The sequence below is a fragment of the Rhinichthys klamathensis genome, unplaced genomic scaffold (genome assembly GCF_029890125.1).
Source record: "Rhinichthys klamathensis goyatoka isolate OS25496 unplaced genomic scaffold, OSU_Roscu_1.1 h1tg000356l_1, whole genome shotgun sequence".
In the NCBI taxonomy this organism is placed as follows: domain Eukaryota; kingdom Metazoa; phylum Chordata; class Actinopteri; order Cypriniformes; family Leuciscidae; genus Rhinichthys; species Rhinichthys klamathensis.
Genome location: NW_026606865.1, coordinates 705,001 through 955,283, shown reverse-complemented (window position 1 = coordinate 955,283; position 250,283 = coordinate 705,001). Strand labels below are relative to the sequence as shown.

At 38.4% G+C, this 250,283-nt stretch overlaps 8 protein-coding genes across 24 annotated transcripts in view; 4 read left to right on the top strand and 4 right to left on the bottom strand.

The window, feature by feature from the left end:
- The first annotated feature begins 16,600 nt into the window (after nucleotides 1–16,600).
- ank1a (ankyrin 1, erythrocytic a) lies at nucleotides 16,601–109,626 on the top strand. Of its 15 annotated transcripts, XM_056232796.1 has the most exons (44): nucleotides 16,603–16,752; nucleotides 22,269–22,367; nucleotides 26,093–26,191; nucleotides 28,322–28,420; nucleotides 28,678–28,776; nucleotides 30,194–30,379; nucleotides 31,544–31,642; nucleotides 31,723–31,821; nucleotides 31,906–32,004; nucleotides 33,002–33,199; nucleotides 33,814–33,912; nucleotides 35,120–35,218; nucleotides 35,589–35,687; nucleotides 37,671–37,868; nucleotides 37,972–38,070; nucleotides 40,266–40,364; nucleotides 40,484–40,681; nucleotides 40,900–40,998; nucleotides 45,034–45,132; nucleotides 45,364–45,462; nucleotides 45,563–45,655; nucleotides 45,739–45,811; nucleotides 45,954–45,974; nucleotides 52,660–52,756; nucleotides 53,001–53,079; nucleotides 54,559–54,674; nucleotides 56,100–56,324; nucleotides 57,201–57,355; nucleotides 58,127–58,338; nucleotides 60,001–60,205; nucleotides 61,972–62,068; nucleotides 62,296–62,524; nucleotides 63,640–63,768; nucleotides 64,561–64,680; nucleotides 66,003–66,087; nucleotides 66,232–66,306; nucleotides 68,189–68,320; nucleotides 78,839–79,000; nucleotides 90,900–91,527; nucleotides 92,591–92,930; nucleotides 98,671–98,754; nucleotides 100,701–100,844; nucleotides 105,859–105,956; nucleotides 109,448–109,626. In XM_056232796.1, exons 1-43 carry the CDS (start codon nucleotides 16,726–16,728, stop codon nucleotides 105,931–105,933), a joined length of 5,868 nt encoding a protein of 1,955 aa, XP_056088771.1. In that variant the 5' UTR covers nucleotides 16,603–16,725; the 3' UTR covers nucleotides 105,934–105,956; nucleotides 109,448–109,626. The 15 variants fall into 15 exon arrangements, with proteins under 15 accessions (XP_056088776.1, XP_056088772.1, XP_056088778.1 ...); XM_056232801.1 differs by lacking the exon at nucleotides 100,701–100,844 and having other exon boundaries at nucleotides 16,601–16,752; XM_056232797.1 differs by lacking the exons at nucleotides 105,859–105,956; nucleotides 109,448–109,626 and adding an exon at nucleotides 101,938–102,479 and having other exon boundaries at nucleotides 16,601–16,752; nucleotides 52,660–52,690.
- Nucleotides 69,198–151,144, bottom strand: usp39 (ubiquitin specific peptidase 39). Of its 2 annotated transcripts, XM_056232810.1 has the most exons (14): nucleotides 150,981–151,144; nucleotides 150,563–150,641; nucleotides 150,373–150,467; nucleotides 149,534–149,670; nucleotides 149,210–149,362; nucleotides 147,982–148,207; nucleotides 145,078–145,152; nucleotides 144,884–144,951; nucleotides 144,472–144,660; nucleotides 143,115–143,257; nucleotides 142,884–143,019; nucleotides 142,701–142,787; nucleotides 134,304–134,363; nucleotides 69,198–69,209 (listed from the first exon to the last, which is right to left on the bottom strand). In XM_056232810.1, the coding sequence occupies exons 1-13, from the start codon at nucleotides 151,030–151,032 to the stop codon at nucleotides 134,310–134,312; spliced, it is 1,494 nt and encodes a 497-aa protein (XP_056088785.1). In that variant the 5' UTR covers nucleotides 151,033–151,144; the 3' UTR covers nucleotides 69,198–69,209; nucleotides 134,304–134,309. The 2 variants fall into 2 exon arrangements, with proteins under 2 accessions (XP_056088785.1, XP_056088784.1); XM_056232809.1 differs by lacking the exon at nucleotides 69,198–69,209 and having other exon boundaries at nucleotides 133,828–134,363.
- spaw (southpaw) lies at nucleotides 115,951–120,254 on the bottom strand. The gene is made up of 3 exons (XM_056232815.1): nucleotides 119,722–120,254; nucleotides 116,910–117,730; nucleotides 115,951–116,133 (listed from the first exon to the last, which is right to left on the bottom strand). Exons 1-3 carry the CDS (start codon nucleotides 119,987–119,989, stop codon nucleotides 115,981–115,983), a joined length of 1,242 nt encoding a protein of 413 aa, XP_056088790.1. The 5' UTR covers nucleotides 119,990–120,254; the 3' UTR covers nucleotides 115,951–115,980.
- On the top strand, nucleotides 121,276–131,899 carry sftpbb (surfactant protein Bb). The gene is made up of 10 exons (XM_056232812.1): nucleotides 121,276–121,382; nucleotides 121,592–121,635; nucleotides 125,315–125,389; nucleotides 126,230–126,346; nucleotides 126,488–126,631; nucleotides 128,245–128,325; nucleotides 128,427–128,610; nucleotides 131,360–131,493; nucleotides 131,659–131,736; nucleotides 131,844–131,899. Exons 1-10 carry the CDS (start codon nucleotides 121,331–121,333, stop codon nucleotides 131,871–131,873), a joined length of 939 nt encoding a protein of 312 aa, XP_056088787.1. The 5' UTR covers nucleotides 121,276–121,330; the 3' UTR covers nucleotides 131,874–131,899.
- Nucleotides 151,145–151,228: 84 nt separating the features above from the next.
- On the top strand, nucleotides 151,229–156,414 carry cunh2orf68 (chromosome unknown C2orf68 homolog). Of its 2 annotated transcripts, none has more exons than XM_056232814.1 (4): nucleotides 151,229–151,578; nucleotides 152,545–152,660; nucleotides 153,615–153,742; nucleotides 156,279–156,414. In XM_056232814.1, the coding sequence occupies exons 1-4, from the start codon at nucleotides 151,469–151,471 to the stop codon at nucleotides 156,399–156,401; spliced, it is 477 nt and encodes a 158-aa protein (XP_056088789.1). In that variant the 5' UTR covers nucleotides 151,229–151,468; the 3' UTR covers nucleotides 156,402–156,414. The 2 variants fall into 2 exon arrangements, with proteins under 2 accessions (XP_056088789.1, XP_056088788.1); XM_056232813.1 differs by having other exon boundaries at nucleotides 153,603–153,742.
- An 18,481-nt stretch (nucleotides 156,415–174,895) lies between these two features.
- Nucleotides 174,896–185,180, bottom strand: mat2ab (methionine adenosyltransferase II, alpha b). Its single transcript, XM_056232811.1, has 9 exons — nucleotides 185,011–185,180; nucleotides 183,027–183,104; nucleotides 182,823–182,945; nucleotides 182,115–182,227; nucleotides 181,891–182,034; nucleotides 179,915–180,133; nucleotides 179,640–179,822; nucleotides 179,185–179,318; nucleotides 174,896–175,676 (listed from the first exon to the last, which is right to left on the bottom strand). The coding sequence occupies exons 1-9, from the start codon at nucleotides 185,108–185,110 to the stop codon at nucleotides 175,574–175,576; spliced, it is 1,197 nt and encodes a 398-aa protein (XP_056088786.1). The 5' UTR covers nucleotides 185,111–185,180; the 3' UTR covers nucleotides 174,896–175,573.
- Nucleotides 185,181–199,388: 14,208 nt separating this feature from the next.
- Nucleotides 199,389–240,224, bottom strand: inpp5jb (inositol polyphosphate-5-phosphatase Jb). Its single transcript, XM_056232816.1, has 13 exons — nucleotides 239,620–240,224; nucleotides 232,454–232,968; nucleotides 217,509–217,616; nucleotides 215,200–215,308; nucleotides 213,061–213,177; nucleotides 211,997–212,172; nucleotides 210,419–210,530; nucleotides 210,059–210,168; nucleotides 208,601–208,802; nucleotides 202,615–202,752; nucleotides 202,386–202,469; nucleotides 202,162–202,266; nucleotides 199,389–200,021 (listed from the first exon to the last, which is right to left on the bottom strand). Exons 2-13 carry the CDS (start codon nucleotides 232,960–232,962, stop codon nucleotides 199,719–199,721), a joined length of 2,073 nt encoding a protein of 690 aa, XP_056088791.1. The 5' UTR covers nucleotides 232,963–232,968; nucleotides 239,620–240,224; the 3' UTR covers nucleotides 199,389–199,718.
- Nucleotides 240,225–243,456: 3,232 nt separating this feature from the next.
- selenom (selenoprotein M) overlaps nucleotides 243,457–250,283 on the top strand; it is an 8,003-nt gene continuing 1,176 nt past the window's right edge. The window contains exons 1-4 of the mRNA XM_056232833.1: nucleotides 243,457–243,616; nucleotides 245,995–246,030; nucleotides 246,152–246,186; nucleotides 247,369–247,447. Of these exons, the coding sequence (XP_056088808.1) occupies nucleotides 243,518–243,616; nucleotides 245,995–246,030; nucleotides 246,152–246,186; nucleotides 247,369–247,447 (249 nt within the window). The 5' untranslated portion in view covers nucleotides 243,457–243,517. The remainder of the gene's footprint in view (nucleotides 243,617–245,994; nucleotides 246,031–246,151; nucleotides 246,187–247,368; nucleotides 247,448–250,283) is intronic.

The window sequence follows — 250,283 nt, the reverse complement described above, 5'->3', positions numbered from 1 at the left end:
ACTTAAAAGTTTCCTGTTTAAAACAATATATATATATATATATAGTGTGTATGTGTTTGTAAGAAGTCTCTTCTGCTCACCAAGGTTGCATTTATTTAATTAAAAATGCTTTAAAAACAGTAATATTGTGAAATATTATTACAGTTTTAAAATAACTGTCATTTAAAATGTAATTTATTCATGTAATGACGAAGCTACATTTTCAGCCGCTTCTGAATTTTCAGTTTCGCTGCTTTAAATTTTTGTGGAAACGGTAATACTTTTTTTCCCCCAGGATTTTTTGATTAATTGAAAGTTCAAAGAACAACATTTTTTTTTAAAGATATTTTTTGTAACATTATAAATGTCTCTACTGTCACTTCTGTTTAATTTAATGCATCCTTAATAAAAGTATTACATTTCTTCTTCTTTTTTAAAATCTTACTGACTTCTGAATGGTCGTTTATATATTAGTTTTCATTTTTGTTTTAGGACTTAAAAATAAAAATAAAAATAATAACACTTACATTGCTGACATTGACATTTCTGTCCAAAAAGAAGAGCTTAGAGCAGCATAACAGTTATTATATCTACAGTAGAAGTGACCAAACTCCAGCTCTGTGTTCAGAAATCCTACATTCAATGTTTGTCATTGCAAAAGAAAGTAATTCACATCCATTCATTTAATTTTCATTACATGCATGGTCTTGGCACTTATATCCAAAATGAGATGAAAGCAAATGACTAAAATAAGTGCATACCTGTAACTAAGAAAGTTTAAGAATTCAATGCTGTTATTAAATGACCTTACCTTAACGTACAGTACCTTAAAGAGATATTTCTACCTGATGTGACGCATAAACATTTGCTTTGTTGGTGTAAATGAGTGTTTAGGTGGATTCTTGGTGGATTTTTGACTTGAATAAAAGCAGTTAATTTAGATGTTACCATCAGTGTACAGTGATCTCTTAAATGTTTGAATATCTAAAGGCAGATGGGAACGGTTTTCCCTTCTTCTCTCTGCCTGTTTGTGAGCTTGCTGTGCCTCGGTACTGTTTGCTGATGCAGTAAGTCTGCAAGGAGCTGGCAGCTTCCACTACTGAATTATTCATTAGGGAGAAATCTGTTGAGCCCCTCCCCCATCATCTTATTACAGTATAAGCTCTTTCACTAGTATTCACTCTGCGACCAATGTACAGAAGGCACAAATCTCTACTGTACTTTCTCTTAAACATACAGTGGAAGTACAATAGAAGGAACTATATATAAGATTCATTTTCTGCTGCGGTAAAAAATGCTGGGTTGTTTCAACCCAACTTTGGGTCAAATATGGACAATCCCAGCCATTTCAATAACATTTTTAACCCAATGTTTGGGTTTGTCCATATTTGCCCCAAGTTGGGTTAAAAAAACCCAGCATTTTTAGTGTACCATTCACATGTAGAGACCACTCTAAATATTTCTTAAAGTCCCTGAAGTCAATCATTTTATCCCTTAAAAATCATCTTTGATCACCAAAATGACATATTTAAATGTTTTTCCTTAAAAAAAATCTTCATGCCTTAAAATAGCTTGAATGTAACTCGACACCCTCGCCTCATTTAGTATACGCGGTTCTATGAATATGCAAATGAGCCCCGCCTCCACTCACTCACTCGACTCAGAGATCCACTGGTTGACGATCACACGTTGATCTGATTGGTTACAAGGTCGTTTGTGACGTCAGAAACACCAGCGATTTCAAACCGTGTCTTTGAGACTGTCTTTGGTTCACTGCAGTTTTAAGGAGAAAATACTCAGCAATGCTGTCGACTTATGAACTTACACATGGTTTGTCTTAAAGCATATTAAAACACACACATAGACATATAAACATTAAAAACTTGATTTTCACCACAGAGGGTCTTGAGTGATGCTGATAAAAATGATAGGATTTAAACAACATAATTATGATAGAGCGTTCAGGTACAGACCCATGAATATGAGTAGAATGACACATTTCTATCGTACAAGCCTGCCACCCTTATGCATGGCGCAGCGCTATAACAGCGCATATATCAGGTGATTAGTGTACAGAACTGCATTGGGGAAATGATTTATGAAGTCTGTGTTTCAGTGTTACTGCCAGTCCATAAGAGAAAGAGGGCTACTGTTACTGTTCTCTGCAGAACAGGTGTTGCTGACTCCGTTTCTCTCTCCTGAAATAGCTCACATGATGGTTATAGTCCCTGTCTGGACTCTGGATAGAACTTTTTTTTCTTTTCTTTTTTTATACGAATTTTCATGATTTAATGGTGACCTTTTTTTCTCTCTCTCCTGTCACAGCAGAGGCAACTAAAAGTAAGCCATGTGTCAGGTGGATTTCCAAAGAGTGTAAATCCTGCAGCCGTTCGGTGCGTTGAAGATCTGTTTGAAAAGTCCGATTCTTCTGACTCAACCAGAACAGAATAAAAGATAAAAATGGTTTTATCTCACAATTCTCACTTTTTTCTCACATTCTAGAAAAAGTCAGAATTGCGAGATGTAAACTCTATAATTATTCGGACTTTAAAACATGCAATGCGAGTTTGTATCTCACAGTTCTAAATCTCACAAAAAAATTTTTCTCAAAATTGTTAGATATTAACTCACAATTGCAAGTTAAATCCAAATTGTGAGATGAAAAGTTGCAATTACCTCTTCTTTTTTTATTCCATGGGGCTACCTGGATTTTGAGATATTAAAACTACCTAGAGATATTAGCGACTTCATAGCTTTGATAAAGCAATGCTAAGGACAAAAATGATTACCGTACTGTTTTTTTAGAGTAATTGAAGTAATCGAATGTAGGAAATGCCCTTACTCTTGCTAAACTTTTTGTATCCTACACAATATTTGAATGAAAATCCGCCAGCCTCCTTTATCGCACCTCATCATCACCAGCTTGAACTCTCATGTGTTCTGTTCTCTCGTTGACCTTATCAGCTGACTGTGACTGTCCTTTGCTACAGTCTGCAGCGTAAGAGATTTTGTGTATTTTTTCGAGTGACTTCTGTTGGGAAACTTGTTGTGTGTGTGAGTGTGTTGCATATTGTGTGCTAGAAAACCCTGAAGGCGAGGGATGGTGGCATGCGTCAGCAGATGAACATATTGTTCCTAAAAGTTATGAATGTGTCATAGAATACAGCTTTAGGCTCAGCAGAAATTAAACATGCACTTTTTAAGTGGTTAAAAGGCATTAGAAACAGGAAATGTCACTCTATACCTAATTCTTTTCACATACCCCATAGTGTCACTCTGGTCTGTTATTAACTCTGTTATAACTAAACTGTTAGTTTACCGAAGTGTACTCACCTGATTTTATGGTGTTTTTGGTACTTATCCTTACTGGGATCATTTGTGACTGAAATTACTTCCATGTTTTGCATCATTCAAACATGAAGTTTGCTTGACAGAATGTTTCAAACTGAGGTTAAGACTCGAACATCTGCTGGTGCAAGGACAAAAGTCAGTACACCAACGTTTCTGTTATAAGACTGAGAATATTTACAGTGCTTAAGTGAACACACCCATGCTAAAGTTGACTAAAAAGAGGAATAAAAAATCATCTTTTGGAAATAGATTTTAATGCCGTAATTAAAAAAATGAGGAAAAATCAAACCTTTAAGCACACCAATTTCCTTTGTGAATGAATAATGTATCATAAATAAATAAATGTTCTTCCTTAAAATACAGGGTGCATAAGTCAGGACACCCCTGTGTTAAATTCCCATAGAGGCTGGCAGATTTTTATTTTTAAAGCCAGTTATTTCATGGATCTGGGATACTATGCATCCTGATAAAGTTCCCTTGGCCTTTGGAATTAAAATATCCCCATATCTTCAAACACACTTCACCATACCTAGATATTGGCATGGTTTTATTTCAGTTAGCCTAATAGCTGATTTGATTTGCATTGAGAGATGATCTTATGGAAAGTACCCCATGCCAATCTCTTATTTTAATTCCATAGGCCAAGGGAACTTTATCAGGATGCATAGTATCCTGACTGACTGACTGATTAATATTAACCCTTAAAAAACCACATTTTACCTAAAATACATACGAATACTCTTGAGATCGCGTTGGGTAAATCAATTACACAAGTGCTTGTCAACGTTTCAGTATCTCACTGGTAATATGTAATATCTATACTTTTAGATGGCATCTTGATAATTCTATTATAATTCCAGTTTGCATTATAGTAGGAAGTAGGGGTGTAACGGTACATGTATTCGTCCGGTACGGACGTCACGGTTCGGTGCATACAGTCAGACAACAAATACAGTTAGACACAGGCGATCCACACTTCAATCCAGGAGAGGGCGTGCGCGGTAATGCAACGCTGTTTGCTAACCACTATACTAGGAAAAAGAACAGAAGAAGAAGAGTTGATCCATGCACCAACCCAGAACAATGCTGCGTCTCAATTCGCCTACTTACACTGTAAAAAATAAACCGTAATTTTTACGGTAAAAAACTTTACCGTCAAAAATACGGTAGCAACATATTTTGGTTTTACAGACTTAACTTAAATTTTACAGTAATAAACCATATTTCATTATCTGATATAATGTTAATTTACCGTCCTATTGAAGTATTAATATCTGTTTTATACCATTGTAATACACTGACAACCACCAATCTCAGCAGTGATGAGAGTCACATGATCAATAAAAGCTCATCACAAGCAGCTCTTCCACAAGAGAATTAATACTATTATAGAAGCTGCACAGTGTCATTCACACTAACACTAAACACCATCATGGTAACATGTTGAAATTTAAAAAATGCAGTAAACATTAATTTAAATATAACATGAAACCCTAATGTACATAACTGATTAGAAAAAGAAAACTATGAAGAAAGTTATTTTAACAAAAATACATCAAATGTGAAGTGTCATGCAGGGAATTGTGGGAATGTCAATTTACGGTTTTTCACTGTAAATTATACAATGAGTTGCTCTTTTTCACTTTCAAAAACTGTAAATTTAACGGTATTTTACAGTAAAATTACATTAAATGTACCATATGATCTATCACAGTTATTTACCGTATAGTACGGAAACTTTCTGTTAACCAATTAACAGTTTTTCACTGTAGCATTTTTACAGTCTTTTACCGTTAAAATCACAATCATTTTTACAGTGTATACTACGCCCTACATACTATAGTAAACCAAATGTACTCGTGTTTGTAGTTCCTCCTCCAAAGCGCAATGGGTTGTGGGTAATATTAGCCGTTATAGTGAGCACGGATCTGCACTTCGAAAATCCACCAGAAATAGTTGACCATCCGGGGACTTTTGACATACTCTTTTCAACATACTATGCTTTGGGACTCACTTATTCTAATCTCACACACTGGTTAGAATGGACATTGAGAAGCAGGGCAAGAGTTCAGATGGCACGCTAGAGATGGCACGATAGTAGCCTATACGCTGAGTTTTAATTCATTTTTCTCGTGGAAGTCTCACTACACTACAGTCCAGTGATGAAATATGCGTGTCCTGGAAATGGGAAACCTCAGGGACCGCTTCACTCGCTGTCTCCTCATGGAAAGGTTAAGTAGGCTCTGATGTAGATGGCTCCTTTTCTCCTTCTCGCTTATTTTTACGTGATTTCTTAAAAAAGCGTAATATTGTGCATGTTAATGAACTCTTATGCACATTGCGCAACAACACTTTAATCAATCCAAAGGTGAAGTTGGCTCAGATGTAGATGGCTCTTTTTCTCATTGAAAAAGCGTATTATTGAACTTTGTGCAGCTCTTACGTGCAACAACACGTTAATCAAACCAATACATTTGAAAACGGCCATTGCATTTTACAGCTCAGCAGAATCTATCAATTAGAGTAACAAATCAACAACTCCTTCATTTTTGATTTCAATCAGTCAGGAATCTGGAGTATCGAACAGTGACCCGTAAACCGAGGTACGTACCGAACTGTGACTTCTGTGGTCCGTTACACCCCTAGTAGGAAGATGATTATAGTATATATACGTATACCCATAGGGGGAAAACACAAATGAGATCTCAAATGTCTTCCTTGAAAGGAATTGTTTGGAAAAAAAAGTTGATACTTCAATGAGACCAAACTGCAGAACTGCATCTGAATGATCCTCTGAACTACCAATTTCCCCCTGGATTTGTTTGTGCCTTTTTGTCCTCCTGCACTTTCCTCTCATTCTGCCTCTCTTTTCCATGTTTGTCTGCCTTTTCTCGTTATGTGAACCGACTAATTCAAGCGGAGGCTCTTTTTTTATTCATGTTAAGATATAGTTGGGACTCTTTTCTCTCTTTTCTCCAGCTCTGTGTCTCTCTGTCGCTGTATCTGTCTCTCGCTCTCTGTTTTTACCTCAAGAGTGTGAAGATTTAATGGCTTCTTGTGTTTATGTCGTGTGTCCTTTTAGGCCCACGTCGTTCATCGCTGGCTAATCGATCAGGACAATAGTGTGAGCTCTGAGCTGCCGGATGGCCAGGGAGTGTGGCACTATGAGGAAACAGTAAATATCTGCAACATATATCTAAATTTTTATTCTCATATTTATATATATATATACATATACATATTGTATATGGCGTTATCTGTCACTAGATATGCTTCTGTCATTGTTGTTAGTGTTTTTTTGGTGTAGTGGTTCTAATTTCATCCGCATTTTTTTCTTGTGAATTTGATTTTAGCACCATAAAGTTTTTATGTAAAATGCAGTTTAACAAAACTCTGGTTTAATTTGAGAGTTTCGTATTACTGTTTGGTGTTAGACTGGCTTTTTTTTTTTTTTTTTTTTTTTAAAGTAACGGTAGATGTGGTCGTGGTCTGGACAAGTTTTTTGTTGGTTTATTTGTTTTTCTATCAGTTTCACCTAGTTGTTTTCTAAGATTGTTGTGGTTGCGTTTAGATTTTGAGTTTCGTTTTTGTGATGTGTGGATTATTTTTGCGTTTATTAGTGTACTCACACAGCATATAAAAAGAGTCCACGGGCAAAAAAATGATAATAATAGATACCAATACATCAGGTTAGTTACATAAACTACATAAACACTATGGGTAAAATACAATAAGGCTTAAAGTAAAATGAACCTATTTTACCTGTGGGTTCTTAAGTGTAATTTTCACATGTTTTGATGTGTTACTCACAAAAACTTTATCATGTGAACACATTTGTATCCAGACACCTATGCATGCACTGACGTGTGTTGATATTCACATTATCCACATCTCTCCATGTTGTGCAGTGAGAGCTGAATCTGAGTGGTGAGTGAGGTTCAGTCGGTTTCATCTGTGTTTTGTTTCACATCTGTGCTTGTGGTGTGTGTTCATGTGTTGTGATAGTGCTCATTTCATAGTATGTGTGCTGTGTTGTGGATTTGATGTTTAGTGTAGTGTTTAGTGCTTCTGTTTACACAATGCTTTGACTATCTTTGACTCAGGTAAGTCTCCAGTTTTTATTTATTGATCTGAATTAAAGAGATTTCCAAGGCATCTTCTTATCATAATTCTGAATAATTTTAGACTATTTAGAATAGTGTAAAACAGTTTTGTTGTGGTCATGAGCTCAAGGATGTAGAGAGTGGGGTAAGATGTGTCACTGTGGGTAAGCTGTGTCACAGCACATTTTGTTGTCACATTCACAAAGTGTCCATTATATAATACAGCTGCCTGTGATTGAGATAAGCACGAGAAAAGTGATACGATTTTTTTTGTATGTCAAAGTAATTTATCTACAAATTTTTTTTATTATTATTTGAAATGTGAATGTTTATATATTCTCCATTCAAACATTCAGACATCATTTCTTTCTTTTTTTGAGAAGTGGCTGCATGTTATTGACTCTTTATTCTAATTTCAGTTGATAACAGACATCCTGAAACATATTTAGGTGTGGCACATCTTACCCCAAAAGTGGCACATCTTACCCCACTGTCCCCTATATTAAAAGCGCTAAATTGTCTATCCAAACAAGCACAATACACAATATGTAGAAGAATATGACACTTTTTTTAGAGGCTGAAAGATGTCTACACTGGAAGTCAGCCACACGTAGAGATGCAACAACACAAGGTCATGCCCATTATTATCAACAAATCTGTTATCACTGCAAGTGACGTGATGGGATGCACCAGGGTAGATGAGACATAACATTTATGTTAGATTGTTTTTTAATCAACATCAAAGATTACTGGATAAAATTTATATAAATGAATGATGGGAAGCGTATATCTTCCTGAAACTGGTCATCATTACTTTAAGGTTTAAAAAAAAATAATAATTGCAATTTTAAAAGTACAGATATTCCATGCAGTATGTCAAATAATAATAATAAGATGCATGCATAAAACATAATAATAAAATAGTTGGATAGCATAGCACATGGCATCTTCTCAAAAGTGCTTCAAGTCAACTGATTGCACTCCAACAAAAGTTATTTTGCTAGTTATTTTAGTTGCAGTTATCAATTGGGTGAGTTAATTGCTATGAATTATAGTTATTTTAAGCCTTTATTAAAATACCTTATGACTGATACATCAAAGGTAGTCTCTGGCCTTCTAAATTAAAGTTCATATTTCATTTTCTCACCATATTTCTAACCACTGTTTTAGCAACTTATTGTGTATTATGTGTAAAAATTCCACCAAAGGTGGAAAGGCTATTGCCATGCAATAAATAAATAAAAATAAAGTAGGATACAAAGTTTTTCATTTTACTGTTGCTGAGTTTAGTCTTATGCTCACAGCGTTGATTCGACGTTAGTCACTTCCAATGTAGACATGTTTAAGGTCTGTACAAATATTATTCTGTCCTTAATTAACCATTTGTGTCTACTGTCTACATGTGTATGTGTTTATTTGGTCAAATTTTTTTCCTAATAAGATTTAGAAGTCAGCATTAAATTTCAAGTTCTCTGATATGTACTATGACCACTGATTGACTCATGTCACATTTATCAAGCAATGTCATGTTTTCTTGCTCTCATGTCTCAAAAATGAATTTACTGTTTGCTTAGGTAAACGATCCTCAATGGATAATTATGTTTTATTTAATGTTCATGTTACATACTGTGTGCAATGTATAAGAGGTTGTTCTTTTAGCCAAATGAAATGCTTTGTTGGAATGGAACAGGCCATAGAAAATATGAAAAGGGCTGTGATAGATTGTGGTCTATCCAATCCCTAGAGCTGCCCAATAAGAGCTGAATTTTAAATTTTTACAAATTACAAAATGTGGGATTTTAAACATGCACTTTTTAAAAGAGTACTCATTCAATACAATTGAGTGCACATCTTCTTTTTCACAAGGGTCTAAACTAAAAGACAAAAACCTCACTTACCACTGAATTATATGATTTTACTATTTAAAGAATGTTGTGTTTAATGTTCCCCTCAAGAACAAAGAAAATCCTTATTATAGAAGATATGTTTTAATGATAAATGAAAGCAATAGAAATCCGTATTGCATATATAATGGCAAAATATACTTCTTCAGGTTTGGCAGGCAGTGTTCATATTGTCACACTAACTGCTAATAAAAAGGAGCATGCCTCTTCCCTTCAATTTGTTTGATTCTAGATTCTTGATTGATTCTTTGATTCAAGTTGTTCTGTTCTACTGATGAAAACTGAATGCATGAACTGACTATATTGTGTGGTCCAAGCCAAACGTATAAGTATTCCTACATTATCATCCTTCTTTGTCCTGAAACAAGATTGTTTTTTGGGGTAAGGTAAGGTTTAAGGTTAGTGGCTTGAACAACATTATTATCCACCATAATTCTCTCTGATTTTAGAGGTTGGATATGTTTTCAGTTAGGTTAAGGCAATGGGTTGGGGCTGTAATTGATTGATGGGAATGCTGTGCCAGGGATAAGAAAGGACGGTGATCAAGAGATACATGTCCTACTTAAAATACAACATCAAGGGATCCAGATCAAGGAAGTTAGCCATGTCTTGATCAGGAAGACAATGCTGCAGTCTTTAACACCTCAGTGTTTAATTCTGGTCTTGATTAGGCCCCATTTGTCTCACAGGGACTGGGTGTTGACTTGCTGGATACTTGGCAGGTGCAGGCTTGGCTCCCAGCCTGGCTTGCTTCTGAAGCACCTCTCATTATGTTTGTTTGTGTGTTGGTTGCTTCTACAGCTTTTATTCTGCAGAATCTCTCCCGGAGTATCCTAGTTAATAAAGTTGTGGCTGTAGTCCAGTGTTTAGGAGTATTTGTTGGTGGTATGGATTGTGTGTCTAAATGTCTATACAAAATTGAAGTAAAGGACCAAGCAGGACCAAGGAGGATGCCTGCCTGTAGTCATGCCTTCTTGATTTACCATTTTTAGCCTTGCTTACCTTCATGCTGAGGTAAATGTGCAACACATTCCTCATCTGAAGCCTTTATTCTCTTGCAGTTGAAGACCATGTTCAGAATTTTTTGTCTCATACCCTCTAATGAGATGGATCAAGATTTGACATTCAAGACTCGAATGGGGCAAGTGCACTCTATTTCCAACTTTCTTGTCTGCTTAATCTTTGTACCCTTTGTGGCAAACCTTTCATGATTCCAATTCTTGGCTAGATTCTGCTGTATACTTGTCTTTAAGAAACAGTATATGGATATTGGATGGGGTGGACAGGTATAGAAGAGGCCATTTATGTCAAGCTGGAGTAATCATTCCTGAACAGAGGTGTCCTACCCTGCTTCTGGAGGGCCACTGTCCTGCAGAGTTTAGCTCAAACCACAATTACACACATCTCAATCAAGGTAATAAAGGTCTTCAGGATTACTAGAAACTTCAAGGCAGATTTGTTTGGGGCAAGTTGGAGCTAAACTCCAGAACCAGGATTGTACACCCCTGGATGAGTTGATCAGCAGCTGAAAAGGACACTCAACTGATGATAACATGACGGTGGAATACAGGAAACAGTTGTGAAGCATAACTCTCTGACAGCCACCTAAAAGATGCAAGGAAAACATAAAGGTAAGGTTTTCAAGACATCAACTACGAAATATGCTTGCTTTTTGCAACTGCGAAGACATCGGACAATTCCAAAGAGGATTAAACCAGGATTAATCAGTTGTTGTATTCTGGATCAAAACTCTTACTTCATGTTCCACCTAAGCTCTTTTCTCTCATCTCTTCCTAGTGTAAGGCTCCACCCTCCTACGTACTTCCGCTCAATTTTCATTTTCCTTCAGTACTACGTCTGGGATTGTGCTGTATTCTTTGGTTTTCTCCGGTCAATTTTTTACCGGGCCAATCAGCGAACAGAGGGAGTGGCTGGGAACGAAGACGTTGATGTCGTGCGCTAGTGTGAGTCGTCATACGTCACGACCAAACTTTAGCGATTTGTTATGGCAGATCCAGAGTGATTTTAGGCAGGTCCAATAGTTTTAAACTTCAACAGGACCCGCCTACAAGGAAGTTAAAGTCCCTGTAAAGGCAATTCTAAAAAAAAATTCTAAACCCATTATAAATGTTAGAAATGTATTGCTAAAACATATTACAAAGACTGTGAACTGTGAATTACTGAATTGTGGAGTTAGACCGTTAAACAGTTTTTCACCATTGCTATTTTCCGGATTTTTTGGGCGGGGCTAAAACGGGGCTCGATGATGCACTGGAGCTCCTGGACACGCCCCTACTTGATGACGCACTGAGGCTGGCTCCTCCCCTAACAATAGAGCACATTCAGTTTGGCGCTCAATCGCGACTTACTGTCAGTACTATTAGTTACTACAGCCTACAGTTTGCTAGCTAGCTATGCCTTCGACACGGAAATGCGTAGGCTACTACCTGGATGCGATCATGTACAAAACAGATCGGTGTCTTTATTTAAATTTCCTAAAAACGATCACATCAAGAAAAGGTGGATTCATTTTGTGAAGAGCCAACCTTGATGAATAGCTGAGGATCACCGCCAACACCCGCCTCTGTAGCGATCATTTTACACGGGATAGTTTTATAAACTTTCGTTGGAGACAACTGGGATTCACTGATAATCCGCTGTTACTGGTGAATGGGGCCGAACCGACTATCCTCGGCCTTCATCCTCCCGTCCCGAAAGCAGTATCACAAATATCACTGTCGGCTGCTTTCCCGCGAGTGGGCGTGGTTTCAGCGCAGCGAGCGGACACGCCCCCAGCGTTTGAGAGAAGAGACTACTGCTCATTTTTTCAAGATTTTGATAGCTTATTTTATGTACTTGCCGGCTATTTTTATCATTCAAATTTGTCTGGGTGGCTAATAACACATTTTTCTGTGTTGTGACAAACTCAGAACACATACTTAATTTTTACTTTACAGGGACTATAACGCTTGTCAATGGAGCGATGCCAGACTCTATGTACAAATGAAATGTACATTGACCATAAATGCCTGACAATTAACCACTACCAACTCCTTACCAGGACCTACCAGCGAAAATTACCTCATAGGAAAAGAAGTGGTTCAATCATATACAAATACAATTAAAACCGGACGTTCAAAGTTGATTTGGGTTTGCGGACAGAAAGTCGCCTAGCACTGCTGGAGTGGCGACTGTATGAGATAAGGTGTGGAAGTTAATCAAATGTAACATGTTGGCATGGCCTGGATGTAGGAGGGTGCTTGTCTGCCTTGTAGCTAAGCCAGAACAAGTGTTATGAATTTCACCTTAGCTTGAATAGAGAATCAGGGAAGGGACGGTCTGATGACAAAGTACTGTACTTAGGTTCAATATCAGCTGAGGAACAGAGTTCTGCATTATCTGCCAAGGTTACACTGAGAGACTGGACAGGAATGATATACTGTATGTAGACTAGGTCCAGTACTATGATCTGAGCAGCTTGTCTAGAAAGAAAAGGTCTGACTCTGCAGAAAGAATTAATTGACTGCACAGTCAGAAAAACGTGCGTTTAGCTGTACAACAGCTTGTAACTGGGGCAGTACACGTAAAAGCACAACTTTGTACTTGGTACTAATATGCACAATTTAGTACTAAGTAGGGGGGCAACGATATCCTCATGTCACGATACAACTCACGATATAATATTATTGCAATACTCCAAGACATGATAAAAAGTTAACAAAAAATGAACTGTTGATTAAAATGCTAAATTTGTTATTACATTGGGTGTGTAAATGAATAGGCTTGGACTTGGTGCTGGAAACCCAATGATCACAATGGTGACACCAGAATAAAAATATTCATGATTCTGAAGCTGAAAATACAGAATTATTTTAGATGAAAATGCTTGCACACTGTCACTGACTAGATATATTTTTAAAAAATGCACTTTTTACTCGTAATATAAGACATTTGGCACGATCAGGACCCACAAATATTCCCCCATTGCATTATTATTATATTCAACATTATATATACAGTACAGTAGTAGTTTAATATAGCACTGACACCAAAACTCTGTAAACTTTTTTCACACACAGTAATTTTATTTTTGGGTGAACTATACACGATGCATGTTGTCACTATCCATGATACACATTGATATATTGTGACACCCCTAGTACCTATGTACCATTAAGCTACTACTATGAACCTTTTAGGGGTGAATAAGATAAGGTAACTGCCCCAGATGAGCTGTCGTACCCCCTAAAGGTACATTATTTTCTGAGAGTGTGGATAGTATGTGGGATGCATATGACAGACCGTTGTCCAGTGTGGTGCCAAGGTTCTTGGCTTTATGTGTGGGGAAATGACTGTGTTGTCTATGACGAGGACTTGGCAAGGATGTTTCTTGGCTGGGATATAGAGCAGTGTAGTTTTCAGCAAATTCCACTTCAGAGGATGGGCATTTATCCATGCACAAATACTTCCAGGCATTTCCAGGTGGTAACTTTACTAAGCAATTTGGTATGAAGTCAGAATACTAGTACCAATCTTTGTGGAACACGAATGGGTAGTTGGTGTGGAGATCAAACAGATCCTTTTGATGATATCTGGTTATTTCGGTTCTAAGCCTGTAATGTCTACTTCATTGAGAGTAAATAATAGGGTTTGGTGGTTCGCAGTATTGAATGCTGTTGATAGATATAGTAGAATGCATCCCTGGTGTACTTTGGTCATGCTTCTGGGTGCTTTTAGATTAAATGAAAACAAAACATTAGGACAATGCAACATCACAGCAGCTATGCCCAACAGTAGCACAGAATAAGAATAGGCTCATTGACTGCTGCTTACGCTAGTGGCTTGTACTAAGTCCTTTTTACCAATGATTTGCCTTGTGTCCTCTAAGCATTTACTTAGTAACACGCAATTTGAGCAACAAAGGATATTAATGTCTACAATTCTAAATATTATTAGACATGTTTTTGTGTCAATACAATTGAGCTTTAAGAAGTATTTCAATAGAATGTTTTCCTCACTGTAACTAAAAATGAAAATGATAATTTACTTCAACGGCCAAGATAAATAATACCTCAAATTTGAAGTTAGATTTTCACCAAACCTTATCGTATACCCCCAGAACACTTGACATATACGACACGTGTAGCATGGGATCATTCTGTAACACTTTTGTCTTTTTTATGACTTAATTTCCATTTTAGGGTGAACAATCCCTTCAATTGCAACAATAACATACTCTCAAACACAAGTAGTGCAGTTATAAGATTGACCCTTACATTTTGGCATTGATAGTTTAAAGTTAAAATTGCGATCACATTAGTTAAGATAGTTAAAAGCAATCACATTAGCTAAACTTAGGCAAAATTTAGTGTGCAATAAATGGTACATTGCCAGAAGTATTGCGATTTATAAAGCACAGGTCACACTGAAGTCACGTGGCTAAATCTTATCTAATTTGCAAAGCAACGGTAAATGTGCACCTAAATATCTATATGTAAAAATCTATATGTATATATCCAATCCATAGTGTATAATAAATATGTTTTTGTCATAAAAAACATACTGCACAACAGGAATAGCTCAGTTGTGATCACTTTAGAGAAATGTCATGCATGAAAAAAAAAAGTCCATTGTCTAATCAATAGTGTAAAGTTGGATGAAGCAAAACTTACACAGAAGTCACTTTCAAACCAAGCAGAAATGACTGGATTTTGCCCACGCAAGTTTGCAGAGCAGCTGTAAGGGCCCTATTTTAACGGTCTAAGCGCATGGTCTAAAGCGCAGGGCGCAAGTGCACTTAGGGCGTGTCCGAATCCACTTTTGCTAGTTTAACGACGGGAAAAATGGTCGGCGCGCCAGGCACATGGTCTAAAAGGGTTGTCCCTATTCTCTTAATGAGTAATGGGTGTGTTTTGGGAGTCTCCTCTCCCATTCCCTTTAAATGCCAGTTGCGCTGGCGCCATGGCGGATTTGCTATTTACATGACGGAATTTGATAGTGGAAAAAAAGACTGAAAGCGTCTCCCAAACGGAACTGCTCGTGCGCGAGGTAAAAGTGTGCAAGCAGATCATCTATATACGGGACAAGCCGGATTCCACCATATCTTTATGTGCACAGTAATAATCTTTTACATTGTAATCCTTTTATTTAAATATGTTGGCATGTTTGTGTGCTGTTGTGCGTCCCTGTGTGTTTAATAAGCAGAGTGTACGCGCGTTGTGGCCCCGCCTATAGGTAACGCGCTCTTTAAATAACGAAACAAAAAAAATTGCGCCTTTGACTTTAGACCAGGTTTCAGTTGGTCAATGGCTCAGTCTATTTCTGTTGCCTCAAAATAGCAACGCACCAACAATGTGCCTAAACACACCTCGTTTTCAGACCAGCAGCCCATGGGCGCACAAATGGGCGCAAATGCATTTGCTATTTAAACAACGTGGCGCAGGACGTGAAAATGATAACTGCGTCGGGCTGAAACTAGCAAAAAACACTTGCGCTGCGCTTGGCGCTGCATTGCGCCAGGTGTAAGATAGGGCCATAAATGTGACCTCACCTTTATTTCTTGAAAGAATCAAAGACGAGTACTCTTGATTCTTGAGTCACCTCAAAGGGCCTTGTGATTCATTGCCATTGCAATAAATCCCCTAGAAAGGGAATCACTATGGCAATCCCAATTCCTCAATGCCAGGCTGTTCCCCATTTTAATTGATAACCTTAGTTCTAGATGTACTTTCTCTCTGTCCACTTCTGCAACACATATTTATTTGGCTGCATACCGTTGGCATAGATGTGCTTTTCCCAGCATGGGCCTAGGAGAGAGAGGACGGAGGGGCCTTTTCAGGCTGGGAGTGACAGATCTTTTATTGAAAGAGACTGGGCCCCCCTCATACACACACACACACACCATGCCCTCCCCATCTGTGTCTGGGCCATTGTCACCAGGCTTGGTACTCCTGAAGTACCCCCCACCCCACCCCTCCAAGGGTCTTTGTCACTGTAAGTCCCTCTGCAGACTGAAACAGTGCCAAAGCTCAGATACACACACACATAATGTGTCCTTTTCCCTATAGCTCATTCAGAAAGGCCCTTTGCTTGTCAGAATGCATCGAGCAGGTCTGCGCAGATCGAGAACGCTCTACCGAATGGAAAAATGGGGAGAGAGACTTATGCCATTATCTAGTTTTGGCTAGTAGTGTGTGTGTCGATATTGACAGCATTCCTCTAGAGATAAACCCTCTGGCCTCAAAGCCCCCAGCCCCACCCATCCCCTCACAAGTATAAGTGTGTGTGTGTGTGTGTGTGCAGGGGGAAAGGGGCAGTGCCCGGACCCCTACACCCAGATAGTGTAACAGGAAAGCAGTGAGGCAAAGACGTAGAGAGGGTGCACTGGGATGCCAATGAACACCATAATTTGTGGAGTAAGTACAACTTTCCTAAAGATTCCTTCATCTACTTTGTTGTTGTTTTTAGATGTTGCGAAGATTCTCGAATTGGTGTAGGCTAGCTCATGTCTCCAACTTACCTTTGCACCAAAATACTTCACTGTTGTCCATGGAGGCATGTTGCTTTTGAACCCCAACCCAAACTATTATATGCAGTCATATTTGTTCTATTTTTTTTTGACATTGCAGAGAGAGAGAGAGAGAGAGAGAGAGAGAGAGGGGGAATTCTGCATTGTTGCAAAATGTTCTATAAAGTAAGTTAAAAAGGTGCTTCGTGTCGTAACATGAAATTGAACTGGTTGTAAGTGTAGTATGACAGAATCAACACTGATTACACCAATAAAAGTCATTTATAAGCTCCTAAATATGGCAATTGCACATTTTATATTCTTTACATAATGTGCAAAGGATAATTATTTACATATTGTGCAAAGAATATGCATGGGACTAAAAAGAAAGACTAAGGATAAAACTTTTCACATTTATACATGAGAGGAAAAAACAGTTAAAAGTTGTTAATGGATACTTTGAATTTTTTGTTATTTAAGATGCTTTTCATTTGCCGTGGCACGAACAGAAACACCTTTGCACTTGGTTTATACATTGATGCAGGGTTCAATCAAAGTCTCACCTTCATCTTCACATAAATGACAGGAAATCTCACATTACATTCGTCCTTTGATGCAAATTTAACTTGTTCCCAAAACTTTGGACACTTGAATAACAAATAAAATGTTTTTCTTTTCTTATTTTAAAATATCAAATTAAGTGGCATCTGCAAACTAATTATTTTAATCAAATGATGTCAAGGTGAAGTCAGTTCTCCTCAAGTTCACACAGGTGTCCCAGCAGAGGAACCAATGGTGTACATCATCTCGAAACTGTCTATTTTAATATATATACTGTATAAAAAACGGTATTATTGTTCTTTAAAACAAATGCAATGCAATTCACAGACTTTTAGATGTAGCTTAAATATACAAATTCTGGCTTAAATTCTACACTTTAAAATAAAGTTTAACCCATAACACTTTAAAGGCCATTTACACGACCTAATACCTAAAAACTTTGAATGCGTTTTGGCCGTTCATTTGCACGACAGCAGCGTTTTGGGGGCCTGAAAATGCGAACTTTTGAAAATGTGTTTCAAAGTGCAAGTTTTTGAAAATGATACCGTTATCGTCTCAGTGTAAACTACAAAAACGCAACTTTGTGAAAACTGTGACCTCACGGCGTTCAGACGATAGATGCATAGTCTTTCTTTACAAAGCTACATCGCCATCTACTGGCCTGGCAGCAGAAAACAGCGTTTTTAATCGTCTTCGTGGATGCGTGTAATAGGGGAATGTTTTGACAAAGTTGTCGTCTGAAATCGAAAGACCCAAAAGAAAAAACGTTTCCGATTTGTGTCCGTGTTACACTGCAATTACACAAAGATGTACTGAGCAATATTAATTAACATCATGTACTGTAGGGTTAGGGTTTGGTTTAGTGTTAGTTGCTTGAAATTATGCATACAGTAATTAACCGTTACAGTCTTAACATTGTAAATACATTAGTAACAAGGACACAAAGTGTAACTAAAATGTGACAACACTTATAAAGGTGTGACAGCCATCTATAGTTTCAAATGTATTTGTACTTTATTTGTTTCCGCTAATCATAATTCAGGGTTCCATTGTTAATTTATCATTCAATTGCAAACATCACTGCAAGCATACTTTCTCTGCTGATAAAACATTTACAGTAGTTATCTGTAGCAGGAATGGTCAGTGAAACAAGTCTTATGTTACCCATGCACACATAATAATAGTTCTCACTCATTCTGCAGATTTCTCAGTTGGTATGAGAGTTTTTATGAGGTTTTTACAGGAGCTGCACGTAAAGACTGGAATGCTCATGATAGTTTAGCTGTCCACAACACACACATTTATGTGATGGTGTGATAATGCATCCAGTTCATCGTCTGAACTTCCGATGTGGAGAAGGAAGAAGCAAGAGAAGGCAGCAATTTGGCTGAAAGAGTTCATGCTCTCAGTCATGCAAGATTTAAGTATATATTACTAATACACGAATACAGCAATGCAATACTATGTGCGAGTGGAATTTTATGGATCCTCATTCATGGGAAATGCGCGTCACCACCTGTTCTCGCTGCTGTTCGCTACGCAAGCGGAGTTATGTTGGCGGATTGCATTATTTTGACTTCATCTATGTGTGTGTTTCTCAGTAGAGAGGGACTCGTTCCTCCACTCGCTCCGTCTCTCTCTCGGATGCAGTCATAAACACACACACTGCAGTGTTGCGTCTCAGTGATGATGTCATCCTGTCTGCTGCAGTACTCTTGATCTTAGAGAGAGGGGGAAAGCTGGGGTGGGTGCTAACATGCTTATTTATCCTTTTTCCTAAAATTATTATAGGTTTTATTAGCTATATTAACGTTGGCATTTGCGTTTTTGCAAGATAATTACAGCATTGCATTGAAAGCTTGATCATTCACAATGAAGAATCAACAGGACTGCATTGCTCTAATAAATGTCCATTTATTTTGTTTCTAAAATCATGCTTTCATAACAGTACTTGTTAGGATGCATTTTCCAAGAAAACCTATCTATTGTGGCAGCTATTGAATCATGCAATATTAATAAGCTATCCATGTGGGGGTTTAGATTTTGGTGGACATTCATTCTTTATTTATGCTTTATTTCATTTTGAACTGGAAGGGTCAAAACAGCATCTTTTGCTGCGTTTGGTTTGTTGGAGAGTTTGGCAACCCAGAGTTAAAGTATTAGGTGTGGTCTACATGATCGCCGCCTCTGCCTTATCATCTGCAAACACACTCAAATACAGCGATTGCACTTTTTACATATGTTCTCCTTAAATGGTTCAGTTTTAAAAACGCATTAATACGTTATTGAAATGACTAAAAAATAAAAAGACTGGAGGACTAAAACATCAAGATTTGAATCATCTTAATTATTGAGATGTCACTCATCCTAATGTTTTTAGCAGTAACCCACAAAAACCAACCAACTTATATACCAACCTATGACTTTGATTAAATAAGCAAAAAAATTAAATTTATTGTGATTTTCAGACTAAAATGAATTAGGTTTTTTTATTTGAGATTTGAAATATCAGACTTTTTATGGATGGCATGATGCCATCTCTTTTGTTTTGTCTGTGCAAAATAGCATGTGGTGTTAGGATAGACAACTGTAAAAATCATATGTAAAAAATAAAATAAAACATAGAGCCAAAGTTACATTGGATTTTTGAAGTGTGCATGTGCATGCGTGCTTTTTGTGCCAGTATTTCCTATAAGCATTGCCTCTGCGCAACAGAGTGTGTGACTGTTCAGGTTTCATGTTCAGGTTAATGTTTTTAGTGGTAAGTTCAGAATTCTTACAAGGTCAGAACGTGCCGGCATTATCTCTGCTGCTTTAAATAGTTTTTCCATGTAAACGTTGCACCGTGACTCGCGGAGAGATGGGGGAGAGAAATTGTGCTCCTAGTTCTTGGGAGGTCACCAAGTCATCCCCATGCCAACTCACACTTTGTTGTTCTGCATGTGTGCCGTGTCTCCATGTACTTGTCAAGGATGTTTGATCAGTGAGAGTAGCCCTGCTGCTAGGGAAGGTACACACTCTCACACATTCCGATTGTCATCGCCACAGCAACAACGGAACCGATACAATGTACTTAAACTGATTCCAAAGAACATCTCAGTTTCAAGGACGTGTTGATTTGTGGAAATCTGTTCATATGCACTTAAGACACAGAAGCGGATCCACGTGTGGGATTCAAATCTAAGGGTGTTGGTTGGAATTTTTGTAAATGTGTATCTAAATAATTTTTCTAGAAATCTTTCAGTCTTTGGCTAAAGATGTGAACGCTTCTTCGTACACTGAGGCCCCGTCCACACTACTGCGTTTTCGTTTAAAAACGGAGATCTTTTGCTACGTTTGCACCTCCCGTCCACACTAAAACGGCAAAAACGGAGACCCAAAACGGAGAAGTTTAGAAACGCTGCCGATCCGTTTTTCGTTTTGAATCTCCGGAGGGCGTTTTAGTGTAGACGGGTCAAAACGGAGGACTTTAGAAACGATGACGTAGTAGAGGCTCACGCTCGGCTCTATGATTGGGTGTCATCAGTCGTGGCGTATATCTTTGCTAGCAGCTGTTGTACAAGTAAATTCTGCATTTTACAACGCTATAACTGCCTACATGCGCCGGAGTCAAGCTATTATTCGAGCGATCTGTGACAATTCCCGTGTGCAGCGGCGGCGTTGACCGTACATGGAGCGTCGGTTTGGGATTAACCCAGAGCATGGTGGGATAATTTTATCAATGAAGTTGTGTTTACACCGGCACGCGCATGCCCAGTGTTGGTGAATGGTCACGTGATCCGCGTTTTCAGTCGTTTTAATGTGGACGGAGATCAATTCTAATACGCAGCTAAAACGCTGGTGTGGACGGAGATCGTATTCGTTTTAATTATCCGTTTCTAAACTAAAACGCAGTAGTGTGGATGGGGCCTGAGTGAATGTATTGGACAGAAGAAACCATGGTATAGTGATCAATGTTTTGTATTTATTTTAATTAATTACGCAATTTGATGTAATTCTCACACAGTTCCAGTTCCTTCATGAAAAAGTTGGTATGTGTTTGTATGCCTGTGTTGCTGAATGTGATTAAGTATAAGTTTGTCTCTCCACACACATATAATGTGTTATTTATTATTTGAGACTCGATGGCAAAAATTCTTAAGATGCTTTTTAAGATGCACTACTGAGAAGAGAAAAACTCATTTAACTTTTTCCCATCTTTTTCCCAATCTTTTTCTCTTTCTATCCGCCGCTCTGATCGATTTCTCTCGAATTTTCTCTTTCTTTTGCAGCATTATTATAGCTCAGTAACACTGATCAGTGAATGAAACACAGTTTCTTGGTTATATGTTTAATATTAAAAGACCCCATGAAAACAAAAAAGAGTTTTGTCTATTAGAGACCATCTAAATGCTAGTGTACTTCTTAAAGTTGACTAAATAAACTTTTAGCAGAGATACAGTACACATTTTTGCACATTTGTCTTTCTCTTCCAGGAAGGAAATACCTAAAATATTGATCATCTTGGAAGGAAATTGTAAATTCATTTCATGGGAGCTTTACACTTTGGTGTGTGTACAGTAAATATGCATTTGTGTATTTAATGTTGAAAAGTGTGTCCTTTATTTATTTATTTCTTAGTTTTTCTGGTGTTGCCCCATTTAGTTGTTGTTCCTGTCTTTAAAAAATTATACTACTATTAATCAAATTTCATGTCACGATTGTTATCTTATTAAACACTCGTGAGATTCTACGATTTTACAAGTCTATGAAAATACAGAATGGCTTGCCTATAAAGCCTTTCGTTTTCATGTTATAATTATGCCAAAAACTCTTATTTTATAAATTCTATCTTCCTGTATTACTTCCTGTATTTTTTCTCAGGATGCTACCACCAGTTTCCTCCGTGCAGCTCGCTCAGGTAATCTGGACAAGGCTCTAGACCACATCAAGAATGGCATCGACATCAACACAGCCAATCAGGTAAGACTCCCTCAACTCAGCCAATCATGCCATCTATGGTTGTTCAAAAGAGGAACACAATTGTCTGATTGACAGCTATCACTGTAGTCCATTGGGCTTCTGAAGCTTAGAGTCACAGCCAGGCTTCAATAAGAGATCAAATGTCGTCTTACAGATAAACACGTGATCTTAAACATGTGCTCTCAGAGCGTGTTCCTGATGAAAAATCCAGCTTAACCAAGCATGAATTCCACGTTGGTCCAGGCTGGGTTATGCTGGATGGAGTGATGTTGGACCAGTCATGCTGTTCTCAAGCAAAACTAAGCATCCCTTTTCTGGTCTCAGCATGCAAAACATGCCTTGTGCTGGTGACCCGCACACAGTTGCATGTGCTTATATATTGCACAGGGCCACCTTGCTCACATGTAGAGCGACATCATTATTTCTGTGAAGTGGCAACAGTTCTTACTCTTTTAAAAATAAAGGTTCCAAAAGGAGAGTTTTCGCAGTGATGCAAAAGAGGAAACATTGTTTCACTTTATTTTGATGGTCCCTTTTGCACATTCTGGTGACTATAAGTAATGTTGCACCTACACGTCTACTAACTCTCATTAGAGTGAGTAGAGTATTAGTAGACTGGTAGGGTTTGGGTTAGATTAAGTTGACATGTACTTGCCAAGTTACTTACAGTCAGTATAATGTCTGTTGAGGAGGATCACAATAAAGAGTTAGCGGATATGAATTAGACATTCTACTAATACTTTAATGAGAGTTAGTTGACATGTAGTTGCAAAGTTACTTATAGTCAACAGAATATTCAAAGGGGGCCATCAAAATAAAGTGTTACGGGAATCATTTTTGGTTTCCCAGAACCTTTGAGTGATCAGTTCTTTAAAAAGAACCATTGTTTTCTTAGTGTGAAGAACAATTAAAAAAATCTACTATAAAGGACCTTTTGTGGGATGTAAAAGTTCTATGGATGTTAAAGGTTCTTCATGGAACCATCAGTGCCAAATAAACTTTATTTTAAAGAGTGAGAGTTGCTGAGCAGAAAAACCTTACCTATAATGGGAAGGGGATCCATATTTTTCTGGACTTCATTTCAGAGATGGCAAAGCGCAGGACAGAGAGCAACTTTGGGATAAGCCAGGGATTCGGTATGGGACGCCTTTCCCAGCCAGGTTAACTGGGAATTTCAACAGCAGCGAAACTGTATTCACAGTTGATGGCATCAATGCTATACATAGGTGATGGAGATCAGGAGAGTATAGGTTTAATGGTTCAGGTTTAATGAACATATTCGGTTCATCGGTTCGGGACACTCTTGCATACATTAACTTTTTACCAGTTTTTGTGCTGTAACAGTTGGTCCACGATATGATGTTGGCAATTGCAAACGTTTTTGCACTAAACATTGAGTCAGAAGAGGAGATGGAAGGTTTCATTGTTGGTGCCATAGCTTTGGATATGGATTCTTCAAGCTAAAGAAATCTACGCCTGTTCCGAGATGCAATAGTGATTTCTGATTCATGAACGAGCTGGTTCTGTTCAATCGGTTCACAAGTCGCACTGAATGATCCGTTAGAGAATTGGACTGATCCGATTGTAGCTGTTCTTGACTCAACAACACACAATGATCCAATTCAAATGATCCGGTCTGAGCAAGTCTTCATGTCTGACTCTAAATGTGCCAAGACTCGCGAGATTACACATGTGACTGATGGCCTGAAAAGTAAGATACTAATACTGAATTTTAATATTGATTGGTGTAATGTCTGTCCATTATTTCTGAACTAAATCTACTGTAACAGGGTGAGCTTCCCTGTCTTAACAGGTAGCCAACTGGGAGGGGGGGATGATTGTACATTTTCTGTTTCCATGTCTGGATCCATTTTTTAATTGCACTGCATGTCTATTGTGCACAAATGCTATTGTGTGTATGCCCAGTAGTTGCATTCACGTCCGCTTCTTTTCCCTTTAGCCTGTTTTTACCCTGACATTTCCGGCTGTGGGTGGGTCTATCAGGAACGCCAGCAGTAATTGAGATGATAATGCCCTTTGATTAATGACCGCATGTGTTGTGAGTGATGATTTCAGCGCTTTTCTCCATTTAGTCCTTATACTGTAGCAAACGTGTGAGCAGGTCCTCAGAGCTCTCTGGAGGGTTTCAGTGACCTCGCCTACATGCACCGCTGAGCTCTTTGAAAAACTCCTTAAGCTGCAAGACGCTTGAGCTACAGTACGATACATGAAGGCTATACTGGAAAATAACATATTCTTAGTTAGTATTATTGTCTTGCCCTCCATTAAAATATATACTTAAAGCAAGATACACTCACTTGACAAACAAACAAGTGTTTACACAAGTGTATTTATTTTCATTAAATATATCTTGAATTAAACCGGATAAGTAAAATGTAAAGTACAATTTGTCAATGGGGTAAGAAAATCAAAGTTATATTGATATACAGTGTATTATATGTTCTCTGGCTTAATATATTGTCCAATTAACTAAAAATACAAGAAATATTAATATTATATTATTTTTTTATACAGTGCCTTTTCAGAAATATGTTATTCAGTGTAAAATATACTCTACAGCAGTGTTATTTTACTATTATTTGCTTATTATTATTGATTTTAATCAATAATTTGTAGGGATGCACAAATACCACTTTATTCAGAACGAGTCCGGTACCGATAGCCAACGATACCAAGTACGATACCTGTATTTACATTGCATTTTTACATTTTTTTAAATATAGGTTGTTGTTTTTTTAAATATAGGGGAAACCAGAAGAATATGAATCATATTAGCTGACTTAGTTTTCAATGACGGCTTATAAGGTGCATGTGATCCACTTTTTCCAGTGATAGAGACCCAGAGTTTGAAATCTCCACCTCTATAAGAACAAGCCTTCGTCTTTCGGATGAGACGTTAAACCGAGGTCCTGACTCTCTGTGGTCATTAAAAATCCCAGGATGCCCTTCGAAAAGAGTAGGGGTGTAACCCCGGCATCCTGACCAAATTTGCCCATTGGCCCCTGCCCATCATGGCCTCCTAATCATGATTGGCTTAATCACTTTGTCTCCTCTCCACCAATAAGCTGGTGTGTGGCGCAATACGGCTGCCGTGTCATTATCCATGTGGTGTTGCACATTGGTAGTGGTTGAGGAGATTCCCCCCTTCTATGTAAAGTGCTGAGAAAAGCGCTATATAAATGTAATGAATGAATGAATTAAGCTTTGTGCATCCTAGAAATGTTTTAGAAACCATTTGTTGTATGATATTCTTCAGATGCAGCTTTGTAAATGTTCCGTATTTTTTCATCCATCCATCCTTTTTCTTTTGTTTCTTCGTTCCTGTGCTTGTTTCTTTGAGTCACATTGAGATGGGGTAAGTGGTCTCTACACTCAGAGGGGATAATATCAGCAATGTGAGAAAGGTCCAACCTCACATGTCCTGTGAGGCTGAAGGAAGGCTGTGTGAGGTTAGACCTATCCCACATGGCCCGTATTCTTCCCAGCAGAGAGACCACCGGCCTGCCATCCACCTATCATCATCATCATCATCATCATCATCATCGGTTGATGTCTTTTGAAAGTGCTCCATATGTTTTGTGAGAGTGGGTGTTAACTACAAACCTCCCACTTCCCCATTTCAGTCTCTTTGGGATGTTCCAGTATGATTTGAGATTGAATAACCTTCAGAGTGAGTTTGCTCTGCTGTCTCTTTCCCTTCACAGAATGGACTCAACGGGCTGCACTTGGCCTCGAAGGAAGGCCACGTTAAAATGGTGCTGGAACTACTGCACCATGGTATTGTACTTGAGACGGCCACAAAGGTAAGAGTTAGAGCTACAAAAAGCCACAAAAAGTATTTGGATGTTAACTCTTTCCCCACCATTGACGGAAATGTCCAGCTTTCCGTGTTTTCACTGTTATACGGTAGGGGGCGCTATTTTTCCGAAAGAGTCCAGATTCTCCTGATCAAAAGACATGTGAAGCAGAAGCAGAAACAAGCAATATTCAAGGGGGTAATCCATCGACCGGAAGTTGAAGCCGGCCGGGTGCCGCCATCTTGTAGCAGAACTTCACTTGCGTTAGCATTTCCATTGACTCCCATTCATTTTGGCGTCACTTTGACAGCGAATAACTTTACATCCGAGGCGTTTAAAGACTCCATTTGTCCATTATTTATTTCTAAAGAAACACGACAATGTATAAAGGGCTCCATTACCTTCTATGTTACACTATGGCCCCGTAGAAACAGATTTAGTAAAAATAGGCTAACGATTGCGTCATAACCACTCGACTCTCTGTCGCGCTGTACAGAAATTACCGTACAGACAGGAGGAGAAGCTCGCAGGCAATCGGGGGGACGTCCCGTCAAGGGAGAAGCCCATAGATAATGAGTCCATAAAAGCAACGGAATACTTACTCCTGCTCACTCACGCCAAAGAACTCTTTGCTCAAGTTCCCCATCTCTGCAAGATTAACGTTGGCAATTTTCACGCACAGCTACTAGAAGATTAACGTCTGTCAGACAGGTTGCTCACGTCATCAAGCTTAGTTTGAGTCGGTTTGAGTCTGCGCGTCAGGAACGGAAGTGCTCAAAAATCGCTAAAAATGGGCTTCAACTGTCTCAACTGAGTTCCAATGAGATGGCTCTGTCCACTTCTTATACTGTCTTTGGCAATATTATATGTAAGCAGATGCATATGTAAAATAACGCGATCACCAACATTAAACAGAATATAAATCAAAACTGCTTAACGTTACTGAATGATATGTCGACCCAGGACGAGGTACAGGACTGTGAAGCTTTGGGTGTTGATGGACTCGATCTACTCCATCTGTGTTTTGATCATCGTTCTGAATCTGATCCAGGCGTAGTCTTTGATAAAAACACGATTTTCTCAGCTTTTTGTTCAAAATCTTGCTTTTTTTGTGAAACTTACCCACATTCAAGTGTTGATAAAAAAGGAATGCATGCAGCTATAGTAAAACGAGGTTTTGTTTTGTTTATAAGCAGAGGGTGTGTTCTTTCTTTTTATCAAATATTCATATAACAAAATATTCTGTGATATTCATCAAAAATGCTGGCGGTGACTGGCAACCTTTTTCAAAAGCTCTGGTGGGGAAAGAGTTAAAAAAGTATAAAAATATATATCATTGCATTAGATGCTAGAGCTTTTGGCAGAATAACTTCACTTTTCTGAATTATTTCACATTTAATTTTACCTAACAGATCTAGTTATCTAATTAAATCTCTTATCTTATACAATGATATCCATACATTTTACCATTTGTGTGGCAAATGTGTTCGAATACTTTTTGTGGTGAACATTCATGATGCAATGAAAAACTTAACACAAAATCTTCACATGTACCTCAAAAACCATTGTGAAACACTTTAGCATATTTATAAAGTACTTATTATTATTATAATATACATTAAAATAATAATCTTAAGTGCAAATTGATTGTAATGCTTTGGACACTTAATTGCATGTTATAAATGAAATTGTATTATAGTTTAAATGTATATTAAATGCAATCAGCTGAACTTTATATTGTCTTTGAAATATGTTTTAAGTGCACTGCCAAATGTGAAGCATTAAACTAAAATATACTTTAATGTCATTTCTATTGAAAATTGTTTGTAATTTAGTACCTTTATTATTTTTTTAAAATGTAATATCAATGATTATTATCAAGCACTTTATGTGTTTTAGTATGTTAGACATCAGATCACAATAAGTGTACTTATTTAAAGCACCACAAAAGATTATTAAAACAGAATACTTAAGTGACATTATTACAAAGTGTGCTTAAGCATGTTAAGAAACAGTCATGAAAGTGTATTCTCTTTAAGTGATAATGCAAAAATATCATATTACCTACAAGTACAGTTTTGAATGTACTGTATAATGTTGTTCATCGTGTCATTAAATACGATATTTCTCTTGTAGAAAGGAAATACTGCTCTTCACATAGCAGCCTTAGCTGGTCAAGAACAGGTGGTCACTGAGCTGGTCAACTATGGAGCCAATGTCAATGCTCAGTCTCAGGTGAGCGAAAAATCAAAGAGATTTCTTTTAAAATGGGTTTGAGCCATTGATATGTTGTATTATCTGCGTGCATTTACCTAACTTCTCTCCAGTTGGATGTTTTATAGTTCATTTAAACAGTTGAATCATTTTGAATTGATGTAGTATTGCTGTCCGAACTAAAATCTCTCTGGCTCTATTGTCATCTGTGTATTTGTGTGCTTGTGTTAGTTTGGGTATTGTATCTGCATATGGGTGTTTATGTCTGTCTGCAACAGAAGGGCTTCACTCCTCTCTACATGGCTGCACAAGAGAATCACCTCGAGGTTGTGAAGTTTCTCCTGGATAATGGAGCCAATCAGACCATTCCAACTGAGGTAATGAAAAAGACTTTTAAATAGAGTATGTGTTGTGCAAATCATATTCTTTAAAGGGTTAGTTCACCCAAAAATTAAAATTATGTCATTAATGATGTCGTTCCAAGCCCGTAAGGCCTCCGTTCATCTTCAGAACACAGTTTAAGATATTTAAATCACATCATCCATTGTGAGATATAAACTCGCAATTGCGCGTTATCAGGCCAATTCTAAGGGGAAAAAAAGACTTACTTTTTTCCCCTCAGAATAGTTTATATCTCACAATTCTGACTTTACAACACGCAATTGCGACTTTATATCAATCAATTCTGACTTTATATCTCGCAATTCTGACTTTATAATGCGCAATTGCGACTTTATTTCACGCAATTCTGACTTTATATCAATCAATTCTGACTTTATATCTCGCAATTCTGACTTTATAACGCGTAATTGCGACTTTATTTCACGCAATTCTGACTTTATAACCTACAATTGCGACTTTATATCAATCAATTCTGACTTTATATCTCGCAATTCTGACTTTATAACGCGCAATTGCAACTTTATTTCACGCAATTCTGACTTTATAACCTACAATTGCGACTTTATTTCACGCAATTCTTACTTTATAACCTACAATTGCGACTTTATATCAATCAATTCTTCTGACTTTATATCTCGCAATTCTGACTTTATAACACGCAATTGCGACATTATTTCACGCAATTCTGACTTTATATCTCGCAATTCTGACTTTATAACACGCAATTGCGACTTTATTTCACGCAATTCTGACTTTATAACCTACAATTGCGACTTTATATCAATCAATTCTGACTTTATATCTCACAATTCTGACTTTATAACGCGCAATTACAACTTTATATCAATCAATTCTTCTGACTTTATATCTCGCAATTCTGACTTTATAACGCGCAATTGTGACTATTTCACGCAATTCTGACTTTATAACCTACAATTGTGACTTTATTTCACGCAATTCTGACTTTATATCTCGCAATTCTGACTTTATAACACGCAATTGCGACTTTATTTCACGCAATTCTGACTTTATATTTTGCAATTCTGACTTTATAACACGCAATTGCGACTTTATATCTCGCAATTCTGACTTTATAACCTACAATTGCGACTTTATATCAATCAATTCTGACTTTATATCTCACAATTCTGACTTTAGAACGCGCAATTGTGACTTTATTTCACGCAATTCTGACTTTACAACACGCAATTCTGAGAAATAAAGTCAGAATTGCGAGATAAAAGTCGCAATTACCTTTTTTATTTTTTATTCTGTGGCGGAAACAAGCTACTATAGATCTCACTGTTCACCTTTAACCTGCTATTTTTACTCCGGTTATTCAGAGAAATATGGATGTTCCCGTGATGTGTTGTATGTTTGTGTGTCTCTCAGGATGGCTTTACCCCTCTTGCTGTGGCTCTTCAGCAGGGCCATGAGAATGTGGTGGCCCTGCTCATCAACCACGGTACTAAGGGCAAGGTCCGCCTTCCCGCACTGCATATCGCTGCCCGAAACGACGACACCCGCACTGCCGCTGTGCTCTTACAGAATGACCCCAATCCTGATGTCTTAAGCAAGGTTTGTGTAAACTGATGAAAATCTTTCTTTTACTAAACTAAACTACTGGGCATCTAGTATAAATGTAACATTATATTATCTGATTAAATGAGCCAGGTTTGAAGCCATTAAAAATGTTTTGGGCGCTTAGTTGCATGGTAATAGCAATGAAATTAAAATATTTGTATATTTTATGTATTTAGCACCAGGGCTGTGCGTTTAATCGAAATTCTAATACAATCATGATGTGAGTACATAAAAAAAAATGCTGGGTTGTTTTCAACCCATGTTTGGGTCAAATATGGACAAACTTAATTTTTTTAATTAAATTTTAAACCCAACTGTTAGAGCTGCACGATTAATCGTTAAAAGATCGCAATCTCAATTCAAACACCCATGCGGGGGAAAAAAACGTGATTCTTAATTTTTCCAGAATCGTGCCACTCTACCTACGGTTGGGTTTGTCCATATTTGACCCAAAACATAGGTTGAAACAACCCAGCATTTTTTTTTTTTTCATTTTTTGAATGCAACGCGAACAGAAAAGAACGGATTTACCGTTGATTCTCATCATTGTTTAATGTGTTGTGTGCATTTTCATTACCTGAAGTATCTCCTGAGTATTTGATTTCTTGGATTAAAGACTATTGAAGTTAATATTTTTGAGTCATTCACGTTATATTACACAGCAAGTGTGACATAGCCATACATTATAGTGATTTTACAACAGTTACCAACATTAACCAGCTGAAGGTTGCACTGCAAGCCTGACTTACTGCGTTAATCTGTGTAAACACACAATTGTTCAAAGGTTTGGGGTCAGTAAGATTGAATTTTTTATAAAGCAAGAATGCATTAAGTTGATCAAAAGTGATAGTAGAGACTTTTGAACTTTAAAGAATCATGAAAAACATGTATTACGGTTTCCAAAAAACCATTGAGCAGCAAAACGTTCAACATTTATAATGAGAAATGTTTTACATTTTTAATTGTAATAATATCTGACAATAGTACTGTTTTTACTGTATTTGTAATCAGATAAATGCTTCTTGCAAAAACATTCTTACCGAGCCCAAACTTTTGAAGGGTAGAGTATACAGTTCATTGAAATCTGCACTGATATTGAAGCAATCAGAGGAACAACTGTTACTGGTTGCTAACTCAATTTCCCATGATCCTCTGCAGACAGGCTTCACACCACTCCATATCGCAGCCCACTATGAAAACCTGAATGTTGCCCAGCTGCTTCTGAACCGAGGAGCTGATGTGAACTTCACACCCAAGGTCTGTCTTTTATAAATATTTCTGGACTGATCCTCAAGTCTGTTTACAGCAACAAGCAAACTAGTGTGTTTTTCTTTCAGAATGGGATCACACCTCTACATATTGCATCCAGGAGAGGAAATGTTATCATGGTCAGACTTCTGCTGGACCGAGGAGCAAAGATTGATGCTAAGACAAAAGTATGTTATAAAGTTATAATTCTAAACATTAACGAGACTAGAGGATTTGTATACACGTTTGTTCTTCCTCCCTTGTCATCACAGGATGAGTTGACTCCTCTTCACTGTGCTGCCAGAAATGGCCATGGGAGAATAATCGAGATCCTTCTGGACCAAGGAGCCCCAATACAGGCCAAGACCAAAGTAGGCATACACCCAAACACTCTGCGTTTACATATAGCCACAAAACATTTGACATCGAGACACATGGTGTAGTCACGTGGTGTTCTGAAGTAACCAATAAAAAAAGAAATAATCCAACATCACCAATTCGATAGTTTATGAATCTCTTTGATTTGGTTCACCTTGGTCAATTTCATCAGCATACTGTAGGTCAAGCTATTGTTCTTATATGGTGGGGATGGGGATCTAAATAATGGGGATCTAAATAATAAACAATAAACAATAATAAACAATATGGTAATTATGCAAGAATTTCTCCCACCAAAAAACTGCCATTATTAGGTATTATTACATTTTATTTACTGAATTTGCAGCTGTGCATGTTAGGATAAAATTGAAAAATTGAAAGTAGCATATCTTGACTTTTTTTTTTTTTTTACATAGACTATTGGGAACTGCAGTTTCAATAGTATGTGTCAGCAGTGCAAACATAATAATATGCATTGATTAAAATCCAAAAACATTTAGGATTAATATATTTGAATTGCATATACAAATTCCATTTATTTGGCTCACGCAGTTTTAACATAAGCAAATGTTAAACTTAATGTGATGCATATTTGTCATAAATGAAACGGGTAAGATTTCTGCAAAGTTTATTATTACCTATTTGCATCCATTTGATTATATTTAAATAATAATAAAAAAATGCATTTGTTGATATTGCTTAGAATCTGCATAAATCTGTATTTTGTGGGGGAAAAAAAACATTTATTCAGTTATAAAGTATAAACATGGTTAAAATATTTCTAGTTGTGGACCAAGAAATATTCAATTAGTTAATTGAAATGAATTGGATTTGTTGATGATAAATATATAAACCTGGTTATTGTGTATTTTAAACACATTCAGTTCAGAAATCTAACCAAAAAAAAAAAAAAAAGCCTGCTTGATTGCCAGAAATTTGAAAGAAAGTGCATTTGGCAGCTCTAAATGTTCCCATATGTTCACTGCACAGAATGGCCTGTCGCCAATACATATGGCAGCCCAGGGCGATCATTTGGACTGTATCAAACAGCTATTACAGTACAATGCAGAGATTGATGACATCACTCTAGACCACCTGACACCACTGCATGTGGCGGCACACTGTGGACATCATCGCGTGGCCAAGGTGCTCCTGGACAAAGGAGCCAAACCAAACACCCGTGCTCTGGTTAGTACACGTTTAAAAGGCAAACGTGGAACAGTTAATGCACATGTTAAAGGGTTAGTTCACCCAAAAATGAAAATTATGTCATTAATGACTCGCCCTCATGTCGTCCCAAGCCTGTAAGACCTCCGTTCATCTTCAGAACACAGTTTAAGATATTTTAGATTTACTAAAATCTAAGCAGCGTCTTACGTCAGCGTCACTTACGTCACTGAACGCGGATCCACAACAGAACCGGAAGACAATACAATGCTGAATAAAGTCGTAGTTTTTGTTATTTTTGGACCAAAATGTATTTTCGATGCTTCAAAACATTCTAACTAACCCACTGATGTCACATGGACTACTTTGATGATGTCTTTATTTCCTTTCTGGACAAGGACAGTATACCGTACATACATTTTCAATGGAGGGACAGAAAGCTCTCGGACTAAATCTAAAATATCTTAAACTGTGTTCTGAAGATGAACGGAGGTCTTACGGGCTTGGAGCAACATGAGTCAATAATGACATAATTTTCATTTTTGGGTGAACTGACCCTTTAACATTTACCCTATTATTATGAAACATCCAGAAACTGTTCACAAAATCGCATTTATTTGTCCACTTATGCTTAGAATGGCTTCACGCCACTCCATATTGCCTGTAAGAAGAACCACATGCGTGTAATGGACCTGCTATTAAAGCATTCTGCGTCCCTGGAGGCGGTAACAGAGGTGAGCAACAGGATCATTTCACAGTGTAAAATACTGTTAATAACATTTCATTATTTTAAATTAAAATTATTGTGATGTATTCACTGGTTTTAACTGAGTTCTAGAAGTCATTGTATTTGTTTGGTGTGTTGGGGGACTTTTATTATGAATTTTAGTACCTTTTATCCTGATTGTCAAACCAAGAGCAACTCATAGCACAGTTCAGTTAGCTTGCTGCCAAAAAGCATGTTTTCCCATTGGCATCCATGCAAAAATAGCTGTATATTCTAACCAAATATATTTTTATTTTTGCAAGAAGCAGGATCTAGTTGCAGTAAATGTATTTATTTACATAAGCAAACAAAACGAAAACATTAGAATATCAACTCAAGAGCAAAAGGAATACACAAACCAACATAGTATGAGACGTAAGAACGAACAAGGAACTAAACGAGACAGAGACTAGGGTCGAAATCGCACCCTATATCGTTAAATAGGGCAAACAGCCATTTGTAGTGGTGTCCGAAACCATAGTGGACGTTATTGAGTGCACTCATTCAATCCCATAACGCAGCGCAATAACGAGTGTACAAACGATGTACGCTAAACAGGTAGAGAATACCCATAATCCACTGTGAGAGTCGCGGACCGAATGAATTCCCTCGTCTGACCAGAAGATGGCGCCGCTGCTGAATCATCCATTTTCCAAACCGTTGCTGGTCCAATGTGGCCACAGCGTATATCATACAGTATACATTCCTGAATGTAATAATACAATGACTTATACACCGATGTCGCTCATCTGTGTGTTTTTTTCCTCTCAACAATGCAATTTTGACTCTGAAAGTACGGTAACGATATCACAGCTCAGTATACGGTAGATGCTACTAAGAGCTCTTGTCCTATCACCCACCAATACATCAGTTTTATCAGGACTTTATTTTTGTGGCTCATTGGTTATTATCATTAGATGAGTGGTAGATTTCTCCAGATATTATAGACCTATTGGGAGAAAAGGTCATGGCAGACAAATAAGACCACAAAAGCATAAAAACAGACACAGTGATTCATTAAGACTGGGAATGAATTTCACTTCAAAAACAATAAAAAGCAACATGCATTTTAGGTAGTTTACGTTTTGAATAGAGCAAGGTCTACTAAAGAGGTGTGAGCATTATCACAATTTCAGGCCATGACATGTTTAGTTCTTTGTGTTTCTGTCCAACAGTCAGGGTTGTCCCCGCTGCATGTGTCTTCCTTTATGGGTCATCTGAATATAGTGAAGATCCTAATGCAGAAAGGAGCATCGCCGCATGCCTCAAACGTGGTAAGCAACAAAGTGAAATATCAGCAGTTAAAGCAATGCACTGAAGTATGTTCACGAAAACATGGAATTTAACCTTTTGAAAGCAACATTTTCCTCACACAGTTTTATCTCTAGGTCAGGGATGGGCAGCTTCGGTCCTGGAGAGTTTAACTCCAACCCGGATAAAAACCAAAACTTTTTGTTACGAAAACGTGTAGTTTGCTAGTAATCCTGAAGACATTGATTAGCGTGTGTTTGAGTTCGACTCTGCAGGACTGAAGTTACCCACCCCTGCACTAGGTGGTTTAAGATGTGTGGACTGCGAGCTGTGCTTTTGCTGTGATCTTGTACTTGTCTTGTAATGTACTTGTACATTAATGTGTACTTGTAGAAAGTGGAAACGCCTCTGCACATGGCATCTCGAGCTGGTCACTGTGAAGTTGCTGAGTTCCTGTTGCAAAATGCAGCTCCAGTGGACGCCAAAGCCAAGGTACATTTCATTTGATGTTATTTTGATGTGTTTAGTTTGTATATGTTGGTCTTTTATTCTCTTTAAGCAAAAAAAATATTTCATGGAAGCTTGTTTCCGCCACAGAATTAAATATTAAAAAGGTAATTGCAACTTTTTATCTCACAATTCTGACTTTATTTCTCGCAATTGCGAGTTTATATCGCAATTATATTATAGATATAAATTATATTTATATTGCGAGAAATAAAGGTAATAATTTACCTTGCAATTTTGTCATGCCTTAAAATAGCTTGAATGTAACTCTACACGTTGATCTGATTGGTTACAAGGTCGTTTGTGACGTCAGAAACACCAGCGATTCCAAACCGTGTTTTTGAGACTGTCTTTGGTTCACTGCAGTTTTAAGGAGAAAATACTCTGTTGACTTATGAATTTACACTTGGTTTGTCTTAAAGCATATTAAAAACACCACATAGACATATATAAACAACATTAAAAGCTTGATTTTAACCACAAGGGGACTTGAACTAACTATTAACTACTATTTTTGCCTGAATTAACTCCTAATTACTGCTTATTAATAGTTAGTAAGGTGGTTATTAAGTTTAGGTATGGGTATAAGGGATGTAGAATAAGAGCATGCAGAATAAAGTATTAATATGTGCTTTATAAGTAAAGCCAATATCTTAGTAATATGCATGCTAATAAGCAACTAGTTAATAGTGAGAATTGGACCCTAAACTAAAGTGTTGTCAAATATAGTCAATGTATGTATAATAATATATAATATTATCAGGGGTGCACATAACTTTTTCAGTGAGTTACTCAGGTGAGTACCAGGAGATGGTGTTTGGTACTCACCCCATATGTAGCGTGGTCTTAATAAGTGCAGTCCTCCTCAGTGTAGAAGCTGTCAATCACAGCTGTCAATCATGACATCACATTCCCGTTTTTATAGCATCAAATAACTAACTAAAGACCGAACTTATTTTAAAAAACGAACACTTAAATTTACATTAGCGTGAAAAAAACGACCTAAAATGACAGAAAACATCTTTGGAAAAATTTAATTTGAAGTGCAATTTGATTGTGTAGTTCATTAGACTTCATGGTGAGGATTTTGAACAACTCACTATAGCTGTGTCAGCCGGTATTTTGTCAGTCAAAAATAGTCGATCTCCGAATGCAACTTAACAGGGAGGAGAGTAAAGATGGAAAGCTCCTAAAGCTTAGTTCCATATAAATTCACGGATAATTTGTTGTTTTGTCGTAAGTGAAAAACAATATTGACCTTGTATTTGAAAAAGGATCCTCATATAAGAAACAATACTAAAATTCAGAGTCAGTTCAGTTCGCATTCGGAGATCGACTATTTTTGACTGACAAAATGCGGGTGTTACTGTTCCGGCGGACACAGCTACAGTGAGTTGTTCACTATCTTTCTTTTTAGAAAACTGTGTACACAAACAATGTTCTCAATGCTCGAATTCATGTGTAGAGCCCCTGGTGATACTTCCAGCAAAGTTTCATGTTGTGTCGAGCCTTCTTAGTGTTTTAAAAATAGCGATTTTGATGCTATCATATACGTGCCCCTAGCTCTCCCATTCAAAAGGCAATTTGACCGAAAACGAAAATACGGTCAAACTTAAAAGTGGCGTTTCCATTCTAATTATGCTTTTAAATGAAAGTTTGCCTCGGGTAGATTAACAAAAAGACCCTAGGTTGCATTTTGGCGACAGTTACCCTTTAAGTACGCAAAGGCGCGTAATAACACAAGTGGCATTACGCATTTCTGATTTATGTCGCGCATGCGTACCTGCGTACCAGTTATGTGCACCCCTGAATATTATACTATATAAACCTGTATATATAATAAAATATATATTTCTTTAATTTATAATATAAATACAATTTGAGAAGAACTTATAAATATAGCCATTGATTTTTTTTGTGTATCATGTTATTAAAAAATGATCACTTAATGATCTTCACCTCCATCAGGATGACCAGACGCCGCTACACTGTGCAGCCCGTATGGGTCACAACGAGATGGTGAAGCTTCTGCTGGAGCACAAAGCAAACCCCGACTCCAACACAACAGCGGGACACACTCCACTGCACATCGCCTCCCGTGAGGGACACACACAAACTGCCAGCATCCTCCTGGACGTCAACGCCCAGCTAACCAAAATGACCAAGGTACAGTGCTCTACCCAAGACCTATAAGTCACCAGCATATTGAATTAAAATAGAGTTGGTTTTGTATTGAAACTCTCTCTGCTGTTTGGTTGGTGTCATGCAGAAAGGCTTCACTCCTCTTCATGTGGCGGCCAAATACGGGAAGCTGGACGTGGCAGTGCTGCTTTTAGAGAGAGGAGCCAATCCAAATGCTGCAGGCAAAGTATGAACCACCTGCATGCATGTATGCATTTATACGCATTTATAGTTCATTCTATAGCTATTTATATAGATAGAATGGTTACACTTTATTTTAAGGTGTCATTGTTACAATGTTATTATACATAGTACTGAGTAATATTAATTAACAACATGTACTTACTATAGGGTTAGGGTAGGATTAGGATTTGGTTGAGGGTTAGTTGCATGTAATTATGCATAATTTACTGTTATTATTATGGTAAGTACATGTAACATATGTAACAAGGACACTTGTTACCGATAGAATTAGTGGTTGACTGAAATGGGTCTTTCAATGGCTTGTGTGTCGACGTGTAAACAGACACAACCAATTTGAAATTCAGTTACATAGTCAGTAACTTTAATCTGATTACAATTTAACATATAACATGGGAATGCTCAGGGCCGGATTAACCATTAGGGCAACTGGTCACTTGCCCAGGGGCACATGACATCTAAGGGCCCTGCGCACCGTCAAATATTATGTTAGATCACGTTATAAACGCAGTCCTCACTTTCCTAATTATATGCATATTTTTGCAACCCATTCGATCAAAATATAATGTTAAATCGCGTCAAAAACAGCGTCTGTATTCCTGCGCAGTGAGCGAGAGCGAGCTATCATGTCGACTCGCGTCGCGTGACTTGACGCTCTGAAATTTGAAGTGATGGAGAAGCAGTTGCCTACGGTTGCCCAACATAAAGGTCTCGACTGTTTAGCGTTATATTTTGCCAACGAAGTCAAATTGAAACTATGATATTGCTTCGTGCCGTTATAAAACAGCAAAAGACTTTAAGTAGCCTATAGGCATTCTGTTTGTGCTGCGTGATTTAAATAGAAGTGCGCGCTTTGCTCACGCGATCAGCATGGTGATCTGGTGTTTTCCCAAAAAATGAAAGCTCAAGGGTTTATTTCTGGCAATTAAAGAAATTAGGACAAAAGTATTGTACTTTTCCTATACTGTGTAATGTAATGCAAAATACTTTTAGGCTACATTTATAGGAGGTATATGATTTTACGTCATAGGAATAATTATATAAATCATTATTATAATAATTGTTTGGCATCCTAAAACACCAGTGATAATGTAATGCAGACTGAGACTCTATATCATAACTAAAAAGATGTTAGAGCCCTCTTTAATGTCCAGGTAAGTCAATGCTTTTTCTTTGTTCAATGTGCACAGTTCATGGGTTAAAGCCGGTTGAAGCTCTTAATTGTGAGCTCTCAAAGTGCACCAGATTGATGCATTTAACCTTAAAATGTACAAAATTTTCTTGCGGGGGAGCATGCCCCCGAACCCCCCTAGAGGGATAGAGTTCCACCCAACATAGTTTTATAAAATCCTATGGGAAACACAGATCATTTATGAAGTAATATGTACAAAAAAGTTCCTTTTAAGTCAGTAATACAGTTAATGCCAAATTAAAATGTCCTTGGACAAACTACATTTGGCCTGCCTAAGGGGGGGCCTACAAGACATTGTGCCCAGGGCCCTCTGAATTCTTAATCCGGCCCTGGGAATGCTGGGTATATTACATACAAATTGTAGTCGGTTACTGATTTCCGATTGCATGACAAAAATTGCAGTTCGTAATGTAATCTAGATTACTCATTTTAGGCAATGTATTCTGACTACTTTTTGCTTACTTTTGACCTAGCTCGTTTATCACATTGATTTGAATAGGATAATCTTGTACCATATTGATATAAATTTACTAAGAGAAAGAAATGATATTCTATTCTTTGTTATCAACATCATGAAGGGTTTCCTAGACTGGGGTTCACGGTGGAACTGCAGGCGTTTCATGTGTTTAATGAAATTTTTTTTTTTTTTTTTTTTACTTGCATGTCATGTGACCATTAACCGACATCCGATAAATTTTATTACTGACCTAATTTATTAACTTCAAGTAAAGATATTAGGTCAAAGAGGTTCAGCTGCGAAAAAAAAGAGGGAAATCCCTACACTGAAGTGGCCTTTTATTTCATTAATATGATATTATCTGCAAGTAGTTTTTTAAAATATACTTTTAAAATTTGAAGTGCACAATCAACACAATTAAGCACACTTTTTTTTTTCCAGTGGTAGTACTAAGTGTTCTATCATTCATATCTATTGCATTTTCATTGTGTATTATTGATGGTAGTGATGTAAGATGCCTTCTCCTCTACAGGTTGGACTCACGCCGTTGCATGTGGCCGTCCATCATAACAATCTAGATGTGGTCAATCTTTTACTCGGCAAAGGGGGATCGCCGCACAGTGCCGCTCGAGTATGACACTGTTATTGCCCTGCTTGACTGTCATTACACTGCAAAAACTCACAGTCTTAATCATTATTTTTAACTAGTTTAGCCACAAAGTGCATAAACTTGCTAATTGTTCTCCTCAGAATGGCTATACTCCGCTCCATATTGCTTCGAAGCAGAACCAGGTGGAGGTAGCGAGTAGTTTACTGCAGCATGGAGCTTCTGCCAACGCTGAGTCACTGCAAGGGGTCACACCTTTACACCTCGCATCCCAAGAGGGACAACCAGACATGGTGTTGCTGCTTATCTCAAAGCAGGCCAATGTAAATCTGGGCAATAAGGTAAACTTATCATACTTACATTTTTGCACCCTTTTTTAAAGCAAGAATCCCCCCCACACACACAGATATTATCAGAATTGTGAGAAAAATGTCTTTATTTCATGGTGGAAACAAACTTCCATATGTTAGTGATGCAGTTTTTAAAGGATGGAGTAAAAATAAATAATTTATCCCACTTCTGTGTCAGATTATGATACACTTCTGTTGTCTGTCCTCAGAGCGGTCTGACCCCTCTTCACCTTGTGGCTCAGGAGGGGCATGTTGGGATTGCTGATATACTAGTGAAACATGAGGCGTCCGTCTACGCTGCCACACGGGTAAAAACTGTTGTTTTTCTACAGAGTGCACATAATGATTTACATTATTATTGATAATAATCAATGACTACGTTTACATGTGCACCAATAATGTGATTATTTCCTGTAATCAGTAAACATGACCCAAACAATTTTCATTATTCTGATTATGCGGTAAAATTGTGGTTATTTTTAATGCCATTCTTCACATACCCCAATGCACAGCACAGATGATAAACTCTATATAGTAGGTGTGTTACTGGACTCTGTAAAATGTCTTCATTTCGATGTTTTCGACATCAGTATACTGGATTATACTCGTCGTGCAATGTCGTCAACATGAACTTAGTCCCCTTTCAGTCGGTCACTCCGACGCCACGTCGGTGACCGACGAATAGGAATCTCGCTAGAGAGGCCAATCTACTTCGAGTGTAACTAAACAAGCCAATGCACATTGGCATGCGATAATTGCATCAGCTGCGCTGCATCGCGGCACGCGCATATAATGAGCAGAAGGTGCATCTCATCTTCAGCTTTTCGCTTCAGAGCCGAGCGGTTCGTTTGTCCTGTCTCTAATCCACAAGCAGTGTTATCTAAAAGAGCCAGTTCTCAAGGAAGACGCTTTCTCTTCATTGGTGTTGGTGTGACAGTGCGATACAGCGGTGATTGAGTCCTCTCGCGTGTGTGTATATGCACCTTAAATGAGCGCTAAAAAGCTGTTCTTACAGCTGGTGACGGTGCGCTTTTTCAGAACGCTTTTTCAAGAGTGGGTGCACACTGTCTACAGGCTGCACATTCCCTGTCAGTGTTGCCGTGATCTTTTCCCCCGTGGGTGCTACAGCACCGAGAGAGAGCGAGTCTCTTAAAAGAGCTTACATGGGTGTGAGTTGCGTCTTTCTAAAGATGACATTCCACCCGTGTGTTTCTGGATGCGGTCGTTTCCTGTCCTCACTGACGGCCACAATCACTGTCTCGCATGCCTGGGAAACATGTGAGATTGTGTTCGTGGGTGGTTCATGTTTTCGCATGGAAACTGGTCGACTCTTCTTTCTCCGGAAAGCTTGAGTCCCCTCTGTTCTTGGCCAGCCGCTGTTTGTGTGTAAAAGCACAGCTGCAGGTCTGCGCGACACTCTGGGAGACCGTGGAGATCAGTGAGAGCTTCCGCCGGGCAAAACCTAAATGGGTCTCTCACTCTTCAGCGTGTCATGTGCCGTCAAGCTGCCGGGCTGCAGTGCCTTCGCAAATATGCGTTTCACCCAGTGAGCCTACTTGCACAGACCTGTGCAAAGTCAGGGGGGACGAGGAGCAGGTCCTGCTGGTGGTTCCCTATTGGCCCAGCCGGACCTGGTTCCCAGAACTCATGCTCCTCGTGACAGCTCCTCCTTGGCCCATTCCTCTAAGGAAGAACCTTCTTTCTAAGAAACGAGGCACCCTATGCCACCCACGTCCAGACCTCTGGAAACTACATGTCTGGTCCCTGGACGGGACGCGGAGGTTCTAGGTGACTTACCCCCAGAGGTACTTAACACCATCACTTCGGCACGGGCACTATCTACAAGACGTGCGTACACCTTGAAGTGGAACCTGTTCGTAGAGTGGTGGTCCTCTCCCCGAGAGGACCCCCGAAGGTGTTTGATAGGGTTCGTGCTTTCCTTCTTGCAGCAAGGGTTGGAGCGAGGGCTGTCTCCTTCCACCCTCAAAGTGCATGCTGCCACTATTTCCGCATGTCACAACTATATAGTTGCCAAATCAGTCAGGTTGGTTGTCAGGATTCTTTGGCGGGCGAGACAGTTAAATCCTCCTCGACCCCCCTCCATACCCTCTTGGGACCTTGCTCTGGTACTCCGAGCACTTCAGAATCCTCCCTTCGAGCCTTTGCAGTCAGCAGACTTAAAGATTCTGTCTATGAAGACTTTGTTGCTGGTTGCATTGGCTTCCATCAAGAGGGTAGGGGACCTGCAGGCATTTTCAGTCGACAAATCGTGCCTAGAGTTCGGGCCAGGTGACGGCCACGTGGTACTGAGACCCCGGCCTGGCTATGTGCCCAAGGTTAGCAAACGCTGCCCTCGGAGGATGCAGACCAAGCCCTGGCTTTCCCCTGTCCCGTCCGCGCTCTGCCACAGTATGTAGACTGAACTAAAAGCTTCAGGACCTTAGACCAGCTCTTTGTCTGTTACGGAGGCCAGCAGAAGGGAAAGGCTGTCTCCAAGCAGAGGATGCCCCACTGGATAGTGGATGACATCACCTTGGCTTAGCAAGTACATCCCAGTAATTCCATATGCAAAATTCCCCACGGGGTAAGTCAATATCTCATCTCCACATAACTCCTTTGGGCAAGGATGTAGCTTCCGCAGGATTCCTTTTCCAATGGGAAGGGCACGCTTTCCCAGTGTTATCAAATAGTCTCACTGAGTCAGAACAGCAGTGAGGGGCTTCTCTGTGTAAGCCCTGTCCCATCAGGTAAGAGGGAGTAGGAGGTTTACAGAGGGCGCTGGAGGGGGACAGCAGCTGTGGCCCTTTGGTAGGGATTCCTATTCGTCGGTCACCAACGTGGCGTCGGAGTGACCGACTGAAAGGGAACGTCTCGGTTATGTATGTAACTCATGTTCCCTGAAGGAGGGAATGGAGACGCCATGTCCCGCGCCACATCTGCTGTGCCACGCTGGGGCAGCCTGGTCCCCGGCTCGGCTCCTCAGCGTAAAACCTGAAGATGCAATGCAATTATCGCATGCCAATGTGCATGGGCTCGTTTAGTTACACTTATTCGTCGTTCACCGACATGGCGTCTCCGTTCCCTCCTTCAGGGAACGAGAGTTACATACGTAACCGAGACGTTTCTTTGCCACCTCAAAATTGTGATGTCTTCTTTAGCGCTATGTTTAAGAATCTGCGCATGACAACGTCATCAGTGTGCACTTTGGTCAGAGTGGAATAGATGCGATTAAAGTGTTTATTACATCTGTTTATTGCGATTAAAATCGGCATACACCACATATTCTATTCTGATTATGGTTACTACAATTATGAGATTGATCACATCAATATTGTCAAGTCAAGTCATCTTCATTTATTAAGCGCTTTTAACAATTGATTGTTTCAAAGTAGCTTTACAGAGATAAACATATAATTTAAGGTAACAGAGATTGTTTTGGCTTTATAGCGGTTCTTGAATAATGTTATTTCCAGCTAAAGTTAATTTTGATTGATTCACCTTTGAAATTATCAGACTTTAAACGCGAACCTGTGATTAACGCTGACGGCGTTCACATGCACATTCAGAATTGATTCTATAGTTATGTGCTTTTGAAAATATGTGCGCAGGTTTGTAATTCCATACAACCCAGCCTAAACAAACTACTTGTCTTGCCTATAAATTTTGATACAGAATTTTGTTTTATTTTATCACTTCGGGGTACGCGAGCCGGAATTCACAACGCTTTATCTGTAGAGTGGGAAAGGGATCCTCCATAGGGAGAGGATAGTTGACACTCCAGCACTGCATTGTCATCGGGTCCAGGCGAATCTCCTTCGTCTGATCTGGATACGGCCTGGATCCGGCAGGCTGCGGGAAAACCTCGGGATAAACAAAGACACTAATATTAGCATAGATGCCATTCTTCTTATGATGTAACGTGTACATCTGGATTTAAGGGAAGTGTTCCCAGTTCTGGCTGACCTAATCTATGCAGCCTAACATTGAATTATAGAAGTCTAAAATGTATTATGTGTATGCTAGGTCAAAGAGATGTGTTTTTAGTCTAGCTTTGAACTGACAGAGTGTGTCTGCTTCCTGGACAATGGTAGGAAGACTGTTCCAAAGTTTTGGTGCTAAATAGGAAAAGGATCTCCCGCCAGCAGTCGATTTATATATTCCAGGTATTATCAACTGGCCAGAATTTTGAGATCGCAATAGACGTGAAGGACTATAATGCGTTAAGAGCATAATGCGTTATCAATATTGTGTTTACATGAGGTAAAGTTTTGCCTAAATCTCATTATAAGGGTGCATGTAAATGTAGTCCATGATTATGATCATCATTGTTGATTTCTCTTCAGATGGGTTACACTCCCCTTCATGTGGCTTGTCATTACGGCAATATCAAGATGGTTAAGTTCCTCTTACAGCAACAGGCCAACGTAAACAGCAAGACCAGGGTAAGGGAAATATTGCTTTTGCTTTGTTCGGTTGTTTCACTTTTCAAACGTTCAACTTTGTCTCAGATGTAAACTCTAGAGACAAATTGTTTTTCTCCGAAGACAAGTCTGAGAAGCAAGAGTGTTAATTTGCACTTGACTCAATCTGGTCACTCTCTAGCAGAAACAAGTGACATGTTAAAGAGATCTTAAGTGTGGTTCTTCTTTCTGTCTTCTTCGTGGGACTGTTAGATGGGGTATATGCCGCTCCATCAGGCTGCTCAACAGGGCCATACGGACATCGTGACGCTTCTCCTGAAACATGGCGCACAACCAAATGAAATTACATCTGTAAGAGCCCAGACACTTTAAAATAATTACCGTCATTGATTATTCAAATATGCTGGACGTTGACTGATGAAATGAACAATAATATTTCCATCTGCTATAGAATGGTACATCAGCTCTTGCCATTGCAAAGCGACTTGGATACATCTCAGTCATTGACGTGCTCAAACTGGTCACCGAAGAGACAGTCACTATGGTAAGTTACACTTTTCATAAAATTAATCTGATACTATGGCTGCTATAAAATAAACTTTGTCGTAATAAACATTTGCCTTTAAGACCACCACAGAAAAACATCGCATGAGTTTCCCGGAGACAGTTGATGAGATCTTGGATGTGTCTGAAGATGAAGGTAAATACAGCTCTCGATTTAATTTCATGGTCTTTTTTAGAGCTGTATGTATTTTAATTGGAAATACAAGACTTTAAACTTTTTTAAAAATGAGTGGGCATTTAAAGAGCATCCTGAAGTAGACTCCTCTTGGTTTTTCTAGGAATTGCACAGCTAACGTTAGGTATGAATTTCCCTATTTTTTCTTCGTACAGTGACTTCATTTCAAGCGCGCACACACACAAACACATTGTCATTCCCTGGTGCACTTTGACAATTATGATGGACGTGTCATCAGCATGTGTGCATTTAAGTTAATAAGCCTTCCAAAATACTTAACTATTCCTGAAACCTCTCCCACTAACCTGCTACATCTCTTTTTATTTTTATTTTCTGGAGTAGCACAGATTTGTGTGATGGAAAGTTCAGTGGGCCGGGAACAAAAAGTGATGCATGCTCAATATTTGAACACTGCACTGCAAAAAAAGAGGTTTTGTCTCATTGTCCAAAAACTTAGATTTAAATATAGAGTTACTTGATAATCAAAATTGCACAAAATAAAACACACAGATACTTTATCATAACTCTTGTAAGGCATAAATAAACTGTATACATCTGTTGCATTTCCAGGTCATAACTTAATATTTTTCAACTAAAACTATATTGTATCTGTTCAGTAACTTCTCATTAAAGGAGTAGTTCACTTTTAAAAAAACTTTTGCTGATAATTTACTCACCCCCATGTCATCCAAGATGTCCATGTCTTTCTTTCTTCAGTCGAAAAGAAATTAAGGATGTTAAGGAATTAAGGAAATTAATTTGATGAAAACATTCCAGGATTTTTCTCCATATAATGCACTTTACTGGGCACCAAACTGTCCAAGGTCCAAAAGACAGTTTCAGTGCAAACTGCAAACTGTTCAAAGGGCTTTAAACGATTCCAGACGATGAATAAGGGTCTTATCAAGCGAAACGATCGCTCATTTAAAAAAGAAATAACAAAGTTTAAGTTTTATAAACTCAAATGCTCGCCTTGCTCTGTTCTGTGTGACTCTCCTGTTCGAACTCGTTCATCAAAATGAACGAATCTTTTTCCGAGTCAATTCGTTCATTTCGTTCGTTAAATGAATCAAATGACTCGAAAAAAGATTCGTTCATTTTGATGAACGAGTTCGAACAGGAGAGTCACACAGAACAGAGCAAGCTTATAAAAGCTTTGAGCTTATAAAACTTAAACTTTGTTATTTCTTTTTTAAATGAGCGATCGTTTCGCTTGATAAAACCCTTATTCATCGTCTGGAATCGTTTAAAGCCCTTTGAACAGTTTGCACTGAAACTGTCTTTTGGACCTTGGACAGTTTGGTGCCCAGCAAAGTGCATTATATGGAGAAAAATCCTGGAATGTTTTCATCAAAAACCTTAATTTCTTTTCGACTGAAGAAAGAAAGACATGGACATCTTGGATGACATGGGGGTGAGTAAATTATCAGCAAAAGTTTTTTTAAAAGTGAACTACTCCTTTAATGAGTGAATGCGCACAAATTTTAAATGTCATCATGTTTTACCATGCTATTGTTAAATTGACCCCCTTTTTATTCATAAAAAAAATCATAAATTATTTGAAATATCAAATTTTAGTTTTGCAAAGCATATTGTTTAATTTTCTTACTAAAAATTATGGATTATGGACTTCTTTTCAGGTCAAAATGGACCCGAATGCATTTGGAGGGTTAAATTAAATGTATTTGTTTGTTTTTGTTTTTTTGGTTAAACTTTATTTTAGGTATCCTTTTTACAGTGTGATTATACAAATCAGTGTCGAGTAATATTAATTAATATGTACTTACTCTATAATTAGGGTTAGTTTCTTGTAATTATACATGATTTACTGATATTAAATACATGTAAGATGTGTAATAGGGTCCCTGTAAAAATAAAGTGCTACTGTTTCGTTTCACAGGTAAATACTTTGTACCCAATAGGTTATGAGAAATACATTATAGTCTCTGAAAACAAGTCTTATCTTGTGCAATTTTTCTTATCAAATACATTTACAAGACAAAAACACTGATTAAGGATTTGCAAATATAACATTACTACATTATATTCATGCATTTGTTAATTTCTTCAGAATTATGATTTGCAAAATCAGTAATGTATAAAGTGTCACCACTTTTTTTTAAGAGCTTGTTGTGGAATCAATAATTAAGTCATATAAAAGCAGGCCTTATAATGTGGACAGCACTGTATTTCAGCTCCTGGTGAAGTTACAGATATTAAAGGTGTGAAAATGTTTCATATACATCCGGGCTCTCACACAGATGTTCTTCACATGGCGGCCTTGTGCAAATCGAATGCATAAATTTAAGTTTCATCATTTAATATATATATATTGAGTATATACAGCACTATACACAATATATAGGCTATGCCATATTAATTATAGGTGTTTATATGTTATACACACACATACAGTCTATGAAAGAACTGAAGCCTGCTTGACCTTATTGCTTTTGAAAGGCAGGTTTGTTGATTATGTGAAAAAAAATCATAGTTATTTTCTGCTCTACTAATTATAGTGTGTTTGTTTGCAAGACAACTTCCCAAGAGAACGGCTAATAAAATGACCTTAATAGACACAATTAAGATTGATGTCTTATTTTTTTATGAAAACAAGCACAGTTTACCAATGACTGTGCATTTAGCTGTGTGATATCACTGAAGGCACTGGGTTTTGAAGGTCATCTGTGCCTATGCTTTGTAGTTAATTTAATATTATACACACACACACACACACACACACAAATGTTTCTCATTAATTTGCTTTGATACGTTTTGTTGCAGTATGTCTATCACAAATCTTTCCCTTTTCTTCATTCTCACTCACATGCAATTCAGTGTTGGGAAAGTTATTCAAAAAAGTAATTAGTTATTACTTACTAATTACTTTTTCAACATTGGAATGAAACACATTTGAACAGTAATCATGTTACATGATTGAATTTTGACAACACAAAAATACACCAAATTGTCCTTGTAAACAAGAAGTGTGTGAACAACTGTCGTTTCTCATGGATCTCTTACTATTATCTGCCGTGTGAAGTGATGAAATGTAGTGTCGCTCCACGATTATATGTCCAATAGTTTGCAGAGTTAGGGAACGAGTTCACAGGCTTGTCAACCAATTAAAAGGAATCAAAATAACTTTGAACAAAACAATATTCATTGTTGGATGTCACATTTAGGCTTGAAAGTATTCATTGTTTCTGAAAACTGTAAATGCAAAGCAAGTAAAGACACAAAATTAATTGTGATGGGATTACTGAAACTGGTTACATTTATTAGAGTAAATAGTAATCTGATTACAGTAACGCATTACTTTCCCTTTTCAAAAAAAGTATTGTGGAAGTACCATGGTACAATTTATAAGATAACACTTTGGTATAACAAATGAATGAATACCATGGTGTTTACATAGTACTCAGGTTCTTAAAGGGATAGTTCACCCTAAAATTTAAATTATGTCATCATTTACTCACCCTGGTGTTGTTCTAATGCCGTATGCATACTTTTTAAATGTCTTGCTCATGCTCGTCCATACAATGGCAGACAGGGGCGTCACTAGGATTTTCATTTTAGGGGGGCTAAGCCCCCAATATGATTTTTTTAAAAAAAATAAAAAAATGTAACACTTTAGTTTAGGATCTAAAGATCACTATTAACCATTTTCATTACGATGCAAAGGCACGGTTTTATAATAACTGTGGTCCCTAATGTGAGGTAGGGCAAATAAGGGGGTTCGGGGTCTCCCCGACAAAATTTTGATTTCTCTGATCTACATATGTGCATTTTAAGATGTTCTGAAGGCCAAAAAACTTGGATAGTGGGCAGCTAATTATTTTTCTCTCCTCATCAGCATCACACTCTTTTTCTCTTTGTTTTTATCTTGCCCTGTCTCTTCCCCTCCTAAAGCTGAGCTTTGACTGATATAGGCTTTTCATTTTTGTCTGTCAGTGAAGAAAGTAAACATAGGGTCAATTGATAGGTTGATTTTGCCTATGAATCATTTTCTCAGACGCGTTTATTTACTGAAAGCTACTAAAGGGAATTAAGTTTATTAAATGCATTTACAATATGTAGGCTACACATTTATTATTGATCTTATGCCTAACACAGGGCCGTAGACAGGGCTTTAGTCACAGAGGTCCTAAATTTGAGGTTGGTAGGGGGTTCAAATTTTTTATTTCTCTGATATGTGCATTTCAAGACGTTTGAAGACCAAAAAAGGATAAGAAATAGCTTTAAAACCATGTCAGTGGGCAGATTATTTGTCAATACCTGCTCTCTTCTCATCTCCATCACTCTTCCTTTTTTTTCTCAGTCTCTTCATCCCTTTCTCTTCCCCTCCTAAAGCTGAGCTTTTTTAATTTACTAAAGGCTACAATTTGTATTATATCCTCAATATGTACACATTCATTATTAATCTTGTGCCTAACATGATGAAAACGGCTTTGTTAATGTTTCTTGTAAACTAATTATTACATTACATGAGTCACGTTACAGCCTATTTTCAGTTCAAAATGGCGAAATTAGACAAAACTATATTAGTTTGCCTGATTATTTTTTGTCATTCGTTTAACATTTATGACCTAAAAAAAGTAAAATATGAAATGTTAGGTTTAGCTACTTACATCTTATCTCGCACTTGACCGTACGCGTCGAGTCGCACTGTTAAAATTCGCGCTCAGCAGCGTCTGTGAACATAAAGCCCGCCTACTTTGATTTGATTGGTCATCTCAAATATTCTAACATTGACGAGCAGTGACAGACCAATGAGGCTCAGATGAACACACATGAACACACACACACACACACACTGTCCTCTGTTTCTGACGTGCTCTCTGTCGGCGCCGCTGCGGATTGAAGATGAAGAACGCGCTGAATCTGATTATAACAAGACTGAAGCGAACACAAATTTGTGTAGCCTACATTAATCGCACATTTTTAGGGGGGCTTGAAGCCCCCCTAAAAAGGGCCTAGTGACGCCCCTGATGGCAGATAATAGGGATCAGCATCAAGCTTTTTAAAAAAGATGCAAAAGTATCACAGATTAATCCCATGTGACACGTGCCGTATATTCCAAGTGTTCTGGTGGTGTACGATAGGGTTTGGTGAAAAACAAACCGAAATGGAATGTATTATTTAACGAAAATTGTGACCTTGGTCTTCTGTGCATGAGGTGCGCATTCGTGTAACTGTATCAGCGCAGCAGTTCACTCCGTCTCGCCCAGAAAAAGCACACAAGTCGTGAGAAATCAAGATTTATAAAATACAAATGCCTAGAAATCCCAATTTCAAATATCTCCAGACCAGAACTGCCTTTGTCTGATGACAGATGTGACAGATGTGAATGCAATAACTTCTTGTTATGACAAACACGACAGATAAATTCACCTCAGGTACATGTATTGTATTTGAGGAGCTCTTTTCCAAAACGCGATAAATCCATTTCAATAGTTTTCAGGAAAATATTTTTTTTTACCTAGACGCACACATTTTGTGAATATTCAATTTAGCCTGTTAAAATGTTTTTTCCCCTCAGTCTGAACATGTTGAACAATGATTATTAAATCAAACAACAATATTGTTGATGATAAATTCAAAGTAAAAAAATTTTTTTTTTCACAACGCTATAAATCCACAAAAGAAAAATCCAAAAATGGATGATTTTGGCCACTTAATTAAGTTTTGTTCTGTAGAAAGCCTTTCTTTAAAGTGAATTTCGTTTTGTATATATTGTAGGCCTATCTTAATTTTAATAATTTTTTTCATCAACCAATTGCCTGGATTTAATAAATAAGAAGCAAATAGACAATATAATCATGACATGGAGGCGCCGGCGTGGTCACTTGCATTGCACGTGAACTGGTGCGCATCTCATCATAAATTAACCGAAATTCAGCGTATGCCTCACAGGCATGAGAAAAATATCTATATAGAAAGCTTGAAATGTCTTTAAACGAAACAATTAAAAACGAATAAATAGCATAGGCTACTCTCTGATTATGTAATCCATTACATGCATTTCTCTCTAGGCGCGTTCATTACAGAGATGCTGATCGTCAATTTCATCTTTGCAGACACTGACACACAGAAAACAGTTGATTAATAAAAATTAAATAAAAATTTCGATTTTCGAACGATATTCGACTTTTGCTCTTTGATTGTCGAATGCCATTTTTGGCAGAAATTATAAACAGAAAACCTTTGGCAGCAGCATCTACCCCAGGTGTAGGTCTCACTGGCTCATCAAGGCCATCAAAAGTGTTATCACCGTTTAAAGCACTCATTTTGAGGAATGAGTGAACATAAACAAACCTCTGTTCAACGCGCCGATGTTGGATTGCGTAGAACGCTCACTGAATTCTGATTTGTCGAGAGAGGATTTATCGCGTTTAGGCTAAAAATAGGTTTGGCCTTTTGCATCTTTTTAATTTAAAAAAACTTGATGCTGGTCACTATTCACTGCCATTATATGGACGAGCACGAACGGGACATTTAAAAAAAATGGTCCATAAAAGAAAGAAGGGCGTTCGACATTATACAACACCAGGGTGAGTAAATTATGACTTAATTTTAATTTTAGGGTGAACTATCCCTTTAAAATGAACCTTGGTAGTACCATGTTGCTTCTTTGTTACTGTCATAACATGTTTCACTCACTCAACAGCTCTCACTCCATTTATATCCTCTCCATATTGTCCAATCAGTTTTCATTCAGCGTTCATTTCCTCTGGATCGCACATTTAAAACCCTTTCACTAAGTCTTGTCTTTTTCTCTTTTCTCTTGTCATCCCTCCTTGCGGCAGGCGAGGAGCTGCTGGGGAACGAGGGTGCCAGGTATTTCAAGATGGAGGACTTAAAGGACCATGATGAGGATTTCCTTTCCCCCAAGAAAGTTCTAGAGTACGAGGGAGAGTTGCAGTGATGATGTTGAAGATGAATCAGATAAATCAGGAAGTAGAGGACAGCTTATGTTGGTGGAAGACATTACGTAGAATATTTTGAACCAGATTTAGTATTGTTTGAATATAGAAAAGATTAGAGCCCAAACAGAGGAAAGGCCACTGAGATGAGTTAGGATGGGACCGAAGAACTGTCTTTTTCTGATTCCTTTGTGTCAGACTTATTTTTAACTTGTGTTCCTTAGGAATCATTCCCCTGCTCTTCCAAGGATCCCATGCGTGTCTCCCGAAACAGTCATGCTGAAAGAACATGAAATTGAGCAGGTAATATGCACACTGGTATCATCACAGGTCCCACCTTATAACTGGTGTTTTTAGACTACTACTGTGTACTTACATTTTAAGATTTAAAAGTTGGGGTTTAGATTTTTATATATATTAGGGCTGTCAAACGATTAATCACGATTAATCACATCCAAAATAAAAGTTTGTGTTTACATAATATATGTGTGTGTACTGTGTATAATTATTTTGTATATAAATGCACACATGTATATATTTAAGAAAAATATGTTAATTATATATAAAATGTTTATATTTATATAAAATATACATTATATATAGGCTACATTCAGTCTATATACAGTATATACATGCAAATATTTCTTAAATACACATGCATGTGTGGGTATTTATGTATTAAAAATAATTATACACAGTACACACACATATATTATGTAAACACAAACTTTTATTTTGGATGCGATTAATCGCGGTTAATCGTTTGACAGCCCTAATATATATATATATATATATATATATATATAAATTAATACTTTTATTCAGCAATCATGCATTACATTGTTCATAAGTGACAGTAGAGGCTTTAAAATTGTTATAAAAAAATGTATTTCAAATAAATGCAAAAAAAAAGTCTATTTATCAGAAAATCATTTAAAAAAATATCACGGTTTCCACAAAATATGAAGCAGGACAACTGTTTTCAACATTCATAACAATCAGAAATATTTTTTGAGCAGCAAATCAGCATATTAGAATGATTTCTGAAAATTCAGCTGGAATAAATGACATTTCAAAATATATTCAAATAGAAAACAGATATTTTAAATTGTAAAATTCTAATTTCTAAATTCTAATCTAATTTTTTTGTATAAAAATGTAAATAATATATGCTAACTTTCAAAGGTGTGTTGCAATGTTTTTGAATGAAGTCTCTTACCGAGGCTGCATTTATTTGATTAAAAATACAGTAAAATGAATGTGAATTGAATACATTTTACTGTATTTTTAAATAAATTAAGCCTTGGAGACTTCTTTAAAAAAACATTGCAACTCACCTTTGAAAGTTAGCATATATTGCATACATTTTTAATCTTAGTACCGTTCAGACACTTGAAATGGGCCCATATCATAGTATTCTTTAAAATACTTAGGACTACCATAGTTTTATATATTTTTAAGAAACAATTTTTGGTTACAATAATTATAAAATATAAAAACAATAATTATAGGTTACAGGTGTATATAATAATATTGTATTTTTGTAGAATACTTTGTATACACTTTATCACTACATATTAACTAGTTTTAGTCCAGTTAAATAAATCATTCAAAGAGGTAATAAAAAAAAGCATGAATACATTAGGTTAGACAAATGAAAGTTATTTTAAGGGTCAAATCAGATAACTTAAAAATATAAGATCAAAACTGCACACATTCACTTTGTACAGTGTATTTATGTGTATGTATTTTTGTAACGTGTCAATATCTACACATGTACAGCAGCAGACGCCACTTCCTTTGGCCAAGGAGTACGATGAGGATTCCCTGATTCCCAGCAGTCCCGCCACAGAAACATCAGACAATGTCAGTCCGGTGGCCAGTCCCATCCACACCGGGTTAGTCTTCTTCCCCTACCAGAAGTATTGGGGACATTTTGGAGGAATTCAGTTGAAATTGAAATATTATGAATTGGTAACCCTTTATTTTGATCGTCCCTTTTAAACATTCTGTTCACTATAAATAACTTTGCAACTACATGTCAACTAACTCTCATTAGAGTATTAGAGTATTCATTAGAGTATAGACTTTCTGCTTTATATCTGCAAACTCTTTATTGTGATGCTCCTCAACAGACATTATACTGACTATAAGTAACTTTGCAACTACATGTCAACTTATGCTAACCCAAACCCTACCAGTTTACTAATACTCTACTCACACTCTAATGAGAGTTAGTTGTCATGTAGGTTGCAACGTTATTCATAGTCAACAGAATGGGCCCTATTTTAACGATCTGAAACGCAAGTAACTTTGTGGGCGGGTCTTGGGCGCTGTTGCTATTTTACCGGCGGGATAAATGACTCTTGCGCCCGACGCAAGTTTAAAAGGGGTTGGTCTGAAGTAGCTTCATTATTCATAGGTGTGGTTTGGGCGTAACGTGAAATAAACCAATCAGAGCGTCATCCAACATACCCTTTAAGAGCAGGTGCGCATGTTGCATGGCGGATTGTTATTATTATGGCGGATTTACCAGGCGCGCGCCAGGAGCGGTTCACAGCCGAGGAGACCGACGTTCTTGTCAGGGCCGTGAAAGACAGAGAAGTGACGTTGTATGGGGATGGGAGATTTTTTTTTTCCTGGTTCTCGACGGACAAGCTAATTTGTCAGATGTCCTTATATACATATGTGTCTTGCCACTATTGGGCAAACAGGTCTGATCCGTCATCACTACAATTTGCCTGAAAAATTTGGGTAAATGTGTAAGCTAGATTTAGGCCTACATTTTTTTACATCTTCATGGACACCACAATGATTTCCCTCATGTGTTAATATTTTTCCTTGTTATAATGTATGATTTGCAAAAATAAAAACTGCTGCATCTGTGTTGATGAGAGAATCTAAGTGTATGCGCGTTGTGCACCCGCTACATTATGGCCAAACATGCGCGCTTAAAATAGCATTATGAACAACGCACAACGCGCCACTGACTTTAGACTAGGTTTTTTCTGGTCAGTGGCGGAATTGTTTTCTGGAACTGCAAAATAGCACCAGGGAATGTTTGCGCCGAAACACGCCTCCTTTTTGCGCCGACCCACCCAGGGAGCGCAAGTTCATTTCCTAGTTTACCGACGTGCGTCTGTGGAGGGAAAAGCCCGCTTTGCGCGGGTGCAAAATAGGAATGATACATGCATCAGTGTACAAAGTCATTTGCGCCGGGAGCAAGATAGGGCCCAATGTGTTAAAGGCTCATCAAAATAAAGTGAAACCAATGAATTAATCGATCAACCTATGAATTCATGCATGTCCGTTTGGTTCTGCAGTTTCCTGGTGAGCTTCATGGTGGACGCTCGTGGCGGCTCGATGAGAGGGAGTAGACACAACGGCCTGCGTGTCATCATACCTCCTCGAACCTGTGCGGCTCCGACACGCATCACCTGCCGCCTGGTCAAGCCTCAGAAACTCGCTACACCCCCTCCTTTAGTGGAGGGCGAGGGTCTCGCCAGCCGGATCATCTCTCTGGGTCCCGCCGGCATGCAGTTCTTGGGGTGAGGAAACCAAATTAGACAGAATACAGGATTTTTTGTGAAATATTGTGTAATATTTAGGAGGATCTGTTGACAGAAATGCAATATCATATAGGCTACATAACTATGTTTTCGGTGGTGTATAAAGACCTTAATGAACCGTTATGTTTTTATTACCTTAGAATGAGCCATTTCTATCTACACACACCGCGGGTCCCCTTACACTTACATGTTTCTACAGGAGCCCTAAACGGACAAACGTGTTTCGTCACTATGTTGTTCTTCCTGCTAAAAAGCGAGCTAAAGTCAGCGAATAAAACACTGACACAATGATGAACAAGTGACAATAATAATCGCAATAACATATCGTTTTACTGAGTAATTAAGTAAACCTAATTTCTTAATTTATCTTTGTAAAGAAACCTCATTGCTTAGTTCACCCCAAAATGAAAATTCTGTCAGTAATTACTCGCCCTCATGTTGTTTCAACCCCGTAAGACTTTCGTTCATCTTCAGAACACAAATGAAGATATTTCTGATTAAATCTGAGAGCTGGATCACTCCTCCATAGGCTTCTTAAGGGATCGAAACTGGCCGGCCCAAAAGTTATTAAAGACATCGTTAAAATAGTCCGAGTGACTACAGTGGCTCAACCTTAAGTTTATCAAGCGACGAGAATACTTTTTGTGCGCAAAAAACAAACAAAAATAACGACTTTATTCAACTATTCATTTCCTTCTCTGTTGGCCTCGAGTGAGTTCACGTAGTGTAACAGCGCAGCGCTTCTGTGTCGCCACCATAACTTCTGTTGGTTGCAATTCGCAACCTCACCACTAAAAATGACACACTGCACCTTTAAATTGCAAACTAACACTTTAACTCATATTGCTCCTGAAGGCCTGTGATTGTTGAGATTCCTCATTTTGCGGCACTCGGTCGGGGAGATCGTGAACTTGTGGTCTTGAGGAGTGAGAACGGATCAGTCTGGAAGGAGCATCGTAATCGATATGGTGACGAGGTGTTGGAGACCATCCTCAATGGCATGGATGAAGGTGTGTACTAATTGATGCTGCTGTTTAAAGTCAGATTAATGTGGTTATACTGTATTGACGGCTTATGTACAGTATATACAGTAACATTTGCTGTTAAATTATAGCAATTCTTATACAGTCAAACCAAAATGTATTCAGACACCTTCAACATTTCTCAAATTATCACAGTTTATTCACTATATTTTAGAAAATGGTAATAAAACATGACAAGAACTCAGTTGATATTTCACTGGTTTTGTCCATCCTTCAGTTCTCACAAATGAATTATGTTGAATATCTGTCAGCTGTTAAATTTAACTACTAAATTAGATAATGCCAATTTAGGTCAACAAATTACCAAGCAATGCTTTAATGTTGTTCAGTCTGTGGTGTAAAAAAGGTTGCATTAGCAATTAAAGAAAAAACACTTCAGCAAAACAACTGTCTGAATAATTTTTGGTCCCAAATTCGCATTTTTTTCAAAGTCTACAACGTGCATAAGCAATGCGTTTATCACTTGTTTTGATCCGGAGATTCAGTACTCTTTCAGAAGATGCGTAATAGCGCCACCTACCGTATAACAGTGAAAACACGAAAAACTGAATATGGCGTCGTAATTTTTTTTAATGTAAAATACACTTTTTTTGCTTACTTTTAATCTGTCAGACATGTTCTTGCCAGGCGTTGTGATGTCTGCATAAATGTCCTGTTTCTGAACTGTGGTCATTTTGTCTCATTCATTTGCGAACGTTGTTCATTCATCGTCTTTTCTCTGTTGACTGTGTACTGAAGACCTGGAGAGTCAGGAGGAACTCGTGAAGAAAAGGATCAGGCGGATCATCTCGACCGACTTCCCGCTCTACTTTGCCGTGGTGTCCCGTATCCAGCAGGAGAACGATCTGATTGGCCCAGAAGGGGGTTCTCTCACCAGTAAGCTGGTGCCATTGGTCCAGGCCAGTTTCCCTGAGACGGCCGTCACCAAGCGTGTCCGTCTTGGACTGCAGGTGAGATGGGAGGATGATGAGGAGGAAGATGTGATGGAAAATGGAGGAAGCTTATCTCCTGCGTATTACTATAAAGAATCTGGCAGCTTTTAGATTTTTTCTGTTTTGTTTTGTTTTGTTTTTCCTGTTCGGTCAAACATCTCATCTTTCATTTCTTGCTAATTTAACCTTGTGCCTTTGGATTGTGAATGAATGTAATTTTGTAAGTTGCTCGGTGATGGTAAATATGAAGTGTGGTATAGTATGGGATGGTATCTTTCTACTTCCTGCTTGGATCAAAACATATACAGACATATTTACAGTGCAGGAGAATAAAAGCAGCAAGAGTTGAGAATGGATGGATCGTTTGTTTGAATGTTTCAGGGCAATGGCAGGTTTTCTCTGAGGAAGTTGTAAGTTGAGAAGGATAAAAAAGCAAGCTGAAGCTTAGTAATAATTGGATGATGACTATTTTTCTGTACTATTGAAAATATCTGAAGCACCTTATATACACAAACGTCTAACTGAGATACTGACATTTTTATTATACTTTTTAGATCTTTATAGCTACACAAACATCTTTAAAGCAATTTTATATTTTATATTTCTGGAACTTAGAATGAAATGCATGTATTTTACTTTTGTTTTCAAGTGTAACAACCAGCTCGTACCAAAGCTGATTTTTTTTTGTGTGTGTTTTTAACCCATTATATGTTTAATCATTTATATCATTTGTTACATTATTTTTGCTGTTTTTTTTTTCTTTGTGAGAAGTGACCTAATAATCTTAATGTATTGACAAACTTGATCAGTTCTCATTGTGCTGGATTATAACCTATATACATTGTTTCATGTTGTTTAAAAACACTGGAAGTCAGGAAATCTGTAAAGTGGCATAAAATGAAATTCCCAGTAACATTTCATATCTTTTTCCGCAATGACGTACAGAAATGTTTCTCAGATTTGCACTCGGTTTTTGGTATTTTTGGAAGATTTGTTGCAGATAGCTCAGGTTGGTTGAATTACAGAGACAATAAAAGAAGACATATGATCCAGGAAACACGAAGTCTGTGAGAAATACTTTCAGTCAAATGTTGCTTAATTCCACTCCTGATCCAACGAATACCCAAATATGTTTTTACAAATGTACACTTTATTTATAATTCATTAGAATGTGAGAACTGTCCAAGGATTGTAATGCTTTGATATCAACATATTAACCTCAATATAGCACACCTGACAACCTAATCTGTAATGATTATAATGAACTCAAAGATCTTCAAAAGCTTTACAACTATACAGGGTCAAATTGTTGTGTCCGTGTCTTTAGTTTTTACTCAATTTTGGTTCAATGTTTGTACCACATTTTCCATTAATAAATAAGACTGCTTGACAAGCTAAATTTGGTGTCATGAATTGCAATGATTGCAATAATTAGAAAATATATTAAGATCTCTTCTGTCGATTCTTTCCCTTGATTTCTTCTCATAAAAAATGTTGTTTGTACTGAACCTCGCTCTCATTTATTCCTCCCTCCATTCATACGTAAATATACCATTTGCTATTTCTCCGTGTCTGACTCTCATGCCGTTTTCTTCTCTCTCACCTTTGCTCTTCCCCACCCCATCTCATCTTGTGCTTTGCGCTCTTCCGCACTGTTTCGGTGTTCTCCTCGGCACTCAGGCCCAGCCGGTCCCCGATGAGCTGGTGGCCAAGCTTCTGGGGAACCAAGCCACGTTCGGGCCTGTGGTGACAGTAGAGCCTCGCCGGCGCAAGTTTCACCGTCCCATTGGCCTGAGGATTCCTCTGCCTCCCTCCTGGAGGTCGAGTCCACGGGACGCCGGCGAGGGCGACACCACCAGCCTCCGCCTGCTCTGCAGTGTCATCGGTAACCAGACATGCAGCTTTTTACATTGCAAACAATGGTTACACTTTATTTGGTAACACTTTGTTTTACAGTGTCCTTGTTACATGTACTTACCATAGTCATAACAGTAAATTATGCATAATTAAATGCAACTAACCCTAAACCAAACTCTAACCCTATAGTAAGTATATGTAAATAATTCATATTACTCCATACTTCACCTTAAAATAAATTGGGTTACACTTTATTTTAAGGTGTCATTGTTACAGTGTAGTTATATATTTAAGTACTGAGTCATATTAAGCAACTACATGTTCTTCCTATAGGGTTAGGGTAGGATTAGGTTTTGGTTGCATGTAATTACTAATTATGTATAGTTTACTGTTATTACTATGGTAAGTACATGTAACATGTGTAACAAGGACACTGTCAGATAAAGTGTTACCATAAATTGTTACCCTTTATTTTCAGGTGTCTTTGTTACACTGTATTTATACATTTAAGTAACATTAAGTAACTACATGTACTTAGGTTATGATTAGGGTTTGGTTTAGGGTAAGTTGCATGTAATTATGCATAATTTATAGTTATTATAACTACATGTAACGTGTAACAATGACACTGTAAAATACCCCCCAAAAATATTTTTCTTAATCATTATTTTCTGGTGATGAAAAATCGAAACGTCCTTAAAACGGGATCATTTTACTTGAAGCAAAATTGTGTACGTTTATTTTTCTTATTCTATTAGATATTTATTTCTACATTCAGATTTATACAATTGCTAAACGGTGTTGTTATTGTTAACTACAACTACTTTTTTGTTCATTACAATAAAGCTAAAATAAAAGGAAATATAAGTATTAGATGAACTACTTAAAAAGGCTTCAAAAATCAGAAACTAACTGAAATAAAATGTAATAAAAATTACTAAAACTGAAATGCAAATAAATTAATGCTATATATATATATATATATATATATATATATATATATATTAAACTATAATAAGTACATAACAAATTTACCAAAACCTAAACTAATATAAAAAAATATAAAAAAAAAAGCTAATTCAACATATTAATACATACTATAATAATATATAAATAATAATATTGTTGCATATGCATTACAGTTTTTCTTCTTTTCTTTAAGGGTGTTTAGATAAATACTGATTGGGAAAATGAGTTTATATCATTATGTAATAAAATGGGGGAAAGTTAAATGTACAAATATATGTGTAGGAAACAATAGGTGCTAATTAAACGTGATGCAGTGTGTCGTTTTTAATGTTAAAATATTTTCTAGTTGAATGTGCAAATACAATTAAGGAAGCCATTCATAGTTTGACTGGCTCTTTAAAATACATTTTTTTAGGGATGAATAATAGCTTATATCATACGGCTTGTTGAAGGGGGTGTAGATTATACAAAAATGAGCAAAAAAAAGTTGCATTTAAGGAGATGACAAATCTATATCTAACTAGAATATAATAGACACACCCTCTGAAAAAACTGAAACACTGAAAAAAAAAAGACACAAAAATGAGTTGCAATTGATGCCACTAGAGGCACAGAAGTTGCAAATCTCAACAAAGGTTCAATATTGATCAATGCAAGGATTATGCTTTCTTATATTATACTATTCAAAAACCATCATTTTAAAACCACAGTAACCAGATTTATCAAATGGGACGCCCAAAGCAAGGCTTTTTTATAAGGGTTTTTATTTTTGTGTTTTTATCCATTGCATGTTTATTTTCACCCGGATTACTCTACGTTTCATAGGTGGCACAGCTCCTGCCCAGTGGGAAGATATAACTGGCACCACCAAACTTATGTATTCCAATGATTGTGCCAGTTTCACCACCAACGTCTCTGCCCGGTAAGCCGTCACTGAATACCATAACCTCGACATCACATGTTAGTTCCTCTAGGACTTCTCATTGAGTGAACACTATTATGTGAAATATTTTTGATTAAATTCTCAATTTGTGAAGCACTTTGGGCAACAAAGTTGTGTTTAAATGTGCTAAAAGTTGAATTTGAAAGTATTATTTGACCTTGCTCGGTTTATAAACCTCCCTCACTCTACGTGTTGCTCTCCCACAGTTTCTGGCTGGCAGACTGTCCTCGGACGGCGGAGGCCGTGTCCTTCGCTAACCTTCTGTACCGCGAGCTGTCCGCCGTGCCGTACATGGCCAAGTTTGTAGTTTTTGCAAAGATGAATGAAGCCAGAGAGGGTCGTCTCCGTTGTTATTGCATGACTGATGACAAAATGGATAAAACCCTGGAGCAGCACGAGAACTTTTCTGAAGTGGCTCGTAGCAGAGACATTGAGGTCATATGATATAGTGTGTTATGTGCTTCATATAGACGATACATCTACAATGCATCTATTGTGTTTACAGCAAGTGCCATTATTTCTACAATAATACATTTAAACCTAAAAACAGAAAGTCAAAATGAAATAAAAATGGACCCTGTTAAAGTCAGCATGAAAAGAAAGTCTTTTCTTCTCTATTGTGACGTATATCCGAGTGAAACGACTTCTGGAACAAGAACAAATGTAGGGCGGGGCTTGATTTTGTCTGTGGGGATTTGATTGGATAGTTGGATGGTTGTGGTTTGCTATTGGTGGATCTCATGTGAGTGACAGGTTTCCCCGCCCTCATCGTCAGAGAAGAGACGTCACTACATGACGGAACAGTTATTTTGATTAAAGATCACAAGGATGCGTGAATTTTAAGAAAATGTGCACGAATAAATCATTTATAATAAATTCCACAATATTCCATAATAATACAAGAATTGTCAAGTTTGATTTCATGGTCTTGGTCTTACTGTACCTGAGTGCACAATTCTCCAAATTAAAGTATTAACAAAAATAATTGTTTTAGTAATTTTTCGTATAAACATAGTAACATGTTTCACCATTTAAACAACTTTCAGCTGACATCACATTGAAAAAAAAAAAAAAAAAAGGTAACTGATTGTATTCAACTAATATAATTTAGTTTTGTTGGTATACATTAAAGTAGTTAGGTCGATTCAGCAATATTGTATATATATATACTGTATATATATTGCAGGCTACCCCTTTTTACAGTGTGGGCGTGGAAAATAATTGTAACCAAAAGCCAGATGGTGGTGTTTCAGAAAATAAGTATCTTTCCATAATTGAACACAAAATGACATTTGAGGTTTGGCTCTATTCTAGAATGGAAACCCCACTTTTCACAATCCAATCAAATCCGCATAGATAACATTCAAACCTACATTTTTTTTCTCTCTCTCTTTCAATATTCTGAAATACGTGACATTACAGAAGTAAATGTGTTGCTTATAAAGTTTCATGTTGACTTTACTAGATATTGTCAAATGTGATTGATTTAGGGTGCATCTACTGTAAATCTACTGTAACCCTAAATACAGCGATTGGTGTTTGTTCTGTAGGTCATGGAGGGCATGCCGTTGTACTTGGAGTGTTCAGGAAACCTGGTTCCCATAAGGAAAGCCGCCCAGCAGCCTCGCTGTTTCAGCTTCCAAGCCTTCAGAGACAACAGACTGCCTGTGTCTGTCAAGGTAAAGCCATCACACACAGTTCGATTCAATTCAATTCACATTTATTTGTATAGCGCTTTTCACAATACACATCATTTCAAAGCAGCTTTACAGAAAATGCATGAGTCCACATTAGAATTTAGAGTGATCTGTTATCAGAGTAACTGTAACTGTATTTCAGAAATGTACATATACAAAATCACAGTTAATTTAAACAATGTAATCATTTAAGGCAGAAACAATGAGCTCGTTGAAGTAATGAATACGTGTTTGTTACATGATTATGACATTTAGAAAAGTTACAGGTCATCTCTGCTCAGTTGCTCAAAACTACATTTTTATTGATTACAAAATGGATTCTTTCACCCATTGTGAAGTTAGGGTTTATTTGGTTGGTTTATTTTGGTTATTTTGCACAATATCCAATTCTCTCTTTTCTAAACTAGCTTAAAGAAGACAGTCTGCAAGGGCTGTCATGATCCATCGAGTATCTGTGTATGGAACAGACCTGACATTTACATTGTGAAAGTCTCATTCACACTTGCACACATTCAAATCCGGTACACGTTTTGGAGCTTTACACGTCATCAAATGCTTTCATTGAAAAAAAGAATGAAAGAAGAAATTAGACATACTGGAAGAGCTAATCTAAATTTTCATTTGATAATATTTTACATAATAAATTAAATTTTTTATGTATAATAAAAAGAAATCTAACAAAATAATTTATGACTCATGTAATATTTATGAACAAAGAATTGCCTGTATCATCACATGTTCATAGTATTTCCACTTCATTTCCTTTTCTCCCAGGTGCGAGACAGCAGTAAAGATCCCTCTGGCTTTTTGTCTTTCTTGCGCAAATCAACCAAATACGAAGATTGTCAACATGTTTTGTGCAACCTCAACGTTACTATGCCACCATGCATTAAGGTAATAACACAAAGGTCAAAATATGTCACATGCTTACATTCCCTACACAAACACTCATATATATACACTCTCACCTAAAGGATTATTAGGAACACCTGTTCAATTTCTCATTAATGCAATTATCTAATCAACCAATCACATGGCAGTTGCTTCAATGCATTTAGGGGTGTGGTCCTGGTCAAGACAATCTCCTGAACTCCAAACTGAATGTCAGAATGGGAAAGAAAGGTGATTTAAGCAATTTTGAGCGTGGCATGGTTGTTGGTGCCAGACGGGCCGGTCTGAGTATTTCACAATCTGCTCAGTTACTGGGATTTTCACCCACAACCATTTCTAGGGTTTACAAAGAATGGTGTGAAAAGGGAAAAACATCCAGTATGCGGCAGTCCTGTGGGCGAAAATGCCTTGTTGATGCTAGAGGTCAGAGGAGAATGGGCCGACTGATTCAAGCTGATAGAAGAGCAACTTTGAAATAACCACTCGTTACAACCGAGGTATGCAGCAAAGCATTTGTGAAGCCACAACACGCACAACCTTGAGGCGGATGGGCTACAACAGCAGAAGACCCCACCGTGTACCACTCATCTCCACTACAAATAGGAAAAAGAGGCTACAATTTGCAAGAGCTCACCAAAATTGGACAGTTGAAGACTGGACAAATGTTGCCTGGTCTGATGAGTCTCGATTTCTGTTGAGACATTCAGATGGTAGAGTCAGAATTTGGCGTAAACAGAATGAGAACATGGATCCATCATGCCTTGTTACCACTGTGCAGGCTGGTGGTGGTGGTGTAATGGTGTGGGGGATGTTTTCTTGGCACACTTTAGGCCCCTTAGTACCAATTGGGCATCGTTTAAATGCCACGGCCTACCTGAGCATTGTTTCTGACCATGTCCATCCCTTAATGGCCACCATCCTCTGATGGCTACTTCCAGCAGGATAATGCACCATGTCACAAAGCTCGAATCATTTCAAATTGGTTTCTTGAACATGACAATGAGTTCACTGTACTAAAATGGCCCCCACAGTCACCAGATCTCAACCCAATAGAGCATCTTTGGGATGTAGTGGAACGGGAGCTTCGTGCCCTGGATGTGCATCCCACAAATCTCCATCAACTGCAAGATGCTATCCTATCAATATGGGCCAACATTTCTAAAGAATGCTTTCAGCACCTTGTTGAATCAATGCCACGTAGAATTAAGGCAGTTCTGAAGGCGAAAGGGGGTCAAACACAGTATTAGTATGGTGTTCCTAACAATCCTTTAGGTGAGTGTATATATATATTTGTTCTCTAACAGTGATTTATTTCTTTATAACAGATCATAGGAAGTGATGAACGAAGGAGGACTCTGACACCTTTGGCTCTGAGAGAAAGATACAGTGCTTTAAATGAACCAGCCTTGGGTAAGATTGCTCCCACACTGACAGCTCCTGCATGTTAAGCCCCCAAATCTCATACAACCTTTGCCTGACCCTGCTTTGAATAAGATGTGAGCTGCAGCATCAGATTGCTGAACTCTTGAGCCAATGATGGTCTGGTTTCTGCAGCATCACTGAGCGCCATGGAAAGGACGGAGTTAAAGATGGCTTTAATAGCTGAACAGCTAGGCCTGAGCTGGGCTGGTGAGTGTGTGGGTTTGAATGCACTTCTTTCGCTTCACAAGCAGAATGCTTAACTGGCCATGTCTTGTCAAGGCAGATGTCCATTCAAAATGTTTTGACAAGTCATTTACTTTAAGGTCCCAAATTTACCACAATGTCTAGCATGTGCAGATGAGATCAAATCTTGACTAGCTTTGGCTTAATTCTTTGGCTTTACAAGAGATAATTTTGCACAAGCTAAACTTTTGTCATGCTATAGGGGCTTCATACGGGGGCCTATTCATGCAACCTAATAATCAACTGTTGAACTAATTGACAAATCAATAATCAATTAATGATAAAATTAGGACATTTGACAGTTATTGTATAAACAGATAAATGAAGGAATGAATACTAATAAAACAATTAATTATTGTACTTAAAGGGATAGTTCGGCCAAAAATGATATTTAAACCATGCATTACTCACCCTCAAGCCGTTCGAGATGCATATGTCAATCTTGTTTCAGACGAACACATTTTCAGTTATTTTAGAAAATGTCTTAGACCCTTCAGTGGATATAATGTGAAGCAATGGGGTCCACCTCCTTCAAGTCCCAAAATGTGCATATATCCTTCACAGAAGTAATCCATCCGGCTCCGGGGGGATAAACGAAGGCCTTATGAGGGTAATCCGTGCGGTTTTGTCGTAAAAATATAGATATTTAAAACTTTGTAAATAAAAATATCTGACTTCCGGCAACGATCGATGCGCGTCCACGGGTGATGGAAGTCGGCGTACGAGGTAGGACGTAGCGTCGTGACGTAGAACGAACGCGCCCGCGCAGCCAGAGAGCAGAGCAAAACATAACCCGTGAACGTGCGTCGATCGTTGCCGGAAGTCAGATATTTTCATTTATAAAGTTTTAAATATGTATATTTTTACGACAAAACCGCACGGATTACCCTCATAAGGCCTTCGTTTATCCCCCTGGAGCCGGATGGATTACTTCTGTGAAGGATATATGCACATTTTGGGACTTGAAGGAGGTGGACCCCATTGCTTCACATTATATCCACTGAAGGGTCTAAGACATTTTCTAAAATAACTGAAAATGTGTTCGTCTGAAACAAGATTGACATATGCATCTCGAACGGCTTGAGGGTGAGTAATGCATGGTTTAAATATCATTTTTGGCCGAACTATCCCTTTAATTATCTAAGCACTTTTCATTGAATTCAGTCTGTAAATTAACTTAAAAATAAGGAGATTTAAATTAAGTAGATTCTTATAAGTAGACTCTTATATATATAGTTTTGTTAGTTTAGTCAATTTAGGTCTACAAAATGTAGCAATGATGTGAGGTTTGGAAGGAGGCGTGTCAGATTGTGTCATACACTTTCATATCATATATGCAAATAAATGCACATTTTTCTTATTTCAACTTTTCATTTCCTGCAGTGTTTTTTGTCAATACTCTTGTCAACACATAATTACTTTAATCTTCAAGAGCTACAGATGCCTATTATAATGTTTTTTTTTTTACCTGTTTTTTTTTAATAAGTGGCTAGGAATGCACTGGCGTAACACTAGAGCATAAATATAGACCTAAAACATAAATCCGTGAGAAAATAAATGTGCGAAGCTTTTCAACGTGTTTATTTTGACACTGATTTCTGATTTCTTTGTTGATTGTTGATTCATTTATTTTTGCTTTAGCTGTTTATCCACCAATTTCTACAATTCATATGTGATTGATTATTGATTTGTCAGTTTATTGATACAAAAGTATTTTATTGAGTGGCACAAATGTAGCCCTCATCCTTCACTATATCATGCTTTAGTCTAATATGAGTCAGTTCATAGTGAAGGAACAAATTCATTCATGCTAGCACATAATGTATCATATCTAATTCCTGTGCAGAGTTGGGACGTGAACTGCAGTTTAATGTAGATGAAATAAATAAGATCCGTGTGGAGAATCCCAACTCCCTTTTAGAGCAGAGCTCAACACTGCTCAACCTGTGGGCCGCTCGAGAGGGGAAGAAAGCTAAAAGTGAGTGCCACAGTGTCCATTCACTATGATCCTATAAGAATACCTAAATGATTTGCGAGCAAATTCGACCTTATTCATCTGTCTCATGTGACGTAACTGTATGAAAATGCTGCCATATTTGTTGCTATACATATCAGCATGCTTTTAATCTGCAGTGATGTGGGATGTAGAGTTATCAAAACTTCATAAAGTGAGTACCCAGTTTGCAGGAATGCAAATTAGCTGTCTTGCTGCGCTTCAGGCCCTGCCTTTATCATGCAGTCTCCTCCCTCTCACCACCCCTCTACCCTCCCACCTTACCATGGCTTTCCAAACCCCCATTTATGAACCCTTTTCAAACCAGAGGTGTAAATAACTGTTGTTGAAACAGGAGAGTTTCGAGTCTCTTCAAGGCTGCGCCGCACTTATCATCTTGGGATGTCACATCTATTGACTGCCAGGGCTTGACATTAACTTCTTTGCTCACCAGCCACTGTGGCTAGCAGTTTTCCAAAGTTACAGGCCACCCAGCATTTTCACTGGCCACAATTTTGACATCGATACCATGGGGAAAATATATATATTTTTCATATTATCTCATAATTTGGCAGCAGGTATGTTAGGCTGCTGTCACTTTAAGACCTCACGCATTGATCCTTTATACTGTTACACGTGTTTCCTTTCTCAACTGTTCACGTTCACTTAAAACATAACTGGCTGTGTTTACATGTATATTCACTAGGGGTGACCCCGAATAGTCGAAGATTCGATGCTTCGATAGGAGGAGCCTGATTCGACTACCAATCTCACGGTCGAATCTTCGCAGATGTGTTATTAAACGAGGATTATGTCATTTTGGCTATATGAGTGTGCTCAATGTCTGATTTCACATAGAACTACTGGTTTTCTGTCAATATGTTAATATACAGCCTATTATGATAATGCTGTCGATAAAAATGTGCAAAGAAAGAAGCTTTTAATAAATATTTTAACGTGCGCGCAGGGTGAATAAATCCAAACACCCCGTGACAGATTTAAGTTTCACTTTCGATATCCGTGACCGACAGAGGAGCGTCTTGTCGGCAGGGATTTAAATCTTTAAAAATGTCTGGGATAAGACAATCTAAAGATGCACACCATCAGAAAGGATATACTCCAAGGCTGGATTTAGCATCAGGAAAGCACTTCTGCCGGCCAACGTTAACAGGTTGGTTTTCCTCGGGACGTTCTAAAACGCTTAACGTGAAAAAAAGCTTTTAAAACGCTTAAATGGCACTTTTACGTGCTTAATGTATGTACACAGTAGGCTACACACCTTAAGAAACCATTCTATGTGCAGATAAGCAGATGAACCCAGAATATGAACGCAACGCGTTTCTCCTATTGAAAGTCACGTGAAGCTTTTTCTTTAACGGTTTTCTATGGGAGGAAAATGCTTAACGTAGCCTAAGTTATAATAAAACGCGTTGCGTTCATATTCTGGGCTCATCTGCTTTTCTGTAAGCTATATAGTATGCTTTATTAATATAAGGTGTGTACAGAATTTGATCTTTTAATATAACAGTTTTAGGACAAAGCCGTTAAGCGTTTTTCACGTTAAGCGTTTTAGAATGTATTTTATCCGCGCACACAATGTGAAAAGACTCAAACGGACACAGGCCGAGTGAAAGACTGGATTTAGTTTTTTCGATCAGGTATGGATAAGTGATTTCAAAACATTTCAGCCGGTTCTAATTTGATTTTTGGATACTGTGAACACGTTATAGCTAAAAAGACTGCCGCTCTAGTTTAGCGTTTATTGTTGTTTCTGCAGTTAAAAATACAAAGTTGACAATCCTGGCCATACTTTCGTTATTTTAATAATTTCTTTATTTTTATTTTATTAATTGATCACTCAGGGTGATCTAATTTAACTATTTGTGACTTGTGTTTTGAATATTTGTTCCCCTGCACTTTAGGCATTTTGCACACATTTGTTCTGCTTCTTGTGATTTGATTCTGACTTATTTCGTTTTGTATTTTTATTTATTATAAAAGTAGCCTATATTATGTTCTTAATTGTTGATTATTTTTCAGTGCATCGATGTTGCGCTGTAGGCCTATAGAGCATGCTCGTACAGGCAATTCAGCCAATTTAATTTGATTTGCATGTGAAATGCAAATCCTATCTGCAGTGTGGCCTTTCTGCAGTTATTTATGTTATTTCTTAGTTTTTATTGATCCAAAATGTTTTTATACATTTTCTTCTATCTTTGTGTGATGTTCTGTACATCGCGGCTTTAAAATGTTAAAGCCCCGCCCCCTCCCCAACACCACACACATGATTCGACTATTAGTCGACTATAGGCAGGACCTGACGAATCTGATTCGACTATGAAAATCCTTAGTCGGGGACACCCCTAATATTCACAAAGACCAGCTTTTTGACATTATTTTGTGTGTATTTGACTGTGTAAGTGCAATAAGCAGAGAAAAAGAACTCAATTTAGCATTGAGAGGCGGCTTTATGTGCCACACTTTGGGTGCACCCGCGGCGCTACCATTGGGCCTGGGCCCACCCATTTTAGGTCCGGGCCCGCCCCTTTTTGACCCAGGCCTATAGTGAGTAGTGAGTGATTTTCATTCTAGCAGCCCGAGGAAAGCTTTGAGTGAAAGCTTCTCAACCAATCAGTGGCTTCTACCCCACGTGTGACTTAAGGCGGTCGCACACCGGACGAGAAGTGGAGCGCCGCGTCTTTAAAATTCAAACACATTTTTCTCTATGAGTGTACACACCGGCGGCGCCATTCGTCGTCTGCGGCGCCCAGCAACGGCTCAGGACCTTGTTCAAAATCGCGCCACAGAGCGCCATTTGTTTTATATTAAATTTAAATGTATTTGTCTCAAATCGTCGTTAATGTATATACTGACTTCACCCTGTGCTGCAATATACATTTAGTTTTATATTCATTTACAGAAATCAGCTGCTTGAATGAAAATTGCTGATGTTATCGAATTTTCAGCTGATATTCTCAATTCATTCAGTTAACGGACGCTCTGAGGTAAAGTGTTCAGACTGCAAAGTCAGCAACGATTGTATTTAATTGTACAGTACAATCATAACATAGTACAGACATAATCTTAATTCCATAATGTCCTTAAACATAACAGTATTGCTGGCCATAAACTGAGAAAGTGCGCGTCCAGTGTGCGATACCTCGAGTTGTCCTAGACACGACGCGGCACAGCGCTGCGCTTCTTGTCCAGTGTGTGACCCCCCAGTTAGGCTAACGTTACTGCACTGAGCTGAGGACAGCGACACAAGAGCCACACAGGTAGGCTACTGAGTCGCTGTCCTTAGTGCCGCAGAAAAGCGCTGAAACGGAGATGAAGGGGAACCCGTTTTTTTTTTTTTTTTTGCTTATTTTAACTGGCCCATCCAGTTTTCTGGAGGCCCACCTACAATCAAATTCCTGGCGCCGCTTGTGTTTGGGTGTGAGCACAAAATCTGTGGGAATGAGTAAAATTATGTGCAATAAGCTCAATCCCTTGCCGAAATTCAAGCCCTGTAACACCAACAATATTCATCCAGAGCAAATGAAACGAGTGAGTGAGGGGAGACGGGTTTGAGAGATGAGAGAGAGAGAAAGAGCAGCTGTTATCTTGTATCTATTCTGAGGAAAATGAGTGTTGGAAGCTTTACAGAGGTTACGGTATCGACATGTATTGAAAAATCTGTATTTTTAACAACACTACATTGCACTTAGCTTATTATTTCAGATGCCTTTTTAAAAAATGTATATAAAATTCAACCCGACAAAGTGGCTAGTGGGCAGGTGGCAGGTGTTAATGTCAAGCCCTGTTGACTGTATTTGCTGATATCTCAGTGATTAGGTTTGAATTGATATAATGTGTGCCGCAGCACACAAATCAAACATGGCCTTGTCCAAATCTGTGTGGCAATCATGTTGAGAGGAAGGACTCCGGATGTGGACTTTAGGCTGGGACTGGAGCAGTACTTCCCAAATCTGTTCCTGGAACCTCCCTAACAGTACATTGGTAATGGAGGGTGCAGAAAATGGGCTTTTTTGAGGGCCTCAAGGTGCAGAAATATGACTCCTTTCAGTTGTCCCTTGCCATATAGCAATCTGCAAAGCGTTTCCTAAAAGCATTGTAAGCCTAAGTCAGGGATTCCCAAAGTGTGGTGCGCGCACCCTCAGGGGTACGCGAGCTGTCACCAGGGGGTGCGCGAGAGGAAAAATGCAATGGCGGTCTGTTTTTTTAAATGGGATTTTTTCCTTACAATAAAAAAAAAAACATGAACTGTAAACATTTCCTTTGTAATCGCTTATATTTTAAATAAAAAAACTATTATTTGTTAGTTTTTAATAAAAACGTATAAGACAGCTGCTGTCTTCTTCTAAACACTGCTCTGCACACGTTATCAACTTCTAAATTCAAATGTGCTTTCGCGCGTTGGCTGGCGCTTAGCCAGTGCTGTCATAGCATATATCACAACTATTGAGTGTTTTCAACCACATAATGTTTATTTTAAGTTTCAGACATTTAAATATACATAAGTACTAGCAAAACAATGATTTTGATTTTGCTGATATCTATGGATAAGGCAATAATAATCATTTTTATTATAAGATGACACGTTTTCTTCATATCAGATACACATTGTGTAGAACGTAGCTTCACATTTTACCCTATTCTTCTCCCAGTTCACCAGCCTCTTACGTTCATGTATTTCGTGAGAAGGGGAGAAACTGACGTGTTGTAAATCCAACAGATCCGATTCTTCTCTGAACTGTGGCACAAACTAACATGACGCCGCCCATCACGCATACAGCTCAACTAACGCAATCGTTATGAAGGCGTTTAAACAACACAACGCGTCCACTTACACATATTTGACAATCGGAATATCAGTGTTTCATGCTATAGCTAATACATTTGTGAATATTTTTGATAAAAAAGGAAAAATTACATAAAAGCAGATCCTCATTCATTCAGCGCTGTGTTGTGGTTGCGCTGTGTCCCGTGACAAGCAATGACGCGTCACCATGGAAACATTAAAGTGACAAATTCTAAATAACGGTCGCATTGGTGTGAAAGGGTTAAAAGTGGAAGCTTGTGCGTAGCTTTGTTGCATTATATTGAAACTTTGTTGATGTTGTTATTGTCATGTGTGTTCTGGTTATTTGAGCATGATAAAACATGAGTCTTTATATGACAATAAAACAAAGCTTTGTTGCGTTTTTTTTTTTTTTTTTTTTTAAGTGGGGATTGGGGGTGCGCCAACCCGGTTGGGACATAGAAGGGGGTGCGCAAGGAAAAAAGTTTGGGAACCGCTGGCCTAAGTAGATCGTAGAACCATTGCCACCAATGATCTCCACGATAAACTTAGCTCACAATGCTTTTGAGAAACGCAGCCCTGACTCTTTCGTCCCTTGCCCTGTTGCTCAGGTGCCAAAAGCTGTCCCTTATTTTGCTCCAGTTGCCCAAAGCTTCAAACACACACTTTATCACAGGGCACCTAACAAGTGAACCCAGGCACCAGCCTGCCTATAAGAATATACCTCTAGTGCCACTGCGCCACATGGGGTTTGGGCCAGGGGTCCATCTCACCATTCTCCAGTGCCTCGGGCTCTGTTTACAGCTGGTATTAAGATGCGTTTTGGTCGATCAGATCCCAAGTAGACAAGGGAGACACATTCCCTTTTACACCTGGTAGTTTCTTTTGTCCACTTTCAACCACTTCTGTCCTGATTTCTTCGAGGGGATGGTCTATGGGTGAGTAAATGTATGGGCTTTATCAGATCTTTCGATCTAAAGGACAAAATAAGCAAATGAATGCGCCCGGAGACGATGGAAAAACATACGGAGAGCATCAGCTTTCGTTTCTGATCTGACAGCCGCAAGGCCAGCCGAACGCTGTGAGTGTTTGTTAGAAATCAAGAATGGTGAGAGAACATTGTGCTGGGTTCGTTTTTTGTCTTCAAACCAAACTTTCAGTCGACAAAGTTTAAATCCCGTCTGGCTAGTGCGCTTCCCATAATAAAAATATGTAACACAGAACAGATAACGTCAAATACGTCTGTTAAACTTTCATTTTGGAACTATTTTTCAACCATGACGGGACATGTCGGAGGGATGTCTTTTCAACGGTCATTAAACGTCCAAACGTTTGCTGGGTATTGTCATGCCCCGCAATGTTTTAAGAGGAGTGAGGCCAGTGATGCTTCTGGGTGCTCAGTACAGAGTGGTTACAGTTTGCAAAATGTTGAAACTGTTTTGGGGTGTTACAGTTGATACAATTGCATACCAGTGTGCAGGAGAGGAGCCGCCATATTTGGTTACCAGCCACTTTAGCTAGTTCGTAGCATCACCATTATTTAAGGCCATATCGGTAGAGGAGATTTGTGCAGAAGCTAACTGGGCCTACTCTCATACTTTGGTAAAGTATTTACTGACGTTACGTCACCACGCCTAATGTCACTCACTTGGGCTCAATCCCAATTCACCCCTTGCCCCTACCCCTTGGCCCTACCCCTCCGTTTTGCGCGTTCACGTCAAGGGGTAGGGTGTCCCGATTCTTGTTGAGATCGAGGGGTAGGGCTACATACCCCTCGAAACGGAGATTTTTCAGAGGCACACTCCAAACGGAGGGCTACGAGAAAGTTCGCAGAATACATCGCGAATCACCGGTGAGATGGCTTCACAAACGGTTAAACATTTAAATTTAGCGCCAAATGACACCACCGTGCACTTTATTTACTCTTATAATAATGATATAGTCATTTAAATTAAGAAATTGTATAATAAATTACCTTTCCGAAACAGAAAAGACATACATTTCGAGGCAGGAACGTTATAAGCATCATGTTTCCTCAAAGTTAAGAGCATCTGCGCTGATTGTCAGTCGTTGTCATGGAGAAATCCTGTAAAAACTCCGTAACGGCAGAGCCATCGCCGACGACTGATGACGTATCGGGTTCATGAAGGGTTGTTCCATTTCGTATGGGAATATTTCAACCCCTTGGCCCTTGTAACTCTGTTTTAAGGGCCAAGGGGTACACTCGAAAACAAGGGGTAGGGCCAAGGGGTGAATTGGGATTGAGCCTTGGTCTTACGGGCAGGTAGTACATTTTCTGGACATGAATGAGCATTATTCTATATATCCTTATTTAAAATTCTCCCATAGAGTGGTCTGTGTGTAAAGGACTTGACTGAAAGAGAACATTTGCTTACTTAGTGTAACTCTCAAAGAAAGGAGAGAGACACAGACTAGGGGTTCCTTGCAACTCCCCTTCTCTTCTCCATTTGCATGTCATCACTAGGATCTGTCTTTCAGAAACATGTTTTTTCCTGTCACTGCTACGCTGATGACACACAACTCTTATTCCAACCAGAGGATCCGACGGCTCGCATCTCAGCCTGCCTGACAGACATTTCTTGCTGGACGAAGGACCACCACCTTTAACTAAACCTTGCGAAGACAGAGTTGCTTGTGGTTTCAGTCAACCCAACACTACACCACAACTTCTCCATTCAGTTAGGTTCGTCATCCATAACTCCATCAAGGTCAGCCAGGAAGTTGTGATTGATGATCAATTGAACTTCACAGACACATTGCTAGATCTGCCCGGTCCTGCAGATTTGCCTTATACAACATTAGGAGGATCAGGTCCTTCCTATCAGAGCTACACAACTCCTTGTCCAAGCGCTTGTTCTATCCAGACTGGACTATTGTAATGCTCTCTTGGCAGTTCTTCCAGCATCACTGTCAAACCTCTGCAACTGATACAGATGCTGCAGCAAGTGTGTATTTATCAAGCCGAAGAGACACACGTCACAACTCTCCTCACAACATTGCACTGGTTGCCAGTTGCCTCTCCCATCAAATTCAAGTCACTGACGTTTGCCTATAGAACAACCACTGGCTCTGCTCCCTTTTACCTTAACTCATTACTCCAGACTTACGTGCCATCCAGAAGCTTGCGTTCGGCAAGTGAACGTCGCCACCTTCTCAAAGAGACATAAAATTACTTTCACTGACCTTTTCCTTGATTGTTCCCTGCTAGTGGAATGATCTACCTAACTCAACCCGAGCTGCTGAGTCCGTAGCGATTTTCAAGAAACGGCTGAAGACGCATCTTTTTCAGCAACACTTGATCCATTAATGCTTACGCTTTCTTTTCTCTTCTCTTCTACTCTATTTTTTTTTTAAAAATACATAGACTGCATTAGACTAAACTGGGAAGGGTCACAGCACATATTGTTGTCCTATTGTTTAACTGCTTCGATTGCTCTCCTCATTTGTAAGTCGCTTTGGATAAAAGCTTCTGCTAAATGATTAAATGTAAAATGTAAATGTCACTCCAGCTCGTCTTTTAGAGCTTAAATGTTCTGAATGATAATTGGGTTGCTGGTCGACTAAAGGCCCTGACACACCAATCCGATGGTTGGACCATCGCTGACCACCGGCTGGCCCAGTTTTTGCGATGTGTTTCGTACTCTCGGCACAAGTTGGACATGGTCGGGGGTATTGTCATGATTCTGCCATGTCCTTGTATTCTTCTAGTATTGTGGCAGGATCATGACAGACCCATGTTTTATGTACAAGTGCATGGTCTATTGTTTGGGTCATGTGCTTGTGTTGTCTTGTCTCGTAACCCCGCCCCCTTGTTATCCTTGTTTAGTCATTATTGCCTTGTTAGCGTCACCTGTTCCCCTCGTTTGTTTCTTGGTATTTAATCCCCTTGTGTTTGCTGTCTTGGGTCGGTTCATTGCCTTATTGATGCTGAATGTTGTCGAATCTGTCTATGTTGCTATACCTTGCCATTTCTTACCCGTGAGTACTTAGTGTAGAGTCTTGTCTTTGTGAACGTTTATTTGAAGAATTGTCAGTTTATTGTACAGTCATTGTCTAGTCTAGTCTGCCATCCATTCCTTGTCCTAGTCGTGTTTTGCCCCCTCGTGGGTTTTGTTTTCCTGTTTTGTTCCAATAAACCCCCTGTTCGTTGCACTCTGTCTGTTTTGGGTTCATCTCCTTTCATCCACGTAACAGGTATTTTGGCCAAAGAGCATGTTGAATTGGCGTCGGCGTTCAGCTTAGTGTACGAGCCAGTGCATGAGGATAAAAGTGAAAGTGATGATAATGAGCAAAGAAGGCAAGACGGCACAGACAGAAGGAGATTGTCATTTTACCTGAGCATTCAGAAGAAAGTGATCAGCATGATTTATAATCAAAATGGTAAGCAAGCGCTGCTTTGCTTACGCTTTGTATTTCTGCAGTCCTAGCTTTTCGAATGACAAATATAGACTGTTGATACCTACTGATACAGACAGTTATTTCCTTACATGCTGGAGCAGAAGACATGTGCTAGTTGATATTCACCTGTGGTCCCTTTGGTGTGTCCAAGCGCAGCTTTTGGCCGCGACACAGCCGACGCAAGGCGACAACACAGTCAGCTTTCAACGCCGCTAGTTCTTTTACGTCGGCTTGGTGTGTCACGGCCTTAAAGCTCAAAATTCTCAATCCTTTCATCCAGAGAACCAAGGTTAGATGTTGTTATGTGGAAATGAGGAAAAGGTCATTGGTCACACGAAAGTATACCCAAGACTGCCTCCAATCATTTCAAAACTTACTGGATGTTGTCGAAGCATTTGGTAGTCTTAAAAGGCTTCAGATTATAAATGAAATATATGTAAATATCTGCACATGTGTGCTTTTGAATTGAGGGTGATGTTATGTCTTGATATAGCTTGTGGGATGTTTTTGAATTCCCTGCCATTGCTTTCTAGCCTGGCTGCGCCCTCCTATGCACTTCCGGTCAATTTCATTTTCCTTCAGTACTACGTCTGGGATTCTGCTGTAGACTTTGGTTTTCTCCGATCAATTCTTTGTAGGGCCAATCAGCGAACAGAGGGAGTGGCTGAGAACGATGACGTCGTGCGTTATTTTGAGTTGTAGTTCAGTAATGGCAGCGGAGAAAGATGCGAGCGAAGCCATTCGGTCCGTTGTAGCAACGCTGCCGAATATCAAGAAGTTAAAGCAAGAACAATCTTTGCTTAGTTTTGTTTTGGTCATGATGTTGTGGCCCTCCTCCCCACGGGGTTCGACATACATCACGAGCAAACGTTAGCGATTGGTGGCAGATCCAGAGTGACTCTGGGCAGATCCAATAGTTTTAGACTTCAATAGAGTACCCGCCTACAAGGAAGTTAACGATAGTCAATGGAGCGGTGCCAGACTCTCTGTACAAATGAAATGTTCGAGAGTCTGGTAGAACCAGGCTAATTGCTTTCCCCCCGATGGTGATAAATATGGTGGCTGTAAAGATAAAGTCACGTGACTGAGACAGATTCATCCACAATTGTTTTGAATAACAAAAGTAAATCAATTATTGTATTTTGGATGTTTTTCCTAATAGTGTCTTGAAATCCTTTGGTTTTGTCAGTGGTGTGTCTCTGTCCTCATCCTTTATGTCCAACTACCCTGTCTTCCCCTTCTCCATTTCTCCACCATCTGTGTGTCTCTCACCACTGTAGTGGACAGCCTGTACGTGGCCCTTAAGAGTATTGACCGAGTGGACATTGTGAACATGATGGAGGGACAGGGACCACCAACAGGTCAGCAGGGGGGATGGGAGCAAGAGGCTTCCAGGTCTAGGCATCATGAGAGGGACCATCTATCTCCTGCCATTACAAATGGTAAGAGAGAGATATTCCCTTGTGACATTCTACACTTCACTTGTCCCACATAATGCTTTTTTCCCCCCCAAGAGCTGGCTTTTCCTCTCATCCAGTTGATATCTGCTGCTGTATCTTCTGTTCAAACCCTTGTCCCCCTATATTTTGGCCATGAACCTAACATTTCCTCTTCCAATTCTGCTGTCACCAGGACCAGAACTGATGACACCCCTCCAGAACTATGTTATGTTGCCTATCTTTGTAGCTTGTCTAAATGTTTTTTTGACTACTGCAGGGAAATGTTCTCAAACTCTGCAAAGACCTCCTTTGTTCCTTTTAAAGTTGGGGAAATATTTGAGATTAAGGAGATTTGCTTGTGTGTTTTGATAGGACACATTTAAGGGTTGTAACACTATTCGTAATAATTTTATTTTTTACAGTTACAGTTCATTTGTACATTTTAATGTATATTACAAGGGAAAATATAACTTAAGCTCTGACATAATCTGATTTGCAGTTGTTCTAAAAATGGACTTATTTTGTAAATTAATTAATGAAAACATATTTATCCATAAATCTTGTACATCTGTTACAGTTTCGATATAGGCAGCATGTTAGCATGAAAGGATGTGAAAGAATCACGTCATGGCCACTTTTGATTGATAATCTAAAAAAAGATACTGGGAAAACACATAATATAGTCATAGGTTTTCTTATAGGAGTGGAATATTATCAAACTGGTTTAACTTTGGGAAAGCCTTAACACTTGTCTTGGATCACATGTACCTTGTTACCAATCGTATCAAGACTCTGACTTCATAGAAACCGTTCCCGAGTTATAACAGACAGTTACAGTCTAATATTTTCATAGATCATTGGGTGGCAAATGTTGCATCTCCATTATTAACTTCTACTTAGGCAAAACAGCCTTTGGTTTTCCTGTTGGGAATGCGTGTTTCCAACACATTTAGCTCAGAGATTTTTGTCATCACCTGGAGTACGGTCTCTGAATTAACTATTCATAAATGGGGAAGAAGTTCCACCCATTAGAATTATTTTGCTAATCTAAAGTTCTTCCATCTAGAAAACAATATAGATACCTTTACAGCATGCAACAGATCCTGTCAAATACAGCTTAAGTTGTATTTATCCCCAGTTATATAGTCTGTCACATTGCCACGCATTAGCTATCTGATATATGATGATTTGGTTCCTTTTTACCATTGACAAAGGTAACCTATTCAGTATCAGTTCATTCAGTAGCATGCTTCCTGTGTTTTGTGGTACCTTTTAACATACATTTTAAAAGTACAGAGAGATGCACTTATTAAAAACCATCATTAGTGAAACATGTCAGTTCTACAGATGCTGTGAGTGTAAAATCCAGTGCAAAGTATACATTCATGTCACTGGAAGGGATATTAAAAGGGTCATGACATCATTTTTGTTGTATTATTTTACCAGAGGTTCACAATAATGTAAATATCATATATAGTATTTTTAGTAATACATGACAATTCTCCACCTTCTCTATGGCGTTCTGATTTAAAGGTGCTATGATTATGCTTCTTTTCTTTTAAGACTTCAGAGTAAACTCCCATTGTCATGATTGGGAAACATCTTTGCATAGGAAAGTATTAATGCTATGTCATGTAGGTTGAATACATTGCAACAACCACATAACTAATCCATTATTAGTCCAGGCATTTGCTGAAAGCTGAATTTCACAAATTATGTGAAGCATACATATGCAAGACTGAAATAACTTAGAAAACAAAACAATTGACACACTATTAAACGTCAGCTATTATGCTATAAGGCATTAATATGTGCTTTATAAGTACCAATAAACAGCCAATATCATAGTAATATGCATGCTAATAAGCAACTAGTTAATAACGAGAATTGAACCCAAAAATAAAGTGTTGTCGAAAAAATAAGCAATTTATGAAATGGTGCAGAAGAACCTTTGATGTCTATCCCGCTCTCTATACTCACTATACTGTTCATTAGGGAGGAAGTTTTAACAGATTAAGGAAAAGTTTATTTCTCATGTCATGACCCCTTTAAGAGATATCAGATCTCAGAAGGCATTTAGTTCTTACTCAAGGGTATGTTAAGATATATTAAGACAAATGGATGGGTAATAACTGTAATGGAACAGTTTTAAGCAAAGCTTCTTGACTCTGCCATTAGCCACAACCTTTGAAATATTCTGTTTTTAGCAAAATGACATAGGCCACATCACATCAGACACTGGCTCACACATAATTATGATAACTTTACTGCAGTGAGGTGTCTCGTTATTAGATATGCCACTTCTGTGTATTCTTCATTATGCCAGCCCCTTTCGCTGGCAAACACAATGCTTGTGTCTAGTCGCCCCCCCTTACCTGTACATATCGCCATTTTATTAATAAAAGAACTTTCTCGCTTCATTCATAAAGCCTTGTTGAGTATGTATGATGAGGACACCTGTATTGTGACCCCCTAATACAGATCCAAGGGTGTCCATATATGCTCATAAATCAGTTTGGGCCATTAGACTTCTTTTGAAATATACTAGTGCAAAAGTTGATGATTAAGATGCTTAGTGATTAACTTCCCCAGATTTGGCTTTGCCCAATACAAGTACTAAATCAGTTTCGGTTCCCTGTGAAAAGGGTTGCTTGCAGAGAGATGGTCCACACCCTGTGCATGTGAGAGAGAGGCCTGACCCCATGCTGAGACTCTGTGCATGCTCATGATTTGTTTATGCACAGTACCATGGTGGCATCTAGTGGTGGAGCTGCAAGAGATTTTGTGCACTGAACTGTGCGATTGGCATGTGCTGGGACAGCTACTGAGTGACTCACCACCTCAAAGGGAGCAGTTGCTCCCTGCATGTTCTCCCAATTTTTGGATTATTTTCTCATGCAATGCTATTTGGTGGTAAAACTGTAGAACAGTGAGAATGTGACATGTCTGCACTGCTTATGGCACTTTTCCACTGCTGGTACGGCTCAGTACGGTTCGGTTCGGCGCGGCACGGTTCGTCTCGCTTCGCTTTTCCACTGTTGGTACGGCTCGGTACGGTTCGGCGCGGCACGGTTCGGCTCGCTTCGCTTTTCCACTGCTGGTACGGCTCGGTACGGTTCGGTTCAGCGCGTCACGGATCGGCTCGCTTCGCTTTTCCACTGTTGGTACGGCTCGGTACGGTTCGGCGCGGCACGGTTCGGCTCGCTTCGCTTTTCCACTGCTGGTACGACTCGGTACGGTTCGGCTCAGCGCGGCACGGATCGGCTCGCTTCGCTTTTCCACTGTGTGGTACGACTCGGCTCAGCACGGCACGGCTCGGTTTGCTTTAGCTCGGTTTGCTTTTCCACTGCAGTTAGTACCAGTAAGTGGGTGGTCTGACCGTTATAGTTTATCCGCTCCTCGGCAACCAACTAGAGGAACGTCTGCACTTCGTCTACTGACCAAGATTCAGCCATTTCTCTTTTGGAAGTTTTCTTTCTTTCTTTTTTCTTCAAGCAAGTCAAGCAAGTAGTTTTAAAACAGGTGCTACGGCGGTGGCTGTTACTGGGTATTTAAATCTAGCGGGTTTGATGTCTTGCAAACACAATGACGCTGGTAGTGACGATTCTATCTGACCAATCAGTGATCTGCAGTGTGTTCACGTCACATTTTAGTATCGGTATGGTACGCTTGGAACCTCGACAGAGGTGGTACCATTTAAAGCAAGGCGAAGCGAGCCGTACCGTACCGTACCATGCAGTGGAAAAGCGCCATTATATGCTTATTTCCCTGTAGAGGGAACCCATCAAGCTAACCTGCTGAAGAACCCAGCATAACCAGCATGAATGGCATGTTGGTCCAGGCTGGTTTATGATGGTTAGAGCTGGTCTAGCTGGTATGCAGCTGTTCTCAAGCAGAACTGAGCTGGCGTAGCTGGTTCACTAACACTCACGCTTCCCAATCTGCTCCCAGCATGCACAACATACCTTATTCTGGTGACCAGATATGCTGAAATTTTCAGCAGGGTACCCTCTTCTTTTTCCTCAATCCTTGAGTAGGTAGAGTAGCAGGTTGGTCCATCTACGGGGCAGCAGGATCCCACCCTGACTCAACAAGCATATGTGTTGCCTGTTGCCAACTACATAACAATTTGGCAAGGTGATGTGGGAGGGAATGATTGTGTCTTCCTTGGAAGAGCCTCGTCATCCCTTTTATTCCCCACACCTCTTCAGCATCAGCATCAAAGCTGTGCCAAAAATCCCCTCTGGGATCACTGGTGCATCCAGGATAGACTCTTTCTCTGTCTAAGACTGGGGAGATCAAGCCATGATCTCCTCTCCTGTATGACTACAAAGCTCTGGTCTTCTCCATGGCTCGGTCATGGCAGACACCTTTTCCCACAGTTTTGCCTGGTAAGTGAGCACTAAAATGGAGTTAGATGGACAGTAAATACATTAGAAGCTCATTTCAGTTATGCTTGACTGGAAAGTGCTTGACTGATTTTGATGGGAGTGTAGAGCTTGTGGCTTCCTTACTCCTGGGGTGTTGGTGAGGTGTCAATAAAAGCCCAAGTAGGAGAATCCCATTTACCCGGAGCACAGATCTCCTTGGATGGGTAATGGCTGGTGAAAGGCTTGTTTTTGCAAGTGACTGCAACCTCATCCAGGAGCTCTGGAAAAATAATTGTTTACAACCTGTTTTTCAGTCTGCAATTTTCCTTTCCTTTCATAGCGAGACTTTGCAGTTTCTGCTATGGTGGCAGCACTTTCACAAAACCTTATTTCCACAGAGGTCGAGCTGCAAAGGTTTTTCCCTGCTAGCCAGTGTTTTCTGAGTTGCCACAACCATTTACTTCAAACCAACTGAACTGGGAGTAAATTGGTGAAAAAGATCCAGTAATTTGGCTGGTTGTAGAAAACTACGTGTGGGAATGGAGTGACTCCTAGACACAAGCATCAATGGATTAGGGCAGGGGTGCCCAATCCTGCTCCTGCCGATCGACTGTCCTGCAGAGTTCATCTCCAACCAGGGGCGTAATTTGTGGGGGGGATGGGGGGGATATAACCCCCCCAATATTTAAATCTATGCATTACAACCCCCCCCATTATTTATAACATGATCACAATATCAGGAGGCATACCCAAACTTCAACCCCCCAATGTTCAAACCAAATCTACGCCCTTGTCTCCAACCCTAATCAAACACACCTGAAGCAACCAATTAAGGTCTTCAGGATCACTTGAAAATTAAAGGCAGGTGTGTTTGATTAGGGTTGGAGATGAACTGTGCAGGACAGTCGATCGGCAGGAGCAGGATTGGGCACCCCTTAGGGGAATTACACAGAATTAGGGGAATACACAGAAACCTTGTCTCCATAGTGAGATCATGAAATGAATGCTAAGACTTTAGCATTTTAAACTATAGCATTGTGGCTATAGTCAGTATAGTCTACTATGAATAACAAGATTAGTTCACAAAACCCAAGTAAATTTCTAAAAGACACAGCTATGCTTTTTTTGTGTGACGTCTTGGAATAGTTGGCAAACTGGCAAGAGTACTCTGTTGATTCAGGCAGAGCATTAAACCTGTTCCCTTTACCCCATGCTTTGTGTTTTTCTTGATATGTCACATGCAGCCCAGCCTTCTTCCTCTCCTTCTCCTCCTCCTCCTCTTCTGCACCTCCTCTCTGACCTTTGACCTCATACAGACATCATGTTGACCTCTGGCCCTCATTTATCTCTCTGTCCTCAGACCAGTTGTGTTTTCTTCCCCCACCCTCCCAAACCACCTCCCCACCCCTCAAAAAAAAAAAGGAAAGTTATTTCTCTGTTCTGTGATCAACCCCCTCCATCACCAGTTTTATGCTTAGCGCCCCCTACAGGAGGGAGGTGTTTCTGACTCACCTGTCTCCTTTTCTTTCTGTCTCTCTCTCTCTCTCTCTGTCTATCTCTCTCTCGCTCTGTCTCCTTCCACCCAAACAACCCTCTCTCGTCTTTCTGCTATGAGGCCTGTTTACATGCTCTTGTGGCACTTTCTTGGATGTACCTCATTCCATGATCTCTGCATGCAGGGTCCAAAAGTAACTTTTTGCCACATCTGCTAACGGCGGGTAAAAAAATATTTATTTTTTACCTCATGACAATTAAACTATTTAGCTGCTTTTAAATATTGGTGACAAAAAAGTTGTTGAATCTCTTGCAGGACCATATATGAGTAGAACCTGCAAAAATAATGAATTAGATTTTTTGCTGTGTTGACTTAATGCAAGAAATATTTCATATTTGATTTAAAAATAACTTCAAGCATCTTAGACAAATACAGCACAGCACTTGTTTTGTTTAGCAAACTTTAAAAATTAGATTTAACCCATTATTTGATCAACCAACTGGTCAGTAACCTTGTTTTATTTTCTCACCAAATCCGGTTTTACTCACATTTGGCTCTTAGCGAGGGTTAATTTTGGACCCTGTCTGCATGTATCAAAAGGAGGGCATAAAGCATGAATGCTTCTCCATGGAGATGTTGAGAAAACTCTAGCTTGAAGGGCTCTGGAACAGGACACAATGACATATTCACATGGCATATGCATTACCATAAAGATAAGTGAAACAAAATAAAGGCTCTGTTAACTTCACCTAACCCGAAAACATGCAAATATTCATATTCTGCTATCACTAAACTGTCTTTATGGCATATGCTGTCATCGTCCATGTGTGAGGCCCTTCAAATAAAATATCACTTTTCGGCATGATGTCCGACAACGGATTCTCGCATGGCCTGTTAAAGCTGCACGAAGGCCTTGCTAGTGCTGATTGTGCTCTTTGATAGTTGTTGAGCTCAGAAATATGTTTGTTATCTTTCTTTTTGAACTGTTTTGGTCAATGTACAATCTTTTATTTCACTCAATGTTGTCATTTTCCTTATGTCTGTCTATTAGCTATGAATTCAGGGACCCTGTGAAACTCTTCACAATCCGTTTTTTAAGTGCTTATGTAAATAAGTCTTTTTGTTCACAATTATGCATTTTCTGTGCGTTAGTGGATGTTATGTTTCTGTTAATACATAACATGTTATGGACTGGCCTGTTTTTTTTTTCTATAAGAAACATTTTCTATTGTTTTTTCTTCTGTGACTACCTTTTTATCTTCATGAGCTTGTGACTTGTGTGTTATTTGTTGGGTTTTGTGAGTGTATTTTGTGTGTCTGTCTATGTCTGTTTCCCCACTCTGTGTCTGTCATAAAAGGCCTTCAATACACACAAAATGCACAAGAGCTGATGTAGTACTGAAATATATGTACTCAAATGGATGCTGGCCTGTACATAGCATACATACTACATTTCTTTAGGGCACATGCTCCCTTTGTAATTTCTTTACAAATGATATTGTGTGTCTGATACCCCACACACAAATTCACCATTTCAACCCTGGTTCCTGACAAAAGTTACTATAGTTATAATTCCTGCAGTGAAATTTTATGGGGGGAAAAGAGAAAATAAATAAATAGCAGGAAGATTCTGAAAACGCTGTACGCTGTTTAAAGTAGATCCAAATTAGCTCATTAACATTTTAAATAGTCATACTGATATTTAAATTTTAAGTGCTTTATTCAACTGCGTAAGATTAATAAATACATTTGTAAGATGTTTAAATAATTTTGACCACTTTCAATCTTATTTAATGTTCTGATTAACTTTTCATTTTTTACTGAGACTATGCATTCTATTCTATTCTATTCTATTCTATTCTATTCTATTCTATTCTATTCTATTCTATTCTATTCTATTCTATTCTATTCTATTACCTGCATTATATTTCTAAAAAAATTATATGTTGATTGTGTTCCAATCTTCCTTTTAGTTTGATTTTCCTTTATGGATATTCTAAAATTCATAAAGTTTTTTTTTTTTTTTTTTTTTTTTATCTAATTAGAAAGCAAGGTACATTACATTCATTATCACATAAACACATATGAACATGATACTTTAGATGCACATCATACAAAATGTGTTTCCCAAATCAATCACTATACATTACGATTTATTTATTTGAATTATTATTTTGGTGTATCTAATAGTATTTGATTTTTCGGTAACACTTTACAATAAGGTCCCATTAGTTAACATTAGTTAATGCGTTAACAAACACTTATTATAACTTGGTTAAAAATACAACTATTAATTGTTAAGTCATGTCTGCTCAGGTCCATTAAAATTAAATTACATTAACAGATTCAACTTTTGATTTGAATAATGTATTAGTAAATGTTGGAATTAACATTATTCATAGTTTTTATAGTTCATGTAAACAAATGTATTGAACTAATGTTAACAAATAGAACCTTATTATAAAGTGTTACAGATTTTTCAAATAAACTACACAGGCATGAGGTCACATGATTGAGTATCTCCACCCTCTGAAGTCCCATTCCAGGGCCATGTGGTTAATATATCTCTCCGGTGTGTGTAGTGTGCTCTTTATGAGAAGTCTTATCTGTCCGGGGGTCGTAAACTGGGGAGAGGAAACAGACAAGTCAATAAGGCCCGTTGTTTATGTCAGAGTAAGAATGTTTTTGTGGACAATACACATAATTCTCACTCCCTCTCTGACAATACACATCAGTCTCTTTATAGTATAGTTACACTTGTGTTTATTGGCATGAGTGTGTAACAAAACACTAAAAGCTACCAAAAATCTGCTCCTTGTAAAAAAAACAGATAACAAGTACTAAGGTGCTTACATATTGTTGGCTTATAAAGCATAATTGTTATTTGTGGAAACATGAAAACACGTATTGTCAATTATGAATGTATTTTTTCCCCCAATTATTTTTGCATTTAAACTACAATGATTTTTATTGGTATACTCTATCCATATCTATATAACTACCTACTGTTTGTTTGTTTGTTTGTTTGTCTGTTATCAATTAAAGGTGAAGTGTGTAATTTCTGCACCACTAGAGTCACCAAATGAAAAAGGGCAAAAAAGGGCCTGTTTCCATTGGTCAAATTGCCAATGTTGCACAATGCTCAAACAAACAGAATTTTTTTTTTTTTTTTTTTTTTTTAAATACACACTTCCCCTTTAAGACTGGGCTCTATGTCATTTAAATTAGATGAGTTTGAGAGCACATGTTTTTACACATTATATAGTTGTATTTTTTCAAAGTTACATAAATGTAATGAAGCTAAATTTTTTGAGTACACTGTGTACTTTTGTGTATGTTAACAAGACCTTACACTTCTTTTTTATGAGAACAATGGTTATTGAAGATGATCTGTGCTGGTTGCTTGCGTGCATGTTATCTGATAGAGGCCAAAATGTCATGACTCTGAGAATGAGAGCATGGAAGACTAAGCATGTGTGTGTGTATAGGGTGCTCTGCCCCAACTCCACAGTTCTGAAGGGGTGTCTTTTACTTCCTGGTTGGTGACAGTCAAAAGGTTCTCTTTAACCCCCGTTATCTCTTGTGACAAAAAAAAAAAAAAAAAAAAAAAGTGGGGCAGCAACAGTCTTTTACAACTGCATACTTGGTGCTACCACAATTGCCTGTGCTCTTGCTGCCGGCCCGAAGCTGCTGTAAGCGATGTTAGCCGTCTTGCAGTGATACAACACTACTGTTTTTCTTTAAAAGCTACACTATTTCATATTTTATAATTGGCTGAGCTGCTCTCAAAAAACTGAAATGTACCCTCATCCTTTCTTCGGGTCATTTAAAGTCCCACTCCGATCATATTTTGAGGTATTTTTAAACATTCCCAATGGTCTTTAAATTATGATTATGCCATTTTTAGCCAAAATCACAAAACCTGTGCCGTTTTCTGGGACTTCGCTTCAGCAGAGCGGCAGTAGCTCATTAGCAATTCGCCTCTGCGTTGTGGGCGGAGCCGTTGGCACGGAGACGCCCCTCCCCCTGCCCGTTGCTGAGAGCTCTGTCTCTCCCGCTAGCTTACACCCCCAATACCGGTGGGGCAACAGTATTATATACACGTTAATTATTATTATCCGAAGTTAATCAAAGTTATCACCGATCACCGATCATTATTTCACTCCAAGACGTCGCGTGTGGAGACGCCCAGTGGAGTTACTACGTCACAACTCCAGTCTATTTTAGCCGGCATTTTAGCGTCTGCTACTGATTCACAGCCATTTGAATGTAGAAATACTCAGAAATACAACTTTGAGCTTATTTTTCTCAAGGTATGTCCTCTAACATCAGAAAAATGCCACAAGAACATGTTAACACCTAGAAAAACATTATTTTCATCGGAGTGGGTCAAAAAAAATTGTATTGAGTGATTATCAGAGGGGTCCAAGACCCTAGGACTTTTGTCGCACTTGACCTAATACACACACAAAAAAAAATGTAATGGATTCGAGGAGTTTTGTGGTTGAAATTTAAAAAAGTAACAAATCCTTCCCTCGCGGGTCAATTTGACCCCCATAGGAATGAATGGAATGCGAGGAATGCTTCAGTACACATAGAAAAAATTCTCAAAATTCTAACTAAAAATGCTAAAACTTATATTTTGTAATGTCTACATGTGTATCTGAATGCATACTAAATAGAAGTGACTTTAGGACCTAGCGGAACAGCTCATTTACTCCATATAGAGATATAAGGCCATCTAGTGGCAAGAGTTATGAAATATCATGTTATATATTTTTTTTTTCCCCACAAGAGTTCGGCAAAGACTCCCAATGTAAGATATTTTGAGTTGAATTAAAAGGGTTATCCATGAAATTGTGAGTTATTCTGAATTTAAGTTGAAAGAATATGAGGAATGTGCTTAAATTACTATTTATGTATTATTTATTGATCAAATCTAGTAATTTAAATGTAAAGAAATAAAATAGTTAAATGTCCAACAACAAAAAACTGCAATAAAAAATACAAATATTATCAAAATTAAATTAAAGGTGAACTAAGTAACTTTTTTTTACCTTAACCGAACAGCTTTGGAGTCATTGTAATGTTTATATTACTGATTTCGTGTTGAATGGTGGTCGTCTCGCACGCCCCTGATGCCTGTGAGCCGCAAAACCACCCTTGCAACTTTGGGCCGGCGGGCCGCCGTGTTAGGAAGTATCGTGTGATATCAGGTCTCGCGAGGTAACGAATTGCTTTACGGCAAAAAACAGATCTGATAAAATTCTGATAAAATGAGCATCAAACCGAAATAACCCGGCGCCGTATACATGTGGTGTTCAAGGCGCACATACAATACAGACTGCCGACAGTTAAACACGGCGCGCGCAGCTCTTAAAGGGGCCATACCTTATTTCCACTCGTTACAGCGTCCATCCTACTGAACAGGTACCGGTGTACAGGGGGAGGGGATCCGGCCGTGAGTGCGAGCCATCTCTGCGTGAGTGCTATTCACGACAGTACAAGTACTCCACAGTGACTCTAGGGGTCGCTGTTTGACAAAAACGGAATTCCTACTTAGTGCTGCTTTAAATGAGCTTTTTGGACCAAAAAAAAAAAGTATAATTTTAGGGCTTCAGGTCATTTTGACCCACGAGGGAAAGATGTGTTACAAAGTGCGAGGGAAGGATGAGTGCATTTACACTCTTAACACTGTGAGCAGCAAATCCAATGTCTGCTAACCCAAACACGCAAACTCTATGACGAGCAGAGAAGAGCCTCTTTTCTAGAGCTTTCTCACTCAAGTGCATTTCTGGACACCCAGATCTGTCAGGTACCTGGGATGAGAAATGGCTTACAGCAGCTTTAGCAACCTCTCTCAAAAAACGTTATTCCCCCCATTTGCTTTCCACCGAGTCAGTGGGCTTGCTCTCTAATCTCCCTTCCCTAACCCCCTGATCTGGAGCACATCCCTCCTGGGTTTAAAGCGTGTGGGGCTGATTGGGGGGCGCAGTGGGGGGCCTGTATCAGTGTGCCAATCTCTGTGTCACTCCAGGTTACGGGCTGGTGGTACAGGAGGAACTAGTCTCACCCGCCTCCATGCAGTACAGTCTACCTTCGCCACTGGGCAATGAGCCCTACTGGCAAGAAGTATCGAGCATGGAGTGTGCACCAATCGCTACCACTGAAGAGGACACACTCATGGAGATGTCTGAGGTACAGGTTTGGCCCTCAGGCAATAGTCCTTCCATTGTGACCGTTGAGGATTCGTCACTGGAGTGCAGCAATGCTGACGACCTGGGCCACTCGAGGAGCGGGACTCCCGGTGGAAACGGACCCGAGGGACTTGCTACTCAGAGAGGGTTGAGTGGATCCATCGAGCTCCTCGAGGATCAGTCCATCGGGGCGGATTCAGATTACAGTGCCGCTGGGATGCTGTGTCTGAGCGAAGGGGTCAACATCAATGCTCTGGACAGAGGTCAGGGGTTGGAGAGGTCAGAAGGGGCTGTTGGTCAAGAAGTCAACAACGTTAAAGACGCTTCCAATGGAGGGTTGGGAGAAGGAGGAGGTGACGGCACAAACTTAGAAGATAGCGTATCTCTCATTTCAGGGCAACAGCGAATTTATGCTCGAGTGAGTGAGTCACCTGGGCTAAGAAGACGGGCAGATCATGGGGAAGACAGGTGAGCTGCCCACTACGTTCTTAGTTACTTTGTGGACCAGCAGCGACATATTTTTCAGGAAGTTTCTTCAGGTAATCATTTTCAACTCTTAATTTTGAAGAGCATTGAAAATGAGGCTAAACTTGACCAAATGTTAGTTTAAATGTGTCGTTCATGGGCTACTAGAGATTTTACTAAAGATTTTCTGTCAAAACGGTGTCGTGTAATCGGCCCCTAACTTAATAACTAATGATCTCTGCAACGGAAGTGAATCAATCAAACCTAACTTTAGCTGGACGATAACTTTATTCTAGAGCTGCTGTAAAGCCAAAACAATCTGTTACTGTAATTTCCTATTATCACTGTAAAGCTGCTTTGAAACAATCTATATTGTTAAAAGCGCTGTATAAATGAAGGTGACTTGACTTGCAAAAATACTGCACTTTCCCCAATTCTCTACACGCCACAATGGTTTTGTCCCAAACTGATGTAATTAATTGACCCATTGTTGGTAGAGATCCAGTGCCATAGAATTTAGTCTTTCTTGTCTGATGGACCGAAAATATTAATGGCTAATGATCTACTATAATCTCCTACTTTCAGCCTTTTTTTAAAGTTATTAATTTAGTTCATTTATATAAATAGCCGCTCTGTAGAAAACCGTGATGTCATCGTCCAGCTCAGTTCAGTTTTCATACAATGGTGTCAATTCAGGCAGATCAATAATATTGTTGAATATTAAATTAAATGTAAATTAAATACAGGAAATATATCATGTAAGTTGCCAAGTGGTCAAGTGCAAAGACCACATTGTTGGGACAAGCCCTCTAGAACTCTCTGTGTTTCTTTGCAGCAGAACAGAAATAAGGCTATTGTCAGGCTTGCAGGGTTGTTTCAACCCAAATTTGGGTCAAAAATGGACAAACCCAACTGTTGGGTTAAAAAATTGTATTTAAAAATGTAACCCAACGGCTCGTTTTGTCCATATTTGACCCAAATTTGGGTTGAAACAACCCAGTGTTTTTTAGAGTGATTACTGACTGCATTGTCATTACCTCTTCTAATTTTCTGTCTCGTTTTTCAGGTTATGTGGAGGGTCGTTCCTGTCTTACCTGCAGGAGCAGGGGTCTCCCGGTTGGCACTCGCCCCCAGATCCGACTCTGAACCGAGTGGGGTCTCTACAATGCTCCCTTCCCAGACAGGCAATCGAGTCTATGATGTCCTCAGTGCGCGCCGCAGTGGACTGCGACTCTAAGCAGTCTTGCCTGGCACAAGAAGCCCTGATTGAGCCGGTGCGGGACATGGGGCATTCGGAGATCATCCACGGGCATTATCAGGGCACTCAACCTTTTGAGAAAGGACTAGGGTTCCCACACAGAACAGCTAACATTCGGGCTTGGGAGGACATGCGTCTAAGAGGACAGGTAAGAGTTTAAAAATGTTATTTTATTTGTGATGTCACATATCAAGCACATGCTGAATGTTTTTGCTTTGACATGCAATGATGTGATGGATGAGGTTGACTTCATTGCAAGGCTGTAAACATTGGGAGGACCAATTAAAAAAAAAGATTTACAAGATTTTGGTCTCTTAAAAAAAAAGGCATGCAGCATGTTTGCCTTTAAATGCATTTTGGATTGATCTATCTTTGGAGTTTACACTGAAAAAAAAAAGTTTTTTTGTCACTGCTAGGATTTGTGTCATAGCAGTTCTCGTTCATTTCTGTGGTATCCACAAAAAGACAACTCTTGTACAACTCTGACTGCATTTCAATGACGTCAAGGCTGTAATGTGATTGGTTATCAAGCCTCACGTGATCAGTCGTGCTTTTTCCAATGGTAGAGATGCAAATGTTGCTATCTCCACGTAAAAAAACATCTCTGCTTTTACCGCAAAATTCTTCTTGATGAAGCATTTTCAAACCTAAAAGTAAGCTGTAGTGACATTGAATCATATTGTTTCACACTTTTGTAGTTTTGGCTTGGTTTGTTTGATTTGGTTTAATTGAACAAAATATTGCATCAGGCAGAGAACGTACTGAGGAATTGCTTTCATTGTTTGTAGTTGATGTACTCTGGATTTAGATCCAACTCTGTGCTCCCTCTTTTTTAAGGATGAGCCTGTATCCATGGAAGCTTGTTTCTACCACAGAATAAAACATTTTAAAAGATAATTGCGACTTTTTATCTCACAATTGCGAGTTAACGTCTCGCGATTCTGACTTTTTTCCTCAGAATTGAGTTTATATCTCACAATTCTGACTTTATAACACGCAATTGCGACTTTATATCATGCAATTCTGACTTTATATCTCACAATTGCGTGTTACAAAGTCAAAATTGCAAGATATAAACATGCAATTCTGAGGGGGAACATTTTTGCGAGTTTATTTCTCTCAAATCTGACTTTATAACACATAATTGCGACTTTATATCACGTAATTTTTTACTTTATAACACAATTGCGACTTTATGTCACATTTCTGAAAAGTAAAAAATTACCTTTTTTATTTTTTATTCTGTGGTGGAAACAAGCTTCCATATACATCAGTCGTTTTAATATTATGTGACTAGATTGGAAAAACAGTGTGCATTATGCATCATTGGACTAGAGGAGGAACTTGGGGAAATAACATGGAAGAAATAGTAAAACATGAAGGTATGTAGAGTGAAACTCAAGCAGTTGGTGGGAATATTTGACAGCTGTGATTAGTGCCGACTGTATTGTGCTATAAATGCCCTCTGTGACAGACCATATTACTAGTGACTATTATAAAACAAGCCCAAAGTCACTTATAGTAGCATACATGGATAATTGGCTTTATTCAGTAAAGTTTTTGCTTACAAAAGCTTTTATTTCCCTAAGGCTGATGGAAACTCGAGTGTGCACAATTGTTTGCACTTGCTTGTGGTGGGTGGCACACACACACATACAGTATACAGCCAGCCCTAGATGGACACACAACCCATTGGTTTCTAAATATAGATCTTGTCTGCTTCTGTCATCTAAAGGGCCAATCCCGCTGCAGTGGCGAGTAGGGGACGAATATTATATATGGATTTGAAAGGCATGGACAGTAAGGTCAATGATCTCTCAAAGACATGTAATGCTGTTCCCAGCTCTGAAAATGGTGTTTAAGAAAATGTAACAGGAAAATAACTGACTTTGGTATCATTTGCATTATATTTGGTTTATATTGTAAAGGTTTATGATAACTCTATGCTGCTGATTTCCACACAAAATAAAAAATGCATGGTCAGAAATGCACTTGCAATGTACAGTACACTACTCTTCTAAAGTTTGATATTTTTGGATATTTCAATAGTCCATATTAGACATTCTACTAATTACAAGTAACTACATGTCAGCTAACTCGCACTCTAATGACTGGTAGTTGACATTTGTCTAAAGTGGACTATGAATTCTTTTAAGATTTGGTTTTGAAAGAAATTCATATTTTGCAAGGACACATTAAGTTGATCAAAAGTGCCAGGTAAGATATTTATAATGTTACAAACAATTTCTATTTCAAATAACTATTTATTTCAAATCTATTTTTGAACTTTCTACTCATCAAAGAATCCCGAAAACAAACATTTCCACAAAAATATGAAGCAGCACAACTGTTTTCAACATTGATAATAATAACAAGCAATATTTCCTGAGCATCAAATCAGCATATTAGAATATGTATACAGAAATAAATTACATTTTACAATATATTACAATATATAGTATTTTAAAGTGTAATAATATTTCACAATATTACTGTTTTTACTGTATTTTTATTTATTTTTTAATAAATGCAGCCTTGGTGAGGAGAAAAGACTTCTCTATAATTAAGAGCTCGTATTAAAAACTGATTTCATAGTTAAGTCATGGCCATAAACTGTACGTCTTGTAAGATTAATGGAGAGAGCAAAATATTACTTTAGGGCATGATCCTTGTCTTTTATTCCCACCGTAGTAAAATTGAAAATGTTCATGGAAAATGATCGCTGGAAAAGAGTGGGAACCCGGATTAGGCCTACATTTTAAAATATATTACATTAGAAAAGTTATTTTAAAGTGTAATAATATTTCACAATTTGACTGTTTTTACTCTGTTTTTGATCAAATAAATGCAGACTTGGTGAGCAGAAAAGACACGTTCAAAACCATTTAAAAAATCTCACCGATCCATAACGGTAAGTCTGAGGGACAACCATGTTTATTTTTATTTAATTAAAATTAAAATTGAAAAAAAAAAATCTGACAAAAGTTTGTATTGTGTCTGCAAGCGTTTAATACTACATGTAAAGCAAAGGAGCAACCTATTGTGAAAATGCTGTTGTTGAAATGTTAGCAGCTGTTTGTTCGCTCACATACTAAGAGCCACAACAAGAAAGTTGTCCTCACATTGTGGGTATTTAAAGCATAACAGATCACATGTGCAATCGGACACTGGAAAGAAGGGAGATGTTTTAGGAAGGTAGAGATAGAGAGAGAGAGAGTGCTAAAGCCAACCACATTCCCAACACAGCTGACCGAATGAGGAAATAACCGGAGAAGGAATGGTCTTCAAATGAAAGCTGTGGAAAGAGTGGAAGACTGAAAGATAACATCGTTCCCCGACCGTATCTCTGGCCGTTGGAGTGTGTTTCTGTGAGCGAGTGCTTCACTATGTGGGCACTGGTGACTGAGCTGCTTTTCAGCTTCGTGTTGTTGGCCTTCATGGTCATCAGCTGCCAGAACGTCCTTCATATCGCCAGCAGTTCGGTCCGATCGGTCCTGGCCTACATTCACACTCAACTGGACCGTGAGCTGGGTGAGAATGAAGGTGTGTGTGATGAAGAGGAGAACGTCACCACTCGAGTCGTGCGCCGCAGGGTTATACTGAAGGTACTGGCGATCGCTGTGGATGTTTAACACGGAATAGAGGCTGTTGTCAAATGTGCACGCTTGAGTTGTAAATCTAAGGGATTACAATGATACGTCGTGGGTGCTTGGTTTCAGTTTCATTTGACCTCATTTGAGTCAAACACCAGTGGTCTAGTAAGAACCACACATAATTGATCCGGTGTGTAAGATACTTAGAGTGAGATATTTTGTATTTAAAGTAGGTCTGGTCATTGACACATGTTGAATTCCTACATTCCTCATAGACATCTTGCCACGGTTTTCACACAGAACGTGTTTTTCCATTCCACTGCGCTACTTTTACATTGTTTTTCAATGTAAACGCGCACTAGACACACACGTTTTACTGCTGCGCTCACGTCTTCTGCTGGATCTCACGCATGACCTATTCTAAAAACATGGCGTTCAAGTTAAAATTACTTGAACTTTTTAAAAACCTTGCATCTCGAGTTTTTTTTCCATTTCATTGTGCTAATTTTCCATTTTCAATGTAAACTCGCTAGACTCTTACCATTGTGCTCGCATCTTTTTGCAGCGTCTTGTGTTCTGTGTATGAAATCACCCCTATATACCCTTAAATAGGGCACTAGTTGAGGGGACAGCCATTTATAGTGGTGTCAAAAATCATAGTGGATGTTATCGAGTGCACTCATTCATTTACATGTATGCATTTGGCAGACGCTTTTGTACAAAGCGACTTACATTGCATTTCAAGGTACACATTTACATTTCTATCAGTTCTTGCTTTCTCTGGGAATCGAACCTATGACCTTGGCGTTGCAAGCGCCAGCGCTCTACTGTTTGAGCTACAGGAAGGCTTCTATTCAATCCCATAATGCACCGCAAAAACGAGTTTACACAGCAAGCACGAACTATGTTACTTGATTTTAAATGTGCTTATGTATTAAAAGTAAAAAGTACTGATCGATGAACCATGTTTATTTATTTAGCCATTTTAATAAGGAAGATTAGTGGAAGAAGAAACATACAGTATGTATTTATCTGCAAATAGGCAAATGTTTCATATTACCAAAACATACCAATTATCAATTTCAGCTACTGATAATTCATTTTTTTTAAAATACCATATAGTATTTAAAAATAAAGAAAAGCTCTATGTTTAATTTTAGCTCTAAAAGCTCTATTTTGTAGTGGAGGAAAATGTACAATATAATGCTTTTGAATGTCGAGAAGTAAAAGTTTACCAAAATAAAAATAATTACATGCTACACATACTTAAAAAATGTACTTAAAGGATTAGTTCACTTTTAAAAAAACTTTTGCTGATAATTTACTCACCACCATGTCATCCAAGATGTCCATGTCTTTCTTTCTTCAGTCGAAAAGAAATTAAGGTTTTTGATGAAAACATTCCAGGATTTTTCTCCATATAATGCACTTTGCTGGGCACCAAACGGTTCAAGGTCCAAAAGACAGTTTCAGTGCAAATTGCAAACTGTTCAAAGGGCTTTAAACGATTCCAGACGATGAATAAGGGTCTTATCAAGCGAAACGGTCGCTCATTTCAAAAATAAATAACAAAGTTTAAGTTTAATAATGTCAAATGCTCGCCTTGCTCTGTTCTGTGTGACTCTCCTGTTCGAACTCGTTCATCAAAATGAACAAATCTTTTTTCGAGTCATTTGGTTCATGAACGAATTGACTCGGAAAAAGATTCGTTCATTTTGATGAACGAGTTCGAACAGTGTATAGGCGTGTTTCTTAAGAAAGTGACATCATCATGTACCGCCCTGGCAGCAGAATACAACGTTTTTAGTCGTTTTCACAGATCCGTGTGTGATCATTTTGACAATGTTGTCGTCTGTAAGTGAAAAACGTTTCCGTTTGTTGTCGTGTGAACGTACACTTCTTTTGTTTTAGATGTAAATTGCAGCCATTTTTACTCAGAATTCCAACAAAATATAATGAAATGGTTCCTGAGCCTCTGTATCATATTAATATGTGCTTCGAAAGGAGCTCAAGATCTCCCGGATTACAATCAAATGTTGAATATGTTTATTACAGAGAGACGAATAATCCCCTTGACAGCACCTTTGATGTGAAATCTGGTTCACATAATCATCCAATCAGAGAGAAGGAATAGTGATGCACTGCTTATTGTGATGGCCAGTACTATGAATCATTTTGACCATTTCTTGAAAAACTATACACAGGACTATTGCGAGCAAGTCCAATCAGAGAGCGAGTGAAGCACCCAATGGAGCATGTCGCCCTTTTAAGTTGCTTTTGTCATATCTCACCTAGGGTGATGAGGCAGAGGACCTTCACGGAGAGCAAGTGAGCGAGGAGCAATTTACAGATGAGCATGGCAACATCGTCACCAAAAAGGTCAGCAGTCTCATCCTGCTTTATTCCTGTCATTTACCACTCATTGCCATGTAATATCCATCTCAAATCCATCTCAGTAATCATTTCGATTAGCTCTGCCAATTGAAATGATTCGGTGTTCGGTTATGCTGGGTTGGGTTTGTTGCTCTGTTCCAAAGCATAAAGAGCTGCTTTATTTAATGCGTCCTGATGTGGCTGTTGTGTTGAAATGTTGCCCACCTTGTTTAAAAGGGAGCATTTCCGGTATCCTTCTTGGAGAACACAATCCCAGAACACATTCTGACAAATGTAAAAATGTGAAAGAAATCCATCAGGATGGTGTGAGATAACTAATGGACCCTAGAATTAAAAAAAAAAAAAAATCTAATCTGCATTTACAACAATACTTTGTGTTTGGCATTCAATTTGTTACAACTAGTGTTTCTAATACAACATTTTTTTTATAAATGTTACATCTTTCTCTCTTCTGATCAACCAATCTCTATATATTTTCTTTTTCTTCTTTTGCTCTTTTGGAAAGTTATAGAAACGCTATTTTGAACTTTTTTCTTTTGCTATTAAAGCAACACTTAATTTTACAGTGTTATTGTTACACATGTTACTAGTAATAACTATAAATGATGCATAATTACATGCAACTAACCCTAAACCAAACCCCGATCCTAATCCTAACCCCTATGGTAGGTACATGTATATTACTCAGTACTTAAATGTATAATTACAGTGTAACAACAACACCTTAAAATAAAGTGTAGCCCAAAAATTATATTTATATTATATTTTGTAGTTTACGTTCACCACGATAGAAGTTTACCCAACTATGATGACTTCCACTTCGGAGAACCCTGGAAATGTGAAAAGGGTTCATATGCTTATATTTAATCAAATACTGAACTTTATAAATAAATAACAGTTCAAAGATTTCATTTACCCAATAATTATGTGTACTATGTATTTGTTATGCTATGTATTTGTTATTACTGTACACTCAAAAAATATTTAAGCTTAAATTTAAGTTTTAAATGAAACAAACTAATAAATTGAATTTAATGCATATTTGTCAGTCGTACATAAATAAAACAAGAAACAGGTCAAATTTCTGGACTCAAAAGTAGAATGGCAGAGCTTAATATTAACTATCAACTATTTGAATCATTTGATTTTATTTATATAATAATCTTTTCAAAATTAATTAATTGAAATTGCTTAGATTCAGCATATATTTGTTTATCATAAAAACGATGAAATGTACTCTGTTAAAAACTATGAACATGGTTAAAATGCGGTGAGCTGTATAACAAACAATATTCAATTAGTTGAAATAAGATCGAAACAAATTGGGTTTTTATATATATATATATATATATATATGGTGATTGTGTATTTAAAACACATTCAGTTTATTAGTACTATTACAGAATTCCTAAATGTTTCAGTTATTTATGTATGACTGAATTTTATTAGCAAATAAATCTTAAATAATAAATCTTAAATCGAGGCTTAAATATTTTTTAAATGTATTGAGTCGTTAACTTAGCAAGTTAGCGAGTTTACCTTAAGCTGATTCTTTTGTACCAATAATGCGCTATATGTGAGAGTTATTGTCTATGTAAAGTGTTTCAAATCAGCCACATGTGGGACTTAATTTCAGGCAGTTCACAAAATTTTGGAACAGTTCTTAAAGTCAACATGATTCAATGGCAATTAACAAGGAAACGTACCATCATTTCGAGATGTTCTTGAGGGTGAACTTGACCATCCAAAAATAGATGGTTTCCAATAATTCACCTTGATTTTAAAAGCAACTTCAAAGTATACGTTTCCTTCGAAAGTCATAACTTATGCATGTTTCTTGTATTGTTTCTCATCTCTCACCTTTTTTTATTTCTTCTTCTCCTGCTCCCTCTTCATATCCACCGATTCTCAATGATCTCATCCATCCGTAGATTGTGAGGAAGGTGGTCCGGAGAGGAAAAGGGGAGGAAGGGGTTCAGGAGCTCATCATAGAAGGGCTGCCGCAGGAGATCAGTGAGCAGGACGTTGATGGAGAGCAGTACATGAGCTATGCAGTCCTGGGCCGTGACAACAAGGTGGGCTTTTGAGTTAGCAGAGCTGGTCACACTTTATATTAGGTGTCTTTAACTACTATGTATTTACATTTAAATTAATCATTTGATACAATGCACTTATTGGGCCCTATCATACACCTGGCGCAAAGCAGTTGTGCACAAAGTGTTTTTTGCTAGTTTCAGCCCTACGCAACTATCATTTTCACGTCCTGCGCCACGTTGTTTAAATAGCAAATGCATTTGTGCGCCCATGGGCTGCTGGTCTGAAAACGAGGTGTATTTGTTCTATTTATGAGGAACTGAAATAGACTATGCCATTGACCAACTGAAACCTGGTCTAAAGTCAATGGCGCAGTATTTTTGTTGTTATTTAAAGAGCGTGTTAATAATATGAGCCTATAGCCGGGTCCACAACGCGCGTCCCGTAGATGGTCTGCTTGCACTTTAACCTCGCGAACGAGCAGATCCTTTTACTCGCTAGAGAAGCATTCAGTTTTTACGTTTGCAAATGTAAATAGTGAATCCGCCATGGCGCGAGCGCAACTGGCTTTTAAAGGGAATGGGAGATGAGACTCTGATTGGTTTATTACACGTTACGCCCAAAACACACCCATTACTCGTTAAGAGAATAGAGACAACCCTTTTAGACCATGCGCCGGGCTCGCCATTTGTCGACCATTTGTTCCGTCGTTAAACTGCGGACATCTCTAGTTTTTACATTGTACTTATATTTAAAAATACCTGCATTTAATTACAGCTGTAATTAATTTCTGTAATTACATCTATAATCACACTGTTACATCTTAACCCACTCTTAAACCAACCCATACCACCAAACCTGTGCCTAACCGTACCAGTATCCCACCTCAAGTGTTTTGCAATACAACATCAACACAATAAATGCATTACACCAAACAATGAATTTTTTGATGTAAGAACACAGCTGTTAAAGACACCTAATATAAAGTGTGAGCGCTGGGCTTGTTGCACCAGGACTGATAGGATTTGTTTTGAAGAGGAATATGTAACGTGCGAGATGGTCGAATAAAGTCAAGGCTCAGTAGACCGGGAAAACACCAAATACATAAATGCATACTTTTTCTTTGCATTATAGATCTTAGAAGATGCAGCATACACATGTGATCCACATAAGACTGACGATTATAATGTATCTGCTAGAATGTGCCATGAATCATTTAAAGGTGCAGAAATGGCTTTTGTATGGAAGAAATAGAGTGAAAATATTGTGACAAGTGTCAGAGGACAATATATGCTCAGGATAATGTGAGAAACTTGTAAGCCTGTAGATACACCTTTATTTAAAATTGTCCTTAATATTAGACATGTTCAGCTTTATTATAACTGTCCTTCATATTATTGATGGCTTAGTATCATGTTAGGTAACACTGGTCAGAATTGAATTGGTAATCATATCATTGGAGTTTAGTGTTGAATTTCTCCCCAATGCATCATTATACTTTCTCTTGGGCACTTTTGTCATTTCCTGTTTTTGTTTTCGTTCAAAAAGAGGAATCAGTCAGAACCGGGATTTGGTGGTGAGCAACAAATAACACTGAACATTGCATTTTAGAGGCCTAATGTGGTGTCATGGTCACACTTTAGTTTGGGGAATACATATATTTACTATGACTTCTGCCTCAATAAACTCCTAATTCACTGCTTATTAATAGTTAGTATGGTTGTTGTTAAGTTTAGGTGTTGTGTAGGATTTAGGGATGTAGAATATGGTCATGCAGAATAAGGCATTATTTTGTGCTTTATGAGTACTAATAAACAGCCAATATGCAAGCTAAAAGCAACTAGTTAATAGTGAGAATTGGTCCCCAAACTAAAGAGTTACCGGTGTTATTTATAAGACTGAATATATCTGGTTACTCTACTCAGACTACTATTTCTGCAGTATTCAGTATGTACTGTGCATATTATGCAAACAATCTGCATGCATGGAATACAGAACTATTACAACCGCGTATGAAATATAAAATATAATAAAAAAGATAGTGTATGCAGAAGAGCACACTGGGGAAAATGAGCTTCTCTTTCCAGTGTTATAACAGGGTTCCCGCGGATCCTTAAAAAGTCTTAAAAAGTCTTAAATTAGATTTTTAAAATTTAAGACCATAAAAAGTCTTATAAAGTCTTATTTTTACTTATGAAAGGTCTTAAATTTTAGATGACACTTTGACTTAGACATATCTAAAAGCTTTCCAAATTAAAACTATCTAATTAGCGTACGTATTTTTATTTATTTATTATTCTATCTTTGTGGATTTGCTAATTCACGTGACATTTCGCGTCACTCGCGAGTCGCGGCAGCATAACTGTCTCCTGCACGCGAGAGGAGAGAAGGAGAAGAAAGGTCGTAAATGTCAGTTCAGTTGTAAGTTCATTCTTTATGTGCGTATGGTGTGCGATGTGTATTGTCTATTATGATATTGTAATCATTGTTTTAACAATGTACGAGGCACTGCGAGCTGACAGCGCATTTGTCTCGTGCTTTCACTGCGTGATGTGTGCAGTGTAACTGTTATGTCCCCAAATTAGTTTTTGTCTTATATTTATATCATATTATGTTCTTATATTAGAATATCACATCAGAAAGAGTGCCGTTTTCCCGTGCACAATTCCAAGTGTGATATTTATGTTATACAAAAGTTAAATTAACAATAAGTTAACATTGAGTTACTTTTTAGACACAATATTGTCAATATTGTTTGTTTTCCCTTTATTTCGCCGACTATAATTTCAAAATGAAACAGTAGCAGAGTCTCAATGCAACCGACAGCGATGATTTCTTGACTGAAATCCGCGTTTTGAACGAATCACTTGCTTCTTTCCCGAATGAATCAGCCGTTTGAACGAATCGGTTGAATGAATGACTCCCTCAACTCACTTACTCACAACAGTGATTTGCCGCTGCGGTTTCATATTTAAAGTACCCTTTAAATAAAATGTTAAAATTAGAAATCATTTAATATTTAAATATTGAATATTGATTTAAAAATAGGCTATATATCTCATAGCTTTATTTATGCAGTTGTAAATGGAGTGTAAATATTTTAATGCCACTTCTGATGCCGCTTCTGTCACCTCTGCACTGCAAAGATGGATTTTGATTGAATGATTTAATTTGACTGGTAACAGTGGTACTGTATGATTATTATATAATTAAGTATTATTGTATAATTACTGTATAATTTAATTTGAATGATAGTATTTGACATTAAAGGTGATGCATAACTCTAAATAAGTTTAGAAAAAATGTCCATATATAGGTGAAAATGCCCCTGAAAAAATCAATTTAAGGTGGCAAATATTGCCCCTTAATTAAAATATTAATTTCTGTCACTGCTGTGAACTGACCACTGCATAGAATATGAAAAATATGAATATCTTCGTGAGTCAGCTGTCAACAACAGACCTAAACCAGCCATGGCACCAGCACAAAAACACAATCAGGAAAATATCATCTAATTATTATCAACAAAACGTTGAAAATATTAAGATATATTTTTGTCAATACTGCACAGCCCTAATGTACGGTATTAATTTTGATTTCTTAAGGTCTTAAAAAGGTCTTAAAAAGCCTTAAATTTGACTTTCAAAAGTGTGCAGGAACCCTGTATAAATGAATTAGGAGATACTTCTTTTTCTTTACTCCTTATTTAATCCGACTGACAAATGATGAGACATTTTACACAAAATAAGATTATTGGTATTTAATTGCACAAAAGCAATAAATACTATTCACTCTAAGTGTAAATAGTATTTAGATACAAATAGTGGCAGATATTGTTTGCACCTCAGTGTATTGTAGTCATTTATATAACAGTATGCAATAATAACAACACGTTAACACATTATATTTATTAAAATCATAATTGGATGCCTCCTTATTGGGACATTATTGTCCCTGTCCCTAAAGCCCTCCCCTATCCGATAAGCACTCTATTCCCACTATTAAATACCCTTTAGGCACTTTATTTCAAGTATTTTCTTTGATTTTATTGAAAATAAACCCCTTTCTGAGCTGATATGCGATGGGAAAAGGGAGAAGAATGAGTTGGGAAAAGGCGGATTTGAACTTGGGTTGGTTGTCAAGTCACCTTCATTTATATAGCGCTTTTAACAATATAGATTGTTTCAAAGCAGCTTTACAGTGATAATAGGAAATTAAAGTAACAGAGATAGTTTTGGCTTTACAGCAGCTCTAGAATAAAGTTATCGTCCAGCTAAAGTTAGTTTTGATTGATTCACCTGGTTGTGTCAAAAGCTAACGGCACGCCACCGATCCTGTTATCAGCGGGATTTCTCCTGCAGTTTTATCTGGCTCAATAATATTAAATAATAATAATAATTAAAATAATATGCACTGTGCAGTGTATACAGTGGTCAGCAAAACATTACACTCTAAAAAATGCTGGGTTGTTTTAACGGACATACCCAAATGTTGGGTTAAAAATTTAATGTAAAAATTTAACCCAACACCTGGGTTTGTCCATATTTGACCCAAAGTTGGGTTAAAACAACCCAGCATTTTTTAGAGTTCATTCTGAACATATTCTGCCTTGTAGACCCTTGTAGATTTTGAGGAAATTACCAGGTTGGTTCATATGTGATTCCTCTTTATGAGCATCCCAGTTAACCCTCACTTCATTTGATGTTCATTATCATTTGTTTACATATGATTTATGTCAAGTTTCCCTGTATACGCTCGACTTAAATTAAACTTCTCTTTGCCCAGACTGTGAATGTGCCCGTCCTTCTGTGTTCTGATGCGATCTGCTTTTTTCTCTTTATCCTATCCCATTTATTTGTCTCTCTTCCGTTCTTCTCCATGCTGTCTCTTTGTTTTGTGTGCTCTTGCACGTTCTGCTTATATCTCTTTTTTCATTAACACCTCACCTAATTGTTTCACTCTGCCCTCTCCGTCTGTCCCGTTACTCTTCTTGTTTCTACTCGTTCACTCTCCCGTTGTCCTCCCCTGGATGGTCCCGTCTGCTGTCCACCGTAGCCGGATGTTGTGGACGTGAAGAGGGGAGGTGCTCAAATAGTGAAATGTGCGAGTCTACGGAGAGTAAAGCAGTGAGTCTGACTCGCGCCTCCCTGCAGGTACAGGACACTGCTGCACTTTGTGCTAATGTAATCCTGCTAACCAATGGGATTCAGTCGTCATTCTGAGCCATGAGACTGTGGTGCCATAGGTCATTACCAGGACACGGTGCCATTTATCACGGAAAATCCTGACATTTCCTGAAGTGCTATTAGGGACCACAATTGCTTCCCCAACAGTATTCAGACTAGTGATCAAAAATATGGGTTTCTCAGTTGGACAAGTCTTAATCTATCAATCAAGTAGATTCAATGTGTTTTGTAATAAATCGCATATTTATCATTTAACATTATTTTAAGCGGAGTGGAAGATCCTGGGACAATGAAAAATGTTGCACAAACACATTTTGGGGAAAAAAAACTTGCATCGAAAACAAGATACAATTTCAATAAAACTGAATTTGGGTAGAATGCAGGGTTTGGATTTTGGTAATTAATTTGACAAATTGACTGATATTCTGATATAAAACAATAATGTGACTGCTTTCTGTATCTTTTTCTATAGTAAGTCATGAGGACATAACGCACCGTTCCTGAGAATGATCCAGGTCTTCTAGTTTTAGGTGGTCTGAATTTAAACGTATTGAGATAAATCAAGCTATCGCGAACGTAAACATACAGTAGCATTTCATTATCAAGCAGGCCATAGGAATGTAAATATATAAGGAGTTCTGTTCCAGAAATATACCAATAACCAGCTTAGTTACAGATAGTAAGTGTGTTTGTCTCTGAAAGTGAATCTCATGAAGGTATAGGCTATTGTATGAGCTAGATTTTAAAATAAAAATGAAGCACTACTATTCAGGCATAGAAATACATATAGGACTATTGATTTTGTATAAGGTGTGCCTTTTGTTATGCCATTTGATGTTCTACTTTTACACATTTCACCTCACTGCATTAACTCCAGAATTCCTCTGACATCTTGTCCATTTCCAACTAATATATATAAGTGTCCACTATATAAGTTGTGTGCCCTTCCTCCCTTTTAACTTCAGAATAACTCTTGATTATGATTTTTGTTTTAATCCTATCGGAATCTTTGCAGGATGCTATCTATTCCTATCCTATATCATAATTTGCAATCCTAATGAGATCAAACAGTGTTGGAATGACAGTATTTTTATTGTTGTTGGATGTTGTGGAATATTTATCGAAATTATATTGATGTTGTAATAATGTCTTGCTGGTACACCTAAAGCACTTTACAGCGGGAGCTTAAATTGCTCCTTAAATTACTTAAAGGCACACTAAGTAACTTTTGGCCCTGTAGCGGTTACTGCATGCATTTTGTGGAAGAACATTGTTTTGGTTGTGCTTTGGCTCTGCGTGAATATGCGGATGAATATGATTATGCTGCTGCTCATAAGGGATAGTTCACTTTGAAATTAATTTTTGGTATGTTTTAGCTTACCTCAAGGGCATCCAAGATGTAGGTGTCTTTGTTTCCGCAGAAGTTTCAATTTTGATATTTTTAGGTCAAACCGTTCTTGTCTGTCAGTCATATAATGCAGGTCTATGGTCACCACCTCAAAGAGCATGCACAGAGAAGTCCAAATTAAACATGATTTAATGACTCGTAAATGTAAGTACACATTGATGGCCTAAGACACGAAACGAGCGGTTTGTGTGAGAAAACCAACAGTATTTATATCGTTTTACCTCTTGTAAACACAGCAACGTCCAAGTGATCTGAGGGCGCCGGCGCTTCGGTCTGTGCGTTACAAGAGGTAAAAACGATATAAATACTGTTCGTTTTCTCACACAAACCGCTCGTTTCGTGTCTTAGGCCATCAATGTGTACTTACATTTACGAGTCATTAAATCATGTTTAATTTGGACTTCTCTGTGCATGCTCTTTGAGGTGGTGACCATAGACCTGCATTATATGACTGACAGACAAGAACGGTTTGACCTAAAAATATCAAAATTGAAACTACTGCGGAAACAAAGACACCTACATCTTGGATGCCCTTGAGGTAAGCTCAAACATATCAAAAATTAATTTCAAAGTTAACTATCACTTTAAGAGATATAACCAGTTTAGATGGAAAGGATCTCAAGCTGTCTAGCTGAAGACGTTACTGTAGCTTTACCCATTAATAGACACGCTACTTCCTTGAGAATAAACTCCATCTCAGCGCTACATCAACCATAATGAAATGACCCTTCACAATAGATGATGCTTTACAATCAACTCTGTTAGAGAACTGCAAAATATAAACACTTGTAATAGGCTTACCATAGTGAATCAGGGTACCATAGATGACTCATTATTTAAATTGAGTTCATTTTGAACAAAACAAAGTTACATAGTGTACCTTTAATTGCTCTACTGAGACATTTTTTCATATTGGGAAAATTGTTATCCTATTATAGACTCTGAAAGATCCTGTACACATTCCTTTAAGTGTTCTAAACTACTGATGATTGGTGTCTCTCAGACCTGTCAGAAAAAGCATGCTGTATTTTTGTTATATTAAGGATAGTTTAAATAATCTTATAGTTGTCCAGTTGGAAAACCCAACTGAATTCAACTTAAGATCATTTATGGCTATAAATCTAGATCTAGACGGTTTGATCAGATCAACTACCAGTTTGTAGATTTGGTTTTGGCCTGGTAAAGCACATTCACTGCAAAACATATTTGCTTCCTCAGCATTTTTGTCTTGTTTTACAATACAAATATCTAAACCTTCTTAAGTCAAGACATGTTTACTTGAGATGCTAATTGACATAAGAAATGAAGTCTTGTTTTCTGAAAAATGTATCAAAATGAACAAATATGGGGTCAGGGATCCCAATGGGGTCAGAAAAGGGAAAACGTTTATTTTTTGACCCCATTGCCATATATTTTTTTCTTAATTTAGACACATTTTTCAGCAAACAAGACTTAGGGCCAGATTTACTTAACAGGGCAAATTAGCATGAGAGCGCAAAACCAAAAAAAAGCGCAGATGTGAGTGGAAAAGTTCTGCGTGTGATCTAATGACGACACACAAATGAAAGATCTCAGCCGGATCATTTCCATAATGACCAACTCAATGAATCTACCAAGAGCAGAGCAAATTAGCGACATGCTTTTTTTTGTCCGGTAAATAATGGCGCAAACACCAGTAAATTGGCAAGCGCAAACCTTAGTAAATCACGTTGCATTATTCATTTAAATACTCTCCTCTCATTAATTTTGAGTCTGAAAGGGAAACTCCTACAAATGCAAATGCAATAAGATCAGCCGCAAAATAATACTTTTTAACGCCTTTTAGTAAATCTTGGCCCGTAATACCTTATGTTATTGAGCACCCTTAAGTAAAAGCATCTTGATTCAAGAAGGTTTAGATATTTGTACTGGATAAAATATGAAATTTGTTTTTGTTTTTGCGGTGTTGCACCAGCTACCATGCTCCAAAACACACACTGACCATGTCTTTAATCTAAATGCAAATGTCATGATTGCCGCATCGTAACCTTCCTTTCTATTTTTCCAATAGGACTTGACACCTAGACCCAAACCATCCTTCACTGACACATGATGGGCGTCAAATAAAGAAGAAAACCGAAGTAGAGCGCTGGCGATAGGCGATGGATATCAACTACGAAAAGAGATTTTAGGATTTTTTTTAACAAGCAAAACCAACACTAGAGGCTAGAGGCATGATTTCTTATAAAATGAAACCAAACAATGAAAAAAAGCAAGCATTCGAGAAGTGCTTCCTGTAATCTCAATATCAGCATGTGAACGTGCTGTCGCATGGCCTGCCTTTACATACAGCACTGACTGCAAGCAATTATGAGGTGAGAAAATATTGTCATACCGCAAGGGCTGTAAAATGGTGGGGGGAAAGACTTTGGCCAACTGGAAGCGTACGCTTGAGATCGGGGTTTTGGGGGGCACGTGGGACACAAAAGCTAGTTTTAGTCCAATCCAGCAAGAGTTTCCTGAAATGTAGTCTTCCAGAACACACTACTACTGAGATGAGTTTGACCCTCTTATACTGGTATTATATACATAATATGCACTCAAATATGATGTGAATGTACTCTCTCTCTCTCTCTGTGTGTGTGTGTTCTTCTTCACAGCCAAAAAAAAGTGAACAATCTATGCGATGATTATGCTGCTGTCTCAACTTGCTCCTGAAGTCTTGTTCAGTCCAATAGTACGTGTGTCTTGTGTATTGTAAAGGTATAATTGTGTAGCAAATGAGCTGTGAACTCCTGTGTTGCCTGAGATGTACTAGGCTCAAGGGTGACAATTTGTGCAGTTTAAATGTGTTTCAGTGGGATACAGTACATTGGACATACTTTGCAATCACTGTGGGACTCTATATGTGCACGTTTGCAGATTATTTTTATGCATTCCTCTGTGTCATATGAACCCTGAGCTTCCTTTTAATAACTTGATATGCACAGAGGAGCATAAAAGCATTATATTAACATTCACATTATCCACCATAAACATTTGCTTTATTTCAAATAATCACTAGTAAGATTTCCTTCTGTATCCTTGTGAGCAAACCAACAGCAATAAAATGATTTTTTCTTGTTTATTAGTTTAATCCGAATTGTTATAAGGTCTAACCTTTCAGTGAAGTCAAATTAAAAATGTTTAAGTTTATAGTTCACTACATTGGTTATCAATGAAAACTACTTCTAAAGCATTCTTAGTTAATGTTCATTTCAACTATTACTAATACATTATTATCATCAAAACTCAATATTATTTAATGGGGCATGAGCTAACAATGAACAGCTGTATTTTATTAACGTTAACAGATTAATAAATACCTTTTGGTAAAGTGTTACCAGATGTTTAATTGATGCCTTCTCACTATTAGAAAGGCCTACATGTCGAAAAATCTCAAGGAAGAACACTAGAACAGATTGAAACCTTTTCAATATATTTAATGACATTAAACAATAACTTTGGCAGCCCAAAAATCAATATCATTTTCACCTAGACATGTCACAGTTATTAGCATCCCTGCAACACAGTTCCAGGGTTTCCATTCAGTATTTCCTCAATCCTTGCTAGACTCTTATAAAATATTTAATCCCTGATATCCCATATCCATCTATAACTTCATAAATAGCGTCATCAGCATAGTGCAGAATGTGTGTGTACACACACACACACAGACAACTGAAGTACTGACACAACTAAAGTATACTCTGGGCTCTGTCATGTTTCCATGGGCCACACATTGTGTCACCTCTAAAAAATACCTTTTCATTGTTTTTAATTTTGCTAATTATGCTAAATAAGGCTGTTTGGCTTATATTGATGTGTACCAACAAAAATACATTCTTAGAATGTTTCGCGAACATTTGCATTAAGTTATGAAACCGTTGTTTCTGAATTTTCTCAGAACGTTCATAACATCCAGTTTTTTAAAATGTTTTTAAAACGTTTTTTCTTGGTTATGTGAACGTTAAAGAAAACATTAAGGGAATGTTTGGTTACACTTTAAATTAAGGTGACGTAGTTACACATTACTACATGTATTTACTAATAACAGCAAATGATGCATAATTACAAGTTACTAACCCTAAACCAAACCCTAACCGTAACTCTATACATGTAGTTCATTATTATTACTCAATACTTGAGTATAAGTACATTGTAACTACGTCACCTTAAAATAAAATGTAACCGGATGTTTTATGGGAACATTACTTTTGAGTGCTCTCTGAACAATCTTAACATTCAGCAGCTAAAATGTTCCAGAAAAATGTTCCATGAATGATGCATTTAATGCTTCAGCAAGACATTTTGGACAATTTCATACTCCCAACTTTGTGGAAACAGTTTGGGGATGTTCCTGTTCCAACATGACTGCGCACCAGTGCACAAAGCAAGGTCCATAAAGACATGGATGAGTGAATGTGGTGTGGAGGACTTGACTGTCCTGACCTCAACCCGATAGAACAGCTTTGGGATGAGTTAGAGCGGAGACTGCGAGCCAGGGCAAATGCACTTCTAATAATACTAATAAACACACTCCTAAACCTTGTGGAAAGCCTTCCCAGAAGAGTTGAAGCTGTAATAGCTGCATGGGGTGGGCCAACTCCATATTAAACCCTACGGATTAAGAATGGGATGTCATTAAAGTTTATGTGCATGTAAAGGCAGACCTCCCAAAACCTTTGGCAACATAGTGTATATAGTATATATAATGAGGAAAAAAATTATGTAATAATATTGAGAAAATATATATCTCTCTATTTTTCCTCATTATTATTATTGCATTATATTTTTACCAAAAGTCCCTTTGGTAAGAAAAGTAAATAGAATTTTTTTTTTAACTAAGTGAAAATGAATGGCAATTAGATGGCGTTCACAAAATTGTTCTTTGGGTGCCAATTATTGGTAAAATATTCAATAATAATAATATGCTATTTTTTTAAACAACTTTACTGAAAGGTTAGATTTTTCCTCATCTTTTTAGCAACATTGTTTATTAGTATATTTCCCATTGCCTTTTTGTTCACCATTACAGGTGATGCCAATAATCATGGCGTGCACTATATATTGATTTTAGGGAAAACCACACAGTCTGTATTTTTTTCACTAATAAGATTAAATGCCTAATAATTTTATAGGCACATGCAACTCTTAAGCTTGATGAAGACACGCAGCCACTGAACACTGTGATCAGACTGTCCTACAGCAGAACAGATCTGACTTCATACACACACACACACACACACACACATTGAACTATAATGTGGATTATCTGGATCTGTAACTATATCTTATTATGCAAACATGGATTGGTTGGCCATCATCTCGACTGATGCCCTGATCATCAGATCCAACATCTGACAAATCAACTAGTATTAATGCAACAAACCCCTTCAAGGCTTTCATTTATATTGACTTTATATTGAATTAGCAAAGACTTACAATTTTAACTCGTGACTGCATGGCCTCCATGCAAACTATCTCATTTCATTTTATGTTACGTCTGAGTACAGCATAAATACTTGATCCTGAAATCAAAAAACAACGGAAGCTAAATTTTAAAAACCTCCAGTGAGGCGTCTCAGATGTGTGCAAATAAAAACAAGATTCTGTTAATATCATAAAAGCACAATACCAAATATAGGCCATTTATTGTAGCATTGTGTGTAATGCCTTAGCATTGTTATTCCATCTTTGTAATCCCTTGTGTAACACATTCAAGTCACATGAATAACACTAGATTGAAATTTTAAAGTGTCACTTCTAACTTTTACAGTCTTGAATTATTAAACGAATCATTTAATGTAAGGATGCACTGATAAAATAAACTATAAATGCATGTCTTCCATCGAAAAAAATAAATATTTTTTTATTAATCGTCCATTTTACAGATGGATTATTAAAGGATTTCTTTTTTTTTATGTTGCTTGGACATAAAATTCAAAAACTCGCTGCATGGTAAAATAACTTCTCCACCATGCAGTAAAAGTCTCATTTGATGTACTAGATCTTTGCTCATATTCTATGTGCTTGTGTTTCCCCATAAATTGCCGTTTATATGCTTTGGGTTTTTCAGCCAACTTGACTGGAATTTCTAGGTAATAAAACAAATCCAGTCAGTGTGCTGGCCTTTAATGGCTCCTCCTCCCTCCCTCGAGTCCCTCATGAACAAACCCAAAGACGGGCCGGTCCGTTCCAGTATGGCAGAAGGATCCGCCAGATTAGCAATGCAGTTGTTTGATGTCTACGCAACGGTTTAAAACAACCTCTTGCAAAAATATGAACTGCTGCAAAACGAGAGAATATTTATACTCCTATTTACTACAGAATGATTTGAAATCAATATAAACGCAATAGCATATTACTTATGAAAAGGAATGCAAAATGCACACTTGCACAGAAAAGATGTTTTTAATACATCTTTTAATACATATATAAGTATATTTAATTAGAATGCTTGCACTTGCAAATGGGAATTTATGACCTGCTATTTGGGAATACGGGAATACTTTAATGTCATGGATGTACTTATAGCATCTTAGCAAACAAGACTTCAGGGGGTTGCCTGTGGGAATATAGAAGCATTGTGCTTCGTTCATTTTATTTATGTATTTATTTTTATTGCTACTATAGGTCTTTGAATCAGACAAGGTTTTAAATGTCTATATAAATATATAGAAATATTCAACCCTGTACACCAGCTGAAGATACATTTACAGAATTAATAAAGAAATAAAAACTGGCGCTGTGTGATCATCCTTTTTTTTTTACTAACTGTCCTCTTGCAGTCACTCTAAAGAATGCTGGGTTGTTTCAACCCAAATGTTGGGTCAAATATGGACAAACCCAAATGTTGGGTCAAATATGGACAAACCCAAATGTTGGGTTAAAAATGTAATTAAAAAATTTACAGTTGAAAGTGAAAGTTGGGTTAAAATTTTAAATTACATTTTTAACCCAACGTTTGGGTTTGTCCATATTTGACCCAAATTTGGGTTAAAACAAACCAGCATTGTTTAGAGTGTGCTTTAAAGGAAGAAAACTAGAGTATTAACCTCGGCTAAAAGCTTACTGAGATTTTTCTGAACACTAAGGTGCAACAATACTAGCAACATTTTGAAAAAAACATGAGAATCTTGTCTTAAAAAATATTTTTTTAGACTCTTTTTGTCTTTTATATATATATATTTTAAATGATTTAGGTATCTGTTATTATATGTTTAATATGTGAATTGAAATCAGTTATGTACCATTGTGTTTGTTTTACTTTAAATCGTTCTTGTGCCCCTGATATCTTGCATATTGAAACCTATTGATTAGTACGGAAGCGTATTGCATTCACTTGAGGGAAAAAATCGACTCTGTTTTTCTGAATTAACGAGTTAATATCTCAGAATTATGAGATACATTTTTCTTGAAAAAAAATTTTTTCACTCTGTTTTTATGAATTAATAAGTTACTCATAATTTTGAGATAATTAAGTCATTAATTCAGAAAAACAGAGCAAAAACTTTTTTCCCATGAAAAATTATCTTGTAATTCTGAGATAATTAACTCGTTAATTCAGAAAAACAGAGCAAAAACTTTTTAAGTGAATGCAATACGCTTCCGTAGATTAGAGGATGAAAAACAATGAAACCTCATAATGCATATTCAAATAGTCTTATGTAACGCCAAATGCTTGACTTGCCTTGGTTGTGATCAAATATATATATAATCCTGAAGCCCTTTTAAGTGAAGCCATTTGACAGTCACAGTCAGCATGTTAACAGACTCACACCTAATGGCAGCTTTATTGTTCAGCAAGTTTTCAGACCACCCAACTCTCATGATGACATCTACACACACACACTGTGATGATCCAGACACCTCTACACACCACCCGTCCTTCAAATACTTTTGCTTCTCAACACCTTTTAGTGCACTTATTCTCCCAGCCCCCATCCTGCTAGATCTGGACTGCTTCCATCAGACAACAGGACCCAGACAATGTTTGTGTATCATTTCTATAAAACTTTATCAAGCCTGCTGATAAGATGGTAAAAAACACTTTTCACATCACATTTTTCTTAAACGTAATACACCCATATGTACATGAAGTAAAAAATATACACTCGTTTAAAAAATTCTAAATATTTACAAGTGTTTCTTTTAAATATTAAATATTTCCGTACTTTTGACAGCATTTCAGCGGTTCTCATTTGAAATTCTCCACAAAAAAAAAACGTGCTTTAGTTCAAGAACAGAATTATGGAATGTTTTTGTTCACTCTTAGGAAAACAGTTTCATTGGGGTTCTATATAGAACTCTAGGGTTCCGGACTCGAATTTGAAAGAACGCTTTAAGCCAAACATGTTCTATATAAGGAGACCTTTTGCATACTTAACAGATTATTTACATTTTTGTAGTCATAAAGTATGTTTACGAGCTATTTACTTAATAAAAAATGAATTCATTGAAAATAAATCCATGTAATGATCTGATGACGTGAACCCCTTTTAGGTCCTATAGAACCTTTTTTGTAAGAGTGCATATATTGTGAATATTTGACATGTTCAGTGTTCACTGACAGCCGCACTCCTCCACGATCATGTCCTCGTGATGCCGCATGACCACTCCGTCTCCTTCATAGTACAGCATGGAGAGCGAGCTGAGGCGCGTGGGCACACAGGACGGGCAGCTCACGCGCTCCGGGTGGAAGAGCTTCAACAAGCTCTGGAGAGAGAGAGAGAGAGAGAGAGAGAGAGAGAGAGAGAGAGAGAGAGAGAGAGAGAGAAAGCAGCATGTGAGTTATATAGTCCCAATAACTGTCCCTTATAAAGCTTTTCATTCTCGAGCGTTTGACATGTTGTCATATTTTACCCCACAAAAAATCCCATTAGGATATGTCATCTCAGAATTTATTCTTTACTTGATAGTTCACTATAACCATAGTACATAGTACAAAAAATCATCCTGTAAGCATGTTTTTATTCAAATCAGCATAAAATTACAGGCATCACAACAAATACTACTATGATGAATAAATTCAGAAAACTTGAAGCCTACTTTTGCTATTACAGGTGAAACTCAAAAAATTTGAATATCGTGCAAAAGTTCATGTCAGTAATTCAACTTAAAAGGTGAAACTAATATATTATATAGACTCATTACATGCAAAGTGAGATATTTCAAGCCTTTATTTGTTATAATTTGGATGATTGGCTTACAGCTTATTAAAACCAGCTTATTATTTTGACTTTGGGGTTTTCATAAGCTGTGAGCCATAATCATCAAAATTATAACAAATAAAGGCTTGAAATATCTGACTTTGCATGTAATGAGTCTATATAATATATTAGTTTCACCTTTTAAGTTGAATTACTGACATAAATGAACTTTTGCACGATATTTTTGAGTTTCACCTGTATTATTCTTTTTTTTTTTTTTCTGAACATGATTTTGTGGTTAAATGACACTGCCATTGACCTGACCACTGTTCAGTCTCTCACCTGCATATATGCGTGGTTTGTTGGGTTGTAAGACTCATCCAGTGGACTTGGACATTGGCCTTCGCATCGGTATGCGTTGTAACGCTTCGGGTGCACGATCCACTCATCCCATCCGATTTGATCAAAATCCACCCACATATCAACTCGCCGGCAAAGTTCTCCTTGATGTTGCTCGACTCCCGTCGCGTTTCTCTCTTCCGTCTGAATGCGCATCCTCTCGACCCGGTTCCTCTTGTGCCGGCGACCTTGAGCTTCGTCTGGAGCCCGGCTCAGGAGGACATGTTTGGAGTGAGCAACTGTATTCATCAAGCTGGAGGCCCGTTGGCCACTGTGGGAAAACTTGTTTTTGTAGAAAACTACAATCATAACTCGTTCTGCTGTGGGATGCTGAATTTTTCGTCGCCAACTCTTTGTAACCGGTTCAATTAAGCCTTCCCCGCTTCCAGTGTCCTCACTCTTTGTAACCGGCTCTGTTAAATCTTCGCCGCTTCCATCCTCTGGTGTTGGGATCTTCTCGGGAGTCTCCGTTCCCTGACTCAACCAGTGTTGGAGCAGCTCTGTGACGTTGAAAACCCTCCAGGTTGATGCTGGAGTGCCGGACACCGACTTGATGCTGCCCAGAAAAAGTCTCTTAATGCGACAAAACACCGAGTCTGACTCACAATCCCGTTTACGCAAGTGGAAGATGTCCACCATGACGCGTCTGGATGCAGAAAACGCTGGGAGACGGATGCGGAGCTCCGAGAGATGAATGTTGTCACTCGCTGAGAGGGAAGACATGTCAAAGGTGACGCTCCATCGCTCACCAGTTTGATGACAGTCTGAAAAATAAAGAAAATGTTTGTGTCACCTCTTGCAATGAGCTAATAGTGAATAAGAAAATAATGCAGACATGACTACTAAGACACACTATTAATAAGCTAGGTAAATATTAAGTCAAAAATACAATATTAACATTAAATGATTAAATAATCTGTTACACTTTATTTCGATGGTCCACTTTAGATATAACTACTACCTTTGCAATTACATGTCAAACTACCTTTCGTACTGTACTAGACTGTTAAGTTTGTAAGTCTACTTACAGTCAGTATAATGTCTGTTGAGGAGCATCAAAATAAAGAGTTAGCAGATATTAAGCAGAAAGTCTAATAATACTTTAATGAGAGTTAGTTGACATGTAGTTGCAAAGTTACTTTGTGGACCATCGAAATAAAGTGTTAGCAAATTCTCCTTCCTTTTCACAATTACAAATTGAAAATCCATAAAATTTCAGGTTGTGTTGTATATGGCCATTATATTGTTAAGAGTTTCTCCTTAAAATGTAATATAGGGTTTCATTTTGGTGTTCATAACAAGAATTAAGGATTTTTGCAGCCACTTTCTAATAAGTTGTAACACTGAAATATATCGGAACGCGACGCAACTACAAGATCGCGACGCATGCGTGAACGCGCCCTTAAGTCAGGGTGAAGAAAAAAATGTATAAATTATAAACAAACGAAGACTAAATGTCTAAATAACAGCGTAATTCATAATTCTTACTTTTACGCTTCACAATATTTTCGGTGATTATTTAAAAAAAACTTTAAATTGGTTTATAATGAAGTACGTGTATTGTTTTCAACAGGTTTCGTGAGCTTCCCTCAGGTTCTGTCAGAGCCAAATGTCAGCGCTGTCAGGATGGAGGAGCTGCTTGACAGGAGATGTGTATTGAACCTCGCGCTAACAGACGTCTGAAGAGCTAATACACACACCCGTGTACATAAAACAGCCAGCTCTTTAAAGTCGAATAAGCATTGTGACACTACTGAGTTGTAAAATCTGAGGGTCAGATAGCAGATAATGAGCCCACAAGTTCCCCAGATGCGTGACTTCAGGCTACTCTTCTTTAAAACACACTGAATATACATCCATCGAGACTTTATCAACGTGTAGTTAACACGAAAAATATGTCTTGCTAAGTAGTCAAATTGTTGCCAAATTGCAACAAAAAAAAAGCATTTACTTAAAAAAAAAAACAGTTCTGCTGCATCTATGTAGCTTAGCCTACTTTTTATAGTTAATACAATAACTGGGTATTTAACCTTTTATTATACCCAGCACTTTTATCAGTTAAGACAGGCTACACTTACAAATGCACTATAAAATAAAGTGCAACCTATTTGATGGTCCTGATGTTGAATGATTAGTCATTTCGTGTACATTTGCATGCACTTTAAGACATAGCCTACTTCCAAGAGTAACATGGTCCAACCATTACACATGCCGGATTGTGGTACCATTTTGGTAAGGTGGTAACACTTTATTTTACAGTGTCCTCCTTGTTACACACATTTAACATGTAGTTACTGTAGTAATAACAAGGCTATACATTATGCATAACTACATACAACTAACCTTAAACCAAACCCCAATCCGGTTACACTTCTTTTTAAGGTGTCATTTGCTTTAACAAGGACACTGTAAAATAAAGTGTTACCAAATAAAGTGTAACCCTTTATTTTACAGTCCTGTTCCCCATGTACATTTTATTATAGTATGGCTAATTAAAATAACTGGGTAATAACATAGGTACTGAACCTAACCTTAACCTTAACCTTAAGTTACCGTATATTACCCAGTAGCTTACTTAAGTGGCTACACTGTAAATGCACGTACTGTAAAAAAAAAAAAAGAAGAAGAAGAAGAAGAAGAAGAAGAAGAAGAAGAAGAAGAAGAAGAAGAAGAAGAAGAAGAAAAAATGCACCTGATTTGATTTAATTTTGCATACAAAATAAGTAAAGAAGGTTAAAGCAAGTGCATGTTTTACCTTGAGCAATCAGGCTGAGGACGAAGTCCGCCTGCTGGACAGAGCTGTTGTGGACACTGGCTGGAGGAGTGTGTGTGTTCCCGCTGAAGTCTCTGTATAACTGCATCATGTACAGCGGGTACCTCGGGTACATCTGGAGACTGTAGTCTGAGTATGAACCTGCGAAAGCCTCGTGATGTTCTCTCACGAGCGCGCCTTGACTATCGATCTGCACGCAGTCAACGTGTTTCAGAGAAAACACCAAAGTGGCGAACAGTAAGAGTGGCATTGCGAATCAATGAGGTTTTCAACAGCGACTCTTTCTCTGCGCGCCTGTGGTCCGAGTGGTCGGGGTGTCCAGGCTTCGGACAGCGCTTTTAAAGCGCACAGCTGGCCCCTGATGACCCCTGTCATCCTGTAGTGTCCAGGAATCCCTGTGATCCATGAGGCACATCAGAGGAGAGCAGAGCTGTCAAGTTCACTGCTTCTGGAAACTGTGCAGGCTTTAAATGCGCGAGGCGTGAGACTCTCGCGCTCGAATGTGCACGCGACATCCTTTGATTCCGGGCCACCCAAAGGTAAAGCACCTTGTTTATGCAACATTTGTTTGAATATGAATGCAGCAGGCAACATTAAATTACGAATGCTTATTTTAAGGCTATTGCAATGTGATTTTACAGTAAATTTGGTATTTATTTAAATACCCGGGATGCACAAGCGATGATTAGTCAGGGACCCAGCAGGAATAGACTTTTGTCCTCTGATTATATTTTAGTGAATTTCTCTGACATCACACACGTCACAGTCTGGATGTCCTGTAAAGAGCACATTCAGGGCATTTCAGAGATACCACATCTTTAAAGGTTTTACCATGACAACAACTTCTGACATTCATTTAGTGCAAATTTCTCATGGAAATATATTTTGTAGTTATCATTTAAATCTGACTAATTTTAAAATTGTTTGTCATAAATCAACATCTCAGGAAAATGTTATGGGTTTTCTAATCAAAATATGACTTTCTGTTACAAAACAGGGCATTCATTTCATAGCCAGGACTTCAATCTTTATCAGGCATTATGAATAGGGAAATAAATTAAATGTCAATATTCCTATGAAATATTAAATAATATTATGAAAATGTTGCCAATTATTTATCCCATAATATTACAGTTCTTTTTTCATTACATATTGCCCCAAGAACATGCAGAACAATGTAATGACATGAAAAAATACTTTTAAAAAAACAACAACAAAAATATTCAGTGTCTCAGGAGGATATGAAAATAATAGAGTGTTTTAGATTTTATTTATCCATCAGCCCATTTGTGTATGTTTGGTAAGTGTTTGAAAGGATATAGGGCTTATACATATGACATAAATAATATTTTTTACAACATATAGCCTAAAACATTCACACAAAATGTAACCATTCAGGGTCGTTTGAAGCTTTGGAAAAATGTCTTTAAATTCTTTAAATTCAATTTATGACTCATGCGAATCATGCTGACTGTCACGATCTGGTGGTTAAACTACTTCCTCATCAAAACACAATAAAGCGTTTGGGTTGAGCAGTTGAACACAGATGGCATCAGCTTTATGAAACAGCACTTCTCAATCCTAAAACATCATGCAGTTTGCCTTCGTCGCTTTCTTTCTCTTCACCTCTACCCTGTCTTTAGGTAAGAGAGTTGAAATATTAGCAAAAGATTGCTGCTTGAAAATAACCATTAGATTTAATCATTAAATGGTTAATTTTACTATGTTAAAAGTTAAAACAAGATAGACAGTTGAATTTAAAATGAGCTTTTATTTTTCAAAGCTTGCAGTCAATTTCCTGGTAGCATATTTCCATATCAGAGATATTTGACATGCTCTGGTTTCTCTGTAGGATGGGCAAGAAATGTAGACCTTCGAACATCCAGCCTTTCCACGGTAAGTCGTGAGTGACCAGTGCCTGAATATGAGCTGCATTTACATTAGCAGCAATGCAGATGAAAAATAAATGTTCAATGTGGATCAATTTTACACTGTTCATAAACTGAGTATGCTATACTATCCCATTACATAGCACATTTTCATTTATTTCATAAACTACTCGACATGCCAGCATACACCTGGTCTAAATCGGTTATATATTAAAACAGGCTTTCAGAAGGGAAACACAGATGCTTTTAAAGGGATAGATCACCCAAAAATGACAAATCTGTCATCATTTACTCACCCACAATTTGTTCCAAACCTGTATGAACACAAAAGAAGATGTTTTGAAGAATAATTGATGCAGTTGCCCAGCACAATTGAGTGAAGTTGGTTACTCGTTTTACTATTTCTTCCATTTGGCTGGAAATGAAACTTGTGGACAGGAACTAGACTAGGGCGTATATCCATAATCAACTGAATTTACATATTATTGTTTTTTAGATTCATCAAAGGTCTAATTTAATTCTCCAATTTAACTGTATGTGTAAATATGTTTTGTTTTTGTCCATATATCACCTACACGTTGCTTTTCTTTTTGCTATTGCAATGAAGGGCTTGCACTGTCTCAAGCCGTGTTGGGGAAAGTTACTTTTAAAAGTAATGTGTTACAATATTGCGTTACTTAGTTACTTTTTATTGAAAGTAATGTGTTACAATATTGCGTTACTTACTTTTTATTGAAAGTAATGTGTCACAATATTGCATTAGTTATTTTTTATTTAAAGTAATGTGTTACAATATTGCATTACTTAGTTACTTTTTATTGAAAGTAATGTTACAATATTGCGTTACTTAGTTACTTTTTATTGAAAGTAATGTTACAATATTGCGTTACTTAGTTACTTTTTATTGAAAGTAATGTGTTACAATATTGCGTTACTTAGTTACTTTTTATTGAAAGTAATGTTACAATATTGCGTTACTTAGTTACTTTTTATTAAAAGTAATGTTACAATATTGCATTACTTAGTTACTTTTTATTTAAAGTAATGTGTTACAATATTGTGTTACTTAGTTACTTTTTATTAAAAGTAATGTGATACAATATTGCGTTACTTAGTTACTTTTTATTTAAAGTAATGTTACAATATTGCATTACTTAGTTATTTTTTATTTAAAGTAATGTGTTACAATATTGCATTACTTAGTTACTTTTTATTTAAAGTAATGTGTTACAATATTGCGTTACTTAGTTACTTTTTATTTAAAGTAATGTGTTACAATATTGCATTACTTAGTTACTTTTTATTCAAAGTAATGTGTTACAATATTGCGTTACTTAGTTACTTTTTATTGAAAGTAATGTGTTACAATATTGCATTACTTAGTTATTTTTTATTTAAAGTAATGTGTTACAGTATTGCGTTACTTAGTTACTTTTTATTTAAAGTAATGTGTTACAATATTGCATTACTTAGTTACTTTTTATTTAAAGTAATGTGTTACAATATTGCGTTACTTAGTTACTTTTTATTAAAAGTAATGTTACAATATTGCGTTACTTAGTTACTTTTTATTTAAAGTAATGTGTTACAATATTGTGTTACTTAGTTACTTTTTATTAAAAGTAATGTGTTACAATATTGCGTTACTTAGTTACTTTTTATTTAAAGTAATGTGTTACAATATTGCGTTACTTATTTACTTTTTATTGAAAGTAATGTGTTACAATATTGCGTTACTTAGTTACTTTTTATTGAAAGTAATGTTACAATATTGCGTTACTTAGTTACTTTTTATTGAAAGTAATGTTACAATATTGCGTTACTTAGTTACTTTTTATTGAAAGTAATGTGTTACAATATTGCGTTACTTAGTTACTTTTTATTGAAAGTAATGTTACAATATTGCGTTACTTAGTTACTTTTTATTAAAAGTAATGTTACAATATTGCATTACTTAGTTACTTTTTATTTAAAGTAATGTGTTACAATATTGTGTTACTTAGTTACTTTTTATTAAAAGTAATGTGATACAATATTGCGTTACTTAGTTACTTTTTATTTAAAGTAATGTTACAATATTGCATTACTTAGTTACTTTTTATTTAAAGTAATGTGTTACAATATTGCGTTACTTAGTTACTTTTTATTTAAAGTAATGTGTTACAATATTGCGTTACTTAGTTACTTTTTATTGAAAGTAATTTTACAATATTGCGTTACTTAGTTACTTTTTATTGAAAGTAATGTGTTACAATATTGCGTTACTTAGTTACTTTTTATTGAAAGTAATGTTACAATATTGCGTTACTTAGTTACTTTTTATTAAAAGTAATGTTACAATATTGCATTACTTAGTTACTTTTTATTTAAAGTAATGTGTTACAATATTGTGTTACTTAGTTACTTTTTATTAAAAGTAATGTGATACAATATTGCGTTACTTAGTTACTTTTTATTGAAAGTAATGTTACAATATTGCATTACTTAGTTACTTTTTATTTAAAGTAATGTGTTACAATATTGCGTTACTTAGTTACTTTTTATTTAAAGTAATGTGTTACAATATTGCGTTACTTAGTTACTTTTTATTGAAAGTAATGTTACAATATTGCGTTACTTAGTTACTTTTTATTGAAAGTAATGTGTTACAATATTGCGTTACTTAGTTACTTTTTATTTAAAGTAATGTGTTACAATATTGCGTTACTTAGTTACTTTTTATTTAAAGTAATGTGTTACAATATTGCGTTACTTAGTTACTTTTTATTAAAAGTAATGTGTTACAATATTGCGTTACTTAGTTACTTTTTATTGAAAGTAATGTGTTACAATATTGCGTTACTTAGTTACTTTTTATTGAAAGTAATGTTACAATATTGCGTTACTTAGTTACTTTTTATTGAAAGTAATGTGTTACAATATTGCGTTACTTAGTTACTTTTTATTTAAAGTAATGTGTTACAATATTGCGTTACTTAGTTACTTTTTATTGAAAGTAATGTTACAATATTGCGTTACTTAGTTACTTTTTATTAAAAGTAATGTTACAATATTGCGTTACTTAGTTACTTTTTATTTAAAGTAATGTGTTACAATATTGTTACTTAGTTACTTTTTATTAAAAGTAATGTGATACAATATTGCTTTACTTAGTTACTTTTTATTTAAAGTAATGTGTTACAATATTGCGTTACTTAGTTACTTTTTATTTAAAGTAATGTGTTACAATACTGTGTTACTTTTTTCCCACCAGGGCTGGGTTTGCTTGCTTGCTTGTTTGTTTTAATAAAGGTTTTATTTTGGCAAAGTCTTATACTAATCTGTATAAGGTTACAGGAAATTGCTACCCTTCAAATAATAAAAGATAATATCAAAATATAAAATCTGACTGTGATCCTTAAAACAAGATCTGAGAATATGGTAATTTTTACACTTCCTTGTTTCTATTAAAGATAGATTCGTTTTTTGACCCGTACAACCCTAGAAAAGAGGTTGTGAGAGTTTGTGGTTTTGTGTTAGAAACTGCAACACATGGTATGCACTATTCTGTCTAGTATTTAACCATGCAGACTAATAAACAAAGCACTGAAATGCACCAAATTGAAATGTGTTTAAAGGTTTTATGCATATTACATCAAGTCAGTTCACAGAATATAATCTTAATGTCCACTGTCATCCTCCTTTAGATGAACAACATATGCAGCGATTGCAACAAGATCGTACAGCTGTTGACGGATATGCTCTCCAATCCAGACACTCAGGTGATATTGTGTGTGTGATGTTTGCTAATACTGAAACATTTAGCGGAACACTTTCGGTAAATCAATGTTTAAAACTTCAAACATTGTTTGAATGCATATTTTCTTTATGCCAGACCTAATTGCCTTCTGTTCAACACAATCTCATGGCAATAATTCACACCAATTTATATCTGCATATAGTGGTCATAGCTACTTGTAGAGAAGTGAAATCTCCAGCTGCATTATTTCCAGTCTTTCTTGTGATGTAGCTTCTGTTTCTGTAATAAGTTAAAACCAGACCATTCTCAGTTGTAACTGAGTTATGGTCTGGCAAAGCGTCATAGAAAAATCATTTCCAGAGGGGCGTCACCAACGGACATCGCGGATAGACCTAAACCCAATCAGAGCGATGAAGGAGATGACGTATACAGAGCGGCGGAGAAACATCTCCGAGTGTTGTTCTTTGCTCGGTTTTTAACTAAAAGGAAACGTTCAAATGGCTTAAAACAGACGCGATAGCTGATTGGAACGAGTGCTGTTCGACGGCGGCATCCATCTTTGTAATGTAGGCTACAAAATCTGCTTCAAAATCCCAGCGCTGTCGTCATCGTGTAAAGCCCGCCCCAACGTTTCTGATTGGTGCCTCGATTTCGGCGGATTGGAAATGGGCTTGAATGAGCTCTTTGCCAGACTAACTTTCAGAGCAAATCTAAATTTGCCGGAAGTTGTCTGGGTTTTCCCAGGCTAGTAATAAGTTGCTTTTAAATAGAAGCTTCCTTTTTTTAAACATGTTGTTGTTATATTGTTATGAATGATTTGGAGTTGTTTATATATTGATCTTAAATTGTTCCCTCTTCACAGCATCGTATTGAAAATGTTTTGGACAAGTTTTGTTCTGAACACCCCGTCATCCCGTTGTGTATGGATGGAGCAAGGACATATGTGCATTTGGTCATCAAATATTTCAGTGCATACGCAGTGAGTACTTCTCACTCATCCCAATTCGACCTAATTCTTTCTTAAATCTAAACACTTAAAATATTTAAACATGAGCAATATCTTCTTTACATGAATAATACCATAGCACTGAAAACCATATGTTTTTAACCCTTGTCGCAGAATCAAAATGGTGACATATGCGCAATGTTGGGACTGTGTGCCGTCCAGTCCGAGAGAGAAGCGCCGGCGCCGCCAGAGCTCATGGTTGGCCTGGATGAGCATGGGTTACTCTATGCAAAACCCTCAAGAGGAACTAGTCAAGACGTACGTGTTAGACAGGTCAAAGTTTACACAGTTTTACACTTGAAACACTCATCACTCAGACCATCTGAATCATTGCTTTCCATTGAAGACTGTAAAAAAGGCCTGGCTTTAGTCTAGACACGATATCCCTCTCTCTATCACTCATCAAATGGGAGTTTTTAATCCTTGCACACTTGGGGACGGAAGAGAAAAGTATTATGGCATGACTTTCAATTAACTGATGAAACTGCTGAGGAGTGGACGAGATGACTAAAATCTTAGTCTATGATATTTTAAATATAGCAGTGAACATCATCTTATAATTTTAGCTGAAATTTGTCACTGCAGCAAAATGTTATAAATTCAAACCAACACAGATTTTACAATCCTCAATATCACCACAAAACAAATGACTAACTTAAATATCCAACATACATTTAGTACACCCATAAAGCAATATTTACCCGTGTTGGGAGTAACATGCATTACATATTCAAATGTAGCCTATCTTTTTTGATGTAACGAGTAAAGTTCGTAAAAACGAGTAAAAAATGCATTACTTTAGAAATTTACACATTAATATTTGAGGTGCTGTTTTTACAAAGGAATGCACATTACTTTTCAGTTTAATTAATTTGCTTAAACATTTTTCTGAACTCTTTCCCCGCCATTGACCGAATTTTCACGAAATCCATGTTTTCACTGTTATATAGTAGGGGGCGCTGTTACACTTCTTCTGAAAGAGTGATGAATCTCAGGATCAAAACACAGGCGGAAAAAAGCAGAAACAAGCGATAAACGCATTGCTTATGCATATGCATGTTGTAGTGTAAAACTGATTTTCTCAGCTTTTTGTTCAAAATGTTGCTTTTTTATGAAACTTACCCACATTTAAGTGTTGATAAAAAAATAAATGCATGAAACTAGAAGAAAAAAAAGTTTTTCTTTTTTTAAGCAGAGGCTCTGTTCTTTCATATATACTCATATATAAATATATTCAGATATTCATACAGCAAAATATTCTGAGGGCCATAAGTTTTGTGAAAAGTAAGTGCTTAGGATATACAGTAAAAATATTATTCTAAACGTGTTTTTAAAAGACAATAAAGATGTATTTTAGTATGTTGCTGAATGCATTACTGCACTAAAAACATGCGCACACAAAAACAGCTGTAAGGCCTGAAGGAGAGCCAGCCTCAACCAGGAGAGGGAAAGTAATGGAAAAAAGCATAAGAATGCATTACTCTCCACAAAAAGTAACTGTTACTTTTTAGGGAGTAACACAATATTGTTACACCTTACTTTTAAAAGTAACTTTCCCAACACTGATATTTACTATATATAGCAAATCTCATGGTTAATCATTTATATCATCACAAACTGCCAACTATCCTATCGCCCAGCTCGAATCTTCTCAATGTGGCATTAAGGTATTATAAACTTTAACATTATGAATTTCTGCACTGCTGCTTTGTGTAGCCTGGTGTGAAAAGTGCAATGCACTATTTTGGTTTTATTGGGAAACAAAATTCGTTGTACATTCAAGTACTTTAAACTTGAAAAGAAAAGGTTTGAGACCATGCTATAGTTTGAGTATTTCTACTCATAAAAACATGTTCTACTTTGTTTCTTAGGTTCATAACAATCCCATCTGTAACTTCTGTCTGTTCTTCATAAAGACACTTGAGAGCATGTTGCCAAAAGAGAGAACTGCGGTAAGAATTTATTTTTTAATTAGTTAATATATTCATATTTTAATTAGCACTGGAATATTAAACGCTCTGGGTTATTTTCCATTTGTTCTGTCTTGCTTTAGGCGATTATAGAGAACCTTCTGGAGAAAATCTGTGATCATTTGCCTGAGCATTATAAGGAAATGTGTGACAGCTTCATAGAAACGTACGGAAAGAAGCTGATTGAGCTCCTGTTGTCCTCTCTCCCTCCACACGCCATCTGTGCAGCACTGGGTCTGTGTCTGTTCCCAGAGACACCACTGACACGTGAGTAGTGTGAATGCCATCCGTGCAACAAACTCACGGGAATGTGGAACTGTTTTACGCTTTGGAGAATTGGTGGCTCGTGAGATTGGGTTGATCAGTGACCACAGTCTTTTCACATACAATAGTTTCTGTGGAAATCAGTAAGAAACTGAAAGTTTAAAAAATAGAACCCAATCTTAAAGGGATAGTTCACTTTGAAATTAATTTTTGGTATGTTTTAGCTTACCTCAAGGGCATCCAAGATGTAGGTGTCTTTGTTTCCGCAGTAGTTTCAATTTTGATATTTTTAGGTCAAACCGTTCTTGTCTGTCAGTCATATAATGCAGGTCTATGGTCACCACCTCAAAGAGCATGCACAGAGAAGTCCAAATTAAACATGATTTAATGACTCGTAAATGTAAGTACACATTGATGGCCTAAGACACGAAACGAGCGGTTTGTGTGAGAAAACGAACAGTATTTATATCGTTTTTACCTCTTGTAAACACAGCCACGTCCAAGTGATCTGAGGGCGCGGGCGCGGGCGCTTCGGTTTGCGCAAGCGCCGGAAAGCGCCGGAAGTGATCTCTCGCGCGTGTACGTCACTCATTGTTTACACAGAGATTTCGGAAGTGTTACCTTTCACTGTGAAGATCTAAACATATTTAGATATACAGGAAATCGCAAAGGAAGACGATTTCAATACATCAACAGACAACGTTGAATTTTTTTTTGCAACCGCGCGAGAGATCACTTCCGGCGCTTTTCGGCGCTTGCGCAAACCGAAGCGCCCGCGCCCTCAGATCACTTGGACGTGGCTGTGGTTAAGCACAGATATGTTTTAGCTTGCCCTTGAGGTAAGCTAAAACATATCTAAAAATTTATTTCAAAGTGAACTATCCCTTTAATTTTATATATATATATTCCCTTTTTAAAATTGTGTTCACTACCTAGTCAAGTGGACCTTTGTTTTTGAGCACATGCGCTCTTGTGGTGATGATTTCGCATGAATTTCTGTTTCCATTCCTACGCTTTCGTAACAATCTGCCTATGAACCAATTACAAATCACATTGTACAAATTAATAGGAATCGCCATTTCATAAAGTAATCTCATGAGATCGGGTTCATCCGTCTTATCACATAGAATAGGAGCTTCCAAACTGTGGCAATGTGTTGAAAAATATTTTAGGAATCTGTCAAAAACTTGTTTAAAACTAAACATTTGATTTTCTTTTATTAGGCATATAATATAACAAACTGAAACAACTTATTAGTCTTTATTGACACATAATAACTGAATATTTTGTATGGCGTTCTTTGGCCTTGATAACATTGTTTTAATACTGTACTTTTCCACAGTCTCTGTTGTTATTTACTTCCATATAGTTTCTGGTTGTTCCCTAATACTTTTTGATTAAACTTGTGTGCGATCTATCTTTGAATCCACCAAATCCCAAATTTGTTTAATGGGATTCAAGTCCGGACTTTGAATTGGCCAACTGTGAATAACGAGCTCACACAAACTGGTGGATTGACCATTACAGAAACATAAAAAATGATTTTGGTTATAACCAACACTGTTAGTTCAGGGCAGCTGTGGCACAAGCCTTACATTGGGTGGAGGTCTAATAAATTTGTAAGCACTGTATATATATATATATATATATATATATATATATATATATATATATGTATTAAAAAAAATTTACACACTAGTGGATCTTTGTTTTTGAGGCAAATCACTCACAAATGCGCTGTTGTGTGGCTCATTAAATGAGATCCGAATATTACAATCTGAATATGCCCTGAATATGAATCACATCATACAAATCAAAACCAACACCTCATAAAATAGTTGTTTCTCAAGAACCGGTTGATCACTCATCACATCCAATAATAGTAGCCTGACCTAAGTTTATTTATATATATATATTTTTTTTTTTTTTGACTAGGTTGTACTTAAAGGGTTAGTTCACCTAAAAATGAAAATGATGTCATTAATGACTCGCCCTCATGTCGTCCCAAGCCCGTCAGACCTCCGTTCATCTTCAGAACACAGTTTAAGATATTTTAGATTTAGTCCGAGAGCTTTCTGTCCCTCCATTGTAAATGTATGTACGGTATACTGTCCTTGTCCAGAAAGGAAATAAAGACATCATCAAAGTAGTCCATGTGACATCAGTGGGTTAGTTAGAATGTTTTGAAGCATCGAAAATACATTTTGGTCCAAAAATAACAAAAACTAGGACTTTATTCAGCACACACACACACACCAGACACACGTCAGCAGCGTCTTACGTCAGCGGCGGCACTGAACGCGGATCCACAACAGAACCAGAATACAATACAATGCTGAATAAAGTCCTAGTTTTTGTTATTTTTGGACCAAAATGTATTTTCGATGCTTCAAAACATTCTAACTAACCCACTGATGTCACATGGACTACTTTGATGACGTCTTTATTTCCTTTCTGGACAAGGACAGTATACCGTACATACATTTTCAATGGAGGGACAGAAAGCTCTCGGACTAAATCTAAAATATCTTAAACTGTGTTCTGAAGATGAACGGAGGTCTTACGGGCTTGGGACGACATGAGGGAGAGTTTTTGGGTGAACTAACCCTTTAATGTTCAGATATTCTGACATGGTTCTTGCCATGGAAGGTTTGAGAAACACTGATGTTTCTCAGACCAGAACTGAAGAATCATTTAATGCTTGTAAATGACTGTGATCATGCCTTATATGAACGATGCACATCCTCTCCAGTGTCCACAGACTGTGATTCCTGTAAGATACTAGCGGCCCTCTCCCGGTTTCATCTGGGTCACAACGCAACTGAGATCCAGACCTCTGACCTGCTCCAGAAGATCTGCCACCTTCACCCTGATGCTATTCCTCAAGTAATGAACACACGCACAATACAACAAAACAATCCTTTGACAAAATCTGTGTAATATAGTGACGTACAGTACACACTCAAAGACTACCTGACACAATTACCTGCAGTGACGACACGTGTTACAGAAAAAGCAATAGACTCTTTGGATTGTTTCTCCTTGTTCTAGTGTGAAGGGTTTGTGAAGCGTCATGGCCACAGGCTCCTGAAGAGTGACGGGAAACAACCATTCATCAGCGAGTGTCAGGTAAGAACTGCTCAAGTTTAACAATATTAGTTACTTTGGGGTTGTTGAACGCACTGGAGAAATTCTGACATGAAGTAACTCTTTTTTTGTGTGTGTTTTGTCAACAGGAAGATTACCTTTGCACGGGACACAAGTGAAAGTGATCAATCGAATGAGATTCCAATCAGAAAAGCAACTTTCTTTTGTACACTTGACCAAGCTTTTTGAATCCACTTCCTTTACACACAAAATCAAAAGAAATTTGAGACATACAGAAGTTTGAGTGCAGGCATTGACTGTTAAATCTGCTTTAAATTACCTTTATTTACCAAACAGTTTTTAATGTAACCTTTCCCAATTACTAGTTACTTGTCATCTTAATTACTAAAATCATAATTTATGTGTTGTATCTGTAGTTCCATGATCCAAACCACACTGGGTAGACATGTAATGTAACATGTAATAACAAACTAGTGAACTTAGCCTATAGGAAATCTTATAGTGTGTAACATTACATGAAGCCTTTGCATCCTCATTTTTGTTTAGAGAAGATGCAAGAAATAAACTCATTTGTATTTCAAGGCATTGTAAGCAGTTGATTCAGGGAAAAGCGCTTAAAAAAAAGAGACAACTTAAAAATAATTAACTTTTAACAGTGATAATTCAAAATTAGGCCTTTTACAATCATCTTCACGAACGTTTCTGAAAACATTTCAAATCTGTCAAAAAACAAACTGCGGTGTACATAAGACTGACATGACACCTTCATAACCATGACATGACATATGTCATGAATATGAAGTAGGGTTTATGCATGTTTATGACAACTGTCATTAAGTGTCTTTCGCTCAATAATGACATTTTGAATGCAAATATGACATTGTTTAAGATGTCTTTGTTATGACACCTTGACATAAACCAATAAATCATAACCTGTCAGTGTCTTTGTCATGACAACTTGACATTAAATTAAGTTAAACTGTCATGTGGTTGGTTTTGACATTGGCTGTCATAAGGCCATTATAACTGTGTCATTAATATTTTTTCTTGACCTCAACTACAGTGGTACAAATTGAATTTGTCATTAAACAGTTATAATGGCTTCATGACAGCCAATGTCAAAACCAACCACCTGACAGTTTAATGTAATGTTAACCAATAAAGCTAAGTGGTTTCTTAAGTTTGATAATTAATCTGCTATGTCATGTTTATGACAGGTTGTGTTGTCTTAGTAATGTCAAGTTGTCATGACAAAGACACTGACAGGTTATGATGTATTGGTTTATGTCAAGGTGTCATAACAAAGACATCTCAAACAATGTCATATTTGCATTAAAAATGTCATAATTGAGTGAATGACACTTAATGACAGTTGTCACAAACATGCATAAAACTTCCTTCATATTCATAACATGTGTCATGTCACGATTATGAAGGTGTCATGTTCGTCTTATGCACACCCCTTCAAGTAAAGTGTTACCCAAATTGCCTTTAGATTTGTATTGTTGTTTGTGGTAATGCTGTATAATTAAGAACACTACGTATCCTATTATTAATTTCACGAACAAACACATAAGCATTTATTGCATTTATATTTAGAGCAACTCTTAAAACTAAAGCAATCTGAAATGTGAGGGTTTTGGTCTAGCTGCTTATTCACAACACTCGTTTTCTAAAGAGCCGAATGAAATGCAGTCTATAGTCTTGAAAACTTTAATAAAAGGTCTCATACTACAAACAGCCAAACTTTATAGGCAAAGGAAGAGTCACAATAAAACTGAACAAAAGAAAAAAAATCACAATAGGAACAGAAATGTTACGTTCACCTTACAGATTTCTTAGCATCATTATATGAAATGAAACCTCAGGATTTAAAGGGATAGTTCGTTCAAAGATGAAAATACTCATTCACTCATCCTCGATGTATAAGACTTTCTTCAGATAAACACAAAGGAAGATTTTTAGGGGGGAAAATCCATCTCTGTTAGTCTATATAACACCATTGAATGGCTGAAGCTTGTTTGAGTGATCGTGACAGAGATCCACACAAATCCAGTGGATGAATCGATGTCTTCTGTATCGTGTGTGTCAGAAAAATACTAATAGATTTAACTTTTTTAATTAGAAATCAATGCTGTTTTGTCCCTCTCAAGAACGCTCGTACGACAGTAGACTGGAAGCACTGATTTATAATTAAAGTTAAATCTATTAGTATCTTTCTTAACACCTATCGTCTGGCTTCAGAAGACATTGATTCATCCACTGGGGTCGTACGGGTCACTGTCATGATCGCTGTGTGGTTTTTCAAGCGTCAAACAAGCTTCAGCCATTCAATGGTGCTATATAGACTAACAGAGATGGATTATTTTCCTAAATATGTGTGATTATCTGAAGGAAGAAAGTCATATACATGGGCAATGGCATGAAGGGGAGTAAATGTGAATTTTGAGTGAACTATCCCTTTAAGGTGAATGTCTTCTCTCATTGTAACTGTCACTCATCTCATCATTCTTGAAGCCAGGGTTTCATTCAGGCCTGAACAAGGAACAAAGCATTTCATTTACAACTCGCGTATGCTGCGTTTTCTTGGCATCCTAAGCCCCTTTATGACTTTCTGCTCCATCCTCTTTATCTTGTCTTTTCCAAATCTGCAAAAGAAGAAATATGTGAAATAAGGTTGGGTGGTGATGTCTCAAAAACATTTACAATGATTTAGAATAGAGATCTGCAAGACATATATACATATTTAACATTTTTGATTGCAATGACCACCATCTTATATAATGCTAATATATATGATTTAATAATAATAATAATACAAATCCACAAAAGTACTTGAACACTTCCTCAAACATATTTGAAAAGAGAAACTGTGCATTCTTCATTAGGGACTTTCACAGTTCTAGGAACTCAGTTTTAGGAACTAGTCATAAATGTGGGGTTCCCGAGAACTAATAATGTGACTTATTTTGACGGCGCTGAGAACGTCAGAGCCCGAGTAAATATATAGGCTATAATCTGTGTGTAAAATAAATGGCAGGTGCTGTTGTTTTGCATGCGTTCGGCCAATCAGCGTACACTAACGTCACTGGTAGTTCCTATTGTGCTGGGTTAGACCGACTCTGAAAATCATTCAGTTTCCCCAAAGCCGTTCCTAGAAGTCAAGTCAAGTCAAATATATTTATATAACGCTTTTCACAATACAGATTGTATCAAAGCTGCTTCACAGTATCAATCAAAACAACTTAACAGTGTTTGTTTATTACTGGAAAAGGACATCCAAGTTTGGTAGAGCTGATCAGTGGTATGATGGGTCATTTAATTTGAATATCCCCAACTGAGCAAGCCAAAGGCAACAGTGGCAAGGAACCGAAAAACTCCATCAAGTGACCCGATGGTGTCCATCAGATGACCCAATGGAGAGAAAAAAACCTTGGGAGAACCCAGGCTAGAACTTAAACCGTTCCCAGTTTCTGCCAAAATAATAATAATAATAATAATAATTCATTACATTTATATAGCGCTTTACATAGAAGGGGGAATCTCCTCAACCAGCACCAATGTGTAGCATCCACCTGGATGATGCGACGGCAGCCATATTGCGTCAGAACGCCCGCCACACACCAGCTTACTGGTGGAGAGGAGACAGAGTGATGAAGCCAATTGGTATATATATATGGGGATGATTAGGAGGCCATGATGGACAGAGGCCACCGGGCAGATTTGGCCTGGATGCCGGGGTTAGGCCATCCTTAAAAATATTCTTGTTTGCCGTAACCCGACCGACCCTGTCAATTTAGGACCAACCCAATTTTTTATTTTTTTCCCCTTTTAGTCCGACCGACTTGCCGGTTGTAAATTTGCATTAAGACCGACCGATTTTTTTTTACTCTTCAAACAACTAATACAAATGCAATAAAATATCAATTATATTATAGTAAGCAGGCTACGTTCTTTCTTTTAAATAAAAACCCGTGGCGTCATCTATATGATGATTATGTTTACACCATTGGTTTACGCATGTCACACTATGGTCTGTGCGTTCGCTTCGTTTCATTCACTGTCAATGGTTCGCGCTCGGTGATGATGGCTGCGGCGCGGCTGCTTGTGAAATACGTCTGTATGAGCCTACATTTAGTCGCTCATTATTCGAAATTCTTAATGGTCAAATAGGGAATAGATGTTAACGGCCTTTTCTCGTCACGATATGGCAGCCGCGAAAGCGCGTCACACAGCAACGGCAGGCTCTGACAAACACACATAAGTATGGGAAGCCAAACACACCGAAAGTGGGACGAAACGGCGGGGTGTTACAGAGTTTGCGCAGCGCGGACATGTAGCTAATCTGCGTGGCTCAATGGACCGAGACGCGCGAGCGCGACAGACTCGACAGCGCAGGGAGGAAGTGTTTGCTTGCGCGACCTAATCTCACCACCAGCGCCGCACTGACCAATAAAACAGCACATCCCATACCGAAATGTACTAAATTACACTAAAGAAAAACGACCATTCCATAATATGTCAGGACTACTTAATATAGTTTCTACAATGCGCCTAGCCATTTGACCTCACTGATTTTCGTTAATAATAGCAGATGTTTATGGGTCCAATTTAAACGAATAGTGCCAAATGCGCTGTTTTATTGGTCGGCGCGGCGCTGAAAAATCCACTCTTTTTCCCCAAATGAATGCAGCTGGAATTAATGCAATAAACATGTTTTTTGACAAAGATTTCAAATTGTTTGTTGTCTATAACCTGTATCAGAATGAGATTCGCAATGGTGCACCCAAAGGCATGGGTTGAAGACACTGTCAGTGGCGTCACGATATGCAAATTTGTTTAAATTCATACCGACGTAATCACCATGACCAAAATTTGTCCTTTTTTTTTTCATTGAATTTTGAAGAAAAAAAATATAGACCTACCTACCGACCCTTTTTTTTTTTTTTTTTGCTGTTACTGCAAACCAAAATATTTTTAAGGATGGCCTTACACCTCTACTCTTTCCAAAGACATCCTGGGATTTTTTGTGACCACAGAGAGTCAGGGCCTCGGTTTAACGTCTCATCCGAAGGACGGTGCTCTTTGACAGTATAGTGTCCCCATTACTATACTGGGGCGTTAGGACCCACACAGACCACAGGGTGAGCGCCCCCTGCTGGCCTCACTAACACCTCTTCCAGCAGCAACCTGGTTTTCTCAGAAGGTCTCCCATCCAGGTACTGACCAGGCTCAGCCCTGCTTAGCTTCAGTGGGAAACCAGAATAGGGCTACAGGCTGATGCAGGAACATCTGCCATTGATCTAGGAACCATGTAAAGGTTCCTCCGGTTTGAAAGCCCCTTTTGACAAGGATGTCAGAGTCAACACAACGGATGAAATCACTTCTGCTGACAATAACAAAGTGCCATTTTACATCTATTTTGTTGCTATAACAGGAACGTGGTGTGAGGAATGTGAACTGTGAATCATGGGTCTTATTGAACACTGAATATCAAAAGCAAACCAAAACATTTGTATCAAGTTTCTGTCAACAAAACAACTATTTTGGATAGCACTTTTAATTCGATAGTCCACTTTAGACATTTGACTAAGTAACTTTCCAACTACATATCAGCTAACTCTCAGAGTAGGGCTGTCAATCTTCCTCTATAATACTACTCGAATCCCATTCCTTATTTTATTTAATATTCGAATAATATTCGAATATTAAATGCTCAAATTCATCCTATTATTAATATTTACGACATTACTCAGGCTTATGGATCGCCAATGCCACTATAGCACGTGGTTTTTGTTACACGTTCTGACCACTAGAGGGATATCTAACATTACAATAAACATTTTATTCGTGCTGAATATGATTGAAGCGCTACCGATGGTTTTCGGCTAATATCTCCACTAAAACACCACCACAAATTCTGAAACTTATATCGTTCTTTTCAGTTCGACTAGACTAGTTCGGTGCTCGCCCAATCCTTTGAGTTTTCACCGAGATATTTGCGCTTCACAGGCGCTTTTTTACGTTGTTAAACATTTACCATTTTTGACAGTATTGTTATGATGATACAGCGTGGATAACGTGCACAATTGTTACGATTCAAAAACTTTATTGTTCATCAGACGAAACATTTCATTTGCATGTGTGTGTAAGCCAAGGTGGCGATAAAGGCAAGATTGCATTAAAAAAAAATTAAAATAAACATAAAAAAAGCAATATTCGAATAGTAACTTCAGCATTCGAATAGTATTGATTTTTTTAATATTCGAATTACAGAATTCGTTCCAACAGCCCTATCTCAGAGTATCACTAGACTTTCTGCTTAATATCGGCTAACTCTATTTATTTTCATGTTCCCCAACAGACATTATAATGACTATAAGTAACTTTGCAAGTACATGTCAACTTATTCTCCTAATCCAAACCCTACCAGTCTACTAAAATAATCAAATGAGAGTTAGTTGACATGTAGTTGCAAATTAAAGATTGGTAGTTGACAGTTAATAGAATGTCAAAAGGCCCATATATACACTCACCGGCCACTTTATTAGGTACACCTGTCCAACTGCTCGTTAACACTTAATTTCTAAGCAGCCAATCACATGGCGGCAACTCAGTGCATTTAGGCATGTAGACATGGTCAAGACAATCTCCTGCAGTTCAAACCAAGCATCAGTATGGGGAAGAAAGTTGATTTGAGTGACTTTGAACGTGGCATGATTGTTGGTGCCAGAAGGGCTGGTCTGAGTATTTCAGAAACTGCTAATCTACTGGGATTTTCACTCACAACCATCTCTAGGGTTTACAGAGAATGGTCCGAAAAAGAAAAAACATCCAGTGAGCGGCAGTTCTGTGGGCGGAAATGCCTTGTTGATGCCAGAGGTCAGAGGAGAATGGCCAGACTGGTTCGAGCTGATAGAAGGGCAACAGTGACTGAAATAATCACTCGTTACAACCGAGGTATGCAGCAAAGCATTTGTGAAGCCACAACACGCACAACCTTGAGGCGGATGGGCTACAACAGCAGAAGACTCCACCGGGTACCACTCATCTCCACTACAAATAGGAAAAAGAGGCTACAATTTGCAAGAGCTCACCAAAATTGAACAGTTGAAGACTGGAAAAATGTTGCCTGGTCTGATGAGTCTCGATTTCTGTTGAGACATTCAGATGTTAGAGTCAGAATTTGGCGTAAACAGAATGAGAACATGGAACCATCATGCCTTGTTACCACTGTGCAGGCTGGTGGTGGTGGTGTAATGGTGTGGGGGATGTTTTCCTGGCACACTTTAGGCCCCTTAGTGCCAATTGGGCATCGTTTAAATGCCACGGCCTACCTGAGCATTGTTTCTGACCATGTCCATCCCTTTATGGCCACCATGTCCCCATCCTCTGATAGCTACTTCCACCATGTCACAAAGCTCTAATCATTTCAAATTGGTTTCTTGAACATGACAATGAGTTCACTGTACTAAAATGGCCTCCACAGTCACCAGATCTCAACCCAATAGAGCATCTTTGGGATGTGGTGGAACGGGAGATTCGCATCATGGATGTGCAGCCGACAAATCTGCGGCAACTGTGTGATGCCATCATGTCAATATGGACCAAACTCCCTGAGGAATGCTTCCAGCACCTTGTTGAATCTATGCCACGAAGAATTGAGGCAGTTCTGAAGGCAAAAGGGGGTCCAACCCGTTACTAGCATGGGGTACCTAATAAAGTGGCCGGTGAGTGTATATATACACTCACAGCAAAGTACTTGGTTTAGGATTAAAAAGAAGTTTGAAATACCTGAGCACTAATAAATACAACAAAAATGACATCACAACCAGCAGTTAAGAAAGCATCTGTTCATAGTGACATGGAAATGTTTGCACAAACTCTGCAATTCAGCTCTCCAGTCACATCACATTTATTTATATGCCACTTTAATCCAAAATTGTTTTAAAGCAAGCAGCTCTATACTAATAAACTTGAGGAAAAAAGTGACAGTGTCTCTCAATTAAAATTACAACGTAATTTTCTACTATAAGTAGTGTGTTCATGTTTTAACTCACGAGTCACGAACTGAACAGAAGAAATGAACCGGAGAAGATTTCCATATCAAAGAAGGCGGAGCCTCAGAGCCACACCCACCTATTACATCATCGCCACAGACCAATGGTTAGTGTTGTCAAAAAAGTCGGTACTTCGGTACCAAGTCGGTACTAAAAAAATTAACGGTTACGGTACCAGCTTTTCTAGGTACCGAGTACCGGGTTAATCCGGTTCTTGATGCGCTGTCCGAAAGGTGCAGAGTTGCGTCCTCTTCATAAAAATACTGAGACATGGCGACCGGCGGCGCTGCTAATGCGTTGGCTCTGAATCCACTTGTTGACAAGCAAGGAGGATATAGCCACACATGGAAATATGTTGAATTAGGCTAATGTCACGTTGCCATAAAGGGCCGTTCACACGTTCACATTAGGGATGTCCCGATCCGATACTCAGGATCGGTATCGGCTCCGATACTGCCATTTTTGCGGGATCGGGTATCGATCAGACATCGATCAGACGAGGCCGATCCAAATCCGATATTGTGGGTATACTATTATGTGTTATTGTTAAGCCCCACAAAAGGCACAAAAACATTCTAAAGTACCATAACGTTTTCGTGCACTCTATTATAAGTGTTCTGAAGCCATTATGTGAGAGAGAAATTAATATTTAAGTCATTAAATTCAAGATCACGTAAACTTTTCCCTCTCGCGGCTGTCAGTCATTCTCCATTCAGCATTCAAACAGCGCGTCGCGTTCGGTTACAGTCAATGATGAAACTATCTTCAAGATGATTCAATGTTAATACTTGATCTGTAAGATAAAGGTCTATGTTTTCGCATATAACAACTTTATCTTGCTGGATTTTATTGCTGTAACTCAATCGTGTTACTCTCTACCGGGTGTCGGACGCTGTCGGTTTGATCCATAGGGTTTGATCACAACACTAGAGTCAGAGCACTATAATTGTTCTTCACGCGCACAGTAACTAAAATTTAAAACTGTTAAAAGAAAAGGCTCAATAAACGATTGCATAGATAGATACTGTATAATACACTGTCCATCAATATGTATCTCCGTTGTGCTTTGAACTTTTCAAAGCGGACTCGACGCGCTGCGTGCTGTAACTCCACGTGGCTTCAAGCGCATCATTCTCCGCTCGGGATGCGCATACGCGCTTTGTGCCGCACTGTATTGGAGCCTTTCATATCATAATACAGTGACGCAATTAAAGCTTATTAACATTAATAATTATTAATGTTGCTGCCTCATTAAATAGCTGTGCAATACACTTAAAACATGTCTCAATTTTATAGCAGATTTAGCTATATCTAAAATAATTATCTTTTTCATTTTTGTTACCCTTGTTTTTCATGAATGTATTTTACAACAATAAGAAGAGCAATGTGTATTATCCACTAATCTAGTTTATAATAGCATTTTTGTCATAGATTATGATCATATATTTTGGGGATTTGTTGTTTATCTTTATAATGAAGCTGTCTGTATTAAGTAGATTGTGTTTAACACACACAAGAGTGATAATCAGTTTAACACAGTTATAGAAATTCTACTTGATTTAAAAAACAAAAACTGTACTGGTATTTACAATGTAGAATGCTGCTGTTTAAATTGTTTTAACTTTAAACCTGTTGGTAGCTAGCTAGCTTTAAGTACTGAAGTATCTGTATTTTCTTTCATTTATATATTTCTTTATTTTTTTGTAGTGTTTGAATAAAGGGTGGCAATCTTTCATAATCAACTGTTGTTGTGGACTATATAGGAGGTATATTTTAGGTGGCTAATTGAGAAAATTGCTATATTTTTTATTAGTTTAAGAATAAAATAAAAATATCGGATTAATATCGGTATCGGCAAAAGCCAAAGCTGCGGCATCGGTATCGGAAGTGAAAAAGTGGTATCGGGACATCCCTAGTTCACATAGCACGTTTTTTTGCGCATGCAAATTTCAAATGTAGGCGCGCGGGAAGCGCGCTCATAATAGAAGGGACGTCTGAGCTTGTTTTTCCAGGCGCGTCACTGTTTATGGTTGCATAGCGGAGACACGCGAGAGTGAGCGCTTGTGGAGAGAAGGAGAAAGCGGTGCAAACTGCGCTCTCCGTGATGACGAGGAAGTATCAGCAAATCATTTATTGATTTCTAGCCCTTGCATTAGAAATCAGCTACAGGGTTCTCAAGTTTTGAAGACAGGCAAGAGTGACATTTTTGGCAGTTTTGGATTAAATAAAAGTAGGCTACAGTTAAGTCAAATAAAACATGTTTTATCTCCTGTATAGTTTGGTAACACTACAATAAGATACCATTCATTAACATTACTTAATGTGTGTGTTAACATCAACACATTGAGTGAACAATATATTTTTACAACATTAATTAATGTTTGTGAATGTTATTTTATACAAACACTTGATTGTTCATGTTTGTTCACTTCATTCATTGTGCATTAAATAATGTAAAAAAATGAATTAGTATATTTTTAAATTAACCCCAAGGAGAATAATTGCTACAGTATATAACTATGGTTTATTGTTAGGTCATTTTATCTAATGTTATCTAACAAATAGAATCTTATTGTAAAGTGTTTTTAATACTACAGTTTCCATCTTTGTAACTGTGATATACACTTTAATATATGTAAATGTTATCTAAATTAAGCTTTGGTACCGAAATTGGTACCGAGAACCGTGGATTTTCACTGGTATTGGTACCGAATACTGAAATTTTGGTACAGTGACAACACTACCAATGGTAGTTCAAAGGTGTTTACCAGTACACTAGTTCGTTTTCTTTCAATTTCGCCTTAAAGTGGACTATTTAAATGAAGTGTAACCCAGTTTTCATGTAATATTCACTTGATAAAACCATGTTTTTATCTCCATCAACTATGACAAAAGAATGACAAAAGAAAGTAATAAGTAGCAAACCTGTATGTACGCCTCAGAGAGTGTGATCATCTGTGGAAGGATATCAATCACCTGCAGGTCCTGAAGCTCGTACCACTTCCCTGTGCCCTGTCAAACATGACAAAGCAGACATATTACACAAAACATCCTAATAACAAAGCTGCTATTGATTTGAATGGAATAAAGTGTTGGAGACACACTCACATGATGCAGAACATGAATCCTATAGGAACCCTCAGTGGGTTTCCCATCATGAACAACGTTGGCCACCAGGTCATAGGTCGTGAACTTCTCGGTAGCCTGCGCCTCTTCTGTGAGGTACTCGCGCAAATCAACGTTCCTGTGTGTTTTCACAAGAACATTTCAAAATACATTTACAGAGAATATAGAAAAGAGTGTAATCTAAATATATCCAGAGCAGCGGCGGACACATACGTGATGGGGAAGTTGACGATGGTTGGGTTCTTCTCAATAAAGAAGTTGTTCTTTGTGAATCGTTTGATGCAGAAGATGAGGTATGGGGGAAGTTTGGTGAGCTGGAACTTTTTCAGAAAGTTCTCTTTGTAGGTCTTGTACTCCTGTGACACAAACGTCAAAAGTTCACAGTATATAATTGACCGTAAACTAAGTAGCATATTCAATATCAGGCATTTTCTTCACAAAAACCATTCATCGTAACTATGAACAGTCCCATAAACATATTGCTGTGGTGCTTGAACATTTGTGGATAAAAATATCAATTAATAAAATTAACATTTAAAAAATAACATTATACAATAAGGTTTCATTAGTTAACATGAACTAAGAATTAACAATAATTCTACAGCATTAATTCATCTTAGGTCATCATGTTTATTTTAACATTTACTAATACATTATTAAAATCAAATGTTGTATTTGTTAACATTAGTTAATGCACTGTGAACTAAAATAAACAACTGAATGTTACAAAATAAACTGTAACAAATGTATTGCTCATGGTTAGTTCATGCTAGTTAATAATGCATTGCAATAAAGTCTCATTTGTTAAAATTAATTAAAGTGTAACCAAAATAAATACATAAAGCTAAATACCAAATAAAAAAATAAAGCTATGTAATGTATATTGTATCATTAAAAAAAATGCATGTGATTTATGTCTGTTGGTTGTTTTCCCATGAAAATATCATTAAAAACATTTTGAAAAAAGCCAAAAGGGATTTTCTTGTGTTATTTTAGCATTAATTATTATAGTGTTTATATTAATGTTTTGATTTTTACTTGAATTTTTAGTAATTTATGTGCTTTTATCATTAATATTAGTTTTTTTAATTATTTCTAAATTTATTTTAGTCCGTTTTTGTAATTCTAGGACTTGAACGTAAAATTTAAAAATGGGAGGAAAAGGCAACATTTCTATTTTTCATTCATTTCAGCTTTAAGGAAAATGGTAACACTTTACTTATAAAGCTTTTATATACAATGCATTATAAAGATGAACAACGTATTATATATCTTTTTTATAAATAATTGTAACCAAAGTTAAAAGGCATGGCAATATTGGCAGATTACTTGTTACATCTGAAATTGGTTGTTCGTCGTGTGTTTCAATGCATTGTAGTGTAAAAATGAATAGATATATTTTAGAATGTTTTGTAATGTATCATAACTGTGAATGCAATTATTCATGAGACCATACAATACATTATAACGCATAATTAATGCATCTAAAATACTTATATAATGCATTATATATAAAGGCTTTTTGACAATAAATAATACAAAATCTGAGGGGGGGAAAGTAAATCCAAACCTTCTCAGTGTTTCCATTGAACTTGCCCAGGATGTTGAAGAGAGGAACCTGAGGAATGATGAGCTGCTCCTTCTCATCTTTGTAGAGCGGTGCGGTGGGCAGGTCAAGGGTCAGGTAGAGGAAGGTGGACTCCAACATCTCCTCCTGGTACTCCTCCTTAAGGAGAAGGGCTTCTTTCTCTTCAGGAGGCTGAGAAAACAAGGACGACAAGAAACCATTTATCTAATCTGACATTGCAAATACAGCATTTTTCAGTCCTCTTTCTAAGGACGGGTTGGACACCAGCACAATGTTCACAACAATCCCATGAGGACCATACTCTCATGCATCAGGAAATAATATAGAAAGGCCTTCTGAACTGTTTAAATGGTTCTAGCGAGCACAAATCAGAAACTGTCCAGCAGAAACCTACCAAGTCTGGATGGGGAAGCTTCTTTGAGAAGATTCGCATGGACCCCTGAAACACCTTAGCGAGTATGGCTGAAGACAGAAGAGAAAAATTATTTCATTCACCCTGTACTTATGAAGATTACAACTGAGAAGAAAAACTAGCACAAACACACACTCTTATAAAGGCAATCAGAAACACACAAAAACAAAACTCACATGATTTCTTCTTTGTCCCACCAAGAGCACCATGCAATGCATTCAGGAACCAGGAGAGAAAGTCAACAGCGTCCCCTAGAGGGCAAAGAGCGCAACACCGGTTTAAAACAAGCACGGTCCTGTGTTAGGAGAACGACAGATTAGCATTCTACCACACTAACTTTACATATACAAAGACGGCGCACTCTTATTACTTATATATATAAATGGGAGAAAGTGCAAAGCGCAATATGGTGTAATAAATCCCGCCTTCTAAATTAAAAAGATCCAATCGCTGATTGATAAAGACATTGTTCTGAGACTTAGGACTGCCCATGCGCATCAAGCAACAAAAATAAGCATTTCTAACGCTATATGAGCATAAGAAACAACATTTATGGGATACTTCATGTCAGATTTTGTTGCGGATTTTAAATATGTTATTTCATTGCGAGTGTGGCAAGGAGTTTTTGAGAGTTGAGGATTCCCCCATTCATGTGGGACTTGGTCTTGGATGTCCAGAGGTGTTGCAAATATGTCCGCCGAGTGAACAGACTTTAAGGGACTTAGTTCCTGTCCCAAACGGCACACTTCAAATGCACTTTCGGTCTTGTGGACTTACTGTGGCTGCTGCGTGCACGTGTCCGTTAAGTCCATGAGAACGTAGGGTGTCCCATTTGCCCTTTTAGGTGTCAGAAGGGTGCTTGCGAGCACTATTTGCGGTCGATACGCCCTTGATGCGCACTTTTGCGAGCTCTGTGCAGCACAGTGCTGACTCGTAAGAAGACCGCGAGTGTTTAGGGTGCCATATGGGACAGGGCCATAGATGCTACTAGGGATGGGCACAGTACTCGATCACTCGAACGTGACAGCGACGATCGATCATAAAAACGATGATCTGAGTTTAAAAAAAGACATTTTTTTCTGATTGGTTATAGCAGCATTTTGGGTGGGACATTGAGCTCTGATTGGTTAGCGTTGCCAGAGCGCGGTTCAAAGTCCAAACTAAAAAACAGAGAAAATGGCTTCCAAGTCACGTAGTGATGTCTCTGGCTTCACTTCGACAAAATAGACGAAAAAACAGTTCAGTGAAAAATATGCAGCGCCAAGCTGTCACACAAATCTACCACAAGTACAATGTGTTATCACTTAGTATTTGTACATAAAATGTCTTCCGATACCACTAAAGACGCAACTCAGACGAGCATCGCATCTTTTACCGTCAGACAGAAATGCACCGCAGCCAGAGGTGAAAAGATAGCGAAAGATTTGCTGTCCATTCGTTTCGTCGAAGGGTTTAAGGATTTGATGAATTATGTTGAGCCCCAGTATCACGTCCCATCGCGCAAGAAGCTCTATATGAAAAGACTGCTTCTTCACTGAAAGACAGACTGTCAAAGACAGCGAGGATGGCTATCCCTACGGACGCATGGACCTCGCTGACCACTAAATCCTATATAACACTAACTTGCCATTACATTGCGGAATGGGAAATACATAGTCCAGTGTTAGAGACGCGCAGTTTCGACGAACGACATGCCGCTGTGAACAAGCACAGTTGAAATATGCTGCTGAAGTAGCCTGACACTGAACAGAACGTTTTATTTACTGTTGAATTAAGTAGCTTAAAAGTATCATGTGTATTCATTTTTATGATGATGAACATATGGTTGCAACAACCATACTAGCACTTAAGCACTTGCACTTTAATCCATGGAATTGTGCTGTCAATTATGTCTCTTTTTCCTTTGTCTATATTTGCTTCTGTTTTTATTGATGTGTTTTGTAATTTGTGATGTTTTGTATGATGTTTATTTTATGAAACAACTCTGCACTGCGCCCAAGCAACATTTCCCCTCGGGGACAATAAAGTTAACTCAACTCAACTCATATCCTTTAAATTGTATTCAGAATTCATCAATCATGTGTTTTTCAGTAATTTAAGTCAGTTTTACTCTGAATTAAGTGTAATTTTAGCCAATATACTGTAAAATAACAGTTTGTTATATCAGAAAGTGCTAATGTAATCCAAAATATTGCTAAAATATTAAATTGATATCATTGTCTCCATGACGGACACGCCCCGCCACTTCCCCCGAACAAGCCCCGCCCCTGAACAAGCCCCGCCCCCCCGAGTAATCAGTACTCGTTTTTTTGAGACCAATCAATGATCGAAATAAGAAATTGACAAAAATGCCCATCCCTAGATGCTACTACACCACTTTCTGAATTAAACATGAAACCTAGAACCTAGATAGCAGCTTAAGAAAAACATTAACCCAGTGCACTGTATACACTGCACAGTATGCAGTACAGGGCTTGGTATTGACCCGCCAACTCACTAAATGCGGTTGACTTTCGGGTTGAATTTTATATACTTTACATTTATCAATTTTCAAGTCTTTTAAAAAGGCATCTGAAATAATAAACTAAGTGCAATGTAGTGTTTCAAAAATATTGTTTTTTCGATACTGAAATTTCAGAAACTCTTCCGCATGATACACAGTTATAGCTGAGCATTCTCGCTCTCTCATCTCTCCGACAGCGAGTTACACACAAACCCGTCTCCCCTCACTCACTCGTTTCATTTGCTCTGGATGAATATTGCTGGTGTTACAGGGCTTGAATTTCACAGTAGGATTGTGCGTATTGCGCATAATTTTACTTATTCCACCAGATTTTGTGATAATGGATCCATGCGTCAGCTCTTAAAGTGACAGCAGCCTAATATACCGGCTGCCAAATTATGAGTTAATATTAAAAATATCTATATGGCAGTTTTCCCCCATGGTATCAATGTCAAAATTGTGGCCAGTGAAAATGCTAAGTGGCTAGTAACTTTAGAAAACACACGCCACAGTGACTGGTGAGCAAAAAAGTTAATGTCAAGTACATTAGTCTTCACAAGTGTGTGTTGTGATATACCTTGCTTAGTGATCTGGAAGTTCTTTTTACTGCATAACACCACAGCCTGCAACATTTCATGCGGCGAAACGTGGGCTTTGAAGTTGCGCGGGTTCCACAGCTTCCGCATGAGCTCCCCAAAACGCTGCACCAACAGAAACATGATGTCACCCGGCGGCCGGCGAATTCCACGGTAGTTTTCCTCCTCGAGGAAGTAGTTTCGCAAAGGGGGCACATTTGACAGCGCCTTAGGACGAAACAAGTGGTGACATAGTGCACTCAAAAAAATATTTAAGCCTAAAGGTCCTTGCACACTGAGTCTGAAATTTGCGTATGCGTTTTTTCGTATTCGGTGGCTCTGAATTGTCAAAACACTTCTTAAAGGAACACTCCGACTTTTTGGGACTTTAGCCTATTCACCTTATCCACCAGAGTTAGATAAGTCCATACATACCTTTTTCATCTCCGTGCGTGCTATAAGTCTGTTTGACGCACCCACCGCTAGCCTAGCTTAGCACAAAGACTGGATGTAAATGGTTGCAGCTAGCATACTAATCCAAATAAGTGACAAAATAACGCAAACATTTTCCTATTTACATGTTTGCGGAGTGATAACCGCAGCACCTGAGACGCGCTCTCTGCTCCTCACCACGGCGCGTCTCAGGTGCTGCGGTTATCACTCCGCCCAAGTAGCAGTGCTTCGCCTTCAGAGAATATAGTTCCCAGTATTTATACGGTTAAAATATGTCTGTGTCTCATGTGACTTTGTTTTTTGTACACTCTGTGACTATACAAATCACAACATGTAAATAGGAAAATGTTTGCGCTATTTTGTCACTTATTTGGATTAGTATGCTAGCTGCAACCATTTACATCCAGTCTTTGTGCTAAGCTAGGCTAGCGGTGGGTGCGTCAAACAGACTTACAGCACGCACGGAGATGAAAAAGGTATGTATGGACTTATCTAACTCTGGGGGATAAGGTGAATAGGCTAAAGTCCCAAAAAGTCAGAGTGTTCCTTTAAAATGTTTGCTACGGATGCGAAAAACGCAGAAAATCGAACCCGATCCGAATTTTTTTATGACAGACGCAAGTTTCGGAGGCAGTGTGTTATTTTTAACGTGCGAAAATTTCGGACGAAAGTGTGCAAAGACCTTTACTTTAAGATTTATGTATTTGAATTGCATATAAAATGTCCATCCATTTGAACAACAGTTTTAATGAACTTATAAACTGATGCATATTTTACCTGCAATACCACATTAGCATAATCATTGGCCTTGATATTATTGAGACCCACAATTCCAGGCAAATATGTAGTGCCATCGTAGGCTCTGTACAGCTTTCCCTGCTTATCCAAACCAGAGATGTGCGGTTTGGTGAATGTGGGTTTCAGCACATACTGAAATAAAGAAATTAATCAGAGATTTAGAACAATCGGTACAAGACTAACGTGACAATCATTTGAGACAAACTTTTTATTTTACTGTAATTACACTTATCAAAAAGAGGGTAGAATCAAATCTCAATCTTATATTGTCAATAAACAGATTAAAGGAAGCCCGTATCTCACTGTAATGTCCTCTAATGAGGAGTCAATGATCTCATAATTGTCTGGCAGGCAGTAGAACTTTAACGTGTGGAGATTCAGGAAAACGTGGTGTGTGAACTGAACGCTGTGGATGTACGCATGAGACTTCTGACCTCGACCTGACGGGAACAAAATAAGCCAAAATATTAGCCTGAACAGTGTTCTTCACATTTACATAGATCACATAATCACTTTGATTATCTAGCTCATGCATGTATTTCCATTTAGAGAAACAGATGTCCTCGTTGTATGAAAACTTGTTTTCGCCACAGAATTTTTTATTTTTTTTATCTGTCAACCATGGATGGATAGAAGCTTGTTTCGGTCACAGAATAAAACTATAATGCCCTGTTTCACAGACTGGGACTTAACCCTTAAAAAGTCAGTGTCATTGTTTTGTCTTAAACAAACACCAGTAATGTTTTTTTCTGAGGCACATTTATAAAAGCTACTTAAATGACCTAATTGAACTAAGGGCTAATCCTGATTCTTGACTTAATCTAAGCCCTGTCTGTTAAACTAGGCCTAAAGCTAAAGGTTATTGCGACTTCCTCACAATTCTGCCTTTTTCCCCCCTCGCAATTGCACAAGTTGATATCTAAATGAGTTTATGTCCTGCAATTATGATAAACATATTCAAAATTGCTGGTTATAAACAGACAATTGCGAGGCAAAAGAGACAAACTTGTGAGCTAAAAAGTCACAATTAATTATTTTACTATGCCATGGCGGAAATAAGATTCCACCAGCTTCCATTGGTCAACAGACATGAAAAATCATATATTGTACAAAAAAAAATTAAGGTTATTTGTCGAACTTACCTTGGAAATATTTGCCACAGATCAGACAGGCATAGACGTTAATGTGTGAAAGAGAGATTGAGCAAAGCTTCTCGAAGTCGAAATCCAAAACACTCCTAAAAAAACAAAACAAAAGAGCGAGTGTTATAGCAGAAGAGCAACATTGGCTTACAATAATAAACATCATATAACGTTAGTCATATTAATGAACCTATTGATTGTGTCCAGATATGGACAATGGCGGCTTCTGCGATCTTCAACATAACCACGACCGATTTTCACACGCACCTCTGTAAGTAAACAAAAAGAAACATTAAAATCATGTTGTTTACAGTTCCATGATGTTGATAAAACCCAAACATGCAGGTCTCTATGGTGGAGATTTCTCAGACAGACAGAAATACAATACATGTCATCAAAGCAGATATTAAACAGATATTATCATCGGTGTTACTGTGCACCGTGAGAACATAAACATACAATCTCCTGAAGATAACTCGTTTGACTATTAGTTTTTTCGCGTCATTATTAAACGAATAACAGTGAAAGTATTTTAGCAGCTACGTTAAAAACAGACAGAGGCCTCCACATTTAAACCGACTTCAAGCAAATAAACGCTTCAGACATACCTTCATCTTCGTCTTCATCAACGTCCCTCTCCCGTTTCACGCCTGCGATCATTTTACGTTTAATAACAAATAAAATCAAGTCAAAACACTGTTGAATGAACACTCGTCACACGCATTCAGCGAGCGTTACAAAAATCCCGCTTCCACTTCCGCTCTAAAATGGGGTGGCCAAGAGCACATTAACTCGGGATCGATGCGAAAAACAAACACGCGACACGTCCTGTACTGTACTTTCTCGACTTGCCACTTTCTATTGCATGATGGATTTTACTTTATGAAACAAAAATACACGCTACTGGATTTTGAAAAAAGAGCAATATACAAGCGAAACTGTGGAAAAACAAACTCGACTGCTAGGAGTGTGGTTTTTATTGGCCAACGTTTTCTTTTTATATCTGCAGTTCTCGGCCCCCGGTGATCGGATATGGAATGTTTAATAAGCTAAAATGAATTTATTTTGCGAGTAATTTAATAAACAGTGCAGAACCATGGAGGTTATGTGTGATGCAGAGGAGGAGAGTGTTAAATACAAGCCCGGTGGTCGACTGGATATGAGCCACGGGTTCCTGAAGCACATCAGGAGGAATCAGATCGCCAGGTCTCTCTCTCTTTCACACACTAACAGTTAACGTTAGTTGTGGTAGCGAGTTATTGTGTTTTCTTAGTACGTTATAGTAGCCTGACTTATCTGAAAACTATAAACATGTAGTTCGAAAGCTTAAAATGACAAGGAATATCTAAATGATTTCTGTTCTTTCATAATTTGAATCCTATCCTAATGGGATTCAATAATACTCTTCTTGAAATAAAATTGAGAAAAACCTGACATTCCTATGTACAGTATAATATATTATAGCCCCACTGGATTTTATAATATAATAAATACATGGGAGATTATACTATATATTCTTTATCATTACTCCACGTGTATTAGATTGAGATATTGTCTCGCTACTGGAAATTAAAGGGGGAGTTGTATGAGTTTTAAAAATCCTGAAAGATTTCCATTAAATTCATTTTGCAGTCCTACAGTATGGCAGCTTGTTTCTGTCACAGGGTACAATAAAAAAAAGGTAATTGCATCTTTTCTTGCAATTTTTTAAGTTTATACGTCACTATTCTTCTGAGGAATAAAGTATAAACTCAGAAGTCAGAATTGCAAGGAATTGGAGTGCAAAAAAAAGTCAGAATTGCAAGGAATTGGAGTGCAAAAAAAAGTCAGAATTGTGAAGTAAAAAGTTTATATCTCACAATTCCGAAAAAAAAAAGGTCAGAATTAAGTTAAATACTCAGGATTGTGCGAAATAATTTCAGAATTATGAGATATAAACTCGCAATTGCCAATACAGGGCATTTTACTTAAAGGAATAATAATAATAGTCATATTGGAAAGAAGGTGAAATTTTCTTGTATGTCTAGTTTTCTTCTATTAGAATTCTGTAAGAAATTTTCCATTTGAATGAGCTTTAAGGCTGCTGATCTTCTGGGCAGTGTCTTAAAGTGTTTACATACCCTCATCAAAATTTAAATATGTGATATATATATTTTTGTTTTCTTTCTACAGGGATGATTATGACAGAGAGGTAAAACAGGCCCAGGAGAAACAGAGGCGTAGACAGACCACCACCCCTCGCCGTCCACGAAGACCCGACCGCCAGGTCTACCATCCACGCCATCAGAGTAAGTTACAAGGGCAGAAAGAGTTTCTTTCATTATTATTTAACAATGTAAAGTGTGGTTTTGTTGTAGGATCCAGTGGGGATCAACACAGTGCCAAAATTGCTTCCCATACAAAAGGAAAATTGACAATTTTGGAAAATCAAAACAGCAGAAGTGCTTTCTTTGCATTTTTGCTTATTTACTTAAAACGGGGGGGGGGGGGAGAACCGTAATAAAAAAAAACATTAATAAATTGAAAAGGCTCGCTCATCCAAAAATAAAAAAATCTGTCATTAATTACTCACCCTCTTGTCGTTTCAAACCAGTAAGACTTTCGTTCATCTTCAGAACACAAATGAAGATCTTTTTAATGAAATCTGAGAGCTTTCTGTCCCTCCATTGACAGCTACTCGTATCACTTTATTAAATTGAGGTTAAACCACTGGAGTCACATGGATTACTTTAATGATGTTTTATTACCTTTCTGGGCCTTGAAAGTGGTAGTTGCGTAGCTGTCAATGGAGGGACAGAAAGCTCTCAGATTTCATCAAAAAGATCTTCATTTGTGTTCTGAAGATGAACGAAAGTTTTGCAGGTTTGGGAACGACATAAGGGTGAACTAACCCTTTAACTAATGCACCAAGAGTAATCTTAATAATAACCAGCATTTATAATTGTGAATATACTATGGCGGTGACTGTTTACAATCAAATTCTCAATTGAGGCGGGCACTATAGGTGTGTGAACATGTATATGGTGTATTAATTTGTTTTATTCATGTATGAGTGTTCAATCATTTGTTTTATGTCTTGATACCAGTGTCAAAGATGAATTTCTGTCCAGTAAATCTGAACAGACAATAAAGTCAAACAAACAATAATGGGCCAGGTTGGCAAAATGGCTTTTAAATAATTAAAATTCACAAAATACTTTTTTTGTGCTTCTGGGCTCATGTTTATTCAGATGGATCTGAAGCTGGTGTGAATGCAGAGGACTGGAATGAGAGCAGCTCGGGCACAGAGCAGGAGAACGCTGGCACAGAGTTATTCTGGCTCGATTATCAAGCTGACAACGGGCAAATAACATCGCTCATCGTTCACAAGGTTTGCATTGAGATTCTAATGCATCACAGCACAGGCTACAAAGAGTTTTCAAGCTACTGGAGAAGCTTAACCATAAACGATCTGTGTTTGTTTTATAAAATACAGTGGGGGAATTATTCTCTGTATACTGTATTATTGCAAAGCTATGGAGTTGGATATACAGTATATTATATCTAACTTTATTTGCATACATACAGTGTACTTACATACACTCACCTAAAGGATTATTAGGAACACCATACTAATACTGTGTTTGACCCCCTTTCGCCTTCAGAACTGCCTTAATTCTACGTGGCATTGATTCAACAAGGTGCTGAAAGCATTCTTTAGAAATGTTGGCCCATATTGATAGGATAGCATCTTGCAGTTGATGGAGATTTGTGGGATGCACATCCAGGGCACGAAGCTCCCGTTCCACCACATCCCAAAAGATGCTCTATTGGGTTGAGATCTGGTGACTGTGGGGGCCATTTTAGTACATTGAACTCATTGTCATGTTCAAGAAACCAATTTGAAATGATTCGAGCTTTGTGACATGGTGCATTATCCTGCTGGAAGTAGCCATCAGAGGATGGGTACATGGTGGCCATAAAGGGATGGACATGGTCAGAAACAATGCTCAGGTAGGCCGTGGCATTTAAACGATGCCCAATTGGCACTAAGGGGCCTAAAGTGTGCCAAGAAAACATCCCCCACACCATTACACCACCACCACCAGCCTGCACAGTGGTAACAAGGCATGATGGATCCATGTTCTCATTCTGTTTACGCCAAATTCTGACTCTACCATCTGAATGTCTCAACAGAAATCGAGACTCATCAGACCAGGCAACATTTTTCCAGTCTACAACTGTCCAATTTTGGTGAGCTCTTGCAAATTGTAGCCTCTTTTTCCTATTTGTAGTGGAGATGAGGGGTACCCGGTGGGGTCTTCTGCTGTTGTAGCCCATCCGCCTCAAGGTTGTGCGTGTTGTGGCTTCACAAATGCTTTGCTGCATACCTCGGTTGTAACGAGTGGTTATTTCAGTCTAAGTTGCTCTTCTATCAGCTTGAATCAGTCGGCCCATTCTCCTCTGACCTCTAGCATCAACAAGGCATTTTCGCCCACAGGACTGCCGCATACTGGATGTTTTTCCCTTTTCACACCATTCTTTGTAAACCCTAGAAATGGTTGTGCGTGAAAATCCCAGTAACTGAGCAGATTGTGAAATACTCAGACCGGCCCGTCTGGCACCAACAACCATGCCACGCTCAAAATTGCTTAAATCACCTTTCTGCCATGTGATTGGTTGATTAGATAAATGCATTAATGAGAAATTGAACAGGTGTTCCTAATAATCCTTTAGGTGAGTGTACATATACTATATAGAAAATCACAACTGCCTGATTTATTATGTCATCACAAAATGTTACTATATTATTGACCAGCTCTTTATATAAAGTTGGATTTACATGTATGCGCATCTTTATCCGCATACATACAGTTTACTAGCAGAGAGCGATATACACCCATGAGCCAAAACATTATCTGTTGTTTATGGATCACAACTTATAATTATGTTGTATTTTCTATTAACAGTTCCAATTATAAGTTGTATGTATTTGCTACAATGTAAATAAAGGGCAAAGCAAAATTACACACAAAAAAATTACATCAACAGTAAAAAACATACCACTCTGAAACGTCCTGTGAAATCCATGCTCGTAAAGTCTGAAATCAGTTCTTAAGTCTGACTTAAATCAGGCTTGAATTGGTTTGAAATTGACGCCATCTTTAAAATTTACATCTGAGCAGATGGTTATGGTAAGGGGCGTGACATTTCCCAAACATGCGGTGCCAATCACAACACACTGGGCCAGCTAACCAATCACAGCACATTTCGTATTTAATAATAATGATATAATAATATGTTTCATTTATTTAGCGCCTTTCCCAAGCTCAAGGAAGCTTCACAATAACAGTAAAGAACAAATCAGTTCATACATAAATGGATAATAGACATTTGCCCAGTCCAAGAAATGAGTGATTGCAGTTGCATATCGCATTTGCAATTGGAAATCAATAACAGAAACAAAAAATAACACTATTTACAGACAGCAAGAAGGTGGGCAGTTGAAGCAAAGGTCAGATGCAAAAGACTAATGGTACGTAAGCAAACGTTATGACTGTAATACAGAGTTATGGAAAATATTTAGCAAGGAGGGGCTTCATCGAAACATGAACTAAAAACGATGCATTCGGGCCAGACTGGGGAGAGAGATGCTGTAATAATGTAAAATATGTGAAAAATAATGTGTTTTGAACAATCAAGCATGAAAACATATTCGAGTACACCCCAAAAACAAAATCAAGACTTCGTAAAAGGGCATAATATGACCCCTTTAAAGATTTTATAAACATTAACATCTTTGAAATAGTAAATATTGTGAAAAGCGCTATATATATTTGACTGGTCTTTAAGTCTTTTGTTATTGTTAGTTGTTAATGTATGTGTTAAAGCAAAAAAACAAAGATTTAATATTTTTTTCCAACCAGGAGGACAAGCCGGAAGTTATTGTGGAAAGAGTGGCGGACAAGAACGTTCTGGACTCGGCCATGAGGGCGGCGCTGTTGGCTCGTGTGGGACTGGAAATGGGCAAGCGGTGTGACAAATGCTGAGAGGAAGAGAAAAGCATATTTAAATATGAGCGAAGATGACGCCGAGACACTGTTGAGCCAGAATGTGAACTGCATTTCTGTATGACGGCACCAAGCATGCAGCATTCATAAATATCATGGAGATGCCATGTATCCTAATATGTGAATATGAGTGGACTCCAACCTTAAAGAGAAAAGACACTGTTAAGCATGAACTCTTGTTTGATCTAAAATAATATGTATTTCAGTAATACACAGAAGATAGGAGCTGAAGTGTTCTTTCAACTGGAAATGGGAATCCTTGCGTCACTTCACACTTGAACCAGACGTTGGACAAATGTTAAGTGCTCTGGATCTTGAAGTGTTGTGCAGCTCTTTTTACACCTGAGGTGACTTTCTTGCACTCGTTTTGTGATTATTTGATAACCACAAGGTCTACATTGCCTCACTATGTCCAATTAGTCTGTATTTTATCATGTAGGCTTTCAGATAAGAATGTTTAAGATATGATTTAGGCCAAATCAACACGGAAATCGGCCCAACTTTAAACACGTTCAGTCTGTTCGACGGTTTAAAGGAGTCACCTACTGCTGTGATGTAGATCATCAAAATTTAAACTAAGTTTAAAGAATGATTCTGAGGTCCTCATTCCTCTAATATTTATATCCATGCATTTGGATATCTGCCTTTTCCTTTCATGTGAATTGAAATATTGATATAAATATATATTTTTTCTCTGTTGGTGCTCATGATGTTCTGCAAACAGGAAGGACCGTCTTTTTTCTTTCCGTCTCTCTTTTTTTCATCTTTTCATTCATTGTACAGGTAGATTTTTATTTTTGTAATTGTATTCCAACAGTGTACAGTTGTGTTATTGTGTAGATTGCAGGATGAATAGTTCATTCTGTCATATGGACAGATGATGGCAGTGTGCACTATGTTTACATCATGTGCAAAAATACATGTTTCTTTGGCTGCTTCTGTAGTTTCATTCATTCAGCTTGTCAGCAAAGACTGTATGTATGGTAACTCACCACAGAAAAGCTCTTTAAATGAAAACTTTTCTGACTCTATATAGATCACAGGTTTTCATCTCATAATTATGACAGTGGGAATGCAGTATCTATATACATGTGCAATTTCCCACAAAAATTCATCCTGCCAGTGTGTTTGCACCTTCTTTTTAAAAGCATTATTTATTTATTTTTATCAAAAAAGCTGTTGTGTAATTTTAAAGGGTTTGTTCAGCCAAAAATGAAAAGTCATTTATTACTCGCCCTCATGTTATTCACAACCCTTAAGACTTTCGTTCATCTTCAGAACACAAACGAAGATCTTTTTAATGAAATCCCTCCATTGACAGCTACACAACTACCACTTTGACGCTTCAAAAAGTTCATAAAGAGATCGTAAAACTAATCCATATGAATTGAGAGGTTTAGTCCAAATTTTCTGAAGACTAAATCGCTTTATTTGATGAACAGATTGAATTTGGGCTTTTATTCACATATAAACAATCAACTCACACATCAGTGGTAAACAGAAGCTCAAACGTGTTCGCTTGACGTGTGAGAACCAATGAGGTTCGTTCTCGTGTTTCGCAGCACGTTTGAGCTTCTGTTTATGTTCGCTGATCAATGTTTAATTGTGAATAAAAGCCTAAATTCAATTCTGTTCACCATTTAAAGCGATCGAGTCTCTTCAGAAAATTTGGACTTAACCGCTCAACTCATATAGATTAGTTTTACGATCTCTTTATGAACTTTTTGAAGCATTAAAGTGGTAGTTGCTTAACTGTCAATGGAGGGACAGAAAGCTCTCAGATTTTTATCTAAAAGATCTTCATTTGTGTTCCAATGATGAACGAAAGTCTTACAGGTTTGGAACGACATGAGGGAGAGTAATTACTGACAGACTTTTCATTTTTGGGTGAACTAACCCTTTAAAAGGTGTCAGTGGTATCCGGGAGTGGCAGCCCTGGTTAGCCTGTGGGCTGCTTATAGCCTGTACTAACTTGGATTTCAGTTGCAGTGGGATCTCAGGTATGTACATTTTGGCAATTTGACAAATACCTTCAATGAGACTCATCGGATTTTAGAGCTGGAAGGATCTATTTTAGATATAAATACCAAGTAGCAAATGCACTTATTCAAAGCCATAATTTTATATGGTTAGAAAGCTGACCATACGGAATTTGACAGTACTTTAAATGTTAAAAAACACAAGTACCTAATCAGAAATTGCGCACAATGCACATATTACATAAGAGTACTCCAAGGGAGGGGCCATTTCCACAGGCTTTAGAGGCCCTTCGAGGGAGTGAGTGTGTGACACTGGATCAAACCCCCCTCCATATAGTGAGTGAGTGTGCTTGCCCCTGGTGTGAGAGAAGACAAATGTTCACATTCCCATGCATCCATGCTCCGCCCACATCACAACCTCACCCGTCACGCCGCATCCTGATTGGATGCTCAGGGACCAAATACATTTGGGGAGTCTAGCACATGCACACCCCTGCACGTGCATGTCTCCATGTTGCAATTTTACAGTATTTTAACTGTAAAAGTGATGCTATTTACCATATTTTAAACCATAAGTACTATTTTTTTTTTTGCAATTCAAGCATTGCATAATAAGTAATTTTTGTTTTTATTTGAAAATCTAATTCTAAACAAAACTTGGTGTAGACAAGCTCCGTTTTAATATGACGGTGTCATTTGATGTTATCTTTATGTGGTATCATAAGACATAGGCTAAAACATCAATCTAGAGTCTGGTGGCCTCATAGTAGGCCTACATGTGAAATTTAAAATGCCTTGGCCTTTCCACATGACCTTGCATTTCTATTTCTCTCTCTTCTAGGTATTTACTTCTTGGCTCTGAAGACATCCTGACCTGCGTTTCAGTGCAATGAGCATGTTCTTCTCACAGGATAACTTAACAGTCAAAAGATAAATGTAGGCTATTAACGAACTGGTCATCATTAAGCTTCCAATAACTCTTTCAGTCTTTATTTTATAACATTTTCATTAAAATTTGGGTTAGTTTGTAAGAGCGTGAGTAAAAACACAATGAGGCTGTGAAAACGACTGGTGAGTGAGTTAATCTGTTCGGTGCGATGATGTTTAATGTCCCCGACATACTCTTTTGACCCATTTCGCCACTTGTTAGCAACCTCATGTCACAGTGTCTGGTTATGTTCCTGGTGTCCACTAGAGGTCCTCGTTCTCACGGTGTCATTCACATTATGAACTACATTCCCCACGATCCTTTGTCTCATCATTGCACTCAGCTGTTCCTTATCACTGATCATTGCACTCAGCCTATTCCCCATCATCATGATTGTCTTGTTCTGTGTATATATACCCTGCTTGTTTAGTGTTTGTTACGGAGTCCTTGTATTATGTTACACCACTTCCGAGTTCTGTGTTCTTGCCTGTTTCTTGTGTTTTGGATTGCTTATATGGATTTTGACCCTTGCCTGGACTGTTGTGAGTACGGATTACCCCATTAAAATACTGCGATTGGATCTAACCCCTGTTTCCCGTGTGTGTGTCGTGACAGAAGGACTCCGTCACAACTAGATCCAGCAGTATGTTTTGCAACATCTCTTCCCCAGCCACCGAGCGGGAGAGAAGGGAGTTGTTTAAGGGGACCCGGTTGGTAAAGTTCCGCGGGACCCGTGGAGGTCGTCATAGAGGAGGAGATAGAGAGATGTTTCACCTCCCGTCTGCCCAGCGAGAGACCGTTCACGTCCCGTCTGCCCAGCGAGAGACTGTTCACGTCACGTCTGCCCAGCCAGAGACTGTTCACGTCACGTCTGCCCAGCGAGAGACTGTTCACGTCCCGTCTGCCCAGCGAGAGACTGTTCACGTCCCGTCTGCCCAGCGAGAGACTGTTTACGTCCCGTCTGCCCAGCGAGAGACTGTTCACGTCACGTCTGCCCAGCCAGAGACTGTTCACGTCACGTCTGCCCAGCCAGGGATTGATCAGGATATGCCCATTTGTGTGGCCGCCAAGGCTATGATGGATTACCTAGAGCGTCTGGCTCGGATCCTGGACATGCCAGGGTCTGCCGTTCCAGGATCGGAGCCTGTTCTTGAGCCGGTGCCCGTTCCTGAGCCGGAGGCAGAGCCGGTGCCCGTTCCTGAGCCGGAGGCAGAGCCAGTGACTGTTCCGGAGCCGGAGTTCATGTCGGTTCCGGACCCAGTTTTTGTGTCTGTGTTTGTGTCTGTGTTTGTGACTGTTTTTGTTCTAGTGTCTGTTCCCGAGCCGGTGTCTGTTCCCGAGCCGGTGTCTGTTCCCGAGCCGGTGTCTGTTCCCGAGCCGGTGTCTGTTCCCGAGCCGGTGTCTGCTCCCGCTCCCGAGCCGGTGCCTGCTGCTGCTCCCGAGCCGGTGCCTGCTGCTGCTCCCGAGCCGGTGCCTGCTGCTGCTCCCGAGCCGGTGCCTGCTGCAGTTCTTGAGCCGGTGCCTGCTGCAGTTCTTGAGCCGGTGCCTGCTGCAGTTCTTGAGCCGGTGCCTGCTGCAGTTCTTGAGCCGGTGCCTGCTGCAGTTCCTGAGCCGGTGTCCCCGCCACGGCCGCCCGAAGGGTCTTCGCCGCCCTGGCCGCCCGAGGGGTCTTCGCCGGCCTGGCCGCCCGAAGGGTCTTCGCCGCCCTGGCCGCCCGAGGGGTCTTCGCCGCCCTGGCCGCCCGAAGGGTCTTCACCGCCCTGGCCGCCCGAGGGGTCTTCACCGCCCTGGCCGCCCGAGGGGTCTTCACCGCCCTGGCCGCCCGAAGGGTCTTCACCGCCCTGGCCGCCCGAGGGGTCTTCACCGCCCTGGCCGCCCGAGGGGTCTTCACCGCCCTGGCCGCCCGAGGGGTCTTCACCGCCCTGGCCGCCCGAAGGGTCTTCACCGCCCTGGCCGCCCGAGGGATCGTCTCCGCCCTGGCCGCCCGAGGGGTCTTCACCGCCCTGGCCGCCCGAAGGGTCTTCACCGCCCTGGCCGCCCGAGGGATCGTCTCCGCCCTGGCCGCCCGAGGGATCGTCTCCGCCCTGGCCGCCCGAGGGATCGTCTCCGCCCTGGCCGCCCGAGGGATCGTCTCCGCCCTGGCCGCCCGAGGGATCGTCTCCGCCCTGGCCGCCCGAGGGATCGTCTCCGCCCTGGCCGCCCGAGGGATCGTCTCCGCCCTGGCCGCCTGATAGACTGTCTGTCTTGCCTTGGCCGCCGGTTGAGCCATCACCTCCTGTTCTGGTTCCCCTTCATGGACCTGGCCCCCCATCCCTCCCCCTGATCCTCCACCGCTTCACCTCCCACCTGGACTCTTGTTTGTTTGTATGGTCTTGGAGCGTCTGGTAGCCGCTCCGTAGAGGGGAGGTTATGTCACAGTGTCTGGTTATGTTCCTGGTGTCCACTAGAGGTCCTCGTTCTCACGGTGTCATTCACATTATGAACTACATTCCCCACGATCCTTTGTCTCATCATTGCACTCAGCTGTTCCTTATCACTGATCATTGCACTCAGCCTATTCCCCATCATCATGATTGTCTTGTTCTGTGTATATATACCCTGCTTGTTTAGTGTTTGTTACGGAGTCCTTGTATTATGTTACACCACTTCCGAGTTCTGTGTTCTTGCCTGTTTCTTGTGTTTTGGATTGCTTATATGGATTTTGACCCTTGCCTGGACTGTTGTGAGTACGGATTACCCCATTAAAATACTGCGATTGGATCTAACCCCTGTTTCCCGTGTGTGTGTCGTGACACCTCAATTTTATATCATAGAATAAAATGTAAAAAAAAATTGAATTGTGTTCTCCACGGCCCTTATTTCAAACATTTAACCAAAAACTCGTTAAAAAAAACATTGACTTCGGCACAATGGAAGCGGAAGTCCTAAAATGCTAATTCATTTACAGGTTTTGGCCTATAAAAAACCGTCGTCCCTGTAGCAACTCTATTCCAAACAAAACTCTAGCAAATGCGCAGAACCCCACGTTCAGAAGGAAAAAGCTGCCGTGATTATGTTAGAGATCTTATTATAAAAGGGCTCTGGTAAACACTTGTAAACGCATCGCTTTGCTTCAGAAGGCGTTTACAAACCCTCCCCCGAAGCCGTATGGATTACTTTTATCATGGATGGATGCACTTTTTTGGGGCTTCAAAATCTATTCCTCTATTCACTGCCGTTATAAAGCTAGGAAGAGCCAGAATTTTTTTTTTAAATAACTCCGATTGTATTCGTCTTAAAAAGAAAGTCATACACCTGGGAAGGGTGAGAAAATTCATTTTTGGGTGAACTATCCCTTTAAAAAGATCGTACTGAAGTATATGCCTATTTTTTTCTTATTTGGATTATTTCAGGTAAGCTACCCCCTTTTAATTCAAATTGAGCTCGTTTAGATCGAGTATAAGTGTTTACATGAAGACTTTTAAGTCCGATTGAGCCTTCAATCTGATTACTATATGGATATAGATTATTAGCCTGCATGTAAACCACTGTTCTGGCTCCTCTTTTGTCCCGTGGCGTCAGGCTCCCTGATAACTTTGTGTGGATGATGCAATAATGGGCAGTGTGTGAAACCTACAAATGGAGCTGATGATTGTGAAGGTCAGAAGGTATTTCCATTCCCAAAGCTCAAAGTTGTTACTGTCTGGAATTAGTGAAACATAACGCGAAATGATGCACAAAGCAACTGGTTTCCCATGTTCAGATCAGCTGTATTGTTATTGCATCATTTCATAACTGGGCACGTGGTAGGCCTAACACGCTGCGTGAGTTTATGATTTAACCTTTAATTGAGCTGACACTTATTTTTAGTAGAATGATGTACTGTTTCACAGCAGTCAGCTCATATCAGTACTGTACATGCCATATGATGCAAGATAAAAATATAAGCAAGTGAAACGCACTGAGGGTGTTCCATTGGCAAACGAAACGAGCATGTTCAGTGATTTATATTTGAAATTGGAAAGTAAGCAAGCTAGACGTAACTTGATCACACATGCTATTGGTGCTTGTAACTGTAGAACTGTGTTACTGAAGAGCAGAATATGAATATGATTCTCTGGTAGCTGTTTCTGTGCTGCATGCAACTGTCAAAAGCACTAGTGCAACTGTTGATTCACCACTGAGCACTAAAGCAAACACCAAATCATCATAGTAAGAAGATATATTAAACATTTTAAAACTGCAAAATATAAAAATCAAGCTTTTAATGTTGTTTATAGGCCAATGTCTATTTGGTGTTTTTAATATGCTTTAAGACAAACCATGTGCAAATTCATGTCAACAGCATTGCTGAGTATGTTCTCTAACTAAACACTGAAACAACTTAAAGTCCCCCTGTGGTGAAAATCAAGCTTTTAATGTTGTTTATATGTCTATGTGTGTGTTTTAATATGCTTTAAGACAAACCATGTGTAAATTCATAAGTCGACAGCATTGCTGAGTATTTTCTGCTTAAAACGGCAGTGAACCAAAGACAGTCTCAAAAACACGGTTTCAAATCGCTGGTGTTTCTGACGTCACAAACTACCTTGTAACCAATCAGATCAATGTGTGATCGTCAACGAGTGGATCTCTGAGCTGAGTGAGTGGAGGCGGGCTCATTTGCATATATTTATAGAACCGCGAATACTAAACGAGGCAAGGGTGTCGATTTACATTCAATCTATTTTAAGGCATGAAGTTTTTTTTTTTCAAGGAAAAACGTTTAAATATGTAATTTTGGTGATCAAAGATGAGTTTTAAGGGATACAATTATTCACTACAGGGGGACTTTATACTTCATTTGAAACAAAACAACCTTTTCTAAAACGTAATAACAGTTCTAAAAATATATGTATAAAACACGTTATTATTTATATTACGTATATATTATTCATAGCTGTGAACTAAAAAGGTGTATTTTTCATTGACCGAGAAATACTGTATTTATCTACTGTAATAATCTATATCATACAGCAGGACCAGAGATCGATAATACTCAATGTGCTAAGACAGCACAGATCAGCTGACTGCTCCTAAAGATGAACCCATTAAGTTATGACCACTCAGGGAAACCACAGAGAGATTGGCAGCCAGTTGTGAATTACAAGGGAATCTGGGGGGTGAAACCAAGACAAAAAGTTAGGTGAAAGCAAAGTCCGTATGTTGCCAAAATGGTTCACTCGTAGAATGGGAGAAACTGCAATGAGCAATATGGCAACTCTCAATTGGTAAAGTCATCGCATCACTGCAGCTGCTGTTTAAAAGTTCCCATTGAAACTGTAAGAGCCATTTTGTCTTTATTTAAACCTTATGCAGGTGTGTGTCCAGTAGGGGTCTCTCTTTGGGTAATAGGCTTTATGCCCAGCTGCACTACTTCCTGAACTTCAGCCAGCTCCTTGTTTCCTGTCTGACATTATTGGACAAACTGATTAACCCAGGTGTGTCTGGTATTTGTTACTGGTCAGGCACACCTGGATTAATCAGTTTGTCCAATAATGTCAGACAGGAAACAAGGAGCTGGCTGAAGTTCAGGAAGTAGTGCAGCTGGGCATAAAGCCTATTGGTTGCTGAATATAGGTAGGAACCTTCCTTCAGGTGACATGTGTTGCTGGAGGGAAGGTGCACACAGTTTTTTGACCGCTAAGCTATGCTACACTGAGCTATGATGTGCCATGCTGTGCAGTAGGAAATCTGCCAGGGTGAAAAAAATTGTAACTGTGGATTTATTGACTGTTTGTTGGACTCTTGCTTACTGGAAATGAGTCAGTCACGGTAAAATAAATCTACAATGTAAGCATATTAAACTTGGTGTGGACATTGCTGTGAATAACAACCCAAGCGAGCGCGTCCATTAACAAGCACCGTCCAGCAGCCATCAGCTGCTTAAAGTAATAGACTTGGCTGCTTACATTAAGGGTGTATTCACACCAGGAAAGTCCGATAGTTCACTTGCTTTGGTCCGGACCAAATAATTTTTTTTTTTTTTTTTTTTGGTACGGTTCGCTTTCACACTGCTCTTTTTGCAAGTGAACCAAAATTTGTCAACAAAACCACACGTGTGCTAAGGTCGTCCATTCATTGGACAAGGATTCTCAAGTAGGGAAATCAGGAAGTGCAAAAAAGGTTCAGCATGGAGATATTTCGTACTGCAATATTTGTTATTTTACTAATTTTGTGTTATTCTGTACAAACGCAATATGAAGAAACTGCGCAGAAGACGGATACGGTATAAAGTTTTGATTCATGGAGAGGGGCTATGTTCACACATTCAAATAATGAGATTCTTATTGTATATAGGCTACTGCTAACAAGTGCTGTCAATGTTAACGCTTGCGATTTAAGTTTGTCCAGTTTAATGCAGCGTCATCCTTGTATTGTAACTATCGTTACATTATATGAACTGCAAAAGCTTTTTTTTGCATCTATGCGCGATTAGACTAAAGAGAACGCGCTGTATGTGAATGTCCTGATGCACACACTCATTCATTCATTCCATTCCAATGACGCACACACACGGCGCGCAGAAAGACGCGCAACAGTATCGTGTGGCCAGACAGCGCGCCGGAATGGTATTCTCTTTCGCACTTGAACAACAATAACACAAACCATTATGCCAAAATCTCCGACTACGGAAGCCTTTTAACTCAAAGGCGCAGTGCTTTCTTGCAATTGGGTCGGTTCATGTTCACACCGTAAACGAACCGTACCAGAGTTCGTTTGGAACCGTACCGAGACCACCTCTTCAGCTGGGTCTCGGTTCGGTTGTTTGGTCCGCACCCGAGTTCGATTGCTGTATTCACACCTGCCCAAAAGGTCCGCACCAAGGGGGGAAACGAACTAGAGTTCGATTCAATCGAACCAAACAAGGCAGGTGTGAATACACCCTAAGTCAAAAAACTGTTTACTCAAAAGGAACTGAGTTTACCTATTTTTGCATTGGAGTTTCATCATCTGTGGAACGAGATTGAGTGGATTGTTGGAGGAACTTTGCATCGATTTTATTTACAACTGAGATCAGCTGCAGCCATGACAGGAGGACATCACAAATCTGTGGATTACATGTGCGCATCTTTGCTTTTGGGTCAGGGACCATCTACCAGCGCGAGGAAAGACACTGGAGCTGCTCTACAAACGTCAGCAGAGGAGCTGTGTTCATATGGCGCCCAACGTGAAGAGGTATGTTCAGTAGCGCTACTTATTGTTGAATGGCCATTAAACTTTGTGTGCACACAACATGGGGACATAATTCCAATGCATTGGTTGTCAAAAAGTATAAATAACTTTGCGAACTAGATTCATTGTTGCTTCGATCGTGCTTCGCATATTCGGTGGATTATGGAGCCTGCTGAAACTGAGCACAGGTCTATGGAAGCGCTTCAGTTGAACAATGGTGTTTTTACTGATGTTGATGTTCAAATGGACAAACAAAAACGTGTTGTGAAATTAACTCCTAAAGCGTTTGTAGAAAAGGTTGAAAGGATGCAGAGTGATAGAAATTCTGTATTAACTAAAGCTACAAATTTAAGGAAAAGGATACAAGGTTTGATGCAACAAAGAAATGTAAAAGAGGTGCAAAGTGCTTTTGTTGATCTTTTAGATTTGTGTGAAGAAGCAAAAGGTATTCATGGTTCTTTGATGGGTATGTTATCTGAAAGTGAGAAGGAAAAACATGACATATGGTTTAAGGCAAAAATGATTGTAAATGATGATTTTATTTCTGAAGTTAAAATGTGGGTATCATGTAATGAAAATGATGAAATTACTACAAATGAGTTAATAAATGACAAAGTTGATGGGGTCAATCCAGATGATAGCATTTCAAATGTTGGTAGTAGACATCCAAGTAAAACGAGCCATTGCAGTAGTGTTTCTTCTGCCAGAATTATAGCCGAGGCAAATAAGGCTGCACTGCTTGCTCGTATGGCAGCTTTAAAGGAAAGACAGGATTTGGAGGAGCAAGAGCAAATGATTAAGAGGAAAAAGGAGCAACTGGAAATGAAAGCAATGCTATTAGAATCCAATGCTAAACTTGCAGTTCTAAAGGCCTCTGAAAGTCGCAGTGTTTCTAGTGCCTCTCATGTTGTGAAATCTCATTTGGAAAAGGAAGAGGGGAAAGCAGCTGCAACTACATTAAATCCACTGGCAGAGGAGTTTGAACTTGTTGGATATAGCAAAACTGCAAATAAAGTACCAGCACTGGATCCCTCTTTGACGTCTTATGTGCCGTATCAGGAAATTCGTCAGCAGCCTTGGCATGAATGTATGGACTCCGAAAGGAGGAATTCCCAGCATGCACTAGGAGACACATCAGTTCAACCTCGTAGACCTCTTGCATCTGAAATGATTTCTCGACCCGCATCAGTTCAACGTGGACAACAAGCATCTGAAATGATTCTTCGGCCTCAAATGGAGAGTCAGTATGGTGACATTGGCACTATAATGCAAAGGCAAAATGAAATAACATCAGTTCTTGTCCAACAGCAACGTTGTTCATCTTTACCAGCCAGAGATATACCTTTATTTGATGGAGATCCTTTTCAGTATGTTTCGTTTATCAGAGCATTTGAAAAGGGAGTGGAGGAAAAGGCAAGTTGTAGTGATTGTTTATATTACTTGGAACAGTTCACTAGGGGGCAGCCAAAAGAGTTAGTACGTAGTTGCTTACACATGACCCCTGACCTTGGTTATGCTAAGGCAAAACAACTATTGCAGGAACATTTTGGCAATAAGTACAGGATTGCCACTGCTTATCTGGAAAGAGCCTTGTCTTGGCCCTTAATAAAAGGAGAGAATGTCAATGCTTTGCAATCGTATGCCCTTTTTCTGCGTGGTTGTTGCAACGTTACTGAGGAATTGCAATACCTTCAGGAGTTAGATATGCCAAGCAATAGGAGAGCTATTATGTGTAAATTGCCTTTCAAGCTCAGAGAGCGGTGGAGAACTGTCGCACATAGAATTCTGGAAACTACTCAATGTAGAGCTTTGTTCAAAGATCTTGTGGAATTTATTGAAAGACAGGTTGGCATACTAATGGATCCCTTGTTTGGTGATATTAGGGATTTGCCAACTATCCCAAGACCTGTTAATCGACCAAGGCTATCTCCAGAAGGCAGAGTTAAAGGAAACATCTTTGCCACTAACATTGCACCAGTGGAATCTGGTGAAACATCTAAGAATATGAGGACAGAATTGCCACCAAACAATTCTAAACTGATACCATTATGTGTGTGGTGTGCTAAACATCATGTATTGGAGTACTGTCAACAATTCAAAAGGAAGAAGCAAAGGGAAAAGATGGGCTTTCTAAAGGAGAAAGAGCTTTGCTTTGGCTGCTTAAGTGCTGGGCACATGAGTCGTAATTGTGGCAAGCGGTTGACGTGTAGGATATGTAGTCAGCACCATCCCACTGTGCTTCATGTTGACAGATATACAGCCAATTCAGAGGAGGCGGAGGCATGCAAGTTCTTAGGATCTGCCGAAACATGTGGTCATACAGGGGCCGGAAAATATCACTGTCTGCTTTCTATCTTACCAGTTCAAGTCAAGGCCAGTAAAGGAGATCAGATAATCCAGACGTATGCATTCCTGGATCCTGGCAGTTCTGCGACTTTTTGTACTGAAAGTCTTATGCAGCGGCTTAATCTTTCTGGTAGAGGAACTCAGTTTCTGTTACAAACTATGGGACAGGAAAGAGTTGTATCAGCATATGCACTCTCAGGTTTGGAAGTGTCTGCTATTGATGGTAACATCTTCTATCAGCTTCCACAAACGCTCACACAGAAACAAATGCCTGTAAGTTCTGACAACATTGTGTCTAAAGGAGATTTGTCTAAGTGGCCTTACCTGGCAAAGGTTAAAGTTCCCAGCATAATGGCTAACGTTGATTTGTTGATTGGAAACAATGCTCCTAAGATGTTAGAGGCTTGGGAAGTCATAAACAGCCGTGGGGATGGCCCTTATGCTATGAGAACGGCATTGGGTTGGGTCATCAATGGTCCTTTGCATGCAGGCAGCTTTGAGGCTGAAGACTGTTCTGCACTGCAGTGGTTAACAGGATTTTTGTGTGTAGATTGGAGGAGATGTTGTATAAACAATATAACCATGACTTCAATGAAAGAGCTGCAGAGGAGCAAGGATTATCAAGAGAGGATATTAGGTTTTTGGAGATTGCAGAGAGTTCTGTCAAGCTTCAGGACAATCATTATACCTTGAAGTTGCCATTTAAAAAGGAAAATGTGTATCTTCCTAACATTTTCTCTGTGGCAAAACAGCGGATACTCGGATTAAAAAGGAGATTCCAGAGAGATGATCAGTTTTATCAGGAGTATGTATCATTTGTAACTGAAATGATCAAAAAGGGATATGCAAAGCAAGTGCCCACTCATCAGCTTAAAGGTGAGAGCGGCAAGGTGTGGTACATTCCTCACCATGGTGTACGTCATCCCAAGAAGAGGAACTTGCGGGTGGTTTTTGATTGTGGTGCCGCATTTAATGGAACATCTTTGAATCAAGTCCTTTTACAAGGTCCCAATTTCACAAGCACATTGATTGGAGTCCTCTTGAGGTTTAGGCAGGAGTCTGTAGCAGTCATGGGTGACATACAATCAATGTTTCATCAGGTTCGGGTGGCAGAAGAGGACCGGGACTTCATTCGTTTTTTGTGGTGGCAGAACGGAGATTTTACAAAAGAAGTGGCAGTGTTTCGTATGAATGTCCATCTCTTTGGAGCGGTCTCGTCTCCGAGTTGTGCTGCCTTTGCTTTGAGAAGAACAGCAGATGAACATCAATCTGAGTTCCGAGAAGAGGTTGTTCAAACTCTCAAAGAAAACTTCTATGTAGATGATTGCCTTAAGAGTGTGGCATCTGAAGATGAAGCAGTTTGCTTAGTTGAAGATCTTTCCATTCTTTGTCAGGGAGGGGGTTTCATTCTGACAAAATGGAGTAGCAACAAGCGCACTGTCCTGCAAACCATTCCCGAAGAGCACCGAGCCAAAGAGTGGAAGGAGCTTGATCTGGACAGGGACAGCCTGCCAGTTGAGAGAGCACTTGGATTGCTTTGGTGTGCGGAAACTGACTCATTTAAGTTCAAAATGGAGGTCCAGGAGAAGTCCTGCACAAGACGTGGGATGTTGTCGGTTTCCAGCTCCGTATACGATCCACTTGGGTTTTTGGCACCAGTTGTGCTACCTGCTAAGATCATGCTACAGGAGACATTTTGCGTGACTGGACAAGGTGGTTGAAGGAGCTGAATGCACTGTCTGAATTCAAAGTTGAGAGATGCGTTAAGCCCATAAGCCGTGGGTCTTGCATGCATGCTCAGCTTCATCATTTTTCAGACGGAAGTGAATAAGGGTATGGCACAGTCACTTACCTTCAAATCCAGAATAGCAACAATGACATTCATATTGCCTTCCTCATGGGCAAGGCCAGAGTAACACCTTTAAATGTCATCACTGTTCCCCGTTTGGAGTTAACTGCTGCTGTGCTTGCTGTTCGTGTTGACCTGATGTTAAAGAAAGAGCTGAGGCTCCAGTTGCAAGAATCTGTCTTTTGCACAGACAGCACATCTGTGCTTAAGTATGTCATGAATGAGGATAAGCGTTTTCATACTTTTGTTGCCAACAGAGTCTCCATTATCAGGGAAGGCACAAAGACATCACAGTGGCGATATGTTGGCTCAAAGGAGAATCCAGCTGATGATGCATCCAGAGGAAAAAGGGCTGGAGATTTTATTAAGAAAAACAGATGGATAGAAGGCCCCACGTTTCTGTGTAAACCAGAAGAGGATTGGCCCAAAAATCTTGTACAGACTGCAGTAGGGGTTGACGACCTCGAAGTCAAGAAAGAAGCAATAAAATGTGTATTTTTGTAAATGTGGTAAATACTCAAGGTTCACTGAAGGGTACAGATTGGCTGATGGCTTACTTTTCAGATTGGAGGAAACTTCGAGTAACAGTAGGCTTTATGCACAGCTTCACTACTTCCTGAACTTCAGCCAGCCCTTTGTTTCCTGTCTGTCATTATTGGACAAACTGATTAATCCAGGTGTGCCTGATTATTGTTACTGAGGCCAGGCGCACCTGGATTAATCAGTTTGTCCAATGATGACAGACAGGAAACAAAGGGCTGGCTGAAGTTCAGGAAGTAGTGAAGCTGTGGCATAAAGCCAGTTGGCTGGTTGCTTAGGTTGAAGAGGATATTATTGTTGAGAAGAACTCGCAAAAGGATGGAGCCAGATATTGCTGATGCCAACAAGCAGAGTGCTTTGGTGCAAGAGAGTCAGATCGTTAAAGATGCAACAGGAGGACAAATCTTGTCAGCAGAAGATCTTATGGAAGCGGAGCTGGCTATAATCTGCTACTGCCAACAGCAAAGATTCCCTGAAGAGATCGATGCTTTGTCTTCTGGGAAGGATATAGTAAGCAAACAGAGTTCCATCTATAAGCTGGACCCATGGTTGGATGATGGGCTTTTGAGAGTCGGAGGGCGGCTGACACGATGCTCTTTGCCAGAAGACACAAAATATCCACTACTCCTCACTAAAGATCAGCATGTGTCTACCCTTATACTGAGGGATTTACATCAACGGCTTGGCCATAGTGGGCGTAACCACATGTTGTCTACGTTAAGAAGAAGGTATTGGATCACAGGTGCCACATCAGCTGTGAGAAAGATCATAGCAGAATGTTGTTTCTGTAAAAGATATAATGGTCGGATGATGGGGCAAAAGATGGCCGACCTGCCCAAGGAGAGGATTCTGCCAGACCATCCGCCATTTACCAACACAGGTGTTGACTATTTTGGACCAATAGTGGTGAAGAAGGGAAGAGGCACAGCGAAGCGTTATGGTGTCATCTTCACCTGCTTGTCCAGCAGAGCAGTTCACCTTGAATTGGCCATTTCTCTTGACACGGATGCCTGTATGAATGCTTTGCGTCGATTTATCAGTAGAAGAGGGCAAGTGGAGCATCTTCTATCAGATAATGGTACAAATTTCATAGGGGCAAAGAGAGAACTTAGGGAAGCACTTTCATCATTGAATCAGGCTAACATTCAAGGAGTTTAATGCCAGAGGGGCATTAAGTGGAGTTTCAATCCTCCTGCTGGGTCCCATTATGGTGGGGTTTGGGAGCGGGTCATCCGCATGTTGAGGAAAATCCTCACTGCAGTTCTCCAACGGCAGATGCTTGAAGATGATGGTTTCCACACAGTCTTGTGTGAAGCTAAGGCCATTTTAAATGATCGACCAATCACAAAATTGTCTGACGATCCAATGGATCTTGAAGCTCTGACCCCTAATCATATCCTGTTGCTGAAAGGAAAACCGACATTATCTCCTGGATTGTTTGATGTACATGATTTGTATATAAAAAGAAGGTGGAGACAGGTCCAATACATTTCAGATCTCTTTTGGAAGAGATGGGTGAGAGAATACCTACCTTTGCTGCAGGAGAGGCAGAAATGGAATAAAACTAAGAATAGCCTCAAGCCTGGAGACATTGTGGCCATTATGGATCCAACGGCGCCTCGAGGCTCCTGGCCACTCGGAAGAGTTTTGGAAACATTCCCTGACAAAAAGGGGCTGGTTCTTTCTGTGCGTTTACAAACTAAGACCAGTGTTATAGACAGGCCTGTAGCAAAGCTTTGTTTTTTACACGAGTCTATGGGCTAAGGGGTTTTGTGATAAGCGTCATGTGTGTTTATTGTGCTCACTATTTGTGGCTCTTTGTTATGTATTGGGAATTGGTATGTTTGATTCATCCCAATTAGGGGCCGGTATGTAAGAGCCATTTTGTCTTTATTTAAACCTTATGCAGGTGTGTGTCCAGTAGGGGTCTCTCTTTGGGTAAATGGTTGCTGAATATAGGTAGGAACCTTCCTTCAGGTGACATGTGTTGCTGGAGGGAAGGTGCACAGTTTTTTGACCGCTAAGCTATGCTACACTGAGCTATGATGTGCCATGCTGTGCAGTAGGAAATCTGCCAGGGTGAAGAAATTGTAACTGTGGATTTAATGACTGTTTGTTGGACTCTTGCTTACTGGAAATGAGGACCAGTCACGGTAAAATAAATCTACAATGTAAGCATATTAAACTTGGTGTGGACATTGCTGTGAATAACAACCCAAGCGAGCGCGTCCATTAACAAGCACCGTCCAACAGCCATCAGCTGCTTAAAGTAATAGACTTGGCTGCTTACAGAAACAGTTAAGACCCCAATATACTTCAAACGGAATTGAACGATGAAAGGGAATGACGCCATTTTGAATAAAATCTGGCAAAAGCAGGGGAGTTTTAGTGGTTCAAATTACATCATTTAAGATTATATATAGGCGGGTGTGCTCAGGGGGTCCAAATGTCTTTACTCAGGGTTCGTTCACACGACAACGATGTACTGAAAACAGAAACGTTTTTCCTTTGCATTTTTCACGTACAGGCAACAACGGGAAAAACGTTAAAACGCTGCATTCTGCTTCCAGGCCAGTAGTTGGCAATGTCACTTTGTGAAGAAACTATGCGTTCATAGACTGAACACATGTGCACGATGTCACCGTTTTCACTAATTTATGTTGTTGTAGTTTACAGAGATGATAACGGTGTCGTTTTCCAAAACTTTGACACTTTCGTGTAAATGAATGGGAAAAACCCCAAAAAGGTTTCAGTTTTTAGTTGAAAACGGTGTCGTGTAAACGGTCCTCAGTTCGCTGTGGTGATGACATATTCTTGTCGGCCGACAGTATCATCACCCTAGTTCTCTCGACAAAAGATGAATAGGATTTTTCCATTGGCTTTTGGATGGTAATCGCCACGAATGTCACAAAACTTCACCAGAAATAAAATGTTAAACGTAAGTCTATAAACGAACTACAACACCCGTAAGCTTTTCTTTATTTAAAAACATTTCTCCTGAAAATTCCTTGAGTTAGAATGGTTTGCGGGAGCACAGTTATAAACACAATAAGGGTGTGAAGTAGATGAGTTAATCTGTTCGGTGTGATGTTTAATATCCCGACCACCTCTGGAGTCCCATTTAGGCGCTTGTTAGCATCCTAATTTTTCATGACAAGTAAAAGAGAGAAAATATCACAATATATAATAAAATATAGTGTTCTTGTTTAAACCACATACCTTATTTCAGGTATTTAACCAGAAACCCATTCAAAAAAACCATTGACTTCAGGACGATGGAAGTGGAAGTGCTTATCAAACATGAACCATTCAGATAACACAATAAATCTTCCAGCATCACCTCAGGAAATATTTTACCAAAGGGTAAATCTTGAAATCATAATTTGTTTCCACGTGCCAGTTTAAATCATGTCAGCTCACTGTTTCTTATGCCCATCTTACATTTTTTAATAAAGTGCATACTTTTTTATTATATATATATTTTTTAATATAATTCAAACCAAATATTTAAATTTCCTATTTTTCATATTTCTATAAACAGAGAGACACGATGACATCATAATAGAAAACATTTTATTGTTAAAAATAAATTAAAACTGGAGGAAGGTAGAGAAATATATATATACCGTATTTTCTTTATATATATATATATATATAGAGAGAGAGAGAGAGAGAATATGCTTGTAAACATGGCTAGTTTCTCTGTACAACACCAGCCAAAATTGCCATCCCTCTGTTCAAGAAAAGACGAGAGTGTGAAAGAAGAAATACAATTATCATCTTTCAGTGCATTAGAGTATTGGCCAAAAGAAGCGGCTCTGCATACCCAGGCACTGCAGCAAACACTTTCCTTGTGGCTGGTCCCCAAAGTTTTTCTGTAAGACACTTGGGAACCACAGAGCACTAGGGAAGAGACCAAGAACAGCAACACACAGCATCACAGTTGACCTCCAGAGTAAAACATGACAAGACTAATAAATAATACACATTGTTTAAAAGAACTAAAAATGGTTGGGAATGCTTATAATACAGTGGTAAAAAGTGGTGCATAAAATCAAAAGCCATAGTTAATACTGGCCAACCAGTTTACAATTCCTAAATTTAAAATTAACACATTAATCTGTGTCGTACACTTCCTTTATCCTAATGCTGATGAACAAGTGCAATGGTTGATGATGCAATATGATGGGAAAATGAAAGAAAAAGATGGACCAGCAGGACTTGTACCAGAATAATGGCTTCTCCCCACAAGCCATGCGGGCTTCTCTGTAGAATACACCAACAGGCCTAGAGAGGAAAAACCTTAACAAAAGGTTTAGTAGTGCAGCTTTTTGGGCACTTCCCAAGAGAAAGAGTCACGGCCAAAGTGGCCGTACGCAGCAGTCTTCTGATATATTGGCTTCTTCAGCTCCAGCTCCCTAAAACACATTGGCCATGGATTATTGACTCATCAAAATGAAACTGTGTGCAGTTAAAAAGATTATCATGTAGCAAATACTTCAAGTGTGCGTTTGTACACCCAGCCAGCCAGAGAAGAGATGAAGCGGTCACTTACCGTTACACGCACTAGTCACCCTGAAGAAGGAAAGCGCAGCATGAAATAGAGAGCAAGTCTAATAGCAAACACTGGCTAACCACTCGAACCTTTCCGCTTTAGTGTACAATGAATCCAGAGAGGAAACATGACGGCTCTGTTCCACACCAGAGAGCTTTACACTGGACGTTTACTAACCACAAGTGACTAATTTGAAACAAGTAGAGATATAAAGTGCATGAGAGACTCTAATGCTCACGGTCATTGAGTGCAACCGCCAGATCCCGGAAGTAAAAACTCCTTTCATTTACTCTAGAAAAGCACCGATATGAAAATTTTGTCCGATACCAATAACCGATAATTTGAAAGCCGATAACCGATATATTGGCCGATAAATCTAAATCTGTTCTCATTATAATTTTATATAGCCTATATGAGACAGACTTGTGTTGCACTGAACTGTATTTTAATTTTTTTAAGTGATTCCATATGGAGGACCAACTCTACCATATTTAAAAATAAATACAGAAATAAATAAATGCTCAATAAATAAATAAGCATACAATTAATTGCCCCAAAAAATACAATAAACTACAGAATAATAAAGACCCCTTAAGACACAGCCCCTCCTCATTTGCATAATGAGGCAGAAATGCATACAGAAATGTAAAAACGACAGGCAGAAATAAATAGCATTGAAGAAAAAAATAGGGTAAAAAAATACAAAGGAAGAATAAAACAGACAAAAATATTATAACATGCACATAAATAAATACTTAAAAAAATAAGTAATTAATAAATAAAGTTGAAGATTATAACGGACAATAAATAAATAAGGTAATTATTACAAAGGTGAATAAATAAAGAAGCTAATTAAAAGAGATATATACATTTTTGTCTCACTCTATAATTTAATTTCTACCTACATTTATTTGTTTATTGTATTATTTGGGGCAATTAATTGTATGCTTATTTATTTATTGAGCATTTATTTATTTCTGTATTTATTTTTAAATATGGTAGAGTTGGTCCTCCATAATTCCAATCATATTTCAAGCAATTAAAAAACATCATGTTGAACAGTGCGCATCTGAAGCGTCTCAGCTGAAGGAAATAATACATTATTTATTGGCTTCAATATATCGGCTAAATTGTTTTATTGGGCCGTATATAAAATATATATATATATATATATTTATTGTAAAAATGAACATGTGTCAACCGATACCTCATTAAATCTGATACATCATTAAAAATCAATTCCTCTTTGGAGAAAATTAGGATGCAATACATATTTGGCCACCATATTGGTATCGACCGATACTAATATGGTGGCCGATATGTATTGCGTCCTAATTTTCTCCAAAGAGGAATTGATTTTTAAAGATGACTTATAAACCATTACAGAATACAGACAGTCCTACTGTGAGCTCCGAAGTTGGTAATATGCTTTTGATGAAGCAATCTGTTTGCATTATTTCAAGTTATTCTTTTAAATAATTGTTTAACAGTGGAATTTGTGGTGAAAACTACATTACCCATGATGCTGTACGGAATATTTAACCAATCAGAGAGTCGCGCTGAGCAAACCACACCAAAAGAGCTTAGCAGGGAACACCCAGTTCAATGAAGCTCGGCAAATTGCGTAATCAAGTTGGCTTTGCTATTCTCTCAAAACACTTAAATATCTGTATATATAACTTGCATATAACTTTAAAGAATTCACCTTATTGCTGGTTGGCTTGGTTAATGACTTATAATGCTTTAACAAAGACTTTTTTTTAAATCTCTATGGGAAAAATGAACAGAAAAAATACTTCCAGAACCAACGCCACTGAAAAAGTGGACAGGCACTAATGCACTTTACTCCAAACAAGTTTGACTTTAGCATTTAGACTTAAAGTATTAGTTCACTTTTAAAAAAACTTTTGCTGATAATTTACTCACCCCCATGTCATCCAAGATGTCCATGTCTTTCTTTCTTCAGTCGAAAAGAAATTAATGTTTTTGATGAAAACATTCCAGGATTTTTCTCCATATAATGCACTTTGCTGGGCCCCAAACGGTTCAAGGTCTAAATGACCGTTTCAGTTCAGCTTCAAAGGGCTTTAAACGATACCAGACGATGAATACGGGTCTTATCTAGCGAAACGATCGGTCATTTCAAAAATAAATAAAAAAGTTAAAGTTTTATAGGCACAAATGCTTGCCTTGCGAACTCTCCTGTTCGAACTCATTCATCAAAATGAACGAATCTTTTTTCGAGTCATTGACTCGTCCATCAAAATGAACGAGTTCGAACAGGAGAGTTTGCAAGGCGAGCATTTGTGCCTATAAAACTTAAACTTTTTAATTTATTTTTGAAATGACAGATCGTTTCTCTAGATAAGACCCGTATTCATCGTCTGGTATCGTTTAAAGCCCTTTGAAGCTGAACTGAAACGGTCATTTAGACCTTGAACCGTTTGGCTACCATTGAAGTCCATTATATGGAGAAAAATCCTGGAATGTTTTCATCAAAAACATTAATTTCTTTTCGACTGAAGAAAGAAAGACATGGACATCTTGGATGACATGGGGGTGAGTAAATTATCAGCAAAAGTTTTTTTAAAAGTGAACTAATACTTTAAGTTTGACTAAGCTAACAACTCAATATTCACAAAGTATAAAAACACGCAGATTTTGGGTAAAAATGTGAATTCTGTTATTAGATTAAGTTAATTAGGGTATTGTCTTATCTGTGACATACATGCAATGCTCATATTCTGGCCAATGGTATTTTGTAGGGCAGAATAATTTTGCTGCCAGGTTGTAACAGCCTTCTCGACAGGCCTATTTAGGTAATAATGTCTAGGTAGAAGCTCTCTATGGTTTTAAACAGAGCCGATCATGTTATGTTACAAAAGTTTAAGGGATTTTAAAAGTTGGTACTAAAATAAAAAAACAATACTCATCTTTCTACAATGTATGTACTGACTGCTTTAAAAGTGTGTGTGTGTGTGTGTGTGTGTGTGTGTAATAATCATGTTGTAACAATTCCAGTAATTTAATTTTTATTTTACATTATTACTTTTCAATTTCTGAATGTCTACTTTAATACTTGATGCTGTATTTGTCTATACGAACATCATGCACTGTTTGGGGTCAGTAAGACCAATTCCTTGCTTTTCATTCTATTATTGACTCTTTATGCACTGAATAATTGCATTGAAAATTATTGCATTGAGTTATTATAATCTGTCTGATGGAATCGAGGGATGCAAAGACCCAAAAAGGTGAAGCACAGACAGAAGCAAAAGAAAAAGGAGAGATTTACACCCAAACCTGTGAAGCTGAAGGATGAAGAAATATAAAAGCGAGTGAGAAGAGTGTATAAAGACAGCAGCGGTTACCTCACAATCACTCCTGGACGAAGATCAAAGTTTTTCTTGACTATTTTCAGCAGCTCCTGCTCACTCTTTTGGGATGTGCCATAGTGGAAGATGGAAATGGAAAGAGGATGAGCCACTCCGATGGCATAAGCAACCTATATCATAGTGAAGGAAATATCATACATATATTGATTTAAATATTTGCTTTTACTGCTTTTAATGTTCCTTGATGATTATTTTTGTATTTGACTTCTGTTGGTATTTTTGATTTTCTTTTGCTATTTAGTTTTTGCTGTTTAAAATTGTCTCTGATTTTATTTGTGATATTAGTTTTCTACTGCTTTTGCTTGTGTTTATTTGATCCGATGTTGTAAAGCACATTGGTCAGCTGCTGCTGTTTTAATGGTGCTATATAAATAAACCTAACTTAAATGTTATACTTGCTCAGCAGAACACACAATATCTGGTTAACTGACCTGCACAAGAACACGCCTGCACAGTTTGGCCTTCACTAGAGATTTGGCCACCCAGCGGGCAGCGTACGCAGCAGAACGGTCCACTTTAGTGTAATCCTTTCCAGAGAAAGCTCCTCCACCATGGGCTCCCCAACCTCCATAGGTATCCACGATAATCTTACGACCAGTCAGGCCGGCGTCACCCTACATCAGTGGAATAGCGTTTATATTAGTGTGAGGAAAAAATAAACAACACCTTGCTACTCATTCATGTACGTATTACAACTGGTCACTACCTGAGGGCCTCCAATGACAAAGCGGCCACTGGGCTGCAAGTGGTAGATGGTATCATCATCCAGATAAACGGAGGGGACCACGACTTTGATGACTTTATCTTTGAGCGCATCACGCATCTCATCAAGACAGATGTCTTCATCGTGCTGCACAGAGACTACAATAGTGTGGACCCGCACCGGCAGCATGGCTCCACGCTCCTGTCTGTACTGCACAGTAACCTGTACACAGAGACATGTCGCACTGTCAGGACACACACTCCACACAAGTACCTGCGTGCACTTCTAGCTATGTTGTTCGAAAAAGAAGGAAAAAAATGTTCAATTTTTTTATGTTCAAAAAACACATTTTGTGTTCTGAAATGCAATACCCAGCATTGCTGGTCACCAGGATAAGGTATGTTGTGCATGCTGGGAGCAGATTGGGAAGCATGAGTGTTAGTGAACCAGCTACGCCAGCTCAGTTCTGCTTGAGAACAGCTGCATACCAGCTAGACCAGCTCTAACCATCAGAAACCAGCCTGGACCAACATGGAAATCATTTTTTTTTTTTGATAAAGGCGGCATCAATAATTTACTTCTAAAACGTGAAACCTTCTGGATTTACACATTAGATACTATGGCACCTAGGGGATTAAATGAAGCATTTGATATTCGCCCGTTTCTTTAAGATTTGCTCTTGATTTTGTTTTGTTTTTTGTGTTGTTTTTTTGGTCTATGCAGGTATCCCTATATACATATATATTAATTTTGTTAAATTCGACTTTCACATTAAGTATGTATAATTTTTCCTTTGTCTTTGGTATTGGTATCATTTGTAAAAAAAAAAGAAAAAAAAGAAAAAGATTTTTATTTTGTGGTCACCTGTGAGTATAAAGGCGGGGTGTGTTTAACTTTTAATTTTTAATTGTCTGACGACGAGCCTACGTGCTCGAAACGTTACCACCTGTGTGAGTCTATTAAATCTTTTCACATTTTTGGAGCCAAGGTGTGCCGACTTTCTTTCCTTTTTTTTATTGGGAAATTGATTTTTAATGATTATAATTATTATTATAAAGCGTTCTAATGATTATACACATACAGACAGACCTAATGTGTGCTATGAGGTTGTTACCTGATGGTATACTTTAGTTGTCTGTTTGCGATATTTCAAATTATTTTTTAAATAATCATGTTAACATCTGAATTTGTGATGAAAAATGACATTACCCATGATGATGTGTATATATATATATATATATATATATATATATTTTAGTGCTGTCAAATCGATTACTTGCGATTAATCACATCTAACATAAAAGTGAATGCTTATATATGTGTGTATTTCATTATATATGATCACTTGTTTGGGCTTGCGAGCCGGCCAAATAGTTGGTTAACGTTACGTTTTGAGTGGATGACGAGCGCGAGACGCTGAATGGAAAGTTTACTTTTAAAAAGTTGCCAAATGGTTCCATTGATGAGACCAAAGTGATCTGTGTGTTTTGTCATTGTGAACTGAGCGATCATCATCAATGTGCGATTAATCGCGAGTTAACTATGGCATTAATGCGATTAATCGCGATTAAATATTTTAATCGTTTGACAGCACTAATATATACATATAAACATATGTATATACATATATATTATATACACACAAACTTTTATGTTATAAGCGATTAATCGATTTGACAGCACTAATATATATATATGCATATTTATTTGATATAAACTAAAAACATATTGCTTCTATAGATATAATCAACAACTTTAAAAGAATTGTTTTATATTTCTCCAACATTTTTAATTTAATTATGCAGTTCACAAGCATAAAGGGAATTTAGTTATTTCCCTCACTGTCTTTTTGTCTGATTTTTAAATCCTTTTTTTGCTTCAAATTAAAAATGTTGAATGTTATGATTGACCTCATTGCTGTTTAGTTTGACTAATGGCTTATAACGTTTTTTTAAGAAAGACTTAAAAATCCAGCAGACCTGAGTCTTGGAGTCGGGCCGGAGCCAGGGCAGGGTGCCGTTGCGCCTCAGTTCTGCCAACTTGGCATTAAGTTTGTGTGCGAGCACAATAGTGAGTGGCATACATTCCTCAGTCTCATCAGTGGCATAACCGAACATTAGACCCTGAAAGAATAACAGGAAATATTAATATTGAAATAAATTTAATTAAAAGAGTTGACAGTTTTTGGACCGCACTGAATCACCTGGTCGCCAGCCCCAACGTCCTCTTCACTGCGGTCTAAGTGAACTCCCTGGGCGATGTCTGGAGACTGCTGCTCCAGGGCCACCAGAACATTACAGGTCTTGTAATCAAAGCCTACGGGTTCAGGACAGACAATATAGATCTGATTCAGTTGCTCCCATGACATTTTTTTTAGTTTGTTTGTTACCTTTCAGAAGTACACTACCACCATTCAAAGGTTTGAGGTCAGTAGGATTATTTGAATAATTAAATTTAAATGAAAACCATTTTTTTAAGTTAAACTAAAACCATTCATTCAAGTTAAACGAACACCATTGATTCTAGTTGGTTGTACAATGCAATAATAACAATAATTAGTTGGTTGTACATGGTTGGGTCTATTGGGTCAATCACGTGGAATCACTGTCCTAGGAATATATTGTCCTATATTGTCCAAAAAAATTATTTTTTTTGAGTGAATGATTTCTGAAGGATCATGTGACAATGAATACTGGAGTAATGATGCTGAAAGTTCAGCTTTAATCATTACATTTTAAAATATATTCACATCGAAAAGAGTTGTAAATTCTACTAATATTTCACAATATGTATTTTTGATCAATTAAATGCAGCCTACACAACATTTTAAAAATCTTACCGACCCCACACTTTTGAATTCTAGTGTAAACGCTGCAGTATCTATAATAAAATGCAGTATCATCAAACAAACCCTTGGATGAGTCGTCGTAGCCGATGTGTTTTATGGTGTCACGGACCACCTTTTGATAGTCTACAACAGCACGAGACGTCACCTCTCCCGCCAGCAAAATCATTCCAGTCTTGGCTACAGTTTCTAGAAGAAAAACAATGAAAAGGGGCCATGAAACTCTCTCATTCAGACCTCGCAAAACTCGAGAAATTCAAGTCAACATACCACAAGCCACTTTTGCATCTGGGTCTTGCTTCAGGTGAGCGTCCAAAACCGCATCACTTATCTGGTCACATATCTTATCTGTACAATGCAATAATAACAATAATTAGTGATTTCTTTATACACACATAAGAAACAGGAAGAAAATATACTGTGTAATTATAATTAACTACATGTACTTACTATAGGGTTAGGAATAGGGTTTGGTTTGGGCTAGTTACATTTAATTATGCATCATTTACTTTTTTTCCTAAAGTAATTAAATTTAATATGTAACAAGAATATTGTAAAATAAAGTGTTGCTGAAAAAAACCCACACCTGCAACTTCTTTCCTGGTTAATTTAGATCAGTTTTAGAATTTCCTAAAAATTAATATTTTAATTTTAAATTATATAACAGTTTGCTGATGTACTGCAGGTGTTTAGGAATGTCGTGGTATTTCGCTGTTAACCCTGTTAGTGACATTAACAAGAATATCTTGTATTTGTGGTTCACATTTGAAGAGCTAGTTGGCTATTTGAAGATTAAATAAGGGCTTTTCAGTGTGTTATACAACTTTACAATTTTTGTTTTATTATTATTTTTATATTTTATTATTTTTGCAAATTTATGAAGTAGAAGTTTTACATAATCTAAGATATTCTGTGTTCAATTGCTTTTTCTACTGAATGTTCAAGTGTCACAACAAACTAAAAGAAATAAAAATGTTTCCATGAAATAAAAACAAAATGGTTGCACTTTATTTTACAGTACGTGCACATTAGTGTACTTATCAACGAAAGTACAGGGTAATATAAGGTAATATAAGTTATTCTTATTACTATAATAAGTACATATGGGGAACAGGACTGTAAAAGAAATTGTAACAAAATTGTAACGACCAAAACCATTTCTGAAACAAACTAAAAAATAACCTTCATGGTACATTTTTGTTATTTTGGAGATACCAGTTTTCTTTCACTTTCAGTGCAGATGATGAAATAACCGAGTTCTTTTCTGCAGATAAAACCATATGAATAATAACGCAGAGTGGGCGGAGTCTGCACTGAGAAAGCATGTTTGATCCCACGTGTCGCGAGGCTGTGTCTCAATACAATACCTGGACAGCAGAGAGAGAGCGAGAGAGAGAGAGAGAGAGAGAGAGAGAGAGAGAGAGAGAGAGAGAGAGAGAGAGAGAGAGAGAGAGAGAGAGAGAGAGAGAGAGAGAGAGAGAGAGAGAGAGAGAGAGAGAGAGAGAGAGAGAGAGATGCACTTTCTCCTACAATGTGAAGCGTTCAAAGACACAAGGAACCTTTACTTTGAAATTTGGGATTATATAGTTAAATTTGTTAAAGACCTGAATGAAATTTCTAAATTAAACTTTCTCCTGGGAGAAGGAGACAGAACCTATCTTGCTGCCCAATATGTACAAACATGCCACAACCTGAGGGGCAGTGAATGACCGACACACACACACACACACACACAAATATATCCAACATTGTGTTAAATGTTTATATATAATATATATATATATATTATATATTTTATTTGTATATTTTGTATATGCTTTGGCAACATTGTTTCAAAAACTTTCATGCCAATAAAGCCCCTTTGAATTGAAAAAATTGAGAGAGAGAGAGAGAGAGGAGAGAGAGAGAGAGAGAGAGTGTGTGTGTGTGTGATGATGAGAACATGCTGTCTAGGATGGCAGCTCACTAGTTTTTGAGACACAGCCATGGAAACAAAAGTACAATCGCGTTTCCAAGTCTACAGCACATCAGACTGATGTTAATTTATTCTGAGCATTAATGAATTATATGTACATGTTTGCAAACCAAAGCAAATACAGTTATATGGTTATAAAAAAAAAATCGAATGAAATAATAAGGAAAATAGAACCGTACGTTATTACAGTGAACATGCAGAACAGGTGCTGCTATGTTATGCAATAGCGGAGTTGAATACTGTAACGTCACCCAAAGCTTAGTTTGGATATTAGTTTACCTGGATGCCCTTCTCCAACGGACTCCGATGTAAACAAGAAGCAGTCCTCCTCAATAAGAGAGTTATGGAACCCGTTAATTTCTCCGTTGCCGTTCATCATTTTTAGTTTCTTTTGTGTTGTAGGCTACTTTACTCAATCGTTTGGAAAGCGCAGGAAATCTGTCACCCCTCTGAGGAACGCGGGAGTATTTATGGAACGGCCCGTCTCGCGTCATCAGGGGCGCTCTTTCGTCCTCTCGGGTGACTGGACGAAACCATGTTGCGCGGAGGGGGTGTGACACAAAAATCTGTGGGGCAGTATGGTTATATGTCAAGAATGATGTAAACTTGCATGGGATTGCACTCGCAGCGAAGTCCACAAACACACTCTTGCGCAACGTGCTTTCATAACAAACATTTGAAAACATTAAGGTACGTATTTACACAGAAACATACACCAAATAATACGACACTAACAAAAACTTACCGTGATAAAACCACTTATTTTCTTGACATGTATATCATACATTTAGTACATGAAGACGTACATGAAGTGTGATCAGTGTAATCTTTGAAGTAAATATCATATCATGAATATTAAAACGTGCCACTCTAATAATGCTGGGTTGTTTCAAGCCATGTTTGGGGTCAAATATGGACAAAAACAAATGGTTGGGTTGGGTTTGTCCATATTTGACCCAAACATGGGTTAAAGCATTTTTTAGTGTAAGAACCTGGTAAGAACTCACATTTGCACAACTTTTATTTTTAGCAATGAAGACTTAAAATATAATTAACCATTAGGATACTTGGTTTTATACATACTTACTGTAATACAGTGATAGTCTAACAAATTATAGGCTACCATGTTTTGGACACGCACCATGGTAATCTTATTTTTTGAAGGACATTGGAGTATCATGTAGCCTAAACAAATGTACAAACTTACACAACTCTTAGTGATAACAACAAAGACTTCAAAACATCATTAACCATTAGGCCTACTTGTTAAGGTTTTGCACACATAATAATAAACTTCTGCTTTAACAAAATGTGCAAATTACCATGTTTATGACATGTACTTTAGGAGTATCATATAAACAACATGGTATATGATTATGAAATCCATGTTACCTCACGATCTTGTGGTGAAAACAAGCATCATTCAAATAAATAGGCATGTTATAATGGCCTAATTGGCTACTGCAATAACACAAAAGAACCAGAATGACCATGAAAAACATTCATACAATAATGCATATAGGCCTAATTTATCTCATTATCATATCTTATTTGATGTTTCTTGGAATATCATGTAAATGTCATTATGAACTCCCTGTGAACACAGTCTTGCGCAACTTACCGTGAAAACATTGAAGTGCACTTAAAAACATGATAAACCATAATGTTTGCTTCAGAGGAAACCAAAATACAATTACAAGAGATAAAATGGATGCCCTGGAGATTTGTCATGCTTTATCGGCTGTTCTGATGTGATTTGAAGAAAGGTAAAGTGTATATCTGCTTCTCACTTGAGCATTGCCTCTTTTGTTAATATTGCCATGGGGGAAAACTGTGTTCGATTTCTACCAATTATGTCTCAGCGCTGAGAAAGGACACGTTACTGAAGCAAAGTTACTTGATATTGATCTGAACTGAAGCCATCTCTGAACATCCTCTATAGATGAGCTTCATAACCACCATGTCATGTCAGCAGTTCTGTACTTTTGTACCTTGAAGGAATAGTTCATCTAAAAACTCCCAAAATGACAAATTTCCCCAAACAGTCTGGGTTGTCAGTAAGATTTTTTTTAAAGAAATAAATAACTGTATTCAGCAAGTGACAGTAAATACATTTATAATGATTTCTACTTCAAATAAATGCTGTTCTTTTGAACTTTCAATTCATCAGAAAATCCTGAAAAACAAATGTTTCATGGCTTTTCAACATTGATAATAATCAGAAATGTTTCTTGAGCAGCAAATCATCATATTAGAGTGATTTCTGAAGGATCATGTGACGCTGAAGACTGGAGTAATGATGCTGAAAATTCAGCTTTGATCACAGGAATAAATGACATTTTACAATATATTCACATGGAAAATAGTCATTTTAAATTGTAATAATGGTAACACTTTACAATAAGGTTCATTTTTAACTACCTTAGTTAACATGAACTAAGAATGAACAACACTTCTACAGCATTTATTAATCTTAGTTAATATTAATTCCAACATTTACTAATACATTATTAAAATCAAAGGTTGTATTTGTTAACATTACTTAATGCACTGTGAACTAACATGAACAAATGAGGAACAGCTGTATTTTTATTAACTAACGTTAACAAAGATTAACTTAGTAACAAATGTATTGATCCTTGTTAGTTCATGTTAGTTAATACATTAACTAATGTTAACTAATGAACCTTAATAAAGTGTTACCGTAATAATATTTCACAATATTACTGTTTTTACTGTAAATGCAGCCTTGGTGAGCAGAAGAGTCGTCAGTAACACTTTATTTCGATGGCCCACTTTAGACATTCTACTAACTATAAATAACTTTGCATACAAAAACGCATAATAAATGTACTAAAAATTTGGAAATAATTGTGTTTTTCGCGTACAGACGACAATGTTCTCCACGAAAACGATTAAAAATGCTGCATTCTGCTGCCCATGTCACTTTGTAAAGAAACTGTATATAGACTGAACATGTAACACATGCTCATGACGTCACCGGTTTCACCAATTCACGTTTTTGTAGTTTACACTGAGACGATAACGGTATCGTTTTTTAAAAACTTGCACTTTGAAACTCATTTTCAAAAGTTTGCGCTTTCAGCCTCCAAAACGCTGTCGTCGTGTAAATGAACGGCCAAAACGCTAAAAAGTTTCGAGTTTTAGTTGAAAATGGTGTCATGTAAACGGCCCCTAGGTAGACTGTCTGCTTAATATCTGTGCATGCATGTAATATAACACTTTATTCTGATGCTCCCCAACAGACATTATAACTTTAATTACAACTACATGTCAACTCATTCTACTAACCCAAACAGCTACTACCCTAACAGTCTACTAATACTCTAATGAGAGATAGTTGACATGTAGTTGCAAAGTTACTTATAGTTAGTAGAAAGTCTTAGTTTAAAAAACATTAAAAAAAAAATCAAAATTTTGCACGGTTGAACTAACAGTAACCAAGATTGGCTACAGCGCTTAAAGGAAGGTCATGACACCACCGGTGCGTTCCTCATCTGACACTTGATCGATACCAAAGTGCAATGTCATTAATAGTTGCATAATCCAAACGATATAGTTCTGTTTAGTGGGTCAAAATACAGGTTATTAGCCTGACATAATCACCTTATAAAACATGGAAGCAATTAAAGCGTGCAGAATTTCAGGCTTACACTTCACTTCATAACTTTGCACTTTAAATATCATTATTATAGTATTTATCATTGCAGAAATGAGAAAGAGCATTCCAGTAGGCTTTATTCTTTACGTGAAACATCATTTTTTTTTAATAATTTTTCACCCAGGTCTGTGATTTGCGAATAGATGTCCTCATTATAGACTTGATTGTCATATATTGCCATTTACTAGGCCATTTACTGTATCATCATCTATATTCATACATTCTCCCTCCGCAATCCACCAATTCTTATCATGTTATTCCTTTTCTGATGAACCAGACTGCATGTAAAGACACAAAACAGATATTTTATTGAAAATCTGTTGTGTCATATTAGAGCAGCAATTCTGATTCAGATGCAATCTTAAATTGACAGTGACTCAGGTTTTTTATTCAGTATGACGCATAAAAAGAAAGATTTCCGAGCCAGGCTATACGTGTGTGTGTGTGTGTGTGTGTGTCCTTGACGCGGTCAGGATGAGCCAGCAGTTTATAGGCACAAATCTCCAGCACAATGGCACAGCTCAACACCACACCTCTCAATCCAGACAAGTGTTGCATCAGAAACGGGCAAACACTGATACTGTATATACAAACGCTTCCGTGATTACCGTTCTCATGATCAGGCTGTTTTTCTTATCAATCTCCCTTTTAAATAGCATTACATAACACCAGGGGAAGTTTTCTTTAGTTATGTTATATGAGGTAAACCCTGTTGTTCAACACTGATGATTGACAGTTTGAATTCACTCAATGACAAGTCCAGCCTTGTGTCTGGTTTCATTCACTACGTGTTCGTACCATCTTTGCTATCTTTACTTTACAGTTGCAGTCCTAAACAAATAACCTTCTGGAAAAAAATCTTATTGCATAACATGTAATTCAGGGCACATTAAAATGTATTATTGCAGGAGTAATCTGTGTGATATGCATGTTATTCCTCTGGTGCTGTTTTTACAAATTTACAACATTCTTACAAATATATATATATTTACTTTATCTGAATGGTACGAAACTTGGTAAAGGTTTTGCGACTTGCTGTGTGAACACACACACACATACACACAAATCATTGACATGATATAAAAAGGTTAAACGGTCCTGAAAAAAATAGTCACACTTGTAAAGGACGTATAAAAAATGCATTTTATCTAGTGGAAATGTTTGGTACTGCGCCCAAACAAAATCTCACCGAAAGCACATTTTTTTAAATATAAAAAGAACACAACTTGTTTAGATTTATGGCTTTGATTTTCTCACAGTTTTAGAGTAAAACGTGTGAAAAAATATAAATATTTCATATAAAACATGAAAATGGTATTTTTGTGCATTTTTCATAACAATAAATGTAAAATTGTATACATTTTTTTTTCAAGTTCACTTTTTAAAACTTTTTTCACTTCAGAAATAATCTTCCAGGTTTCGTCTTTAATAAGAGACCAAACTTGCTCCAAAAAAAATCCAGATTCAAGAGGTGATAATTTCTCCATGGTCCAAGGTCCATGCTCAAAAAGTGAATAAATTAATTATTACTACTGCATAAATATAATTTAATACCATAAAATACCCTAAAAATACAAAATATTGAATAAAAAATATTATCGAACTAAAATATAGTGCAAATTCGTATTTTTGACCGACACGCGAACAGTACGATTGTTTGTCATTTGCCAATATATATAAAATATGAATTCACAGTAGTGGCGGAAAGTGATGTCCGGTGGGGATATTTGTAATTATTGACCCTACAAGTTTGAATAAACCATCAAAATCTTTAATTATCTATTTTTATAAAATTTGAATAAAGGGTGAAGATGTCAAATTTCCTGAGCTGGACATCACTACAGGACACTAGTGTATGTATATGTACATGTACATGTAAAAAACAAAAACAAAAAAACATTGTACAAACAACTAATTTACAGTAATACGGTATTTAAATGTTAATCATTCAGATATTCGACCATGATGTGACACATCTTACTCTTTTTTTTTTTTTTTATCATCTTATTTATATATCATAGGCCTATATGATTTCTCCTCGTTTCAGCCAGAGCATGATGCTGACTCTAAGGATTAAATGGTTTTGTCACATGTGTTATGTTGCAGAGGTGCGTGACTGAAAGGTCACAGGTTTGAATACCTCAAGAAAGCCTCTTGTCCTCAGGCTGACTGTATTTAGTGAACTGTGAGTAGTTTTGGGGGAAAGCTTCTGCTACGTACCTCAATCCTGTTGACTTATAGTGAACTCCAGAGGTGACTCACTGTGGGCCTTTCTGAGAACTGGCTTTCCTTTAGAAGAAAATCAGATCTTTAGTAACACCTCTATATAGTTATACAAGCTTCTTTATGCTTGAAATTCTATCGTAGTCTTTCCACATTCAAGTCAATAAAATCTGAATACAGTGGTATATCTCTGATCTAGTTTGTGTAATTGCTAAACAACATAGTTGAAGTTAATTGAAAACTTCTCCCTTTAGATAACACTTGCATTTTTGGTTTATTTAGTGCACAAGTCAGGAGGTTTGGAACAACATGAGGTTGGGTAATAAATTGAATAATTTTCAACCTTTGGGTGAACTTCACCACTTCAAGGCTGAGGCAACACGTACGGATTTGGAATAACAATTAAAAATGCATTTTGCTTTATGAAAACATTATTTCTGAATGTTCTCTGAACTTTCAAAACATCCATTTTTTTAAACGTTTTAAAAATGTTTTTCTTGGTCATGCAAACATTAAGGGAATGTCCCATTTTATCATTTTGCTAAATTTTAATGTTCTCTGACCGTTCCGAAACTAAACAAACATCCAAATTAAACATTTCAGAAAAAACGTTCCATGACCAATGTATGAATATTATATTTGTGCTAACATTTTGAGGAGGTTATTAAAGCAACACCTAAGCCCCTTTCACACAGCGCTTTGAACCCGGCAAATTGCCAGAGTGGCTTCTGTGTGAACGCAAACACGACCCGGGATTTATGCCGGGATCGATGCCGGGTTGGGGACCGAGTAACATTGCCGTGTTCAGACCCGGAACGCGCGCTGTGTGAACAAAAGCCAGAACCAATGCCGTATAAGGGGTGTGTCGTAGTGATGATTCACGAGCCTTTGCAATGACGTAGTTATCGTGCGGCTCAGTTACTCTAGAAGAAAGTTTGTGTTCGTCATCGATACAAGAAAGAAAGAAAAAATTTCTGCAAACTGGACTGAAGTAGAGACCCGTCACATCCAACGCCACGCGTCTTTCCGGAACATACACGGGTTGTGTGTGAACGCGCTCTCTGATTCCGGCAAATCACTGGCAGTGTGAATGAAGCAAAATCAAACGAACCCGGGTCAAATCCCGGTGTTGTGCCGAATTTCGACCCCCTGCCAAATTATTACCCCCCTCGTTGAAGTCAGTACCTGATTGCCTAATCCCAACCCCGCCCCTAATCCTAACCCCTCCCCCACAACTAACCCTAAACCTACCAATGCTAGGGGGGTAATAATTTGGCGGGGGTCAAAATTCGGCACAACACCGGGTCACTTTATCCGTGTATTTTCCGGAATCTCTGTGTGAAAGGGGCTCAAGTAACTTTTCCTCAGCGGTCGCCCTACAGGTTGGAAGCGGAATTGTCCGTTACCGCTGTGGTAAATAATTTAGCCAACCGCATCCCACTGTCGCGCGCACACTCGCTGTTTATCCAGCACCGGCTTTGAAATGAACGATATCCACAGACAAGGTAGAGTATGTTGCATGATCTCATGAAAGTATGATGTATTGCGACATCAGAAATGAAGAAAAACTAAATAATGACTATTGTAACGCTTGACGTAAAGCAAGTCAAATTTGTAGTTTTCTTATGTCTCATTAGAACTACAGAAACACGACCCGATCTGGCAATCTTACATAGTGTGGTTATAGCAGATATAGGACCGCAAAGCGAATCCAGAAGTGCCTTTCACCCTGTTACGACTTAATGAACCACTGAAACGATTTTGGAAACATTATTTTAAGGTAAAAAATCTTACTTAGTGTTGCTTTAAAGACCAGGGCCTCATTTATAAAACGTACGTACGCACAGCTTTGAACTGATTTGAATCCACGCCAACGTTCATATTTATAAAAAGTCTTTGCAGTAAAAAAGTGCTTCACGTCAGGGTGTAAGCAGACATACACACTTTTCCTTGTGGCGGAGAGTCAAAGTACAGCAGGCATTTGGAAATCTAAGCAATTCTTGACACTCATACGAAGCCTAAAGCGTTTGGCCATGACTGGTGCTCTTGTGTGTTAATGACATTAATTAGGGGGCGTTTCTGAAACCATTAATCCGAGCAGTTTCAAGATCATTTGCCATTTTAAAATTTCACATCTAGGAGAGAGGCGTAACTTTTGAACGTAAGTGTTGGTTACAGATTTCCTTAATGAAATAGTAAGTAATAAAATATTCCACTTTCAAAAGGATTTATTTTCATTTTGACAGCAATGTTTGACAGTGGTCTAAGGCAAGACACCATTACACAACAACAACCAAGAACAACGGTTCACAAGCCTATAAGTCCATACATTCTGCTCAATACAAGTCCCAAAAAAAGTGTTTATTTATAATCAATGTGAATATAAAGCAAACAGCAATGAGTAAGTGGCTTTTGCTTCAATGCACAATAAAGATGCAGAACTGTAAAACAAAGTTCTAAATGCATATTCTCAATATAATCATAAATCACCTTCTTTATAATGATTTAAACAAGCTGACCAGCAGAATCTGCCATGGATAAGAAAATAAATATAATCTTAAATAAAGTTTCTTCTCTGTTTTGGCACTGATTGTCATCTGTTCTACATACTGTATATATACCCACATCTCATCTAATAATCATAATCATAATCTCTGAGCTCATTTCATCCAATAACATTTCCTACACATGCTTATATGACATCTTGCAAGCTAAAAAAAAATGGAAATTCTCATAAGGAACTAGAAATTAAAACACTGCATCAAAGTATCAAACACTGGCACTTGCAAAACATTTATTTGGCTTTGAAAGGAAAATTATTTTTCCAAAACTGCATCTAGCTTTCAAATATTGTAGGGCTAATCGTGTATAAAAATATGAGTATTGACAAACCCGATCAAGTTGCAGGTGTTGCAAATTATTATTTTTGAATATAATGTGAGTGGCGCTCGCTTTACTGCCACGATGTTGTGGTTGCTCTATGATATAGACCTTAGTCAGATTAGACGGCATATTGAATTGAACACGGATGATAATGAGGCTGAGGGATAAACATGCAGACTTCTATGACATGCACGGAAAGACAGCTTCATTGTTAAAGGGATAGTTCACCCAAAAATGAAAACTCAACATGGAACATGTTGTTCAACCCCGTAAGACTTTCGTTCATCTTCGGAACACAAATTAAGATATTTTTGATTAAATCTGAGAGCTGGATCACTCCTCCATAGGCTTCTTAAGGGATCGAAACTTGCCGGCCCAGAAAAGTTATGAAAGACATCGTTAAAATAGTCCGAGTGACTACAGTGGCTCAACCTTAAGTTTATCAAGCGACGAGAATACTTTTTGTGCGCAAAAAACAAGCAAATATAACGACTTTATTCAACTATTCATTTCCTTCTCTGTGGGCCTCGAGATTTCACGTAGTGTAACAGCGCAGCGCTTCTGGGTTGTACGTCACACGGAGGCTCACTATTGGCCGACGCTGGTCATGTGTGTGTGTGTGACGTACAACCTAGAAGCTTTGCGCAGTTTCACTACGTGAACTCACTCGAGGCCCACAGAGAAGGAAATGAATAGTTGAATAAAGTCGTTATTTTTGTTTGTTTTTTGCGCACAAAAAGTATTCTCGTCGCTTAATAAACTTAAGGTTGAGCCACTGTAGTCACTCGGACTATTTTAACGATGTCTTTCATAACTTTTCTGGGCCGGACAGTTTCGATCCCTTAAGAAGCCTATGGAGGAGTGATCCAGCTCTCAGATTTAATCAAAAATATCTTAATTTGTGTTCCGAAGATGAACGAAAGTCTTACGGGGTTGGAACAACATGTAATTACTGACAGAGTTTACATTTTAGGGGTGAACTATCCCTTTAATAACAGTACAACCCATTAAACACATTGTACTTCTATCCCTCACAGCCTCGTTTTCATTCCTGTCAAAGATTAAATATGGCACGACCCTGATTAAGGTCTATATTCGCAATAGCGCTTGATATGTGAAATTCAATAAGTCTGACTGATCATTTACAAAAGTAAAAGCATATCTCTGCTCAACCATGATTGGAGGAATCATTTAGACGAGTTCTGCACAAAAGTCTAACAATTAAGTTAAGGACCTAAATATGAGCGATTAATAATAGTCATCATTGCCTTAGCAAGCACCACCAATAAACATGACTTGAAACACGCTCTGTGCTTTACATGACCCACCATGGTAAAACATACACAGGATCATCAGACAGAAAACAGATTTAAACACGTTACAAATCTCAAGAATGCAGTTGTTTGCAGTTTTGACAAAATGCCAGGTCTTGTTAGAAACTATTAACTTATAGTATTTCTAGTAAAAAGTGTCTTGTTCCATAATGCCTGATTGTTTCGATTTCCAAAGATATTCTACAAAGATTTATTTAAAAAGGTGTATAATGTAAAAGAACGGCCATTTTCATCGTCTACCATCGCCCACACTTTCTATTCCATCTAGAAGTGGCACTTCCTCTGCAATATTAAAAGGTGGTGGACAGCACGACACTGTGAATATCCATGCAGAAACACATACACTGACACGCTTATACTCTCACTCAGCTAACCATGTAAACAGTGAGACAGCACGCCACGTGTCCTAAGGCTAAGTAGTCATGGTACAAAATTTCACGATCTACTAATAGATTACGATATATCGGAGCACGTAGTAGAGCCCTGTAGACGACGTCAAAACCTGGAGGTCTCAATGGAGACGAGAAGACAAGATGATGAGGAAAGGGAGATTCAGAGAAAGGCAAGGAGATGAGAGGTTTTACCATGTCGGATAAACCCTAGAAAGCCCTAGACGACAAATATGCTAGGATTCCTACCACAAGTACAGTCATGTTACAATACTTGACACAAATCAGACTAAAGATCAGATAGAAACCACGCAATTATCGTTTAAAGTCAACATGAAATCAAAAACTGATGCTTTCTTAATGCACGCTTCTGGTCTGTACAGATGTTGATTAAAATTCAACTTCTACTATCATCTAATAGCACAGCAATTTGAGCAATTTCATCAAAGTTGGCGTGAACGCACCTTAAAGTTTGTAGTTTATGCAGTATTTATTAAAAAAATATTTTTCCGTGCATATTTTTTTTTTAATTCATGTTCCCTCGAGAATTTTTAATCCCTCTTGCATCTCTTCTCTGATGACGAGGGCCTGTCACTCACATGAGATCCACCAAAAGCAAACCACAACCATCCAATCAATTCCCCGCGGACAAAATCAAGCCCCGCCCTCCTTTTTTTTTTCTTTTTTTTTTTTTGAGAGGCCGTTTTACTCGGATATATAGGGACGAATATAAGGGGTCGTTCACACAGAATGCACTTTTGCATTCCACTGGTTTCTTTTCCATTGTTTTTCTATGAACATGCACTAGCAAAGGGTTACACTTTATTTTAAGGTGTCCCTGTAACAGTGTAATTATACATTTTAAGTACTGAGTATTAATAATTAGCTAAACTTTAGGGTTAGGGTTTGGTTTAGGGTTAGTTGCATGTAATGCACAGTTTATAGTAAACACTACATGTAATGTGTGTAACGAGGACACTGTAAAATACAGTGTTACCAACAGTTTTTGTCTGCCGTGATCACATCTCAGATGACAGCGTATGACACAACGTTGTAAGCATGCAGCAAACAAATTAAATGTTGTTCAACTTTTTAAAAAACGCGTCTTTAGACCACTGCGTTCTGTGTGAACCGGCCCTTTTACTGGTGAACAAAAATGTTTGTCTTTGTATTCTTCCATTAAAGTGTAATAAAAAGTGATCATAAGGGGCAGTTCACACAGGATAAGTTTTTGCATTCCACAGTACTTCTTTTCCATTGTTTTTCTATGTAAACATGCACTAGACGGATGTTTTTGAGAGTTGCGCTCACCACTTTTACAGAAACACATGATTCTAAAAACACAGCGCTGAAGTTAAACGTTTTTAAAAACATGTCTCTAGACCATGCGTTTTTTTTTTCATTCCTCTGCCCTACGTCTTATGCAAAAACGCAGCCCTTATAGTGGTAAGCATTATTAATTTAATCTTAAATAAATTATTATTTCTTGTTGCCACTTCCACTTGGTTCGTAACACCCACTTTTCACAATCCAATCACTTGCTGACTGATAAAATCAGGTCCTGCCCTGCGTTTCTTTCATTGACTATCCTGTTGAAAACCATTATGCAAATTTGGTTTGTGAACGACATTTCATGTTGACTTTAAACTGGCAGGTCAAAGAGCTGGACATCACTTTTAAATTATTTTCGAGAACATTAACCACAGGGACATGACGGCACAGCAGTCACAACTGCAATAGATTTCATCATTGTCCTATAATATCATAAAATGCTAACAGTTGGTTAAACCGGTAATCGACATGGATAATATACAAACTGTACTTTACCAAGTGCTGTCAACCCTTTATGCATCTGCCTCTCAAGGACCTGAGGAGAGTGTGGTAAATACATGCAATTGCAGAGCATGTGTATTGTTATTAAACACAATTTACCTTTCCCTGTTAAAATAAGGTGATGACAACAGCATTTCACCTTTAGCAGGTCATTCCCAAAGTCCTCTATGGCAGAAAGTCAAAGTCCAAACCTATTGAGCTGCCTTGCTCTCTACTATCTAGGCAGCAACCTTACAAGGCAGCATCCTATCCGAAATGCAGCTTTATTAGTAGCTCTGTTAATGCACTGTTTGCTATGAGATACTTGACTAAAGGGCCGTTCATACCAAGAATGATAACTATAACGATAAGCATATTTGCGTCCACACCAATGAACGATAACGGTCTGTTTATTCTAAGCTCGCGCGCTGCGGGTTCAAAGTGTGTACAACGTCATCATTGAACATGTTTTTGCTGTTCTCGTTGCATTTACGCGGCTTTAACCAGCAGATGTCCTCAGCATGCTATGTTTTGAGTGAAGCAAGTGCAATCGATCTAATAATCTAACAGTGAATTTAGCTGACGTAGTCAAAATAGTGGAATAAAAACAACACCTAGTCTTTTTCACCGCAATTTGAAAGGAAGCAAGACCATGTTGTCGAAACGAGCGCTGGATACCTGAGGTAAAACTTCTCACCATTTATTCAGAGGGTATAAACGACTGTTTCCCATATACCCCTTTTTTTTTTAAAGGGCTTTGACTTGACAAACAGTGAAGGATTTTTTTCTGGACCTCAGCGATTAACTTCTCCGCAATGTCGTCTGCCATTTTTAAATGCGCGAGCCGTTAAATTAGAATGGATTCTGATTGGCTGTCAGTGTTTTATCGTTCAACAGCTGGAAAAAAATCGTTACAAAAGTGATCCCAATGATATCGTTTCTCTATATCGTTATCGTTATAGCTGTGGTGTGAACTCTGCTATTCTTTAATATTGAGAACGATTTTTAGAACTTTACCGTTATCTTTATCGTTATCCCAGCAAACAATTTTATGTTCTGGGAACGTTAGTTTTTGGTTCCCAGAACGTTCTGGGAACGTTCCCAGAATGTTCCCTATTGGTTCCCCAGGAAAGTTTTCTTAACGTAAATAGAACGTCCCCTTAAGGTTAGGGGAATGTTCTGGGAACCTATTCGGAAAATTAAACCTAAAAAAACCTACAGGGAACGTTCTGGGAACGTTCCCTTTAGGTTATAAAATAGAACCTAAAAAGAACCTACAGGGAACGTTCCTAGAACGTTCTCGTTTGGTTCCCAAAAAATAACCAAATGGGAACCATACGGGAACGTTAGGGGAACGTTCTGTGTTTGCTGGGATCGTCCTTGGTGTGAACGGGCCTTAATGCTATACAACTGAGTTATTCCAAGTTATTCCGAATTGCAAATGTTGTCTTACACACAAATATTGTCTTAAATAGTCAATGAGATTGAGCTATTTATCTCCGCTGATTTCAGGATGTAATAAAATATTTTAGTTTATCAGTTTTTCTCACAGTGCATTCTGGGAATACCCTATCCTTTGCCAAAACAAGGGCTGCATTTAAGTCCACTTTTTATGTCCAACTTCTCTTCATCTCGTTCCCTCGGGTGTACGTCATTGCTTGCGGTGCACAGTGCCCACTACAGGCGAAACCCTTGCAATTGAGTTTAAATGAAACACCCTAAGCCCTTGGAATCTGCTATGGAGCCCGCCATGCGAGTTGCTATTGTGACGTCACAGTCGTGTTGCATTCTGGTCTATGGATCTGCCTGAAGTGTTAATGTGAGTAGACTCGGGTCAAAATCAAGGGGTCGAGGGCCTGTCCAAATAAACTTCCCTCGAACACTTGACGAAGTTGAAAGCACTTTAAAATGGCGGCCCTTACGGAAGTTTGCGAGTCTAAAAGTGGAGTTAAACACAACCAAGTTATTTCAAGAAGGCATGACATCTGGGAGTCTAAAGGGTGTCGATGATGCCTAGATAGGCAGCTCACTAGAGTTTGAAACAGTGCACTGGAAATCATACAGAGGATCTGCTCTAATAAATCCAAGAAGAACCAGAATTTTTTTCCCATTGTGCATTAAACCCTGGTTAATTCTGGAAAAATCCTCCATATGGATCAATTACAAGCATTAATATTGTGCAAGTATATAAACACTCTGAAAAATAAAGGTTCTTTAGTGGCATTGAGGGAGAACCTTTAACATCCACGGATCCTTTCAATTACACCAAAGGTTCTTTAAAGTGGAATAAAAAAACTGATCACAGAAAGTTTTTCTAGGGAACCCAAGTGGCATTGCTGCGGAAACCCCATTTTGGAACCTTTATTTGTAAGAGTGTTTGATTATTTCTTAGAGTTTCAGGTTTTGTCGTGTGCAGTTGGAGAGACAGAAAGAGGAGGAGGAGAAGAATTTGAATAGTATGACTGCACAGAACAGAAGAAGAAAAAACAGTTTAGTCTGCCCTCTTGTATTTGCTGGAGGGAGCCACACACTAAACGCTCACTGTCGCCCTGCAACATATTACACAACATCTCCAAACAAGTAAATCTACAACGACATTACAGCAGAAACCTGCAACCCCAGCCTTGAGCTGATATAATCCTCCAGAGAAGGTGGTGTGCTTAGCTAAGGTTCCTCTGGCTTGCTTGCATCTTTTCCTGAGTTAGAGATATCATCCGCAGCTCCAGGGTCACCCGAGGACTCGACTGTGCCTCCGGCCTGCCCGCTCGAGCTGGTGTCTTTGGAGCGCGCTTGCTTCGGGTTTGCCGTTTGCTCTTCGGTGAGTCTGGAGCTCCTGCTGCTGCGCTGTTGCTCTTCAGTCTCGGGACCGGAGTCGCAGGAGTCGCCCTTCTTTACCTCGTCATCAGACGTGAAGTCGGAGCTGTCAGACGGGCTTAGACCAGCGGAGGCGGAGGCTGGCAGTTGAATCTATTACAGGAGGAGAAACATACTGACTGGAAAGCAGTCTTAACTTCTTAAAGACCCCCTGTGGTGAAAATCCAATTGTTGTTTACAGGTGAAACTTGAAAAATTAGAATATTGTGCAAAAGTTAATATTGTGAAAAGGTTTTCATAAGCTGTAAGCCATAATCATCAAAATTATACCAAATAAAGGCTTGAAATATCTCACTTTGCATGTAATGAGTCTATATAATATATTAGTTTCACCTTTTAAGTTGAATTACTGAAATAAATTAACTTTTGCACGATATTCAAATTTTTCGAGTTTCACCTGTACATAATGATATGTAAAATGCAACACTGGCTAATTTTCATCCGTAGTCCCTTTGTTAAGTCCAATTTGTTATGTAAAATGTATTCACAATTCACATTGTTCAAAAGCAGCTTTACAGAAAATTATGAAATTAATGTTTATAATATCTTAATATATTATTCATGCAGTCACATTTAGCAGATTAGAGCTGGGCAAAAATATAGTCACATTTTACAATGATACTAGAAATCAGGCAGTTGAGATTTGCTATAGAGTATATAACGTTTTACATGTGTGTACTGTGTGTGTGTGTGTGTGTCTTATATATACAGGTGAAACTCGAAAAATTAGAATATCGTGCAAAAGTTCATTTATTTCAGTAATTCAACTTAAAAGGTGAAACTAATATGTTATATAGACTCATTACATGCAAAGTGAGATATTTCAAGCCTTTATTTGTTATAATTTTGATGATTATGGCTAACACCTTATGAAAACCTTTTCATAATATTCTAATTTTGACTGGGGTTTTCATAAGCTGTGAGCCATAATCATCAAAATTATAACAAATAAAGGCTTGAAATATCTCACTTTGCATGTAATGAGTCTACATAACATATTAGTTTCACCTTTTAAGTTGAATTACTGAAATAAATGAACTTTTGCACGATATTCTAATTTTTCGAGTTTCACCTGTATAAGCCTATGTGGTGTTTTTAATATACTTTAAGACAAACCATATGTAAATTAATAAGTCAACACCATTGCTGAGTGTTTTCTGAAATATGGACACAACACGGACTAAAGACATGTAAATGAACCAAAAACAGGACATGATGTCACAAGCTGCAACACTAAAAAGGACAGGACGCTCAAGCATAACTATTTTTTCTTGTCATAGTCGCAATGTTTCCCATCACAGGCATCAGAACCGTATCTCCTCACAGCAGATCTGTGTGTGTGTGTGTGTGACACGGAGGGATTCCTGCTGCTGTTTTGACTTCTTTACACATTTTATAAGCTCTTCACCAGTTCTCAACTGGTCTAAATACCATCATATGTAGCTACGCACACACAACGAGCGCATTTATCCCAGAACACACAGCATTGTTTGGATGTTCGGTAAGATTCGACACAATATATTCGTAATAAAAAACGACCAATTAGGTTGCGAACATACCCCTATGCCTTTAGGTTCGATATCTTTAGGTTTGTTGTTAAAAATGCCAATGTGAACGCTAAGTGGACCAGGACTAGTGGACCAAGCGAACCGAACTACAAGTGTGAACACGCCCTTAAAGAGTAGACTTAATATTTATCTATTTCAGATCCGAATTTAGGAAACAACGAACACATGAAGCTTTGTGCCGTGCTGCTTATATTTATCAAGCTGTAAAAACAGCCCTTCCAGCGCCCCAAAACTTGGACGAGAGTCCAAAACAAGAGCTGGTGGGACGTTGTCCTGCTCCACTTCACAGATGATGAGTGCAAGGAGAGTTTTAGAATGACACGACAGTCATTTATGACAATTCATTCATAACTAAAACAGCTTGTTCCACACGTCATCATTACGCCATTTCTACGTCATTGCACATGCACAGGGCTTTCCAGTTTTGGTTTTCAATCCAATCAAGCGTTTGCATGTCGTCCTGATGGGATTAGAAAAGGTTTAAACCATTCCTTACAATACGAACTCGATTTGAATGATTGACGCGGTTACATGTTACTTTTTTTACTCTGGATATCGGATTATTAGGGTCCATGTGAACGCAGCTACTGATTCAAGTATCTGAGAACGGTTTAATGGCGCATACGAAGTACATGCTGGAATAAAAAGTAAAAGAGATAATCTACCTGGAATGGCTCGGTGACACCCACAATGGAGCTCATATTGTTGCTGTAGTAACCCAGTATGAAGTCGCCAGAATCCTTTGGCAATTCTTCCTCGGTAAAAGTCACCTGGAGATTGCAAATCAAAACCTCCTAATTAACATTCACAAGCTTCAGTGTGTGGCTTTATGAACACAAGCTTTATGAATGCTTTTTCATGCAACTAAATGCATGTGATTTGTCCTTACCTGGTGCTCCTGTCTCAGGAAGTCAGACTCTTCCTGCTTGGCCCAAGTGTAAGCCACATAGTCTTTATGGTGCTTAAACCCAACCTGTGAAATGACATATTTGTAAAGTATGTTCAATCAATTTAATAGCTGCATATGATCTTAACTCAAGAGACAAAAAACATATGATTTTAACCATCGTACTCCTACAACAATAGATGCTCAGAACTGATGAAATGATTGAAATAACCTTGTAAAGCCCAATCCAGTCCCAGGAGCTTCGAGGAAAGTTGGGCACCACCTTGAATGTGGCCACTGCATCTGATATCTCTCTCCATTCATCCTCTACAATGAGCTCTACTAGAGGCATGTCCACCTTATATGGGAACTGAAAGGACATCACATGTTAAACGCATTGCACAAACAAACAATGAAAGTTGCATAGACATTCTGTGACAACCTTGAAAATGAAAGGATTTTATAGTCTGATGTGTTAGGAATTTCCAGCTTTCAATTAAAAGAGCCAATCATCATACGAACCCTTTTCACAGACTGTTTTATGAGCACCTTTTTTTTGGTATGGACATGTTTGAATGTTTGCCTGAATGTTCAAAAAGCACATTATTGTTTTAACATTTCTGATTTTGTTGCGGCTCCTCTCTTCCCAGTCTGTCAGTAACGCTCTGTTTAGTTCCTGTCTCTATGAAGCCCCTCCTTCTGAAAGCACACTGTGCTCTGATTGGTCGGCTGGAGCGGTGTGTTGTGATTGGTCAAGCGCTTCGAGCGTGTTTGGGAAATGTCCCGCCCCTTTCCATAACCGCCAGTTTAACACACTACCGTATTTAGTAGTAGTAATAGATTTTTTTATTTTCCCCGTGGGGCAATTGGATTTGCGGCACAGTCGCAAGGCACTTAATGACATGACATCAGACATAGACATAGACATTGACATATGACACCAACAATAAAATACAAAACAATACACTATACTCCCTTGGGTCTGACCAGACCAGCCGGACATCTAGCTTATTTTGGGTGATTTAAAGCTTTTATGGCTTGTGGTACAAAAGAAAATTTCGATCTATTCTTAGTCAAAAGTGGTAGACTGAAACGACACCTAGATGGCAGTAATTTAAAATGAGATGCTAACGGGTGTGTGTGATCACATACAATGCAATTAGCCTTTTTCACCACCCTGTCTTTGTAAATGTGTTCAATGCTCGGTAGAGTTATCCCAAGTAACTTGCTGGCAGAAGTAACTGTTTTTCTGATTATCTTTTTCTGGGATTCAGTGGCATTTCCGAACCAACAGATAATGCAGCAAGTTAAAACACTTTCAATAAAAGCGGTATAAAACATTTGAAGCATTTTGTTATTAACATTAAAAACAAGCAGTTTCTTTAAAAAATACATTCTTTGCTGTGTCTTAGTGTGCAAAAAATCAGTCCATGAGTCCCATTTAAGCTTGTTGTCCAGTACAATGCCAAGGTATTTATAGTTTGAAACAACCTGAATAATCTCCCCATTGATAAAGGTGTCAGTGGATTGCTGTGACTTTCTAAAATCTATGGACATTTCTTTGGTCTTATTAATATTTAAAATTAAATGTAGATTATTACACCATTCTAAAAAGGAGTCTAAAACTGGCCCATGATCCACCTCCCCGTCCTTTAACAGACTCACTAAAGCTGTGTCATCTGCATATTTAATAAAATGCCTGTTTTGAAAAGTGCTAATGCATGAATTTGTGTATAAAATAAATAGCAAAGGAGATAGAACACATCCTTGTGGAGAGCCTATTGATGTTATCATCACATCTGACAGAACTGAGCCCACTCTAACCCGCTGTACTCTACTGGTAAGAAAGTCCATGATCCAATTAATAATACCCGAGTTAAGATAGAATTCACTAGCTAAAATGTCTGCAAGAATCTTGGGTTGCATAGTGTTAAAAGCAGATGAAAAGTCCACAAATATAATCTTAGCATGAGTCTTTGGTTTTTCAAGGTGGATGTGCAAATAATTCATTAATGTCAAAATTGCATCGTCCACCCCCCTGGAGGCTTGATAAGCAAATTGCAGGGGGTCCATAAGATGCTGGGTTTGTGATACAATGTACTTCTTTACCAAGCGCTCCAGGCACTTCATGACCAATGATGTCAATGCAATCGGTCGGAAGTCATTGGACTCTGTGGGTTTTGGCAGTTTTGGCACAGGTACAATTGTCGATGTTTTCCACAAGATAGGGACTTTACAGAGATTAAGAGAAGAGTTAAAAATATCAGTAAACACAGGGGCTAGCTGTTCTGCACAGTGCTTGAGAGTATTACCACAGATTTTATCAGGGCCAGGACTTTTCCGAGGATTACAGCAACTAAAGACGTGAAAGACATCTGATTGTCTGATGTTTAATACAGAAGATGCAGGGGATGGAAGGGGCAGCACGATGCCAGCCCCAGCACCGCTGCCGTTCTCAAAGCGACAGAAGAACCCATTTAGCTGGTTTGCCCTTTCCAGTCCCTCAAATCCGGGCAGAATCAAGGAAGAATTCCCTCTGCCCTTGTGGGGGACATTGGTCATTGTCTTGATCCCCTGCCATGCCTCACGCGAGTTGCCTGACATCAGGGTTGCCTCAATCTTCTGTCTGTACCTGAATTTATCCAGTTTTATTTGTCTTTTAATTTGTCTCTGTATGTCCCTTTTGGCTGTATCATCCTGGTTCCTGCATACTTTTTTCTTTTCAATTATAAGATGCTTTAATTTGTTGGAAATCCAGGGCTTATCGTTTGGAAAGACTTTAATTGTTTTTATGGGTATAACTGTGTCTACGCAAAAATTGATGTAATCAGATATTGATTCTACCTGTTCATTTATATCAGGGCATTTAAAAATGTCCCAGTTTGTACAATCAAAACAACCCTGCAGGGTCATAATACTGTCATTATTCCATACTTTAACGGAGCGTTTTTGAGGCTTCTCTCTTTGCAGAAGCCTCTGATATGTAGGACGGAGATAAACCACATTGTGGTCAGATGCCCCTAGTGGTGGGAGCAATGATGAAGAGTAAGCATTTTTAACAGTTCCATAACATAAATCTAAAAACTTATTTTTCCTGGAGGGACAATCCACGTACTGATAATATGTGCGTAAGCACTTTTTCACAGGACAATTATTAAAATCTCCTAAAATAAACTTAGGGGCATCCGGAGACAGTAGATCGAGCTTATGGGAGAGATTAAAAATGATGTCTAGTGCCCTATCGAAATTTGCCTTTGGGTGTATGTATACGACAGTAAGAAATATCTGAGGAAACTCTCTGGGCAGATAAAAAGGCCGAAGCGAGACACACAACAGTTCAATGTCAGGGGTACACAAACTTTCTCTCACCAACACTGTACGACACCACTCGTCCCGGATGAGTAGACAGACCCCGCCCCCACGGGTCTTCCTCGTAATTGTAGGATCCCGGTCAGTCCTAAACACAGAGAAACCGCGGGATCCCACCTCGCTGGATGTGATGCTGTTGTCCAACCATGTCTCCGTGATAGCCATGACACAGGCACTACGGTACTCGTGCAGGTGGCGGATATTTGCAGTCAGCTCGTCGGTTTTCGCTTTTAGGGACTGGGCGTTGATAAGCAGCGTAACGGGCAGGGAGAGTTTATTTTTCAGCCTCCTTAATCTTCGCCGAGTACCCCCTTTTGATCCTCGTTTGCGCTTTGTTCGGGTAGTCCATGTCTTTGGGTTGGTCCTTAAATAGTTTGGTATAGAGTTTACTACGGCTGCATGATCCGTAGATAAACGATCGCGTGTTAGTAGGAGGAATTCTCTACTATACCGGATATCACCCGCGACGCTAGCGACATGGTCATGATAAAGTCCATGGGCAAGACAGTGTTTTAAAATCACTATAAGCAGTCCGATGTTACACCAATAAGCCAAGTCCATGATTGCTTTAGTGTAGTGCGGGATAAGATGCATATCATACAAACATTCACGATAACAAACAAATAAACAAACAAGTGCCAAACACGAGAGACAGCAGGGCAGCCACAGAGCAGCGCCCGGAACCGGAACCTTATAGTATTTTCCGCACTATAAGGCGCACTTAAAAGCCTTTAATTTTCTCAAAAAACGTCAGTGCGCCTTATAATGCGGAGCGGCTTATATATGGATGGTGAACACACGTTCACCAAGACGCGGAGACAGCGCCGGCCGACTTACGCCACTATCTGCCAATGGATCGTGGATGCCTGGGCTGATATATCAGTCTCCTGTGATCCGAGCTTTCACGAAGGCTGCAGGCAGGAATAATCTCTTTATTCAGCCAGCTCATATACCCGTATTTACTTCCTGTTTTCGGCCGAAGTCCACAGTAGTTGATTGTCGAGTTCGCGCGCGCGCGATCAAACCTCCTCCACGTGTTCAACATCTGATTCGGATGAACTATCCAAATCCGAACTATCCATTTGAGCTGATATTCTCACATAGAGAACACCACACAGCACCGTCATCGGCTGACAGTCTGAGTCTCCACTGTTGCTTAGTTACCAATGATCGCGCGCGCGCACTCGACAATCGCCTACTGTGGACTTCGGCCGAAAACAGGAAGAAAATACGGGTATGTGAGCTGGCTGAATAAACATCATTTTTATTCATATCTTTCACATTTACTGGAGTCAGATTCACTGTGTTCACTCACATGGCTGTGCACTTGTAATGACACATTAAGGTTGTTAAGAGGCTAAAAGCAGGTTTAAAACTTTTCCCGTTTAAGTCAACAGGGTGCACATTTTAAAAAGAGGATAACACGGTGTAGGCAACACCGGTTTTTGTCGTTGTTATCTGTACTGACAGCACTCCAAATTTACCAAAAATGAGCTCAATGTTAAAATTGACCGGAGTTTTCCTTCAACGTTTGAACAACGTTACCATGGGAGTGAACGGAGTTGTCAGAACGCTTAATAAAGTTTGACTTTATCTGACTGTTTTGTTGACATTTGTTGACATCTAGTGGATGCATAACGCAAACGCAGTCAAACGTTTGACTGCAGTATCTTATGCGCCTTATAATCCGGTGCGCCCTATATATGAAAAATGTTCTAAAATAGGTCATTCATTGAAGGTGCGCCTTATAATCCGGTGCGCCGTATAGTGCGGAAAATACGGTACTAACTAACTCAACCAGGCCCCGCCCCTTTATTCTGCGTATTAATTATTTAAATGAGGAATATTGTGACGCATTTGTTCCCGGGAGAAACTCAAGACTACAATGGAGGCGTTTCAGGGAGTTCAGAAACACTGACACTGATATACAGGTGAAACTCGAAAAATTTGAATATCGTGCAAAAGTTAATTTATTTCAGTAATTCAACTTAAAAGGTGAAACTAATATATTATATAGACTCATTAAATGCAAAGTGAGATATTTCAAGCCTTTATTTGTTATAATTTTGATGATTATGGCTTACAGCTTATGAAAACCCCAAAGTCAAAATTAGAATATTGTGAAAAGGTTTTCATAGCTGTAAGCCATAATCATCAAAATTATAACAAAAAAAGACTTGAAATATCTCACTTTGCATGTAATGAGTCTACATAATATATTAGTTTCACCTTTTAAGTTGAATTACTGAAATAAATGAACTTTTGCACCATATTCTATTTTTTCGAGTTTCACCTGTAGAGATTATCTCCTGCTGGAGGGACTTTGTGACTTTGCAAAGATTTTTCATGATCAAACAGCAACTTTACACACTAAAGAAAGATGAACATGTACCTTAGCATTAAAGCTAATAAATGCTGCTGTATGGGTGTTATTAATACAACAGCTGAGGGAGTGACGGCAAATTTGATCTTTCTCTCTTTTCCAATCACCAATATCAATCTCTTATTTATTTATTTTAGCCATTTTATTTTTCATTTTTGACAATGAACATGCCAGAATGAGAACAGGAAAACACGGATGAAATCAACTACCCACCTACCAATCCAATTTCTTATTTTTTCGAAAGTCATTGAAACGTGATTTTTTTGTGTGATTGAAACAAGAATGATTGCACATTCACCGCTATAGAAATTCCCCCATCTATGATGATTTCTGCTTCTGAACCCAGGAAATGTGAAAAGGGTCCATTGGCAAAAGCACTGCTTGGTCTTTTTTGCTCTAGAACATGCACATTAGCTGAACCAACATGAAAACATACAGTTTTAAGCCTGTAACATCAGGAACTGACCTGCAGAGTGAAAATAGAGGAGACCGGCTTGTGGTCGCTGACGGTGTACTCCATGTGACTGCGGTAGAAGTGCTGCGACACACGGGTCCCGCTGACCAGTCCCGTCACGGAGCTGCGCTTCGACACGCTGTTGCTGACCGCAGCCGTCGGCCTCAAACGCCACAGAATACGGTCAGTCCATGCAGGCTTACGCTTCTTACCACTGAGAGAGATCAAGATTCACTTAAACAACTGTGCAATTATAATAAAATCATTGCTGGAAGTGAATACTACAGATTGACAGGAATGGGAAATTGAATCATTTTCAAGGAAAACAGTTTGATATACTATCAGACACAGTTTTAGACTCCCAAAATCCCCAAAAAAACAACTTTCTGCTTGTTCTGACGGCAAACCTGCATCTTGTGCCTCAGTACTGTAACTCACTTCATATGAGAAGAGATTAGCCAATCATAGAAGAGGTGCAAAACACAGCCCGTTTAATTCTAAGGTGTGTGAAAATGGCAGTGAAAAATTACAATGATTTGAGATTGTTGTGGTGCAAGAATCTTGAATTAGACCAAGATAAAAAAGGATATGAAAAATATTATATAAATACACAAAGTCAAGTTATTTTATTTTTCTATTTATTTCTATTTATTTAAGCAGGGACACTAATAACACTATATAATTATACATAACAAAAATATGCATAATACATAATAATATGTCAAATGCAATACTGGCTAATTTTCATCCGTAGTCCCTTTGTTATGTCCAATTTGTTATGTAAAATGTATTCACAATACATATTGTTTAAAAGCAGCTTTACAGAAAATTATGAAATTAATTTCTTAATATATTATACATGCCTTATAGTCACATTTAGCAGATTAGAGCTGGGCAAAAATATAGTCACATTTTACAATGATACTAGAAATTAGGCAGTTGGGATTTGCTATAGAGTATATAACGTTTTACATGCGTGTACTGTGTGTGTGTGTGTGTGTGTGTGTGTGTCTTATATATACAGGTGAAACTCGAAAACTTAGAATGTCGTTCAAAAGTTCATTTATTTCAGTAATTCAACTTAAAAGGTGAAACTAATATACTATATAGACTCATTACATGCAAAGTGAGATATTTCAAGCCTTTATTTGTTATAATTTTGATGATTATGGCTTACAGATATGAAAACCTTTTCACAATATTCTAATTTTGACTTTGGGGTTTTCATAAGCTGTAAGCCATAATCATCAAAATTATAACAAATAAAGGCTTGAAATATCTCACTTTGCATGTAATGAGTCTCTATATAATATATTAGTTTCACCTTTTAAGTTGAATTACTGAAATAAATGAACTTTTGCACCATATTCTAAGTTTTTGAGTTTCACCTGTGTAAGTGAGTATACTGTATATATGCGGAAAAAAGACTGTGTTTATGCACCTGAATGTATTAAATCTTTTCCATTTTACCTGGTATCATATGTGTCTGTTCCCACATCAAACTTGTAGGTCGGAGGGAATTTGATGGGCCCCTCGTGGAAGCCTTCGAGCACAGACTCGCTGCCTTTAGCCATGTTCAGCTGCGAGATGGAGATCGACAGAGTCAGTGACAGTAACACCAGCACAGGGAAGAACGGAGCAAAGCATAGATTACACAAAATTATCAATATTGCATTGTGTTTTTTAATCCTTTGTTCAAAACAGTTGCTCATTCTTCAATGGCATTTAATATTTCTGTGTGTCATGTCATGTGTAAAAACGTGATTTTTGACTTTTCGAGGGAGGTTCTTCATGGCTGCGCTAGACAGTGTGTCCGCATGCACGTCTCACCTGGTCTTTTTCCCACAGTATGGACAGTTTGTTATTGTCAATAGCTCCTTTCACAACTTGCATCTCAAGGTCCTCGATTCGGAAGTTCAGATCTCCAAACCAGAAAACCAAACTGCAAACATTGTCCAGGAGTCGCATCATACACTTTTCAATATCAATGTCAAGGTCATACTGTGTAAATTCATTTCAATCATAACCAGATCTCATGAGAAAACACTTTAGACTATACAAAAAAAAATTACTTCTCTTAATCCAAACCCTACCAGTCTACTAATAGTCTACTGAGAGTTAGTTGACATGTAGTTGCAAATTAATGACAGTTACTTGGATATTTGAGGAGATTAAACTTATAAATTTAAGGCAGCACAAACACTTTTTTGAGTTGAAACAAAAAAAATGACATTGTAGTTGACATGTACATGTAGTAGCAAAGTTACTTATTGTTAGTGGACTGTATTAAAGTGGACAATTGGGAAAAAAGTGTAACCAAAAACATAACACATATTATAAATTGTGGATTTCCTATAAATTTGCACAATTTAATTTGTATAAAAAGAACAATTTGTAGGGAAAAAAAAGGTCACTCAGTAGAGCGTGAGCAGATCGTACAATATTATACAAATTGTCATGAGATCCCAATCGTTTGTCACTGATGTTGAATTCAAACTCTATGGTATTTAGTAGTAAATTCATCAGTCACTTGGTAGAAACTAGACAAATTATGCATATGCCATCATGGACAGGTTGCATGACATGAAAATCATAATCATAATTAGTAAAATAAATAAATAAATAAGATAAAAAAAAATGTGTATACTGCGTTGGGTCACAACTTTATGCCCAATATAAAATCTGAGACTTGGGGAAACTAGAGTACAACAGCACCATCTGTTGGTGAGATACATAATTATAAATTACACTACATGTACAAAGAATAATGTCTCAGTTCACTCACACATTCTTTGTACGGCCCTGATGGGAATGAAAAATGGTAGCACTCACAATAATAACATCAATATGTGTTAATTAGTGTGTGTGTGTGTGTGTTTGTGTGAGCGTGTGTGTGAGTGCGTGTGTGTGTGAGTGTGCGCGCGTTCGTGAGTGTGTGTGTGTGTGTGTGTGTGTGTGCGTGTGTGTGAGTAAGTGTGCGTGAGTGAGTGTGTGTGTGTGTGTGTGTAAGCGTGTGTGTAAGCGTGTGTGCGTGCGTGCGTGTGTGTGAGTGTGTGTGTGTGTGCGAGTAAGCGTGTGTGCGTGCGTGCGTGCGTGAGTGAGTGTGTGAGTGAGTGTGTGTGTGTGTTGCGTGTGTGTGTGAGTAAGCGCGTACGTGCGTGCGTGCGTGCGTGCGTGCGTGAGTGAGTGAGTGTGTGTGTGTGTGTGTTGCGTGTGTGTGTGCGTGTGTGCGTGCGTGCGTGCGTGCGTGCGTGCGTGCGTGAGTGAGTGAGTGTGTGAGTGAGTGTGTGTGTGTGTGTTGCGTGTGTGTGTGTGTGTGTGTGTGAGTAAGCGTGTGTGTGCGTGCGTGCGTGCGTGAGTGAGTGTGTGTGTGTGTGTGTTTGGTGCGTGTGTGTGTGAGAGTCGTACTCGTGATCCAGGACGCCCATGGCAGCTTGTCCTTCGAACTGTTGCTGTTGCAGGATGCTCTCGAAGTCCTCCATGCGCTGGTCTGTGTTCTCCATGTGTGCGGGAAGGTGACAGTTCAAGAAACAGATCGAGTGACCAAACACAGTCATGCGAGCGCTGACGCCGCCTTTATTCCCCTGACAGTGAGAGAGTGACCCACACATGCAGTTTTAGTTTTTTCTGATCACCTTACAAATTCGTAACATTTCTATAGTGTTTCGTCAGAGGTTTTGTTGTTGCTGAAAGCAAAATTTTCAGAATTTTTACGAGCACCTTTTCGCCTTTTCTACACTGATTTGTGGAGAAATACATGCAAGATTCGGTAAAATAAAATATAGTAACTTATGTTAATTATTGCATGTTCTACACCTTTTTTGATAACTGAAGGCATTGTCAAATCAGCCAAACTCTAGAGTAAACACAATTTTATAATGTGCGTACATTTAAACTCTATATAAACCTGCGTTTCACTCAAATCTGAGGCAGTCGACAGTATATCATCTGTAACATATCTCATAATATACATTTATCATTATATATATATCATATTATCAACTGATTTAAGTCATTTGCCTTATAGCAGCTATAAGCCATAAACACACCTCCCAGTTTCTTTATTAATACAGAGCACTTATTAAACTCTTCAATGATTTAAAAGGGAATTAAAAACTACCAAATAAATCTGCTTACAGAAGTTTATGCTCAATGAATTTATGAATGTGACTTTGAATGTGAAATGTATAACTTATTAATACCCAGGGGGGGAAACTGGCTTCATGGACTTTGTTCTAAGGTTTGACACTGTTATTCTTGCTGTGAGAGGTGAGTTTATCATTATGATGGCATCATTTTATATTCATTAGGGATTCAGCACATTATTAATATTTCAGCAGCACACTGCATGTGATATTTGACAGAACCCTGTTAACAGTCCACTGTAACCTTTCATATCTGCAAATGAGGATTAATAAACTGTTTGGAGAGATGTTCTGTGGCAGAAGCGTGACTTTAGACAGATGACGTACCCAGATTCCCCCGAGCCCGGTGCGAGTGGTCTGGGTTTGAATGCCTCTCAGGAAAGGAAGGTGAAAGTACTTGGAAAAGACCAGCAGAAGCATTCCCTGCATCCTCTGAGACGTGACCTACACACACACACATTCAACACAGTGCCTCGTCATTGGCTTGAAACTGAGAAAACACACAAGTAATAAATAAATAATTTTTTGAGAATTTCTGACAGGGTACGTATGGAATGGGACATAACCATACAGGTGAAACTCGAAAAATTAGAATATTATGCATTTATTTCAGTAATTCAACTTAAAAGGTGAAACTAATATATTATATAGACTCATTACATGCAAAGTGAGATATTTCAAGCCTTTATTTGTTATAATTTTGATGATTATGGCTCACAGCTTATGAAAACCTTTTCACAATATTCTAATTTTGACTTTGGGGTTTTCATAAGTTGTAAGCCATAATCATCAAAATTATAACAAGTAAAGGCTTGAAATATCTCACTTTGCATGTAATGAGTCTATACAATATATTAGTTTCACCTTTTAAGTTAAATTACTGAAATAAATGAACTTTTGCACCATATTCTAATTTTTCGAGTTTCACTTGTACTACTCTTTTCAGTGTTATTGGTTAAATGAAACTAGTAAGAATTGTTTTCATTAATTCATTCAGAAAAATGCATGGTTGTTTCAACCCATGTTTGGGTCAAATATGGACTAACTCATATTTGACCCAAACATGGGTTGAAACAACTCAGCATTTTTTTAGAATGTTGAAATAAAGCTGAAATGAAATGTAAATATGAAAAATGAAAAACTTCAACTTAAATGTAAACGAAAATTAAAAATGTTGCCTTCGCAACTAACTTAATACGTTTTAAAATGACTGAAAACTAAAACCGAGATGAAAAAAATTATTAAAGCTAATGATGAAATATTAAAAAAACGAATAAAAATGACAAAAGTATGGAAGCTTGTTTCCGCCACAGAATAAAAAATAAAAAGGAAATTGAGACTTTTTATCTTACAATTCTGACTTTTTTTCTCGCAATTGCGAGTTTATATCTCGCCAATCTGACTTAATATTAACAATATCAATTCCGTTTACCGGTATATCACAATTCTGAGAAAAGTCAGAAAAACTCACAACTATCTTTTAAATCATTTTATTCCGTGGCATAAACAAGCTTCCATACAGAAGCACATAACAAAATGACTAAAACTAAAATGGAAATGAAAACTGAAGATATAAAAAGATGCTAATTGAAAAAATAAATATTATAAATAAATATGCCATACTGTATCCTACAGAATCGGGGTTATTATTGTTAACTAAAACCATAAACAAACATTTAGTTACTATAAATGTTAACTGAAATAAAGTAAATATAAAAAAAACTTACATTTATTTTATTGCAGCTAATTACCAAGGCACGTTTTTGTTTTGTTTAACTTGAAGTACTAATATAACTAAATAAACTCAAACTAATAAATCCAAATTCATAAAAAACTATATAGACATATCTAAAAGCTGAAAAACTAAAACTAATAAAAATAACAAAAACACACAACAAAATTACTAAAACTTTAAATAAATTAAAGTGAAAACAGAAAATGTATAAATAAAATCTAATTCAAAATATTAACTGTACTACAACGATACTAAAATGCCTCCAATGCACTGGAGCGTCCGTTAACAGTGAGATTAATTAAGCAGAAGTGGCATTTTTAACATCCCTCAGGAGAGATATTCATAATATAATACTAACCTTCTGCTTACCCTGCGGTACAGACTGTATCTCTCAATTAGTGTCAAAAACACACTGTATTCAACAATAAAGATGCGTATGAGATTATTTTTCCACAATGAATCACATAAATAAAATGAGGGAGGAGTCTAACTGATTGAAAATAGAAACATGAGCCACATGACAGAGACAAAGACCAGCAAAGAGGTTTTCAACCTCAGCCACTCACTCAGTATTACATAATGTGACCCCTGAGGCTCTAATGACAACAGCGTGTGTGTGTGTGTGTGTGTGTGTGTGTGTGTGTGTGTGTGTGTGTGTGTGTGTGTGTGTGTGTGTGTGTGTGTGTGTGTGTGTGTGTGTGTGTGTGTTGTTAAGAAGGAAGATTACTGACCAGTACATATCCAAAGGGGCTGAGAGCGTCCATGCAGACCTCGCTCCACTGGTCAGTGAAAAGAACATCTTTCAGCCGTTTGTTGATCATTGAGTTCACTTCCTGTAAGCTGAGAGAAGACGCGTGGAAAACAACACAGGAGAGAAGTAAATGGCAGTCAGTAAAGCTTAAATCAAAGACTGAAAAATACCAGAAGGGAGAGGTAGAAGAAGAGACCTTATGGCAGGCGGTAGATTATATCTGTACCGTCATCTAAAGATTATGGTCATCATATTATAGGGGTCAGTAAGACTTATTTATTAAAGGGATAGTTCACTTTGAAATTAATTTTTGGTATGTTTTAGCTTACCTCAAGGGCATCCAAGATGTAGGTGTCTTTGTTTCCGCAGTAGTTTCAATTTTGATATTTTTAGGTCAAACCGTTCTTGTCTGTCAGTCATATAATGCAGGTCTATGGTCACCACCTCAAAGAGCAGCACAGAGAAGTCCAAATTAAACATGATTTAATGACTCGTAAATGTAAGTACACATTGATGGCCTAAGACACGAAACGAGCGGTTTGTGTGAGAAAACGAACAGTATTTATATCGTTTTTACCTCTTGTAAACACAGCCACGTCCAAGTGATCTCTCACGCGTGTACGTCACTCATACAATTGTTTTATTTTTTTTAATTGTTTTATTTTACGACGGTTTAAACATCCCGGATAAGCGCAAATTAGTACCATTTTAATTAGCCGTCTTACCTACAATCTCTGTTCTGTGTAAACAATGAGTGACGTACACGCGCGAGAGATCACTTCCAGCGCTTGTGCAGACCGAAGCGCCGGCGCCCTCAGATCACTTGGACGTGGCTGTGTTTACAAGAGGTAAAAACGATATAAATACTGTTCGTTTTCTCACACAAACCGCTCGTTTCGTGTCTTAGGCCATCAATGTGTACTTACATTTACGAGTCATTAAATCATGTTTAATTTGGACTTCTCTGTGCATGCTCTTTGAGGTGGTGACCATAGACCTGCATTATATGACTGACAGACAAGAACGGTTTGACCTAAAAATATCAAAATTGAAACTACTGCGGAAACAAAGACACCTACATCTTGGATGCCCTTGAGGTAAGCTAAAACATACCAAACATTAATTCCAAAGTGAACTATCCCTTTAATGAAATTAGTCGTTTTATTCAGCAAGGATGCATTGAATTGATCAAAAGTGACATTTAGAAGGTTAAATAAGATTTCAAATAAATGCTGTTCTTTTAATCTTTCTATTCATCAAAGAACCCAAAAACAAAGTAACACAGTTTCCACAAAAATATTAACTGTTTTCAACATTGATAATAATCATAAATGTTTCTTGAAGCGCAAATCAGCATATTAGAATGATTCCTGAAGGATCATGTGACACTGGAGACTGGAGTAATGATGCTAGAAAACAGTTATTTTGAATTGTAATTGTCACGATTAGCCACGCACGCCCTCAAATATCACGGACTACATTTCCCATCATGCACCTCCCTGGACTGATTATACCAAACACCATACACCTGCACTGTGCTGATTACACACACCTGCATCTCATTTACACACACGCAAATAAACCACATCGAAAAACGCTCAGAATGACAGCCAGGAAAGTCAAGACTTCGCACTGGTGTGGTGTGTGGAACTGGTTTATATGCGTGTGTGTAAATGAGATGCAGGTGTGTGTAATCAGCACAGTGCAGGTGTATGGTGTTTGGTATAATCAGTCCAGGGAGGTGCATGATGGGAAATGTAGTCCGTGATAATCCAGGGAGTGCGTGGCTAATCGTGACAGTAATAATATTTCACAACGATAGCACTATTGTTTTTACTGTATTTTGATCAAATAAATGGAGTCTTGGTAAGACTTCTTTCAATCAGTGATTGTTTTTTGTTTTGTTTTTTTAAGTAAAATATTAAAATGTGAAATTGTTAATTAAGGCCATTATTAGCCATTTGAACAACCCTGTAATATTCAGCCAAAATATTTTGTAACAGGATTGAATAGTTGTTGCACAGGACATGAGTTGAAGAAGAAATGGTTATTTATTTATTACAATTATAATAATTTTTGGTTATTTGCTGACTACTAATATGAATATTGGCAGCCCTAGGAAAATATAATTCCTTGAAAGTTCATCGGTAACCGTTGTAAATAAAAAAAATAAAAAAATAAATCCAAACTTTTTGGCATTTTCTGAACATGTGTCAGTGGGAACAGATTTACTGTGATTTACTTTTCATATCGAGCAGCTTTCATATAGAAAATCATTGTAATTCTCACCCTATAATGTACATGTCTGTGTTCCCATCACCAACATGCAAGCCCAGTAAAGCAGTGACGTCTTCAGGAGGCATGGCTGAGCCCACGTTCCAAGTGATAATATGCACCCTGATGGCAGAAAGACACATTAGAGAACGGCGTGTTCACAGTCTGTTATAGGCGTGCAACTATATCATGTGAGCGTCACTGACTCTGTTTACATGTGCACCAATAACCTCTTCACTCACATTTACATGCAGTTTTCATCATTCTGATCATTCGTGAAGAATTGTGGTTATTTTACTGCCATTTTTCACACACCCTAATGCACAGCACAGATGATGAACTCTATATAGTAGGTGTGTTACTGGTCAAGCTCTTCCAGCGCACACGGATTTCTTCATTGGCTCTGTGGTATCAGGTTTTTTCAGGGACGTGCCTAAAATGTCCCCATTTCAATGTTTTCAACCATCAATATACTGCATTATATATTCATGTTGTCAACATGAACTCAGTTTTTTCAGCATCTCTAAATTGTTGTGCCTTCTTTACTGCTATGTTTATGAATCTGCGCATGACAACGTCATCAGTGTGCACTTTGGTCAGAGTGGAATAGATGTGATTTAAGTGTTTACATGCCTGTTTATTGCAATTAAAGGGGTGGTATAATGCCCTTTTCACAAGATGTAAAATAAATCTCTGATGTCCCCAGAGTGTGTATGTGAAGTTTTAGCACAAAATACCCCACAGATATTTTTATATAGCATGTTAAAATTGTCACTTTTTGAGGGTTAGCAAAAACGCACCGTTTTGTGTCTGGCCCTTTAAATGCAAATGAGCCGCAGCTCCGACACAGGGGGCGGAGCTTCAAGAGTGTGTGTGTTAGCAGCTCCGATTACCTCACGCAGTCATACACTAAAATGTCAGAAACTGTTCTGCCTTTTATGTTTAAACCGGAGTCAGACATGGATGGAGAGATTAAGAAGAAGTGACAACATGTCGAATGCAACAGGACGTCTCTGAATGGTTAGTTGATGAATTTATGTTGCTAATGTGGAGTTAACTATCTTCAATTAGGATATTCTGTCAGGATAATCTATAAATCCCTCATATAGGAACTGTTGTGAGATGCACACAGAGTGACTTTCTATTGCATGTGAAAAGACGGATGCTACAGTTTGAGCTGACTCACAAACAGTGTTGGGCAGTAACGCGTTACTAGTAACGCGTTACTGTAACGCAGTTACTTTTGACAGTAACTAATACTGTAACGCATTACTTTTTAAATAAAGTAACTCCGTTATCGTTACCATATGGTGCGTTGTCCGTTACTTTTTTAAATTAATTAGTTGCTGGAGCGGCTGAGAAGTGTGCGCTGTTACACAGTACGAGATCACTGAAGAGACTGCTAGCATTATAGAGGGGTTTCACCAACGTCACGTTCTGGGCGGTAACCCGGATGCGCGGCCATTATGGAGGCACTCGGATGTAAACAACAGCATGGATTGCACTGTTCATGTACTACTGAACACATTGTTACACTAATAAACCACGGAAAAAACACGTGGTAGGTGCGAAATCATATAGAGAAGGACTTGGGAAGCAGGACAGAGCGAAACATTTAGACAAACTAAAGTTAATATGTTTTATGTGGTCACATTATGTGGTAGCTGCTAAAGATCCGAACGAGTTAGCTTCTCTAGCACGTAACATTACTGCAATTCTTCCATCTATTTATTATCCCGAAATAAGATACGTTCAGATTGTCAGTCCAAAAAAGCACATGAAATTCGTTTCAAGTTACATCCATATGTGGTTTGAAATCCTATTCAAATCACATATCAGGACATCAGCCTCAGTCTGAACGCTCGGATTTCGCGTGGTATGTCTTAAAATGCAAACGTAATTTATAGGAAACATGCTGAAAGTCACTGCCGAAACAATGCTGTGTTGTTGCAAAGTGCCGGACGAGCAGAAAAATATTATTTCTGAAACCGGCGCAGACGAGCGTGGGAAAAAAGCAGTAGCTAACGTTATATACCAGCCTCCTACAGTTCTGCCGTAGTAGTCCAGCGCGGCGGCTACACATTTCCATGTTGTAACATTTAAAAAAGACAACATCTAACATTATATTGCAAATGCAACCCCTCCATCAACGCAAAGTCATTGCCATATTACCAAATAACACACACGTCGGATCTGAACAGTTGCGATACACAGTGTGGACATCATTTTAGATCAGATTCCAATTTGATACAAAGATAATCGGATTTGGACTGACAGTGTGAATGTAGCCATAGTTAACATTAACTGCGTCGACATTTTAGCCATAGTCAACGCTTCATTTACATGTGTCTGATGCTGTACCTCTCTCAACCACAAACGCCTTCTTTCATCAGTTTTTTGCACTCTTCTCTTTAACTTTTGACAGTCTATAGCACTCGACATGTTTTTCCCGATGTGACCGATTGGTACAGACAAAAACTCGACCATTTTTCAGCAGCAATAATCAGCCAAATTTGCGAGTCCATTCAGTTCAGTGGCATTATTCACGTTCTGTGCCTCCAAAATGGCCGACTTCCGGATTGATGACGCGTCGTGAAACCCCTCAGAGCGAGAGGACACATAAACTCACTGGCTGAGTTGTTTACGTTAACACGTGAGGCCGCGCGAGCACGGAGATTACAAGCTGCACGGAGAGCGCTGAGCACTTCAGATGCGCATTCAAAACACAGACAGCGAAACGGTATGAATACAGAACACTAAAGTACACATTGCCATATCATTATAAAGTAATATTTTGTCTAGATGCTGCATCAACAGAGAAAGAACAGAAGCTTGCCGTCGAGTCTGAGAGGAATAACATTAGTAACGGCTAACTTACCTCAAGCGATTAAAGCTATGTGACCAAAACACACGCAGACCTGACCCAGATGTTTTATGTCGCAATTGTTACCATCTATTTGCATTAGTTTATATCCAGCTGGTCACTGTTATGCATTCATTAGCCGGCGAAGTTGTATTTTTAAAGCTGACGTGATTGCAATGCTTACATTGATATGTTCATGCAGCGACATCAAGTTTCCTAATCAAGTGTTCTAAAATTTAAGCAAATAAAGTGAAAGACTATACATGTAATATATAGGTCTACATTTATGTAATTTTAATGCTCTGGCCTTTGCAGATATTTAAATATGGCCATCTTCTATAAGCTTGAATCATATAAAATGGTAACACTTTACAATGAGATTACAATTTTAGCATTAAATATGGTTAATAAATGTTGTAGAAGTATCATTCATTGTTAGTTTTTTTAATTTCAACATTTACTTAATACATTTGAAATTGAGTTTAAATTGTTATTGTATCTGTTATTACCTTAGTTAATTAGCCTACTATGAACTAACAAGAATGATCAAGGTACAATTGTATTGCTCAAATATTCATTCATGCAGTAAAAACGTATTACTGTCAGCTGCATGAACATATCAATGTTGAGAAAGCAAACACATCACTAGCTTTACACATGCTTGTTTTGTTATTTATTTCAGAAATCCTTGTGATATATTCAGTTTGTGCTGGTCTGACTTAAATAAAATAGTGTTTAAAAATTACTTTCTGTTTAAGTCAGTTTTGTGTTTGTATAGACCATAACGCATAAAAGGGCATTAATGGGAACATTAAAGAACTTTCTTTAAAAAAGTAACTAAAAAGTTACTTTTCACAGTAACGCATTACTTTTTGGTGCAAGTAATCAACAAAGTAATTGAGTTACTTTTTGAATGAAGTAACTAGTAACTGTAACTAGTTACTATTTCTTAGTAACTAGCACAACACTGCTCACAAATGTGCTCGACTACAACAGCTCTTCCTCTTCTCAACATGGACTGCATGTTCCCGGGGTTTATGTAAATTTTAGGCTTAGTGATGTCACTAACCCGGGAGGAAGCTCGTGTAGTTCCTACCAGCCGTTTGTTGTAGTCCTTAAAAAATGATTTCTTTAAGAGCAAATATCACCCTTTGCTTTGAACTTTGAGCGTTGTAACTTTGCAGATGTTGTTTATGCTCAAACAGCAACATACACACTAACTAAAGTTAGAAAAGTGAAATCATAATCAACCACCCCTTTAAAATCAGCGTACACCAAATGTTTTACTAAATGTATCGATTGTAGTCTTTTAAAAAAGCATCTGAAATAATAAACTAATTGCGATGTAGTGGTGTCAAAAATTTCACACCCAAAGTGCGGCACATAAAGCCGCCTCTCAGTATTAAATTGAGTTATTTTTGGCTGCTTGTTGCGCTTAAACGATCAAATACACAAACAAAAAATGTCAGTCTTGGTGAGTATGTTTTAAGTGAACATAAACAGTGGAGAAAAAAACGCATTACACAACAGTATAATGGATTTGTGTCAGGTCTCTTAAAGAGACAACAGCCTAATATATTTCCAGCCAAATTATGAGATAATGTTAAAAACATCTATATGGCAGTTTTCCCCGATGGTATTGATGTCAAAATTGTGGGCAGAGAAAATGCTGAGTGGCTTGTAACAACCAGTAGCTACAGTGGCTGGTGAGCAAAAAAGTTCATGTCAAGCCCTGTATGTTATATACAAAATTCAACCCCCCAAAGTGGCTGGTAGGAGTAGTCTCAACCTCAGACGTCACGCCCACGGAACGTTGGCTAAACGTCTGATGCATATGGTACACTTAACTGGAAACACTTCAGGAATGTCGAAGTCGTCATCTGATTGGTTGAATTTTATCGGATTTCCGGGGGGCGCGAGTGTCGCGTTTATTTTCGGCCCGCCGGGAAACAAAGCGCAGACGTGTGATTGCGGAAGAAAAACTGTTGTGTTTACATGAGTGACAATGAGCATTTATCAAGATCAGCTAAACGTAGTATTCTCAAAAGTATGCGAGGTTCACGGCATAGACTCTTTAAGAGATGTCCAGGAGTTTTGTTTGAGGCACTTAGTGGAGACAAAAAGAGATATTTTAGCCTGTTTGCCGACGGGATTTGGGAAGAGTATTATTTTCCAAGCCTGGCAGACCCTTTGTCAGCATTTAGAAGGATTCCCAGCAGATCCAATTTTACTAGTTGTGTGTCCCCTCCTATCTATTATGGAAGATCAAGTGAAGTACCTAACTGCGAAGGGGATATCAGCCGCGTTTGCGGGCAAACATAAAACAACAGACGCTGACATCGTAGCTGGCCGATTCAGTATTGTGTTCGGTTCTCCAGAATTGCTTGTGGGTGTTAAAAAGTGGAGAGATATGCTTCAAACAGATGTTTACCGTGAGCGTCTCATCAGTATGGCTGTTGATGAAGTGCACGCCATTGTTGTTATATACGTGCACGAACAGATCAATGACTTACTGCTTGTTTTCTTCTCCTTCTTTGATTTTCTATGCTGACTGACTTGTTGCACGCCGGTCTGTTGTTGTGGGGACATTTCCACGCACCGAAACGTGACGCTGAACGAAACGAACTGTAATTGGTTGTTTGACATGTCGGTCAAACGGCCTTATGGGCGGGCGTTGGCCAAAGAAAGCTGCTATGAATTCCAGACCTTCAGCCGTCAGTCTGAAGGTCTGGCTACGCGAGACTATGGTAGGAGTGACTGTGTTACACACCACTGCTGAAACACACCGCATTTGGCAGGTTGGCTGGTGTTAAAGGCACAATATGTAGGTTTTTTCGCCACAAGAGGGCGCAGTTTCCAACAATAACAAAGGCGTAGGTTGATGACGCAGTGATGAGCTGAATGATGGGACTTGCTGTCAAGCTGATGGATCTAATAATGTTTATGGATGAGTGCAAACATTCATGTTTTTTAACATTACAGTGGTATGAAGCAGGTCGCGATTGCTAAAGAGACAGATATCACACGCGAGTCCCGCGGATATAAAGGAATAAGGACATTTAATTCTACCGAACTACACGCAAGTGCTGGATTACTCACACAGGTCAGTTTATTAGACTAATTAAACTTGTGAGGTAACGCAGCGCTGCTTCACTTGGTCTAACGTTACACTATCACACTAAACGGCATTTAAATGTGTGTTGAAAGTTATAATGTTATACTACGTGTTAGTTCGTTTGCTATACGAAACTAGCAGTAAGCTAGATCAACATTAGAATAACATACTGACCATATTCTAACATTTCATCATGTTGAGCTAACGTTATACATTGATTTGTTTTATGTACATTTGCTCACCTGTCTAATAAAGCTGTCAAGTCGTGACTCGTGAAGCTCTGTCGAGTCCAAGTTAGTCGCGGACGTGGAGCTCTCGGCATCTCAAAAACGCCACGCTGATATTGATCCTCATTTTAGTTCTCCTTGTTTGTCCCAAAGTCTGCTTGCCATGGTCTATGTTTGAAAGAAACAAGAACTGCGTGCCGCTAAACGTTACGCACTACGCAGTTGTCCACGTTTGTCGCCATGGTTACGTCTTGGCTATGGCAGTATGAACGGAAACCGAGTATAGCACGGATATTGCGTCATTGACAGGCGACATTTTTTTCCGGTACGGCCACTTATTTAAAATTGGAATTTCTCTTAAATAAAACATCTTTGGAAACTTTTGGGAAATTGTAAGTACACAACTGCAGGAAATACATCATACTGTGCAAGTGATTTTTTGGATATTTTATAAAAAAAATATTACATATTGTACCTTTAATGTCATCCTGGTGGTCAATTTGATCAAAGTATTGTGTTTACATGAGGGACAGTTTAACTGCGTTTAACTTTAATCGTATTATCAGTGTGCATGTAAACACAGGCACTGTCTGCACTGCCATTGGAGGACTGTATAAGAGGGAGTGTTTCCATATCTTTAGTTGGGACATTGACATAATGAAGCCGTGATGGTTTGACACTGACATGTTTCGGGTTTGACTTATAATTCATCAAAACAGACCTTGAAAAATGTTTGTCTCATAGTCGCTAGGACACATTTCTCAACACTTGGGTCACCTTTTCAAAACTCTTCACACAGTTCTCCTAACGAACTTTCAGCTCGGCACAGCAGTTAATTTCACATTCAACATGCACTAAAACTACCAAATCACTTCATATATGTCTCAAATCAACACATTCTTCCATAACACATTCCACATTCTTTCAAGCTCTAAAAATAGTTATGCTTACACTGTAAATATTTGCAAAAGTAACGTCGTCTGGCAAGACTCTGTCTCGAATCTCAGTGAGTTTTATGCCATTGTTTCTGATGACCATATCAGTGAACTTTCTACTTCTCCCACCTGTTCATTACAATCAGCTGTGGTTGGTCCAATTGTTTTTATAGCATTTAAATTTTTAGATTCTAAATATATTTCATTACAATATTACTGTAGAAATGTAGCAAATTGCTGTCTTATTCAGTTTTGTATTATGTTATTGGTTTGAACTTAAGTTTAACAGTTTTGAAAACAGTATGTAAGCATGTGCAAATTGGTCTGAGTTTTGGCGGTTGTTGTGTCGAAGTGAGAAAAGAATGAATGTAATTTGAAAGATGTAGTCATTGAATGCATTTTGTGCCAAAGCAATGATAAATGATCCACAGTTTAGCCCACATATACTTCTGTTGTGCTCACTGTGTGAAGAGTTTTGAAAAAGTGACCAAAGTATTGAAAAATGTGTCCTAGCGCCTGTAAAAAACTGTAATAAATAAACAAGTTAAAGAAATGAAAAGGGAGTAAGAATATCATCAGGGTAATTACACATGCTTGCTTTGTTGATTATAGCGGGAGCGACCTAGTTTTGTCGTGTCACATCACATCACTCCACTGCAGTTACTGTAAAGATTTTTTAAAATCATCTCATTTAAGATCCAAACAATGAATATATCAAAAAAAAAAAAAAAATTCTCAGTAATTCCACCTCGCATCCCTTCCAGCTGTATTTCTAAGAGAATCGTCTTACATTCTCATCTAAGTTTAATATAACATTGAAGATTTACATCCATAACGTCCTTTAATCTATTTATATGCTTGAATATCTCAAAAGGTTTATAAGTGTGTGTGTGTGTGTGTGTGTGTGTGTGTGTGTGTGTGTGTGTGTGTGTGTGTGTGTGCGTGTGTGCGCGTGCCTGTGTGTGCGTGTGAGTGTGTATATGTTCTTAAAATGCAATCCTTCTCTGATCTTTGACCTTACTAAGCTAAGAGAAAATGATGTGCACTATTTCTGAATGAGCTCATTATAACTACTGGCACTGAGCTCGTGACATATTTCCTTTTTCAAATAATCCGGCTCGCTAGTTTCCAGTCATGTATGTTTTCAATGTGCTGCAGTCGCCTTGTTCCCTAAACGGCTTTTTCAGGAGACGGGAGAAGAGAACATTACTGTGTACAGAATAATATTTCAACCCAAGCAGATCTGATAAAGCAGGAGCTGGTAAACACACAAGGTTATTTCAGCACAGATCAGCCAGCAGCTCAAAACCAAAACACAGACGGGTCGAGGCTAGTGAAGAGTGGCAGACTGGCAGTGCTTTAAACTACACATTCATGAACAGTAATAAGCTCACAACTTTATTTATTTATATTAAATGTATATATTAAGCACTATTTAGCATTATTTTTAATTGACAGTTATTATTTTGTTGTATGTAAATGACTTTCAGAACGGATTTTCCCAGCTGATGAACAATAAAAACATTGACAGCCAATCAGAATCCGTTCTGTTTAAAAGAGCTCGAGCATTTAAAGGGGCAGCTACAAAACCGCAGTATGAGCTCAGAGTAAACAGAACGATATTGTCCGCTGGTGTGAACGCTAATATAACTATCATTGTCATAGTTGTCTTTGGTTATCTTTCTTGTTATCTTATAATATCTTTCACACACACACACACACACACACACACACACACACACACACACACACACACACAGAGAGAGGGAGAGAACACGAGCAAATCATGTTTATAAGTCCGTTCTCTAGGCCTTTTTAGGATAGTGGGGAAACGCACTGTTCAAGGGTTTGGGGTTTTAACACTTTTATTCTGCAAGGATACAGCAAAAGTAATAGTATTTGTATAACTAATAAAAATCAATTTCAAATAAATGCTGTTATTTTGAACTTTCTGTTTATCAAAGAATCCTGAAAAATATATATATCATGGTTTCTCTAATATATCGTCGTTTCCAAGAAATCAGAAATCAGAAATGTATTTTTTTTACATAAAAATACTCATATTAGAATGATTTCTGATGGATCATGATATAATGGCTGAGAAAATGGCAGGAATAAATTGAAATAAATTAAAATATTACACAATAGAAGACTGTCAGTGTCTATTTTTCAGTGTCAGTGTCGAGTTTACAATATTGATTTCTTGTTTTTAATCAATCTTAAATTTTTTGATGAACAAATATCTTTTTAGTCTGTGCCATTTTCAGTTGATGCACAAACAAAACTTCACTAAACATTATTTGTAGTGTGCAAGCCATCCAATAATCACAATACTCTTTGTGCTTTGTTACTTTTGATATGAAACAAAGTCTCAGCTTTCAAATTCTGTCAATGTTATAACGATATTCAACTTACTGAAATGTATTATCAAGTCTCAATCTCTCAATCAGTGTTTCAAACAGGGAAAGACATCAATAAAAACAGCTTAGAAATATAAATGTCATGTAATATTATTACATTATCTCGTTAGTCAGCTAGAAAATACTCTAGAGGAGCATTTTGCTAAATATTAAATACATATTCTGAGTATATTTTACTTAACTGTTGTTCTATGTATCCTGAGTTCTTTGTTAAAATAAACAAAAAAACGCTTGCGTTTAAATCCTGCATTCAACTCGATTCGCAACCTATCGAGACAGTTACTCGCCACTGCTAAAATCCACACGCATTTGGCATTTTATGAACGTCAAGCCATGATTACAACACATTTTAAATGTTTTTTTCAACAATAAATTGGTGTAGAAACAATTATTTAATTAAAAAGTTGATATAAAAACTGCCTTATGTGCAATTTAATTGTTTATATACAACTCAGTTTTTATTTGAGTGTTGATTATTAAATTAATTGATTATTAAATCAAATTTAGTTTCGGTGCATCACAAAAAAACAAAACAAAACAAAAACTTTCAGGGTTTGAAATAAACTCTTTCATTCAGTCACCAGACAATTTGGCTACTACATTTTTACATTACCGGCCATTCAGAATTCTTAGCAAAAAATAAAAATACGAAAAAATAAACCAGATTAACTATGTCACAGCTTATATATATATATATATATATATATATATATATTATAAAATTTGAATTTCATACATTAATTTCTTATTTAAACAAAATCCTGTCATCCAGCCATCTCCTCACTTCCTCTTTCATCCTCATCCTTTTCACCAAAAATTAATTTTTAGGTGGACAGATCAATACAGTACAAAGAACATCAAAAAATGTAGGAAGTTGAAAAATAACAATGTCTTTTCTCTTAACCAAATGCTTTTTAATCTTCGCTATAGCTTCAATGCAAATGAACAAGCACGCTGTTATTTGTTGCTTAGTGATGTGTTCAAGTAAGCCAGATATGCGCAAATACGCTGTATTTAATATATCATGATGACTCACAAGTTGAGTATTTGCACTAAATCTGCGCAGATTTGGTTTGCACAAACTTCCCAGCAAAGTGAGTAAACATAATAAGTAACACAACAAATTGGCTAGTGATTTGACAACGTTACCCGCCACAGTTGATTTTTACCCGGCGGTTGTTAAAGGGATACTTCACCTCTGGAAAGGTGAATGTGTATTTAAAATGGGTCATTTATGTAGAAGAAATGTGAAATTATTTTTTAATTTGGAGCTTTCAAGACTGAGAAAAGCCAGAAAATGTAATTTTTGCTTATGTGGATGAAAGACAACAACTCCCAGAATGCACTTGCTTCGCTGCCCTAGGAGGCCACGCCTACCGGTAACAGAGCGCAGTGGTTAAACAACAAGTCTAGGCTACTAGTGAGTCTCCGTGATGAGTCTTCCCGAAAATGTGTTTCGAGATCGCCCAAAATGTCCGGGATTCGGCTTTTGCGTTCTACAGTCGCCATTCATCATGTTTACTTTGGCGAGCAGGACGAGTGAGGGCCGCGGGAGAACGTCACGAGTCATGTTTACTGTGGCGAGCAGGACGAGTGAGGGCCGCGGGAGAACGACACGAGTCATGTTTACTGTGGCGAGCAGGACGAGTGAGGGCCGCGGGAGAACGTCACGAGTCATGTTTACTGTGGCGAGCAGGACGAGTGAGGGCCGCGGGAGAACGTCACGAGTCATGTTTACTGTGGCGAGCAGGACGAGTGAGGGCCTCGGGAGAACGTCACGAGTCATGTTTACTGTGGCGAGCAGGACGAGTGAGGGCCGCGGGAGAACGCCACGAGTCATGTTTACTGTGGCGAGCAGGACGAGTGAGGGCCGCGGGAGAACGACACGAGTCATGTTTACTGTGGCGAGCAGGACGAGTGAGGGCCGCGGGAGAACGTCACGAGTCATGTTTACTGTGGCGAGCAGGACGAGTGAGGGCCGCGGGAGAACGACACGAGTCATGTTTACTGTGGCGAGCAGGACGAGTGAGGGCCGCGGGAGAACGTCACGAGTCATGTTTACTGTGGCGAGCAGGACGAGTGAGGGCCGCGGGAGAACGCCACGAGTCATGTTTACTGTGGCGAGCAGGACGAGTGAGGGCCGCGGGAGAACGGCACGAGTCATGTTTACTGTGGCGAGCAGGACGAGTGAGGGCCGCGGGAGAACGACACGAGTCATGTTTATTGTGGAGAGCAGGACGAGTGAGGGCCGCGGGAGAACGACGCGAGTCATGTTTATTGTGGAGAGCAGGACGAGTGAGGGCCGAGGGAGAACGACGCGAGTAATGTTTACTGTGGCGAGCAGGACGAGTGAGGGCCGCGAGAGAACGACACGAGTCATGTTTACTGTGGCGAGCAGGACGAGTGAGGGCCGCGGGAGAACGACACGAGTCATGTTTACTGTGGCGAGCAGGACGAGTGAGGGCCGCGGGAGAACGACGCGAGTCATGTTTATTGTGGAGAGCAGGACGAGTGAGGGCCGCGGGAGAACGGCGCGAGTCATGTTTACTGTGGCGAGCAGGACGAGTGAGGGCCGCGGGAGAACGACACGAGTCATGTTTACTGTGGCGAGCAGGACGAGTGAGGGCCGCGGGAGAACGACACGAGTCATGTTTACTGTGGCGAGCAGGACGAGTGAGGGCCGCGAGAGAACGACACGAGTCATGTTTACTGTGGCGAGCAGGACGAGTGAGGGCCGCGGGAGAACGACACGAGTCATGTTTACTGTGGCGAGCAGGACGAGTGAGGGCCGCGGGAGAACGACACGAGTCATGTTTACTGTGGCGAGCAGGACGAGTGAGGGCCGCGGGAGAACGACACGAGTCATGTTTATTGTGGAGAGCAGGACGAGTGAGGGCCGCGGGAGAACGACACGAGTCATGTTTACTGTGGCGAGCAGGACGAGTGAGGGCCGCGGGAGAACGACACGAGTCATGTTTACTGTGGAGAGCAGGACGAGTGAGGGCCGCGGGAGAACGACACGAGTCATGTTTACTGTGGAGAGCAGGACGAGTGAGGGCCGCGGGAGAACGACACGAGTCATGTTTATTGTGGAGAGCAGGACGAGTGAGGGCCGCGGGAGAACGGCGCGAGTCATGTTTACTGTGGCGAGCAGGACGAGTGAGGGCCGCGGGAGAACGACACGAGTCATGTTTATTGTGGAGAGCAGGACGAGTGAGGGCCGCGGGAGAACGACACGAGTCATGTTTATTGTGGAGAGCAGGACGAGTGAGGGCCGAGGGAGAACGACGCGAGTCATGTTTACTGTGGCGAGCAGGACGAGTGAGGGCCGCGAGAGAACGACACGAGTCATGTTTACTGTGGCGAGCAGGACGAGTGAGGGCCGCGGGAGAACGACACGAGTCATGTTTACTGTGGCGAGCAGGACGAGTGAGGGCCGCGGGAGAACGACACGAGTCATGTTTATTGTGGAGAGCAGGACGAGTGAGGGCCGCGGGAGAACGACACGAGTCATGTTTACTGTGGCGAGCAGGACGAGTGAGGGCCGCGGGAGAACGACACGAGTCATGTTTACTGTGGCGAGCAGGACGAGTGAGGGCCGCGGGAGAACGACACGAGTCATGTTTACTGTGGAGAGCAGGACGAGTGAGGGCCGCGGGAGAACGCCACGAGTCATGTTTACTGTGGCGAGCAGGACGAGTGAGGGCCGCGGGAGAACGACGCGAGTCATGTTTACTGTGGCGAGCAGGACGAGTGAGGGCCGCGGGAGAACGGGCGCGAGTCATGTTTACTGTGGCGAGCAGGACGAGTGAGGGCCGCGGGAGAACGACACGAGTCATGTTTACTGTGGCGAGCAGGACGAGTGAGGGCCGCGGGAGAACGACACGAGTCATGTTTACTGTGGCGAGCAGGACGAGTGAGGGCCGCGGGAGAACGGGCGCGAGTCATGTTTACTGTGGCGAGCAGGACGAGTGAGGGCCGCGGGAGAACGACGCGAGTCATGTTTACTGTGGCGAGCAGGACGAGTGAGGGCCGCGGGAGAACGACACGAGTCATGTTTATTGTGGAGAGCAGGACGAGTGAGGGCCGCGGGAGAACGCCACGAGTCATGTTTACAGTGGCGAGCAGGACGAGTGAGGGCCGCGGGAGAACGTCACGAGTCATGTTTACAGTGGCGAGCAGGACGAGTGAGGGCCGCGGGAGAACGCCACGAGTCATGTTTACTGTGGCGAGCAGGACGAGTGAGGGCCGCGGGAGAACGTCACGAGTCATGTTTACTGTGGCGAGCAGGACGAGTGAGGGCCGTGGGAGAACGACACGAGTCATGTTTACAGTGGCGAGCAGGACGAGTGAGGGCCGCGGGAGAACGCCACGAGTCATGTTTACTGTGGCGAGCAGGACGAGTGTGGGCCGCGGGAGAACGACACGAGTCATGTTTACTGTGGCGAGCAGGACGAGTGAGGGCCGCGGGAGAACGGCACGAGTCATGTTAACTGTGGCGAGCAGGACGAGTGAGGGCCGCGGGAGAACGGCACGAGTCATGTTTCCTGTGGCGAGCAGGACGAGTGAGGCCCGCGGGAGAACGATACGAGTCATGTTTACTGTGGCGAGCAGGACGAGTGAGGGCCGCGAGAGAACGACGCGAGTCATGTTTACTGTGGCGAGCAGGACGAGTGAGGGCCGCGGGAGAACGGCGCGAGGCCGGTGGCGTGATTACTGATGAGCGACACCTGTGAGACGCACCGGACTCGTATCTCTCACGGAGGAGCGAGAATTTTCTTAGCAATGTTAAAACGCACATCAACCGATCACTTGTTTAGCGTTCATGTAAACACTACATTCAGATTCACCAATCGGAATGAATTCAGTTAGACTGAAACAAAAGGTGTGCATGTAAACAATGAATGGCGACTTCAGAAAGCAAAAGCTGAATGCCAGACATTTTGTACGATCTCGACGGTCGGACATGTCCGGGAAAAAGAGGATGGTAACCCCTACTACTCAGCTTTCTCCTGCTAAGTTACTCAGCTTTCTCCACAGAACAAGAGCCTGCTAGCTTAGCTTAGCTTAGCTTCCAAAAAAAGATGTCTGACACTGTGTGTACATTCTGTGAGTGAGATCCGCCCCTCTATGGGCGGGTTGAGAACATGCGGGACAGCTCCTACTACTGACTGTAGTCTTTAGCCTCTGGCCAAAAAATACTCCGATGACGCAAAATGACGATTTTTGCGTCATCGGAGGATTTTTTCCAGACAAAAAATACATAAATCTCTCGTCTCAGGAGGATATGAGGGTGGAAAGCACGGTAATTTGAAAATACTACAGGTTTTCTCCTAATACAAAGCTTAATGCTAAATCCTGAAGTATCCCTTTAATTTCAAACCCTGATTGAAATGGTACCTGAAATCCTCCACGACCTGCGACTGAGTGTCTGCGGTCCCGGCGACAGAAAGGGCCCTCTGAGGGTGAAAGACAGGATCTGTGGCTGGAGGTTTGTATGATGGGGTCTGAGGAAGAGAGGCGGCCCTCATTGCAATGTGGCTCCGAGCCATTGCAGCGTGTCCTGAAATCTTCTGTCCAGCCAAACTCGGCGGTCCATCACTGACATTAGCAACGTTGAGTTGAGTTTGAGCTTCTGACGGGTTGCCGGAGTTGTCGGGGCCAGCCGGTTCAGCGTGGCTGGTCGTCTGGTGCGGTTTAGGAGATTCTGGAGGTTTGGGCTCCGATACGTCAATCGATCCTTCCACTCGCGGGGTCCTCTGGGGCCGTCTGGGCCGGGCTGGAGCCGCTGCTGGTGTAGAAGTGGCAGGAGAAGATGTGGAGGACGTTTCTGCCGGTTCTTTTGCTTGTGCAGATGATCCCAGATTATTAGTTTTACACTGGCTTTGAATTTGCTGCTCTGGTTCCATTGTTATCTAGCAAAGAAAAGCACAACGGTGAATCAATCAGCATGTGCATTTCAACAACTACCTTTACTTTTTAACTACATTTTGCCTAGTCCCGGACTGAAATGCATGTTTGAGCTGTTTTAACTGAAAGAAACTTGCACTGATATATCTTAAAATATGTCAGTTCCATTGTTTTGTATGAAGATTCACACCTGTAATGTTTTTTTCTATGGCACGTTCATAAAAGCGACTTAAAGGCCTAATCCTGGATTAATCTAAGCCCTGTCTGTGAAACAAGGCCTAAACGCATTATAAACAAAAGCGGCATGTTAAAATAAAGGCTGCTCATATTATATGAGTGCATTTTTGTTTTCAGTATGGGCATATTACACTATTCCCATTCATTTCCAAATGCAAAATGTGTAAAAAATTAAGGGAAAAGTACATACATTTAAAAAGAGTACTTTATACTATGCTTTAAAAGAATACATTTAATTGCAAACTGAATGTAATGTTTACAGACACTTAATTGCAATTAAATAAAAAAAATTGAATTAATTTGCTGAACTTAGTATTTTTGACGCACTTAATCTTTACAGTAAATATAAAATGTTCAAGATTTTTTCTGTTGTCTTTGAAATATGGTTAAAATGTACTGACAAGCATTTGTGATCATTTAAAATGTACTTTAATGTCATTTCTGTTGAAATATGTGTTGTATTTAAATATATTTATAAATACACATTTGATGAAGTTGCAATTAAGTACTGTACATTTAAAATATATGAACTTTAAATGTAAGATCGAATAAAACACTACAGTTAAAATTATAATCAAGTTCTTTACATGCGCTTTAGTATGTTAGTCGACACATCAAAATAAATGTACTTCTTTAAAGCATGACAAAAAGATTATTAAAACATAATTTAAAATGTACTGTTACATTATTTCCCTTTTTAAAAGTGTGTTAACAAACATAGTCAAGAAAGTGTACTCTCTTTAGGTGCACTGTAGTGTCTTTTATTTCATTAATATTATATTGTCTGCGAATACAGGTTTTGTATGAATATACAGTACGTTTAAGATGTGATGTACACTGCAAGTGCACATTTAAGGGCACTTCTTTTTCACAAAGGACTGCCTGGGCAACACAAATGTGCAAATGAGATACACACATCCTGGGATGACTAAGCCATTGAGGGTCAAAGGTCAAGGGTAAGGCCACTGATCCCCTTCGTTTGGCCAGGAAAGTTACTGGATAGCTAGCATAGCGACTTCCATTGCCTAGCTGTATTTTAATGGGTCAAATCCCTGTAATCCTTTTGGTTAATGTTTTTCAGTTTAAAACAGGTTTTTCAGGTTGTAATAACACTGGGTTGCATAATCTTACATCTCAAAAGATTTTTAAACGCGTCTTTAAAGGGTTAGTTCACCCCAATTATGTCATTTTTGGGTGAACTAACCCTTTAAAGACGCGTTTTTACCCTCAGACATTAATGTCATTATGTCATTAATGACTCACCCATGTGACATCAGTGGGTTAGTTAGAATGTTTTGAAGCATCGAAAATACATTTTGGTCCAAAAATAACAAAAACTACGACTTTATTCAGCATTGTATTTAGAGATGCGCGGTTGGCGGTTACAGCCCGGGCGGATGACGTGACAATTTTTTTTTTACTAAATTCTGGCGTGTGGCGGGCGGTTGAACCAATCAAATGAAAAATATATGTATACATTGTTAAATATTGTTATCTGACTATACCTACATCCAAAAAAAAATCGAGCACACTTTGAAATAGTCAAATTTTCATCAGGCAGCTAGTCGAGTCTATGAGACTGCTTGTTATTATCAGAGATGGCAACGCCGGCGAAGGAGGTGCGTGACAAACTCAAAAAAGGAGAATTAAAAACAAAGTAAATAGAAGGTCAGAAAAGTGTTGCCTGGAATAAGTTTTACAAAGTGGTAAATCAGTATGACACCAGTGCAGGCTATGTAATTTGCAAAACCTGCGAAGCAGATTATGTTCATGACAACCACAAGAAGACGGGTACGTTTAATATGGTGCATCACACACTTGTGTGTGATGTGATACCAGTTTTTTAAACATTGTTTGAAGCTAAATGTGACAAAATGTTGCTGTTATTTCATGAGCCGCTTTACAAACGGCACCCCATACAATAGCAGTATGTTGAAATTATGTGCCAAAATGTGTTTTCTATTAGGCTACAATGAAAATAAGATAAGGTCAGGTTTGCTGAAGTCCGTTTATTTATAGGCTATTTATTTATTTTTGTCCCTGCGCGCCGATCGGAGACGGAGTTCACTGCTGATATTCTGAGAGCTTTCTAGTCTTGCGGCTGTCATCAGCAGCGCCTTGTATCGCCCAATCAGCGGATGGCGGGCGGGTGCGGTTTTGAAAATTGGTCAAAAACGTTGGTGTGGACGGATGATGAGTTTTGTGATGCGGTTGCGGATGAAATAATAGCCCATCCGCGCATCTCTAATTGTATTGTCTTCCGGTTCTGTTGTGGATCCGCGTTCAGTGCCGCCGCTGACGTAAGACGCTGCTGACGTGTGTCTGGTGCGCCCGAGCTTCGTTTACAGTCTGAGGGAGACGCACGCTGGAAACTAAACAATCTTCACAAACATGTCTAAGGATTTCCACACAGAGGAAGACTTGCATTTTTTTGCCCAGCCATATTTATTTGAACCCGAATACACGGACGCACCAGACACACGTCAGCAGCGTCTTACGTCAGCGGCGGCACTGAACGCGGATCCACAACAGAACCAGAATACACACACACACACACACACACACACACACACACACCAGACACACGTCAGCAGCGTCTTACGTCAGCGGCGGCACTGAACGCGGATCCACAACAGAACCGGAAGACAATACAATGCCGAATAAAGTCATAGTTTTTGTTATTTTTGGACCAAAATGTATTTTTGATGCTTCAAAACATTCTAACTAACCCACTGATGTCACATGGACTACTCTGATGATGTCTTTATTTCCTTTCTGGACAAGGACAGTATACCGTACATACATTTTCAACGGAGGGACAGAAAGCTCTCGGACTAAATCTAAAATATCTTAAACTGTGTTCTGAAGATGAACGGAGGTCTTACGGGCTTGGTACAACATGAGTTAGAGTCATTAATGACATCATTTTCATTTTTGGGTGAACTAACCCTTTAAAGCAGCACTAAGTAGGAATTCTGTTTTTGTCAAACAGCGACCCCTAGAGTTGCTGTGGAGTACTTGTACTGTCGTGAATAGCACTCACGCAGAGATGGCTCGCACTCACGGCCGGATCCCCTCCCCCTGTACACCGGTACCTGTTCAGTAGGATGGACGCTGTAACGAGTGGAAATAAGGTATGGCCCCTTTAAGAGCTGCGCGCGCCCTGTTTAACTGTCGGCAGTCTGTATTGTATGTGCGCCTCGAACACCACATGTATACGGCGCCGGGTTTTTTCTGTTTGATGCTCATTTTATCAGATTTTATCAGATCTGTTTTTTGCTGTAAAGCAATTCGTTACCTCGCGAGACCTGATATCACACGATACTTCCTAACACTGAGGCCGGCGGCCCAAAGTTGCAGAGGTGGTTTTGCGGCTCACAGGCACCAGGGGGGTGCGAGACGACCACCATTCAACACGAAATCAGTAATATAAACATTACAACGACTCCAAAGCTGTTCAGTTAAGGTAAAAAAGTTACTTAGTTCACCTTTAACAGAAAGTCAACCATTCAGAAGTTTGGGGTTGGCAAGATTTTTTACATGTTTTTGAAAGAAGTCTTTGATTCTCACCAATTATTTACTGTAACTGTGTCTATTCAAATATATTTTAAAATGTAATTTATTCCTGGGATCAAAGCTGAATTTTCAGCATCACTCCAGTCTTCAGTGTCACATGATCCTTCAGAAATCATTCTTTTGCAACATTATACTGTCACTTTTGATCAATTTATGCATCCCTGCAGAATAAAAGTTTAATTTCTTTCAACAACAAAAAATTATTGACCCCAACACCCCAAACTTGTAAGCACAATTTTAGAATGAAATTTTTTTCCAGCATTACTTTTCCAGCACAATATTCAGTATATTACACTGAAAACAGTTACCGGTAATATTCAATTGCTTGACATGATAGCTTAAATCATACTACAGAAGCTCTTCCAAGGTGATGGGTTTCATCTCTAGCTCGGAGGGATTCTATTCTAGTGTGAGCTCTCTAAAATGACAGCTGACGGACTGGACAAAAAACTAGACTAGACAACAGACACAGCTGTGAACGTTCCCTGCCCACAGGAAAACACTGTTTATAGTTGGGTCATTTATTTCAAAAACTCTCCTTGCTTGTTGCAAATACCAAAAATGATGAATTGCTGTTTCCTAGAGTAGACTCTGGTTATTAAAGGAATGTGACTGCTGTGTACTAGAAGTTAAAAATTGTCTTTAAAGATGTCATATCGATCACAATTTCAGTATGGAGTACCACAAGGCTCAGTACTAGGACCGTTGTTTTTTCACCCAGTACATGCTACCCTTGGGAGATATCATTAAGAAGCATGGCGTTAGTTTTCTATGTTATGCTGATGATACTCAGCTCTATTTTTCTCCGCGCCCTAACGAAACATCCCAATTCACAAAATAACATGAAAATGTTGTACCGAAAAATGTTAAAATGTGATACACCAGGCTTTGGAGCGAACGTGTATTTGTTCATCTCTCAATCATCATTGTTATTGTATTGCATTATATGTTTTGCCATCCAAAAGATGTTTGATAATAAAACCAACTAAGCATTTAGATATTACCTTACTAGGACAAATTATTTGGGAGATTATAGTTATATGTATTTTATGTAAGTAGGCTACTATACTGTTATAAAGATATTACTGATTTACATTACAAGCTATCAGAATTTCATCTTACTTTTTGGCCATAGAAATATCAGCAATGACACCAAATTGCATATCAGTTTGGTCCTCTGCATAAAACTGAGGTGTTTTTTCCTCCTCGGGTATGAGCTCCATATTCTCATTAAATCAGACTATGTGAACCTAAAAAAAAAACTAAAACACATTTGCAAACCTTTTTTTGATGTTTTTTAAAAGCCTAATAAAAGCTTCAATCTGTTCATCATATAAAGCGATCGTGTCTCTTCAGAAAATTTGGACTAAACCGCTCAATTCATTTGGATTAGTTTTACGATCTCTTTATGAACTTTTTGAAGTGTCAAAGTGGTAGTTGCGTAGCTGTCAATGGAGGGACAGAAATCTCTCAGATTTCATCAAAAAGATCTTCATTTGTGTTCAGAAGATGAATGAAAGTGTTAACGCCAAATACATGATGAGGGTATTTAATTATACTATCCCTTAAAGCCAGAATAAATGCAAAAATATTGATACAAATATAAAACAACCAGATGTTAAATATTTAGACACAGTCATGTGTCTTTGTATTTGCACAGTAGTCATGGTCTTCACCTCGCTGTGCTCTGTGTTCCTCTGCCTGACCGGCTTTCCTTGTATTGACAAGATTGCTACAGTCAAGCACACGACTAGACGTATTTGCCTATCGGTGTGGAATAACGCAAAGCATGTGACCAGCAGAAAAGGAAAAGAGACAAAAATACAGACTCCACGTAACAATGATGACCCCAAATGCAGTGAGTCATTGTGTATGTATTTGATTATGCATATACACACATACACCCACGTGAAATTCTTGCAGTGAATCATTGTGTATGCATTTGAATATGTGTGTGTAGATAGATAGATAGATAGATAGATAGATAGATAGATAGATAGATAGATAGATAGATAGATAGATAGATAGATAGATAGATAGATAGAGGTTTGCTGTGTGGAGATCTGGATAATTAGAAAAGCTTGAAAAATAAGATGTTCATGGGGGTGGATGAGATTCAATACTTCATTAAAATTGAGTGAACCATTATAAAATCTAATTACCGTTAAATCATTCCAAATTAGTTAGCTAACTACATAAGGTGCACTGTTTTTATATCAGTGATTTTATAGATAGTCTAATATATAATGTAAGGTTCCAAATATTACTTTTGAGCCATGGTTATGCACATTAGGTCAGAAACTGAGAAAATGCTGAAGGTCACCTTAATCTGCATTATGACCTACTTGTGTGTTTTTCCTTAGAGGATGTACGAAGAAGCTTTTGAACCATTCAGTATCTGATAACAATAATTACATTACAAGGCTGTTTGTGATCTTTCAGCCTCTGAATAATGCCACAGATGCACATGAATTTCTCTCTTTCAAACACACACACACACACACACACACACACACACACACACATTGATTAATATCCCACATTTATGCATTTATTTAAAAAAATGTTAAATTATAGTAAACACAAAATAAAACCAAAAACAACATGCAAACAATCCAGTATTAGTTAAACACAACTGAAGTAATGAGAAAGAAACAGCATAGGGTTTATTTTAAAAGTATATAGATTGAATGGTAATAACATATGTTATAGCTTATTACGTTATATTATGTACAAGTCATTCATCATATCATATTTATGCAATCACTATGCATGTTTGCACCTGTGTTCTATCACATATTACAGTTTTACGCAATTATAGTGTTGGCAATAGACTTTCTTACCCAATTTCCTCGATCAAGGAGGCAGGCTGAAGAGAACTGATGGTGTGTTGACAGGAGATCTGATGTGAACCGCTGGAAACCAGACTTACTGATAAATATATTCAAATAGCTTCGCGGACATCAAAATAGCTCATCATCATGCGACAATATCGGTTGAGCTGATGGAAGTGAAAGCACGTTCAGATCCAATGTGTCACATCAGTGCCCGTCCTTCCTGATTCACTAACAGCGAAAGACCTTGAGGTTTACTGGAAGGAGAAAATGGGTCGCTAAAGGCGAGTGCATTTCATCTGCAGATGTCGCGGTGTTCTTCGACGTGAGCTCGTTTCGCGTTCAAAGAAAAGCGTTCTGTCAATGACAAGACGTGAATGTTCACTGTTGTCCTTCAGAGCTGCTCGTGTTTCATGCACTTATTGCACCAGAGCTTCTGGCGTTGCTTTCGTCAGAGATGTAATCATCACCGCGGACGAGGCGCTCTTGTCACATGGTATTCCGCTGAAGCTCCGCTATGGATAAAGATTACATTTGCATTTCCTCTTGCAAGGCAGCAAAAGTGTTATAGTTGTAGGTTTAGTTTTGGAATAGGGTTTGTTTCGGTGTAAATAATGAAATGCCGCATGAGTACGCTTTGCTGTTGTCATGACAATCCGCGCGCGTCTTTTTCTTTTTTCTTTTAATCAACATAAAGACCGAGCTCAATTAACAATGCAGATGAATGCAAGAATGAAAAACATTGGCGATTCGATAAGATAAATGTTGATAATTGTAAAAAGTAAAATGTAGAAACTTTAATGTTACATTATTAATGTAATGTTATAATGTTGCATTGGCAAGGTTCAAATCATACTTTTCTGACCCTTGTCCATTTGTATCAGTAAATTAAGAGGTCACAAGTTTACTATGGTGTACCGCAAGGCTCAGTACCGGGACCGTTGCTTTTCCCCCTGTATGCAGTTGGGAGATATTACCATGGTGTTAGTTTTCACTTTTACACTGATGATACTCGGCTCTATATTTCTTTCCTCCCTGAAGAAACATACTAATTCACTAAATTAACAGAATGCATAGTTGATATAAAAAAATTGGATGACTAGTATTTCCTACTACTTAATTCTGAAAAGAAAACTGTAGGCAGAGTGTTTTTTTTTTCTTCAGCAAATGCTTCATTCTTCTTCCTCCAGACATACCGCTGATCCATAGGGCCAAAAAGTTCCCCCTTTTTTCTATAACTTCATAGAACAGAATCCCAAAACTTTGGCTTTACTTATATGATTTTGAGCAAATTAGAGGCAATATTTCTTGTGCTTTTGAATCAGTAGTGGTGAACGTTTTGGAGTTCTGGCATTGAAAGTACGGGGGAAAGCTGAAACCTCAGTGGCTGTTACCAAGTCTTGCTGCAGGTCTTTTACAGTCACTCGAGTGTTTTTCTGAACCTGCCATCTCAGAAATCTGGTTGCAGCCGTTGATAGCGTCTATTTTCTGCCCCAGGTAGTCTAACCACTGTTCCTTTAACTTTGAACTTGCGAACTATGCTTCCAACGGTGTCTCTAGGAACAATTTGTGCCTTCGCTATCTTTTTTAATCCTGTTCCTTGTTTGTGAAGTGCGGTGATATCTCCATATTTATGTGACCATATAATTGATCTGACCATATAATGACCATATTTATTTATTATTACCCATATTTATTTCTAACATGCAGTCAAACGTGACGCTCAACAAACCTAGCCAGGTATTTCATGTGTTCTAGCTCAAGCACACCTGGTGCAACTAATGAAGCCCTTGATTAGTTGCATCAGGTGTGCTTGAGACAACACCTGTTTTGCAGATTTGTGCTGTTGTGAGGGATCCTATTCAGGGGGTTGAACCATGACTGCAGAAGTCATTAGAAGTTACATTTTCAGTTGAATTTGGGGAAACCACTTAAAACATTTGTTGTGTTGAGCTATTTCAATTACTTTTGTTTGATTTGTTCATTGCAAACAGCTGAAAGTCGGTAAATTGTGCTAAATAGTTTTGATTACAACTGTATATGATAGTACTGTAGTGTTCCTTGTACTATAGCTGTGGAAAGTGAGCAATTTTAATAATGTGAGATGCTTGTGCATTTGTGAGAGCGGTTATGTAAGCTGAAACCGCCACTGGTTAGATACAGTGTCTTCTACAGGCAGCATTTCACACTCTGGTGCACCGTAGACTTAAGTCAGCTTTACACAAACAGAGTCACTGATGTTCACTACAGAATATTAATGTATTAAACCCAGTAAGTTTCTCAACATTTCAAAATAAGGTTCTTTATTTTAACATTTAACTATAGAAGATGTAACACTCTAGATGTAAATGTAACACTAACAACTATAGATGTAACACTCACTTTTACCAATCCAATGAACAACTGATGGATTTCACTCAGAGAATTGAGTCACCTGGACAATGTGTAATGTTGAGCCATTCTTTGTACAATGATTTATATGGATTAAATGAAATAAATGAACACAAGACATTAGCAACTACAGCTGTTGAATGTAATTACAGTCAATAGGATAAGAGGTTGTATATGATGCAAGGAAAGGGAAGGCTGTTTCAAAGCATCCTTGTACTTGAGAGATGTTCAGGCATCGTGAACCCAGAATACTCCTTTAATGACACAGGCATGGGGTCTGTTTGCCTGACACTGAACTGCTATTTAAAACACCACTACAGATGTTTGTCTATAGAAGCATCTAGTCAAAAACAACACCTACAGCATTGCACTGTTACTGTGTAAAGTTTTTGTTTCACATAATATGACTTTACATCTTTTTATGATTTTTATTTTTATGACTATAACGTCAGATCAGGCAGCAGGGGGATTTCAGTTTTTGCTTATTCATCAACACAATTATTTATCAAACATTTTAGGGTGGATTCCATCTGAAATCACTAACTCACAGAAATGCTACTGAGTAAACCTTGCTGTAACGTTTGTAAACCAGACGATATGACTTAAAGTCGGCATGAAACTGAAATCTTCCCTATTTGTGACATATATCCAAGTGAAATGGCTTCTCGAACAAGACAATTTTACGTCACCAGAGATGTCGCGACAGGAGGGAGAGGAAGATATTTTGAATAAAGACTAAAAATGTAAGGAAGAGCACACAAATTTAAAAAAAATTGTAATTCGATTTCACGTGTAAAATAAGACATTTTAATATTTTATAATATTTGTATATAATGTATATTTAGTGTATTATATATTTTCTAAATACGTGCATGTATGAGTGTTTCTTCTGTAACTTTTCTGTATGATGATTTTAAAGAAAACCCATACAAACCAAGATGACAACCAACAACGAACCAAGGCTGTACTAAGGCTCGTAAGCAGCGTTTTTAAGGTGACAATCCATTATAAATATGAAGATGTATGAACTGTATCTTGAGAATTATATTGTATCTTGATGAAGATTGACATTTTGTTCATTAAAACAGAAGCACTAATGTTGTAAACAATAAACAATTTATGTTCTGTTGTGTTTTGACTACTTTTTGTATGGTTTCTAATTACATCTCTAGGTAACAAAGATATATTAACAAAAAACTCTTTTAGAAGGGCCTCATTGATTTATTTTGCCTGGGGCCCCCACTTCATGTTGGTATTCCTCTGCAAACCAGAACAAATGATATACTGTCACACAAACCAAACACTGAATTTTTATCATTTTATCACCAAATCCGTAGTCCCATTTCACCCTTATGGGGAATTTCTCTCTCTGCCTCTAGATAGCGATAGCTGTTCCCGTCACAAACAGAAGGAAAAAAGAGAAAGCGAAATATGAGCTCCGTGACGTGGCAGAGCCAGTGTGGAGAGTCTATGAGAGACAGACAGAAGCTTCAGCTAGAGCATCTTCATCTTCAGCATGTGGACGATCATCTTCACTGCCCTGCTCCCATCCTTCGTCTTATCATATGAAGTGGACACCAAAAAACTCAATGGTCTTGCGAAGGCCAGAGTGGAGGTGAGCAAAGCATTTCATTCAGCTTCAATCTCCGGACGGATGAATGATGAATGCGTGCAGAATCAAGACATTCGGCTTGTAAACAGAACAACAAATGAGGATTTACATGAAGACACTTTTTAGCCAGCTTGTGTACCTAGTCATTTGTTTTAATTAGCAAAGCTCCGACGTTTCAACGCAATGTTTTTCATGAACGTGTAATCCCTAGAGTAGCCTAACATTCAGGACATATCATTTGCAAATGTCATGTCTCACTTGTGAACAATAAGCGATTCATAATGGCTCATTATCGCAGGGTTTTAGTCTTTAATATTAAAAGCTGGCGTGTTTGTTTCTGGGTCAATGCACACTATTTTACTGAACGATACTAAAATGAAATCTACAGTGTTTTGCTGGCGCATTCATTAGTTCAAATTGAATGTCAAAATATAGGTCTGTATAATATTCACGTGTCAAAATAAAAGTCAGGTTATCACCTGAGGAAAGCCTCAATCGAATCCCCTTATTAAAAAATACCACAAATGCTTAGAAAAACAATATACAAAAATCCTAGTCTTTGAATTTAATTGGCTGAGCGCTGATATACACTAGGGGTGGAACGGTACACAGAAGTCACGGTTCGGTTCATACCTCGGTTCAGACATCACGGTTCGGTACGATTTCGGTACAATGGAGTGAAAAGCAAAGCAAAAATGCAGAAGGCATTTTTATAAATGTCTTAAACCTTGTATTTTTTTAAATAAGTTTTATTAATAAAGGCATAGAACCAGTTTATTTGTAGTGCACTGACAGTAGTTTTATATAATTAGTTTATTAATTAAATTATTAAAAAGACGAAAAGACCTTGAGATATGTTTGGTAATTGTACCTGAATGAATTTAAAATTAATTTGCTATTTCAGATCAAGATATTTGTTTTCCTTCATTTTAATTAACTAACTTTATTCTCATCTGAATTATAAATAATTGATTTCCGTATAAAATAATACTACCATAAAAACTTTTGTTAACAGTTGTAGGTTACAGTTTGACAAGAGTTTAGAGTGTGACAAAAGCACAATGTTGTGTTTTATTTCCAGTGTACACAAATATAAGTAAACAATTTGCAGTTTTAATGATGTCCTGTATGAAAAAAATGACGGAGTATGTTTTTACGTTTCCACTGTTCGATCGCCCGTGCCTCTCTCTCTCACACACACACACACACACACACTGTTCATCGCGCGATTCGCGCCTCTCTCTCTCTCGCACGCGCGCGCACACAAACACACACACACTGTTCATCGCGCGATTCGCGCCCGCGCCTCTCTCTCTCGCGCGCGCGCGCGCGCGCGCACACACACACACACACTGTTCATCGCGCGATTCGCGCCCGCGTCTCTCTACTCTCTCGCACGCGCGCGCACACACACACACACTGTTCGATCGCGCCTCTCTCTCTCTCGCACACACACACACACTGTTCATCGCGCCTCTCTCTCTCTCTCTCTCTCTCTCTCTCTCTCTCTCTCTCTCTCTCTCTCTCTCTCTCTCTCTCTCTCTCTCTCTCTCTCTCTCTCTCTCTCTCTCTCTCTCTCTCTCTCTCTCTCTCTCTCTCTCTCTCTCTCTCTCTCTCTCTCTCTCTCTCTCTCTCTCTCGCGCGCACACACACACACACTCCTGCATTGCAATCTTGATCGCAGCCTGTTCATTGCTGCGTTAACAGTCACACCAAAAGCGAATAGAGCGAAATTTATCGCTATTTAAGAGGTTTTTTTTTATTTGTACCGTGTATTCTGCGTGCAAATTCGTGCACCGAACCGTGACGCCCGTACCGTTTCGGTTCAATACGAATACATGTACCGTTCCACCCCTAATATACACTACAACATCATTGAGACTTTCCACTGTTTTCATTTTGTGTTCCAGACAGATTTTCATTACACAGTACACCAGTAGGTGGCGACAAATGATTGTCTATATGAGTCAGTGAATCATTCACTCAACTATTTGTTCAAAATCTCGGAATCAATCGGGAATGAAACACCGTGTTATTCAGAGATGCATGACGCCTAATTCGGCTTTAACTTTCTTGATAATATTGTGTCTAAAATGTAAGTTACTCGATATTAACTTGTTAGTACAACAGCAATTTTACACTTTTTTATTTATTTGTAAGCCAAAGCATCAAGTTTGCATGTGTGTGAGTGGAAATCATGTTAAAATGGGATAAAATCCACTAATATCTTGAACGCAGACAATGAGAAGTCCCAGTGCTTTTGTACTAAATGTCAGCACTCGTGGCTGATCAAATTAGTTTTATACAACACTAAGTGGCCAGAAGTGTATTTTAATCATTTCTTCATCTTTTTTTTTCTTTTTCTCAACTTTCCCCTTCAGACGTGTGGTGGATGACAGCTGAATAGGCTGAGGGAGGTAAGTACTGCGATTTTGACTTAAATATTTTCTGTAGACAAGAAGGATTAGTAAAAACTTAACATCAACTCACCTGGTTATGCGGAATTATATTCTTCTTTCTCCTCTCAATTCATTACAGGTCAAGGCCTTTGTGACCCAGGACATTCCTCTTTAGTATCCTTTATAATCACCATATGACCAGTCCATCAGTTATGGAGCACAAGATTCCCAATAAAAATTAAAATAAGGGTACGTTTACATGACAAAGGTTTGCTAAAAACAGAAATGTTTTTCGCGTATAGACGACAGCGTTATTGTGTTACCTAATTTGTGTTTTTGTAGTTTTACATTGAGACGATAATGATATTGTTTAAAAAAATGTGCACTTTGAAACCCGTTTTTAAAAGTTTGCATTTCAGGCCCCCAAAACACCACTGTCGTGTAAATGAACGGCCAAAATGTTTTTTAGTTGTGTCGTGTAAACAGCCCCTAAACAATAAAATAATGATATTTTTACTATCTGCATAACAGAAACGTTTCTTCTAATTCGGGGACATTGATTTTTTGCTTCCACATATTTTAAACAGAATTGGCAAAGCAATTAATAAATTATTTTGTATTGCAATAAAATATGCTTTTACAATTATTTATGTTCTGTTTTATAATACATTTAACTACATATTAAAACATTAAATAATTTAATCTATTTATTTGTCAATTTGTAAAGTGAAAAAAAAATTTATTCATTCTTTCATATTTTGAATTGTCGTTTCTAGAAATGTACTGTATCACAAAAATAATAAAAGTGCCTCCTCAATAAACAATTTATTTAATTTATTTGATCTTTAATCCATTTATTCATGTTTTATTTATACATTCATATACAGTATTCATAATATTAAGCCTCCACAATGTTGTACAAGTAACTTATGTTTAACCTAGAATATATATAACCTAGAAAACAACATCTTTCGTTCTAAAATGTAGCGATCTTTTTACAGTCTTTTGTCTGGCAGTGTTTCCACTCCCTTCTCATCTTTCAGTTCCGTGTGTTTACCTCAGTTCTCGAGCTACAACATGCATCTCAGGCCACAGCCGATCAGCTTACCATCTGTTCTGCTAATCTTTTACAGAGTTACACATTTAAAACGCTTAACTTGCAGTTGTTCAGGTCAGTGTCACCTGAGACCCAGATACTCACCTTTCGATCTTTTCTTTCTCCTCCTGGAATGCAAATACATGTTTTTACTAATGCTGTGACCGAGACAGGTGTAATTCTCAGCACTTATTTCTGATATCTGTGAGGTAGTAGACAGCTTTAAGTGTTTAGTACATCCTTAATGTTCATCCGTTCAGCCACAACCTGGTAATGAAGCACATTCCTGGGGCCGACCCTGAACTCGTCCTTCTCAACCACTACTATGAAGAGCTAGATGTAAGTCAAACTTGTCTATGCGTATCAATTTGAAATGATCATTTTAAAACCAGGATTAGCAGTTTCAAACTACCAGTTGTAGAGAACCCACATGCACTTGCTTTGTTCTCTGGAGTTTGAGTGTAACCCACATAAAGTGTTAGAAGCCCGTTCTGGGAATTGCCACTTGCATGATATGTCTGCTGCAGTTAGAGGTTTTTAACACCTTTAGTATGAGGAGGAGGAGTAGTCATCACCTATTAGTTTTCCTAGCGTTAGAAAGCACAATTAAATATTTCGACTTGCCTAGATACACAATCCACCTTATTTTTCACGTAAGAGTTTGCGCAGCCATTTCTAAAGCGGAATGTCTATTTACACTAAGTACAAATAGCCCACCCTGTTGGCAGAGGTTATTTACACCAACTCCGCCCACTCACGTCTGGCCCCAAATAACAGAAGACTCTGGATCTCTACAGTGTGCAAGGGTATTAACAGTTGTATTATGGCGCTTTTCCACTACACAGTACCAGCTCGCCTCGGCTCGGCTCGACTCGACTCGCCTTTGTTTGGTTTTCCACTGTGTAAAAGTTGTACCTGCTTTCGGGTACTTTTTTTCGTACCACCTCCGGCGAGGTTCTAAGCGAGCTAAGGCGATACTAAAATGTGACGTGAAAACAATGCCGACTGCTGATTGGTCACAGAGAATCGTCACTATTCACTGCGTCATCATTGCACGCGCCAGATGGAGTATCCAGAATAACCCCGCCATTTTTAAATAGTTTGGCCAGAGATAGTTACTAAACTTACTACTATTATTATGGCAACTCGGAAGAATACGCCGTGGTCAAACGAGGAGGTGCAGACATTCCTTTGTTTGGTTGCCGAAGAGAGGATCCAGCGAGAGCTTGATGGGGCAACGAGGAACGAAAGGCGTCGCTATGACGACTGGGTACTATTTGTGGCGGTACTTTCTGCAATGGAAAACGGAGCGAAAAGCGAGCCGAGTTGGTACTGGTAATGGAAAAGCGCCATTAGTGTAGAGTCACTGGGTACTTGCACACTGAGTCCGAAATTTTCGTATGCGTTTTTTCCGTATTGGTCATGCGGTGGCTCTGAATTGTCAAAACACCATTCAAACTGCTTGCTACGGATGCGGAAAAAGCAGAAAATCTAACCCGATACAATTTTTTTATCACGGACGAAAGTTTTCGGAGGCAGTGTGTAGCCTAAAGGCTCGTACACACCGGGACGAATATCGGCGCGCATTATTCGCCAGCGTTTTTTGTGTTCACACCCAAGCGATTTCCGCTGACAATGAGCCGAGTGAACATGCAAATTCATACCCTGACATTAGATGGCGCTTACTGTAAAACAGAAATAGTCCTATTTTGTAGTCGCTGTCGCGTTTGTCATATAGTTCTTTATTTTCCGACACCAACGAGACCAGCAGCTCTACATTCATCTTGCCTCGCATCTTCCTCGTCTTATTTCTTCCCGGCAGTGTAGACCATAGATATCCATAATAAAGGCCATATTTGGCCAGCAGCGCTGACGAGACATCTAGCCTTTATTATGGATATCTATGGTGTAGACGCTACTTGGCGCATCTTCTTCGCCGTTATATATGTGTGCTCAGCAAGACCGTTTTGTGTTTGAGCGCCCCCAAATTGTGTTTTACTGTAACTTCAGAAGCTCCAGACACGTGATCAAAAGCGGATAGTTTTTGACGCAGCGCGTCAAACCAAAAAAACGAACCCGAGGCGTTTAAAAAAAAAAAAACGCTTTTACGCGTGGCGTTTTTCGTGGCGGTGTGCACACTCACATTGGCGCCCTTTGTTTAGTCGAGGCGTTAAACGTCGGCGAATATCGCGCGCGAAATTCGTCCCGGTGTGAACAGGCCTTTAAACGTGATTGACAAAACGTGAGGTCATATTTATTTTTTTACGTGCAAAAATTTCGGACTCAGTGCGCAAGGACCCGAAATTTTCGTATGCATTTTTTCGTATTCGTTGGGTCTAAATTGTCAAAACACCTCTCAAAATGCTTGCTACGGATGCGAAAAAGTTTTTTTTTTTTTTTTTATGATGGACGAAAGTTTCGGAGGCAGTGTGTAAACGTGATTGACAAAACGTGAGGTCATATTTATCTTTTAACGTGCAAAAATTTCGGATGAGAATTTCTGACTCAAAGACGCATATAAAAGAGCATTTTGACGTTCAATCCGTCTTTTGCTGAACTCGCTCTACCCTCTTTCCCCATCACATAGCCTAGGAAAGGCATTTATTTTCAATAAAAAGAATAAAGGAAATAAATTGTCTAAAGTGTTTATCGGGTAGGGTTAGATGGGAGGGCTTTTTTTTTTTTGTCCCAATAAGGCGGCATCCATTTAATAACTTGAATGAAAATAATCATTTACACTCTATTGCATAGGCATACCGTTGAATGTACAACAAAAAATAGTAGCTTATTATTAGTGTGAATAGCATCTAACTACTATTTACACATTGCATAGAAAATAGGCTAATGCTAGTGTAAATAGAATCTGTTGCTACTTGCACTTAAAGAAATAGCTAGCATCTATTAAGTAAATCTTTTAAGCATTTATTTAAGAATATAAGTAGCATCTATTGAAAAATGCGTCGAGCCATCGAGCTTCAGGTCCCGCTTAGCTGTAGGCAACAGCTTGTTATGCTCCTTTATATTTCAAAAGGGTATTTCTTACATGATTATTTATGTATGTATTGTTGTAATTATAATCACTGGTTTGTATTGCAAACAGTTTTACTGCGCTTTGTTATTATTATCTATTTGCCATAGCGGCAATGAATCGTCTCGCACATTCACAGAAAATGGC

Bases quoted from the DNA above. Each gene is read 5' to 3' on its own strand.
- ank1a (XM_056232793.1), top strand. From the start codon at position 16,726: ATGCCAATGAACACCATAATTTGTGGA. The intron at 54,675-56,099 runs GTTAGTCTTCTT...TTGGTTCTGCAG, and splicing joins GCCAGTCCCATCCACACCGG to TTTCCTGGTGAGCTTCATGG. The intron at 56,325-57,200 runs GTGAGGAAACCA...TTGCTCCTGAAG, and splicing joins GCCGGCATGCAGTTCTTGGG to GCCTGTGATTGTTGAGATTC.
- spaw (XM_056232815.1), bottom strand. From the start codon at position 119,989: ATGCCACTCTTACTGTTCGCCACTTTGGTGTTTTCTCTGAAACACGTT. The intron at 117,731-119,721 runs GTAAAACATGCA...TTTATTTTTCAG, and splicing joins CCTCAGCCTGATTGCTCAAG to ACTGTCATCAAACTGGTGAG. The intron at 116,134-116,909 runs GTGAGAGACTGA...CTCTCTCTCCAG, and splicing joins CAAACCACGCATATATGCAG to AGCTTGTTGAAGCTCTTCCA.
- sftpbb (XM_056232812.1), top strand. From the start codon at position 121,331: ATGCAGTTTGCCTTCGTCGCTTTCTTTCTCTTCACCTCTACCCTGTCT. The intron at 126,632-128,244 runs GTACGTGTTAGA...TTTGTTTCTTAG, and splicing joins CAAGAGGAACTAGTCAAGAC to GTTCATAACAATCCCATCTG. The intron at 128,611-131,359 runs GTGAGTAGTGTG...CATCCTCTCCAG, and splicing joins CCCAGAGACACCACTGACAC to TGTCCACAGACTGTGATTCC.
- usp39 (XM_056232810.1), bottom strand. From the start codon at position 151,032: ATGATCGCAGGCGTGAAACGGGAGAGGGACGTTGATGAAGACGAAGAT. The intron at 144,952-145,077 runs GTGAGTTTTGTT...TTCTGTCTTCAG, and splicing joins TGGGACAAAGAAGAAATCAT to CCATACTCGCTAAGGTGTTT. The intron at 144,661-144,883 runs GTAGGTTTCTGC...TTGTTTTCTCAG, and splicing joins AGCTTCCCCATCCAGACTTG to CCTCCTGAAGAGAAAGAAGC.
- cunh2orf68 (XM_056232813.1), top strand. From the start codon at position 151,469: ATGGAGGTTATGTGTGATGCAGAGGAGGAGAGTGTTAAATACAAGCCC. The intron at 152,661-153,602 runs GTAAGTTACAAG...ATGTTTATTCAG, and splicing joins CTACCATCCACGCCATCAGA to ATGGATCTGAAGCTGGTGTG. The intron at 153,743-156,278 runs GTTTGCATTGAG...TTTTCCAACCAG, and splicing joins CATCGCTCATCGTTCACAAG to GAGGACAAGCCGGAAGTTAT.
- mat2ab (XM_056232811.1), bottom strand. From the start codon at position 185,110: ATGATGAACGGCAACGGAGAAATTAACGGGTTCCATAACTCTCTTATT. The intron at 182,228-182,822 runs GTTTGTTTGATG...CTGAACCCGTAG, and splicing joins CTACGACGACTCATCCAAGG to GCTTTGATTACAAGACCTGT. The intron at 179,823-179,914 runs GTAGTGACCAGT...CCACTGATGTAG, and splicing joins TTGTCATTGGAGGCCCTCAG to GGTGACGCCGGCCTGACTGG.
- inpp5jb (XM_056232816.1), bottom strand. From the start codon at position 232,962: ATGGAACCAGAGCAGCAAATTCAAAGCCAGTGTAAAACTAATAATCTG. The intron at 210,531-211,996 runs GTACGACTCTCA...CAATGTTTGCAG, and splicing joins ATGGGCGTCCTGGATCACGA to TTTGGTTTTCTGGTTTGGAG. The intron at 208,803-210,058 runs GTAAAATGGAAA...GATCTCTCTCAG, and splicing joins ACAGACACATATGATACCAG to TGGTAAGAAGCGTAAGCCTG.